At 35.1% G+C, this 256113-nt stretch overlaps 10 protein-coding genes and 2 non-coding genes across 18 annotated transcripts; 7 read left to right on the top strand and 5 right to left on the bottom strand.

Moving 5' to 3' along the window:
- Positions 1-13612: 13612 nt before the first annotated feature.
- On the top strand, positions 13613-30845 carry LOC146160324 (uncharacterized). The gene is made up of 8 exons (XM_083384273.1): positions 13613-13750; positions 17688-17792; positions 21534-21614; positions 23982-24247; positions 26512-26603; positions 27630-27777; positions 27889-27990; positions 29225-30845. The coding sequence occupies exons 1-8, from the start codon at positions 13660-13662 to the stop codon at positions 29324-29326; spliced, it is 987 nt and encodes a 328-aa protein (XP_083240399.1). The 5' UTR covers positions 13613-13659; the 3' UTR covers positions 29327-30845.
- Positions 30846-39847: 9002 nt separating this feature from the next.
- On the top strand, positions 39848-59632 carry LOC146160323 (TBC1 domain family member 9-like). 2 transcript variants are annotated; one of them, XM_083386037.1, is made up of 23 exons: positions 39848-40112; positions 40334-40482; positions 42479-42690; positions 46611-46866; positions 49236-49417; positions 49783-49890; positions 49958-50117; positions 50220-50305; positions 50363-50489; positions 53255-53393; positions 53510-53631; positions 53883-54017; positions 55014-55229; positions 55560-55673; positions 55769-55900; positions 55972-56096; positions 56854-56955; positions 57245-57356; positions 57412-57565; positions 57686-57907; positions 57974-58089; positions 58205-58321; positions 58393-59632. In XM_083386037.1, the coding sequence occupies exons 1-23, from the start codon at positions 39887-39889 to the stop codon at positions 59086-59088; spliced, it is 4008 nt and encodes a 1335-aa protein (XP_083242163.1). In that variant the 5' UTR covers positions 39848-39886; the 3' UTR covers positions 59089-59632. The 2 variants fall into 2 exon arrangements, with proteins under 2 accessions (XP_083242163.1, XP_083242164.1); XM_083386038.1 differs by lacking the exon at positions 39848-40112 and having other exon boundaries at positions 40359-40482; positions 42484-42690.
- Positions 59633-64373: 4741 nt separating this feature from the next.
- On the bottom strand, positions 64374-98385 carry LOC146160321 (uncharacterized). Its single transcript, XM_083384926.1, has 31 exons — positions 98308-98385; positions 96675-96819; positions 93745-93865; positions 90235-90398; positions 90041-90152; positions 89745-89887; positions 88417-88567; positions 85435-85602; positions 85246-85355; positions 79619-79799; positions 79350-79550; positions 79102-79287; positions 78610-78781; positions 75183-75367; positions 75027-75111; positions 72974-73086; positions 72774-72909; positions 71245-71363; positions 69925-70126; positions 69508-69580; positions 69337-69436; positions 68987-69269; positions 68765-68912; positions 68621-68702; positions 68406-68562; positions 67727-67864; positions 67520-67668; positions 67136-67347; positions 66805-66919; positions 64619-64687; positions 64374-64529 (listed from the first exon to the last, which is right to left on the bottom strand). The coding sequence occupies exons 1-31, from the start codon at positions 98345-98347 to the stop codon at positions 64374-64376; spliced, it is 4416 nt and encodes a 1471-aa protein (XP_083241052.1). The 5' UTR covers positions 98348-98385.
- Trnaa-ggc (transfer RNA alanine (anticodon GGC)) lies at positions 97421-97495 on the top strand. Its single transcript has one exon. It is a non-coding gene; the product is annotated as a tRNA-Ala (tRNA).
- Positions 98386-101530: 3145 nt separating the features above from the next.
- On the top strand, positions 101531-105610 carry LOC146160320 (calmodulin-lysine N-methyltransferase-like). Of its 3 annotated transcripts, none has more exons than XM_083384340.1 (4): positions 101533-101649; positions 102657-102720; positions 103475-103976; positions 104759-105610. In XM_083384340.1, exons 3-4 carry the CDS (start codon positions 103716-103718, stop codon positions 105371-105373), a joined length of 876 nt encoding a protein of 291 aa, XP_083240466.1. In that variant the 5' UTR covers positions 101533-101649; positions 102657-102720; positions 103475-103715; the 3' UTR covers positions 105374-105610. The 3 variants fall into 3 exon arrangements, with proteins under 3 accessions (XP_083240467.1, XP_083240466.1, XP_083240465.1); XM_083384339.1 differs by having other exon boundaries at positions 102657-102807; XM_083384341.1 differs by lacking the exon at positions 102657-102720 and having other exon boundaries at positions 101531-101649.
- A 4061-nt stretch (positions 105611-109671) lies between these two features.
- Positions 109672-118638, top strand: LOC146160319 (uncharacterized). Its single transcript, XM_083384712.1, has 6 exons — positions 109672-109965; positions 111204-111424; positions 115290-115357; positions 116570-116650; positions 116722-116802; positions 117650-118638. The coding sequence occupies exons 1-6, from the start codon at positions 109886-109888 to the stop codon at positions 117764-117766; spliced, it is 648 nt and encodes a 215-aa protein (XP_083240838.1). The 5' UTR covers positions 109672-109885; the 3' UTR covers positions 117767-118638.
- A 6539-nt stretch (positions 118639-125177) lies between these two features.
- LOC146160318 (polyisoprenoid diphosphate/phosphate phosphohydrolase PLPP6-like) lies at positions 125178-128559 on the top strand. The gene is made up of 2 exons (XM_083384481.1): positions 125178-126484; positions 127307-128559. Exons 1-2 carry the CDS (start codon positions 126473-126475, stop codon positions 127904-127906), a joined length of 612 nt encoding a protein of 203 aa, XP_083240607.1. The 5' UTR covers positions 125178-126472; the 3' UTR covers positions 127907-128559.
- Positions 128560-133320: 4761 nt separating this feature from the next.
- Positions 133321-174952, bottom strand: LOC146160316 (structural maintenance of chromosomes protein 3-like). The gene is made up of 31 exons (XM_083385967.1): positions 174916-174952; positions 172728-172836; positions 169609-169723; positions 167310-167377; positions 164311-164382; positions 163970-164049; positions 161229-161307; positions 156483-156593; positions 154952-155134; positions 154085-154267; positions 152940-153124; positions 150406-150619; positions 148629-148757; positions 148363-148437; positions 145883-146023; positions 144736-144864; positions 144098-144186; positions 143654-143745; positions 143163-143320; positions 142407-142550; positions 141574-141723; positions 141358-141474; positions 140618-140726; positions 138899-139041; positions 137704-137808; positions 137108-137243; positions 136127-136203; positions 135804-135956; positions 135576-135739; positions 134694-134814; positions 133321-133642 (listed from the first exon to the last, which is right to left on the bottom strand). Exons 2-31 carry the CDS (start codon positions 172740-172742, stop codon positions 133571-133573), a joined length of 3609 nt encoding a protein of 1202 aa, XP_083242093.1. The 5' UTR covers positions 172743-172836; positions 174916-174952; the 3' UTR covers positions 133321-133570.
- On the bottom strand, positions 139373-139447 carry Trnaa-ggc (transfer RNA alanine (anticodon GGC)). The gene has a single exon. It is a non-coding gene; the product is annotated as a tRNA-Ala (tRNA).
- Positions 174953-182333: 7381 nt separating the features above from the next.
- LOC146160315 (uncharacterized) lies at positions 182334-215547 on the top strand. Of its 4 annotated transcripts, none has more exons than XM_083386062.1 (13): positions 182334-183384; positions 188460-188691; positions 189797-189884; positions 200684-200806; positions 201222-201489; positions 204742-204960; positions 206088-206270; positions 207219-208011; positions 208532-208675; positions 210415-210622; positions 210931-211000; positions 211076-211219; positions 213806-215547. In XM_083386062.1, the coding sequence occupies exons 1-13, from the start codon at positions 182462-182464 to the stop codon at positions 213810-213812; spliced, it is 3402 nt and encodes a 1133-aa protein (XP_083242188.1). In that variant the 5' UTR covers positions 182334-182461; the 3' UTR covers positions 213813-215547. The 4 variants fall into 4 exon arrangements, with proteins under 4 accessions (XP_083242188.1, XP_083242189.1, XP_083242187.1 ...); XM_083386063.1 differs by lacking the exon at positions 182334-183384 and adding an exon at positions 187603-187953; XM_083386061.1 differs by lacking the exon at positions 182334-183384 and having other exon boundaries at positions 188464-188691; positions 201225-201489; positions 211085-211219.
- Positions 215548-224901: 9354 nt separating this feature from the next.
- Positions 224902-232809, bottom strand: LOC146160314 (protein FRG1-like). Its single transcript, XM_083384059.1, has 8 exons — positions 232541-232809; positions 230600-230736; positions 230399-230540; positions 229814-229928; positions 228327-228431; positions 227737-227859; positions 226688-226776; positions 224902-226619 (listed from the first exon to the last, which is right to left on the bottom strand). The coding sequence occupies exons 1-8, from the start codon at positions 232600-232602 to the stop codon at positions 226583-226585; spliced, it is 810 nt and encodes a 269-aa protein (XP_083240185.1). The 5' UTR covers positions 232603-232809; the 3' UTR covers positions 224902-226582.
- Positions 232810-241782: 8973 nt separating this feature from the next.
- LOC146160313 (uncharacterized) lies at positions 241783-244094 on the bottom strand. The gene has a single exon (XM_083384700.1). It carries the CDS (start codon positions 244045-244047, stop codon positions 242248-242250), a length of 1800 nt encoding a protein of 599 aa, XP_083240826.1. The 5' UTR covers positions 244048-244094; the 3' UTR covers positions 241783-242247.
- Positions 244095-256113: the final 12019 nt, after the last annotated feature.

Genomic DNA, 256113 nt, shown 5'->3' with positions numbered 1-256113 from the left:
ATTAAATGGCTACTTTGCAATTCAAACAGCAACATGGCAAATGGCATAGCATGTTTAGAATTTTAACAACATGTCGAATCAAACGTCTAGTTAACGATTGTAATGGCAATACTTATTATTGAATGGCTACTTTGCAATTCAAACAGCAACATGGCAAATGGCATAGCAAGCTTAGAATTTTAACAACATGTCGAATCAAACGTCTAGTTAACGATTGTAATGGCAATACTTATAATTAAATGGCTACTTTGCAATTCAAACAACAACATGGCAAATGGCATAGCATGTTTAGAATTTTAACAACATGTCGAATCAAACGTCTAGTTAACGATTGTAATGGCAATACTTATAATTAAATGGCTACTTTGCAATTCAAACAGCAACATGGCAAATGGCATAGCAAGCTTAGAATTTTAACAACATGTCGAATCAAACGTCTTGTTAACGATTGTAATGGCAATACTTATAATTAAATGGCTACTTTGCAATTCAAACAGCAACATGGCAAATGGCATAGCATGTTTAGAATTTTAACAACATGTCGAATCAAACTTCTAGTTAACGATTGTAATGGCAATACTTATAATTAAATGGCTACTTTGCAATTCAAACAGCAACATGGCAAATGGCATAGAATTAACGTTCAAGAAAACTAACGCAGACTTAGTTTATTACGACTGTCGTCAGTTCTGCTTTGTCCTCGCCATATCAAGGTTTTCGTGATTCATTTTTTGCTAATAACAAGTAAAAAAATTGATAGAAATGTTTTCTTTTGAACAGGTGGTACGCGGCAACTGTAAAAAGACACTATGAGTGGTACGCGACCAGAAAAGTGTGAGAATCACTTCAACAAGCAATAGCATGCTGGAAATGTTAAGCCACTCTGTTCTAACTAGTTTAATCTGGGCTTTTAATAAATCACCTTAAACAAGTCGAAATTTTAGAATATTGTGTTAAAAAAAAAAACTTAAAAAAAATTCATGGTAGATATCGTACTAATTAATTTGTGAAATTCTATTATTTCAGGTAACGTACTACATTTTGATAAACATCCCTCCATAGCTTTTCAATACGGGAATTATGTGAGTTTGGTTGGCGACTAGAAAAGGTCGCCGACCCCTCATTAAAAAGTATTTGTGCAGAAAGTTGAATTTTCCCTGGTAATGACATAACCTTATGAAATAATGTATCTATAAATTCCTTAGTGAATGGGACGACCTAAAAAATATGACTGACAGCTAATAGAAACGAAAGTGAAGACAATGTGATGTTAGACAACAATTGATATAATACTTTACTGTAAAGCAAGATGAGGGGGGCGATATGAAATAATATTGAGCCCAAGGGGGCACTAGTGTAAAGAAGGTTGGGAAACACTGCTTTAGAGGGTGGGATGAGACGCAGGACGCCTTTGGGCTAAAATAATTTTATTAACGTGTACTAAAAAATTCTAGAAACAACATTGTGACTCATACGTAATTTTTGTACGTATACGGTACCTAGTTAAAATCAGGACTGTGGAGCCACAGTAAAACAGCATTGGCTCTGTCTTCAGCTCAGGCTCTGTAGCTTTTTTTAAGTTGCTTCAGCGCCGTCTGCTTATTTTTGAGTTACGTGCTTAGTTTGTCTTATTTTAGAATTCAATATACTTTTTACTATATACTGTCTCAATATACTGTTTACTAAACAAGTTTGGTAAGCAAATACGTCACGGAAGTTTCGCCAATTCCAAATAAACTCTTTTTTTAGCTTTGCGCGATTAAGCCGCTTTAAAGGTTCATTTGGGGCATAGAACAACAAGCGTTCCTAGATTCGCCTCAAGTTATCCAAGCGTGTTTATTTTTTGTACTAGCGTGTTTATTTTTTGGTCTTAGCAGATGGTAACCCTGGGTATAAGCTACTAATTAATTTTACTTATTACCAATTTAATAGAAGTATCAATTTAAAATTGACTAAAATTAAAAATATGTTATCTACCCAATTCAAGCTCAAATCCTCAAGATGCATGCAACTCCATTTATCATAACGCTGGCAACGTGTTATTTGCCTTATTCTAACTTACTTTTTAATTTAACAAACTATAAAAAAATGGCAAAATTTAAAACAATGCCTGGCATTTTGACGTCACAATCACAGAACTTTCAACTGTTTTACTTAAATTTATTCAATCTAAAGTCAATATGCATTCTATGGAATCTTTCGTGTGACTAGCAAACTCTACAAACCAAATTATTTTAATAACGACGTCAAAGCCGTTCTTTCGAGCAATTTTCGAATCTCCTTTATGTGCCTCATGAGTCACATATCCTTTTTTTAAGTTTTTCCGATTTAAAACAAATAAACGCTGTTTTTTTAACTGGGTCTCTACTGGGTTTTAGCTACCGATTTGCGCACATAGTTTGTTTGCACAACGGATGTTTTAAAGCATTTTACCTAACCGCAAACCCCCCACAATCTGACGGTCCCCAAACGTGCCATATCCTCTTCTCACAGTTTTAGGCGTTATAAGGCCTTATTCTGATAAGTTTAAGACGTATTCCGACAGGTCTTATTCAGACGATTTCGATCTTATTCTGCTGTGTATATTAATGCGAATTTGACTTTATTATGTCGTTGGTCTTAATATATATTTTTATCGATTCCCCCTTATTCTTGCTATATTACTAGTTGCCACCTTAAAAGAAACCATTATTCTATTAAATATCGGCACTCTAAATTGCTAAAATACTAAATTTTTATGTCATTCGCCTTATTTCCATTTAATTCGAAAAGTAGCTATTAAATTCAAAATATTGCTATAACAATCGTAAACTAGACGTTACATATCACATGATCTATTCGTTTAGCGAAGTTGAGCGTTACATTCAAAATCCTTAATATGTTATTCCATTCGCTAAGTAATTGCTGTTTTGGCTGCAAAGTAACTATTTTATTCGCCCTATGCTAAATTCCAAAGGATGTCTTTGTATTTGCCATGTTGCCGTTTCAATTTCAATGTAGGAATTCTATTCTAATAATTGCTAAAATACTAAAGTTGATATGCCTTCTGCCATTTCATTCGAAAAGTAGCAATTCAATTCAAAATAGTACCATTACAACTGTAAACTAGACCTTTCATATCACATTCTCTATTTATTTACGAGGTAAGATATTATATTTCAAATATTGCCATTATAATCGTTAACTAGGCGTTTCATTCGACATGTTGCTGTTTGAATTGCAAAGTAGCCATTTAAAAGTATTGCCATTACAATCGTTAACTAGACGTTACATTCGAAAACGCTGTTAAAATTCTAAACATGCTATGCCATTTGCCATGTTGCTGTTTGATTTGCAAAGTATCCATTCCATTCGTCAATTAGCCGTTTCATTTGATCTGTTAAAATCCTAAAAATGCTAAGCCCGCCAAGTTGTGAAGTCATTTGCTTTTTTCTCATGCCATTCGCCAAGTTTCTCTTCAATTCAACATGTTATGAAAAACGCAGAGATGTCATTCAACGTTATGTCGTTTGATTTTTACGCGCCGTATCCGCAAATTTAAAACAATTGTGGCATTGTCACGTGAAATCACCTGTTGTAAAGTTAAAGTTGCTGTCTTATTAGTTGGGTTTCAAAAGCTATTTTACTATTACATGTCTAAAAGTTGTAACAAAAATTTGTTTAGGTAATCACATATAAGATATGTGAATTACAAAGTGGACAAATGGATTGCATAGTAGTCGTTACAATCACCAAGTAGCTCTGTAAAATAGAAAGTAGACAAGTAAATCGCCAAGTGTTTGAATCATAAGTTGCTAAATGAAATGCAATGTTGCTATTTGATTTAAAGATTTGATATGTAAATCAACGTTATCCCGTCAGGATGCGCGTTTACCAAATGAAAACTTATCATTAAGATCCATAAAGTGTTATTTTTGCGGCTTTGGCTTTCCATAATTTTCAAGTGTAATTTTATTTCCAATTTATTAAAGCTGTTTTTCACAAATGATTTTTTTTACTTAGATAATAATAATTGATGAAAGAATTTAAACAGCGATCGGAAATATAGTTGTATGGATTGCTAGTGACAAAATGATTTAATTGCAAGATATAACTTTTAAAGTTAGTATACCATATTTCAACTTTCATTTTCTATGTGATTTGCGCTTACTTTTTTAACATTTACGAACTAAGCGTTCAACAAAAGTAATTGTGTCTTTTTTGAACAAATGATTTTCGGTTAACATTCTTTCAACGCTTTCGAACCTAATCTGAAACTGAACGTACTCTGTTTTTTAAATTTTCCCTGTTGGCTGCACATTGGATCTTAGTTATAATATATCTTCAAGTTACTAACGTTTTCAGCGATAGGCTTACTTTATGATTGGCATAGTCAAATACGTTATAGTTCTCTGCAGTCTTTTCGGACCCCGTAGAAAGATGGTTTCAGCGATCGGACGCGCAAGATCAGAGATCCAGGCTTCTATAAGCGAGACAGTTGAGCATGTTTACGCCAACGCTCTCAACGCAAAGTACAACACACTACAGGCCGAACTCAATAAGGTAAAGCATGCACGAAGTTTCTTAGTTTAAATTGACATTGTAAAAATGTTTTCAGGTTTTAAATCTTCCCCAGTTCTAACAGAATGTAGCAAGCTTTGGGTTATGGTTGTTTCTTGACTCTATCCTCTGTGAGCATGTGTGGTGTTGTGGAACGCAACCGCGCCATTCCCGAGCACGCGGCTCGAGGCATTCTTGTGTTATTTTATTGGCCGCGCTATTCCCGAGCACGCGGCTCGAGGCATTCTTGCGTTATTTTAATTGCTATGCGTTGTGTGTGTGTACGCGCTTGATTTGTGCCTACTGCAGGAATGTAATTGGTGTGTTTGTAATTACTTCGTGAGCCTATAAAAGGCTGTTCACTTACTACTACGTTACCATTCCATTTTACTGATTTCGACTGAATACAACCTAAGTTACAACAAACTGTGCTTATTTGGACTCTGTAAAGAAGCAAGGCGCAAACGTGATTGAAAACACAACATGTGGCTTCCGCGAAATATTTTCTTTGAATCTTTCATAATTTTATTTATGTTTACATAACGCTGCCAGTAAAATTTGAATGCTTAAGCAGAAAATTAGATCGATTTAGCGCACTTTCCTTACTGTCGACAATTGTTTTGTAAATCTCTACATACGTATATTTAAACTTTACTTAACAACGTTAACAAATGAAATGTAGTACTCTGGATAGCATAGCGCAGCGGTTCTATCTTATGGGCCATAAGAACATTTGAGGTTGGCCACAGACCAATTTAAAAAGCTAGATTTGGTTTTATTTGTGTCACTATATTTAATTTTACAGGAATAATGGCTTGGGGAGGAATAAAAAAGGAATGTAAATTTATTGTATAGCCGCATGTATGTCACAAATGCACTGTTCAATAGATAATAATCTGTTTTAAAACATGCTCTGTGCAGTTTTTTCTTTCATAAAACTATTGGGCCACAGAATTTCTTTACAACGTAAATGGTCCACGAAAGAAAAAGGATTGAGAACCACTGACCTAGCGTTAACACGTCGAATTAACGCAGTGGTTCTCAAACTGGGGTCCGCGAGACAATTTTCTGGGACCGCGAAGCACCTAACAAAAAAATCAACACGACTCTCCTAAAGAAGATAATTTTTTGGGCAATAAAATTTTCGGGCAATAAAATTTTCGGGCAACTTACTTTTTTAAACCAAGCTCATTAGTTGTTCGTTAGGGTTATTGCACGCTTGAAGTTGAATTGTCCATTGTGGCGTCATAGTGTTGAGTTGTGCTAGTGAGAATTACCTTTTTACAGCTTGCTGCGTTGCCACTGTGGGCTGCACGGTCACGGTTTTAAAACTGTTCGTGATTGCTAGACTCAAATAAAGTGATTCGTTAATTAGAGGTTAACATAACTGATAGCAAAGAAGCAAGTTTGCCCGTCCTATTGATACAATTAAAAACAACGTGTTATTTTGAGTTTATTTGTGTATATTTTTAAGGACCGTGAGCAATTAAAAAATTGCTGGGGGACCGTTGCGTAACTTTTTAACAAAAGTTTGAGAACCACTGAATTAACGCACCATAAAAACTTTGATAAATGAGCTAAGCTGAATCCGGAATGCCTTGTCTGAACAGGTTGAGCACGCCATGGCTGGCGAATTGGAATAACTACATTTTACACGGTTGTGCCGTGCTGCACGAGCACCGAACGAACATTTCCCGTTGGGTAACCTATTCGCAACGCGACCCATTAACCACCTGGAACGTGACTGCGAGTCATCCACGACGATGACAACATCTTTAATCTGGAAGTTCCTCCTTTCCACGAACAACTTCTGTCTGGAAATGATGCTGGGCAGGTACTTTCGTAACCAGCAAATCCATAACTGGTTCGCCTAGTACTGAATCTGCGCCCATCTATGTCGCACGTAGCAGTCCGTTTTATGTAGCCTAACATACCGGGTCGTGAATTCGAGTTCGATCTCATGAGCAAGATATGGTTGGGTGTGATCGGCTTAGTTGTCATCTCGTTGGTCAAAAGTGACCGGACAGGCGGACGTGAATTGAGCATAGAATCTCACTCAATATAAAAAAAAGCGTCGACAGCGTTTCATCGAAACAATTTGCTGAGTCATCAAGGACGTCATGATTTTCCAAACCGAACGCACCATGCGTACTACCCAAGCGCCACCAAATATGACTGGTCGTCATAGGCGTAGCCAGGGGGGCCTGAGGGGCCATGCCCCCCCCCCCAAAAAAAAAAAAAATTATGAAAATTTATTCTGAATAAATTGTTTCTTTTAGCATTTATTAGCAGTACCATAACATTCGATCACAGACATACAACACCTTTAATTGTCATGCATTGTTACGGCACAAACGATATAGTTAATATTACGTTTGCTATACATTAATGTAGTTTTACTACTTTTAGACAGTTTTTGCTCTTTTAATGGTTTTGGGTATTGCGTTTAACACTCATTCAGTTGCTGCTCGAAAAGGTCTGCTAGCATTGTTTTTGTGTTCGTTACAGGAGTTAATACAATGACAAAAGCTAAACAAAAAAGTCCAAATTTTTTGCCCCCCCCCCTAAAATTTTCGGCTGGCTACGCCACTGCTGGCCGTCAAAGGATTGAGTGACCAATCAATTCCACGTTGCCGGAGGTCGCCTTTGATCTAGCAACGGTTCCACGACTTCAAAAATTCGTTACGCGCCAATAATCGGAGTAAATTCGAACTTCCTCGCCAATCAATGAAACGACAAATTGCGTCAATAAACGAGTCTGTCGAAAGGCTGTGGGCGACTCCGATGCGTGGACTAATTCGGGCCCTTCTCAGTGAAGCAAGGGCCCGCATTAGTCCACGCTGACGTGCGAAAACGGCGGCTCGTCCGAGGGCAAGTCTGCAATTTTTCCCCTCGAACAGCAGCATTCAGTCGCTTACAGAACAGACAAATTCCAATTACACGGCGTACCGCAACGCCGCCTTTAATAATCCAGAACTTCTGGCGTAACGAAGACCAGGTATGTCCCATACCAGAATGACCGACTATAGGGCTAGGCGATGAAGTTTTTCAATTATGGGTACGGTGCGCTGAATTCGACAATATGATCGAGTAATTAGCGTCAAGCGGGATTAGTGACCTCTCCACTCAGCCGACCTTCAACTCGAAGCACTGATTCAGTGAGAATTGGGTTCAGCTTGAAAATATGACATTTTACCACGGTTTTCCGCACTGCCCCTTTTCCAATGCAGCAAGCTCGGGACTAAAATGCCCCCCGCTGCACGTAATTGATCACTTCTAACTCAGCACCGTTCTATTCGTCCACCGATAATCCACATTTTGCAAAGACAATGTTGTCACGTAGAACACGTGACAGAAGGTACAAGCAATCATACAATGCTCTTTTTCAGACCGTGCAACAAGGAATATTTATTGATGATCCATTCCACAACGAATGGCTTTTCCTCAACCAAATTGACAGACACCTCCTGTTTTCTTACAGTGTTAAAGTCGGTCGGTAAGTCCTGAGAAAAGATTGGACTCACTGGCCAGTGTGTTTCATGTTCCCACAAAAATTGTAGCTCACGCAACCAGCGGTCAAACGTCAACAAATCCTCAGCCGTGAAACCACACGACGCTTCTGGCTTACGCGGATGTAACAAAGGATGATGCGACAGAAAACACGGCACATCATCACAACCATTACTCTAATTCTGGGGTATTTCTTTAGCATATCGTTTATCGATATATGGCTGCATCGTACTCACGTAACTTTCTTGAGTCCAACATCTCGATCGAGGCGTCTCTAATTGCAGCCACCAATAACTTATTCTCTGGGAGGCGAGGCGAAATTTCCCTTTAGGGTAGAAGCAGCTTATAGTGACCATCTACTAAATTTACGTGGCTTTGCATTATGCCCAATGCATTAATTTTTGTCTTTCCGCAAAGTGGCAAAATCGAGCACATCCGTTTCGTTTCCAAAATCAGTTTATCACAGGCTTTCCTGTAAGCATGCTTTTTGGGTGCTGATGAAATTTACGCGGTACTTTAAAGTGCCAACTGGAAGCAATAGGAAGGTCCGAACAAAGTCCATCCAAAGGGTGTCTTTACAGCAAACGGACCAACTGGGATTTCATTCACAGACACCACCTTCGGGAGAATTATATCTTCTCCGCCGTAAACTAAGAAGACCCCGAAACTCGCCGAAACGCCGACGTGCTCCTTTGCCTCATCAGTGAGGGTTTGTAGAACAATTTCTTGGTTTCTCCTTTCATATCTAAAGCGTTCATAATCATTTAGCTGCATAACGTACCAGTAGATTCGATATCCAGAAAGGTGCATGTTTGCACCCGTCGTTCTTTGTATTTTACCAAAACAGGCACACCACACTGGTAAACGTCATCGAAACAAGATTCAGGGCCTCTGTTTCTATTAATAGGCATTGCAATTGAACACAAAGAAACTTTTTCTGGTACAACGGGTGCGGCAGCAGCTTTTCCCCTCGTACCTTGAACAGCTGGCTTATGTAGGGTAAAGGCGACGTTCACCTATTCAGCCTTTCGTGAAGATTGCATGAATATGTCTGTTTGAGCCTTTCCTGTTCAATCCAGAATTCTGAATTTTTTTCACCCTCGTACATCAACTCGTTTCCAAATATGAACTCCACGAGATCATGAAATTTCCTTTCAATAATTCGCATTGTTGCTTGTACAACGTCTAAACTGGTCGTACGAACCAGAAAACGCTCCGTACGAATACACCTTTCAACAAACTTTGAAGCAAACAAAACTTCTCCTTGGTATCGCTGTCCTTAAGGTAACCTACTCAGTGAGAGGTAATCTGACTTGCAGCAGATGCGCTTCGTACAAACGAAAGACAAATTTACCTTTCGACTTGTAAGCAGTTGAACCAATTACAACTCGCGATAATTGAAACTTCTTTAAAATTGCAATAATTAAAACTTCTTTATATAGACTCCTGCAGGGCCAGTCTCACAAAGGGAGTTGCCACGTTGAAACGCGCACCTTGCGCTAACGTACAATGACGAAAGTCTTCAAATCCTGGTGTAATGACTAATGACGCCAAATTCACACAGTACACAAGTAGTAGCAAAGCATCGATTATCCGAAAGATTTCTGTAAAATCCTGATCACTACCCGATAAAAATACTGTACGTCGTCAGCAAATAGGGACACTTTGAATTCCTTGTCATTTATCGTGATGCCGTTGTAAAGGCCCTGTCTTAACGCATCGGCATTTCAATGCACAGGACAAATAAAGTTGGAGAGAGAGGATCTCCCTGGCGTACGCCACGTTTAACGTTCAACGATCGTGGTAAAAAGTTGTTATTGACGCACGACGGATTTTGATAAAAACATTCGATTCATTTATCTAAGGCTGCCTATATAAATTCCCAGTTCACCGTGTCAAAGGCCTTGAACATATCTGAGGACAGTATCGCCCCAGGTATATCGTAATAGTCGGCGCAGTCAATGATATCGAACAAAAGACAAATATTAGGGCCTTCGTTTTGCGCAGGCGAGATAATCTCGTTTAGTAGCAGGACCGGATTAAGGTTTTCATAGACCTGGGGCTATAGGGCATTCAGAGGCCTATATTGGTCTATTTTTATTATGCGTATTGTTCCAACCAGAATTAACATGAAATACGATTTTTGATTCACTTGTCAAACAGATTCATTTAACATGTTTTCTAACTTTATATAAAGCGAAGCCTTTAAAAACTTTATAGCTGTCTATTTTTTTCCAAAATCTCGAGTAGAGCTAAGTAAAAGTTATGCAACCTATTTTGGTCCATAGACGAACGCATTTGGTTCAGTACTCTTTTAAGGACTGAAAGAGCGTTCGCCTGAACAATTAGTAATCATCAGACAAAGATGCATCCTTAATACCACAGATACGTTAGAAAACGCATACATGAACTTATTTTTATTAATAAATCTAAACATTTAAGCTTCTTTGCAACTTTCGACGTAAAATTGGCGTTCTTTTAGCAGTGAGAAAAATGAATCAACATTTTAGGCAGTGATTATTCCTGATCATCTGGGTAATACCGAAGCAAGGTTATTTCTTGAAATTTCCTCAGTAATGACAGACGCTTAAAATTGTACCTATTTATCAAATTTTTGATATCGGGACTTTAATGTCTAAACAAAATCATTAGATCCTGAAGCAAATGTGTCGCCTTATTTAAAGTCATTTTGCTACTGCAGTGCCGGACTAGTTATAGGCCTATGAGAGTTCCATTACGAATTTTTGATGAAGGTGAATAGCACAGCAAATCGCGTACAGAAGAAGATCGAAATCTTCTGAATAAGACGTAAATCTGCCGGAATATACGTCCTAAATTCATTCGAATAGGCCTAAATCAGGGTTGCGGAGTCGGACTCGGGACTCGGGGAGTCGGTTTGTTTTTGCTGGAGTCGGACTCGGGACTCGAGTAAGACCTTAATTGTAAAACTACCCAGAGTCCCGAGTCCCGAGTCCCGAGTCCGACATGCGCATTCGCAGTACCGAATTTTAAAACTGATATAGCCGCCAAATGGAAATTGTAATGGTGGAACATTATATGGCGAAATATTTTCTAACCATGTATTGTGAGTGAATGAATTATACGACACCCCTATAAGTGGATTTGCTGAATATGCACGTTATTTCAGTTACGTAAATTGTCGGAATACAGGCTGTGAGCCCGGGCGGGACTCGACAGAATCGCACATTTGACCGCAGTCGGACTCGAGTTTATTTTTTGGCCGGAGTCGGGCTCGGGTTACTTTTAACCGAGCCCTGGCCTAAATATCTAAAATTTCCCTAGTTTGACCGGTGCCGACATTTATCGACCCACAGTTTGAGATTTAACGCAACTTATATTCTATCCGAACCGGAACTTTATGAACCGGTTTTGAAATAACGATGGTCGAACCGGAGCTGAACCGGAACTTTTAAATTGCTCAAAACCGAAACCGGAACTGAACCGGATTCCGAAAAAATATTTGAACCCGAACCGATCTGAAACGGAAAAGTCAAACGGTTCGACACCCTGGTTTTTCCAAATCTTTTTGCTTAATACAGTGCTTTTCAACCTATAAACTTTCCATCCGCACTTTTTTATTTTTGGAAAATTTCCATCCGCACGAAACAAGCACAGTAAGTTTGCAACCTTATAGTTTTATTTGTGAAATAACAATGAAAGGTTTGTGTATTAAAAACGTGTGGCTTTTGACTGATGTAAAATACATAGCTTAAGCTGCAATGAACCACTGTACGAGACTATATTACTGTACCTGTAACGCAAGTGGACGCACCAGCATTTTTGATTACTGTATTACACATAATAAAAAATAATAATATGCATCATTTTCATTCACACATTCAATCGCACAACGTTTGTCATCCGCATTACAATTTTTTCATCCGCACAAGTGCGTACCATTCCACGGGTTGAAAAGCACTGGCTTAATATTTAGCCTTCGTTTCGTTCGGTCGCACATACTCGAGTGCCTCGAGAGATCGTCAAATGTGCCGCGAAACTTTTGGTAATTTTGGAAAATAGGTGATTTTTATTACCAATAGGCATTCACGCAAGCATTTTAAACTTATTGAGACATTTATACATATATTTTTTCGTGTGTTAAGGCGATTGTAAAATTACTCTATAGTTGTTTTGTTAAAAGTGTGCCGCGAAATATTTAAGATTTTTTTGTGTGCCGCAAGCTAAAAAGGTTCAAGAACCACTGCTCTACTGGGTTACCTGTGCTACCACCTTGTGTCTACATTTTTATAATATAGGGTTTGTTCAAAGAGTCTCTTTGGGTTTGTTAAGAGCGCTTGACGCGCACAATGTAGGTAGCGCCGTAGCGGTTTCCGTTTTCTTTTGTTGTATAGAAGAAGGTTGGCTGTTTTTCGTTAATGTGTTCGTCATCGGTGAAAACCTAACACATAAACAACTAAACAATTTTTCAAACAACAAATCATCAGGGGGCAAGATGCAAACATAAAGCTAACCACGTTAGCCGAACGTCAAACGTCCATTGATGTGCGGAAAAAAACGCCAGGTGTCGCAACTTGCATAATAAATACCCCGTGTGCAAATTTATTGAAATGGTCTTTGAAGTTTCAAAAAATTTAACCAGCATTACTGCGACCTGTTGAATTTAAATCTTCACAACTGATTTTCCCTACTGTACTGTACCTACAAAAACACTTTTAACCTAGTTAATATGTCAACATTATTTTAATGAAAAAACAAACCCAATAAACTAAATTTAGTTTAACCATGCAAACCTTAGATTTTAAGTATGCAGTGCAAAACTTACCACAACTTAACCTTTTTGTGAAATTAAGGTGTGCAATTTAATAATTCAGGTACACACACAAACAGTTTTTATTTTAAATCGGGCTGTGAACCTGCCACAGAATGCATACTGGCACAGGTTCCAATCCAAATAGCTATATTATAAATGACTTTTAAAATTACAAATGGCCTTCTTATATGTCCAATATTTCACTATAAACATTTCTCATTCTTATTTGACTTCTAAACTCAACTTAATCAAGTATCATTTAATTTTTAAAAACAATTTGGAGACATTCAATAGACTGTTGTTCCACATTGTAAACTTTAGATACTGTTCAGGGGAGATTTTTATGTTGCTTGAAATTGCCCCACTGTTGACAAAGTTATTTTTAAAATTGCATAGCAGTAAATCAAGTACTAATGATAACCGCAAGCACGGTCTAATTTTTGCGCATTTGGTTTGACTTTAGGTGTATTTTACACTGATTTTCCATGAAATCTTCGGCTATGGCACGGCTAATAGCATAACAGAGTGGTGGATTTATTCTCCAGGCAGGCCAAACACACCGGCCTGGTTGTTGTTCATCTCAAACCACTTAATGTATTAATTGCAAGTTGCATTACTACATTTTGTACTTCAGGGTTTTCTGGTTTCATGATTTTTAGCATCCTTGTGGCTCTGTTGCTCATAACTTTAAGAATTAATCTGCGATATATAACTATTGGTCTAGAATTGTAATATAATAATCTAACTGGTATGCATTTTGTTTTTATTCAAGTCTACAGTCATTTTTGTTATAAATTCATTTTAATTGTGGCCTAGCTATGTCTGTCTATGCTAGAAATGTAACTACAAATGATGATGACCGACCTCGTTCATTTCGGAGAACAAGAGGATCAAGATCAAAAGAAACTGGTAAAGTATAAGTAAACTTGAGTTAACATTTCTCATTAGGATGTTTAAAGTATATATAGGTGCTAAAACGGGTTGTGCAGAGTGTTTGTTTTGCCTTTAAATTTAACCAAGTTTCACATGCATCTGGTGTGCTAAATCCACTTCCATAAAAACTATATGCCATAAGTAGGGATGTTCAAAGTATAAAATAAAATTATTTGATTTGAATCCAAATGGGATTCAATATCCAATTCTTCTGTTTATTTCAGGTAATTGGGACCAGTATAATTAGTTTTACCGCTGATAGTTGCATTAAGGCCTGTATCTGCGGCGACACATTTATAACCTTGTAGTGCAGTGTCAGCGTTTTTTTAGTCGACCAATTACTACGTGCCTCGCTCGATAACCTTTAACAAATTTAATGTCAATAAAGCTTTATTGGGTAAGGGACTATCGTGTAATGCCAGGTGTAGAGTTTGCAATTTTGTTAACTGAGCCTAAGCTGCAAAAGTAACATTCCCTCGTAAAATGAGCTGACCTTGGACAAAATGCGCGAAAGGGCTACTTAATGTCAACTTTAGGCCAATATTCAGCAAGATTATGCACAGTGTAATTGCCAAGTATTGGGTATAACAATAGTAACGTTGGATTCTTTGCAGTATATTCCTTGACTGCGTAACAGATAAGGATGCTCAAAGTAGAATCCCAGGGTATTCTAGAATACTAGGTTTCGAATCTAGAATAACGAATCCAGAATAGCGAATCCTAGTATATTTTTATTAAATTATTTTAATTATTTAACCTCGATTTTGTTTGGAGAAGAGATTAATCTTAATCTACCCTACAGGGCCCACAATCACAGCAATAAATCACCCAAACAATTTGCTAACATGTGTGCAGTTATGTAAACTGTAATATCTCAACTGTCCAGGTTGTTGCCAAAACTTATATTTTTGCCAATTGTAAGTACAATGCAACACTGCACACAGAAGTCTTAAGCAATTCGGTCCTTTTTTTTCAAGAATTGTTGGGTCTTAGGGCTGAGCGTAATAAAGACTCTTTGTCCCGTTTAAAAAAAAAACGTTTACCAGCAAACAATCAAAGACGTCATTGCTGCATTGGCAAATAGTTATGAGGTTCATCGTTTAACTTAAACGTTCTTAATTTTTATATGTTTCACCCAGTCGTTGGCGCCTTTAGAAGAGTTCATTGGAATTGCGATGTATCCAGTGATAATAATTCTACTTTTTTGTATTTATTTAATTGTTTATATTAGGAAAAAAAGAGCAATTGCTGCAGTTTTTGGTAACAATAAGTTTGAATGCAAATGTCTTATAATAATATTTGTAAGCAGTGTTTTTTTTTTGATGTTTTGAGGGGCCGAAACAGTCCAGTGAACACTACGATATTTTGGAATATCGTGTACCTACAGCTGAGAATTAGCAATTAGTCTACGTAAGTATGTTGTTGCGATCTCTTAAATTTCACAGCGGTCAACCAAGCCAAAGCTTAAAAAATAACAGTCTGTAAATATTTTATATCGCAATTATGTTAAGATATGAATCGAAACCATTGCGGACGCCCTTGGAAATTCAAACGACCTACGTCGCGCAGCACAGAACCTCTGGTGCATATAGTTGTTAACTTTTCGAATGAATGGTTTAGTTGTAAATTTACATTTATTTTGTCATTTGTTGTTCAACCAGTAACTATAGTGTTAGGCGAAATGTGGCGTTTTGTTTGTGGAGCGAAGCAACCTGTGACGAAACGTCCTTAGAGCACAGAAAAACCAGAATACGAAAAAAAAGAGAGCGCAAGCATTTTTAGAAAAATGGAGAATAGCCAGGCCGTGGCTACTAAATTGTCAGTGTTATTTTTTTCACTAGAGATTGTAAAAAATATTTTGTAAACTGCTTTATGGGACATTAATTTGTTCATCCATACATGGAAATAAACGACCAGACTTATAAAAACTAATGTTTATGTATAGAAACTGTTAAGACAGGTTAACGATAACCCAAAATATGACCGCGCTTGGACAGAAATTTGCAGACGGCCTGCCAACAAATTTGGGGAGTGTTATTTCTTCCGGTTGAGTGCTGATTGATGGCCGCTTGCCCATCTAGGAACAACCCTGGACACTCAATTATTTTTATACGTTTGCGCAAGTCTACAACAAAAATTGACCAAACACATTGTATGGGGTAAAAACTGCTACACATTTAATAATTATTTCAATGAACAATCGAAACAGTCTTGAGGAATAGGAAATAGTTATTTTGCTGAGCATTTGGTTTGGTCAATAATATTTCTTAGGAGAGATTTTGAAATCACATAACAAAAGCTCACTAAACAATAATGATTTATAAAGTCCGATTAAAATGGATTAAAACCTACCCACAACATGCCAAGAGTAGTCTCTACCTCAGTGGTTCCCAACCTGGGGGACGCAAGGAATTGTCTGTGGGGTCGCATGTAGTATTTAATAGAGAAAAACTTGCTTTGAATTCTTATGACTTGCTACTGACAGCAAATCACTGTCATTTGAAAAATGTTATATGTGGAAAACTTATAAATCTTTCCACCATGACCTACATTTGTTTTGACACTATTTTTTTATTTGTTTTGATACTAAAAATGAGCTTTAAAACTTGCCTTTGTACACCTAAGACTATACGTTTTAAATGAAGTTTTACCAGTTCAAATCATTAGAATGGCACATTTTGATTCCAATACCCTAGGATTTAAATCCTTAGGTTTTGAACATCTTATGTTATAGCAAAAATAGGTACAAGCCTAATATAAAGGTTACAAATTATGCATGATAGATTTGTTGTCTGATGCACCCTGGGCGAATCCAAAAAATCAAAAAGGGGGTCTCAAATTTTCAACTTAGGGAATTTCCCTATTTTCTGTCTAACGTTAATGCATAATGACGTCACAAAATAGTGACGGGTATGACATCATAAATAGTGATTGTAATGAAATCGTTAAAAAATAATCCGACACATGCAATTTACGTCAGATGCAAAGCAAACACATGCGTCAAAACCACTTAGTTTGCCATTGCTAACTTCAGGCGAAAAACCAAACCAAGACAGTGAAATATTTGTGATTGATTTTGGTAGAATCATCTTTAGACTATCAGCAGCACTGTTTTCTAAGTTCAATGTACGGGACCACACTAAATTGCAAGCATGTCTTTCGCCACCTGCAATACTAAACGAAGATCTTTTTCCCGGTTGTTATTATACCACGATTAGCATCTGCGCCAAGCAATGTGCCAAGTCAGATAAGATACAAGCCGGCGTTAAGAGAATATAATTTGTCAGTTTCACACTAAACATACGGTCTTAAGATATGCTTATACAGAATAATTTTGCGATTACTATCATTACATAAACAGACGACTTTAAACAGTCAAGTTAGACCATCTTTTAGGAGAATCTGCTTCGCTTAAAAAAATGCTGTTGTTACACCAACATCGGATATTAACGAAGACAGCTAACAGCAAGAAACATTAAGCCTAACTAGACATTTTTAGCGAGATAAAAAAGGAAGAAGGCTTGACTTGCGTTGTCATTTGTCGAATACACCCTTGCTTATCAGCCAACCTGAACAAATAACGATTAGGAAACGCGATAGAGAAAAACTAACGAAATGCGATAGAGAAAAACTATCTATTGTTTATGGTCGACCAAATAAAAGACAAAACACGGCGTATTGCGTTTGATTTTGGTTTCGCATTAGCTTGAGACCCATGACCCAGTTGCATTAAAAACATTGCCGCTTTTCGGACGGTGAACCCTAAAAAAATGAACAATAACAATAATATCACTTACAAAAGGGGGGTCCAACCCCCCTTCCTGGATATGCCACTGGATGCACAGAATACCCTGTAAGTGAACAAATGACATGACCACTTCCAATTTCTTTATGATTCTTTATTAACTTTTAGATTCTGATCTCAATCTGAACTCTAGCAGCAATCTTGTTGTGGAAAATGACAATGAAGCATTTGCAAAAGTCAGTTTAGAGACTGAAAAACCAAGAAAATTATCAGGTAAATTATTTTTGCGATTCAAAGTGCCAAACTATGGGTATTTTGTTGATGTAATCACCTTATATATTATCATAGATATATTTCTTTATTATTTAGGGGTAAAATTCTAATGAAATCTTGCTAAAATGGTACCAAATAATATATATTAAAATGTTTATTGGTATTATAGCAGCAAAGTACAATGTATTACTTGCTTAAAAGGCGCTCGCCAGATGGGTGAGCAGGTTAAAATCAGCATGTGTTCAGAGCAAGTTGCACTGATTATTTATTAATCTTAATTATAAACAATTTTAATCCTGTGCAGTCCCTTGTTTTACTGTTTGCTCCTGAACAAGTAAACTTAATAATAGAATGTCACTTACAGAAAGCAGCTGGATTGAATTGTGTCCATAAAGGCAATTCTAATGTACTTGGTTCTTGCGAAAAAAATTTAAATTGAGAAAGTAAATGTTATAAATTTGGGGTTTATCTCAGTGCCAGGAAGTGGCAAAAACACTTTTATTGCAGTTGCTTTAAGTGAAAGTTCTAGGTTAATATTCTTAATTTAATCGGTTGATAAAAACAATTTTATGTTTACTGGCCAATTCAGTGTAAGATTTTTAATTCTGAAAAAACTGATACTTTATACTTTGACAACTTATTCTTCATCAATCATAATTTGTACTGAATCTTTTAGTACAAGTGGCTACCTCACATTAGCTTATTGTGCAATACTGTTGTTATCCAAAAATGGGCCATAAGTGACTGTGTTGCATTTGAATGGTTGCAACAGATGTTCATCATGGACATCACTTTGTTTTAGAAGTAAACTAGCAAGGTGAAACATTTCAGACAGCACTGAAGTATCTCTGTTGCTATTTTGATTCTATTATGGCAATTGAGATAGAGTGAACAAATTAAGATTATTAAAGCCCATTAAAGTAGGTAATAAATAGGGCGATTATTTTTTTACCTATAAAATAATAAATTTTGACTTGAAAATTTAAAATTTTGACATATATTTTTTTGACAAATTTTTGACCTATTAGAATTACATTGAACTAAACATCATATTTTTGTTTGAGTACATACTGTGTTAGTGTTTTGGCTTCGCCAACCACACATTTTAAATGTTTTAAACTACCAGTCGAACACAAATAAGTTATTTTTTGAATTTATGCAAAACTCATGAAAAAAGTTTATATTTTTGTCATTTCAAAAAGACAAACAAACAAGATGCTGGTTATTAGGAAAATGTTGTGTAAACAATTTACGGGCATTTTTATCGAATTTGATTTGAAATAAAAATTTTGACTTTTTTTTACAAGTCAAAAAATAATCGCCCTAGTAATAAATATGAATAAAGCTATATTTTAAACATTGTTACCTACTTCTATATGAGCTTTAGTATTGCACTATGTTTACCAAAAGCCTCCAGCCTTCATGCTCCAAAGTAAACAAATTACAAGTACCAGAGAGCCTCAAAATTATTTCAATGCAAAATCGGTAAATAATGTAAGTTCAGCACTAATAAGAGAATTGTGATATAATAAAACGGTAATAATTAACACAATAATAATAATAATGATAACGGTTATGACAAACTAACACACACAATATTTATCAATATCAGTCTTTTGTTTGATTTGGTATCTCTGAAGTCTTAGCAATAAAATTGCGTTGGCTTGCCGTTATAACTCGGAATCTATGTCTAGTGTTACGTCATAAACGAAATGCTGGCCTAAATAGAAAAATAAATAGAGAGAAACGTTCATAACGGTACTCTTGGTAGCCTTTACATCTTTTTTGGAATTTTACGATTCGACTAGAAGAGCCACAAAAAACATGCCGTCGAGCCGCATGTGGCTCACAAGCCGCAGTTTGCCCACCCGTGGTATAGTGTGTATTATTAGATGGGGTAGCTTATTTGGGGTTAGATTATAGAAAATACAAGTACCAGAGAAAAAATTATTTCGATACAAAAAAAGTAAATAATTAATGCAAGTTTAACAATAATAACAGAATTGTAATATAACACACTGGTAATTTACACAAATAATAAGAACGGTATTAATAGCAAAATAACATGCGCAATATTTATCAATATCAGCCTTTTGTTTGATTTGCTGATCTTTGAAAATTTAGCACTATGTTGTTAAAGCTGTGCGAATTAATTCTCCACGTGTTCATTTGTTTAGGTGTTTTGATTTTATAAACTTCATTACAGAGAATAAAGATGCACAGCCAGGTGCGTATCCAGAAATCCATAAGGGGGGCAAATTTTTAACTTGGGTAATTCCCCTATTTTTTCGGTGCACGTAAAAAGTCATAAAACGTTGATTTGTAATGACATCATCAATAGGAAAAAACTAAATAGAAGTCACTAATAAACGTAGCAAAAGCGAACTTGTGCGTCGTCGACACTCCTGCCAGGGGCCAGCTGCGAAAGTGCTAAGAGTGCAATTGCGAAAAACAACCAAGACTGTGAAATATGTGTGAATGATTTCAGTAGAATCATTTTTCGCCAATCAACAGCGCAGTTACCCAAGTTCCTTGTACAGGACTAAAATTGCTAAATTAGAAGCATGTCGACCAAACAAGACAAGAAAGACAGCGTTTTGCGTTTGATTTTGGTTTTGCATTAGCTTAAGATGCGTGACCCAGTTACATGAAAAACATTGCCGCTTCGGATAATGAGCTACCCTGACAAAAATAAAAAACATATTCACACTTACAAAGAGGGGTGGGGTCCAGACACACAAATCTAAACCTATTCGATGCTTATTAAGTAGGTCATGTGTAACCATCAACTTTGGCTTGCTTGTTTATGCGCTCATGTCAGGAACTAAGTATTTTTGCACAACCTTATTCACAAGATCTTCAATGTGTAGCAATAAATAGGCTTTAAGGTTGTATTGGTCGATTGTGGTAATCAACCAACATTCTTCTTTTCTATCCATGTGAAACGACTAACACTTGGTCTCTCTGCTCCTCCTTGCTGTATTGGCGAGATTGGTAGGTTAAAGGTTTGAATTCTGGACTAAGAAACTTAACCAAGAAAGGTGGCCACAATTTTGCAGCAGCAACAGCACCCTCTTCTTGTTTAGGACAGTTGCTTTAGCTGTCTAGCTTTCACCCAAGCACCCAAGCAACCAAACAGTTATTAACCAGAATGTGAAGACACTAATGAGCCTCCGGCTTAACTGAGAGTTACAACATAATGAATCTAAACATCTAAACCTCTGTTCAGTACATTAAGATTTTTATTAGACAACACTATTTAAATGCAATATTTTTTAAGCTTTGTTTGATTTATTAATAGAAAACAAACGTTTTGTCATAAACACGACTCGTTCAGTTGTGCAAATATCACATGAATACAATTTAAACCTGTTTCTTCTACTGTTATAGCTTGATTATATATATATTTTTATCATTTTTTTCTTTATGAAATATTGCACCCTTGCAACCCCCAGTATGGAAACCACTACCAACAATTTGAATTGATTTAAAAGAGAATATAAGATATAGTGATTTAAACTGTGCCATTCAAGCAATGTAATGCTACAGTATAGTTATATAAATCACTATGGTTATTTTAAAGGACTGATTATTTTACAGTTTTTTGGGGCAAAAAAATGGATTACTTTACTTTTTTTATATTTAAATTTTATAATTAAAATATTTTTATATTTTAATTGTAAATAAAATTTTTGTCTTTAAATGCCTTAAAATGTGCCTTTCTTTGATTTGATATATTAGGAAGTCGAAGTCCGGCACCACGTCGAAAATCAGCTTTGATTGAGACCATGACTGCCAACTTTGAACGCAAGAACAGCAATGGTAAAGCATGTTCTAATTGAAATTTTTGTGTCAATTTTATATACATGTTTCATATTTTGCATAATAATATGTTTTAATATAAGCTGTGTAGCCTTTAGTGCCCAGCATTAAAACGCCCTGGAATTGCTGCAAGTTATGCCCGCAAATGGGTTGTCAAATCCACTTTTGATAAAATCAAAATAAACTTTACACATTATGCACAAGTATTCAGAGTTCACAAAAAAGTGTGCAAAGCTTTTCGGGAAGATACCATATGCAAACGTTTAAAGTTGTTCTTACCAGATATACAAAGGGGCAATACTGATATTCAAAGGGAAGAATTGAAATTACAAAATGTTTGTGGTAATAGGTCCAGCTTAATCTTATAAATCCGTTTGTCAAGCCATAAACTGAGCCTAGAATAGCAGAATTGTCAACCTGGCTCTCTTAAATGTGTAAACCATTGTTACAACCTAACTGTGTTAATTAATTAAAAGCTTATTAATAACCCTAATTACGTGGTAAGGTTGAACAGTAAGTTCTAAGTTGTGTGGTCAGAACTAAATTGCCAATCAAAGGTATATTTAATAAGAATGTTCTAGCACAGTGATTTTTAACTTTTTTTCTACTGCTCCCCCCTTTATATTAAACAATAATACTAAAATAAATTTGGCATTTGTCGATTACATGTCAATCAGACAGCATGAAAGTGAACTCTGTGTGGGGCTAATCGCGAAAAAAGTGTTTATTTCGTTTGTATTGGCTTAACTTTATTTGGAAGACACACAAAAGTTGTTTGTGCTCGATTTCGTGGTTTACATCGAGCTGATTTTGACAGACATGTTGTGAAAAAATTGAACATTGCGTTAAATGTGTTTTAAAAGGTGTGATGACACATAATGCAAAGGCTATATACTGCAAATAAAATAACAAATTGGTGCAAAAAAAGTCTTGAGTTCCCCCCAATTAGTAATGTGCAAAAAAAGTATTTCATAGTTTGCACGAGGCGCAAAATTTTTTCTTAATTTTGTTGTTAAGATTGGCAAAACACAGTTTGTGCAGAGGGTGGCATGGCGCACAACTTAGATCCCCATTAAGCATATCATACTGTTTTGACTAAACACAGCCTCAATCGCCATAATAAGTAGAAAATATTGTCCCAAAATAAGAAAAACTATATTAAAACATAAGTAGCTCCAAAGTTCTGAAATCGCAAATTTATGAATCGTTTTTCTTCAGTTTTTCAAAAACATGTGTAATCTTTTTCAAACATGTGTAATTTTGATCTAAAGCATAAAACAGCATGAAGCATTGTGATGTAAACAATTGATGTAATTTGCAGAAGTTTTGATTGCATGATTTTGCTTCTGCGAAAAAAAATATTGGTCACAGTCTCAATGTCAAAACGCATTAAACTATATCGCAAAGATGGTCATAATAAATTGATTATATATATTCATTATTCAGTGTAAAAAGTGAAAACTCTTTGCTACTGTTAAGATTTAAACTTTTTTTTTAATTTTTTACAATTAGTGAATTTTTACTTGGTTTTAATGTTTATGATTTTTATCTTGTTCAAATTAGGATATTAATTTCTTAAAGTTGAATCCTAAATGGATTCGTATCCAATTTTGTCATTTATATCGGCTAATTGGAACTGATATAATTTATACAATTTACCATGGATGGTTGCGCCTAATTGTACATATGCAAGTGAAAAGTTTAGGTAAACATCTGTTGCTGTGGTGACACATGCACATAGTGCTTGCTTTAAATGTAGCCATGTAGTGCAACGTCAACGTTTTGTCTGGTAACCTATTACTTAGCTTTAACCTGAACCGCTATGAAGGTGAAATAGCTCATGTGGCATATTTTCCATGAGCCCTATGAGTGGATTGCTGAATATCCATCTTATTATAGTTACGTAAGTGGGTGAAAGGTTCAATTTTTTGATCGGAGTCGGACTCTGGTTGATTTTAACCGACTTTGCAGCCCTGGTTGCCAGTGCAAAACCAAACATAGAAAATTTTTTCTTTGGCATGCGCGTTGTTAATATTTTGACATTATACATAAACTAGCGCACTGCCTATGAATGGTTGACGACTCCTTTTTTGTAGTTATGCATTACATTTTACACTAATGCTTCAAATGTAGATTTGTTTAAAATGGTAAACATTTGGAAGATTATATTTTTACAATATATGTCATTATGTTAGCAAAGTGTTATGAGTTTAATTGCTTTCAATATGAAGTATAGAAAGAAAAAAAACTAATTAAGTAAATATAATATATAGTGGGATTCAATATTCTACATTCAAAACCTAATATTCTAATATCCCTGGGATTCTACTTGAAACATCCCTAATTATGAGTTTCATTTAATTACAGAAAAAGTTGTGGCAAGTGGTAAACTTCTTTGTAATGGTGATAAACCCTCTCCATACTCTCCCTCTACACCTTCAAGCAACCCCAAGTCAGACACTGAAGAAAGTCCAACTACCACTCAGAAGAAGAATGGGCCCAGTGCAAGACGAGGAAAGCAACAGCGTGAAAAACGGATGCTTCGTCAGAAAAGGAGAAGCACTGGTGTGGTGAACCTTAAAGACGTTGAAAATAATGATGAGAATGAAAATAAAGTTGAACAAGTTGATAAGGTAACTAGCAACCAACTGTGTAGTGAGCTAATTGTGTTCTCTTTTATCCAATATTTATAATATTTTATTCTCATATGTTTGTTTAACATTAAACAATGGCTATTTCAAATGATGGAGTTTTGCAGTTTTATGCCTAATTATATTAAAAAGGTACAAAACTATATTAAAAGTAGAAGAATGTTGTTACATGAGCGCCAATCAACATAGATTTTTAGTTGTTCTTCTAAATTGATCTGTTTAGCAGCCAAATAATGTGTTTTGTAAAATAGAAAAGTTTTTTTGTTAGCCGTGGGCAACCTCTCGAAATTGACCTTGCTAAATATTTCAAAAAACTATTATTCTACAATACTTCGGGATTTTACTTTGAACATCCTGAAGTATTCTCAAATAATAGTTTCCAAATCTAGAATAAAGAACTCTGAATATTGAATCCTAGTATATATATATAATTAATTCTTTATTTGATATTTTTTTGGTGGAATATTTATAAATATATATAGCCTTTAGTGAAAAAACACCAATTAATCACTTTTTCTAACATATCTATATAGTAATTGAAAAATTAAATTACAAATGACCTACAAACTGCCGTTTAAAGCATTTGTTTAAATTGTGATGCATAACTACACAAAAAACAATACAAAAACATAAAACATGCTATATAGCCTTTAGTGAAAAAACACAAATTAATCACTTTTTCTAACATATCTATATAGTAATTGAAAAATTAAATTACAAATGACCTACAAACTGCCATTTAAAGCATTTGTTTAAATGGTGATGCATAACTACACAAAAAACAACACAAAAACATAACATGCTATAAAACAGGGTGTTGCCCAAACTTAATTTTTTGCCCATATATTAAGTGAAAATGCAACAGAATATACTTTTCCCAAATTCAGTTTGGTTTAAAAGATTTGTTTTTGTGGTTTAGTTTTATGTTACTACAAATTGGATCTGATAATATACCTGTCAAATAATATGCTGCAACGGATGCAAAGTTACTACTGCCAGTAATGTGTTACTATTACATGATAATTATGCTATGGGTAACCGTGCTTAATATTGGCCTCAAATTGACCTTAAGTAACCCCGCAACATGGTGAAGGTTAACGCAAAGTAATTCCTCGAAAAAACGCTGATGCTGCACTACATGGCTAGATATTTAAAGCAAGCACTATAAATGTGTCGCCTAAGCGATAGATATTTTTCTGAATTTACTACTATGTACAATGAGGCACAACCTTAAGCAGTAATATATTAAATGATATTGGTTGCAATTACCCAATATAAACAGCGCAATTAGATACAAATCCAGTTTGGATTTCAATCTAAGGATCCGATATTCTACTTTGAACATCCCTACTTGCGACGCACTAGGCAATACGAGTTTTACTAATTTTCTCTAACATTTTTACACTAAAGTGAAATCATTTATGTTATAAGGTCAGTGCGCTTAAATTAGGGGGTACATGATACTACATAATCATTTTTTAAAGAAATGTTGTTTTCCTAACTAAAAACTGATTCCTATTTCTATAGTTACCTTTAGATTCAAATTCTAAGGTTTCGATATTATGCTTTGAACTTCCGTACAGACAACCATTTATTGCATCTTTAAAACATTTTTTATTTAAGTAGAGCATAAATAAAAAATGGTTAAATTTAAAATATTACAATATTTAAATTATAGGTTTCCACTTTTGAAGTGCAGTATAAATCAAAACTGATTTTAATCTACAGACTGGTTAAAAAAATATCAATTCAATATCTTATACTTTTATGATTGTGAATTTGAACCCTAAAAAATTAGTAAAACTTTAAATGCTTGGCTTAGCCTTACTGAGTGAGAGTGACTAAACATTAGGGTTGTTCAAAAAAACACTTTTTTGTCAAATTTCAGTGGGGACCCTCTGGAATTTGAATTTTCAAATTGATGTAGCACGGTCAATACTGAACCAAACATGCTCAGATTTGGTTTTTGGGGTTTTAGATGCAACCTAACAATTCCAGGGGGTCCCCAATGAAATTTGACAAAATAGTGTTTTTTTTTTAACAACCGTACTAAACATGCACATAATTTACATCTCTTTTGTATCATGTTTGGAAAACATTTTATTATAAAATGCAATCAATAAAAAAAGTCCTACAACAATGTTGAAATTATGCACTATAGCTAGGGTGTTGTCAGGTATATATATACTGTATACAATCTTATAATAAATTTATACAATGGTAGATCTTACACTTTTATTTTTCAGCCAAATGACAGCAATAATGTTGATGGCGAAACGGATTTAAACACACTTAACAATGAACTGTCTCCTGTGCAAGGATTTTGCTCAGTTTCAAGGTAAGATATATGCAACCGTTTTGGTGGTGTTTTTTGTGTAAAATATATTTTAGAAAAAATTGTTTGCAAAAAAAAATTGTTGCAATTGAGAACAGTAAGCCCCTTTATATGAGCAAATTAAATGAGCTAGCATACTTTGTTAGCACACCAAAAACTAATGTGCAAGACTGTCACTTCGCCTCAATGATTTTTATAGTGATAGAGTTGGTTAACAATAAACGGGTTAAGCAAGTTGCATTTCTTTGGTTCGTGGTGCGCTACCATATGTTGTTATAAGTTGGTTTATTTGGTAATCGGTATATCTAATACAATCATCTGTAGATGTAGTTTAAGCAGTATTTTACAATATACATGTTTGTAATAGGTGTAAGAACACATTAGTCTATGAGTGTTGTTAAAGTTATTGACAGAAAAATGTTAAATAGGTTGCTCTTTAATTAGGGTAGCAGTAACAATTCTTAGCAGTATGATAACTTGAATTAGTTTGTTTTATGAATAGAACTTGGTGGAATGTAATTTAACAAGATGAAAAATGTTTGTAGAGCATAATGGAATTTCTTGTATGAAACCTATTTGTTAAACACAGCACTAAAAACATGTACCCAAATCATTACTTGCAATATCTAAAAAACTATTATGTAGCAAGATAGCCATCGCTAAGTGTCTGTTTTTATTTCTATTTATTTCCAGAATTAGACTAGCTTTTCCGGGTATTATTCACTAGCTGCTTGTTATTATAGTGTACTGTTTTGTTTTTTAATTGTATTCAATTCTGTTTTTTAATTATATTGCTTAACCCTTAACATGCCTTGTTGCACACTTAATGTGCTGTTCCAATCTCGTTTATTGTAATGTTATAGTTAACCACTCCGCAAAAATATGAGCAAGGGTGACTCAAACTATATTAATTTCTGTGGTGCCGCAAGTAAAAAAAGGTTTCGAAACACTGAAAAAATTTTGGCAACATTTAAAGAAAATAAAACAGTCTCAATGTGCTACGTCAACTTATTTTTCCTTTGTACTCAGAATGGTTGTTAAAAGTGAAACAAGATCATCGAATGAAATTACAGATGTAAATGGATCAACTTATAACCAGGTTTCAACAACAGCAACAGCAGCTGTAGTGGTTCCTCATATTAACTCATCCAGAAAGCACAATTCACGCTTTAAAGATGTAATCAAATGATATTTTTAGTTTTGGCTATAGTAATTAATTACAATATCTTTTTGATTGTTTATTAATTTGTTTTAATATATTTATGCCATCAAACTAAATGTTTTATAGATGTCACATCGGAATTCAGGATCAGAAGAATTAAAACAAAAACTTGCTTCTGCTGAGATCGCCATTTCAAAATTACATGCAGAACTTAAAAGCATGGATAATGTAAGCAATTTTTTACTTGTAAAATCAACTTATTAAGACATGAGATTTTGTTTGAAAGTTTTGTAACCACATAAGTTTGCCTGAACTATGGGTTCTGATTTTGCGGCACAAAAAAGTCTGTTTTTTAAGGGCGCTGAATTATTTGTGTAAAAGTATTGAGAAAGTATCTCTTGAAAAGTGAAAACTATTTCCTTTCAAACAAAATTATTTACCAAATTTTTCAATGGCTTAATGTATAGAATTGTATACCAAAAACTGATTTTGATATACTAGATACTTTTTGTGTTTACACATTGGGTCAGCCAACCTTGCTACCAAGCGGTAACGTCACACCTTTATCAACAATATTCTACTGTAGGATTCAGGAAGGTTAACCTGTAAAAGTTGGCTGTCTAGCTTGCGGATTTTAGTTCCTCAAAACAGGTACTATACCCTGACAACTAGGGGCGTAATAAGACATCCAATAGGGGCATCCGGGATTTTCAACTTGTGGAATTTCCCATTCTCTGTTTGACAGTAATGCCGTCATTAAATGAGAGAAAGACCCTGATAGAAACAGCCAATTAACATCCAGCGAAATCAAGCTCTAAAATGTAAAAGTAAAATATTTTTCAACCGTGTATAGTGGATGTAAATTGCTAAATATGAACTTTATTTTTAGCCACCTAAAAGGGTGAAATACTGGCTGTAGGGACCCTAGCCGGACTCTTGGACTCGGGTTCATTTTGTTGGGGCGGAGTCGGATAAGGGTTGTTTTTAATCCGACTTCACAGCCCTGGTGACAATTGAACATGCAACTAAAATGCAATATTGTGTATTTTGTCTGTAATTGTTTGAAGTACTCTTCTAACGCTCTACACTCCACTAAGCACGTCACCCGTACAAGGGAATTCCCCATTTAGTTCTACTTTTGTTTGTCTGGAATAAATTATTGTCTTCAACTATTTAGAGTAAGCGGGGTCGCTCATAGTAAACCGTTTTCCTGCTCTCGTTAATCTCTTGCGAGCAAACAACCTGGCCAACTGGCGAACAATCTCAATAAACATATATTTTAGATATAATATATATATAGGGCTATATATAGATCCGTGTCTAGTGAACAAAAGTAACATCGGTGTGCCTCCGCTGAACAGCAAACTTTGGTCAATAAAGGCCTAAAGTCACCTCCTTCCCGAGTTGAGAATCTAATTATTATGGGTTGTACATTTAAAATTATTTTTGGTTTGTTTTTAAGGAACTGCGATCTTTGGAAGAAGAGAATCATAAACTACGACAAGAAAACAAGATGCTTGAGGATGAAAACATGACCATGATCCGACTCATACGAAAGTCTTGATTCTGGCACTTTAAATAATCTAAATGTTCAATCAGTAACCCCTCCTTTAAAAACATTTAATAAGCGTTTAAAGTTTAATAAGTGTTCGAAGTTAAAAACATTAAATAATGGTTTGAAGTTGCCCTTTTTCTTGTGCTGTGTCTTGGTGCTTTGTTCGAAAACAGAAAATCTAATTTGATTTTCAGCTCCATCATATATTACCACAGGTAAATTCGTTCAGATAATTTCCAAAAAGCGATTTTTTTCGTATCTGTGATACCTTCTTTCAGTAATTTGTCCGTCCCTGTACCGCGACGGTAATTACAACAAATGTCACACAGAGAAAATGTAGTGCAAACTTTTGTATAAATAAGATATAGTTTTTATGCCATGATGGGTTTCAAATTATTTGCTGTTATATTGTTGTCTAATTTTTCTGTTTATCATTTCCGCGATTTTAGTTGTCACACTTAATAGTTTTATATTTTTGATCTCATTTTGGTGCTTAAATGTGCCGTACAGGCATTTTGTTATAACGTATTGTTATAGTATTCTAAATCGTTATGGTAACAAATGGTGCCTTTTTAGACATAGTTTTAGCCTCACAGATATCACTGCCTACACCTGATAACATGTTTGTAGCTTGTTACGCTTTATTTGTCGTGTTTTATTTTTTATTCGCTTTATGTTTACTAACATAAGGTGTTAAAAGGACCGATAGCATTTGTCTAACTTTTTTTAACACATATTGTGTTGAACTGTTGTGGCGTATATTGTTTGTTCTCCTAAATTGATTGGTGCTACACGTAAAGAGCGCTTTGTCCTACTTCGGTAAATATAGTATTACATCATTTATGTTAATTAATAAGGCAATATAAAATTGTTTGGGCAAAACTTGAAACGTTAGTTAAGTAAACTAACTAAGTGTACAATTTTAGTTAAAGTTTGCTAAAATATTTGCTTTGGACTAAGAATAGCATTATGAAACAACAGTGTAAGATAATAACTTTAGTTTTAGACTTTCATTGAGCGATGACATGTTGGCCCCTATATTTTCCCCTATGGACGAATGGACATTAAATGGTTAGTGATGATTTGTCTTTGATCGGCTAATTGTGTTATACTTGCCATATATTCAAACCATAGGCATTACACAGTTACATGACGACATGTTGTGATTTTCTTTATTGCCAATGTCACCAATTATTTTTACACTTTTTTCTGCAATTGTTTTGCTACTATCAGTGCTACTTTATTTTTTTTTTATTTTGGTACAATATTAGCTATTTTCATTGTGTTTACTAACCTGCTACTTATTTGTGCCTTCAAGTATTATTGTCTTTATTTTTCCGCCCTGTTTATCTTGCACTATTTTTTACAAGTTGCTGTATTGTATTATCTTTCATTCGAAAAAATTTTTTGGTGCAAATGAGTTATACTGTATAACAAAATCAAGCGCTTATAAAGATACCACATTACCATAGTTTTTACTGTAACAACTTTGTGCTTTTAATGATTTCGGTGTGTACTTAAAACACAAAGCTACAAAATCGCTTGAAGTTTTTTTTTTGAGGAACACTTAACCTGTTTGTTTGTCAATATGATATCGTCACCAAACGGGATTTAGTTTGTCATTAGTGATAGGTAGGGCAATTCTTATTTGACCAGCAAATTATTATTTTGTCACAAAAAGGCAAAATTTTGTCAAAATCTACAAGTAAGGTCAAAATTATTTCAAAATTTACAGGTTAGGTCAAAATTTGTCAAAATTATTTTAAGTGAAAATCGTTTTACAGATTGCACAAAAATCGTTCACAAAAATAACAAAAACTGTAGTAAGCGTTTGGAAATTGTCCTTCAGTTTAAAATATAATCAAATTTAGTTTTGAATTACATCCAACACAGGAGTGAAAGTAGAATAATTCTGTCATCGGTGGGATGAAATATAGACACCGAAACGCGTGAAAATTTCCAGAGGTAACAAAACGTCACTTGTAAAACTTGGTTATCGTTCGATGTAGTGCATTTGAAAATCTTAGTTCAAATACATTTGAAGATGGCGGAATGGCCTTAGTTAAGGCTTGGTAAAAAATAACGGTAATAATAATTTTACCGGAACGCTTTTCAGGCAGCAAATCATTTACCAAAACTCCGTTCCGGCTTACTTCCTTCACTGAACCAAAACATTTTTACTGTACCGTATTATCTTCACTAGTACGTCATAGTATACGTGAGCCGGCAGAATTACCCAGGCATGCCTGGTTTATGGCACAAGGTTAAACTCGAACTTGTTTTTTGCTTCAGGTTGTTGCATATCTCTGATTTGGAATAATGTATTGGACAGTATTTGTTGTTTCTTTTTGTGATGATTTGCAATTATCACATTTCGATAATAATGCTAGGTGCAACTTTTTTACCTTGTTAAGCAAACTGTTTGTTCAACAATTTATTAAAATAACCACCTAGTTTTTCGTTGGCATTATTATAGTTGTTTGTTATTTTGATATACTGATTTGTGTGTCCACCGAATGCTAAAAAAATATTAAAACCAAGTGTCGGACGAAGCCAGGTTACTAATACAATTTAGGTACTTAAAACCATAAGTTTTGGTTGGATCAATGTATTCCTAATCGGTCACCATGTTTTCAAAAAAAAATTGACCTAAACAAGTAAAATTTTGACCTGTTTCGTCAACCACTCGTTTTAGAAATTTTATTGACTACCGGTACCGGTCGAACACAAATCAGTTTATTTTTTGGGGTTTAGGCAAAACTCATGAAAATGCTTATAGTTGATATTTTTGTAATTTAATAAAACAAACAACGTTATAAAAATGCCAAGAAAAACAAGACGCTAAATATTTTAGAAAAGGTGTGCAAACGATTAAAACACACGGTAAAAGTAATTGCATAAAATTAACAAAGACCTATTTATCGAAATAGGATAATTGCAAATCACATGCGAAAAAAGACGGCAAATAGCCTACTGTTCAATACATTTGTCCAAATCAAAGATAAACAACTACCGTAGTGCAAAAACATAGTTCAATAAGCCAGCGGTTCTCAACCAGTGGGCCATAAGAACATTTGAGGTTGGCCACAGACCAATTTAAAAAGCTAGATTTAGTTTCATTTGTGTTATTATATTTAATTTTACAGGAATAATGGCTTGGGGAGGAATTAAAAAGGAATGTAAATTTATTGTTCAGCCAAAAGTATCTCACTAATGCACGGTTGAATAAATAATCTTTTTTGAAAGATGTTCTGCTGTGTTTTGTTCTAAAACCTATTTTAAAGCTCTTTCTTTCATAAAAATTCTGTTGGGCCACAAAAATGTTTTGCAACGTAAATGGGCAACGAAAGAAAAAAGGTTGAGAACCACTGGCTCAAGCTGAACCTAGTCCTAATGGGACAAGCTATAGGCCTATATAGCCATATGTTGTTAATTCTGCAAACTCGCGCATAGGCTACCGTGTATTGCTCGAATGAAGATATAACACAGTTAAATATTACTTCAAAGGGACCGGTCCGCGGACCTGCGGTTTATGCCGACCACTGATCTAAACGACAAATTAAAAAAGCTGACTATATATAGTTGTTTTTTTAAGTGGAAACGATTTATGTCCATAAGGGCTATTTTGACTTGAAATAATTTTCACCTAACGTGAAGATTGTTGACTTGTTTTAGTCAAAAAATAATCGCCCCAGTAATCGATAGAAGAATATTACTCAAAGTTCATAAAATTATACCTGAATTATTGAATAAGGTCAAAATAGGCTACCGGTACCTGATTTGATTTTAGGAGATATAGCCTACATTTTTCACGTTAATTCGACCTATCAATAATTTAAAAAAAATGCAAGTAACGCACCTCCGGAAATTTTGTATTTGTATAAATGTAGGTTACGCATTTCCCATACTTTTGCAGCCTTGCCCATCTTTCGATTAAGATTACTGCAGATTCGGTGTATTGCGTGGATCTCGGAGTAGGCCTAGCCTATATAAGTTTTGAGTAAACGTTAAAAGTATGTACCATTTCGAAAAAGGTTGACAAGCACTGGCCTATAGACATCGCAAATTATCGCATTAAATGTGGCAGTTTAATTAGTAACCAATCTTCAGTTCCAAACGAGATTTAATTACGTTGAACGCAGTACCGGTGCGCAGGCGCGGATTTAGGATTTTAGTTTGGGAAGGGCCATGAATTTTTTTTATGATATGACGTGACCATTTTTTTTCAGATATGACGTCATAATTCAGGTAAAAATAAGGTTAGCCTCTACAGTTGGCCGGTTTCCTAGTGTGACCCTGTATGAAGAATATTGCTGAAGTCGCTACCATGTCTATTGTCTACACATCTTGCTTTTTCCCGAAAAGGCGAGAGCAACCTCACATGCCCCCCGAAAAAGGGCCTAGGCCACGTCATAATAAAACCATAGCGTTGTCTGCTGCGGTCGGCAGTGCTTCTTTCATGACACTTCTCTCAATTTTTAAGTTACTGTAATTGTTTTTCGCCAAATAAGGTTGCTATAATGAGCAAAACTCTATGCAGAAAATTCCTAACATTTAATCCTAACATTGGATAGGTTATTAAAATCCTTACACAGGAGTCGGCAACCTTTTTGTAGTGGCAGGCCAAAACCAAACTAACTCAGTATAAGGTCTCTGCGGGCCGCACAACATATGTTAACTGAGATTTTGTGTTATGACAACATTGAAACAATTGTGAATCAGGTGGGCCTCGGATATTTTTTGCACTTTAAAAACGTTTTTATAATTACTTTTTTTACAAAGGAAATCAGTAAAGAATCAGTAAAGTCTTGGCGCAAAGCGCTAAACAAAGCGTTTACTTGGTTTGAAATTCAAGTCCACACGTCGTCATCCATACTACTATTAAAAAAGTGTAATAAAACTACGTTGAGGAAACGCAATAATTTTAATAGTTAATCTATTTTAGTGTTCGTTAACTATTGGGGGCACTCCTGGCGAGCGAAGCGAGCGCGATTTTTTTGGTATACTGGTATTTCTTTTAAATTTCTTACGAGTTGTTGTAAAAAAAAATTGGTTAAAAAATATTTGTCCATTATTTTTTAATACGTTTTTCGTTTGTCCGCGACGCACTTATTGGCAGTCTTCCACGGCGCACCGGTAAAGAAGCGCTGATCTAGTTCAAAAAGAGCATCAGCATGTAAACACTCTGGATGTAGATAGAAGGTTCAAAAAAGTAATTCAAATGGACTCTTGTCTAATTTGTCAAAGAGGCGACGGGCCGGATGAATTATATTGGCGGGCTGGTTCTGATACAGATTTGCATTAACACCAAAAAGCTTTCAATTTTACTTGGATTCAAGTTCGTTTATTATATAGTCGAGGTCAGCGTACGGCCACATATGCCGTCGTTGCAAATTCTATAAAACGCCGCTTTGCGCGAGTTCGCGAAACGAATTTTACAATTTTTTTTTTGAAATATTCACTCTATGGCGCCATGAGCCCATACATCACACTACAAAGCTTAAATATGTCCCACTACCTAAGTAAGCGCGAAAATAAGCTGCTTTAAAGTTAAACAAAAAAAAAAAAAAAAAAATCCTTCAAAGACATAAGCAAGCAAATAAATTTAAAATTTGAGGAGATTGAAATATAAAGTGAATTATTTTGGAGTAAAATCCGGTAGGTGTCGCAACGTGAGTAGTGGTGAATCTCCCTGTTACCCTGAATAATAATAAAGATTCAAGAAGAATACCTAAGCCACATAGGTCGAGTAAATGATATTATCTTAATAAAGGCGTTTCGAATACGCAATTGTATAATCATAAGTTACTGTGGTTGAAATACATTCAAAGATTAATCAAATAAAAGTTTGTATCGAAACGTTAAACCAGAAGGGTAACACTAATTTACGGAATGATGAATGGTCGGAATGGTCGGAACGCTTACAGTATTATTATTAAATATAATAACACTTGACCCACCTTCACCCAAACGCTAACCCCCACCCTAACCCAAATGTTGTGCGTTGGTAATAATAAAATTACTGAGCGTTCCGACCATTCCGACCATTCATCATTCCGTAAATTAGTATTACCCAACCAGAAGACGTTTTGCGAGAAGTCTGAAACTTTTTGGAAAGGGTATGCATAAGCTTTATCGCGTCTCAAGTTAGTGTTGGGCAAAACAGGTGACAAAGCTGGTCTAGAATCCGGCGCTCTTTCACTATTGTACGTGAAAAGTTATGCAAAAAAAAAAAATAATAATAATACCGCATACCACAACGCATATTTTTTGGGTTAGGGTGCGGGTTAGCGTTTGGGTGAGGGTGGGTCAAGTAATATTATGTTTATTAATAATAATAACTTGACCCACCCTCAACCAAACGCTAACCCTAACCCAAACAATATGCGTTGTGGTATGCAGCATTTAAAGAAAAAAATTTTTTTATTAATTTTTACGTACAATAGTGAAAGAGCGCCTAGAATCCTACCACAGCTTTGAAGCATTTATTAAAGCAACGGACTATATTTAGGTTAGTGTTTGGATGAAGCGTGAAGACGGGTCAATTAATATTATTTAATAATATTGCCTTTGAACCTACCCAAACGTTAACCTTTTTATGGCCTCACTCCCACTTTGATTGTAGTTAAGTCAATGGGTGGATATAATCTTTGTTTCAATGATTCTCAAAGTCCTGCTCTTGTTTATTGCCTGGTTTGTGTGATTGGAAACTATGATTTTGCACAGGGGAGACGATTTTGCAGTTTGAAATTTCACGGCTGTAATAACATTTGCGCGGCTGTAATACCATTATTTGTCAAATTTACATGGCTAAAAATGGAGTACTATACTAAAAACCGTTAGCCCAATGTAAGTTTAAGCAATTTTTCGCGGCTGACGACATTTAACATGAAATAAGGGGCTATGACCGAGGCCCAGCGGGAAACTGCGGGGGATTTATCTTTAATTTATAGAATGAAAAAAGGAATGAAATGGTTTAGAACCATTAAAGTCGGACTCAGTTTATATTTTGGAAAGGAGTTGGAGTCGAGACTCGGTTATTTTAACCTCCGCAGCCCTGCTTTAAAGTACGCTGCATGTAGAAAAGCATGGTATGAGGCGTAATGTGACATAAAACTTAAAAAATAATGTTTTTCAATGTATTACAGTAAAGATCTTTATTAACGCAAGGGTCATTCCATCTTTAATTTAAAGTTTTTCAAAATTTGTCCACCCATGTTCTTAGATCTTCTTTATATTTTAAACAATTAAAGACCTCAAAGAAAAAAATAAGATTGCAACAAATTTGAGCATTCTGTGATGAGCGGTTCCGAAGATATGACGTTTTGAAATACTTGACCACTAGGTGGAAATATGTCGTTTTTGCTTCCGCTTGAGTGCTCTTATCTCTCTGGAGGCTTTATTTTGCAGCAGAAGCCTGTAGTAAAATGCTATTCCCCAATTTATTGGGGTGCTGGTTTCAACAATGATGCTTAAAACACTATGTGGTTATTTCTTCTATATGAAAATTGCATTTGAAGTTTTATGACTTCCGTGGACTTTTCCGAAGGTCTCTGCAGTTTTTTTTTCAATTTTCATTTTTGCAAAACAATCTATAAACAACATAGTATTTGGACTTTCTCAAGTGGTACTTGGTATTTTACAATTAATAATTGGTTATTAAGTTTACAATTTAAGCCTCTCATGATAAAATAAAAAGTGATAAACTTGAAAATGTATTAATCTGCTGCCTTTTGCAACCTCTCATACAACTATTGTACAGACATAACTACAAAAACACATACTATGTGTAGATCTGTTGCATTTCAGCTTTTGAATTTACACAGTATGTCATGGAATATATAGCAAATATCATCATATCAAGGCCAATAAAATAAAAGAGATAAATAGTGAACCTAATAAAATCTGAATACCTCTTGCTACAAGTCAGCTATTATTCAGGTGGATGTTCCCAGCAATTAAAAAAATTATAAAACTTCATGAATCTATGCAGTCGCTCAGTGGACTTGACATCAAAGTGGAATATATCTTCTTAGCTACAAATAGGGATGCTCAAAGTAGAATATCGAATCCTTGGATTGGAATCCAGATGGAATTTGAATCCAATTCTGCCATTTATTTCGGGTAATTGGAACCGATATAATTTAATATTTTACCGCCGATTGTTGCGCATAATTTGTGCGTGTGGTAAGTTGGCCTGTCGCTGCGGCGACCAATTTATAGTGCTTGCTTTAAATGTAACCTCGTAGTGCAGTGTCAGCGTTTTTTCGGGCGACCAATTACCGCGTCTCGCGATAACGTTCGTCTAATAATTAAGTGTCAATCAAGCGTTATTGGGCGAGCGACTAACGTGTAATGTCTGGTGTGGAGTTCGCAATTTCCCTAAATGCGTTAAGTTGCAAAAGTAACATAGCGTTGCAAAACGTGCTGGCCGTCCACAAAATGCGCTATGGGGTTACTTAAGGTCAACTTTAGGCCAATATTCAGGGAAGTTATGCAGTTATGCACAACGTAATTGTCAAGAATTCTTTATGTCAATAATAACTTTGTATTCTTTGCAGTACATCATTTGACTGCATAACAGATCATGTTAGTCAAAAAAGAAGCAATACGACTTAACAATGCTATAGTGGCACAATTTTTATGGCTTGTCTAACTTTGACAAAGTAAATTAATGGGTTCCGTGACATGTCAATATGACACTCTATGTTGGATAGGTATGATTTCAAGTGGATGAGACTGAAATAGGTGCTTGTATAGTAACAGTTAATATCTTGAATTTAAGATAATTATATTTAGAAATAGCTGGATAGTTTACAGCTGTGGTTCCCAAACTGTGGTACGCGTACCACCGGTGGTATGCAAGAGTCTTTCAGGTGGTACGCGACTAACTTTAGCATACGTATAAATTTACGAAAACTTTCAACTTTTAAAACTTTAAGATTGGGTAATTTGCAATGTTTTGAGTTGAATTTGAGGTTTCACACGTTTATGACGTAACACTTATCTTGTTCAAGATAATAAAACGCTTTTTGTTAGCTTATTTAATATGTATGATCTGATAGCAGCAGTGTAGTATTGTCGTGTGTATTGACCAGTTGGTGGAGAAAAAACAACTACATACATCGCATTTAAACTGTCTGCTGTGTTTTGTTTAATTCATGGCTTTTATGTCTTCCTGGAATGACGTTTGTTAAACCTCAATACAGCTATACGCTCATTTTCTTATCTATATGCCAAAATAGTTAGTAGTTTGAGATATTCTAGTCAGGTGTAGGCTTAACTTAGGTGGTACATGAACACTGTACAAAAGCTCAAAATGGTAACCAAGAAAAAAAAGATTGGGAATCACTGGTTTACAGGAAATCTAGAAGTAATTAATCAACATATTTGTACAAAATATAAATATTATTAGGCATATTGCCAGATAAAGTTGCTTAAAGGGTCTTGATTGATGCCTTAGACCAGTGGTTCTCAACCTTATAAGTGTCGTGGCTACCTTCCATTAGCACAGTGGTTCTCAACCTTTTTTCTTTTGTGGCTCACTTACCTTGCAAAAAAATTCTGTTACCCAATACATTTTTATGAAAGAAAAAACTGTAAAGTAGGTTTAGAACAAAACACAGCAAAACATATTTTAAAACACATTATTTATTCAACCGTGCATTAGTGAGATACTTGCGGCTGAACAATAAACTTACTTTCCTTTGCAATTCCTCCAAAACATCTCTGGACATAAGGCAAACCAAAACAAAATGGTTTAACTGGCTAAAAATTGAAATATGACATGCCTGTTGCCCCCTGGGGCTTCTTCAGTTTTTTTTATTAGCTTTGACACAATGGTATTTGCTATAATCAATTTTATGACATACTATGTAAATTAAAACCTCACAAGTAACAGGCAGTGGTATGACCTACATACTATCATCAAACATAGTTAACAAAATGTCTGCGAAGTTTCATACTTTTTCTCTTATTACTTGTATGTATTTGTTTATCTTGAACTTTATACAATATGTTAAATAGAAATATTTCAGCCAATGTGTTATTGTATGTCTGTACAATAGTTGTATGTAAAGTTGCACTAGTCAGCGTATTAACACATTTTAAGTTTGGTCACTTTTTATTGTATTATAAAGTGCTCAAATTTGAAACTTAATAACCAATTACTAATTGTAAAATACCAAGAACCACTTTAGAAAATCCAAATACTATGTTGTCTAAAGATTACTTTACTAACATAAAAATTAAAAAAAACTGTAGAGAGCTTCGGAAAAGTCTTCAGAAGTAAAACTTCAAATGCACTTTTCATATAGAAGGAATAACCACATAGTGTTTTAAGCATCATTTTTGAAAAAAACGACCCTATAAAGAAAATCTAAGAACATGGGTCCGGCCTTTTAAATTAGGCATGGAATGACCGCAAGTATGATCTATTTTTTGTGTCCACCACCCAAAGCATTTCTTCTAATCTAGGTGTAATATTTGTGTCTTTTATAATTTAGCTTATAAAGTTTTATTTACAGGACTACTGCTTAGGGATGTCACAAACTTTTATTTTATAAAAGTATGTGGAACAAGCCTATTGAAGTTCTTCTGGCAAATGCCCTTTGGGTTACTGAAAGAGCAAATCTTTACTTCGTATTGCAACGACGCAAAGGTCATGGAGATAAAGGATTTAGCTCCATTCTTGTAAATACATTAGATACTGTTTTGGATTCAAGTGCCAAAGTTTCACCTTACAGGATTTTACACCAAACACCAAGTTCAGAAATAAGCTTTCAAATAGCAACAGGTAATTTAACTTGCATTAAATAACAGTACGGTAGAGATCGGCTTATATCACTTTTTGGGATTGATACAAATTCAAGATTTTTCTGGTTTTGACATCTGAAACCCGGCACTGATACAAATTTTTTTTACACATTTTTTTTTTTTGACATTTTTTTGTGTCAATGACACAATAATTGCTAGTTGAAAATACCAATTATAAAAAAATGATGAATATCATTATAGGTACCTCCAAGAAAGAAATTTTTGCAAAATGGGAATGGTTAGAACAAAATGTCATGCCAACACTTAACACATTTGAAAATGAATCAGATGAAACTGAATTTCTGATTGGAAAGATTGAAAGTTTGGTTGCAACACAGAAAGCAAATCAGGTTTGTAGGCGTAGCAATTTGAAAAAGAGAAAGTTTGTGTTTATTTAAAAAGTAATCTTTACAGGGTTGAATAACTTCAGCAGGGGTCGGCAACCTACGGCCCACCACCTATTTTGCAGCCTGGGCAAGAGGTCGTTACTCATATTTTTTTGTCTATCTCAGTGGTCTCCAACCTTTTTAATAAACGACCCCAATTTAAATAAATTGAAATCAGAATTAACATTGCGACGCCATTTTTGTTTTCATAATACTGCTGAACCTAAGTAACACAAGAGAATATGCGTAAATTATACATATTTCCAGAGAACTGTGGCTACATAATGAGCACCAAAATGATTTATTTTAGAAGAATACGAACGAAAACAAAAATTTCAATTTGTACATATAGTGTCCACTAGTTTTGGAAAACGCGGCTCCATTTTGCATATGTAATGCTCTACTACCGTTTAATGCACTTCAAGCCAATTTGCAATGTTTTATTTTTAATACTCATTGCGCTGAATTTTATTAAACAAAGCCATTTGGTTGAAAACGGAGAGAGTACCGTTTATTAACTCACAAATTGGACAAAGTAGGATAAATTAATTGCATCGAAGTCCAGAAGTATTTTTTTGTGGTTTGAGGGAATTTCCTAAATGCGCCATACAAAACCTAAAGCTATCAAAAAAGAAATTTCGCCAACTTAGTTTATCTGAATGTACTTTATTATGTTGCTTACTATTTTTTGCTTTTTAAATATGAACATAATTTAGAGAATTTAATGGACCTATTCAAATTACACCATTAACTAGATCCTTGGTTCCACCTTTTCGTTGTGATCATTAAGGACGTTGTACTCAGGGGTGAAGCGGGGGAGTGGGGGTTTCAAGGAGTCTAGACAACTCTCTTTGAAATCTCAGTAAACAATGATGACAATACCAAAACCGTTATTGCTGCAATGGCACACCGGCAAAATTGCACCTGGCATAGAAAAAACTCTTGCTACTTATGCCGCCACTGCATAACACCACTCATTATTGTTGTTTCATTTAGCAGGTCACCTGTCACTGGCCCAAACAACAGTTAGGCTGTTCTGACACCGCAATTCCATAGCGTTACGCGTGTAATTGAAATCATGTGACTTGAATGCGTCAACGAGGTGTTGGTTTTTCTAGCGTTGAAGTGACAATTCTAAACACCCGTAACTTCTTAATAATTGCCGTTTTTAGCATCTAGAATACACAAAATGTAAATTTTTTCGGTCTCCACTCATACCCGCTAAAGGTTTATAAAAAAAAAAATAATTTCAAAGCCAAAAAGGTAGAGTAAATCGACATCATCTTGATAAAAACGTTTTGATACGCACTTGTATCGTCTTTAGTTTATATGAGGATAAGTAGCTGTTATGATACAAGTGATTAAATTGATCATGATACTGTAAGTAAATCTTGAATATTTTTTCAAGTTTGTATCGAAACGTCTTTATCAAGATGATATCGATTTACTAGACTTTTTTCGAGTTTTCGAGATTTTGATCTTTAAATTATCAATCATTTTGTCTTTATACAGACTTGAATCACACAAGACCCCCCCAAGGTGATTTGGGTTCTAGCAGTGATTTTGGTTGTGACATCCCCCTTTGTAACGGTCACACTACGTGCCTGGCTATACTGACTCGATTTTTAACCAAACAAATGTAAACCATGTTTTTTTCAAATGTAAGCTAGTTAGACCAATTTCAAGTGAAAAAAATCCTAGGTCAGTTCTTCATTACCAGTTTTTTATAATAAAATGCCTAAAATTACATGTTTTAACACAATATTGAGTTAAAATTTATTGCCGCCCGCAGAAACCTTTCTGAGTTTGGGTCAGGCACGAGACTAGGAAAAGGTCGCCGACCCCTGATCTACAGTAATCAAAATAATAAGCCGGCCTTAATAAGTATATGTAAAAACTATTAAACTTTAATTGTTCGTAAATCGTTTTCAGATATATATATATCACTAATTTTTTTCAGTCTAGTGAAAACAGCAGTAGCAAGAAATTCAAAGAGGCCTCGCTTAAGTTTCACAACCTTTTTGGAATGCCACCTGAAGAAAAGTTGGTTAACTACTACTCGTGTAGTTACTGGAAGCGAAAAGTTCCTAGACAAGGATGGTTGTATCTTAGTGTGAACCACATATGTTTTTATTCATTTTTACTTGGTAAAGAAGCAAAATTGGTCATTAGGTAATATTATTATGTTGTTACTTGACTTTTCTTGTAAGAAGATGTGTACTCTTTACATGTTACATTTTTCTTAACTTGTTGGTCTTTTTAAAGACAATAAATTAAGATGGAATCATTAGGGATGTTCAAAGTAGAATATCGAATCCTTGGATTCGAATCCAATTCTGCCGTTTATTTCAGGTAATTGGAACCGATATAATTTAATGTTTTACACAATTGTTACGCCTAATTGTACAAACGCGTCTGGTGTGTTGGCCTGTCGCTGCGGCGACAATTTATAGTGCTTGCTTTAAATGTAACCTGGTAGTGCAGTGTCAGCGTTTTTTCGGGCGACCAATTGCTTCGCGTCTCGCGATAACAGTCGTCTAATAATTGAGTGTCAATCAAGCGTTATTGGGTGAGCGACTAACAGGTAATGTCTGGTATGGAGTTATGTCAATGGTAACTTTGTATTCTATGCAATAAATTATTTGACTGCATAACAGATCATGTTAGTCAACAAAGAAGCACTAAGACCCAACAATGCTTTAAAAAACAGGACCGAATTGCTTAAGACTTCTGTGTGCAGTGTTGCATTGTACTCACTAATTGGCAAAAAATTAAGTTGTGGCAACAACCTGGATAGTTGACATATTACAGTTTACAGAAATGCCTCAAATGACATGTTTTGAGAATGGTAAACATATGGGAGATTTTTTTATTATAATGTACACATGTTTTGGGAGATTTATAGCTGTGATTGTGGGCCCTGTAGGGTATATTAAGATCAGTGTTCCCGCTAATTTTTTACCATGTGCGCAGGTGCCGAAAATTTTGCGTACAAGCCGAATATAAGTGCGCAAAGTGCCTAAAATTTTTAACAAAAAAGTGCCCAAATTGAATACGTGGGAGACTTTTTTTTCTTCACTATTTTCAGTTTGTTATTATCCGCGAAGTTGCCAATTTACCCGCAAGTCCTTAATAATAATTAGTTCATTAGTAGTTAATCCAGGGGTGTCCAACTCAAACATGCCGGCGTGCCAATTTTTATCTTATAACTTCTTCCCGTGCCGAAGTTTCGTAACCGAACCAATTCTTTTTAATCATAAAAGCGCTTTTTTACCAAAAATCAGAACGTTTATTTGAACTTGAAAAAAAACTGTCTAGTAGAAATGCGCATTACTAGGCCTACATCAAAGTGTCTCTCGGTGAGCTTACTTTTGTTTCTTCACACCAAGCTATATAATATTATGTGAATATGCTATAAGCCTCCACACATGCAGTATAATGTTATAATATCAAAAGTAATTGTTGATTGTTCTGATTGCCGCGATTGTTTTATATTGTGAACAAACAATGGCAATTGGCTGTATAACAAATTTAGTATTATCTGACAATTGGCTAAATAACAAATTGAGCTCTTTTGGCAATTGGCCAAATTACAATTTTAGTATTTTTGGAGAAGGGCTTTGCGTGCCATTTTTTATTAGTTGTTCCGTACGTAGCTCAAATAAAACTAATTGGGCACTTTTTTGTTCCGTACGTAGCTCAAATAAAACTAATTGGGCACTTTTTTGTCCATATGTAGCTTAAATAAAACTGATTTGGGCAATTTTTGTTCCGTACGTTGCTCGAATAAAATTAATTTGGGCACTTTTTTTCCATACCTAGCTTAAATAAAACTAATTGGGCACTTTTTTGTCCATACCTAGCCCGTACGTAGCTCGAATAAAACTATTTGGGGCACTTTTTGTTCCGTACGTAGCTCAAATAAAACTAATTGGGCACTTTTTTGTTCTGTACGTAGCTCAAATAAAACTAATTGGGCACTGTTTTGTCCATACGTAGCTTAAATAAAACTAATTTGGGCACTTATTGGTCCGTACGTAGCTCGATTAAAATTAATTTGGGAACTTTTTGGTCCATACATAGCTTAAATAAAACTAATTGGGCACTTTTTTGGTCATACAAAGCTTAAATAAAACAAATTGGGCACTTTTTGGTCGTACAAAGCTCAAACAAAACTAATGTGGGCACTTTTTTGTGCCGTACGTAGCTCGAATAACACTAATTTGGTCACTTTTTTGTCCATACCTAGCTTAAATAAAACTAATTTGGGCACTTTTTTGTCCATATGTAGCTCGAATAACATTAATTTGGGCACTTTTTTGTCCGTACGTAGCTCGGATAAAACTATAATTGGGCACTTTTTGTCCGTACGTAGCTCGGATAAAACTATAATTTTGGCACTTTTTGGTCGTACAAAGCTTAAACAAATCTAATGTGGGCAATTTTTGTGCCGTACGTAGCTTAAATAAAACTGATTTGGGCACTTTTTGTTCCGTACGTAGCTCGAATAAAATTAATTTGGGCACTTTTTGTCCATACGTAGCTTAAATAAAACTAATTTGGGCACTTTTTTGTCCGTACGTAGCTCGGATAAAACTAATTTGGGCACTTTTCTGTCCGTACGTAGCTTAAATAAAACTGATTTGGGCACGTTTTTGTCTGTACGCAGCTCGGATAAAACTAATTTGGGCACTGTTTTGTCCATACGTAGCTTAAATATAACTGATTTGGGCAATTTTTGTTCCGTACTTAGCTCGAATAAAATTAATTTGGGCACTTTTTTGTCCATACCTAGCTTAAATAAAACTGATTTGGGCACTTTTTGTTCCGTACATAGCTCGAATAAAACTAATTTGGGCACTTTTTCGAAACTTTCCTGAAGCAAAAATGGGGTGCATAAGGTATTAAATGTATTAATCTTTGCAAAATAGTGATAATGTGGGCTTCAGGAGACGACTGGAGGTCGAATTTAAGTAAAAAACAACTTTCTTATTTTTTTTTTGCTTGCGCACTTCCGTGAAAAAAAGTGCGCAAGTGCCCAAAATTTTGCGCAAAAAAGCGCTTAGCTGGAACACTGATTAAGATTAACTCCTTCCCCAAACAAAATCGAGTTAAAATAATTTAATAAAAATATACTAGGATTCGCTCTTCTGGATTCGTTATTCTTGATTCGAAACCTATTATTCTAGAATACCTTGGGATTTTACCTTGAACATCCCTAGTAATCATGTTCAAATTCTTTAATCAAATTCTAAAAGGGCAGAAGTGCCTGTTTATGGATATAACACTATTATTGAAAATAAGTGAAACAGACACTAAATATAAAGGAAATGGTAATTAATAACACTCCTAAATGCTAAAGCACACAATTTTGAATAGTATATCATATCTAATAACAAAAACTGTTGTAAGTCCAAAAGTGCCATTTTTTATTCAATTTGTGTACTAATGAAGTTGTTGCGCCTTTTTTGCGAATACTATCGTATCTCTAGCTTCTTTAGTTCACGAGATATGAATTTCTTAAAAGTGTAGTAGATGCAATTGTTTCTTATAAAATTGGTTAAAAGTGTTGTGCGTGTCCATTTACGACAATTTTAGGATTTTGTGTTCCTTTTTTTATAAAATTGCCACAGTTTTATGAAAAAACCAAATTAACGACTTTAGACGAGTTTAGTAGCGTAGTGATGGGTGAAACCGTCGAAAACAGAACAAAGGGTGTGAAATATCATGGTATTCTGTTTGTGTTGTGCATTTTGTAAGTTAAACCGCCGTAGTTATAGTGAGTAGTTGGAAAGTGTTGTAACTTCTTCTAAACAGATTGATTCAAATATGAAAAACTGTCGTAACTCTACAAAAAACGACTTTAATATAGAATATTTAATGCCTAAAACAGGCAATGAGAAATTTCACTGGTATGACTACTTTTATTGTGTAGTACTTAACATTATATATTAGAATTATTCTGTTTTGCCAACAAAAACGAAAACTTTTTTAAAACAAAAAACATTAAAATAAGTTTTTCTCAAAACCATAAATTTGGACCTACGACAGTTTTTTTTTATTAGCGATGTTATATTGTTTATAATTTTCAGATGGACTGATGTCACCAACATGCAGAAAAACACAACCATATTGGTGCCTGAGAGCGTTACTGTTTCAACACGGGATAGTCAATTTGTGTTTTCCATGTTTATAAATATATCTGAAACCTACAATTTAATGACACAATTAGCAAACATAGCAATTCGACAACTATTGGACAAAGAGGGTTTTGAAGAGGACACAAGTTTGATTGATCGATTACCTACAACAACGCGAAGCCAACAGAAATCTAAAAAAAAGAAAAAGGTTCATTGTTCCTAAAAAACTTTACACAACCCATATTTATTTTGTTTAAGGTTTTCCTCTCAATATTTGAAAGAAATACTTTAACTAGAATCAGTGGCATATGGAGGAGGTGGGGTTTGGACCCCCCTTTTCGTAATGTGATATTATCGTTTTTTTTCATTTTTGTCGGGTATTTGCTTACTGTCATATGCGGCAATGTTTTTGCTGTAATTGGGTCATGCGTCTTAAGCTAATGCGGAACGGAAATCAAACGCAAAACGCCGATTTTCATCTCTTGTTTAGTCAAACGTAAACGAAGTATGTTTTTCTCTTTTGCCTTTTGTTATTTGTTCAGGTTGGCTGATTAGCCAGGGTTTATTCGACAAATGACAAAGCTAAGTCAAGACTTCTTCCTTTTTTCTCCTGCTAATAACGCCGAGTTAGGCTCATGTTTTCCGCTGTTCGCTGTCTTCGCTAATGTCAGATGTTGGTGTAGCAACAGGCTTCTATAACTAACACACGTGGTCTAACTGTGACTGAACATTCAAAGTCACCTTTTTATGTAATGATAGTTACCGCTAAATTATTCTCTATTAGCATATCCTAAGACCACGTGTTTAGTGTGTAATTGACACAACTTATTTTCTCTCAACCACATCTTGCATTTTAGCTGACTTAACACACTGTTAGGCACAGATGTTGCGCTAATCGTTGCATAATAACACCCCCAAAAAAAACGATCTTCGTATAGTATTTCAGGTGCCAAAAGGCGTGCTTGTAATTTAGCGTAGTGCGTACATCAGACCTGGGAACATACGGCCCGCGGGCCGGATCCGGCCCGCCAAGCAGTTTAATCCGGCTCGCGGTTTATTTTCAATAAAATACATAGGCTAAGCGAAAACCAGGGCAAGTTGACAGATCTTGTCAAGACCCCGCTAAATTCGATTTTTAGCCAGTTCTAAATGCTAAAACGGAAATTATTTTCTCTTCTGTCTTTGTCGTATGTTCCACGCGATTGTTTGGCAACTTTACAGACAAATAGCGTCCTCTGCTCAGTGGCACTCTCTCTAACGAAAGTTCAACAAACTTAGCCTAATATTGAAAATATATATAAATATTAGGCTAAGTTAGTTAAACTTTGTAACACGACGGTAACTTAAAGCTTTTAAAAAGAAGAAAAACATGTAGGTAAGTTTTTCGTACAAAATTTTCACGTAATTTAATCTTAAATTTTGGGTCAACGCGCCAAAGCGCCCCACAACTTAATAAACAATGCTTCACGTACCATCTAAATCTAAATTAAAGTTCGCATTTTCAAACACATAGTCGCAAATTTTTCGCGCTTCGCGCGACGTTTTGTGACCTTCTTTAAATCCGTCTTCAATTGTACATTTTCGCACAACTCTAAACGTATTACAAATTCATTGTTTATTTTTTTACACCGGAGTATGACGTCAAATTGTATGTATTTTAGATCCTATATTTGACCCGGCCCGCCACAATATTTTAGGTTTCTCATGCGGCTCGCGGCTAAAAATAATTGCCCACCCCTGGCGTACATGGAACTTTGCGCTGTTGATAGTCTAAACATGATTCTTCCAAAATAGCAATCATACATATTTCACAGTCTTGTTTTAGTTTTTTGCCTGAAGTTACCGATTACACACTATGTGGTTTCGACGCACATGTTTGCATTGCGTCTTTAAGGTTCGCTTTTGCTGGGTGTTAATTGGCTGTGTCTAATTATTTTTTTGTGAACTCATTAAAATCACTATTTTATGACGTCATTCCAGTCACTATTTTATGACTTCATTATTGATTATATCAGACGAAAAATAGGGGAATTCCCTAAGTTGGAATTTTTATAAGCCCCTGACTAGAATCAAAATAAATATCGAAATCAAAGACAAGTAGCGATGGTCATGCAGAAATCCATTTCTAGAATAACGAATCCTAAGTATTAAAAATAGTATATTTTCTTCAAATTTAGTCCCGTTTTACAAAGCATTGATTTGTTTTAGTTTTATTTTTCTATAAACATGAATATAATATACTGCAAAGATAACTATGTTCTACTCCATATTATGGACTAGTTTTACTCCACAATTATGCTATGGCGTAACCTTGCTTTTTTTGGCCTGAAGTTGACCTTGAGTAAACCTTGTAGCATACTTTGGTGCGTTTTGCAATGTGTTATTATTTTTGCAACCTTAAAGGTAACTGCAAAATCGCTGCCCTGGCAATATATGTTAAAAATAAAATTACTGTAAGTGTAACATGAGCAAATGAAACAATGATGCTTCTTTATTGTTTTAGAACCTGGTTGTTAACTGATGTGTTTAACATTTTATATAAATTTTACTAAAATTTTTAAATATCCATGTTTTTAGATGCCAACTCTTAAAAGAGACCTAGATGCACGTGCACGTAGTGAAAAATACCGTTCTATTTTTCGCTTACCAACAACAGAAAAGTTGGATGGGCATATTCAGTGTACATTGTGGGCTATTTATGATAAAAAACATATCTGGGGAAACTTATTTCTATCTCAAAATTTCATTTGTTTCTCAGGGTGAGTTTTGTTTTTATAGTCAACAAAATTTATATATATATACAACAACTTAGGGTGGGACCAAAAGTTTCAAACAGATATGTGTGTGTGCATGTAGTATGAATATTGTTGATTGTTTGTTACAGTAATTTGGCTTAGATGATGGTAAAGCTAACACCTATTTAATGTAACATCAGTAAGAATACTTATATTAGATGTATGGTTCTACATTTTGGTCTGCTTGACTGTAACATTTTTTTATTATTTAAAGCTGGTATAAATGCTCTTGTTACTACTCTTGTAATTTACTATAAAATTGAAAAAAATATACTGTTATAAAAAGGTTGTAGGTTATATCTTATTTTACTAAGACTTACTTTTTCTAGGCAATTTCAAGAAGTTGTTAACTTAGTAATACCTATGAGGGAAGTTAACATCGTTGAGAAAGCTGACAGCTCAAATATTTTGCCAGATCCCATTTCTATTACCACAAGGTTTGTAAGTTTCCAACTAGTTCATAAAGTTAACTACAGAGTTTTCTAAGACTTTTAAACTACACAGGGGTAAAATGACATTTTTATTCGGGCACCTTCATGAAAGAGACTACTTGGTTAATCTGATATCTGACTTTTTGTCAAAAACGAAGCACAACAATTACAGGACAACTTCCAAATTGTCTGTTTCATCACACAAAGCCACTTCACCTAAATTCGAAGAAAAGGTATTTGTCTATTTTGATGTTTTAGTTTAAGGTTAGTTTACCTTTTTGTACATATATATATATTTTTAATTTTTGGTGAAAACCCTATTTTTATTTTGACAGGAGAACAACTTTATTTCAGATTCATATGACACACAAGAAACTGTACCTGTTGAGCTACAACCTGCGCTTGCCACCGTTTTCAATAAGTAGGCAGAATTGTATGAACACAGAGTGGACAGTATTTGAATTAAACTTTTTTACAGGCGTAATTCCACAGATATTGACCCAAAGGAAACAGTTAAAGAACACTTATGGAGCATTCATTTCTCAGAATATGGTCGTGGAGTTTGTATGTATAGAACACCAAGGACTAGAGAGCTAGTAATGAAGGTATGAAGCTACATATCATTTGCTTTATTTACAGCAGTGGTTCTGAAAATGTCTAACTAAGTTAAGAGATTCTGTAGTGCCCTGTTGAACTTTTTGTAATTTAAAAATAACTCATTCAACAACAAATAGGCATTGAGTGAAGCCTCAGATAAAATTCCCTATACTTAGGTTAAAAATTTTTACCAATTTATTTCAACCCGATGCTGCCCAGGTTAAAAAGAGCATACTAATGTCTATGTGGAAGCAGCATATAATTGAACGATGTGTAATAAATAGGGCCATTTTTATTTTAACCTAAAAAAAAAAATTTTAACTTTATTTTTATCAAATTCTAACTTTATTTTAACCTAACGAAATTGCTTGTTAGTAGAGGCTACAGTTCTTCCTTGAATTGATGCCAGTCACCTGTTGCGCCCCCGCCGCGACCTGCGCACTGGGGCCTGGCCCCATACAGTTGCCCGGCGGGTCGCAACCGCGCGAGTTCTTGTTGTTTGCAAAGGCTTCTGGTCAGATATGCTACCTGTCATAACCACAACTAAAATTCCAATCAAAAGTATATTGTTACAACGAATTAAAACGTTATCAAATAGCATTAGTGAACGTTATTTTCAAGTTAATGTGAAACAGACAGCCACCGCCTATTGCAGCGACTGTCGGCTAAAACTTCACAAAAGACTTCTCTAGAGAAAAGCCCAAAGCCCCAAAGAAACGACATGTATATAGCCAATACGTAGGAAGAAAAAGAACACGAAAGTTATGTCATATTTGGCCAATAAGACTGGCCGGCACTCTAAAACATGGCTTAGGCATTACAGCGGCCATTCTAAGGCCAATTTGCAGCGGGAGTCAGACGCCAGCAAAACAAGTGGCTTGTGTTGCAGAACGTGAGAACATCGCCCACAAGACTGACAGTTATAGATTACGAGATTAAAGGTTACATGTCAAGTTTGAAACGAGGCGAACTAAAGCAGAAAAACTTAGGAATTTTACACACAACAATACGGAAAACTTTACATCATCAAATATGATATTATGTAACTGGAGAACATATTTGGCAAACGAAAGCTGAAACGCGTAATCTAAAGCCCTATTTAAAAATTCGTAAGATAACTTAATGAACTCTAAGATTTGGCTTATGGCAATTAATTAATTTGGGTGTTTAAGTGTTGATAAACATGTAACACACCCAAACTTAATATTTTGTCGATTTCAGACCCAAACGTAATATTTTGTCGCAAAGTCAAGGTGTTTTATGTATTCTTAAAAGTGCATCGGGTTTTTTGGCGATAGATTTAGCTTGCTTAGGCATTTTTGTATTACAGAATGTCAGTAGGCTATTTCTAAAATCCAAATTGTTGATCTTCGAAAAGACCACGTTTATGAAGATAAAGTGTTTTATAAGAATTGTTTAAATACGTAACAATAAATAAAAAAAATGGACAATTTGCGATAAAAGTTACCGCTGATCCAAGTGGGCATTGTGACATGTTGCCTGCTTTTATGGGTTAATATGGTTTAATTGTGTCACAGTTTCTGATTTACAATGCTTCCATGACGATTTTTACAAACAATTTGACAAATTTTGACTTTATTAAAAAAATTTACCTTTATTGTAAATTTTAACTTTATTTTGACCTATAAACTTCTTAGAAACAGTCCCCTAGGTGCTGAAAACAACTTTATTCTTTAATTAGTGGACAGACGAGTTCCTTAAAAACATTTAACTTTATTGACTTTTGTGGTCCCTAGTAATAAATTATCACATTTATCTGCATGACTGAAAAATCTAATTGTAGGTCTTCATAAACTAAACTTTCCACATTTTTTGCATTTTAATAAACAGTATAAAATGAAAAATACCATACAACTAAAAAAAAGCAATTTTGCGTACTGTCTGTGGTCTTTTGTCTAGTCCAGGGGTTCTTAAACTGGGGTCCATGGAATCCTTCGGGGTTCGTGAACTAGTTTTAGGGGGTCCATGAAGGCTTACTTAAAATATTAGTGTATATTTAAGAAGTAATCTTTTTTTAAAGAAAACCGTTTGATTAAAAATAAAACGGTTTTGCACTAAATCCTATTTAGACTCCATTTCACTTTCACATTTTTGGACCAAAATCAGCAGATTTATAAAGTCTATTTGTACTGTGACGTCAATTTATGATGTCATTTTGATTTTTTTTGCCGACCGTGGTCCATGCTAGGTTAAAAAAAATTTTAGGGGTCGGCGGTAACAAAGTTTAAGAACCCCTGGTCTAGTCTTAATCACTCTATTACATGTTGTACCATCCTTGTGTAAGTTTTATTTTAGGTTAGCTGATGTCCCACGTTATAGGCAATAATTTAAAAAATATTATGGTATTTTAATATGTAACCAAATTGCAATGTAGTGTGATATTTGCAATGGACTGAATAAATACACAACATTGTACTAAGCACAATACACATATTTTATGTAACCAAAACCTGTGACATAATTCACCAGGAATCACTAACAAACTCAAAACATTAAGTCGTAGCAACAATCGTTTCATATTCAAGCAAATAAGTAGTGTGTTACACACTGCGCCAAACATCAGAAAAATCCTATCATAAAAATTTGATGAAAGTCAAAACTGCTGCATTAAACCCGATATTTTGCGAACTCTGCCTAAATTTTGCATGCTTAAACATACTGCAAAAAGGAATTAAATATAAAAGTTTAACTTAAGTTAGAGAACTACTGATTATTATTAAGCATAAATGAATAGCATATTTTTTAAATGCAGGGTATTCCAGACAGCCTAAGAGGTGAAATTTGGATGATTTATTCTGGAGCCATTAATGAGATGGCTAACCATCAAGGTTATTATCAATCTTTGGTAGAACAAAGCATGGGAAAATGTACGTTAGCTACTGACGAAATTGGTAAGTACCACAACACCTGAGCAGCTTTATAAAGTAATAAGCCCTTGTGCCAAATAATGCAACTAAACAGTCACTATTGCTTTACGTCAATAAATTAAGTATCAGATTTGTTTTAGAGCGAGACCTTCATCGTTCCTTACCAGAACATCCAGCATTTCAATCACAGCGAGGAATCGGAGCTCTTCGAAGGGTTTTGACTGCCTATGCTTTCAGAAATCCTAGTATTGGATATTGTCAGGTACTGAAATTATTACAGCGCTAGACAGTTAATAGGTGTAACGTTTTTTTAGCGCCTATAATCTATATTGAATAAAACCTTCTACACATCTTTGTGCAACTCTGATCTAGTCCCACACAAGCCCTACTTAAAATAAAAGCACATACATAAAACAGAGTTGGTAAAAATAGTTCTATGTTATAGTAGTAATTTGTGATATACATGTTTATTGTTTAGTATATAATAGATATTTCTTATTTCTTACTTAATAGGCAATGAATATTGTTACATCCGTGATGCTACTATATGCCACAGAGGAGGAAGCTTTTTGGTTACTTGTGTCACTTTGTGAGAGACTTCTACCTGATTATTACAATACTAGGGTTGTTGGTGCCTTGGTTGATCAGGTATACCTAAGCTAAAACATATAACTAAATATTTAGTGCTCTCTTCTAACCAGCATGTTTTGGTTTGTCTATTTTTTTAATTGTCTAAGTATATTCAGCATTGGATAATATTCAATGATAGGCTCATTTAAAATCAATCGTGAATGGTGGTGAAAAAATGTTTAAGTTCCAACTATGAAAAAGAGAGAACCCACCAGTTACAGGCCATGCAGTTATGATTTATACATTGTGTATGAGATCAAAGTTGTCATCACAAGACACATCACGCAATGTTGAACATTCAACGAGTGCATTTCAATCTTTCTATAAAATTATATTAGAGAATACTCACATTTGTCAAAGTTTACGCCAGTGATAAGTGACAACATAATGGCTGCATTTTTAAAGCTTGTAATGGCAACCCCAAAGATGTTATTGTTTTGGTCTAGTACTTGCAGATGTGGAACCGTACAAATTTCCAACTCCTCTTGGCACATTGACCAAAGTTTAAGAACGTCCACCCAGATTTAAGAAAGTGTTGTCATCATTTTTTTTTTTTTTTTTTTTTTTAATTCAGACAATTTAGCAAGTTTTCTCAATAGGTCAATCGCCAAATTTTGTTGATTTGTCTGCAAAATTTAAGCTTGTTCAGCAATTAAAATCATGAATTCATTTCACTATTTTAATGTCAACAAGTTCAAAACACGGGAAAGCTTTCGATAAGCTAAAATTAAAAAAAAAATAAACTGAACCACCCTACATAATATACAAAGCATTGTCATGCGCCCCATACAGACAATTAGATATAAACATTATGAAAAGACTATTGTTTTACATAATTGCATTCCAGCGAAATTCAATGTTAAAGAACAATAAAAACTTAACATCGCTAGGAGAACGTTAGACAGCAACCTGTGTTTCATTTATTAACTAATAAACTGACGTTTAACAATTGTCATGCTATTTTCGATTAAAAGTTATAATTTTTTTTCTTTAATTAACTATTAACTTGTTTAGGGCGTTTTCGATGATTTGACCAAGCAATTTCTTCCTCACATACACAAAAAACTAGATGCACTTGGAGTGGTGCGCACCGTTACTCTGTCATGGTTCCTCACTCTTTTTTTGTGTTCCATGCCATTTGATTCCGCTGTCCGCGTTGTTGATTCGTTCTTTTATGACGGTGCTCGTGTCGTATTCCAAATAGCCCTTGTTGTTCTTAAAGAAAATGAGGTATTTGACAGTATTATATTTTAAACAATACTTAATGTTGTTGAAAATAATATATTTTTTAAAGCAAAAGTTTAGTATATTCTTTGTTGCTTTAAATGTGTCTATATTATGTTTTTCTCAAGCAACAATTTGCTCTACAAAGCAACTCGTTCAAGTATTATCAATTGATTAATTATTTTAATATAACTGTGTAGTCTTTTATTTATTTGCAAATAGTGTAAAGGTTTACAAAACCAAGTAAAACGTTTTAATTTGCTGATGTCCACAAACTTAACAAAAAATGTAACCGTCACAGCTTTTTAGCAGTTAATAAAATTGCAATTTATTTAGGACCAATTACTTAAATGCAACGATGATGGTGAAGCAATGACAATTCTAGCATCTTACCTTGACCATGTTGGAAACCGCGATGCAAGGGTGCCAACTTTTAAACACTCTTCTCAGGTAATTGGGGCTAATTTTACCACACTTGTTGTTATTGATTTTGACACGCTGATTAAATTGAAGAAAAGATAAAAATCAATTGTACGTCTTTCAAGAGTTACAGTTCACCGGTTACGTCTCCTGCACCCCCAATTGACATATCTGATTTAATATCACAAGCTTATGCTAACTACAATCAAGTTACAACAGAAAAGATTGAAAAGATGAGGTTCAAACAAAGGATGGAGGTTATTGATGTCGTGTTAATCATTAAATAAGCTTAAAAACTTATATCCATGTAAGACGTTTAATTAAGCAGGTTGTGCAGCGACTGGAGGATTCAACAGCACGGTCAATTGTCAGAGGTTTGTTATCAGAAACCAAATTCACCTTCAATGAGGTGGAAGACCTTCTTATGTTATTCAAAGAAGAACAACTTTCAAGGTGGAATAGTAAATAAGTTTTAAGAAACTTATCCATTACTCATAGAACGCCTCGGTATTGGCATATTTAAGTTAGAGCAGTGGTTCTCAGCGTTTTTTTATCTCGTGGATTTCTTTATAAAAACGGTACTGTAAATATATCAAGTCATAATCTTTATCCCTCGTACCTCAAAAGACTAAACTGTTGAGATTAGGGCTGTTCAAATCCAGGCTCGCGGGCCACATGTCTGATTGTTCGTGGCCCGCGAAGCACTGTTGAATTATTGCAATGTGTACCGTTGAGGGTTCAATCAAGGCAATATAAGTGACAAACGAACAGCAAGCATGTTCAAATTGTTTGATTATGATTAAATATTTCTGGTAACACTATTAAATAAACTTCATCAAGTTGGAATACAGAGGGGTGGGAAATAACCGTCTAATTTTGGGCATGTTTTACACCGTTTCTGAGGAAATTAGTACTTTTTTAATTATTAATTACATATATTAATGCAAATAGTTGTTCGTTTTATTAATTTTACCGTCGGATCTCTCGTTTATTTTCCAAATTTAGATTATTTTTACATATACAACAATCCACTCATAACTGGTCAATGATCCACCCACAAGGCGTGGTTGGAAAATATTTCACCATACGCTATCCCTTTACTGTTTACAGTTTGGCACTTAGAATTAATTTTCCAAGTTATACTTTGGTAAGCAAGAAACATTAAACAATCTGTGTTTAATTTAATTATGTCTATCTATTTTCTATTTAGGACATATTGGGGTTCCATTGTGCCTGATCAGCGCGAAAGCAACACGTATAATCCATCTAAACCACAGTACGAGAACTATGTTGCTGACATTGATCAATTCAGGTAAGTGTTCAGTGTTCAATTCATGTGTTTGTGTGTAGACTAGCTTTTTCATTAATGATGGCGTAGCTAGAATACCCAAAATCGTCCAGGCTTGCCCTAGTGATGACTTTAAATTAACAAAAGATATTTTTTGCGGTTAGATTATAAAGAAGCACTTAGAATATTACGAATTTATTAGTTACCCCAAACTACTTTCTGTAATTCACTTAGTTCGTGGAGTATTATCGTGAATATAATGCATGTATTTTTTAAGATAAATAAGGGAAAAAAACGATGTATTTTAAATCAGGCTGCTTTTCGGTGCTTTGTGTCCGTGGAGTTACGGAACACACACAAATCAACTTTCCGAACAAATTTTTCATCTCTGTGATCTCGATAAAAACAAGTCTGTCAACTTCAAGGTCGGTAGTTTATATTTAATTGGTTTCGGGATTTTATCATGATTTTGCATTTTAGGACTTTGTAAAGAACTTGGGCGTTATTTGCAAAGGTGACGCACAAGAAAAACTTCAGCTTCTTTATCGAATCCACTTGTTGCCCCCAGAATCGACTCCTATTTTAGATCCTTTTATTGACGACAAACAACCAGAGGAAAAATCGTACCTTAAAGGTATTTTTAGCTTTATTTTTTTGTAATTAAAATCTTAAACCTAATGCTTAAATTTAAAAAATACTTCGATCACAAATGGTAATCGTTTTTATTATTTTGTTCCTCGTTGTTGACTTCCAGCTAACAATGAATCAAAAGATCAAGTTCAGCTAGATGGTGCTGCTAGCAGTTCAATGCCATTGCCTGCGATTGAAACAACTTGTGAGAAAGTATTGGAACCTGTGGAAGATTATTTTTCACCAAACAGCGCGCCTCTTGACTCCCAGATAAGTTTACAGGAAGATTTAGAAACTTCAATAAGACCTACATCATTTCCTACCCCACTTCAAGAAGAAATTACTGGTACAAAACAAATTTGTGTTTACTTTAAATTTCCTTAGATTAACTAATCGTAAAAACATATCGTAGAACAAACAACCAAAACGTCCCCCGAAGAGAAAACTTATGACTATTACCTCGCCAAATATGAACAAGCAAAAAAGGGAACTGGCGATCAAATGAAAAACCTGCCGCACATGAACCAGGTTTTTTATCATTTATTTAAAAAAAGTACAGATACATAATAAAAACTAAAAACAGAAAAATAAGCTATATTATAACTTAAAACGGTTAGATTGTTAATATTGCTTTCGTTAAAAGGTTCAATTCATACAATTATGCAAGACCCTTTACAATTTATTCCGAGAAGACCCAAAAGAACAGCAACTCTACCACTCGATTGCAACTGTTGCCTCATTGCTTCTGCAAATGGGAGAGGTACATAACAACATTACACAAGAAAATATTTGTTTTTTAATATATTTCACAAAACATTTCTTTGCTTTAAGGTCGGAAAGCAGTTCAAAAAAAACAAATCATCTGACAACACTTGCAACAACACACCTCAGCACCTTGCTGATGCCCACAGCACCCCGGGACATATTGAACATCGCAGGTGCGGCAGTGATGAAACCGATAAGCTGACGTCTGGCGCAACAAGTGGCAGTTCTTCTGCAGGCACGAGTGGCGACTTTGAGCGGGTGTCTGGCTACCTGGTTATCAGCAGTGAAGGTTCCGACGATTGTGCCAGCAATTCAGAAAAATTCGTTAAAATTACTCCATCAAGTTCATTGTCACAGCCGCCACAGGATGCTATAAAGATAACGGAATTAAAAAAGCGCGAATGCATAAATATTGACGAGAGCAACACACGTGGCAAAGATATTAATGTGGAAATTGAAGATGTTGGCGATGATACAGTCCTAGTGACTCCAGCTAAGGAAATGTCGCCCATCGTATTGCAAGCTTCAACCGACGCTGATTGGTCAGTTTCATTTGAGCAGTTCCTAGCCTCGGTACTTACTGAGCCGCCCTTGTGTGAGTTTTTTGAACGCAAGTACGACGTCTCCGATTCAGTGTCACGCCTGCGCAATCGACATGTGTTGGATCGACAAACCTCCTTCGCTTCGATAGCCTCTGGTAGTGAACTGCCCTCCCCGTCTCGTACTCTTTCCAGCTCTTCGCTGGGATCCGCGAACGATTGATAACACTATTGTCAGTAATAACTTTTTGCACTTTTTGGTGTATTTTATCTAAGTAGACCTTTCGACAGTGTTAGCTTGTTACTGTTTTGGGAGTTTAGTTGCATTTTAGCTATATCGCATATTAAAAATCAAACTTGGTGTTACACACCAAGCATGTGGAGTTAGCAATTCTTTCAAAAGCATGATTCTTTTTAAAAAGCATGATTTTTTTTCAAAGGCATGACTACACGTAAAATGCTGTATGTTTTTTAGAATTCAAATTTTATTCATTTCATATATATTGTTTTTTGACACGAAATAGTGCATACATTACCTTAATGCTGGCACGATGGTGATCGTATGAGAATTGTATTATTGCTAAAATATGTTGTTCCATTATCAAATAACTGAAACTCTATTTATTGTATTGTGTGATTATCGTGCTTTCACTATTCCATTCTTAAAGGAAAGTTTCCGTAGAAAACATAAAATGCAATAATAATTAATTTACCGTACGAGCTTCATGGCAAATGTGCAATCTTGACATTAAACAATATATTGAATATTGTAAACTGTCTTTAAGTAATGACGTCATTTGATATTTCGGTCAGACGACAGTAACCTACTTCCGTAGTGTCACAACCCCTTTGTTACGAGAAGAGTTTTTATAGGTACTTAAAAGACATAAAACTCGGTGACACTTATTTAATAAACTCGGAACAGATTAAACAAAAAAACAATTATAAATGACTGGAGTCCTAAGCATCAAAAATATAAATTAACCTAATATTATTAGAGAAATCCTTTTAATTTCAAATTTATTTGCCTATGATCAGTGGATGGTTGCTGCGTTGCAGCGGCCCAGGGTGGTAATAATTAATTGGTTCTAAAAATATGACCTAAATCTATTCTCTACGCTTTTAGGTATTTACCAGTTTAATAATTCTCACTGATGAAAGAATACTGGCTATGTTTAAGGTAATGGCTATTGTTTGTTAAGGAGGGATATTTTAACTGTGTTTGTTTTTAAGCTTAAAAAGTTGAGACTTAGCAAAGTTTTTTTTAAAACAGTGAAAAAGCTTGAATGTCATAAACAAGGAAGAAGTGAGCCCACACGATCTAGAATAATCCAACTGCATCGTATAACGGCTTCAATGCAATAGTGAGCGTTTTAAAGTGAAAATTTCAGTGACCGTATTAAAATTGCTTTTAAAAATGAGCATGAAATTAAAACAGATGTACACTTAATGAGGTAGCCTAATTATCATTTTTACATAGTTAAGTTGGAACAAAATAATTTATGCGGCCATGGCCTGGTGTCCCCCAGTTCCCTAAATCCGCCCTGCTTTCAGAATATATATATTTTATTTTATAGATAGCAATGAAATATTTAAAATGTTCCGCTGGACTCAGCTACATACTGTGATGGAGGATACAACAGCTAAACCGCACCCTAAATATTATTTTTTTAATTTCAATTCCATCGATTTATTATTTGAAGGAAATACTGCAATACCGACTTTCGTAGATTTTATCATCGCAAATCGGTGTAGGTTTTAACTTTCTTTTTGGTACCCGGTAGTGAACTTTAAAATTAATTCAATCTTCTCAAAAAGTTCTGCAAAATAAATTTCAAATGCGATAGTCCTATATACAAGTTCCGCTTTGTCATTATTTTTAAGGTGTTGTGCTTGTATAGGTTGTCTTATATTTTGTCTAAGAATGTTTTTTTATTAGTTTGGATAACTTCCTCCGAACCTAGGGTTGCCATATTTTAAAACGCGAAATCCTTGACAAATTTGCCTCGGTTGCATTGAGTTTTTAAACGATACTTGATGCATTAGACCAGTGGTCGGCAAACTGTGGGCCGCGAGTTACTTTTAAATAGTTTAGTGGTTTCATGTAGGCCTAACTGTGAGCCTCGTGATAGCCGTACACATTCATTGCGCTGTATTTAAAAAGTTGATGTGGCTGAGAATTTTTATATTTTCAGAGTGTGGTTCAGGCCCGCTTGCCAAATGTGGCTTATGAGAGTGCCTGTCAAACTATATTTTTTGCCAACTTTAACGTCATTAACTATATGTAAACGCAATTTTTTTTGCGCTTCGCGCGTAAATTCTTAGTTTTATACGATACATTATCATATGGCACCGTTTTCGCCATCGGCGCCGTGTAACATTTCACCTTTCCTTGGTGTCAACAGCCTATAACGCTGTGTGAACTTAAGACTTCCTGCAAAATGCAATTTCTACCAAAATATAAGTATATAGTTAAACTACTTCTACAATGGATGTTGTTGTAGTCTGATTACAAATCCACACAGTTTTTGTTGGCTGGTGTTGAGCAAGCCAGCATGGAAGCCATCAAGCAACAACCGCTCAGTGTATTGACTGGACACAAACTGATTATATTGATATAACGCGCTGCTTATACAAGGTGAAAAATTGCATGAGAAAATGCGACATTTTACAGCGGCCTACTTCTCAAAAGGTGCGGATGTTTTACCTGGCGATTACTCATATCGTTTGTTTACAGCATATGGCGAAACAGCACATCTATCGTGTGAACTGAGCGGTGGCTGTTTCACAGGTGAAAAACGGAAGCTTTGTCGCTAAAAGTTTTTTTTTTATAGATTATTCGTGTTAAGGGCAATAGAACGCTAAAAGTTGTGCATGTACAATAAATATTCCACTACACGTGATTATATATTAATGACGCTACACAACCAAAAGGGGTGAATAAGGGTAAACCGTCAGAAATGGACGATAGCTTGCGAGCAGGGCGGATATTCCGGGTGTGCTGTTAGACGAGATAGTTTTATCATGTCATGAGACAGGGGTGAATGAAATCTGGAGATATATGCTTAAGGGTGAACATAACTAAAAAACTTTAAGAAGCACTGGCATAATACCACACATTCGGTTCAAAAACACCAGCACGTTATTTAAATTACTGCTGTAGGCCTACTTGAACTACGACCTATGACGTTAATCGTTACGTCAAATGTATAGATTTTTATGTACTTTTATAAGTTTTATACTCAAATCTATTCAGCCCAAAAGCGATATTCTATAATTATTGCGTCGTGTGACGTTTAACTGCAGTCCAATTTCCTGTTAAATATATTATAAATGCCATTATTTCGATCAATTTTCGAATCCTTTTGAAGTGCCATATGAGTCACATATCCTTTTCATTGAAGTTTTGCCAATTTAAAACTAATCACAACCCAATTTTGTGTTTTATTAATTAATTTTTTTATACGCTTAGTTAAACTGGATTTTAGTTTCATATTCACGCATGAGTTTCTGACACTGTTTTCGTAGTGCTTTAGAGTAGTGGGCCTTCAATAGCTTCGAAAAAAAGTACTTTGGGCCGCGACGAAAAAAAGTTAGCCGACCACTGCATTAGACATACCGTACCGGTATATAAAAGTTTCGCACATTGTTCTATGTCAGTGGTGCCCCCATCTAATGCCCCAGGCTAGGTTTCCAAAATACATTTTGGGGTGTTCAATAGTCTGGTTTTGGCTCTATCGTAAGCCTGTTCAATGTTCATACACAACTCTTTGTTTCGGTATATAACTAAAGCAATCAGAGCAGTGGTTCGCAACCTGTTTGATTATCGCGACCCCATTTTCAGTTTTCGACATCCTACGTGACCAACCTATTTTTTTAGTTAAGCGATGTACAATTTGGTGAGAATGTCCGGATTTACGCTATGTCACAACAAGTGGAGTTAATAAACTTGTAAAGTAACTATACGAAGGATTTATTTTCTTCAGTTATTGTAAGTCTATCGTTGACGAAATTTGCTAGCTTCAATATTTGTTTGCTGAACAGTGACTATCTTCTTAAAAAACGTTTGTGACCAAAAAGCACGCCGATTCGATTTTGCACAAACCAGGGAGGGAGGAAATGTTTTGGGAGATGTCGATATAAGGATAGTAGCCTACAGTGAAATTATGTGTCTTAAAGTTCAAGTTAAAAAAATTTGTAGATAATTAAGGGCCTGTTTATTAATCCGAAACAGTTCGGCATTTTAAGTTTAAAGAATTAATTGTATTGTGGCAAAATAATGTATCATTATTTTAAGTTTAGGTCAAACAACCTAAAATTTTACCAAGATTTGTTGTAAAAAGCTAGTCACTTGATAATTGTTTTAATACTCGAGTTGATATACTGTAGCATAGGAGAAATAAATTTGGCATTTTACGTCAGGGCGGCGGAGTCGGACTCGGGACTTGAGAAGTCGGTTTGTTTTGCTGGAGTCGGACTCGAGTAAGACCACGTAAAACTACCCGAGACCCGAGTCCGGCATGCGCAGTACCAAAATTTTTAAAACTGATATGGCCGTTAACTGGAAATTCTAAATGTGAAATAGCATATGGTGAATATTTTCCAACCATGCATTGTGAGTGAATGAATTATACGATATCCCTAAAGTAGGTTAGGCTACTCAATTTCCACGATATTTTAGTTACGTAAATTGGCGGAATAAAGGCTGTAGAGTCAGCCGGACTCGGGACTCGACGAAATCGCATTTTTGACCGGAGTCGGACTCGGGTTTATTTTTTTTGCCCGAGTCGGACTCGGGTTATTTTTAACCGACTCCGCAGCCCTGGTTTACGTACGACCTATTCAGAACCATGTAATTTATATATTGATGCAATGGTACATACCCATAGTACGTTTTTGTAATATAAAATACTTTTAACCTTTACAACGCCAGGTATACCATTACTTGAATTATGACGTACTCACATTGCGATGCAACTAAAATGACTGAACAGTTTTATGCGATACCAGTACTTGAACAAAAATCCATTTTCACACAACAAAAAATCGGAAAAAAAAAAAGGTTAATTTATTCAGAAAGTATGCTTTCTGTAGTTGCTATTTTAGCATAGGAGGAAATTGGTATTACGTTGCAAGCAAGTTGTTCTCTTTAGTTCAAATTTTACTATCGGTTGATTTTTTACATACATGCTTAAAATTCTAGCTTTACTAATAAAATATCTGTTTTGAGTTCACTGCCACTAAAGAGTTGAACCGACTGTTCGCTGATATTAACCCAAAACATCAGCCTAAAATAAATACTAAATCGATGAAAGCACTACTCAGCCCCTGCTGCAGTAAAATAAAATATTCACCTTTCCGCCCTGCTGAACATATAGGCAACTGATCGAGACAACATCCAACTTTGTCGTTGGGAAATACTGACTACATTACGTGGCCTCTTCACAAAATCAATGGGAGCATCTAAAACCAAACTGTTTCTGCAACTGCTATTGAGCACATGAATGATTATACTTTTCCAGTGTATTTAAAGTAATTACTATAGTCAAGGTGAAACTGCCGGTAAAGATTGCGTATTCCAGGGGATAGCGTAGTACGCAGCAAAGCTTCGCTGTATTCATCACATAACGACATCATGTTGTACAACGAGCTATCAAGAGATTTCTAAAAACACAGAGCATATTTAGTTAATATCAGTCTTGCGAGTGATGTGGTCTGGCAAAATTGCAATCAAAATTAAAGTGCTAACTAACCTTGACTTTCGGGTGAAGAGTGTAACGTGATACTCCGTGGATAAAATCGGCAATAAAGAAAGGAGCACACTAAAATGAACACAAAAAAAAACAATTTACAAGTACATATATTTGATTACCCAAATATGGAGTCAATAGTGCTAAACTTAAGTATAAAAATCGGTTCCTTTAAAAATAAAAAAATTGCTACCTTAAACCAAATTAACAAATTTTTCTTTGTGCGATTAACTTGAGTCGGGCTTAACAATTACATAGCATTTTTCAGAAACCGCACGTTTCTTAAGATTACCTAAAGTTCAACGTCATGTTAGCTAAAACAACTTTATGGTACGCCCAAAAAATCATGTATTCGACCTGTTGAGAGGGTATCAAAGTTTTATTTAGGATAAAGTCCTGACCTTAGGGATAATACCTTGAATAACATTGCATATTTTGTTCCGAAACGAGAGGGTCTGAGTAAAACTATGTGGCATTTTGAAAAATTCCAAAATATGTAAAAAAAAAACATAAGTAGGAGGGTGTTTAGGAGTAACTTTAAGATGAACTTTTTAACACTTGAAATTATTACGTGAACAGAAGCAGAAAATAATTTAACCGAAGGTCGGTAAACCCATATCTTAACTCAAACCAAAATTAATGTTATTGCATAGAAGGGATGGTAACTCTGTGAACAGTGATTTCATCGTTAAAAAATTAAGATTTTTTGGACGAATATTACTGTTAATATAAATCAACGTGGTCCAACTACAGGCCCGCGGTCTCTTTCTTTTTATTGGTCAGTTATCTTATTTTATGGGACAGTGATGTTAAAATTTTGCTGCAGTGAGTAATTATACGCAATTTCTTCTTAGCTTCAGTTGCATATTGCTTACCAGATCGTTCGAGAACAACACGTTTCGCAAGATTGCTTGAATTATGACGGCACGTTTTGAAGTAATTTGTGACGTTTTATGTAGGTTTTGTATGCCCCCCCTAACTAAATTCCTCGATCCTCCCCCACAACATGGGCCCGCCATATGAAACGAACTGCTTTTGATGGCAGACAAAATATTATTAGCCCACGCTGGTATAAATATTAACCATTTGCTTTAGTGAATACATTAAATACCCTACATAGTTTAGTGTTGTTAAGCGTGTTATTTTTCTTAAAAAAGGTACTTAAATGTGCCTGTTTTGCGACTGTAATATAGTAGTAGTGTAGTTGTAGGATGGCTCGTGTCGCTAAAAGCATGGTTTGTATTTCTTTCCTTTTTATTTTCGCTATAGAAAATTAGTAAATTAGCTCTGACGATTCTTGTTGCGCTACATGAATGTTAATATCCGATTTCGCGTATTTAATCCGTAAACCTAAAACTTTTAAACTTGCGGGATGACAACCCAAACACGTATACCTTTTTAAATATATAAGTTATTTTAACTGACACACATGAGCGCAATTTATCACCTTAGATATAAACCTTTTTTCGGAGCCTAGGGCATCTATGGTGGAATTTTGTATCTGTAATAACTAATAAGTTTAATAACTATTAAATGTTTACATATTGTTATAGTTTAATAATTGTATTAGATTAAAATCGACTTCAAAAATTTATTTTTTTTATTTCGGGAGTTTGCAGTTCTAAACTACGTATTTCAAACCAAATTAACAATGGTTTCAACTGCTTATAAACTGTTTTAAAGTATTATCACCATTCTTATTTAACGTACATTTTAATTGTTTTCATTTACACTTTGACCTGATGAAGCACGGTTGTGCGAGAGCTTGTCGAGAATCCAATACATTTTGTCTTTATACAGTGCCACCTGATTCCTCTATTAAAGTATTATGGTTCTATTTTTCTTTGCACGTCACCCGGTAAATTAATTATGCCAACTATCCCACCATGGCTGAGGTCGTAAGTTGAACCTAAGCACAGACCAGATTTTTATAGCCGAGACTTAATTTGCCAAAATCCTAAAAGATTTACTGATCTCATCTAACAATCGCAGTGTAAGTTGTAGGAGTGTTTTTAAGAAAAAGTTGTACTAGTCCGCTTACCCTGACGGGTCAGTGAGGATATTTTTTTGGATGGTAAAAAAATATGAGGTTCGTTGTTGTTTTGGGAACTAAAAGGATCATCCAGGTAAATTTTTTTTTTAAATAACTGGGAATTGGTTATGTAACAAGTTCTACAATTAGGCAATACCCGCTTAAAGTAAGAACCATAATTGGAGGAGATGTATTGAAATAGACGCTCTAGTCGACGTGAACACGCGAGTAAATGGTCTAAATCCATTTCGCTGTTTTGTATGTTCGATTGCCTAGAAAACATAAATACACATTTAACCAAGTTACATTTACCCATTAAAAACTAAATTAGGTACAACAACATTTTAATTAAAAATGGTCATTTTGAATTATTGCTAAAATAATCTAAATTGCACATTGCAATATGTATAGCATTAATAATTTCTTCCAGTAAATGACAATGATTGCGATAAAAGTTACAAGAATAGAAGAATAAACAGGCGACAGACCTTCCCTTAAGTAAACAGTAATCCAGCAACTTTCCACATACTGACAAGACAATTGGAACCATATTTACAACAGCATCACGATGAAGGACCAAAATCACGTTTAACGTTTTCGATAGAGCAAAAAACAAAGCAACGTTGTCAGTTGTGTTAAATAAAAATTGATGCTGCAGTAGAGGAGAGAATGATAAAGAAACTTGTCGTGGCCGAATAACCTGCATCACAAAATTTTAGGCATAATTATACAATGTGTACATGCTGCTAAATATGCCGGTGGGTGGTACAACAAACTTTTATTTGAGAAGTGGTTGTGATTTACAAAAACTGGTTCTCAAATTTAAAAAATATTTTTTTAATGATAAAATTTATTGGGATGATTCATATTACCTGCTTTAGATTCAATATAGCGGTAGAAGCAGATAGGGCAGCTATTGCTAAGTCCGAATTAGATGAACGAGCAAAACCATTGTTCACAACTTGAAAGGCCTCTTTGAAATACTCTTCAAGCAAATGTTGTAGTTTTTCCTGTTGTTCTTCTGAGTTACAATCACAAACAATTAATACCGTAAGTATAACTTAGAAAGAACAACTTACCAATAAAACCAAAACTCATGAAGCTGTTTGTTCGAAAATCATTAAGAGATGCCAAGAATACAATAAAAGCTAGGTGTGATTTCACAACTGCATCATCACTACTATTTTGGAGGTTAAAAAGACTTGATAATAAAAACTCTGCAAATAATATTACAATTTAAATTTGAACATGGTACTTTTGTACAAAGGGATATCATGAAAAAAAATCTTTATAAATTGTGAAACCATCAATAATGGGGTAAAATAAAATACTATATAAAGTGGAGAAATTATTTATTGAAATTTAAAAAGAAAGGTCTTCTTATATTTACTTGAGTTTATTTCAACATGCAAATTGAAATTTATTTATAAAAAGACACTAACAAGTGGGTATAACATTATTAAGAAAGTTGTGCAGATTAACAAACTAAATGCAGTAAGTCTAATAACAACAATATTTTTTGCTTTTTATTTTCTCGGGGTAAATTGCACTCCGATTGGTGCAAAACCGTTAAATTATCGGGATCCGATGCCTATCCTTCGAATGACTTACACAATGCTACACTCCTAAAATTGGAAATTTATAAAATACATTGTATGGGGCCCAAGTTGAGGAACCCCTAGTCTAAAACAATTTTAACCAAAAATAAAGAAAACTGAAAAATTAGTATTAAATCTACTGTTTCTTGCACATGCTTACCACTTGCATATTCTAAGCTAGGGCACATTTGCATATAAGTGAGAAATATTCTGTTAACCAAAACATTAGCAAGTGAAGATGATTTCACAGCGGGATAACCATAATACTCAAGACATTTTAAAGTGTTTTCCAACCAAGTGTCATTGTGATGGACTTTCTGTTAAAACAGATAATGAAAAGTAAACCGCAAAAACAGTGATGTACATTTTAATTACCTTTTTTCGAAAGCAATAAAGTTGTATTTCAGCTTTCAGCAACAAGATCTTGAGATGACAATCCACATTTACATCATCATTGCTGAAACGGCAAAATTTAAAAACGTGCTTTCATGCAATATGAAAACAGCAGTGGTAACATACCCAGTAAGGGTTAAACTAATACTTTGCAAGTAGTCTTCCAATTTGTTGGCCATATTCGCAACTTGACACTCGCTTAATGTAAAGGAAGCCAGAATACACGCCAACTTTAAATCGAGAGAAATATTTCCTACGCTGCATTTATCTACCTCTGAATGGTGAAAAACACATAAATAGCCAAATAGAACAACACAATAGTGTAAATCTCTCAGATTTTGTGCTCACCTTTTAAACTCTTTGTCAAAATAGTTTTCATAGGATTTAGGTCTTCGGAGTTGTTTTGAATACTATTTTCATCAACTTTTGTGGAGAAAAAAGCTGCTTCAATCATGAGCAGCTGACAGTTTTTTTTATTAAAAGAAGGACCAAATAATGCAAACAAGCTTCCAGACAGTGGGGGCTGGATTATTTTTAATCGTTTTAAAATGTTAGTCGAAATTGTTAAAAGAAACACAGTGCCCAAACATTCATTGAGTGAGCCAGTAACATATGCCCCTAAATAAGACACCTAGGAACAAGCATAGTTGTAAGGAATACACTACAATTACCTTCAATATTAAAAAATAGCACAATACCTCATAAGTAAGCTTTTGCAATAGCTTCTCACGATGACAACATGAATTGAGAATACAATTAATTATTTGTTTTGCCATCGAATAATCGGTTTTATCAAGCCTAGATAAAACATAAATAAACTGTGAATTATGTACTTAAAAAAAATGAACAAAATATGCAGTGAAACTTACAAAACCCAGGAAGAAGTCAAATAAGCCAACATGGATTTCATTGGTATTAATGCAGCTAGTTTTGGATAGGACACTTTTAAAAGAAGATATAAAGAATTATGAGAATGAAGTTAGTAGAAACATAAAATAAATTTTAAAGAAAAACATCACTTGCACACATAAATTAGCCAAAAAATTGTGTTACCAAACACTTTAATTGTAAACTAGATAAACAGATACAGTACACAACTAACATTTCTGGGGAGAGATTTGGGAAAAAATAATTGTATAATGCCCTTAAAACCAAGTAAATGCTTTAATGTTATGGCAGCTATTTAAAAGCTTTGCTGAATGCATAACATTTTAAATTTTAAACAACTATTTTATAAAAAAAAAGTTTAAAATCGTCTTTATAATATTTTTTATAGGTTTTATTACCTAATAGAATATCCAATGATTTTAAGACTTTTCTTTTAACAGTTAGGCTTAAAGCATGACTGCTAACATGAGATTTTTCTTCAACACCCAATATTGCACAGATAATCCCAATTACAGCTGAAGAAAGTAAAAAAGAAAGCCGTGGCAATAAACCAAGAATGTGAAGATAAAAATTGAAAGCGTTTGTTGACTCATATTTAAACTGCAAAAACAATAAAACAAATATTTAAAGCCTCACTCTAAAAATAAAAAAATATTATATTATGATTACAAATAACATTAACCAGCACTAAGCTTTTTTTTAACATAACATGTGGTCCTATACTCATAAGTATGAAGACCAATAAAAACATTAGATAAATTCTACAGCACTGGTAAATCGTTCAGCCAGAATTTAGTGAACTTTTGCAATGGGTGAACCTACAGATATGGGTAATTGACTTATTACAAACTTTTGTTTGTACCCATTGCCTGCATAGTCTAAAAACTAACTATTAATAATATTATTATTGCCTCAAAAACACAAGATAAACCAACTGGATCTCATGCAAACAAAATGCATATCAGAATATATTTTATACAAGATTTAAAAGCACTGAAATCTGTCAATTTTTTAACTCTTATTTTGTGATATGTTTCTTGTACTTATATATATATTGTGATTTTGATAAATTGCTAAGCTTAGTGCCAAGGTTATATGCCTTTTTAGTATGTTTTAAATAGTTTTTCAGGTATATTTCAAGTACAAATGCATTTTTTGCTGTTCACACGAATTACTGTTTTCAAATTTGGAAACAACATTGCAAGTTTAATCTCTTTAATCAGTTTTTTGGCAATTTAAAATTAGATAAAAATTTGACACATTCAGAAAGCATTTTGGTTGCACACATTCTATAATCTATAAGACCTAGACTAGCCCGTCATAACCTCAGTCCTCTAAAATTTAAATCATCTTGATAAATGCCATTATTTTGAGTAATGCGTATATATTGATTATATCCTAAAGGTGTTATGCCTCCATTAAAATTGAATGTTTAGTCAAGCAAATTCCTTGGTGTTTTACAAGCGCTGATCCCTAAATTATTAACCAAAAATGGCGCCAGCGTCTCTACGCTTCTGTCAAATCATTTCCTGATTTTTAGGCTACCAGGTCGTAAACTATTGCTTTCGAAATGTTTAATGCAGTGAAAGCTTTTCAAAGTAAGTTGAATCTGTTTCAGTTGCAAAATGCAACTATGTAAATGATGCAATTGAAGAACACTGGTTGAAAAAACTTCATGACCCTCCGTATATCAATATTATTAGTTAATAATAAAATACCTCTAGGGTTTTTTTGCATGAAAACCAAGCTTCAACGCTTTCAGCAAATTGTATCAAAGATATTTGTTCATGAATTAATTTTTCTACATCCATCATCAATTGTAAAAAAGTGTGATGTCCTGCAAATGCAATATAAACTTGGTATTTTCACTAGAGTTATATTTTTGGCATCCAGTTTTGCATATTTGTAAAATATGGCAGAAACTTTAGGTTTCGTGAATATATAAGTCCCGTTTAAATATTAGGGTTTCTATAGATATTTGAAGGCTTCATAGATCAGTGGTTCTCAAAGTATGGGTCGCGACCAAAACATGGGTCATGCAGGGTAAAAAAATGGGTCGCTCTATGATAATTCAATCTTGCGGAAACTAACTTTTTTCGTTTGATTTTTCAAGTATTTTCATTTCAATCATTACTGAATTATCACATCGCAAGCAATTGATGCGGCAACCTGGATTATTGCATCATAAGTGGTTTTCTGAACGTTTTGATGATGGCAGCCAGCTATAGAGTATAGCCATAGCAAACTACAGTAGCTGCTAAGACTGGTGTAAGCGGTAGCGGCACAGCTACTGAAAACAAAAAATATTGACTTGTGTAATATTTATTCGCAACTTGAGGTCCTGAGCAGAAACTCATTCGTTTCAGTTCGAGCTATCGGTTCCATTCTTCGATGCAAGCTATAGGTTTATTACTTTTGAATAGGTCATTAGTTGCAGTTAGTATTGGTAAGTTAAAATCAATCATTTGTTTATAATAAATCATTGTTTTATATCTGGTTGTCTGTGTCTTTTTGTATTTCATTTTTTAAATTTACAGCTTGGGTCGTGAGATGTTCATAAAACTCAGATTTGGGTTGCGCTCAAAAAGTTTGAGAACCACTGTCATATATACTTGCCAAACAGTATAGGTTTAGCCAATGAAACCATTCTGGGACATTGCCTAAAATGTAATTAAATTTTTAAAAAAAGGTGACGGATTTCAATCACTGCTTCAAATATCGCAATGGACACTAAGTTAGGGGTGCCACCACCAAACAAAACTTTAAGTTGGCAAATAATATGTTGATTTTAGAGAAATTTCACAAGCTTAATTCTTTTATACAGAATTTTTGCTTTAATAATATAACCAACAAAAAGCATAAAATATTAAGACACTTACAATTTTTGCACGATTTAAATGTTAGGATACGGACAAGACACTTTTCTATCCACTCAAAGTACGAAGATTAAAAATGTTATGTCTTTTTTACATTGCTCATTTTAATTTCACACAAATTCAAACACTTTTTTATTAAAAGCAGTTCAAATATACCAGATGTAAATCCTTTTATCCACTTTTGTAAACTTTAACTATGCACACTTTTTCAAAAAATGTTATACTTTACAATGTATTAATAACATATATAAAAAGCATATTTAGTACTATAGAGATGACTACATATAATTACTTAGCATTCATTACTTCAGATGTTCTTATAATCCTATGTTACATTTTTTCAAACACTTTATTAAGGTAAACCACTTTACCCAAGTCAAGATCTTGAAGCTTGTTTATGATTATTTCTATAATAGCAATATGCATGGCTGTACATTCAACAAAACTTGGAACAGAGAACAAATTTGTGGCAAACTGAAGACAAACATCTTGTTTTTTTAAATATATCTGCAAGAAAATGCATTATAGAAAAATGATAATTTTGTAGTGTTTGTATAAAAGATTATATTACCTTATTACTAAATAGCAAAAACAAAAGTTTTAGCAGGTAGTCATGTGAAAAAGGTATCTTGACAAAAATATGAACAAAATTCTCCAAATTTTGGAATGCAAGCCACAGTGAATCTAGAAACAAAGTATGCAACATTGTGTTTTATATAAATAATGGAAATACTTATCAGTGTGTAGGGTACATTTGGCATGTGCCTGCTCAATACCCATTATTAAAAGCAAATAAGCAATAATCACTGGACCTAGACTAATTTGTTGATCTATTGGATATTTAAATTATGCTTAAAACACTTGTGGCAACATACAGTTTTGGGCTCTTGCTAAATTTAGATTTCAGCATACATAAGTGTGTCAACTAGATTACAATAAAGGTTTCAAAAAGTAAGTGTTTTTGGCTATTGTGTTCACAGCTCCAAAGGTAATTAAATTCAAAATTTATTTGTCTGTCGGTTGGCTGTCAGTCCCTCTATATGTGATAGTTGCAAGTGAAAGGGTAAAAGAAGCACAAGCTCGCAGAATGCAAAAGGTATGCATCAGATTAAAGTTAAGTGAAATACTTTTGGCCAGAAACTGAAATGGGCTTAATATTGAATCTACTATTTTGCTGTTTTGATCAAGCCAGCTGATCAACAATTTTATTTTTTTGGTGATTTACATCGGTGGTTCATAACCTTTGCAGATCTGTCAAACCCCTATAATTCTTTGCAAGATTTCATTAAAGACAAGCTTTGTTTAGGCCATCAAAACCTTCAATATTAAACTACCATTAATTTGTTTCTCATAGTAACTAACTTAAAATTTTTAAAATACAATATTTGATAAAACAAAAATACAATATTTGATAAAACAAGTTTTAACACAAAATGTTGCCTCACAATATATATATATCAATTTCAAGAATAATCACATACCCTTTGCAACCGGTTAAAGAACCCCTTGTTTGGTTGATTGGGAAACAATAATGGCCTTATGAAATAAAAGTTTTTTACTAGCGTATTTCATTTATCAATCTTATGAAAGGTATGTCCATGCGCTGTACTGGTTTATTTTAAAATTTTGGGCGAACAGAAAAAACATTGTTAGCATCGTTAGGCCCACAAAAAACCCTAAGTCTCGCAACATTTTTAGAAAAATTAACAGTGAGCCACAGTGGCGGATCCAAAATTTTGTTAGTAGGCTTTTGAATACAAAAAATAACATTTAAGATAAACAATGCATTGCTACAACAAATTGTAATTTTACTAGAGTCATTATTGCGTTTTACATCTAAGTTTATAACTTTTGCTATTTATATATTTCAAGGTTCAGTTGAATTTCTCGCTAGGGTGAGTGTAGACACATCAGCTCTAACTCCAATGAAATTACAATCTCCAAAACTGTCTGCATACTGTCACCGAATTTTTGTTGCTACTTTCTTTCTAAGCCATTTTTACCAACAAATGCACTGTTTATTTTGGTGTATATACTTCGTTGTAAACAACAAAACAAGAAATACATATATCTTTAGTGATGCGAAAAACAAACTAACTTATATTGTGGTATAAACTTTTTATGGAATATTTCTGTCTGTTTGATTGTATTTCTGTGTGGAGTTTATGAAGCAGTTATAAAAAACAATACGGTAAACTATTCTTCCGACCTGTTTTAATCTTGTCTAGTGGTCTATGAATATAACTATACCCCAAAAGCAAAGGGTAATAAAGCATAAAAAGGTTGAAAATTACTGTGTCAATATTTACTACTATGGTCACATGAGGAGCATTTCAATCGATGCCTTGGTAAAAGCTGATTTACAAATATTATTTCATAAAAGTTTTTTTTTTTACTTTTTTGAGACAATAATTGTGTAGTGTAAACTCTAAACAACATTTGATTGTAGGTGAATATAATTATACTTATTATGTCGAATTTTGGAGTATAACAGTATTTTTAATAAAATGATGATTCAAAAGTTTGTTACTGTTTTTTCTTACAGTGCTTGTTATTTATTAGGGATAACCAATTTTAAATGACATTAGTTCATGTCACCAAGATTATCAATTTGAATGTTTTACCTGTATCATTTTCTTCATATTTGTTACATAAGATCTCAGTTAGATTAACAATAAGATTTGATGCAAGATTGTCAATTTTTGTTGTCTGTGAAAAACAAATTTTTGACAATTAAAATTAAATTTGTTGTAGAGCAATGTACATGATCAGATACCTACCCAAACAGGATAATTATTTTCCAGTTGATTAGCATCACACCAAACAGCCCACTGTAAATTTGTGGAAAGCCATTTTCCAATGGCAGTTAATAGTTCTAATGGTATAGAGGTGACAGTGGAAGTAAGGCTGTTGATCCACTCAACATGGTCTTCATTCATTTTGCCATATAACATCCATTTATTATCTGGAATTATTTAACACAATAAAAAACAATAAAATAAAATTTAATTAAACCAGCACACTAAACCAGGGGCTTCCAAATGGAAAAAGATAGTCACACATACTTGACTCAATATGTTATTTTTTCCATTTAGTATGTCAGCAAAATATTATTACAGTAATATGGAAACTTGAAAACCACATAACAGAAAAAAATAGTGCCTGTATATGGGTAAAGTTAAGAAACTTTTAATTGTTGCAAACCCCTGATTTTATACTTTTTAATAATATGAAATCATCGCTACTTTATAGTTATATAAGTTAAATAACAAAAAATATATATAGGTTTGTTAACCATGTCACTTTAAAATGGAATAAGGGAAACAAAATAGAGGTAAATCATATAAGTCTCTTTACTATTGAACAAATAAGTCCAGCCTCTTACAGATCAGTTATGTTTGTTTATTGGTAAAAAAACTAGTACTGAGGTCTCGCGACCCAAATACTTCAAATGTTTTTAATAAAATAGCTTTGTTAAGAAAACACAGTAATTTATTGTGTTTCTATTCATTAAGACAGATCTAAATGTTGCGTTTTTAAAGAGAAATGGTTCTGTAACACAACTGAAAAGAAGCCTTGTGTTTTACTACTTTTGATGTCTCATTCGGATAACAAATATGATATAGCAACTAATATTGGTCGCAGGGGTTTCTTGTGGCAATCAACATATTACCAAAAAGCGTTGTTACAGATAGCATAAGATATTCGTCAGAGGTATAAAAGTTGCAAAATATTTTTTGAAATGGCATAACCTTTTACTTAAGCCTAAACGTTTGCACATGTCACTAAATAGAAACTTCACATCTTGTGATGTGTTTTTACGCTTTCACTAATATAACACTAAGCTATAAAATAGACGATGATATCTATAAAGAGCAAACATTTGCCACTCATAGTAAACGCTCACTGACCAACAGCGTTGTACGGCTTTTCAAAACAACTGTGTCCTTGTTGACAATTAACATGACCTGTGTTTTGAGATTGTAATGTTACAAAACAACAGGGATAGTTACCTAATAATAGTTAATGGCTTCAGGATTTTTTTGTAAACAAAACTAGATAAACAAAATAAAAAGTTGTAAATCCAGGTTTTGTGAAAAAACAGAAACTACGGTTCTACCAGCTGAAAAACCTTTACGCACCACTAGTGGTATGCGACCACTGGTTGGGAATCCCTGCCTTACAGTCTGTGTGAAAGCAGCATTATTGGATTGGTGATTCTAACTAACGAACTTATCTAAGTGGCTCTCAAAAGTAAATTCCCATAATCATTTACATTTGGTTAAAACAGTATAAGATAAAAAATTAACAAATAAACTAAAAAGCAATTTTGTGAAAGGTGCGAATGTGATGTGACCATTTTTTACTAATTCGCATGATACCAGCCTTGTGTAAGCTTGCTGAAGCTGCATGTTATAGCCAATGAAATAAAAAAAAACTACTGAGGTATTGACATCAAACTAAATTGGATGTTGTGTGTTTTGTTTAAATGGAACGACACAAACAAACCTTGGCTAGCATGTCTAACATATTTTGCGGAACGGAATTATATGACTGCCATGGTAAAAAAGTCTTAAGCCACCTGTTACAGTTAAAGGTTTAAAATTATTGTGACAATTAAACATGCAACCAAAGTGCAATGTTGTGTGTTGTTTTGAAACTGAAAAATGCTTACTTTAATTGCTGCAACCAACGCAACATTTTGCAAACTCTTTCTAAATTCCTCAGTGATTAAACACATCCCTAAATCGAGCGCACAGTGTGACGTCACAGCTACTTTGGTTAAGGACAATGACTTTGCTCTGTCTCCCTCTTTAAGGTAACATGTCAGCGACTGACCGGCAAACATATGGCATCGACTGTTGACAATCGTCTGGCAAGCATACCTTGCCATTTATTATATAAAATTAAAAAAAAAAAGGTTAAATTCACATCCATACAGCCAACCTACAGTTATGAACATACATCCCGTCTTGTCACCTGATGCAAGGTGTTACGTGTTCACTTACACATTAAGCACCTAAATTAATTAATTGCCATATGGAAAATCTTAGAGTTCATATTAATACTAAGTTATATTACGAATTGATAAATAGGGTTTTAGATTACGCGTTACAGCTTTCGTTTGCGAAACATTTTCTTCAGTTACGTAATGTCATTTTTGATGATGCAATGTTTTCGTGTTGTTGTGCTAGCAATACGCCGATTTAATTACAAAATTCCTGAGTTTGAGTGTCCGTTCGCCACTTTTCTTGCTTGACATTTGATCAATAACCTCTTAATCTATAAACAGTCCGTCTTGTAGGCGGTGATAAACACGCCTTTCTGCCGCTCCAAATTGGCCTTAGAATGACCGCCATAATCTTCGAAGAGTGCCTAACCATGCTTTAAAAGTGCCGGCAATTCTTTTATGACCAAATATAACGTGTAACTTTCTCGCTTTTTATGCCGTGTCTTAGCGGTTTTTCGCGCACTCTTTGGCGCAGTGTTGAGCCGACAGTGACAACAATAGGCCGTGGCTGTCACAGTAACTTTGAAACAAATATGCGTTCATTATTGCCTTTCGATAACTTTTTAACTTGCATTGTAACAATATACTTTTGATTGGTATTTTAGCTGTGGTTTTGACAGGTAGAATATCTGACCAGAAACCTTCACCAACCAAGAACTCACGCGGTTGCTTCCTGCCGGACAACTGTTTAGGTTTAGGCGTCACCCCCAATGCACAAGTCGCGACGGGGCATAACGAAGGCTTATAATTTGAAAAGCAAATAATATCTGTGTTGGTGTATGTTTTATTGGTAAGATGTCTCTGAAATAGTTAGAATAGCCCCTTTCCTTAATTGTCATTAATTTTACCCTTGTACATAAAAATTATATATTGTTGACCCCTAAGATGAATTTCAAAGCATTAAGTGTAAAGTTTGAACATTTAACTAAGCTTCTTCTTTGAACATTGCCAACTGATTCACAGTATAAAAACAATATATAACTTACATTGCCTGGGTAATGTCAGAAGGTTACAAACCAAATTGTTATTGATCCTATTGAACAACTATACACTGTCTAAACAGGTTAAATATCAACAATTTCCCATTAAATATAAAGAATATTGGGATGTCAAAGTGATTTCATTTTCACTTGAATGTTTAAAAATAATTTTTTAGAATTTGTTAAAATGCATTAAAAAAATAAAAATATAATCACCATTGATGTAATATCTTTTTAAAAGAGAAGAAAGATCAAAATGCACTGACATCAAATTGATAAAGGAAATAGTCATGTAGATATTGTCATTACTTCTGCATATTGCATAGAAACTTGATAAAACTTGTAATTGATCCTTAAGAAAGACTTGCAGATTGTCCACAAAAGAGTACTGCAAGAGATAGTTAAGTCAATTTTTTTTTAAAGTAGTTAAACAATATTTATATTCACAATATAAGATATAGTAACTTAAACTGTGGACATGGACTCCAGTCAGGAGACCAGGATAAGACCAAAATAGGATTCATAAATAATAGTCGTAATAAAGTTTAAATCCGAATTCTAAATTTGTCAGAATAAGGCCTAACTGTTTAGAATCATCCCTAAAAAACGTTTACCTAACCCAAAACTAATATCCAAAACAGAATAAGATATAAGTTGAAGACAACTTATCTAATGGTTCCTAAACAAGCTCAAAAATCAATATAATACCTGTTGTTTAGCTAAAAATATATCACATTCCTCTATAAGTGTGGTCAATAAGGCAACATAATGGCACACCAATGGCACCTTTTGTTTGCAAAGTTTAACTTTTTTGTTTTGTGGTCCACTAGGAGATGTTAACTTGTGCTTTAATCCAATCACATTCCGAGAAGAATGATTGTCATATTTCAATATCTAAAAAAGTAAAGACAATTATGTTGGGTCGCAGTTAGTAGTAAAATGTTTTCTACACTTACATCATCTGCTGGAAACTGCTGGAAACTTTTCTCAATGCTATATTTGATGGTATTGAAAATTTCCAAAACAAACTTGGGAGAGCTAAATTGAACGCAATGCACTGCAAAAGCTGATGCAAATAGTTTAGAAACAGTAAGATTTCCAACTTCATTTTTTTCTAACTTCAAAGCTTCCAAGTATAAATCCAACAAATCAGATTGCTAAACAAAAAAATAAGATAAGACTCAGGCCAGCTTTTTAGAAATATCCTTCCACTTGAATAGCATACTTTACGAATTCTTTTAAAATGTTGAGATAGTTTATCAAAAAAATTTTGTTGTTGGGTAGCTGTTGAATAACTTTCTGAAGACTTGAGCAATTTATTCAGAATATATTTGAGTTTACTTTTTACAAGGGTGTAATCCAAATCAAGTAGAGAAAGGATGCAAGAAAACCAATCCTCAGAGCAACTGAACAAAAATGGTTATACAACACACATTAAAATATCAATGTCGCGGCAATAGGCATCATCATATAAAATACAATTGTTTAAAAAATAATGTATTACATCCTTTAGTGCCAGGAATATATTTAGTATAAAGCTTTGTAATATTTGTCTATGCAACAGATCTATTTTTTGCTAACTTGTTTATTTTAGGCAAATTACACAGCTGCAATATCATAAAAGGAGGTTTGGATATTAGCTTTTGGGTTGCACCTAACTTGACATCATTTATCTGAAATCCTGCTTCACTAAATAATGATAAGAACAATTAGACGGGGATACAGTTGGTGTATATTTTGTCAGAGGACAAATTTTCAGGGCCTAATGTTTTTTATTTTTATTTTTTTATTTCATATTCATTTTATTTAAAGTGTTACCAGGGTTACTTTTAAATATTATTAATTTTACTCTGGTCCGTGGTTTAGTATATCGCTGCATGCTCCATATGTATTTAAGTGTCCTTTAATTGTTTCTGCAAGTAAAAACAGATATGGGCCGAAAATTTTTCGCATTAACTTACGGCTTAGATGCGAAAGGGGTAGCCCAGAGATTCATTAAGTTTGGCAAAGACTATATGCATTTAATTTTAGAACTATTTTGCGCCGCCACAGCCTTATATGGGCCATGTTTTTTAAACGGCGGCGTTTGTAGACACTGTTTTGAAACTGGACTGTTGGTTCGATAGGGGTTTGGGTATGTTTTCTATTGGTCCTCTTTCGATCTTATTCCGAACTGTGTTATATTCCGACGTTGATGTTATTCTAATTTTGGTCTTATTGCTGGAATCCACTTTTAGTCGCAAATTCTAAAATAATACAGAATTTTTGCAACCTTTTTTCCCATTTTCTCGCGGCGCACCTGGCAACCTCCCGGCGCACCGGTTGAGAAACGCTGGCTTATGTGGACATTTTTAGCGATAACCAGGAAATGTTGGTTTTCTTGAACATCGTATCAGCTCAAGGATGAAAAGTAGGGTGCAAAGCGTTGTTCAGTGTTAATGTGAACCATGAGTTTCATGTTTAATACAAAAAGCAACTAGACGGGGTTGCGGTTGTTGTATATTTTGTCATTGGGTATTTTTCAGGGCCTTATTTTCATGGGTGATTCAATAATTGGGTCATTATAAATAGAGTTCTCTACCAGGTTATTTTTTGTAGTATTACGTATTATACTTTGGTTTATTCGTTTTACGCTTTACATTAAGTTAGTACTTTCTCTTGTCTTGTTTCTGCAAGCAAAAACAAATATTGGCCGAAAATTTCCTGCCTTCACTTCTGACGTAGATGCAAATATTTTTACAAAACAAAAATGCCTATCGATTTTACCCCCTCCCCCCAAACCAAATAAAACTTATTTCCCCCCAATTAATAAAAAACCTGCAATCCATTAAAAACATATTTTTGATTCCCCGAAACCAAAGATAAACGATAAACAAAACTAAGATTCTCCACCCGGGAGTAAATATTTTATTAACAAAACAATATTATCAAATTTTTTTTTCAAACGCCCTTCAAAAAATGCTACCCCAACCCTTGGGCCAAAATCACAAAAATCTAGAACCTTCTTCATCATCTTTTTTTTATCTAAACTCAAATTAACTTTTTGTATTAATTTCCCACAAAAGCACCCAATTGTTGGGTTGTTTAGGCCTGAAAAACAAACAAGTGATTCGTAGCTTCATTTTTATGGTTTACTAGCATTTTGATTTACATGAATAGCATATTGTCGAACACTACTAAAGGTAGATATATTGCTAGATATTACTGTCGCTAGGTAGGCATAGAGGGCTTTAAATAACTTGACGTCACACTATTGTATTGCGAAAAAATAGGACCCGCTCATAATTTTAAACCTATAAACCAAAATTACATAATAACATAAATTTTAAAGATGAAAGCCCAATATGTCAATTTTTAAAGGTTAACTTTATGAGTACCAGATTATAGACCCTCAAAACTTTTGAGGCACAATTAACAAAATCCGTTTTTAAATAAGAACAATGAACATGGTAAAAACAATTAAAAAAACATTTTCGCGCTTTGCGCAAAAACACTTAACTTAACCGCTTGTTTGCGGTCTGTTTCACGTGACAACAGCAAGTTTCTTAAAGTTTAAAAAACCTTATGACGTTTCCGGCCGTTTTATGCACCTTAAACAATTATGTTGTTTAGCAGAGATTATGTCAAAAATATGGCAACCCTAGTAAATAGTATTCCCCAACAGATTTTGTTTTGTTTACTTGTGAATATAAAATCATTATATCATCTTCGTTGTATAAATAGAGGACTGCTTTTACCAATATAGAAAATAAAAAAATTACATTTCCTTCTTAAAACTGTGAGATTTTTTTTTTTTTTTTAACATTTTTTGTGTAATTAATTTTTCCAGTTAAAATTCAAAATTGTAATTCTTCCTAATCCTTCCAATAATTATATTTTTATGGTAGTGAAGCAATAAATAAACGTTGTTGGGTAATCGCAAGCTCGTAAAAGGTTCCGGTTCTGATTAAGCGTAGCCTAATTCGGTTTGATTATTATGTTTCCCTATTCATTACATATTTTCGTTCCCATGAGGTGCGTTGGAGGTCACTAGAACCACATCACTGCAGTTTGTATGCAACAATAAACATAAATTATATTGCGTTACGCGGTGTCTGTTTAGGGCAGTCAGGCATCAGTTTCAATATAATGCAGCCAACAAAAGATCATTTCACTACAGAGCAGTAGAAACTCCCCCAGACTGCAGCTGCGAAAAAGACGTCAAACGTTTGTGCGCCCAGCTGTGACATAATAAATGAAAGACACTTATAAATTGTATTTTTGTTTTAAAAATGATTTTCCTAAAATCCTAAGACTGCAATTGACATATTATTGTGACATTAAATTTGAAAAAATAATTTTTCAATTGAGAATCGTTTTTTTAAACATTTAAACCAAAATAGACAAGTTTTTTACAAAGAGCTGCATGAGATATAAAGTTTACTTTTGTAAATCTTATAGAATTGCACAACGATTTCATTAAAACGAGCTAAATCATACTAGGGCCACAACGTTATACAATGTTAGCTTTTAGTGTAGAATCCATAACATACCGTAGTTCGGGTTTTTAGAGTAACATGATACATTTCAAAGAATGGATTATATTGTGGTTTGCCTAATGCATTAATGAATAAAAATACACAAATCCATAGGCTTATAAAAACATAATGGACAGTTTTCGTAATTGTAGATAACAGCCGATGGCAGGGAAGATGTTCAGGTTTCGGCTGTAAATATTGACATACTTGTGTCTGGCGTTTCAAAGCAGAATGTACTTCCTTGGCGGAATCTGTTTCGCTGATTTAACAGTGCCCCTTTGTCGCGTAACGCGAGACAGTCTGCCGGTTTCGTTTTAACCATATCCTTTTTGGGAAATATTGCTACCGCTAGGTTGGAGTACAGAGCTAAAAACAATTTTGCGATGACGTCATATTTTGTTTGCAGTTTGTACCCTCAGCTTAAGGCCCCTAGGTAAATAGACTTCTAAACCCCTACATATAAGCCTCCATCTTGTATGGACATTTGAAGTCTCTCCAAATTATAGTTTTCCTGTAAAACTCTGGACAAAAAACGGTCTGAAACAAACCAAAAAAACCATAAAAGAATTCGAGCAAAAACAAGATATGTCCCGAAAACAAATTTTCGGCCCATATAATAAAAATTGAGCAGAAAAGCATGTTAGTTTTTCCCGAAGATCACTGCGTTTGCAAATGTAAAGTGTTCCTTTTTTGGTTAAAATATCTGTAATGGCGCTAAAACCACATTCAACTTAATATGTAGTCGGAAATGGAAGAAGTGTTTGCTCTGCAACCGTTAATTTGGCATACTTAGCACAAACTTGTAGATCCAACCACATGTTTTTAACTGAATGATATTTTGAAAAAGTCGCTCTCCAGCATTTGCTTTGGCATTTTGCAGAATTTAAAATATATCTGGCAATCTTATGTTTTACCCTTTCTTTACTTTATGTATTACTTTTACCATGCTTTTACAACCATGCTAAAACAAACCAACAGTATAAAACAGACACCTGGTGCTAGTGAACTTTAGTTAGTGTGAAGAAACAATAGATATTGTAAACCAAACAGAGTCTATTATGACTAGGTTTAACACAGTTAAAGCGGCATATTGTCTTCACATAAGGCTACTTTAAGTCGTATAGTAAGTAGACGTTCCCAATTAAACTTTGAGCAGTTAGTTATGTGTTATAATTATCAAATGATAAAAAGTGAGCCATTTTCATCCACTTTTCCTCCCCAATTCCTCCCTGGAACAAATTTCCTCCCCCAAATTTAAAATTCCCCCCAAAGAGAGCCAAGTGGCTCCCTTTGAGAACCACTGGACTAGATGTTACAACTGGGAATAATACGACGATCCCGCCCAGCATACGCATCGCCTGTGGTTGTCGTGAAGAAAAAAGATGGTTCTAATCGGATATGTATCGACTATAGAAAGTTGAACGGCTTTCGTTACGCACTGCGGTACGTACAAATTTCCCAAAATGCCATTCGGGGTGGTTAATTTTGGGAGCTATGCGCTTTTTATTGAAAGGACTAAGCGACGTTAAATGCTATATTGACAAACAAATTATTTTATAAACATGAATAATATTGACATTAACATTCAAAATTTTAAACAGGTTGCCAGTCAAATGAATATATGTTATGCTAAAATAAAATTATGCTATATCATGGCATTTTGATCAGACAGATTTCTTCTTTTTGTATTTGTTAAGATTCGACAACCTCCTTCATTGGCATTTCATTCCTCTTTCTTTACCATGACAATAAAGTTTTGTATGTAATCGCTCTTAAAACATTTTTTCATAAAAAAAAACGGCAAAAAACAACAACATTCCAGTTTATGTGGAAATTTGAATTAATACAAAAATAAACATAGCGCCCTCTATCGGCATTTATAAAAAGGTACATGTGCTACATTTGACCTGGTCTTAAATGTATTTTGCACCAAAACCTCAACTTAAGACCTACCATTCATGTTACAGTAGGATATAAAGTTTCTTTCCACCCAAATGGGGTTTGCACCATTTCCCGCACTTATGATCGGCCATTTATTGACCACTGATATGTGGCGCAACATTTAAGATAGGTTTGATCGATGTACTCGACATGATATTTAAACCGAAATTTTGGGGTTTTTTCAACAGCCCCCCTTGATTATGAATGCCAAGCCAAAATGTCGAGTATATCGACATCATATTAATGAAGACGTTTCAATAAGCATTTAACTTAAAATTATTTAAGATCGTAAATGGGCCCCCCATGCTATTTAAATCTCTGCTAGCTCCTGGGCTAACAGGATTAAACTGTTTTGAAGGCTTCCGGTGTATATTACAAACAACCTATAAATTACCAGACATCAACTTGCAACAGTTTATCCAGGGTCTTGGTGAAGTGAGTTTGCTGGTTGTTGGTGTTTTCTTCATCATGTATTGATTGAAACGACCTATGTCTTGCATAAAGCTAGAAAAAACATACTGTAATTTAACCTACACAACATAAATTTAAATAAACTGATAGCATTACAAATTTGGCAACTAACCTGAAGTAATACACTTAGTCCATGAAAGTCTGTCAAATAGTGAGATTTGCATTCTGTCAACAAGCAGGACTGTAGATGGGCATAGAATTGAAACTGAAGATTTGGGCTCGACTTTTTAAATGACATTAAAAATAATTCATACAATATTACTATTCCAGTTTGCTTGCCCTGAAAACATATAATAAAAAATATAGGGTAATTAAAATACAACATTTATGACATTTGCATTTTGAAGAATTTAGTCCAGCGAGAGGTCCTTTGGACATCGTTTCAGGTTATGCTTGCTTCTAAAAAAAGTAGTACACAATCAGGGGCGTAGCGTTGAAATCTTAGTGAACGATTATCACAAAACTAAAACCGTGATTACTGCAATTTTACATTGGCAACATTGCACCTGGCGTTGAACACACGGCGGTGCTTATCGACGCCAACGCCTAATCTCCGCTTGTTATCGTTGTTTCATTTAGCATTTTGTCTGTCACCAACTCAAGTATTGTAGTCAAGCCTGATAACGAAAATATATTTTATTGGTAAACGAAACATTCTCAACAACGTAGAAAACAAGCTTGTAAGGTACAGCAAATCTCTTCACCGCAGGTCGCTCTATTGAATGTTTTTATTAACAATCTTGAAAAGGAGCGCTGGACTGTCGCATTTTGAAACATAGATTAAAACGTCGGCGAACTATAGTTTCCCGCTAAACTGATCATAAATGGCAGTCTTACCGTAACTTTAGTAATAAGCCATGTTTGTGTGGTTTTCTTGCACAGTTTCAGCTGAATAATTTACTAATTATACAGAGTTCTAAATGGGCTAGTTTGAAGTCACACTTCATACCATCGGCGAAATTAAAATACAAATATCACCAAATTTGTTAATAAGCATCATTAAGTTTGCTGACAACGAAGTGCAACAGTTTGTGATTGTTACGTCACAATAGGCTGTTCTGACACCGCAATTTTATAGCGTTTCGCGCACAATTGAAATCAGTTGACAATCGGGCGTGCGTAAGTCGACGAGGTGTTGCAATTTTTCTAACGTCAAATAGACGACTTTAAACAGCGGTAAGCTCCCAATAATCGCCGTTTTTAGCATCTAGAATACACAAAACGTAAAATTTTTCGGTCTCTGCCGGTACTCGCTGGGGATTGTTCACACCATACCCAAGAAAACTGGCTGCTGATAGTCGAATTATGACTCTTCCCAAATCTAGTTTTTTTATGATGTCATTATTCATTAACGTCAGACGAAAAATAGGGGAATTCTCCAAGTTGAAAATTCGGGACACCCCTATTTGAAACGGTCACGCTACGCGCCTGTACACAATAAAACAAATTTTGAGTATTGCAAATTATAAGCAAGGTCAAATTTTATGTTTTGCATAAAAATAATACATATGGTGGTTCTAGATCAGTGGTTCTCAACCTGGGGGGAACATGAGGTTGTCTGGGGGGTCGCCGTGTTCAATTCGCGAAATGCATAATTGACAAAAAAACAAAAAATATAAACAAAAATACAGCAGTACAAGGAGCAACAACAACAGCTAGTTTAATAATTGTGTAAATTGTTTCAGTGAACCAATAGTGTTCAATGTTCATGACGTCCCGATTGCAGTTAAATTAGCTCCAGTCTAATAGTTTTGTCCAATATAAATAGGAGCGGTTATACACTGAGGACCCGTTTTATGACACCTTGACTCTCTTTGTAACGGCGTTTATACAAAATTGAATTTTCCTGTAACAACATGTTTTCAGGGAAAAGCGAGATCCAAATTGCATATGATTGTAATATGGTTTATGTTTTATACATAAATAATGAGGATGTCGCATAGGTTTTCGAGAACTAAAACAGGTCGCGAAAACAAAAAGGTTGAGAACCACAGTTCTAGTGTTTGTGCACATTTCGGTGATGTATAACAATCATTCCAAAAGCAGATAACATGCCATTATCAACTAAGTTGTGTTGCAGAGTTATCTAATAATTAGAAGATAACAAGACCTATAAATAATAATCAAGATAACTGATCATATTATTTGGTATTTACCTATTGGCATAACAATTAATAAGGGTGGTTGTCAGTTCAATTAATAAGGGTGGTTTGTCAGTTTTTAGCCAATGTTTAACAGTGCTCCCTCTAAATATTTAACATGTGCATAGGTGCCCCAAATTTGGCGCAGGAGCCAAAATTCAGTGCGTAAAGTGCTCAAATGGGCTTTGAACCGTAAGGCACTACTGTTTTAGTCCTATCTGTCTTTCGTTTAACATCAAAAGAATTATAGGAATTCAACTAACTGGCGAATTTAATAGAAAAATAACTCCCAAATAAAATAACAAAAAATTCACAATAACAAGTGAAAAGAACAATACAGGAAACTGACAAACAAGCTTAAATAAAAAAAAACTAAAACAGTGGGCAACAGAGCCATTTTTAGTGGGCAGCGAGTTACTTTTGAATAGTTTAGGGTTATTATGTAGTTGTAGGCCACATGATAGCCGCACATTCATTGTACTATATTTCTAAAGTTGGTGTGGCTGAAAACTTTTATATGGGCAGCGTGTTACAGACCCGCATGTCAAATGTGGTCCTGAGAGTCCCGGTCAAACTATATTTTTCTAACTTTAACTTTGTAAATGCAAAAGTTTTCGTGTTTCATGCTTATATTCTTTGTTTTATACAATGTTTTACATTATGGCATGGTATAGTTTTCTAGGGAGAAAAATGACATTATATTTATTGAGTATCCCGTCATGTCTTAAATAGACATTTAGATATTTTAAACAAACATATATATATATATATATATATATGTACATAAAACGGCTACTGTGACTGTTTTTTCTCTTTGTGGCCGACATGCTTTGGCAATATTCTTTGGTTAAATAGAGGAAATAAACTAGGGTTTGTTTTATAACTTCAAACATTATAATTATATTTTTAATACATTATAGTCCTATTTTAATAAGTAATTTGTTTAAATATACCTTTTGGTCCATTTTTCCAGACATCAAAAAATCATTTAGTTTTTTGCAAAACTGACCAACAACTAGATCAGCATTTTCAATGTTGTTGCTACTTTGTTTTTCAAGCATTAGACTTTTAGAAAAATACTTTTCAAAAACATCCAAATTTTTTCTGCATGAAACAATAATAACCCATTCTTAAACAGCACAAAAATGGCCTTGAAATTTTAAAGGTATTGAGAAAAAAACAAAAACCTGACACTTTTAAAACTGTGATTTTCAAACTTTAAGCCTGACAACATAGTACAATTTTAGGTGGCAAATTACTTTGATGATGTTTTTTAATATCCTATGAGATATATAAGACAAGCAAGCAAAATGATTGGATCCTGGTATGTTGGGTCAGTTAAACCTAAGAACATTGTGTATTCACTAGGGATGTTCAAAGTAGAATATCGAATCCTTGGATTCGAATCCAATTCTGCCGTTTATTTCGGGTAATTGGAACCGATATAATTTAATGTTTTACCGTAGTGCAGTGTCAGCGTTTTTTCGGGCGACCAGTTACCGCGTCTCGCGATAAGTTCGTCTAATAATTAAGTGTCAATCAAGCATTATTGGGCGAGCGACCAACGTGTAATGTCTGGTGTGGAGTTCGCAATTGCCCTAAATGCGTTAAGTTGCAAAAGTAATATTACGTTGTAAAACGTGCTGGCCGTCTACAAAATGTGCTATAGGGTTACTTAAGGTCAACTTTAGGCCAATATTCAGCGAGGTTATACAGTTATGCACAGCGTAATTGTCAAGAATTCGTTATGTCAATAGTAACTTTGCATTCTTTGCAGTAAATTATTTGACTGCATAACAGATCATGTTAGTCAAAAAAGAAGCACTAAAACCCAACAATGCTTTAAAAAACAGGACCGAATTGCTTAAGACTTCTGTATGCAGTGTTTCATTGTACTCACTATTGGCAAAAATATAAGTTTTGGCAACAACCTGGACAGTTGACATAATACAGTTTACAGAACTGCTTCAAATGACGGTTGTTAAGAATGTTAAACATATGGGAGATTTTTTTTAATATAATGTACACATGTTAGCAAATTGTTTGGGCGATTTATTGCTGTGATTGTAGGCCCTGTGGGGTAGATTAAGATGAATCCCTTCCCCAAACAAAACCAAGGTTAGATAATTTAATAAAAATATACTAGGATTCGCTATTCTGGATTCGTTATTCTAGATTCGAAACCTATTATTCTAGAATACCTTGGGATTATACTTTGAACATCCCTAGTATTCACCCTAAAGATAATATCACAAGTTTTATGACAGCTTTAATTAGTAACCTTGAAAACAGCAAATGATTTAAAAAATCTTTGAGCATAACTTTTTGATCAACCAAACTTTGAATACCAGTACCATGCATCTCTAGCAAACACAATATTTCCATGGTAGGAATAAATAGGTTGTCCAGAAAAACAGACAAACACTAAAAACAAAACAATTTAGAGTTTTATAACAAAGAACCAGAAGGTTTTTCAATTTAGATAATATTGCAAAAATTATACCAATTTAAAAAAAAAATTAATTGTTAAAAAATAATTTTATTTTTAAATAAAAATTGATTTTCAAAAAGTGCAACCTTTTTTGAGTTGTTATGATGGTCAAAGTTATCTTTGGCATGTAGCACAATGTGGCGCAAAAGAGATTCTACATTTTTGAATATGGTTACCTCACTTTGCTTTTCATAAATTCTGTAAGAAAACATTTAGGAAAGTTATAATACCATTATAGGAAAGTTATAATACCATTGGAATGTAATACACACTACAATACCTTTGTAAAGCAATAAACCAACTTGAGGCAAAAGTTTGAAAGGGTTGGTTCTTATTTAATTCTGATGTAATTTTAAAGTCAGTAAGTAACTTGCTGCTGATTTGCATCAAAGAATTGAAAGGTGGAGCAAGAGTGGTTAAAGAAGCAACTTTTTTCACTAGGACCTGTAAAACAGCTTAATGTTAAAGTAATGCAAATCGAAGTAAAATAATATTAGAGAAGCTATGTAAACAAAATATGAAAATGTGATCAGTAGTCTTGTGTTAGTCTGAATTAAGCAAATCTTTGTAAAATGAACACCAGTAGTCCGTCGGCACATATAAAAAGGAAAACCCAGGAGCAGTGTTTCCCCTAATTTTTTACCATGTGCTAAGGTGCCCAAAATTTTGTGCACAAGCCGAAAATAAGTGCGCTAAGTGCCCAAAATTTCCAACAAAAAAGTGCCCAAATTGGATACGCAGAACCTTGTTTTTTTGGCTTTCGCTTTTTTAGTCCGTTAAAATCCATTTTAGTAAAACTAAAACAAATTCTTAATTTTATTTTGCTTGCACACTTCCGTGAAAAAAAAGTGTGCCCAAATTTTTGAAAAAAAAAATGCGCTTAGCGGGACCACTGATGGCTGGACAGACACATATTTTCCACAGAAGATTTTTAAACACAGAATTCTCATCAGCCTTTAAATGAAAGCCAGTTTGTATTTTGTGACTTAGCGCTTCAGTTTATCTGAAACACACACTTTTACATATATAGTACTTGTTTATGCTGTCATTCTGATTTGGCACATTTTTAATGAACATAAACTATGCTACTGGAGGCAAATTTTGAGCTATTTTTATTATATGGGCATCTAAATAATTATGATCGCATACCCCCGTTTGACCAACTACTAAAGGCCAATTATTGAGTCAATTCTCTATGATAGCTGCTTGTGCAACAACATAACAAACAAATAGGCACATCACACATAACAAAAAGTTACAGGTTATTTTACTAATGATCTAATTTCTTACATCTCTTAAGAGAGATGTTTTGTTACAGAAATGTATAACAAAATTGACTTTGCATTTAAGCGGTTTATAGGGACCGATTAAAGTTGATAACAGATATGCACATTTGCACAACATACTTAAACTATTTTTCAAGGCATTCTTGTTTTTTTGGCAAATCGCTTTACATAAGATTTAAAAAAATGATGTCGAACATAAACTTTGTTGCAAGCGATTCCATTTTGGCATTCAAGCATGTATAATGTATACACGCACAGATTTTCCTATCACAAACTCGAGGCATTTATTGGGGGCAAAAATGACTTCACAAGTGGCATGTTGTCAGTATTTAGCAAGGGTTATTTTGTCTCAGTTTACATGATAAATATACAGTTTCATATGATTTATTTTTTGAATGCCATTACAAAGACAACAAAAGCAACAAGAACTCGTTTTGCATTTATTATTCAAATACCTTAACAACAACAAGTCAACATTTTGTTTATTTAAATTGCAATATGAGTTAAAAGGTCACAACCTGCGTCCATTGATTATAACTTTTGCAGCTGTGTACTGTTTGGCAAAATCTGCTACCTGTATGTTGATACAAACTTTTGTCCACCTTATGCGGAAACTTGACAGTCATTAGACCACAAAGGCGCATACTTTAGACGCAAAAAGAGACATAAATTGTCATTTTGTGGCAGCATATTTAGAAGAAAGTTTTAAGAATTTATGATGCAAAGGTCAAAATGCTCGTCAATTGAGGTTAAATCATTTTTTCTTATCTAACTAAACATCTTACATTTTTTTATGTTTGAATAGCAGTTATTGCATAAAAAAAAGGTTCAAAACCACTGAACTTAACAAAGGACAAGTGCAAGACTTAAAATGATATTTAACTTATTTAGAAAGTTTTACAAATAGAGTTTACTACATATATCTAACTGTATTTATATAGGAATAAAATTTATTTTCGGGACATATCTTGTTTTTGCTCTTATTATATGAGCCCAAAACTTATTTTAGGGATATATCTTGTTTTTGCCGTTAAATGTTTTAGACCGATTTTTGTCCGAAGCTTTACAGAAAAAGTATTCATCGTAGAATTCTCACATTTTCAGACACGACGTAGAGTGGTATGTAGGTGTGCATAAGAACTTTATGAGTCTTCAACCCTACGCACCTTCGTTTGGGGAACAAAAAAACTAAAATATTGTGACGTCATCGTTTTGCTCTCTGTAGCAATTGACTCCCATGTAGCGGCAGATAAGTGTCAGTTCAGAACTCAGTCATGCCTGCTTGCTTTAATCAGCTCACGAACTTCTGGACGCCTGCTACGCTTTATTGACCAGCGGTGCGCCTTTAATTTTGCGCAGTGGCCCGTCTTAGTAATTCATTGGAAAAAGTATAGTATACCATGGGTCTAGGCGTTAATCCACCTTAAGAGAATGATTGCATTTGCTTTTTAAGCATGTCACCTGGCCCAAATTTAATAACATGGCCGTATGCATTATCTACTTAAATTATATTTATCTCATATATTTTTCAATCATTTAACAAATACCTCGCCGTACTTGAATTTATTGTCGCGGTAATACATGAAGAGGCAAGGGCCTGAAATAAAGTTTCATCCATCGTAGAATGCAGGGAGACATTGATAGAAGCTTCATTTATTTGACTAGGGTTGTAAAGGGGTGGAAAGTTTCCGGGGATTTTGGAAACTTTCCTGGAATTTTGAAGGACCCGGGAATAATGGGAATATTGCGAATTTTCAAATTCGGCATTTATTATGTTTAAAACATTTGTTTAATATTTCATCAACCAGAAAAAATATTAAAAACCTATCTTGAGCATTTCTAGACGAGCAGGAGGAGATGCTAACCGGCTGTTACGTGCTCAATTAGCAACTGGTGATAATCAACTAGTACAGGGGTCGGCCGCACCCCCACCTAGTTTATCATTGTTAGGGGGAACAAGGTCTTTAAAAAATACTCTTTGTTAATGCACAACTATTTTCTGAAAACAGCACCCCAATACCTTACATGTATAAAGAACTAAGTTACATATTTTTGTTGTGATCGATCGATATCACTTTTTTGGACCGATACCCGATTTTTTAAATTTTGTTAACCGATACCCGATACCGATAACGATTTTTTTATACCTGGGAAATGTTTAAACCTTGTATTAATTTAAAAAATAAAAAAAAATAAAATTCAAATAATGCTTAGTTTTTATACCTTTGTCAATTATTAGCTAATATTTTGCATATCTAATTGACGTGATGCTAACCCAATTTTTTTGTCAAAAAATGGGTAAGTTGTTTGTTGTACAGGAAAAACAATATCAGTTTTTCGTAATAAAATGTCGGCCAAAGTAGTGGCCTACATTTACCTATACCGATATATCGGTAGAAGCCAAATATCGGCCGATGTTATCGGTAAACCGATATATCGGTCTATCTCTATATTTCTGTGATATATATAAATTTTATTTTTTTGAAATATAAAATTTAACTTACCTTTACAAACCAAGGTTTAATATGTATAGAATTTGGTTGAGATACAAAATATTTACAAAGATGAAAGCTGTTTAAAAGGTCTGCAGTTGTTCTCCATATTTCTGCCTCTGGGTTGACAGAGCTATAACAGTGAAATGAAGGGAAAAAAGTATTTATTCTGGATTTTGCAGTTTTACTGAAATAGCATGAAAGCACAAAAAATTAGGCAATTTTATTAAGTTAGCTGCCATTAGCCTACCTTTGATTTTCCTGGCTAGCCAAACACTGTAGGTTAGTTTCTTAATTTGTTATGTCATGAGTAAAGTAACAAAGCATGAAATTGTTTATCCAGTGTCAAAAGTTGTACAGGTGTCCAGGGGCGTATCCAGAAATCCAAAACGGGGGGGGGGTCGAATTTTTAACTTAGGGAATTCCCCATTTGTCCGTCTGTAGTTAATGGAGTCATAATATAGCGACGGATATGACGTCATATGCCTTTCATGGCGCAACGGTAAGGAAGCGCTGATCTATTTCCAAAGACACAGTCAAAACGTAAACAAAGCGGACGTAGGAAGATCATTCAAATTTTTTTGCACTTTCGTAGTTAAATGGCCAAAAAGTGTTTGAAATTGACTTTTGTATAGTTTGTCAAAGAGGCGGTGGGCGGATCCGGCCCGCAGGCCGTAGGTTGCTGACCCCTGTCTCACACCGACATTTGATGTTAACGCGGACAGCAAACAGCGAGAAACATCAGCACCGCCTAACTCGACGTTTTTAGCGAGAAAAAGGCTGAGACCGCTTGATTTATTGTTGCTAATTGTCGAACACACACTTGCTGATCAGCCAACCCGAATGAATAACGAAAGGCGAAAGAGAAAAACTATCTAGCGTTTAGGGTCAACCAAACAAAAAAAGAAAAACGCCCTTTTTCCTTTGATTTTAATTTCGCATTAGCTTAAGACGCGTGACCTAATCACATTTAAAAACATTGCCGCTTAGAACGGTGTGTAAAACCCTGACAAAAACGTACAAAAATGATAATGTCACTTACAAAAAGGGGGGGGGGGGGTACGAACCCCCAACTATATGACATCGTAACACAATTATTCTCTATAAAAATGTGTTGCTTTTTAGTGAATCTCCTTAAATAGGCAGCTGAAATCCAACGTAATGGCGAACTGAATAGAAATGTTATACCATTTTAAGAAAACAATGAGAAGAGTCCTTTTATCAGTTCAAAACAAACTGTTAAATATTCTATTTAACATATGCAACGTTCAATAAGTGTTCTGCCAATATTTAGTCACAGGAACTAAATACAAGAAATAAAAATATAAGATTAATATTACTGAGGAAAATAGAATAAGCGATTGGAATAAAATAATGTGTGACAGTCACAACTAAAAGAGAAAGGGATATTCATTTTAGCAAAACTTAATATTAATTAAATCAAAACAAATTTGTTTTTTGAGGGCCAGGGTCGTTTGCGTCTCATCATACCCTTCACACAGCGCTTAGTTTAAGAACCCCTCTTCTAAAATGATTGTATTGCAAACTTAAATGTTATATTTGCATATTTTCCTGCAGGGCACAAACTTTTCTGTCCTATTATTATGAACATAACATAAAAAGTATGACCCTATTTCAATTACTATATTTGCCACTTAAAAAAATCAACAACAAAATAGATTGCGCTTTTCGAAAGTATTTCTGATGGATTTTCTCTATGACGATAGGCTAACACCCTGGCCCTTCCAAGATGCAATTTCAGCTAAATCGTTAGTTCTTGAAGTTTGTTTTCTTAATTCCTCCAATATTAACCCAAACACTGTCAATTGCTCATTCCATGTGTTTTTAGTTTTTACTTAAATGTATTTCTACTGACAGAAAACCAAAACTACAGGAAAACAGGCAACAAATTTACAAAAAAATGCATGTAAAACGACAATAGGCACGTAAAATTTGTTGTTACTTGCAACATTTTGTAGTATTTATTGAAAAAAAGTCAGGCTTCCGGTTTTACGTTCTTTCTTAAAAGTGTGAAGCGCCTTGAAGCTGTCCTGAACAAGGTTGAAATTTTTGTTTTTTCTTATGATAACACACTTAAAAACTCTTACAAAAGCCGGCAGCAAATTAATGTTTTAATAATAGATGCGACAAATTTACCAACATTTTGGCATTTTTTAGCCTTAATATTATTTTTTACAGTTTTATGTTATTCCTGAAAAGCCTGAAGCCCCTTGAAATCCTGGGCAACTTGTCTTGGTTACCCCTTACCATGAAGAAACAAAATAATAGGAGCGTTTTAAAGAAATGGTATTCAAAAAATAAAACCTAAAATATTTTTGCAACTACAAAAAATACCTAAATAATATTTAGTACTTATTTAAATTGTTGCTACCAATTAAGATAATTACAGTGCAAAAAGTCGATGAAAACAAAGATCTCACAATGCAAGTAAAATGACATTGCCCATGCACCCCTGAAATTGCCCTTGTGTACCCCCTGGCCTACAGGACTATTTTGATCTGATCAAACTTTAATCTCTGTTGGTTCAATTGGCCCTTATAACCTTTTTGAAGACTAATCTTGATCTAAATTTGAACTTTGTAGCCATAATAAATATTAATGACGTCATTATGCCGCCTTGGACAATACATTTCGAGAAGCATTTTATGGGGTTTCTGTCACATTTTAAAACTTTCTGTTTTTAATTTGTTTGATTTTTTACCTTGTCTTCTTGCCTAAATAGCATCAAACAGCCATTTCTAACATATGTAAGTTTTTTTTTTAAATAACCATAAGTAAATTTATTTTATGATAAATTATTCTTATGTCAGGTATACTTTTAAATCACATAACCCTACCACCAATAAAAGTAATTAAATAACTTATACTCTGATTTGATATTATTGATTTGCTACTCTTGATTTCTTTAAAAATACACTTACTCCTTCACGTTAGGAAGGGAGGTTATCCAATTTAATATAAACTGCTCCTTGCGGGGGACGTTGGTAGGATTTTCCCACAAAAACTTAGCAAGCTTTAACCTTTGACTGATCTTTAAATCCTCACAGGACAGAAGATGAAGCACTCCTTTTAAAAATAAAAAAATGTTAATTTACTACACAAATTTAAAACTAGGGATGTTCAAAGTAGAATATAGAATCCTTGGATTCGAATCCAGATGAGATTTGAATCCAATTCTGCCGTTCATTTCGGGTAATTGGAACCGATATAATTTAATGTTTTACCGCCGATTGTCATGCCTAATTGTACATACGCGTGTGGTAAGTTGGCCTGCCGCTGCGGCGACCAATTTATAGTGATTGCTTTAAATGTAACCTGGTAGTGCAGCGTCAGCGTTTTTTCTGGCGACCAATTACTTCGCGACTCGTGATAACGTTCGTCTAATAATTAGGTGTCAATCAAGCATTATTGGGCGAGATACACCATACTTAAGTTAAAAATAGCCTGCTCTGCTTGCATCATAGATCAACAGATTTGGTGAGTCTGCAATGGCGTTGGTCAAAAAGCAACTTAAGAAGGGCTAAATCTCAGTTATTACCATACATCTGTGTGCATGTTTCATTGAATAAATGATATGTGGTACTGTGGATCCCCTTCAATTGAATTGCTTGTACTAACAGATTGAGCAAGCATTGGCGTATGGTTGTTTCTCTACTCGCTCCTCTGAGCCTGCATAGCTCAGTTGGTAGAGCGACGGTCCCGGCTTGACCGGAGGTCGTGAGTTCGAACCTCACTGCAGGCTAGTTGTTTTTCTAGTCTGCTCTGCTTGCATCATTGATCGACAGATTCGGTGAGTCTGCAACGGCTTTTCGGTGTATTAATAATACGTAAGCCGTTATCGTTTGTCAAAAAGCAGCTTCAGAAGGGCTAGATCTCAGTTGTAAGCACACATATATGTGTGTACATATGTTTCATTGTATTATGATATGATACTGGTGATCCCCTTCATTATGAAGTTGCTTGTACTAACAGATTGAGCAAGCATTGGCGTATGGTTGTTTCTCGACTCGTTCCCTTCTGAGCCTGCATAGCTCAGTTGGTAGAGCGACGGTCCCGGCTTGACCAGAGGTCGTGAGTTCGAACCTCACTGCAGGCTAGTTGTTTTTCAAGCCTGCTCTGCTTGCATCATAGATCAACACATTTGGTGAGTCTGCAATGGCTTTCGGTGTACTAATTATACGTAAGCGTAATCGTTGGTCATCAAAGCTTTGCTGTTATAGTTATGTTTAGCTTTCAGATCGCAGGTAAAAAGTTTTCAGGTAAAAACAGAGATGTAGCTAAATGGTATCTCAAAATGATTGGTTGCCTTACAAAACTTTAAGACACTTCAGGGTTAAAACAATACATGTATAAACAAGTTTCAGCAGTTCCAATTACACAATACAAATGATAGGATTGGATTCACTTACTCAATGATGAACCCCATAGAGACTCAATATTCTATTTCAAACATTCCTAATAAGCATTTTGTTAAAGTAAAATTAAATAAATATAGCTACAGCAACAGTAGTTGAAAATATCTTCCGGACTAAATTTAAAAAAAAACAAGCTTACCAGGATGCATCGCAATTTTCTCATTTTTACTCCAATCCATTTCAAATAAAATATAAAGTTTTAAAGCTATTCATATCTACAAAAGTACAAAAATAAAAACATTTCTGGGAATGATATTCGTTTTATATCTATTAATACCAAGTTTCAAAATATTAAGGCATTTACATCAGGGGTATCAAGTGGGGTCACATGCAGCTCGCAAGACCTTCTAAAAACAATTTTTTAGGGGGAAGAGCTTAAATGTTTTGCATGATAAAGCTGTCTCAGTTTTAGATTAACACACCAACAAGCCTTTTAATTATATCAAAGCACCAGTAATCTGATTTTTGTGAATTTTGAACACTATTTCAACGTGCTGTTTCCAATCAACTGCCAACAATTAAAAGCAAAATAATTTTTTAATTTTGGTCAGTTTGTTGATTAAAAATTTGGAAATTTGGTCTTAACCAGGTGTGTCAGTGTCATTTATTAAGGGGTCACAATAAAATACGCCATTTTCACACAAACACGCACACATGTGGCCCATGCATAGGTTTATAGAGTGTGTGCATGTCTATTTTATATACAGTCGAGTCAAGCAAAGCAGGTACTGTATAAACAGAAAAAAAAACTTCTTCCAAATTTCAAGATTGATTGTTTGCTTCACAATTGTCTCCTCCAGCTTGAAAAAAGGAAAAGTATATTTTCTTGTTTTAAAAACAAACAATTTACAAAATAAAACGTCTGTATGCGTATTTACACTGTAAGTCGATCATAGTGCAACTACTCAAAGTGTTGACATTTTGAAAAAAGCCACAGAAAACATTAGATGCATGTTCAGTGTTCTTCAGTTAGTTGAGCTGTAACAGTGGTTCGCAAACGTTATTAAGTGAGATCAAAGTTTTAATTTTTGGCACAACGCTACCCACTACAGTTCAAATTAAGTTAGTGATTAGTGAAAAGTTTAAAATAGTTTGATGACGTAATACTACATCGACCGGCGCGCCAATTTGCATTCCTTTCCAGAGAGTGCATCCATTTACCCAACTGGCGGGTAGGAATCAACCAAGACAGTCCAAAACTAATTGGTTTACAAATGGCTTAATAGGCGTAAATATTGTAAAAATAAATTGTTTGTGTTCTTTTTGTTAACTAGTAGTACCTAATGTACATGGTTTACTAGAATTATTTTGCTTGCATAACAGCTTGTCACCAGCAAAGTTTTTATTCTTTAATTTTTTTCACAAATGATTTCGGGAGCCCTTTTTTCAGTGTGTATACTTGGTTCTTTGACAAGAAGGAGAGTATCCAAAAATCCAAAATGGAGAATCCCAAATTTTCCACTTAGGGAATAAACGTTAATACCAAAAAGGCTGATATCAGACATGGGCCCCCCATTTGTAGTTTTTTTTTTGGATCTCCTTGCTTTACTTTTTATGTTTTTTTTTTTTTTATGTCTTGTTACTATGGTATTATAGATAATTCCCTAAGATATTGCTGCTTGGGCTTAATATGCGTTCACATTTATGTCACATTCAGGTCTTACCCCCAGGGACAAGTTATTATTAAATCAAGACAAATTGGTTGAGGAACAGGTTAGCGTTTGGGCGGATCAGGTATTATTAAGTTTAATCTCCCAGTTTTATCTCAAGTTTACTTGGCAGCAGGCACCGGCTCCAAAATTATGCGATATGCCTCCAGGGGCGTATCCAGAAAATAAAAAATAGGGGGCACAAAATTTTCAACTTAGGTAATTCCCCTATTCTCCGTCTGACGTTAATCAATAATGACGTCATAAAATAGAGACGTGTATGACGTCATAATGTATCTAACATCAAAATAATCACACGTGCACGCTAAGCAAAATAACCTTCGTTGCCCATTCAATAACTGTTAGCAGAAGATATCTAATGTTGACAAAGTTGTACCTTTTTGTTTATAACGATGCCCTTTTGTTCACATTTAGGGCATAATGTTTAAGTTTTGGTTTCGAGTTTTTGCATAAACGGCTAAAAATTTAAGAAAGAAGCTATTCACCCGGATACTAAAGTAGTGCAAATCGACATATAATCACTAACGATCCGGTCAAATAATTTATAGGCACCTCCTGGGACTAACCCCACCCTAACCCAAATCAATAAATATTTACGTATTGGTGCAACCGTGCAAGCGTATAAAAAAAAGTGTGATCCGGTCAAAAGGCCGATTCCAAAACCTTATTTACGTCCGTGCAATAAAGCATGGTACAATAAGGGCTGCGCTTCACAACATCACGTTTTAACCAATCACAAACCAGTTTAAATCGTATTTCGAACTATCAGGACGTATACCACACACAGAGTTGACAAATATTTTAGTATTTTAATTTATTAGCGAATATAAAAAAAACTCGCCATAAATATATATATCACAAGAATGTTGTAACACCGATGCGTCACAAATATATTTCAGCTGGGTACCTGATAAGTAGGGTATTTTTTGACCTAAAAAATTAATTTTTTTGACAAAAATTTGACCTATTAGAAATACATTAATTTAAAGTTTAAACATTACAACGAAAAAATAACTGCATAAAACGGCGCTGGGCTGCAATTAGGGTTCCTCTTTTTCCCGGATTTTTTCACTCCCGGGAAACGGGATTGAAAAATGAAACTTCCCGGGAATCCCGGGATCCCGACGAAAAAAATTATACATAAAATTACGTCATTGTGAGGTTTGTATTTTTTTTTATTTTAGCTCCAAACATTTAGTTAAGCTTATTTATGGGCGTTCTTTCAGTTATGTACGTGGAAAGTTATGCAAAAGAAAGAAATACCGCATACCACAACGCATATTGTTTGGGTTAAGGTGCGGGTTAGCGTTTAGGTGAGGCTGCGTCAAGTATTATTATGTTTGTTATTAATAATACCGCTTGACCCACCCTCACCCAAACGCTAACCCGCATTCTAACCCAAATAATTTGCGTTATGGTAAGCGGTATTTAAAGACCGTATTTTTTATTAATTTATACGTTCATAACTGAAGGAGCGCCAGACCTTCTTTAATACGAGTCCTAACCCTTATTTGTGCATAAATGCGCATGCATGACGCATTTTGTTGTTAGAATAAATTGAATAAGGTTTTTCCGCTGGTAAGCGCAAATAAAACAACTCAGGCAACGACGTTAACATGATTGGTACTATTTTTTTTCTTTATATTAGTCAAACACGGCAATATTTTTAAAGTTTTGCTAGGTTGCCGAATACCCGGGATTCGGGATTGTTAATTCGCGGGAAATCCCGGGAATTTCCCGTCGAAACATTCCAGGAGAGGAACCCTAGCTGCAATCCTACCACAACGGTTCGGGTTAGCATTTGAATTTTGGTGGGTTAAGCATTATTATTAAATATGTAGAGAAACGACGCATACTTAACCCCTCCACCAACGCCTATATTATGTTATATATAGGCGTTGCCTCCACACACAGCCAAATGCTAAAAAACCCAACCCAACTACCCAAGTATTGTGCGATGAATTAATAATTGTTGGAATGCTGTGGCAGGATTCTAGCACAGCGCCCAATACTGTTTAATACATTTATTTAAAACAGATATACACAACTGTTTAAAGCAAAAACGTTCGAGATTAAGAATCCAACAGTATCCCATGAAAAGTTGATTTACCTAAAACCTTGTGTTACCCCTAATTTTTACATGTTTTAAAACTTGCTGCACTGTGTATTATGTTGTTTGCCATATTAACGATAACCAGAAGTACATGAAGTTAGCGCTGCTAATTTTAACAATCTCTGGAAAATGATAGCCTGAATACCACTCTTTCAAGAAAGTGGTGAGGTCCTTATTAAGCTGATTGAGAAGCGCAATGCTCTGGATATTTTCGCCTCGCAATAAACTAGCCTGGGCGGTCGCTCGCTATTCCATGCTGCTCTAATGAATATAATACAGTTAACATGCTTTTGAATACATATCTCAAAACGAATATTTTTTCGATAAAATTTTACCAGAATAATTTTCAAAAGATGACTGTAGTTTATTTTAATTTTGTACATAAATTATGTGCATTTTCATCGATTTTTTTATGTGCATTTTTTTTAACCGACTTTAATGAAATAGTTTTGACCTAATGTGTGTAAATTTTGAGTTGCAACAAGTAAAAAAATAATCACCCTACTGATAAGATATAAGGTAGGGGTTGGGAACCTACTTAGTACTGCGGACCACATAACTTGTACCATATTTTTAGCCAAATTATATTTTTTATTATTAAATTCTGTATCAAATTACATAAATCACACTAGTGGATTGAGGTTTATTACTTTGTCCATTCTTTGTGGAACAACTTTTACCACCGATCTTTCGGTTTTTTTTCAGAAGACTTTTCCAAAATTAAATTTGGCTAATAATTTGAACTGCACAGCAAGAAGAGGCAATCAAGGTGCTGTTGTTCTACAAAAATATAGCGCGTATTTGAATATGCTGCAATTTTATGGAAATTTGACATCATATGGGCCACATTAAACAGGCAAGCGGACCGAATGTTCCCCACCCCTAATATAACGCCTGTGTGAAATCTTCATTTTTATTTCACCTGAATTTTGCATCGTTACACAAAATGTAAACTCTATAGAATTTTCCCTTTATTAATAATTCAAAATACACTGTTAAAATAATAATAAAAAAACGCTCCTTGAAAGTGGTCTTGGCACGGTTTGCGTCACATGCCAATTGGTGTTTGTAATGATTGCAAAGAATTATTACGAAAGTCTTGGACCGAATGGTGTGAATTTGTGATACTTTGGTACAAATCTAATAATTAAAAAAAGCACTAATTTAAACAAATCTCAGTATCTATAACTATTTGAAATGATATTTGTGAAATTTATGCTGATATATGAAATCAGACTGTTGATCACACTTTGTTCAATACTGAATTCCGTGACATGTAGGGAAATTCTAACATATGGTAACCCTACCTTCTTGTGGGTTTTAATCTAAACAAATATTTACTAAAAGTGGGGTGATCGCAGGCTTGAATACCAAAAGCTAGCCAGCATACAATGACAAAACAATTATGTTAATTTTTAATTTTTTTCAAAAAAAGTAGGTGTTTTGAAGTGCTTAGGTAGCTGTAATATGACTTGAGACTGGAATTTTTTTAGAAAGCTAATTAATTTTTTTTTTTTATGCAGATTGGCTAATGTTGCGAAGTCAAGACTTTGATTCCTACCTCCCATTTGCTTTTTACATCCAGCATATAATTGCCAATACTTATGATGACTTAACCCAGATTTTTGCACATGTGGATTAACCTACACCTTTCCATTATACATGTGTTTAATTTTCATTTAGAACTAGTAAAGTTTTAAAAAATACTATGGCATAAAATGGAACGTGTTGAATGTAAACAAGCAAGACCAATGCCACAAAGTCATGTCTAAAAGCCGTGCCCACTGGGAATTTTTAAGAAGAGCAATTGTAAAGAAGCAATTAACGTGCGATAGTGATTGCATGCAACGTTTTTCATCATTTAATTTGTTCACATTAAAACAATGTAACTGTTGTGCATATAAAGAAGATAAATGTAGTCATAATAGTCAGGAACAGTGTCCATGGTTTTGTTATTCATGCAAAGAACTGCCTGAAAGTACTGAAGTTTGGGTCAAACATCAAGAAGCAATAATTGACTTTAAGGTAGTTTGGCTATTTTATTATGTATATATGTAATATGTGTAGACAATATATATATATATATAACATAATTCCATATTACAAAGGAATCTTTGGTGTTTTTTTGTTTTTTCTCTATCATGTTTTAAGGGGTGGCTGACATAGTGACCTTCGGGTCTTTCGTCACCCTGCACGTTTATTTCTTCGTTTCTTTGTATTTGTTTTCCAAAATCACTACAAAATGTGCAAATAAAATATCTATCTATCTATATAATGATCAAAGGACTAAAATTACTAGGCAAATCAAATCTGTAAAAATTTCCTGAATTAAGTTAGTGTTTACATTTGTTTGATCATGAACTTTTAATTGACCGTTTTAGAAAAACAGTGCCCAGAATAAACATCATATATTTTTGTTTATGTTTATATCCACTCCAAATGAGTTCCCTTTTTTCAAAATTGGTTGCTTGTTTAGACCTACTGAAAGTCTCAATTTACTGATCTGTAGCAATTGTTCATCTTAAACGATTGAAAGCAAACTTTTTTTAATGGCTTATGTTACACTATTGCATAACTACAAGATATTAACTCGATCCACCGCACTTGGTAAAAGAGATATTTTGCGTCATGGAAATTGAATAAAAAATCTCACTAAGTAATATAATGACCAATAAAAGTGGATGCTGGTAGTGATTAACTGCTTTTAGGCAGTAAATATATATATAATTTTAAAATAATCATACGTTGTTTTTTTTAAGTGGCACAAACATTATCATTACAGTTGCTTAATGGTTTTTAAATTACAGGATGTCTGCTCATTCAACAACACCGGCAATATATGCATTTGGCCTACAGAAGAGGTTATGGCTTACTATTGCTTGGTTCATAAGGATAAGTTTGCCAATCAGACTGTTTTAGAGGTGGGAGGTGGCAGTTCTGGTCTCGCTGGAATATGTGTAGCTTTAAATTCTAATTCGCAAGTTATTGTGTCTGATGGAAACAAAAAATGTGTTGATTTATTAAAACAACTTGTTAACATGAACATAACCTGTCAGAAAAATACTCCAAATCTTTCATGTTGTCTAATAAGATGGGATAACTTTGCTCATTACGAGAAGTATAGAGATTCTTGTGATTACATTTTATGTGCTGATTGCCTGTTTTTTGATGAACACAGAGAACACTTGGCAGAAGCAATTCAATTTATGCTAAAACCATGTGGTACCGCTTTAGTGTTTGCTCCCAAGAGAGGCAAAACTTTACATTTGTTTGTTGATATTTGTAAAAAACGATTTTCCAAGGTGACAAAATCTGACCATTATAGCACACTATTAAGTTTTAAAAATGAACATGAACAAAGGATAAATGAACAGTATGACCCAGACATTCACTTCCCTTTGCTAATTGAATTGGTAAAATAATATTATTTTTGCTATGTTCTGCTCAAATTAATTTTATGAGCAGATAAGATTATCTATTGTCCTTGACACATCAAATCACCGATTAAAGTGACTTTTTGAAAATATAAATAAAAAACTGCTGAAAAAAATCAGCATCCAAGGCATTTGTTAAGATGTTTGATATACAAAGACTATTATGATTTTCTGGATTTTATTGTGATTGTTTCGATTATTTATTTTTAATAAAGTCGATCAACAGTTAAATATAGAGTTCGCTCCATCAACATATCAATAGATAGAAATCGCTCTTCTGGTATAAACGGAGATATAAACCGATGTTTAGGCGGAATCCAGCCATGAGACCGAAATTAGAACAACAGTAACTTCGGAATAAAATACAGTTTGAAATAAGACCAAAATAGAAGTAATATAAATAGTCGTAATGCCTTCTAAATTCGAATTTGTTCCAAACCTGTCGGAATAAGAATTAAATAGCCAAAATAAAAGGCCTAGCTACAACTGGGGTCGGCAACCTTTTTTGCACTATGGACCGGTTTAAAAATAAAATTTTGTCTCTAACCGGCCTTAAAAACAACAAATGTTCAGTAAACATTTTTAAATGCGAACTTTATGCTTGTTTTACCGCAAAGAGGGAAATTATTGAACTTGAAAACCACGGGTGGCATCCGGCCCGCCAAGCAATTTAATTCAACCCAGCCGGTACGAGTCCGCAGATCAGCGGTTGTCGACCACTGCTCTACAACACCACACCCTGAACTACATCAGTAACTACCCTAATAATTGGCAAAACAGCGGCGCCGGTCAAACTAGGGCGTAACAATTTCGACATTAAAACAGCCAATGCCATACCGACGGCCCCGATCGTTCCATACCCTCTACCTACATTCTGGCGTTATTTAGGACGTATTCCGACAGATTTAGGTCTTATTCAGACTATTTCGATCTTATTCCGTACTGGATATTATTACGTATTTGGCTTTATTGTGTCGTGAGTCTTAATACCATGGTTTTATAGATTTTCCGCGTTAGGTATTGTTGCTTTTTAGGTTTTATTGTGTGTTTCCGTTTCAGCAGCAGCCAGCAGATACCAGCTGACCTCATCAGAGTTATTAATTACAAAAAGAATGCGTTAGCCAGCTCCAGACTGTATTTCATAATTTTTGGCCGCAATATATTCCAGACAATAACATGTTTTTGACGAAATTTGGCGATATATATACGTTAGAAATGCCTTATTTTTCATTGTAAATACACTATAGGTCGGTGTAGAGAAACGAAGCATGTATGTTTGTGCTAGTAATTATAGCGTGTTCGCCTTGTAAAGATACTCTTTTCCCTCCCTGGCCTGTCTGACAAATCCAGTCGGCATTTTGACTTAACTAATCCAACGCAGTCGCTCTTGTGCTATATAGTGTCACGCGACTTATCGATAGGAAAACTGGATACAACGATTTGCACGCCTTACTGGCGAGACGTGTTTTTACTGCGCTGTAAACTATTTTATTTAAAGCGAGCTATGCTGAATTTTTTCAATAATTATAGAATAAATTTATTAGCGACCTGACAGTATGTCCTTTGAAATGAATTGGCAGTTTGTTTCACTTTCGATTAGTAGAGTTCGATAGCACGGTGAGTATGTCCCCTGTTGAACACCGGCGATATTGTACAATTAACGTCATTGGCGTACTTCTGGACGAGAGTTTCACCCTAGAGATCTTTGGCGGAAAGGTACTTGAATGAAATCGACAGCCAACTAAGGCTATATATTAAAAAGTATAAAAGAAAAAATAATAAATCCTGATGTCGCTGAAGAATGCGATAAGCTATGACACGGCGGGTTCATCCGGTGCAAAACTGCACCGTCGGACAACGAGCGTCTATCAGCCATGGGGTTAGCTACACAACGACAAGTCGATAGCTTGAAACCACGAATCCTTTTGTTCATGGTGTTACGACATTGGTTAATCCAAAATGATTCAATGAAACGTCTTTTGTAATAGTGCGGTTCCCAGTCAAAATTTGACAATCACTAAACAGCCGTGATGCCCTTTCGTGGTGGACATCACGCATAGGCTACTGAAGGGCTTGAGTTAGATTGGTTGAACCTATAATTGTTTATTCTACAGAAGGGCGTTCTAAATGACGCTTTCGTTTAGACTCAAATCTCAGGTTGCGTGCCCAACTCGCAAGCCAATCACAATAGGCTAAGGTGATTTAATTAAAAAACGAACGACCAGTTTCAAACCATGCATCAGCGGAGCAAGTTAGCGTATAGCAGATGCCACTTGCAAATGTCTCAGCGCAGTTACAGTCGGCTCCGCAGGTCGATAACTAAGAAGGTCTCTTTTTAAGTAGATTGCGCATCTTTTTAAATAGGCCTACGCAAGCTGAACTGCTGATAACAGAGAGATGATCACCAGAAAATTATTTAGCATTTAACACTAGTGAGTATAGGGTATAGTGGTCGGCAACCTTTCGTATGCAGTGTGCCAGTCAATGAATAATGTCAAAATATCAACAACTCACGTGCCAATCATTTTTTCTATGTTTGGTTCTGCACTGACAACCAGGGCTCCGGAGTCTGTGAAAAACAACCCGAGTTCAACTCCGCCCAAATGTGCAATTTCATCGAGTCCCGAGTCCGGCTCGGACTTTACGCCATTGAAATCATTGTGGACGCACCAAATTCACATTTTGATGGCTTGATCGTCACATAGGCCTCGCGCAGACAGGTGAATGCACAATTTTTTGCAGAGCGTCCCGATATCGCTTTACAAATTAGTGTGAACCAAGATGTGGTCCTCGTAGCACACTTTATAAGTGCTTTCAGAAGCGTACCGGTACGCAATGTAGGGTTGGCCTACGCATGAACGTAAACCCGGAGTCGATTAATATGCTAATATAAGTTCTGTTTTGGTACTTTGTTAGCTTTACCAACGGTAATGTAGTTTTATTAGTCAATACGTATTGGTAGCTTTTCTTCACCGCTAATCCCGTCTCCGTTTTCGTCCACATCATGATGGTTATTGAGTCCCGAACTGTATACGTCCGAACGGACTCCAGCCATAATATCGAGATAAGAACAACATCAACGTCAGAATAAAACACAATTCGGAATCGGACCCAACAAGGAATATTACCTAATGGTCGTAGTGTGGGGCATGGGATTAGTTTGTTGAAGGTTTCTGACTCTCGTTTGAAGGTAACTTGAAAGGTTGCGTGCGTATAACTCGTTAGCCAACCACAAGACGTATAGGTCATTAGAATTGTATTATCTGATAAGCGAAACACCCAGTTGAAACTATAGAAGGCGGACGAGTTAGCATATAGGAGATGCTACTTGCAATATTAAAGTTGTGAACAGCAAGACGATAACTGAGAAGAAGTTTTGTTTTCGAGCAGATAGCGGTCTTAAGTACACAAATCCCTGTGCTGACAGCACAGAGATAATGCAAGCCAGTAACTACTTTGCACTTGGGAGCGAATAGGCAATAAATCTGTGGCATAAGCAAATACATCACAAAAGTTACTGTAAACACAATCTCTTAGTCGGTAAATAGTCGTGCGCTCTACAGTAGCACCGTCTTAATCGCAATAAGTCCTAAATCTGTCAGAATAAGACCTAAATGGTCAGAATTAGGCCTTAACAACACCTTACCTAACCCTGAACCCACCCCTAAGTACACCACTAACTCCCCTAATAACTTCAACCCTGACTCATTTTCTAACCCTGTTTTTTAAAGCCGTTTTAAAATGTGCGCACAATCTGAAAAAGTGCGAACATGTTTTGCACATTTTCGCGTGCACATTTGTGTGCACATTGTGCAAAACAACGCCACGTCCCCTTGCAAACAGGGCCAAAATACAGCGGTTCCCTAACGGCGCCGGTCAAGCGTCTAAACGTAGTCACCAAAACGGCCGATGCCACACCGACGGACCCCGATCGACTCATACTTCCTCTACCTACAGTTTCAGGCGTTATTTTGGCCATTTTGGCCTTACTCGGATGAATTTAGGACGTATTCTGGCAGATTTAGGTCTTATTCAGACGATTCGTATCTTATTCTGTACTGGATATTATTACGTATTTGGCTTCATTGTGTCGTTGATCTTAATACTACAGTTTTATAGATTTTTTGCATTAGGTATCGTTGTTTTTTAGGTCGTATTGTGTGTTCCCGTCCAAACATCAGTTTAAAAGACGAAAATCCCGTAGAATTTCGAAGAGCGAAAGGCTATGGATGTTATGACGTATCTGATACATTTTCAGGCTGATCGCAACTTAGCATTTTTACCATTGACTTGACAAGCGTTTTCGTTGAAATCCACCAAACCGATGCACATCGAATGATACTTATTCTTGGATTGGCGATATTATAAACAGTCTTTGTAAAATTAGTTGATCCTTCGGAGGCAGCGCGACATTCGACAAGTTCCGCGTTTTAATATGCGACGGTCGGCAAGTTCCGCTGTTTACTGAGCGCCATTTTTTATCAGCTGTTTGTTTGGAAAATGGGTGTTATACAAAACATTGTTGCTTTCATCAAAAGTACGCTTTTCATACTTTCAGGATTGCTTAAAAGGGCAGCTTGGTATGTATAAAGTTGAAATCGACCAATATTTTTAAGGACCAATAGACGTATTCGATGTTTTATGTTTTTGCTAACCGATATCCGATACCGATTTTTTTACATGTTTTAATAAATGTTATTAATTGTCTACACGTTGCAAAATTTAAACAATCTTGTTTTGCATATTAACTTTAATACAGAAAACACTGCAAACTAAAAGTGTCATCCATCAGACATGGATTTGCATTTTTTGATATACGAAGTAAACAAAACTATACTGCTTTTGTTTAAAATTTTACAACTACTCTTTCCAACTTAAAGTTTTGTCAAAATTTGTTTGTTAGATTAACTTTCTCAAAATCTTACAAAATCCACTTTGATGTTGTAAAGCAGGGGTCGGCAACCTACGGAGTCTGACTCCAATCAAATGTGTGATTTCATCAAGTCACTGACTCTACAGCCTGTATTCCGCCAATTTACATAACCAAAATAACATGGATATTCAGCAATCCACTTATAGGGGTGTCGTAAAAGTCATTCACTCACAATACATGGTTGGAAAATATACACCATATGCTATTCCACCTTTACAATTTCCAGTTGGCGGCCATATCACTTTTAAAATTTTGTGTGGGAAGGAATGGTTAGATGCACACCATGAACTTTGTCAAATTTTGTCAGAACTAAATAAAAACTAAACTTATAAAAACTTTCCCACTGCATTCCTATTTTCTGGCTCATTACAACATTGCATAAGCCCAACTTTGCTCAACAGTAGAGTTTATGTTTGAGTCCAGCACACTTTGCAGTGAAAGGCAATTTTCAAATGAGGAGACTATTTTATTTAGGCAAAAGATAATTGAGATATCTCTGCATCTGACAATTATTTTTATAAGCGCTTTGGCGAGATAACTTCAATAACTGTCATATTTTTTATCCTTCTAAATTAAAAAAATTACAAACGTCGACTGGATAATTTCTTCATTAATTTGTGCAAATTATTTTACCTAACAGTATTTTAACCGACTTGTTTACACATTGGTGTACAAGTTTAACTTGATAATGATTTATTTTATACATTTTTAATGTAGAATATTGGCATTAGCTTGTCTATAGTGAGATAAAAAGGAAAATCACCTCCCTAATGTATTATCTTATTTTATTTTTTTACAACATATTTTAGTCAAGTATGAGTATTAAAAAATAGACTACATTTTTATTATCAATATCTATTATATAAATATAATGTTTTGTTACAGTTTCATTAAAAAGAAAAAAGTCGACGAAGTTGACCCTACTTCTGTGCTTGTTATTCCAAACTCATCTTCTACAAATAAATCAAGTGATTCTGCAAATTTTTCTTCTACAAATAGTTTTCATGCAAACCAATATCTAAAAACCAATGGTGATATTCAATCAGACTGGAACTCATGGGGTATTGAAAATGAAAGTGATGTCAGTGCTGCCCATCTTACTGCAGGTAAAAAGTTGTCTTATTGCCTTAAATAGCTTACAGTTAGTTAGGCTACAATTTCTTCAATTGTACAAAGTCAAAAGTTTGGTAAATTGGACTTTAATTCCAAGTGATTTTTTTTTTTTTTCATAGCGTATCGCAAACATGCTTATCCTTTTTATGTTATTAACCATTATTTGTGTTTAAAGTCTGGGTCGACTAAATACTTAGAGGGGGATAGTTTTTCGACTTGGCATAAATAGTCAAAATTTTGTCAAACACCTGTTAGGTCAAAATTTGTCTTAAAATTAATATATAAGAGTTGAAATTAAAACCACACATGCCTGGTTTATTGGGGATTCATGTCAAACATTGTTTTTGTGTCACATGCATCTCTGATTGACACAAATTTATCAAACAGTATTTGCTGTTTTTTTTCAGGGGTAATTTGCAATTATCATATTTGCTATTTTGACAACATGCATACTAATTTTTTTAGGTGTGTGCTAATTTGCTCTTGTTTTTACCTTGCATTTTAACTAAACTGTTAACTCAACAATTTTCTAAAACAAGCTGTCTTGCAAGAATTTTAACCATCACTATCCCTCTAATCTGCAAATTTACACATTGGAAAACTCTTAATTTCAGACAGTTTTAACAAAACAGTGGCTTAAAAGTCCTAACTTAGTTTTGTTATATGCTAGAGAGGAATCTAGTTTGATATCTGGAGTCGTGCAAAAAGCACTAATTTTGTTGGAAAAAGTTTAGTTAATAACATTAAAATATTTTGTCTGTGTAAGGGGCACTATTTACTAACAGGGAGTCATATGCTCCTTATTTTGAGAGTGAAGCAAGCACAAAACACTCAAAGCGGGCACTTCAAGTACATACAAAGCGACAGTATGGCAGAATGCTGGCGACTATAATCAGCGAGAAAACAGACAAAATTGGTGCAAAAATACTTCAGTAAAAAAAAAAATTTTTGAAATTGTTTTTCCAAGATCTATTTTTGAAAAGCGGAAATATGTAGAAAAGAGGAAATACTTTGAAAAGCGAAAATAAGTAGAATATTGAATCCAATTCTGCCATTTATTTCGGATATATAATTGGAACAGATATAATTTAATGTTTTACTGCCGATTGTTGCGCCTAATTGTACAAATGCGTGTGGTAAGTTGGCCTGTCGCTGCAGCGACACATTTATAGTGCTTGCCTTAAATGTGACCTGGTAGTGCCGTTTTAGCGTTTTTTCGGGCGACCAATTACTCCGCGTCTCGCGAGTACCTTTGTCTAATAATGAAGTGTCAATGAAGCGTTATTGGGCGAGCGAATAACGTGTGATGCCAGGTGCGGAGTTCGCAATTTTCCTTAATGCGTTAAGTTGCAAAAGTAACTTTACACTGTAAAACGTGCTGGCCGTCCACAAAATGGGCTATAGGGTTACTTAAGGTTAACTTTAGGCCAATATTCAGCGAGGTAATGCAGTTATGCACACTGTGATTGTCAAGTATTCGTTATGTCAATAGTAACTTTGTATTGTTTGCAGTACACTATTTGACTGCATAACAGATTATGTTAGTCAAAAAAGAAGCACTTAAGACGATTTTGTTGTTGGGGGCCATGTAGGGTAGATTTAAGATTGATCCCTTCCCCAAACAAAATCAGTTAAATAATTTAATAAAAATATATATACTACGATTTGCTATTCTGGATTCGTTATTCTAGATTCAAAACCTAATATTCTAAAATACCTTGGGATTCTACTTTCAACATCCCTATGCTTCGCACAACCTTTAACCTGGTTTTGCTAGGTTTATGTGTCTTTGTTTTCAACATATCTATCTATCCCAAAGGTAATATGCATACTATGTGGCATGTTGTACTGCGCCTGTGACAATTTCTATTAAATTTTATTATAAATATCGTTATTTCAAGCAAAATAAATTGGAAATTTATCCTAAATTATTCAAAAAATATTTTATCGGGATTTGAGCTGCATGTTTTCAAACAAGTTTGCCTGAAAACAGCTTATCTATGTAACACTTTTAGAGTAAGAAAAGCAGACATGTGGATCCCCAGACCCCAGGTTGTACCTTCATATGCCCCTTATTTATTTGTTAATGATTTAATGTCACAAAAAATGTTGTGCCTACGGCGCAATGTTTTGTTGTCTAAATTACTTATTAATAGCCTCGTTTATCACAACAACACGGCAAAATTCATACATACTTAGGCGAGTACATCATTTAAGTTTAGGGGCCCGACCAAAAACCAAAGAAAGGCCAAAATTGCTTTGTCACCAGAACTGCAAAGGGATATGTATAATTAATCTATTATGTAAAGCAGTGGTTACAAAGTGGTTGATATCACCCCCTTGAGGCAAAAATGAACAAGAACCTTGGCAGGGCTATAGGGGGTCGGTAGCTAGCACATACTCTAAATCAATGTAGTCTAAAATAGTGCAGGTGTGTGCTACTTGCGTTTTTAAGGGTGCTATTTATTAAGCAATTCAATTAACGCGAAAAATGTAAATATTATCAAGGCGGCAATAATCCAAGTGTAATTTTTATAAACTTTTAGTAATATTTAAAACTTTGTTAAACCTGTGTTCTATTCCCGGAAATTAAATATGAAAATATTTTGTTTAACTGACTCAACTGATTTCAAACTGTACCTTAAAGTGGATAGGAGGACTAAAATCTATAAAATAGTAATGTAATTATATTAATGACACTTTGTTATTGTATAATTGATCTTGGCAACTGTTTCGAAAAATAAATTAGGCAAAAAAGTACACAGCACCAATGTCGGGTTCATTTTTTGTATCTGAATTGTTTAAGCTCTGTTAGTTAGCTCCACAAGTGAAAAAGGTTGCGGAGCAAACCCCTGGGGGAAAAGTGGGTGATGGAAAGTGCCAATTCAATCTATGTAAATGCAAAAATATCGCACTTTGCGCAAATATTTTTCTATAATGTTTTTTAAACTAGTTTTTGGAGGAATTTTGCTCAGAAATTCTTGTTTGCAACATTGTATTCCAATGAATGAACTGGCCTGGAATAAATGACTTTTATTGGCTGCATTGACTTAAGCTCTCTCCAAAATGCTATTTCTGTCAAATTATAGCGAAAAGTCAAAATCATCTTTAAAAACAATGTGCAACCTTTTGTGTGCTCAATACACTAGGTCTCCTTCTGTGTTAAGAGTTTTGTTGATTAAGCATCAGTGAGGTCATGGTATGACATTACTTTCAAAAGTGCATATAAGTAAACCACCAGTTGAAAGCTGTTATTCTCAATTTTTGGAGAGGTGACTCATGTACTAACAGAAGTATAACACCAAAGCTCTGGCGACCTAATTATCTTTACTGAACTTTTTGTAAGCAAACAAAACACAAATCAAGACTGTAAAAAAGTTCAAATTTATTTAATATAAGCTGATTTCTTTGCATTGTTTTTTTGTTTTTTTTAATTTATAAAAAACACATACTATGTGAATTACAGAAGTGGGCTACCCTAGTTAAGTTGCGAGCCATGAGTAAAGAAACATTGTATATATATATAAGAAACATTGTATATATATAAGTCATAATTAGAATCCTCAAATACAATGCTATCAGTGAACTAATAATTTAAAGAAATGAGAAATACATTTTTGCAAATTGCAGTCTGCCAACATAGCTTCAGTTAACCACACTTTGCTTTATAAATGCCTTTCAGTTATTTTCCAGAAATATATCTGCAACCCCTGGTAGGGAGCCACTGATCTAAAATTACAATTTAACATTTAAAGTTTCTAAACATATTTGAGTTCATCTAAAATGTTAAAAGTTGGCAGCCACAATTGCCATTTTACATTTGTGACGGTTACTGTTGAAAATGTTTACTTGAATTAGGTGATGAAGAGGAAAATACAGAAATTGATTACTTTAAAGATATGGAACCACAAGTGAAAGTTAACAAGGTATTTAACTTGTAATGTGCAGTATTATGTGCCTTTGCCTGTAAATAGTAAGTGCATAAATTGTTTGAACTGTGCACAAACAAAAATTGCTTGTTTTTTATTGTTATTCAGCTGCAGAAGGTAGAACTTTGTTCATTAGCTTTTATTAATTAAAGTCTTTTAAGGGTTGGTCAGTACTCTGGGTTAAATTTAGGAATAATTATTATTGGTTTATTCCTTTCCTAGATGTATAAAAAAAAGTTTCGCTTAATAAGTCACCATGATATCCTTTGGGGGACATGGGTATGACCGAAAGTTGGTTGAGACAACTTCTTTCCAACACTCCTTCCTTTCTCAATTTTTATAAATTATAATAAGTGATGCAAAAAACTAAGAAACAGTTGTCAAAACACATTTTAAGGCCCTTTACTTATTATGCATATTAATTACCCAATGTGGCATTTGCTAAATGTGTATAACAAAAAATTCTCATAAATATAAAAATACAAATATCAAGTGAGACCAATTAAACCCAAATAAAGTTGCTTTCAGAGTAATTACTCATGGTTTTAACAATATAGCCGGACATACCTTTAGTGACTCTCTAACAAAAATACTAAAATGTTTGGTTCAAAAGTGTAATTATGTTATCCATTATTTTACCCACTTCTCTTTGCTTAGTCATGTAACACATACTTTTAACAGCTTAGGCTTTTCAAAATAAACAAACACCAAATTTAGATTTTTTATTGAAATAAAAATACATCATCATTTACTGTTTTTTACTGACATTTACAAGATTGTGAAAAATGTTTTTTTGGAATCAGCGGTCTACATTGTTGTTAAAAGCATTTTTTATTGTTTGAAATGCACATCAGTGTGGGCTAATTGCCAATCACCACAATAAAATGCAGGGAAAAAACTATCCGATACATTTGTTCGAATGACTATCTGAAAGCAAACACAAAGTATGAGACAAAGCTATTGCGAAAAAAAACAATGGTCATCAAACTACAGGCTGCAATTTACATTTATCTTGTCTGCAGTGGTAATCCTAACCTGTTGCAAGTAATCCGACCTGTGTTTTTGTGAACACCTATGAAATTATTTTGATCTGACGTGTGAACTTCGATAACATTTTAGCTTTTGGCCAAGTAAAAAAATAATTACCTTAGTCATTACCCATTACAACACTGGATTGTGATACAAAAACTGACATGTTACTTTAAACAGGTGTTGGTAGTAAAAAAGCAAATGAACTATTCCAACTCCAATCGACTTGCTGTTCATCAAGATCTTGATTTTACTTTAACTGTAAGTAAAAATGTTAGTATCACCAATGGGAAAATTTTGGGGGTATTAAAGAAACTGTTTTTTGGGCATAGGGTGAACTTAATGAATGGACTGATGAGGAAGCAATGGGAGGTTGGGAAGACGAAGTGAATTTAGACCTAAATGAAGCTGAGGTTTGTTTTTGAGATGTGATTTGTGATTCTCTTCTAATTAAAATATAGTCGCCAGAGTGGCGTATCCAGGGGAGTTCGGATCCCCCTCTTTCTAACTGGAATTATTGTTTTTTGTTTGTTTTTGTCAGGGTTTAACACACTGTCCGACGCGGCATTGTTTTTTTCGTGTAATTGGGTCACCACAGTCAAACGCAGAACGCCGTTTTTCGTCTCTTGTTTGCACAAGGGCCGACTGTAAATGCAGAATTTTGTTTTCGTTCAGGTCGGCTAATTAGCAAGTGTGTATTCGTTGTATTCGAGGGCAATTAACAACGCTAACTTCTTCATTCTTCTCGCTGTTCGCTGTCTGCGCAAATATCCAATGCAATATCATTTTTTTACACTGAAGCAGTTTATCTTAAAGAAGGTATGACTGCGACTGTTGTGCGCGTTTTAAAGTTGTCATTTTAATGTAATAAAAGTTACCAAATATTCTCGTTTTTAGACCACGTGTATACTATAGTGAGCAATTGACGCAACTTATTTAAGCTAACTTAAGTTACCACAGTCCGCGCAGATGTTGCGCTAATCGTGGGATAAATAATACCCGTGAAAAACGAACTTCGTTAAGTATTGCACGTGGCGTTAATTTGTCTCATAGGGGGAATTCCCTTAGTTTAAATTCTTTGGATTTTTGGATACGCCCCTGGTCGTCCCATCTACCCAATGGGTGGCCATTTTTACAAAAGAATCTGGAAATGCAAAGTAGCATAGTAATAAGATTGTATTTAGAGATATACATTAGTTTCTTATTTTGAACTTGAATTATGGTTTAAAAAAAAGTAAATTGTATTTTTGTGTCTATAAGATTCTCCGTGAGGCTCGGCAGCAAAGAAGAGCGGAACGACAAACAAAAGCTAAGAACCAGCGACAGGAAAAATATGCCCCAAGGCACCAAACCAAGCTAGCAAATAAGGTCACGTAGGTTCTCAATTCAAATTTTTATTGAAAATTTTGTGAAACCACTGAAGCCAAACTGCTGTTGCCAGACTTTTTTTTCCAGGGAAACGCATCCGCTTCAAGCAAACAACTTTCTGCCATTCAGATTTATAATTTAATAAAGTTTTTTGGCCATTGAAGTAAATGCCATGAGAATTTACATTGGGTTAATGCAATTGTACGTATATTGTATATGCTTTATTACAAATGCACGAAAAATATTGAAACAAAAGAAGAAGAGTTGTGGTATAATCACTGGTTTTTATTTTTGTACTGTTAGATGTTGGCATAATATTTTCCATTCACACACTTTATTAACATTGAAACTTTTCTATATTTATATTGTATGTTATACACTGCAATTATCAAAATGTAGTTGAAACAGTGGCAATTTGCAGCACAATTTGCTATTCTATCTGTTGGCGACGATCAATGCTTCTTTTATGTTAACCACTTTTTAAAACACCGCATTTTACGAAATACGGTGTTTCAAACTATGTTTTCTGCTAACTTCCGCCACTAATAAACGTGTTTCTTGTGAAGGAAATTTTCAGCCCTAAAGCGTGCCATGCCAATCAGTAAAGTGAAAGTCACGCCAAACATAATCCATGCAAATGCATTCGCGAATAAGTCATTTAAATAGTAACATAGCAATAAAGTAACCTGTTTCCCTTTTAATAACATAAAAAAATATTTTGGTCTGTTTAATTGCCTTAGCTGCAAATAATATAACATTGATTATTTTCCGAAAGACATAAGTACAAAATTAATATTTTGGGTTGTATTTATTTAAATGCTGTGCTTTGTTGGAAGCCGTTTACGTCCTTAATCCCCTGTAGCTTTATTCTTGTTAGAATGACCTTATGTGTATCTGTGTATCTGTGTATCTCGGCTTGTTTGACGCCGTTTCTACAACTTTCACGCCGCCTCAAAAGAAAGAAAACCCTGCTTCCGGATTTTTACTCTATGTAAACCACGCATAGAAACAAACAAGCACCATTTGGTTACTTAAGTATTAAATTTATTTGTGTTTTGAGAGTTTCAATCGCTGCAGCTATGTCTGGTTACCTTTTAGAATGTTGTCCACTTATTCACTGTTTTGAAATGACTTCACAAGTTACTTGACTTTGGGACTTGTCATTGCCATTTAGGTTTGAAGGTAAATGTTTTGTTTGAATACCTTTGTTTAATATTTGTGTAATGCGAAAAACTTTATGCTTGCTAGTTTTTTTTCTGGATTAATAAGTTGAAACCAACTGATTTTATTTATCAATTCTAGCCTAATATATGGAATCTTTGATGGTGCCTCCTAGTTTATATCGTTGAAGTTGGCTCGACAGTTAGGGTGTTTTATTTTCGCTGAAAGTGTGTTTGCTGGAGGGTGTTTTATTTTCGCTGAAAGTGTGTTTGCTGGAAAACCCCCGTAAGAACCACCGGTCTAATGCAGAGGTGGGCAATTATTTTTAACTACGGGCCGCATGAGAAACTTAAATGTTATGGCTGGCCGGGTCAAAAATAGGACACCAAATATACGCAATATAACGTCATATACTACGACGCTATAAAACTAATAACCTAACGAACTTGTCATTACGGTAGGAGTTGTGCGCAAATGTGCAATTTAAATCGAATTTTGAAAGAAAGAAAAAGTTGCGACTATAGGCTATTTGTTTTAAAATCCAAAGTTAATTTAGACATAGAGGGGGACGTCACGTATTGAGCACAGATAAAACATGCACATTGCTTGATACATTGTCATTTATCAAGCTATGGGGCGCGTTGATCCAAAAAATAAGATTAAAATATGTAAAAATTTCGCACAAAAATCTTCCAATGTTTTTTTTGCTTTTGAGGCTTTAAGGCAGTGGTTGGCAAACTGTGGGCCACAGAGCCATTTTTAGTGAGTCTCGAGTTGCTTTTGAATAACTTGTGTTGTCATGTAGTTGTGGGCCGCGTGATAGCCTTACATTCGTTCCACTTTATTTTAAAAGTTAGTGTGGCGTGGAATTTTAAATTGGCTCAGCTTGGAAAGGCCGACGTAACCAATGTGGTTCTGAAACCCTGTCGATTGTGTAATTACATATGTGTAAACCTAAAAACTCTGTTCTATAGTATATTTTTCATAAGGCATGGCAGTGTTTTGGCAATCAAGGCGCCGTGCAATATTTCACCATAAAATCGAATATCTGTTTTTGTAGTGGTTTTACGTAGTGGGCCTTTAATAGTGTGGGTTTTGACCACAATGAAAGAATCTTTATTGCGACAACGGTTAAACAGTACTTAGAGGTAACTTACGATACATCAATTTACCTCCGTGTACGCAATCAGAACTCCACAATGAACAGTATATGAGCAACTGCTGATTTAACGATTTAAAATATTTCTTATATAGCCTTCATCAGCCTGATGTGAGTGATTACTAATTCATTAGAAAACGCGACACATAACACGACTTAAGAAATCGGCCATTCGACCAACGAAATAACAACACGCGGCGGGAAGTTAAAATGACCGCATGAGGGATTCAACCGGCAAGCTGTTCACCGAATGGACAGAGTTGACGGGGTCACAGTTCCAAAGGCCAAACCGCTACAATAGCTCTGAAGCTTTGGGCCGCGACAAAAAAAGTTTGCCGACAGCTGTTTGAGGTACCGAAGTGTTAATTTTAAATACGGAATACATTTTGGTCTGAAAATATGCCAAAAACTAGCTTGAAACTTATGAAAAAACATGTAGAAATTCGCGCAAATCGCAAAAAAAATTCCATTTTAGTATTTAAAACAGGATAAAAGTAGAGTTTTGGGGGACCATGACTAGATCCGGAAAAATAAGCCGCGGGCCGGATTTGGCCCACGGGCCGTATGTTGCCCAGGTCTGGTCTAAAGCCTCGCTTCTGCTGGACATTAATTGGTTGGCTGTGTCTAATTAGTTTTATTAATATCAGACAAAAACTAGGGCAATTACCTAAGTTGAAAACTCGGGATCCATATTTAACTAGGCTGGCCATACGTCCCGGTTTAGCCGGGACAGTCCCGGTTTGAAGGCCTTGTCCCGGTGTCCCACCCGGTTAACCAATTTGTCCCGGATTTTTCCATTTGAGATTTACAAAAAAAAAAAAAAAATATTTTTCTTGGGGTGAGGTTGCTGGGGCTAGTTCCTTTCTTGTTTGTGATAAGTAAAAAAAGTGGATATTATCCGTCGAGTGCTGGGAGATATCTTTTTGAGGAAGGTAAGCTATCGCCGTCCCAAACCGGTCACCATTAAGCAATTTTAATTTTCAAGGATTTTTTTACGTATGACGCAGTTTGGTGCCGGTATTATTTGCTTGAATATTACGCAAGTCTAAACAATTGCTGTTACAACTTAAAGTTTAACGTTTGTTAGTAATTCTGGACCGATAAATGTAGCGGGTTTTCAGCATTACAAATCAAATAGAAGTCATAACATATTGATTGCCTTAATACAAATAAGTTTTAATGTTTCCAATTTTGATGTCTGTTACCGCGCAAAATTTAGGCAGAGTTCGCAAAACATCGCATTTAACGCGGCAGTTTTAATCGTAACCAATCTTCAGTTTCAATCGAGATTTAACTTTCGGTGGACGCAGTATATGGTACCAGGACTACTTATTTGCTGAATATCACGCAATGCGAACAATGGCTGCTATACAACTTTTTTTACGGTTTTACGTTAGTGAGTGGTTCCTTATCGATATATGTCACTGGTTTTCGTTACGTAAAATATGTTTGACGTGCTTAGCCGTTGGGTTTTTAGTCGTTTTATTTCAAGTACATATTATTTGCAATTTTGTTTCAACAAAATGTAAAATTTTAGTTTGCGAAGACGAACAATTACAGGTTTCACAGTCACGCAAATAAATGCGATAATTACAACACGCCATCCGATTAAATGCTGCTTCCACACAGGCTAAGGAAGGATGTGACTCCATTTGTGGGGAATCATTTAGTAAACCCATTTCAGGCACAATAAGCAAAATAAAATAGTCAAGGGACGACCAAGCAATAACACGCGGCTCATGCAAATGACTACCCGATCCGTTAGAAATCAGTGCATTTCTAAGCAAAAAGGAGTTAATGACAATCAGCGCATCCTAAGGCAGAAAAGTCTGACTTTTAGACCTTGAGGTCTTGGACAATGCACTGATTGTGAGGCCTATGCAGATTTGGTTAGTGAGCGTTGAACGAACGACGGCTGTCGCTACAGCGAGAAAAATGTAAATAAGTTTCACCAGAAAACATCGCGAAAACGATGTTAAAACATTTTGGGGGGTAATATTGTTTAGGTTTGGGCGCTGATTGATATTTTAAGGTCATCTTAACATATACTATTAAATACCACTGAACAATTAATTAATTTTATAAAGTACGATATTTAGAAGAAAAAAAATTAGCGCAGTGCGTGTAGCTAAGTTGAGACTTGAGAGCCTATTAAAAATTATCCTCAACCTAGAATTTTATGAAAATCGTTGTAATGGCAAGCCAATACATTCCAAATCACAATGAGCCTAGTCACTAAAAAATCGTACTTAACAAACGTTATTTCAGTGAAAAACCATGAATGGGTCAAATGGGTGACTAGGCTCATCTTTTTTCCTCGATATACTATCAAAATAATGGGCGCTCTTTCACTATTGTACGTGAAAAGTTATGCAAAAAAAAAATAATAATACCGCATACCACAACACATATTGTTTGGGTTAGGGTGCGGGTTAGCGTTTGGGTGAGTGAGGGTGGGTCAAGTAATATTATGTTTATTATTAATAATAACTTGACCCACCCTCAACCAAACGCTAACCCGCACCCTAACCCAAACAATATGTGTTGTGGTAGGCGGCATTTGAAGAAAATTTATTTTTATTAATTTTTACGTACAATAGTGAAAGAGCGCCTAATAATGTTTATGTTACAACAATAAATGTTTGAAGAAGTTATTAACAAGATGTTTTTTCATTTTGTGTTTTAATATCAATTTGAACTGTAATAAGATATGCATAACGATTTGAAAAATGAAAATAATATATGTGTTATAATTAAGTTTTAAAAAAGAGTTTATGAAAACGAATTTTCGGATTTCTGGATACGCCCAGGTCTTGATTTTATTCATCAGGGTTGGTAGCCGAGGTCGCATATACGGGCGTTTATGTCGCATATACGGGCGCTTGTAGGTCGCATATACGAGCGGACATGTCGCATATACGGGCGTTCGCATAATGTCGCATATACGGGCGAATTTCTCTACCGAACATACTGTGTGGTGTAAGGCGTCGGAATGGCGTTCTATCAGATTTTAGTAGGCCATTATGAAGTGTTTGTGTTGCCTGACAGTTATGACGTCATATCATGTCTTCATCGTGACGTCACACTCATCAAGTTGCTGTAGTAAATAGCTCATATTTGGCTAGGTCGCATATACGGGAGTTCGCATAATGTCGCATATACGGGCGAATTTCTCTACTGAACATACTGCGTGATTTAAGGCGTCAAAACGGCGTTCGAATGAATTTTAGTTGACCATTATAAAATGTTTGTGTTGCCTGACAGTTATAACGTCATATCATGTTTTCATCGTGACGTCACACTAATCTAGTGGTGTAGTAAATTACCATACTGTAATACTGACGGTCCTAACGATTCTTGCTAACAAAATACAGCAGCTGCCAATTAACACACTCAAAATACATTTGTATTGGATAAATAAAAAATATAAACAAAACTATAAAATAAGACTATAAATTAGAAAACGGTTTATATAAGGTTATTTTGTTACATCATACATTCGATTTTTGTTCTGGTAATGTATTTCACAATTTTGCTTGATTTCTTGTCGGTTAGCTGACCGTCATAAAATATGGTTTTGTCTCCATGGTAAATTTCGATATACAGCGAGCCAATCCAAAATTTGGCAGCAAAATCGTATAATCTTTTATTTAAAGAAAACAATTACTAAACAAATACTGTAAAACGTAAAATAAAATACCGCGAAATCCAAAAAAGAACGCAACGATATTGCAATAATAATAGTATACTCACTTGCGGGAGGCTATTTGTATGTTTAAAACAACAGATAAGTAAATGAAAAATAAATAACAGGCGTAGTATATATCAAACTAGATTTTTTCATTAAACACAGTGTTTCTACTGAGGACCGCGACTGAAGTGACAAGAAGGATTAGGAACATAAAAAATGAATTTATTTAATTTTAAGTTAAAAAAATTATTCGAACGCCGTTTTGACGCCTTACACCACACAGTATGTTCGGTAGAGAAATTCGCCCGTATATGCGACATTATGCAAACGCCCGTATATGCGACCTAGCCAAATATAAGCTATTTACTACAGCACTTGATGAGTGTGACGTTACGATGAAGACATGATATGACGTCATAACTGTCAGACAACACAAACACTTCATAATGGCCTACTAAAATCTGATAGAACGCCATTCCGACGCCTTACACCACACAGTATGTTCGGTATAGAAATTCGCCCGTATGTGCGACATTATGCGAACGCCCGTATATGCGACCTAGCCAAATATATGGGTAATTTACTACACCACTAGATTCGTGTGACGTCACGATAAAGACATGATATGACGTCATAACTGTCAGGCAACACAAACATTTTATAATGGCCAACTAAAATTTATTCGAACGCCGTTTTGACGCCTTAAACCACACAGTATGTTCAGTAGAGAAATTCGCCCGTATATGCGACATTATGCGAACGCCCGTATATGCGACCTAGTCAAATATGAGCTATTTACTACAGAACTTGATGAGAGTGACGTCACGATGAAGACATGATATGACGTCATAACTGTCAGGCAACACAAACACTTCATAATGGCCTACTAAAATCTGATAGAACGCCATTCCGACGCCTTACACCACACAGTATGTTCGGTAGAGAAATTCGCCCGTATATGCGACATTATGCGAACGCCCGTATATGCGGCATCTCCGCCCGTATATGCGACCAACAACCGCCCGTATATGCGACCTCGGCTACCAACCCCTCTCATTTTATTTAGTTATTATCTTCAAAGATATCCAAAAGATTAAGTGGCGGAATTTGTACGAAAAATGAAATTAAAACAGTGGTATACTTTTGATTTTTGTTGCAGTATAGCAGCTTGTTGGGCACTGGTCTAGAATCCTACCACAACGTTGAAATGATTATTAAGCAATGCATAATATGTGGGTTAGGGTGTCGGTTAGTTTTTGGGTGTGGGTAGATCAAGTAATATTGTTTAACACTATTACTGGACTCACCCAAACCCAAACGCTAACCGGCACCCTAACCCAAATAATGTTCGTTGTGGTAGGATTCTAGACGAGCGCCGCTTGTTGATCCACAAGAATGGTTCTTAAACTTTTTGGGCCGCGCTTGAAACAATTTATTTCGTGCCCCCCTATGTGACTAATATGTTTCATAGTTAAAGCGATCACTGATCAGCATAATAACGGCAGTAGTTTCCAGTGTTGCAAATTGTAATGACTTGACTTTTAAGTCGCTGTTTGTAAATGACATGACTTAAAGTCGTTCTTGTAAAATGACTAGACTTGACTTGAGTCGTTTTGAACAATGAGTCAAATGACTTGGGGTTATTCAAGAATATTTTATAAAATTAAGTTATTTATCTCAAGTTTTAACCTACTTGCTTTATTAATGACTTGACTTGGGCAACTGATGACTTTGAAATGTAATTTTTTAAAAGACTTTGACTTGGCCTGTTAGCCTAGTTCTGTGTCAAAAACTAAACATAACACAAGGTGGTTTACTTAATTACTTGCGCTCATGCTTATCTGAATGAATACATCATACTGTGTGTGGTCAATACAGTCACGTGATATACTGTTTATTAATAGGCCACAGCTTGTTTGCTTTGATTATAATTAGACCGCACCAATTGACATAATGTATTGTTGAAGACAACTAGGACTTTCAACCTGGGAGAGTTCCTGCCTATAAGCTAAGAAATAGAGAATTTGCTGTACACTGTTTTACCAAAATCAAAAGTATAAGTTTTTTACCCCAGGGCGCACTTGCAAAAACCTAGTCCAAAAAACTTTTTGCTGACAATGTTGCTTTTTGGTAGCCTATTTAATTAAAATTGACTTGACTAAGTGATTTTTAAAGAAAGAGCGCCTTGTAGTTTTTAATGTAAAAAACACAGTTTGAAATTTTTTTGACCAAGTGTTCCTTTAATTTCTTACCATGGGCGAATTGCCCAAAATATGCTCCACCTTTTTTGGGTTGACACTTTCCTTCAGTCTGAAACTGTCAAGGTTTAGTGGAACCACTTCTTTTATAGGCCATTCCTTTAAAAACTATTTAGATATGTGGTTCTCAAGGTTTTTATGTCCCAATGAAGAAAATTGTGTTCTCTGTTGGTTCTTATAAAAATGTTCATGCAGTTTGTCATGGAACGCTTTGTTTAAAATGTATTGATAGTTGGAGTTAGTGGTTTTACATCAATAATAAAAAGTACACTAGTTGTTAAACACGTCACCTATGCCTGAAGTTTAAAACCGCTTAAATTTATATTTTTTAGAGAATAAATTGATATATTGTTAAAATTACTGGTTTGCTAAATACAGTTACTGGACTGGTAACAAGCCTAGTCAATGGAAATTTGACAAGCAAACAATGAAGCACTCATAGTTGCATGATGGAAAAAGTAAGATTCGTTTTATTTCAATATTTATACCATACAAGTCTTTATAAGAAGACCATCAAAGAAAATGTATTCCTTGTTAAAATATTTTTCCACATCTGTGAAGTTATGAACTTTTCAGCTAAAAACTGAAGCGGATTCTCTTAAAAAGTGGTTTAACTGTGACTGTTGTGCACGTTTTGTTTCCATTTTTTTATAAACTGATAATTACAGGAAAAATTATTCTATAAAAGCATATTATAATACCACATGATTAGCATGCAATTTGTTTCCCTTAACCAAAGCTTGGATTTTAGTCTCCTTAGCACACAGCTGCGGTGCAGATGTTGCAATAATCGCGGCCAGTATTCCGAAAATTAGTTTACAAAGTGTCCAAATAGGCTTCTCCATGAAAGACCTTTTCTAACTTCAAAGCAGCAAATTCCCCTAAAGCAGTGGTTCCCATCCCAACCTTTTTCTTGTCATGACCCCCTTTCCATTTTGTAGAACCTACACAACCCCAATTTCTTCTTCCATTGATTGAAAACAAGAGTAAAGGTGACTCAAAAACACAACCGGCAAAAGATCACTCTTGCCCTGTTCAATTCTAGTTAGCATAACTCGTGACCTCGTGTCTAAAGTTCCATGTTGCTTTAAACAAAAATCCTGATTCTGCCCCTGACGTATTTTGAGTTCCTCTGCAGACTCGGCCATACAAAATACTGTAACTCAATAAGTTTATCATGGTAATTATATACCATACCAACTGTTTCTATGTTTTCTGTAAACCTGTGTATTTTTATTCTTGACACAATATTTATATATATTATTATTACCTATGTTTAGGAAAGAACTAAGCAGCCATCACCAAGTTTGATACAATCATGTTTTGATTGGGATCTATTTCTGTCAAAAAAGTTTGCCTTTTGTGCTAATGATGGAAAAATTAGACCAGCAATGATGTTACTGGAACTTTCTGGACATGGAATTCCTTGGCTCGGTGGCTGCATTTTAGCGCTGTTTGTTGTCCAAAATAATAATGTACTTAAAGAAGTACTTTGCAACTTTATATTTGCACTTGTAATTGATCTAGTATTTATTGCTATAGTCAAAGGAACTGTAAGACGAAATCGTCCATCATACAATAAGAGTGACATGTTTGCTACTGTACATTTAGATAAATACTCATTTCCTTCAGGTCATGCAACTAGGTCTGCAATGATGGCGATCTTGCTTATAACACATTTTAAATTTGATACATATGTGAAATATTTACTGATTTGTTGGATGATTTGTACTGGTCTTTCACGTGTTGTGCTTGGCAGACACCACTTTTCTGATGTCATATGTGGATTTGTAATTGGGTACATGCAATATTGTTTTGTAGAAGTTGTGTGGTTTAATTATGAGAGTGTGAATTTTTTTTTACTTGAATTTCAAAAATAAATTAATACTAGACAAAATACTACTAGCCTAGGTTAAATATCATCATTACCAGCTTAATACTATGTCACCTTTAACTTGGTATAATAAAAAAAAATTCTTGGACTTTTGGCATTATCTTAGCGATGTAAAGTAAGTGCCATTAATTTGCGAAATCTATACAGATTTTTTATGGTTAAACAAAATGTAATAAGTGGGCAATTTATTACTTATTACTATTGCATGATGTGGTGTAATATGTTTCTGTAAGTTTGCTGGCCTTGTGTTATATCCGATTGATATTGATTAAAATGGCATGGCACCATGCCCCTGAACTATATATTCTCAAAACTTTAAGTACAAAAAGGCCAAAATAAATTGTCGCTTGGCACAAATCTTATTTGATTTTGTACTATTTTTTATTTAAACACTAAACCTACTCTTTACGAAATGCAATTTTGCCAAATTCTTTATAGTTAATGCAATTTTTGCTGGTTGTGCAAATGTAATATTGTTTTTACAAAATGGCCATTACAGCGTGTGAACGTAGACAATTTTGCGCTTCATGTCATCTGTTTATGCGAATTCGGTGCGCCCTTCAGCTGTGGAGTCAATAGTGCTAATTTTTTATTGTGCCTAATGCGCCAACTTAACGAAATAAAGTCAACTTTTTCGCACTTTGTGGAATTAACTTAACTGTTGTTGCATAAATGTACATTAGTTCGTTGATGACAGAACGCTCCTTAAGATTAGTTAGTTATGACGTACATTGTTAAATTTGTGCCCTACCAAACAAAAATCCTAGATCCACCCCTGTAGGCCAATATCTCTTAAACCAGTGGTTCTCAACGTTTTTGCCTTCGTGGCCGATTTTCATTGCACAAAAATTCTGTGGCCCAATAACTTTTATAAAAGAACAAACTATAAAAAAGGTTTAGAACAAAAAATAACGAAGTATATATCAAAACAGATTATTTATTCAACCGGACATTAGTGAGGTATACGGTACTTGCTTCTGAACAATAAATTTACGTTTCCGTTACATTCCTTCTCAATTCCTCCCCAAGCCATTATTATAACTTAGGTAGGCCTATAGTGACACAAATGAAAATAAATTCTTTAATAAATCTTGTAGGGGTCGTATTATTGTTTGTTCTTATTATTCGAAACTAAGTTTTATAACCAACTTTATGACGTGACCCAAACGCAGACTTGTCACCATAAAATATTGACCTCGTTAAATAACACGAAGATGTTATTTCCATGCCGTTAAGTTAACACGTCTCTGCTAAACAATTATATGGCTAAGCGTGTGTGCAAAAGCCAAACGAGACACGAAAGGGATGTTAACTTAACCAACTAACTGAACTGAACGCAGCTGGACAAATGGAGTATTGTGTATAAAATGAGTCGGGTAAATACTTTCTATAATTAAAGTAGGATGCGGCCCTCGTGAAAGCTGCAACAATATTAGGCCTGAAGTAACAAGACTTGTTATAATGGAACACTAATGTATATTCTTAGTGCTAAAAATGCCTCTATCAAGACCTTGCCTTCAATAGATGTTGGAGTATGACTTGATTGCCACACGAACACGTCTCCAGATTTATTATTGGCTTGCAGAGAATGCACAGCCGTAATTCCAAGATTGTCTTTAGCCTGTGTGAAAGCAGCATTTAATCGGATCGCGTGTTATAAAAATTAACGCATTTATCTGCGTGACTGTGAAACATCGCAATTGTTCGTCTTCGCAAACTAAAATTTTACGATTTGTTGAAACAAAATTGCAAATAATGTGTGCTTATTTGAAATGAAACGACTAAAAACCCAACGGCTAAGCACGTCAAACATCTTTTACGTAACGAAAACAAGTGACATATATCGATAGGGAACCACTTACTAACGTAAAACCTTAAGTTGTATAGCACTCATTGTTCGCATTGCGTGATATTCAGCAAATACGTAATCCTGGTACCATATACTGCGTCCACCGAAAGTTAAATCTCGATTGAAACTGAAAATTGGTTACGATTAAAACCGCCGCATTAAATGCGTTGTTTTACGAACTCTACCTAAATTTTGCGCGGTAACATACTTCGAGAAGTTCTTAAACCTAAAAGTAATTAATTTTAATTAGGGCAATACGTAATTTGATTTTTATTTCCACGCAGGTAATGTTTTTTGTTATACAATGCAACAAAGTATGTAACCAAAAAGCAATTTTGGAAGCATTCACAAACGTAAAACTTTTAAGCAGATACGTAATCCCTGTAACGGTACCACATTGCGTCGAACTTAAGTAAAATCTCGTTTGAAACTGAAAATTGGTTACTATTAAAACCGCCGCATTAAATGCGAAATTTTGCGAACTCTACCTAAACTTTGCGCGGTAACAGACATCTTAAGAAGCTTTTAAACTTATCAGTCACAAGTTAGAAACATTAAAACAGGGTTTCTCAACCGTGGCCCTCGGCCCCCCTGGGGGGCCACGGAACTGTCATTGGGGGGCTACGAGCATAAGTCTGTAACAATGTCGTGGTATTGCAAAACCGCGTCACTATTTTCAATTTTGTCAGTTAAAGTCAAAATTGTAGTGCCTTCTTTGGCCTATTGCAGCGTTTCTCAACCGGTGCGCCGCGAAAAAATGGGAAAAAAATTACAAAAATTCTGTATTATTTTAGAATTTGCGACTAAAAGTGGATTCCAGCAATAAGACCAAAATTAGAATAACATCAACGTCGGAATAAAACACAGTTCGGAATAAGATCAAAAAAGGACCAATAGATAACATACTCAAACCCCTATCGGACCAACAGTCCTTCCTGCGGATGAGGATGTTATTTAGGCCACTTGGATCTTATACCGAAAATGTATTGGGTTTTATTATGGCGTTGGTCGATTCTGGAATTCAAAGTTAAACATTTAAATGACATATTCCAACATTTGAATAGTTTAAAACAGGGCTGCCGAGTCGGAGTCGGACTCGGGACTCGACGGAGTCGGTTTGTTTTGCCGGAGTCGGACTGCCTGAGTCCCGAGTCCGACGTGCGCAGTAACAATTTTAAAACTGATAATGCCGCCAACTGCAAATTGAAAAGGCGGAATAGCATATGGTGGATTTTCTAGCAATGGTTTGTGGATGGATGAGATATATGACACCCCTATGAGGGGATAGTTGAAAATTCACTTTAATTTAATTGCGTACATGGGTGAAATAAAGGCTGTAGAGTGGCAGCCGGACTCAGAATTTGACGAAATCGCACATTTGTTCGGAGTCGAACTCGAGAGTTGGAGTCGGGTTATTTTTAACCGACTCCGCAGGCTTCTTTATAGATAATAAAATTAGGAGCCTGATGTAATAAAAACTGCCACCAAAAAACAAAATATCCAAACAAAGTTAGCAGTCGACTCGCTCGTCAGGTGCGCCGCCGCGTTTTGAAACGTTTACGAGTGCGCCTAGGGTGAAAAAGGTTGAGAAACACTGGCCTATTGTAACGCATTTTTTCTAGCATGTTACTACCTGCTGTTCGTTAGAAGTTTTGCAACAGTCGACATCAAGCTTGCAATTCTCTACCTGTCGCCTAATTGCCCAACATTGTTACGTCACTTACAACCAACATTTGTGGTTTTATAGTTTACTCCGTTTTTCTTTGGAACGTTTGACCATAATTAGTTTGTAAATGGCAAGTTAGAATGATAGCAAAACTAATACAAGCAAGTTGAACATTTTTTTCACAAAACGTCAAATTACGATATTACCATTCTGGCTCGTAGAGATAGATTTGTTGTTATTAATAAATTTTGTTGCAAAATTAATTGTGTTAAGTGGTCAAAGCAAGCTTTTACAGAACGAAGAATAGTTGAATTGCACATACTTTCAGAGGTTTACTATTGAAAATACGTTTTTGCACAAAGCCTAAACAAGATTTTGTGTTATCAAATGTCAAAAATTCGCAAATATCGCGAGAGTTACGTCTCTTTGGCTTCACAAAATTAGACGAGACGGCCATAATTGTGCGCAGTGTCTGCACTGTTCGGTGGTAATGTCAATTGCGTCATTACGACCCTCAACTTAAAAATCACATCCCCCAAGAAAGAATGATGCCGCCACAAATTCTAGCTATTTTTTTATAATCGAGGGGTCCACGAGGATCAAAAGCCTCTCAAAGAGGGCCACGAGGCATAAAAGGTTGAGAACACTGCATTAAAATTTATTTCTATTAAGGCAATCAGTATGTTATGACTTCAATTTGATTTGTGATCCTGAAAACCCGCGACATTGTTAGATCCAGAATTACTAACAAACGTTAAACTTTTAAGTTGTAAAAGCAATTGTTTAGACTTACCAAACTGCGTCATACGTGAAAAAAATCCTAGGAAATAAAATTGCTGATGGGTAACCGGTTTGTGACGGCGCTCGCTTACCTTCCTCAAAACGATATCTCCCAGCACCCACCAGATAATATCCATTTACATTTTTTTACTCACCAAGCACAAAAAGACACTAGCCCCAACAACCTCACCCCCAGAAAAATATTTATTAACACCCGCTGGGAAAATAGTTAATTCAGGTAAAAAAAAAATTTCTTGACAGCCCTACCTACCAAAAATGAAAAGTAAAAAGTATTACTTATATCGTTTTGAGAAAGAATTGCTTAATGGTTAACTCAAGAGTTTTTACATTTTTTAATTTTTTTTGATAAATCCGGGACAAATTGGTTAACCGGCCGGGACACCGGGACAAGGCCTTAAAACCGGGACGTATGGCAAGTCTACTTATATTGTTTACATCTTTCCAGCAATCACACTTTTAGTGAAAAAATATTAATATTCAGCTATATTAAGATCTAATTGTCTAGCTTTCTCGCTGATTTTTTTACGGTATAAACTACAAGATACCTATACTCCTCAAAGAGCCATCGCTCATAGTCAATATCAATCGGGCTATGCTTTTAATATTAATATATTCAAAAATTCATAATTGCTTAAGTTCGACATATGGCCTTTCGATTTCAAATGCCCCAAATGGCATCTAATATTCACGTTAGAGAACTAAAATTTTCAAACGCGCCTTGTTTCAGCAATCCAGCAATTACAATTTTAGAAAAATCTAGGGGGCTATGGCCCACAGGTTGGGAACCCCTGTTTAAAGCAATGTATTCCCAAAGAAAACTTTTTCATATAATGGTCCGCATTCAGTTTTGATGCCGTTTTTTGCGGAACTGCAGTATTCTGTCTTTTAACTTTGTGGGGTTCTTTTGGATCTAAGGACATGGACTAACAACTTGCAGTGTTGGAACACGATTAAATCCGAATATAAACAATAAAAATAATAGCATTATTATATTTTCCCTTACACTGCATTGACTATTTATCTGAAGTTTTCACAATATCAAATATTTTAAAAACTATACGGAGTGTTTCGATACGAATGTTTTGTACAGCGTTTATTTTAAGTAAAAACATAATAATAACAACAATTAAACTCTTAATCCGACAGGTAATTCAAAAATTGTAAATCTTAGCGTCAACACAAAACTAAACCAAGAAATTGTGAAAACCTTTGTAATTTAATCATAATTGATAAGATTCCAATGTGGCGCGGTACAACAGAGACTCTGATCATAACCGAATATGATCGGATGTTTTAACAACACACAACAAATAATATTTTGACAAACAAGAAATTCAACTGTGAACTTGATCGTCCTCAACAAATTCTCTTGCTTCTTCGATGCTGATTGTACGAATCATTGACACCTACACGTTAAAATTTAAAATTTGATTATTTTTAAACAATTTCTCTGATATGTAGAGGATTGAAAACTGTGTTAGATTTCATGGCAAGCCAGGAGTCCAGAATAATTATTTCAACTTATTTGGATTATTTTGAACTTTATCGAAGATCCTGCGCTATACGTAACTTCAATTTTAGGTTACTTACAGGAAACTGCCTCAATAAGTATGATGGGCGGATTAAGATTATTGGAACTAAATCGGAAAAACAAGAGATTCGCACTATGCTTGACAGAGACACGGTCTGGAATCTTTCTTGGGTCCAAAAACTATTTATTTTAATATAACAGGATTTGTCGCTCGCTATAGAAACGTTGTTAATAGAACATAATACGTAATAGTTATTTAGAGGCCATAGCAATCATGGCACATAATAACGACTTTTGGATTTTATTTAAACGCACAAACTTTGTTAAGAATTCTCAAAAACAACCAAGAATTTCAAAGAAACAAAAAATAATTTACAACGCTAGGTTATCCAGCATATTTTAAGCGGAGTTTAATTTTAAATTTAAAGTATTAGAAGTGGAAAATACCCTGTTTAACCTAGACAACGTCGACACATCGTTTGGAACACAAATTAAAGAGAAGTTTGTACCTTGGGTCACCCTATGCAGTTAAGGTAGAATATTGAAAACTAGCAGTTAACTACCGCCTTATAAAGTAGATCCGCATTAATAATAATTATAAACAAAATTTAGGTTAATGTACCAATAGTTGTAAATTAATTTTAGAAAAAAAAATATTTAGCGCATAAAATACACGTTTTTGTTTATGAATCATTTGAGGATTGTCAAATAAGCACCTTAATTTAAAGGCCTCTTCAAGCACATGTATAAGGTCTAAGGATCGTACAATTTTAAAACTAAGACGAAATTCAACACTCAACTCAAATGGCAACAATAATTACGACCTATCAAACTTAATTTTTTTGTTATGCCGGAAAACAATTTTAGTTTATCATTTACTTAGTCTTAAACGATAAAAACACTGTTTATGGTTATTTTAGCCTTACCTTATTTCTGTAAATAACTCCGTAAAATTTGTCAGCAGCTTCAAGCAGCTCCGGACGAAATGTTGTTGTAATAAACTGTGCAGTAGCACTCATATCGTTCAGCATATTGGCAACTGAACTTCTGTAAAGCGATAAAATTAGCTTTGTCTACTTCAGCAGTACATAAAAAGGTGAAAAGGTTTTCCGGTTTTGGACACACTTCCGCCCGCACAACTTTGCCAGAAACACGAACGTCCAACCCAGGATGTTTGGCACGCAAAAATAGTCTTCGGAGAAAAGCGAAATATATTTCTTCAACTTAAAATGAATTGCCCTTCAATTACGACAAAAAAAATTAATTAAAATAAAATAGTTCAGCGGTTCTCAACCAGTGGGCCATGGCTCACTGGTGGGCCATAGACAAATTTAAAAAAGCTAGATTTTTTGAAGAATTTAGTTTCATTTGTGCCACTATACCTAACTTTACAGGAATACTGGCTTGAGGAGGAATTGAGAATGAAAGTAAATGAACGTAAATTATTGTTCAGAAGCAAGTACCTCACTAATGTACAGTTGAATCAATAAGCCGTGCTATAGGCTCCTTATTTTTGGTTCTAAACCTTTTTTATAGTTTGCTCTTTCATAAAAATTTATTGGGCCACAGAATTTTTGTGCAAAGGGCCACGAAGGAAAAAATGTTGCGAACCACTGCTCAGTAGGTGAATTGTTTCACGGTGTTAAATACGTGCCACAGTAATGCAAACCGGTGCCTAAACTTAACGCTAAGCAATGTTTTATACAAAACCAAAGCAAAGGAGGGCACTTCGTCTATTTAAATCTAATAGTTGGCCGATGTGTTCACGAACTATTTGACACGACAATAAAAAAACGATTGAACATTACCTGTGAGCTGGGTCAAGGGCTTGATCTATCTCATCAAATAAATAAAAAGGTGCGGGATCACACTTTTGAATTGCAAATATAAGTGCCAAGGCTACCAATGATTTCTGTCCTCCACTGAGCTGCTGCATTTCACGTGTTTCTGCAGCTTTACCAGAAAACGAAACCTGGACAAAGCAGTGAAAAACAACAGTTTAATCCTCAAATAATCAAAAAAACACAAACTTGTACCTTTATTCCAACACCAACGAATTGGTCAACAATGGAAGCTAAATCACTAGCTTGGGAATCACCTTCAGGCAGTGCATCACCTTTCTTCATAATAAGTGTTGCTTTGCCACCCGGGACAAGCTTTACAAAGACATCACTGAAATTCTTTGAAACCTAAAGTTTGTGCATATTCATTTACCACACTACAACTGCTACATGTACTAATACATAAAAAGGTTTATTTATAAATCGGCCCAATCCAAGCCACAAAAAAATGCTCTGCATAAACGAAAAATCAAATAAAAGCCAGTTACTTAACAACCTTTAGTTTAGTGCTTTAGTACCTGTCTAAACGTAAATTGGATTGCTTCATACTTCTCGTGTTCTAGATGCTCCATCAGCGTTATGATAGCTTTTTTGCCTTAATAAAACGTAATTCAATTTGGTGCTCCCCATACTGGTAAAGGGGGTCTATGTGATTTTACGCAATTTCGGCAACGGTTAGTAAGCATGTATTTACACAATGGAAACAGAACTTGTCGTGATACACTATATTGCAATGTTATAAATAAAAAGAATATTTGGTTTCAATCTGATATCAAATAGTTACAGAACATTATTTCATGAATAGTTTAGAAGGAGAAAACACAAATATGACATATCACGCCACAACATCTAAGACGAAATGATCTATGATTTCATAGTATTAAGAGTTAGACCAACACATAAAAAAAAGATTAGTGTGAGGGTATGTATGGGGTGATTGGGTGCCGCCATTCTGGGATTGACGTTTCAGGGCTGCTGTTTTGGCTGTGTTTTGTGTTAGTAATGAAGGTAGTGAGGATTTTGGGGATAAGTAAAAGTTTGTTTACATCCTATTTTAACGGGCTTAGGTGTTATTTCGACGAAGATGTCATTTTAATGTTGTTAGAGTCCTTTATAACTTTTATCAGGTTTGAAGTTTAAAAACAGGAGTGGGCAAACTTAACGATGAGGGCCGATTTTTTTATAATGAGAAGTAGCCCAATAAACTCGAAAACAAATTTGTTATGTTTGATCCTACAGTCAAGTTTGACAGAAAATAAATTGCTGTATTGAATAATTTCGTTATGCGTAAAGTGAAAAAACAGTAGATTTAACTAGATTTAAAGACTTCGCCAGCTCAATTAGAACTGCGCAAATTTTAATACGTCAAGCAATGAAGTCTAAACTGAATCGACAGATCTTTTTTAAAATATTTAATAGAATTATTTGTGAAGCAGCCGGGTTTCACCCGCGGGCCACCCCTGTTCTAACACCAATAAAGTTGACAAATATTAACTAACCTCGATCTATCTCTTCTTTGCGCCCTAAAAGCTTTTCCTTTTGCTCAGAGAATGATACAAATTGGTCAAGAGCTTTCTTGTTCACATGAGAATATTTCTTTAATTCTTGGTTACATTCATCAAGACGCTTCATTAACTAAAAATGCAAATATATACAATATTTGTTTAATTTTGATATTTATTAAATATCGGTTCATGCTTTAAATTTTTTATGAAAATAAAGTAATATTAACTAATTCTATGAAAAAAATTCTTTATTATCTCAAACTCTTTAATTAGAAAGGTATATGTCTTACCTTTTAAGGCGTAGTAATTTAGCATTTTTCATATAAGTACTATTACTACCACTACTACTACTGACACTAAACTCTTGTAACAGAGATATGTAACATTTAAACGACCTGTAAGTGCACCAATGTTTACACCTTGTTTAAAAAAATATTTACATTCGATTTTTTCGATTAAGATATGTAATTTACCAGTATTTTTTCGATTACAATTGGTAATGGTTAATGACAGAAAACATATGTATTTAGTAAATATGCAACGAGCCAAGTTTTATGGTAGGTAAAATAAATTAAAGTTCAATAAATTACATTACGATGACTTAGTCCTTGATACTTGGTAAAGGCGTCCTGTGGGAGTGAGCCAAGGTCACGAATTTTCCGCATGCAGTCTTCCTTCTTTTTTATTAACATACTCTATAAAAAAACAATAAACCAAGACGGATAGATCTTTATCGAATTTTGACAAAGTGGTAAGTTTTAGTCATATTCGAGCTACGCACGAAGTTTTATTCGAGCTATTTTACGTGCGAACAAAAAGTAGCATCGACCCCCGACGCCTTAACGAAGGGATTTCAATTAACCTTGTTTTTGCCTGATTTTCTCAATGTAGTTTTTAACTTTTCCTTTTGTGAAAACAATTATATAGCTTGTTAACTTTTATTAATACATAATTACAATTAATCATTAAACTGCCCTGCATCATTTGTGAAGATTTCTGCCAAAACAAATATACAGTATGGTAGTTAAGGATCAACAGGCGAAAATGTAGAATGGAGATAATTTCATTTCAGAAAGTCAAAAATAAAACAATCGAAAAAAAAACGTTCAAAATGCATAAAATTGTTGTAAACCTATTCTCAATTAAAATAAAAATTAGGACAGTGGTGTGGAAAGTGGATACGCAATAAAAAAATTACGTATTTCCAAAACTGTGGGCCACGGCCCAGGAGTGGACCACAAGACTATTTTCATTGGGCCATAGAGCTATTTGAAAATATTGCAACTAAATATGTTATGTTTTACGAAAATAGCTGTTAGCATACTTAAACTATAATTGAAACGAGATTATTTTTTGGCTATTTGTAAACCATATGCCTAAAAGGCAAAATATCACGACATATGTTTGTTTTGCTGCGCAGTTAGCACGGCAGTTTACTTTTAATTCAGTTTGTTGTCATGAGATCTTTAATTCCAATATAAAAATAAGCCGGAGGTAAAAAAGATTATTTGTATGTTTTCAGAATCAATATATTTATTGGGAAATTGTCCGACTATATGTAGGAGTAATTGGGATTACAAAAAGGCTAGTCAGTCGAACTCCCGCTTATGAGTCAAGTGATACCGAGGGAGCATTTGAAATACGGAATATGTTAGCGAGCTTCTCGACGATTCTTACTTTGTATTAAAATTGCTATTTAGAGCGGGTGAATCCCACTCTATCATTAAAACTTGAAGTTCAGGATAACCTTGCAAATTCTATTTAATCACTTTTTTATATTTATACCTGTTTATTTGTAGCTTTTTCTAGTTCTCTTGCATCATCTGATATTTTCTCTCTCCATTCACGTTCTTTGCTTCGATACTCTTCTACTTTTGATATGAGATTAGAATGATCCTTTTCCATGGAAAGCATCTCTTGATCAAGTTCTGCAAGTAAGGTAAAGTCAATCACTTGACAACAAAGGCTTCGTTTAGGCATTTTTCGCCACAACCCAAATACTTTAGCCTCAGCAAATGTGGCAAACGAATTTAAAAGAAAAAAGCTCCGAGAAACACATCCAGAAGTTTCATATCCTTTTAAAAACTAATGAAACCTGAACACACCTATGTGTGTTTACAACTGAAATCTAGCCCTTCTGAAGTTGCTTTTTGACCAACGATTACGTCTTACATATCATTAGTATACCGAAAGCCATTGCAGACTATTCACCGAATCTGTCGATCAATGATGCAAGCAGGGCAGACTAGAAAAACAAGTAGCCTGCAGTGAGGTTCGAACTCACGACCTCCGGTCAAGCCGGGACCGTCGCTCTACCAACTGAGCTATGCAGGCTCAGAAGGGAACGAGTCGATAAACAGCCATGCGCCAATGCTTGCTCAATCTGTTAGTACAAGAGTCTGCAATGGCTTTCGGTATACTTTTAAAAACTAGCCTTTTAATTATACAGACCACAAAGACTTAATTGCTATTGGATATTGGCCAATCACTAAACTCTCACTTTGGATCTGGATTGATTCCAAAGTAAAAAAAGTAAAACTCTGGGAAGATGTGACGTCAATGTGGATATCACTGTATTTTTATTTCCAATTAGCCTTATTTCATAAACTTCAGTGTCCCATTATATACAGTATAACAGATAGATAAAAGTACATTTTCCAGCTGGCTAAGGTACCGGTGATTGCACTTGCCTGGAATATTGTTTTTGGTATTTTCCCTTCTATGCTTATTCTTCTTTGAAAGAAAGAACTACTGACAAAAGGACCGACCAGTGTTAAAATGACTTCAAATAAGTACAATTAAGATAATGTTTTGAAATAAGACTTGACTTGCCATTGGAGTAAAATGGCTTGACTTGGACTTAAGACTTGGCATTGAATAATTTTAGACAATAATTATAGAAAAAACTTCCAGACAATATCGCATGTGAACTTGAAACAATGGTTTTCGAAGCACTTTGTTCAGTTCTATTTTCATAATAATAAAGAAAAGTTTATTTTCGTAATGCCATTTGGTTAGAAGCAAGAAAAGTCCTCTAGATAAAGATTAAACAAGGCAAGGGTTGTGAGAGTCTCTAAACTACCGTAAAAAGTTCAAACTTGACGATAAGGGAATAAAAAAGGTCAACATTTTTTAGCCTTAAACATTATTTGCTTTCTTGAATATGTGTCCATGCGTCTATTGTCGTTTCAGCTATATTTTTGTATGTGTGCAGATGAGAATTTAAACAATGCGAGTGTGGCACAAATAAAAAAGATTGCGCGTTCTACTAGATCTAGATTATATTGTGTAATGTGATTCTTATGTCCGACATACTCTGTGTTATATCTTTGTTGTAGTATTTTTTTCAAAAAAAAGGAAGCAATTCTATAAGAAGTTTTGGTCCTGTTCACGGCCCATTGACACCAGGTAGTTATGACTCTACTCAAAAATTATTTTTGTACCTGTGTGGAAGCTATTTATCAGTATTTTTATCTATAAAGCTTTTGAAATAATGAACTGAACCTTTAAGTCTTGCATCTGTGAGGTCCAGTTGTTGTTCTGCTAACTTATGGTCATTTTCACATTGAGCAAGCTTTTGTTTTCGAACATCAACCGACAGGTCTTGCATTTCCTGAAACAAAAATAGAAAGTAAACTAATTTCTCAATAGACCAGACCAGCGTTGTCCAACTGCAGGCCCGCGAGTTTAGCTTTTTCTGCCCGCGAACTGATAGTCAGCTTTGGTTCAATCTGGCAATATCACTTTAATTTTTGTTTTTTAATTTTTTGGTTTTGAAATTATTTCATAACTACCGTAACTGAACAAAGGTATACATTCCATAAAGTTAGTATATATGCCATAGACTATGTATAATTTGCCAGCAATAAGCCTAAGAATCGCAATTTAAAAACATTGGCCCGCAAGATAAAAAAAAACATGTTTTTGGCCTGCGATGAAAAGAAGTTGGACCACCCTGGACCAGACAATAGAGAGATTGTATGTTAATTAAATAAACCCAACTTCAGTGGTTTGACAAGAATCTGTTTTGAAACTATATTTTTACACATTAAATAAAGCAAATTACAATTACTCCTAAAAAAATAATATATTACTGGAATTCTATATTTTGAATACTTATATCACGGAAATATTTGAGTTTAAAACATTCATGTTTGTGCTACATCAAGGAGCAGAAATGGAATGTTTTTTGTACTTTTGTCAGTTTAAATAAGCCTATGTTAAACGGTGATAAAAACAATTACCTGCATAAGTTGATCTCTTCGTCGAATGAGGTTATCTTCTAACAGGTTCTCGAGACTTGTCTTTTTACTTTCAAGCCGAACTCTTTGCTGAACAGCATTTTTGTGTTCCACAGTTAGCTGTCCCACAAAAAATAATAATTAAGTAAAACAGAGTAATATGATACGCCTTTACAATGTAGGATTCCAATCAAAATAGGAGAAAGTACAAACACACACTTGTTTTATTTCATCATTAAGTCTGTCAACTTCACTTTGATCATCACTGGACAGTTGGGACAAAAGGTCAGTTCCCATTTCTTCTTCCAGTGATGACTTTGTGGACCTAAGAGCTTCACAATGAGTCTGTAAGCTTGCAAGAGATCTTTCCTAGAAATGTAGTATAACTTTAGTGAGGCACTACAACATTTTTAAACATAAAAAATAGCTTTTAAAACGAGATTTTCCCAGGTTTTTTGGCAAAGTTGTTATATAGAAAAAACACAGGTATTTATTTTTAAATCCTTTATTTCCGAGACATAAGAATGAAACCGGATTGAACTTATGCAACTACTTTAAAAGTTTTAAACTAGAAGCGTCAGTCTGGGTATAAATATTTTTTAATTGTGGCCACTAAACAGCAAGTGGATAAACAGGTGCCATCTGCTTCAGTGGCCTAGCCAGAGTTTAACATAACCAGACAGCAAAACTACAAATGTTAGGCTTGGAAAGGCGAAACAAGTGAAAGGTAGGATACAATAGGTATGTCTGGATAATATGTTAACTATTTTTTATGTTTCTATTGTATAGATTTGTTTATGGCAGAATGATTCTGTAGACATGGTGACAACATGTCATAATGGTAGCACAAGACACAATTTAGTACTGCAAAACACAGGGTGACTTGTTTTAAACAGCCATCAATAGTCACGCTTGTCATAAGCGAGGAAAAAGCAAATCCTATTTTTTTACATCCCGACTCTTATATGAAGAAAACTGTACAAAATCCGCTTTAAATTAAATAAATTAATCAATTTGCAAAGAATTGTTCTTAGTTAAATACACATCATTACCTTAGGATCAAGAGCTCTTTGCATAGCTTGGGACTGCTCCTTTAACATTCTTAAATCTCCTTTAAGTTTATCATAAATGTCTTTGTTTTTTTTGTTTCTGGTTTCCTGTTTCTGAAGGTCATCCATTACTTTTGTACTTTCAGACTATCAAATACCAAAATAAAAAATAACACAGGTTAAGAACAAGCAATCATTTTTAAAACAGTTTTTTTAACTCTCAAAATGAAAAAATGTGGGAAATACAGTCTACGGTCAAATTACAGCAATTAATGCCTTTTAATGTGGCCCATAAGGACTAGGCATACATTTATTGCTCTGTGCCGTAAAACTTTGTTACTTCATAACTGACAGCTGTGTTACATTGTAAAAGTGTTTTTTTGTTTCTAATAGGTACTGATAGAACACTTGGTGATGCTAAGTACTGAAATCGTACAGATAAAGTAAGCTGTTAGACACCCCTGAATCTAAACTACTTGCTATGTGTTTATAATTTTAACATTTGTGAAATTAATTGTTATTATATAGGTAAAGGTAACTATCAGTAAACAGAAAAAAATAATAAATTGTAATGATGAAATAATGCAAAACTAAGGGGTAATTAAGAAAATAAACAGACCAATTTTATATCACAACTCACAAGTATTTTAATCAAAGTTTTAATTAATTATCCATTATTAGAAAAGTAAAAATGCAAATTGGTAATCAGGTAAAGAATGGTAAAAAAATAAAAAGTTAACCTAAAATATTGAATCTAACCTCAAGCTCCTGCTGTTGTTCCTTGTTTTTCGAAAGTTCTTCTTCCTTTTCTGTAAGTTGGGCCTGAAGATCTTGTTTAGATATGTAAAGATCAAGTCTTGACTTACGGTTGTCCACATATCCCCCGGTTAGAGCTCCACGTCGAGACACTTGATCCCCTGAAAAAAATTGTTCAGTAATATTGGTTGTCTTTGCTTGTCAAGGAGCCTTTTTATATGGGTTAAGTCCAAGTCCCATGCAAAATGAAATTTTGGGATTTATTTGTTAAACACAAGGAAAAGACAGTTAAAACATTATGTAATGTGTACCAACCCGTTAGATAACATGCATTGTAGGAATATGAAATTATGATTAAAAGGTAACCAACTGTTTGTGTGTTTCACATTTCAATCATGTTTATGTCCGCTTTTTGTAAAACTAATTTCTATGTTTTTAACAGATTTACGCATTCGGCAATTTACTTCAAAAAAATTGTTAGAAAATCTACAAACCTTCTAGAGTTATACAGTCAAGTTGGTGCGCTCTAGCAAGTTGTGTGGAAACTTCCATCGAGCGACAAATTAAAGTTTTACTGAAAACATACCTGTGATAAACAAACATATTTTGTATTGTTAAGTTGAAATAAAGAAAAAAAAATACTCACATAAATAAAAAAATGTTACTGATGAACAAGAACTGAATTTCTTAATAATTTTAAAAGTTTACTTTATTTTTCCTATATTTGTTAATGAATATGCAAAATATTTTTTGTAAATCATAATATTTCAAAATATTGTGTACAGGTAGGTTTTTTAGTAAGATGTGAAAATATATTATGTTACTAAACTATTGGTGATTGTAAATATGTTAGCCCTAAAATACACTTATTATAGCTTAAACAAAAAGCATGTTTTATACATATCGTAAAGGATTCTTTTATTATAGTAAGAACTTACTTCATAGCCACTTCATAGTTTTCTCCATATTGCATTTTGCTGATCATGGGGATTGCATCCGCTGTTTGCGGATACTCAACATCTCTAGTCTGCAAAAACACTACTTAAACAAAAGACCAGGTGAAGGTAAATATAGTTTATCAAGAAGTGTTTTAAAAAGAGGTGCATCAGGGCTGTCATTAAAAAAGTTCAGGTTTGTAAAATTAGGAGACATTAGTTCAAGTTGGAAAAAGATTTAAAACCCACCCTGTACACACATGATCTAGAGAAATCGTTTCTAACGTCTATGTAACAATCGATAAATCAGTTTATACTTTCAATTCATTTAAGGCCTATGGCTTGCTGCTAGGCATTAACAAACCACAGTTATTGGAATGCTATTATACATAGAAAACTAATAAATGTTTTCATCATTAAATCTGTCCACCCATTTGGGCCTAAGTTTACACATAGACATTTTAACAGTTGCACAGGCATATAATTGGTACAATGGATGACATTGTTTGGATGTATGATGTAATAAGAAAACAAATCTGAATTGATTCAAGGGCTGACCGCTTTTTTGTTTATAAAAAAATGTTGCCAGCAAAAAATGGCTGTACAAAACCATGATTATCAGGTAGAATTAATTATATAACCTCCAATTTGTTTAAAGGCAAAAAAGTAACTTCTCCAGGAAGTTTCTGTCTGTTCATCTCATTTAAATATTTGGTTCCAACACGATCAGTAGACACAATATGATTGAATAATTTGCCACCAGCAGTAACCTGAAAGTTACAATTGTTAGTTAAAATATATTTATTGACAGTTTTTTTTTAATATAGCATTTTCCCTAATATAAAAAAACACATGCTTTTTCATACTACGAACAACAATTATTTTTGACATTCAAGAGTTTTTAAATACTATAACTAACAGCTAAATTACAGCTTACATTTTATTAAAGGCCGCCAGGTGTTTTAACACAATACAACTAGACTAGTAACACTACTTAAGCTTTCTACTCACACCAAACTACTGTTTTTGTAAACCACATATTTTATTATTGTTCATTCATTCTGTAGTGATAAATCACACAATAATTATGTAACCCTTTATAATCCCCTTCTATAATGTTCCACTTATCTTTTGTTTCTACAGTACACAAAGGCTACACACGCTGAGCATACACAATATTGGGCCTAACAATAATACCAGCATTTGGATGAACATTTTTTTTCTTACTAATCTAGGTTCAGATGTCTAGATTTAATTAATTCGACCCTAAAAATTAGGTATTTGCTTTTAGAAAACTGTAACTGGGGGACTTAGACAGACAATTTAATATTTAAAAATGTTAAGTTATTTTTACTTGGACCAAGTCATTTGGTCCAATAGAAGTGTTTGTTAACACTCAGTTTATTCGCTTTTATAAGACCAATCTTGATTGATTTTAAGCATTTTAAAATTTGTAGCCCCTTAATTTTCATTGTGACATGTTAGCTACTATATTTTTCTGGAAACATTTTGTGAAGTCTTTGAGATCTATTTTATGATAAATCAAAAAAATCCTCTGTTGCACTTTTTTTCAAATAAATTTAATGGCCTGTATTAGAAAAACAAACTATCTATACAAAAATAATACCTTTTGCCATTACAACTTGCTTTAAAAATAGTTTTGAGATACTTGCCAAAGAAAAAAATATTCATGTTGCTCTTTAATTAATTTATCAAGCATATCTGTGACTTGAATTAGGGTTTTGATTATGTTATACAATTGAATTTAAACCAATAAAATAATCTTACCTCCACACAAGTAAAAAAGTTTTTGGAGCAACGGAAGTTTTCAATAAGCATCCCCTTGTATCCATCTACCAGATCCATTTGGCCCTTTTCACGGAATGCTTCCCTTACTTTCCGTATACTTTCAACTCCATGGAAACTCGCCTAGATAAATGCAATCAGGTATTCAAATCTAAATCTGCAATTTAAAACAGCTATGAACCACTAAATATCCTTTTTAACACTTTTTATATTACCTAATATTTTCGTAACTGGATGGTAATTTTTCTTTTAGTTTAGCGAACACTGTAAATTTGGAGCTACATTACATTTGCTTTTAAAGATAGAACATGACTTCTCGTTTTTTATTATTAACATGTTTAATCATTGGGTTTTGTTAGGCAAACAACCAGTGGGCTGAGAACCTCATTTAGGTGAACTGTACTTTTTTGCAAGTGGATTTAAATTTGGTAAGGCAAATAGAAGCTGTAATGCGTCCGACTATAAAATCAATTGATTTAATGTCAGTTGAAATAAATTTAGTGTAGATATCTGTACCAACAATTTCGTGTAAATATAACAAAAGCAGTGTCATGCCAAAATGCCAAGTTATTCCAAAAGTATTTAGTAATGAATTAAGTCAATGATTAGTGTACTTAGTCGCTGTTTTAAAATGACTTGACTTAAGTCTTTTGGGCACATTAGTTTGTTATTGGTTTGTATTTTTCGAACACATTGGTTTGTTATTGGGATAGAAGTTTCACATGATGATATATACAGATATTTAGTAGTTTTTTAACATATTTAATTTGAAAAATTAATAAATAGTGAAGGTTTGTAATTTAGGATAAACCCTTGTTTTAACTACCTTTTTGATTATTTCGCAATTACTACAAATAAAAAAACACCAAACATTTATTGACACTTTAAGGCAAAGGGATTTAAAATTGTTTCTGGGATCAATATTTCGCAATAGTTAGAACATTGCAAATAACAGACTTTCAATATTGTAACAGACTAACAGTAAGCCCGTTTATATGCACGTTTAAGCCGGATTCGAATCTGATTCGTTAATTCATTCTCTCTCGTTTTGTCGCTGGAATGAATTAAGTTCTCTTGTTTCCTAATCTGACAAAAGGAGTGGTTTTCAATCCGTTCTCTGCTTAATCTGTTCGTTTCGCTGACGTCCGGAATTGTTTGATGTTGAATGACCTGCTTTAACGCAGTAAACATCACGCTACTTTTGGGGCATTATGATGTAACACGAACGGCTAGTCGTAAACAAAACAAGTTTAGCGCATAAGGAAAGAACATTACATACACTCGTTAGAATCAGGTACTAATTTGTGACATAGGCGCTGGTCTAGAATCCACAACATATAACATTATTTGTGTTAGGATGCGGGTTTGGGTAGGTTTAAATAGTAATAGTTGGCCCACCCTTACCCAAATATTGTATTGTACTTTGCTTTAATAATTGTCTCAATGCTGTGGTAGGATTCTAGGCCAGCGCCAAATACAGTTTTCATTAATGTTTGGTACATTTTATCACCTTCTTTTGTCCACTTTGCCTTGTATATAGCGTTGGACAGCACAAACAAGCTTAACTTTCCTGCACTTACATTCTGTGTGCCAGGTAAACTGAAGCACTATACAGACAGTCAAAAACGTACTTAATCGGCAAACCTAACTCAAGTAATTCTTGGGTTTTTTTCAATGTTAGGTTAATAAAAACGAACAAGCAGCAATAAATTGCTACCGCAAGGAGTAGCCTAAGCCGAAAAATCGGTTGTGCGTTAGAGGTTTACTGGAAAATTACGTAATAATGCATATCAGTGCAGTTTGTACACTCAAGCTGGCTTGAATTTCGCGCCATGTAATTACGACGCTGGAACGGATTACTTTTCAAGCCGGCTTGAACCTTAATCTAATCTGCCTGAGAAAGGTGCATATAAACAGGCTTAGTAACCAGTTTCACATCAATTTTAATTTTTTTCATATTGGACTATATTCAGAATTATGTTAGAACACTGAAATAGAAGGCATGTAGAATCATTTAGAACGAAAATTGGCAGGGTCACTATTTTTTGAAAGTGTAATTTCGTCAGAGCAATTTCTGATTGGTAAACACATGCCGACTGGCAAGTTTAAATTATATTCAATATCAACCCTGTTTCACTATAAAAATGAGACAAATGTCACAGTAATTCTTAAATATCTATGACTGAAAAACTAGTATACTTACCCTTTACTATTTATGGACTTACATTTATTATTTTAACTATTTGCTTTCCATGAAAATTTTAGTTTATTCCAACTAAATATAGGGCAATATTTCTGTTCATATCAGGTAATTTGAACTGCCATAATTTCTATTCGCCTAATTTTACATACACAAGTGAAACGTTTGAATTAAAACCTGTAGCAGTGGCAAAACCATTACTGTCCTTCTTTAAATATAGCCACGTAGTGCGAAATCTGCAGTTTTTCAGTTGTCTACTTACCTTCCCAATGAGTGAGTTTAAAGTGTGTTCCTTTGTTTTAATTTCAGCTGAAATGCTATCAATTTCTTGTTGAATCTTAAAATCAAATTCAGCAATGTTATTTACCAGAATTATTCTTTTTATAGATTATGACCGAGTTGGGCAATTATAACTAGCTGTTTTATGATATTCATTTAAACTGTTGGTATGTGTACTAACATTAAAGCTACCCAGCATAATAAAACTGTATTTTATTTTGTCATAGTACTGCAAAATTATTGAATTACTGTTGTTTCAGTTCTCCAGAATCGTTGTCTTTGACTCTGCAGTTCATCTTTTTGTCTTTTCAGGTTAAGTGACTCACGACTTAAAGAATCCATTTTAGCTTTATGTTCTTGAATTCCAAAAGTCTTGTCCTATAAAACGAAAATTACATACATTTATTATTATAAGAAAAATAAGTAATTAAAAATGAATATCCAAGGCAAAATGGTTGAGTAAATCGACAACATCTATATAAAGAAGTTTCAACATGCATTTGTATCATCATCAGTTAATGTGATTGAAGCTGAACCTTTTCAACAACTGAAGCCTTTAATTCAGTGATTCTTAACCTTTTTGCCTTGCTGCACCCCTTTTAAATCACCAACCAATTCTCGCACCCCCTTCTAGATTTGCTTAAATAACATAACCATTGTATATTTATTTGTATACAAGTAATTGAAAACACAATACCAAAATGTGAGTTAGTTTTACATTTAATTGAGCAAAGAAATAAACTACGGTAATACATTTTCTATGTTTGATTCATTATCCCCACACCCCTGGTTAAGAAACCCTGCCCTAATTAATGAGCTCGGAACGCTTAAAAGCTTTGAATGATAAGAATTGCATTCACCCTTTTCTAGGGAAGGTTTGAACATATTTTAGACGCATTAACTCAGGGTTGTTCCTAAGCAAAAATTTACACTCGCCAGTGGGGCGAGCGCCAATCAATCAGCACTCGCCCGGACGAAATAACACTCGCCAAATTTGTTGGCACGTTTATTTTCATGCGTGGATGAACAAATTAACGACCCATAAAGCAGTTTACGCCTAAAACAATGTTTTTTAGCCGAAATATTTGATAAAATCTTCAGTGAAAAAATACCACTGACAATTTAGTAGCCACGGCCTGGCTGTTTTCCTTTTTTCTAAAACTATTAACCACTGCAGCAATGACGTCTTTGGTTTGCCGGTAAACGATTTTTTAAAACGGGACAAAGAGTCATTATTACGATCATACATCGGGACAGAGAGTTTTCATTACGAGCTTCGAACATGACTTCCATTGACCTTATTGATTGTGTAGTGCTGAATGTATTTGTGTCTTTAGTGTTTAACGAAAAACTGGCGCTAAGTAATATTTGGCTTAGTAGTAGTGCTTTACGACAAGTTGTCCTGACCTACACCTACTAATTAATTTTCCCGCCAAAGCCGCTCGCCAGTCGGGCGAGTGGGTGTCAATCAGCACTCGCCAGGAGCAATTTGTACTCGCATTGGCGAGTGCTTATGCCCAACCCTGTAACTGACAATGATAAAAATTTATTTTAAGCTACATTCGGATCAGTGCATAGTGTACCTAAATAATTAAAAACATAACTTACCTGTTTTCTAATACCAATGCATTAAAATAAAAATAACGCAAACGTATATTAACAAAAGGTGTGGGTTGACAAATTTATGCAGTGCATACACACATTGCTGCCCACTATAATCGAAATCCAAACAAACATATCTCTTAAACTAGTGTTTTTCTTTCTGTTGCATCCCATGTAATTGTACTGTGCCTTGTGCCCCTTCTTAATTGCTCAAAACGCGGAAAATAATGTGTTTAATTAGTTTAAATTGCTCTAACTTTACTAATTAAGAAAACATGAGGAATTGGAAATGCAACATTGGCAGATCTGTATAGGCAAAAAAAAAATTAAAAATGTTTTTGTGATTTAATGGACACACTGTCCAAATGAAACGGACAATGATTGAAGTATACTAGCCACTTATCACAAAGAAGAAGTTTCTCACAGCAATAGCAGTTTCAAGTTCTTGTTGCTTTTGTTTGGTGATATCTATTTCTTCTTGAAGGTTAACAATCTGTGTTTCTTTATCCTGAACACCACGTTGAAGAGTTTTGAGTTCATTTTTGATCCATGTATCACGTTCTTCACGGTTTCTAAACTGATTTCCTCGGCCTTGTTTTGCATAAAGTTCTTTACGTCTCTGCTCAGATATTTTCAGTCTGAAAAACAAAAAGTTGATACGTTCCTTTCGGATTTAATATTAAGACCAATTAAACTCCAGGAACAAGAGTATTGACTAAGGCAGGGGCTGGCAACCTTTTTTTGCACTGCAGATCGATTTAAATCTGAAATTTTTGTTTTAAAAACAACAAATGTTTAATGATAGAAATTTATTGCAATTTTAATTCAATGAGAACCTTAAGCCTGTTAGAGGCAACAATTTCTAAAAGTACATAATAAGACAACATACACTGGAGACTGGAGTCATAGAAAAGCTAATACAGTGAAAATATGAAAAAGTTAGAACGACAGGTCGACACCTGATAAAATATAGACCAACGTAAGTTACGTAATGATACCAAACTTCTCGCGGACCGACACGAAGTCGAGGCCTCGTGCTTGCCGACCGCTGGATAAAGGTCAATATTCTGTTTTGTGTCACAATAGACATCATAAAACACGCTATATTATTGAATATTAGAGCAGTGTTTAATTATAATTTTTCTATCACCCATCAAATTTTTTATCCATATTTTATACAATTGGATAACAGGATAGCAACAGGGGGACGAAATGTTTTACGAAAAGCCTCTTGATTTAACAGTTTAGCGACAATTCAACCAATTTTGCTCGCGCTTCGCGCGACCGACAACAGTTTTCACTATTTTCAAGTTGTCTCAGTGATATTCCATTAAAAATGCTGAATTACTTTAAAAAAAAAGAGTATGTAGATAAAAAGGTCTGGATATGGCATGTATTTCTCAAACGCATCAATTCTATTTTCGTTTTACTTGCAGGCAAAAAAATGTCCTCTTTTTGGGTGCTAAAAATATGGTAGCCCCTAGTATAAGTACAAAAATTCTGTGACTTTGTTTGGTGCTTTTGTTGCTTTATATTTCTGGACTCGAAAAAACGGAGATTTGCAATGGTAAAACTTAGCTTGAGTTGATCCTAACAAAAATCGAAACAATCTAAATCATTAAATCATTTTGTGCTGTTATATATAGACGAGATAGTTTTATCATATCATGAGACAAGGGTGAATGAAATCTGAAGATAGATGCTAGGGGTGAACAAAACTAAAAAAGTTTAAGAAGCACTGTATTAGAGCACAATTAAAGACTAATAATGTTAAAAACATAGTCTAATGTTTAAAAACTTAAAGACTAATTCTTATTGCGGACCCTCTGAAACTGCTGTAGGGACCCCAGTGAGTCCGCCGACCCAAGTTTGGGAACTGCTGATACACCATGCCTCTTTATATACAGCTGTGTATAAATATGTTTATGAGCTACAGGCGGTCAAAAATTGCGCAAATTAGATCTACAAAAGTCAAGACTATTTAAAATACTTTGTAAAAGCATAGGTTTTTCAAAGACTTTTAAATACACAAATGAATTCAAAGACAATCGAAAACTTTAACGATACAAAGACTTTCCCTTCAATAAAAAAATTGTTATTTTAGCATCCTAGTGCAAGTTACACAACAATGACTTATCATACAAAAATAGGAAATTAATTTTGCGAGAGGAAAAAAAGTTTTGCATTTACGCATCTAAAATTGGCAAAAAAACAAATTGCACTAACAAAACACATTTGGCTGCCCAGCAAAATTGTATCAACGGCGGTTAACAACCACTTCTTTCAAATGATTTTGATAATGTTTTAGCTAGCGTGTGAATTTAGATAAATAAATAGAAGTAATAATAAATACTTTCAGTAGAGCAAAAATTGTAACGTTTAGGTAATAAGTTAAAAAACAAGTTAGTTATTGCGATCATAATTCTCTTGTGTTTTTTTATATTGGCAAGAAGTCGTGTTTGATTATTATAAATCCAGATATCGAATCGAGACATATTATAATTATTTACTTACTAGTATATGAATGGATTATCATAATATATCCTTTATTGTTGAAACAATATTTTCATATATATATAACTTAAAATAAATAATAGAATTAAAAACCTTTAGAAACTGGTAATAAAAACTCCATAAAAATACCAGTTGTAGCCAAAAGTTTAAAGTACAATGCAATAAAATGAACTCTTAAGTTTACAAATGTTTTATAAAATGAGTTCCACTGGTATATTGATTGTTAAGCAGCCTAGCTTCAAGGAATACATTGTTAGTACTGCCAGCATAGCACGTCTCCATTTCTATTGCTTAACAATTAAGCGGGTTTACACTTCACTGAATAATTATTGATATTTAGAAAAATTCTTATTATCCCGTTTGCCGGAACCAATATTGATCGAAATTTTTTTATATCACATTTTTAAAAAAAAACTGTGCTGCCGCATATTTTAGTTGATATACCTTCGTTCCAAATCTTTCTCTTTGCTGGACATTTCCTCAAACTTAGGTACAATAACATCTTTTTCGTCAGTTTTAGTAAGAATTTTTTCTCTCAAGTCCTGTAATTCAGTTTGAGCCTGCTTCATAGACTGTTGGTCAGATTGCAACTCTTCCTCCAAATCATTACAAGTAAGTTCAAGTTGAGCCTTTTAAAAAGCAATTTTTTAAGCAATGTTAGTATAAGCCAGGTTCTTTCACTGGGGGCATGAAGGCCTCGGAAGGAAGGCGAGAAGGACATATTGAAAAAATGAAACTTTTTAATATATATTTAGTATTAAGTATTGAGAAAATGAATATATATCTTTATACTAACTACATTTTACTGTGATTGAATCATATTATTATTTTCTTTGTTGATATGAATCTTTTGCCTAATTTTCTTTCAGCTACAATGTCCTGAATGTAAAACAACATTTACTATTGGCTAAATACTGATCTGTGTTGTATTTAGACTACCTAATGCCTTGTTTACATTTGCTGATTTAATAGATTTTTATATATTACTCACTTTTAAATAATTTGGTGAAGTACAGTAACAAACAACAAATAAAAAATAATGTAAAATTAAAATGTCAAGTAACAATATGTAACAATTATATACAATATGTAACAATTATGTATTTTTTAATTTTGAGTACTCAGGTCTTCCAAAATAAAATTAACAAATAAAAAGCACCAATGGTAAGGCTTGTCCACAGTACAATATTTAATCATGAGGATTTGAATCCTATTCTGCCGTTAATATCTGATTTTTGGAATCTGTTTAAATTTTCTGTTTGACATTTTTATACATTTCATGCAAGTAGGCTGGAGTAGCAAGTTTGGATTAGGGCCTGTTGATTGCACTCACAATATGGAACAAAACAAAAATTAGCGTTGGCAAGAACCTGGTACTTGTTATGTTTCATATTTTTGTTTTGTATTTTATGAAGGTATGCATCACAGTTTATCGGCTTTAAGCTGCTTCAAAAGGAAGTCGTTTAGAATATTGACCATTTGGATGTTTTGCAAAAATGTTTTGCAATTAATTACTGTTATCAAAGGAAATACTATGCTCACCCCCAAATACACATTAAATAAAGAGTTTTTATTGCACTTCAACAAACCTTCTTCTTAAAAAGATCTTGTCGATCTGATAAGTATTGTTCCTTTTCCTCTGAAAACTGCTTAATTCTTGTACTAACATGAGAAAGCTGTTTTTGAAAGTCTTTAGTTATCCTTTGTGCATCTTCTTGCTGTGCTCGAAGATGTTTTGTCTGAACGGAATTGTTCTCCCTTTTGGTTGACAACTGAAAAATATTTTTAGTCTTTTTTACTTGAAAGTAAACATTTACATAATTTGGCCTAAGATATACAAAACTATAAACTAAAATAACAAACTAAATTTGTTGGCCAACAAACTTTTTAATACTAATGGCCACTAGAAATCTTATTTGTTGTTAAGTTTAAACTCAAAACAAATTTAATTATAGCAGCAGCTATTGTTTGTTAAACGACCTCCCCAAAAAAGTTTTAAGCCAATGTTTATCTCTACTGATTTAAAAGTTGTTAATAACTGTATTGTGTTATTTGAGCACCAAAATTGTTACGATATTGTTTGAACAACTTTCAATAAAAATTCAGTGGAAGTGAATGCAGTATGCAAGCTTAGCAAATAATTTTGAATTTTATCAGTATGAAACTGACACCATTTATGACGGTAGCTCTGTGTTGTACAACTAGATGATAATATCGGACATTTAAAGGAACAGCCCTATGTGGCAATAAAAAACATCATGGCCTGCTGCTACGCTACTACTACACAGGCCATATAGAAGGCAAAAAATTATAAACTCGGTTTAGATTAGATTGAACAATATGACTATGTATGATAAATGTCAATACACACAATAAACAAAACTAGCCAAATTCAGGAATGGTATAAGTAATACGGAAGTTTACCCAGTAGATTGCACTGATAAATACCAAAATACCTGATCAAGTTTGTTCCTAGTTTCATTAAGTTCCTGGTTGTGTATGGTGTACTCCAAAGCACGCCTAGTTTTATCCCAATGTTGATATTGTGATAATTCCTCCTTTTCTTCTTTCAAAGTTGATAGTCGTTCTTCAATCATTGTTAGAAGTTCTTCAATTTTACTGTTTTTGGTATCTGACTCCTAAATATTATTATAATCCATAGTGATGTATACAAAAAATTAATTTAGTTAAAAAACATTAACTTAAAAATGTATTGTCGCCATCACAACAACATTTCATACTATTCTTCTTCTAAAATATACAAGATGTATACTAAGCACTTGGTAAATGCTAATTACCTAATATAATGTTAATATAGTTTCTAGTCCTAACAATGAAGTTAGGTTTTAAAATCGATCAAAATAGACATAATATTTTAAGGCTATACATTATAATATTTTTTTGTGAAGTCTACTATGGCTAAATATTATTTAAAATAGTTTTAAGGCAGCCATCTTTTTAATTAATTTTTTAAGTTGAGCTACTTTGGAGACTGAGAAGAGGTAAGGTTAGCGACTGGTTGTGACAACAACAAACTGTCATCCAGTTTTTGCTTCCAGCGGAAGCAAACAATTTCACTCATTGCATTTTTATGGTTGATGGAATAAAAAAGTACTGAAACTTTTTTAGACTATCAAAAAAGACTGCAAGTTTCTGAGCTGGAAAGCAGCAAGCTCTGGATAGAGATTGATAACAATGGTGTGTGCGAGCAATATCAGCAATTGAAAGACACATTCCGAGAATCGATTTTGCTTGGCCTTCAATTAAGGAAACTGCTGTTACGATTATTGATTTTTTGCTTTTGGATATCATTGTTTTCTAATTATTGATAAAAAGCCAATTTTTAACTCTCGTTTTGGGAATCCTGATAATCTGGGAAAGTTTCTAAGTATAAGTGAGTATAAGGAGTGTTTTTGTTTAACAATCTGTTTGTTATGTGTAGCCTTTAATAGCCCTTAAAAGATTACTTTGGGCAACGAAAAAAGTTTACAGGCCACTGCATCGGGTGGTCAAATTAAAATTAAAAACAAGTCCATATCAAAGGTGCTAAGCTCGCAAAAAATATACAAAACACAAATGTTCTTTCATACAATGATAGACAAGGTAGTTATGTCATAATTATGCAATTGGAAATCAATTCAAGAAATTTCTTACTTTTGCCTTCTACACTTTTATCAAATCTCAGTTTTTATAAATAGGAAAACCTTAAGACACGTAAATTTTGCAGAAATAGTTACTTTATTTTACACGGTCTTAGGAACATCGGTCTTGTCAACATCTGTTAATATGAAAAATTTCCAAAACTTTCTAAACATGTGAACAATATTTACTTAAGGAAAATACAAAATTTGCCATATCTGAAGCAAAAACATTCCAAATAAACTTTTTCGTATAAGACATGAACAATTAAAGAACATTTCAAGAAATAGAACACCAAAGGCTAGTTTTAACAAGATCAATTCATACTATAATAATAAATATATTTACCAGCATTAGCTGTTCACTTTCTTGTTTTCTTTCATCATATACTCTGGTGCCGGCCACTTCACGTAACAGCTGTAATCTATATGAATCTGGAGCTGTTGCCATTTGATTGATCTTAAAAATAAGCCTCGTGTAAAATATCACTTAGGGATTAAAAGTTGCAATAACTTTTAAGTAGGGCGATTTTTTTTTAACTTTACAAAAAAGGCAAAACTTTGTCAAATTCTTTACAAAATGCCTTTTAATGTTGCTGTAAAAGGTATGTTGAAGAATAAAGTTGTTCCATGGTTCACCACTATTTTCATTAAGGACCAAATAACTGAGGACTGACTGTCATGGCCATTACTGTGAGCATTGACAAACCCTGGGCAGATATAAATATAACTAATTATTCAAGTAAACAAAAACCATAGTGAGATTAATATTAGGCTTTTTGCCGTTTTAATATTAAGCTTTTTGCTAGTCTAAAATTTTATTATATCTTTTAAACTGTTTATTATATTGTTTTAAACTGCATGCAAAAACATAAAAAAAAAAACTGTATTTTGTTGACAAAATTAACCTTGCATAATTGGTTTATCATATTAGGTTCAGCTCACGGTTTTAGATTCAGATAGTTGTTTAATATGTACCTCTAATTTAGACAAATTTATTCAACAGAATTTGCTGAGTTTTTTTTGCTGGTGAAATGTGAATACAGGGGCGTATCCAGAAATCCAAAAAGGGGGTGGTCCCAAATTTTCAACTTAGGGAATTCCCCGTTTTTGTCTGACGTTAATGACGTCATAAAATAGCGATTGTAATGATGATCAGAAACAGCAAAACCAAACTTTTAGACGCAAAGCGAACACGTGCGTTGCCAACACTCCTGCCAGGCGCCAGCTGCGAAACCGCTTATTGTGCAATCGTTAACTTCAGGAGAAAAACGAAAACAAGACCGTGAAATATACGTGATTGATTTTGGTAGATCCATATACGGGACTATGCTAAATTACAAGTCGTTTAAAAATGCAATACTAAACAAAGATCGTTTTTCACCCATGTTATTTGATTAGTGCAACATCTGCAAAAACGCCACTTCAATAGTTAATCTTGTTGAGTGTTTTTAACCTTTTTAACTGAGTGCACACATGGCTAGCAAAGCGAGCGTGATTTTTTTGGGGGGAATAACGGCATTTCTTTTAAATTTCTTGCAAGTTTTTATTACATTGCCGAAAATAAAAATGTTTAAAAATATATATCCAATATTTTTTATTACGTATTCCATTTGTCCGCGACGCACTTGGTAGCTTTCCACGGCGCAACGCTCAAAAAGCGCTGATCTAGTTCAAACGACAGCATTAAAACGTAAAAAAAACGGATGTAGAACAACATTTTTTTTATTTTCCGCACTTACGTAGTTAAAATACTCAAAAAGTATTTGAAATGGACTCATGTATAGTTTGTCGAAGAGGCAGCGGGCCCGAAATTACAGAGATTACATGAATTACAGAGATCGCTTGATTGATTGTTATTAATTGTCGAACACACACTTGCTGATCAGCCAACCCGAACGAATAACAAAAGAGAAAAAATATTCTGCGTTTACGGTCAACCAAACAAGAAACAAAAAAGGCGTTTTGCGTTTGATTTTGGTTTCGCATTAGCAAGACGCGTGACCCAATTACACTGAAAAAAAAAACATGCAGCTTCGAACGGTGAGTTAAACCCTGACAAAAACGAACAAAAACACTATAATGTCACTTACGAAATGAGGGGGGGGTGGGTCCGAACCCCCACCCCCTGGATACGCAACTGTGTGAATATCCCACTTCCTACTTCAAAATATGCTACATTAGTTTTAATTGTTTGGTATTTCTTTTATCCTGTATGTATTGCAACTAAACTATTAACTCAAACAACTTAGTTGCGGTCCAACAGTCGTCAGTAAAACAACAAAAAAGTTCTTAAAAAGTGACAGCAAAAAAAAAGTTTTTATGACAACATTAGTCTGAAATTTAATATTTAGGTCAAAATTTACAATATTTTAGGTCAAATAATAATCGCATTACTTATAAGTGATAACTGAGATTTTAAATCAACATTCGCAAAGATTGCTATACCATTCTTTAAACATTGCCTTATATATTGGTTTTCATACAATATTGGCTTTATTCTGATTCTACCAATATATCAGTAACAGTAAAATTGGGTAGATGTTTTACAATCAAAGTCTACTAATAAAAAGGACAAAAACAGGCAAATTATCATTCGATTTCATTTTAATGCCAATCTCAATGTACCAGGTAATTCAGTGCGTAGTGACTTTTAGTCGTCAGTGAAAAGTACTACATGTTCGGCATAAATGAACTAAATTTCTGTAATGCTGTTACATCAGCAAGCGTTCTTCAAAACTAAAAACGCAAATAATTGTTTGTTTCATATTATTCACTTATTAAAAGTTATTGTAAAGAAATGAGTTTGACAGTATATTTATAAAGCATAGGTATATTTAAAAGGCAGTTACTTTAATCTGAATTGAAAACACCAATATTTCAGTTAAAGTGGTGAATACTAAACAAAAACTTTAAAATTATAAATCAAAAGTGTAAAAAAGTCATGACCAAATGCTGGCGCGAATCGGCTGGCTCCCTGCTGTGCAACATTCATTGTGCGAAGTGTCTCATCTTAGTGAAACTAGGCGCGTGCGACTTGCCTTTTAGAAAGAGGCTTCTCTTAGTAAATTACTTACTTCTTACAAAACAACATATTTTACCGCCACAAATTTAAATGAAAATTCTGGCAGGCAGTTTACACCACGCTGTTTGCAATTTTTATTTTATCAGAAAATCACTTTGATTTCTATATTTGTGGTTAATATATTTTCCCCCATAGGTTAATTATTTTTATTTAAAGGTCAAAATTTTACTGTGGAGCAACCTACCAGTTGTCTTTATAATTGAAAACTATTTAACAATGTTTTCTTTAGTTTTTTAGACACGTCCAAACACAAAAACGAATTTTATTATTTTTTGCCCCCCTAAAATACTCCCCTTTTTTCAAAAGGTAAAATGTTTATTTTAACATCAGCTTTAAATGGTTCTCTAACATTTGTGAAATTTTCAGATTTTTATGGCAAGGATTAAAATTCTGTTACTTAGCATTGTATATGTCATGTATCCATCATCCATAAACATATCAAATTTTGTTTACATTTTTTTTTATCTCTGCAGGGTTGTTCCTAAGCAAAAATTTACACTCGCGGGTGAGCGGCTATCCATCACCACTCGCCTGGACGAAATAACACCCCCAAAATATGTTGGCATGCTGTCTGCAAATTTCCGTCCTAGCGCGGCCATTTCTTGGGTAAAGTCCGGTTGTTTATTTCCATGCACGGATGAACAAATTAATGACCCATAAAGCAGTTGACGCCTAAAACGATGTTTTTTAGCGAACACTGACAATTTAGTAGCCACGGCCTGCCTGTTTTCCATTTTTCTAACAATCCTCGCGCTCTCTATTTTTCGTATTCTGGTTTTCTGTGCTTGAAGGCATTTAGCGCAGGTTGTTTAACGCAACAAACGAAACGCCACATTTCGCCTAGCACTATAGTTACTGGTTTAACAGCAAATAATGTCAAAATAATTGTAAATTTACAACTAAACGATTCATTCGAAAAACATGCACCAGAGGTTATGTACCGCGCGACGCCATATAGTGGGTCGTTTCAATTTTCCAAGAGCGTCCGCAATGGCTTCCACTTATACCTTAACATAACTGCGATATAAAATATTCACAAACAGTTGTTTTTTAAGCTTTGTCTTGGTTTACCGCTCTGAACTCTAAGAGATCGCAAAAACATACTTACGTACAGACTAATGGCTAATTCAATTGATAATTCTCAGCTGTAGTTACAAGTAGGCAATATTTTCGGTCCCTTAAAACATAAAAAAAAACACTGCTTACAAACATTATTATAAGACATCTGCATTCAAACGTATTGTTGCCAAAAACTACAGCAATTGCTCTTAATTTCCTAATAAAAACAATTAAATAAATACATCCTGGGTATATCTCAAGTCCAATAAACTTTTCCAAAGGCTTCAACGACTGGGTTAAACATTTAAAAATTAATCATGTTTAAGTTAAACGATAAACCTTATAACTATTTGCCACTGCAGCAATGACGTCTTTGATTGTTTGCCGGTAAACGATTTTTTTAAACGGGACAAAGAGTTTTATTACAAGCTTCGAACGTAACTTTGATTAACCTCATTATTTGTGTAGTGTTGAAGGTATTTGCGTCTTAGTGTTTAGGGAAATAACTGGCGCTAAGTAATATTTCGCTTAGTAGTCGTGCTTAACACAAGTCGTCCTGCACCAACTAATTAAATTTCTCGCCAACACAAGTCGTCCTACACCAACTAATTAAATTTCTCGCCGGAGCCACTCGCCAGTCGGGCGAGTGGGTGTCAATCAGCACTCGCATTGGCGAGCGGGCGAGTGCTTAAGGCCAACCCTGCTCTGAAAAATCCTTAGAACCAAAATTAACAAAAAATGACAGTTTTGCCCCCATAAAAACTTGGGCGAAAATTTTTTATATTACAAACAGCTTTGGAAAGGTATTTAACAGTTGTGAAAATTTAATAAGTCAATTGTCGAAAAGTGAGCCACAAAAAAATGTCGAAAGTGAGCCACAAAAAAAAATATTGAATATCAGTATCACATACACATTAAATAAGTTACATATTTTAACATGTCAGCAAGTACCTTTCCTTGTTTAACAATGTAATACGGATTACTTCTTGAGAACCCAGCAGACTCCAATAGGTTTAACACATCATTTTTTCTGTAGAAAATAAAGATTTTCAACTAAATAAAAAGATATTTAAAAAGTTTTCTTAATCAACAAAATACAATATTTGAAGTCTTTATAAATCTTAAAAATAAGTTGCAAAACATGCATAGGATTCAAGAAATAAAAAAGCATTTTCTTTAACTAAATGTCTATTAGCAATTATATGCCACACAAAAACAAAAAAATTGGTTTAATTAGGTTTTATTAATACTCTAGTTTAAATCATGAACTGGAATATTTGGAACCAAAATCATGTTACAAAGTAAAAACATGCAAACACTATATATTCACCCAATCCGTTAGAAATCAGTGCATTTCTAAGCAAAAAGGTCTACGACAATCAGGGCATCCAATGGCAGAAAAGTCTAGACTTTTAGACCTTGAGGTCCTGGCAATGCACTGATTTGGACCTTTAGGTAAACTCCCGGCGTAGATAAATTAAAAATATTCATTAAAAGTTCAGAAAAGATAACAAAAAATATGAGATAGGATTAATAACACTTGACCCACCTAAACCCTAACGCTAACCCGAATCCTAACCCAAATAATGTGCGTTATTTTAATAATTCTTTAAATGCTGGGGAAAAAAGCCCAAACTCGGATGGGCATAAGATGGTTTCTCGTCCATTGTATTTACGATTATTATGTCACAAATTGAGGTATTGGGGCCTGAAGCGTTATAATTGTTAAATTATCGCACATTATTTGGGTTAGGGCGCTGGTTAGCGTTCGGGTTTGGTTGGGTCAAGTATTGTTAAACTTAATCTTCTTATGCACATTTGTTAATGCAAATTAGTGCATTGTCCAAGACCTCAAAGTCTAAAAGTCTGACTTTTTGATCCTTTGAATACACTGATTGTCGTAGACCTTTTTGCTTAGAACTTCACTGATTTCTGACGGATGGGGTGATATATTTATAAATAACGATATATAAATTATATTTATATATAACGGAGTCTTCATTCAACCTCTCGCATGTAAGCAATTTTTATTTAGGTGTGTGTGATGTAACTAATTAAATAATTTAGGTCCATTTACTTTAATATGCAGTAAATACATTATTTTATATTTTTGTTAGCAGTGAATTAATTTATTGAAAAGAATTTAAAGAGTTTTAATATATTATGTTTATGCATGCGCATGATATACTTAACTTCTAAATTACGCATGATATACGTAACTTCTACCAATCAGTAATGCAAATATTTACCATGGCACTGAGTCAATGCGTAAAAGATTAATTACCTTTGGTAACCATTGTAACAATAACATTACCTTATAATGGTTACAAATATAAGTACTAAAAATTTATAAACATATTTGTCAAGATTTCTGTGCCGGTCAGTGGTAATGTTTGCTGTTCAAAGAATTTAACGGGAGAAGAAAACAGGCACCAAGTAAGTGAAAGCAAGCGAACCTTGTTACTTTAAATTGTTAAAAGAAAATAATATTACCTCAGACAAACAAAAGAATGATGAAAAGGATCTACTTTGGTAGTATGTGTGACATGCTCAGCAATAGTATACACTATAGCAGGGATGGCGAACCGTTTTTATCGCGCGGGTCACAAATGCAACTTTTATCCTTTTAAAATGCACAACTGGGTCATATATTTAATTATGCTAATTTTATGTGAAATTTTTTGCTGCGTCGCTTTAAGCGTTATTTCCAAATTTTTCTCACGAATATTAAAAACCTAAATAGTACGAAAAGCTGCAGCATTTTTATGGGATTACAGGAGTTCAGCAAAAAGCTTTTCAGTATAATTTAACCAGGGTTTTCAGAATTTTTAGTCTGGGAGCACTTAATTTCCCTTAAGGGATCGCCACCGTTTACGTTTTACGTTTAACAGCGATTAGCAAAATGCTTTTAGTTGTCTGCTTTTCTGAACGGATTTGTTAAAGTGCAGTTAATGTATAAAAAACTTTTGCATGTCCACCGATTGGGCAGCCCTTTAGACAGTATAGTGCTATCTAACGAAGACTTTTTTTTGAAGTTATACTTTCATGAAAATAAGATCTTAAGACTGTTTATTTATTAAAACAGATAAAACATAAAATCATTTCTTAAAATCTTACAGAAATATATATATTACGGCACAATATACAACAATTCTTTTGAGACATAAGTTAAATTGCCACAATCATTTGTTAAATCATAGGTTTTACCAGGCAGAATCAGTAAACTTACATGGGGATGGTACAACATAACATGTAATAGTGAGTAAGAGGGCACTTGATGACTTTGATAAAAATTTGACTTTGCACACTAGTGTCTTTTCTATTTATAATGACATACATTTAGGCTGCTCAATGCTCATGGAGTACTGCATCAAGCATTTTTTTGTATTTTTGCTGCTCAATGATATTACTTACAAACAGGTTGTTAGTTTTTGTTACATAGAAGAGTGTTTGTCTACAAAGTGAAGATTGAGCACATACATATTGCAATTTAGAAACACACTGAATACAATACTACGGAAGTTAACAAAAAAAAAATAAATAAACTGGTCACAATTTTGAAAACATATGGTTTAAGGTAAACATTTTGTCAGCTCATTAATATAATTGGTTTGTACACTAAAAGAAAAAGGATACACAAAGTCAAAACAAATTTGTGCTTGTTTAAACAAAGTCCAATGGGCTTTACTCACGTCACCATTTTCTTGTCAAGAAAGTATTGGTCTTTCTTTGATCCAATTACTCTCCGTAATGTCACTTCTTCCTTTTCAATCTGTTTTATATCAAATGGTTATACATGTTTTTTTACCAAACAATCTCAGAATTTCAATGGAGTTGAACAGTTGAAACATTTAATTGACAAGGATTACATTCAGGAAAACCTTTTGCTTGATATGTATTACACATTGCTAAACATGTACTTAACATAAACAAAGATTTGCTAATAAAGATATTTTATTAGCGGTTCAACTATTATGTTAATACCAGTATATCTACTAAGTGTTTAAAATACATAAATAGTACAAAAACTCACAGGCAAACGATTATCAGAGTTATCAAATATGATCTCCACGCAAGCTGAAATAACTCTTGCACCAGTTCCTTCCTATAATATACAAAATAAATAATATACTTGAAGAGAGCAAGCATTGGCGTATGGTTGTTTCTCGACTCGCTCCTCTCTGAACCTGCATAGCTCAGTTGGTAGAGCGACGATCCCTGCTTGACCAGAGGTTGTGAGTTCGAACCTCACTGCAGGCTAGTTGTTTTTTTAGCCTGTCCTGCTTGCATCATAGATCAATAGATTCGGTGAGTCTGCAATGGCTTTCGGTGTACTAATTATACGTAAGCCGTAATCGTTGGTCAAAAAGCAACTTAAGAGGGGCTAGATCTCAGTTGCTAACACACTTATGTGTGAATGTTTTATTGAAAAAATGATATGGTACTGTGGATCCCCTTCAATTGAATTGCTTGTACTAACAGATTGAGCGAGCATTGGAGTATGGTTGTTTCTCGACTCGCTCCTCTCTGAGCCTGCATAATTCAGTTGGTAGAACGACGGTCCCAGCTTGACCGGAGGGCGTGAGTTCGAACCTCACTGTAGGATAGTTGTTTTTCTAGCCTGCCCTGCTTGCTTCATAGATCAACCGATTTGGTAAGTCTGCAATGGCTTTCGGTGTAGTATACCTCAGGAGGGACCAATCAGAAATATATGTAAGTGTATCTGGTTGTGAATGAGAAACCACTTTCAAAGTGATTTGGGGTCAGCAATTTTTGGCTTACCAATATATGTCATCATGTCCAGAACCTCTTAACAAACTGTGACAAAGCAGTAGTCATAAATGCCAAGTTGGGGGAGCTTAGGACAGATTCTTTGAAACGATGTTCCGCAGAACAATAATGTTACATGAAAGATCATCAGGTGTTTGCAAATAAATTATTATTTTGACTACTTATGGAACATTTAATTTGTTCTGTGGAATATGAAAATAACTAGTTTACCACACCTAATGGTTTTGTTTAATAAAAGCCAGCGTCAGTTTGAGTGTTTCATCATAATTTGCTCCATTTAGTGTTGTGTAATTATTTGGGCCTGTTGCTGCTCAAATGCAATACAGTTTGAATATCAAATTTGTGCTCATCCAAACATCACACAAGTAAAAATTGAACGTAAATAAATTGTTGACATAGGGTGTCATGAGCGCCCCTAGCAAAAACTTGGGGTGCTCAGGCTTCCTATAACAAAGAGAAATCTTTATATGAAATACATTAATACTACTCTTTTTATACATTTATTAGTATTACTTGAGAGTGGTTGGTTAATTTATGTATCTATAAATATATTTGACTTTGTTTTGTCTACTGAACCCCTGATGTAGCAAGAGCAAAACATAAATATAAAAAGGTGCTTTTTTACAAAAACTCTATCTCAAGTCATCTCCTGAAGTCCACATGATCACTATTTTGCAATGATTATTAATTATAGTCCCCCATTCTTACACCAAAATTCTGATAAAGTGCCCACATTAGTTTGCTTTGGCATGTGCGAAAAAAATGTACCCTAATTATTGTTTTACGAGCATTGTCCTTTTTGAGTATCTGTTTTTATTAAAAGAAATATCCATCGTTGCCAAGGTTCAATAGTATTTACCAGTTTAATTCTAACTAGTAAAGGACTATTCATGTTTTCCTACCATTATTTAATTACAGCTGGCAGCGCAATAATTTATAAAATCTACTTGAGCGTAGTAAAAAATAAGAATCAAAGTTATGGATAGTGTAAGCTGTGTAACATACCAAACGGCTGCATAACATTTAACCTTCTGCCTAAACGTTGCACTGTGTGGCGCTTTATGATCGTTAGAAAGAAATTTCATAACATGTGATGTGTTTTTTTTATTCCGCTGGAATTGGAAAACATCTAGTCTACATTGTAAAACAGAAACATACTGGTCTCCTATGTTGTTTGCCACCGACAATAAAAGTAACACCTTATAACAGTGGTTCTTTTCTACATGGAACACCAGGCCAATTCTCAGGGGGGCGAGAGTACTGCTACAATATTAAACTTTCTGTGCAGTAATTTTTATATTACGCTTGGTGTCTTATGTTTAACACTGAAATTCCACACATGTTTAGTTTAGTAAATGTGAAATTTGGTTTGTGATTTTGTGATTGGCAAGTTTTTATCATACTTGTATCTATTACGACCAATTTTTGTATTTGTTTGCGTCAGGGTTTACCTCACCGTCCGAAGCAGTAATGTTTTTAATGTAATTAGGTTGCGCGTCATAAGCTAATGCGAAACCAAAATCGAACGCAAAACACAGTTTTTGTCTCTTGTTTGGTTCACTAAACTGTGCTAATAGTCAAAACACAATTTTAACAAAATCAATCAGACATATTTCACCGTCTTGGTTTAAAAATAAATAAACATATATATATAACCAATTTTTTTATGCTTTTGACCCCTGAAGTTGAATTGAACTGTATTATTCAAAAAGCTTACATATGCTATCTGTTTGATGCTCTGTGCTATGTAAGTTTTTTTTATTTGCATAACATTTTGAAAAGTGAATTACTATTATACTAAAGAGTTAGAAAAGTCTTTAGTTCTTAAGAAAATAGACTCTATTCTTAGTGAATTGTTGTAAGGATTTTTTTGTCAATTGTTCTTCCAACTTAAGGTAAGACTTGCACATACACTATATGATATAATGCTGTGGAATGAATAATAATGTTATTATTGACGGTGAAATAAAAACAAAAGAAGGTAATTTCCAATTTAGATTTCTTAACATGTAAGCTGCACATGATTATAAAATACCTACTTAATATTTAGCTGTACAGGAATCTAAAAGTTTTTAAATCAAAACTAAATGCACAGTTAAATTAATGTACATATCTAAACATGTACACTTGTCATACAAATAAACTTACACAAAAACTGAAGATAGACTTTCATCTAATTCCTGTGCAAATTTTTAGGGCCCAGTCATATAACATGGTAATAACATGCTTTTTATAACTTACATGAAGCAATTGTTGGCGCTGCTCAGCTCTCAAGTTGTTGTAATCATCACTTAAAACAAACTGAATCGCTGCAAACAAAATAAAAGTTACAAACAGTTCTTTGGCACATGCTGCCTTTGGAAGAAAGGCTTTACCAAAAACAAAAATCTTTGCTGAATATGTAATTAAAGGCAAAACTAAAAAAACAATGTTTAATAGGAAATCTAATTATGATCTAAATCACAGGTTCCCAACGTGGGCGGTACCGCCCCCTTGTTGGCGTTGGCGAGTTACAAGGGGGCGTTTTGGGTCTTTTTCTCATTTGGGGGGCGCTGAACGCACATAAGGGGGCGTTACATAAAAGTACTTTTAAAAACTTTTAAAAATTTTTGTTAAAAAGTTCACGTAAAAATAGTAACAAACAGCACTGTAGATAACTTTTAACCTTCAATGACAACCTCCGTACTGCAAACTTGTACTAGTTTTCCGACCATTGTTACGTAATAATTGGCTTTCTTATGTAAAGTTGTTGGTTGCTGTTGTGTTTCACCGTTTTATACGCGGAAAAATGTTCGCATATTTAAAGCAGGGGTCGCCAACCTACGGCCCGGATTCGACCCGCCGCCTCTTTGACAACTAGACACGATTCTTTTTTGATTATTTTAACTTAGTACGGGCAAAAAAATTTCTTTCTACGTCCAGTTTGTTTACGTTTTGATGCTGTCTTTACACTAGATCAGTGCTTCTTCATTACTGTTGCGCCATGGAAGGCTGTCAAGTGCGTCGTGGACAAACGGAAAATGTATTCAAAAATATTGAAATAGGCCTAAATATTTTTAACATTTTTTTATTTTTTTTTCAGCAATGTAATAAAAACTAGCAGAAAATTTAAAAGAAATGCCGGTATACCCCCAAAAAATCGCGCTAGCTTCGCTTGCCAGGTGCGCCCGGACTTAAAAAAAAACATTAACAAACACTGATTTACACTATTCATTTAAGGTTATCGCGTTTCCTCAAAGCAGCTCTATTCTACTTTTCATTAGTAGTATGGATAAAAAAAAAACGTGGCCCGCCTGACTCACAGTTGTTCTAACATTTTAATAACACAATTCTTAGTTAACATTTTGTGCGGCCCGCAGAGACCTTTTTGAGTTTGGTTGGTGCCCGCGACTAGAAAAGGTTGCAAACCCCTGATTTTGGTGCAGAAAGTTGATTTTTTTCTGGTAATGACATAACCTGGTGAAATAGCTAATAGCTAAACAACCTAAAATATGACTGACAGCTTATCGAAACGAAAGTGAAGACAATATGATATTAGACAACGATTAATATAATACTTCACTATAAAATAAGATGAGGGGGCGATATGAAATAATATTTAGCCCAAGGAGACAGTAGTGTAAAAAAAGGTTGGGAAACACTGATCTAAATTTGTCGCGGAAGCAACTACTTTTTTCCCAAAGCGGGTGAACTAACTTAAAAGGCAAGGAAATTGGCGTGAAGTGCAAAAAAATTGCATTTTACTGTTTAGGTTGGCAAAAATAATTCACCATCACACCAATAAAGAAATAACTTATGACAAACTGGCAAATTTATCATGAACCAACACCAGAGGTTAAGAATCACTGCTCTAGAGTTTAGGTTGAATTTACTAGCAGTACAGTATTGTGCTTTTTCATGATTGGCAGTAGTATTTTTTGCGGCATATTATTTGACTGCTTATCAGATGACTTTTGTAATAAAGTACAACACAACAATGTTTTGGACAGAATTTGTAATTAGTTGATAGTGCTCCATAAATTGCATTGCATTGAGGAATGGGCCGAAAATTAAAAAAACTAAAAAAAATTGACTTTAATCACAATAGCCACATTTCCATATTTGTTGTGTTGCAGTTACAGCAAAATTTTAAATTACTAGTTTTTTTATTCAAACACTTTAACTGTATATGGCTATTGTTTGACTTTTTTATCACCTTAACATGGCAAGTTTCATACAATCCCAGAGCGAAAAAAAAACTTTGGGAAATAAAACATAACAATCTTATTGAAAAAAGTTAAAAAAAAAACGTTTTTGAATAAGACAAATACAGCTATCTTACTTTTTACTGAAATTTTGGGGAAACATACAGTCCTTTTATCCAGGGTAGAACAATAACAATTACCACTAGTCTGAATATAACAGCTATGTTTTATTGGGCTCAAGGCCTTACAAATCTATCGCATATGTATACTATAGATTGGAAACCACTGCGAGGCTTAGGGGAAAGTGGAAAACAAAATAATTTTGAACATGCTGAACCAGTGGTGAAGCAAATTACCACAAAAAAAGTTGCTCTTTCCAGAACCATTTCTTCCAACAATAATGTTGTGTCGAGGACTGAAAGTTTCAATCTCTGTGGCTTCACGATAACTTCGAAATCCTTGAATGCTAACCTAAAATATAGTAATAAGGAAATTCTTCTAGGTCAACTGTGACATACAAATATTTACTAGTAATTTTTTTGTATATTCGCAAAATATCATACAAGACATGTATACAAACCAGGGTCATGAATTTGCACTCGGCCACTGACAATTGACACTCACTTGCCAACAGACAAGGTTCTTAAGCGAAAAATTGGAGTAGTTATTAGCCTATCCAAGGTCCAAATTTATTGATGCAGAACAACTTATGTTTAAATTATTTTTTTGAAAGATCAATTTTACAAAAAAAGCATGTGGTTGTTTTAACCTCTCTTTAATCTCATATATTTTGGAAAGCATGAATATGTGGGAACATTAGTACACCGAAAAGCCATCGCAGACTCGCCGAATCTGTCGATCTATGATGCAAGCAGAGCAAGCCAGATAAACAACTGGCCTGCAGTGAGGTTCGAACTCACGACCCCCGGTCAAGCCGGGACCGTCGCTCCTCTCTGAGCCTGCATAGCTCAGTTGGTAGAGCGACGGTCCCGGCTTGACCGGAGGTCGTGAGTTCGAACCTCACTGCAGGCCAGTTGTTTATCTGGCTTGCTCTGCTTGCATCATAGATCGACAGATTCGGCGAGTCTGCGATGGCTTTTCGGTGTACTATTGATACGGAAGCCGTAATCGTTGGTCATAAAGCAACTTCCGAGGGGCTAGATCACAGATGTTATTAAACACATGTTTGTGTGTGTCTTTCATTGATTGATACGGACTGATGATCCCCCAGTGTGAAGTTGCTTGTACTAACAAAATGTGCAAGTATTGGCGCATGGTTGTTTCTCGACTCGCTCCTCTCTGAGCCTGCATAGCTCAGTTGGTAGAGCGACGGTCCCGGCTTGACCGGAGGTCGTGAGTTCGAACCTCACTGCAGGCCAGTTGTTTATCTGGCTTGCTCTGCTTGCATCATAGATCGACAGATTCGGCGAGTCTGCGATGGCTTTTCGGTGTACTATTGATACGGAAGCCGTAATCGTTGGTCATAAAGCAACTTCCGAGGGGCTAGATCACAGATGTTATTAAACACATGTTTGTGTGTGTCTTTCATATGTGGGAACATTACGCACTACAATTGACTGAAATCAATTTTTTTTTCAGATTTTACATTATTTTAAAAAGTACTCAAATACTATCACATCATTGTTTTTTGTGCTTGCAGATCTACTTTTACTGGCAGCGCTTAAGTACTCCCAATTGACCTAAACAAGCATCATGATGGTCGCATTTCCAGTTAAATAAACAATAGACAAACTATGAAATTCACAGGGGCAGATCCAGGGTGTACCAGGCTATGTGCCCCCACCTAAATTATATGTTTTGCCTGTTTTAATTACAAAAATGCAATTTTGCAATTTCAGGGGATTTTTCACTCGCCCACTTACCAAAACAAATTTACTGTGGCCGAGTGCTGACTGACAATGACTTACGCAACTGGCGATTGCCCTTAGCAAAAACTGTTTGTTGTTTTTAAACCTATTAAAGGTCTTAATTAATTAATCAATAATAAATTATGTTTAACTTCAATGAATGAAGGCTTAATATTTTGTTTATTCGCTAACAATTAGGGATGTTGGAAGTAGAATATTGAATCCAAATGGAATTCATATTCAATTCTGTCCGTTTATTGGGTAATTGGAACTTATATAATTTATTGTTTTACAGCAGATGGTTGCGCCCAGTGTACCCTCTAATTTTTTACCATGTGCGCAGGTTCCGAAAATTTTTAACAAAAAAGTGCCCAAATTGGATACTTGGAGGACATTTTTTGGTCTTCACTATTTTAAGTCTGTTAATATGCGCTGTTTTTCCTGAATTTCCCTAACTTGCAAGCCTATGAAAAGTTCCGAAGTTCCACCGGACGGATGTTTTTCGTTGCGATGGGGAGAAGCAATGCGCGGGAGAGCACGAGAGGCATCGCAAATATCTTAATTAATTAATTAGTGCAGTTCTAAGCAAAACGGTCTACAACAGTTTGGGAATCAAAGAGTCTGACATTTTTTTTCCTTGAGGTCATGGCAATGCACTAATTTGACCTTTAGGGAAACTTATGGCAGAAATAAAGAAAAACTATTGGCTCCAAACTCACAAAAGAACTATGAAATAGAAAATTAATAATACTTGACCCACCCGAACCCAAACGCTAACCAGGGCTCTAGCTCAAATAATGTGCATTGTGATTTAATAATATTTGAACGCTAAAAAAAGCCCAAACTTTGGTGGGCATAAGATAATTTCTCATCCAGTTTATGTAGGATTGTTATTAGGGCAAAAGCGATTATAATAAGGAAACTCGGGAGAGCATGAGAGGCGTCTGTAAATAAAAAGACTCATTTTTATGTCTGCGAGAAACTAATTAAGATTATAGTGGCGCTACTCATACTCTCCCGCGCATATTGCTCCGCCTCTCCATTGCAACGTAAACATTTGTCCGATGGACAAAGCAAGCCAAAAATAATTCCATATTATAGTCAAGATCTAATAAATACGGAAGTTCCAATCTAATTATTATTTGTTTGCGTATAGCAACATCTTGTCGTAGGACTTGCAAGTTAGGTGAAGTTGGTAAAAAAGCGAGCACGGATTTTAACAGATTAAAAAATGTAAAGGACAAAAAAAAGGTCTTCGGCCTATCTGATTTATGCACTTTTTTGTTGGAAATTTCGTGCAGGAGCTGAACCTATTGCAATAAACTAGGTCAGGGTTAATTTTACAAGCTCAGGTATACCGTATATACTCGAATAAAGATAAAATACAGTTAAAATGTCGTTAAATATAACTCAACACTGATTTTTTGATATAATTTCAACTGAATGGCAATTTCAAATAGCTGTAATTTTTAATTTCATAAATTGATGTGCATTTTTAATCGTTTTGACTTAAACAATTTTGACAAATTATGACCTAATGTGTAAGTTTTGACAAGTAAAAAAATAATCACCCTAGTCATAATTAGACCCCCCCCTAAAAAACAAACCTTTTTGATGTGCATGGTTAGAGTTTAGCCGTCAAGTTTTACTTTTTTGATAGAACAAACTCAAAATAGTAGTAAATCATGTTACACTTTCTCCCAATCCAAAAATGTTCTGAAAGTAAAAAGAAGTTTTTAATTGATATACCACTGCTCTAGAAAGCTATTTGCTATTTTATGTTTTTAAAACAGCAGGCCTAAGAAATGCATTTCACCAGCTATTTATAAGTATATATGCAACATACAAGTGACATTGGTTAAACACAACACAGCAGGTTCTCTTCAAACACACATACTACGAAGAAAAAAGGTCTGGCTTGACATTCAAAAACGAAGATGTATTTTTGGTGCCATATTGTTATGCTTAGTTAAGAAACTCCAAAATAAGATAGTCATGGGAAATTTATTTAATCAAAATATTTAAAAGCGCTTGATGCAAACCGCTACACAATTTTTGGAAATATTTTTTACAGCCGTACAAATTTAGCTGTAACTTTATTACAGCTACACAATTTTGAGCTGCGTAAACTTCACCCATGGTAGAAACCGAAATTGTTTTAAAAAGCCACGGTCGTGTAGCAGCAAGTCTGCCAACTTTCCAACATGGTCACTGTATGTTGGTCAAAAAAGTGCAACCTGATATAAGTATAGCATGTTTCTTGTATGCTTATATTAGTTATATATATATATATATATATATATGTATCTGATTTGATTATGCAAATGGCTTCAAATGAGAAATGGCCATTATTTTTTTTTTTTATTACAATTTACTTATAATAGAGAATTATCTTGCAAAAAACGAAGTAAGGGAAATCCTACCATGAAAACATTATTTTGAGGTAAGGTGCGGGTTAGCGTTTTAATAAGTTAAGCAATATTATTAAATAATAATACATGGCCCACCCTCACTCAAACACTATAACCGACACCATAACTCAAATACTGTGCGTTGCATTAATAATTGTTCCAATGGTGTGGTAGGATTCTAGACCAACGCCTTGAAACAATTATTAAAACAACACATAGTATTTTGGTTAGGGTGCAGGTAATACCTGACCTACCACAACTGAAACGCTAACCGCATGCCGCACCCTAACCCAAATAATCCCTTTGTGGTAGGATTCTAGACCAGAGCCAATAATATTGCTTAACCTACCCAAACCCTATCCTAAATAATGTTCGCTGTGGTAGGTTTCTAGACCAGCGCCGATTATAGGTTTGAAAGTAGACGTAGGGTGTTCGCGTTTGAACGCTTTTCATGGGGATTTTTCACAAAACACGAGGCTACCGCAGCGGCTTAGAGTGTAACTGTCGACGTAAAATGTCGGCGCTGGTCTAGAATCCTACTACAACGAACATTATTTAGGTTAAGGCCCGTTTACACTACAGCTGCACTAAGCTGAGCAAAGCGTAATTTGCATTTAAATTCTATTGTGGCGAGCGTTTCAAGCTTTGCTAAACACAAGCCCCGTGCAGCAGCTGCAGCTAGCTTAAAGTTACGCTTTGCTAAACTCAAGCCCCGTGCAGCAGCTGCAGCTAGCTTAAAGTTACGCTTTGGAGCGATTTTCACGCTTTGCTAAACTCAAGCCCGCAGTGCAGCTATTGAAACACGTTACGTTTTGGGGCGATTTTTACGCCCAGCGCAGCTCACTGCAGCTGTAGTGAAAATAATTTCACGCCCAGTGCAGCTCAGCTCCGCTCAGTGCAGCTGTAGTGTAAACGGGCCTTTAGTTTAGGATGGGCATTATTAATAAATAAAGAATAAACGGCGCTGGTCTAGAATCCTACCACAACGTTGAAATGATTATTAAGCAATGCATAATATGTGGGTTAGGGTGTCGGTTAGTGTTTGGGTGTGGGTAGGTCAAGTAATATTGTTTAACACTATTACTGGACTCACCCAAACCCAAACGCTAACCGGCACCCTAACCCAAATAATGTTCGTTGTGGTAGGATTCTAGACGAGCGCCAAATTGGCGCTGGTCTAGAATTCTACCACAACGCACATTATTTGGGTTACGGTTCGGGTTAGTATTTTGGGTTAGGGTGGGTCAAGTATTATTATTAAATATAATAATACCTGACCCACCCACACCCAAACGCTAACTCGCACCTTAACCCAAATATTGTGCGTTGATTTAATAATTGTGGTAGGATTCTAGACCAGCGCCATAAAATTACAATAACATACTTTAGTTTGATTACTTCACAGTGACATTACTCAAAACTTTAGCAGAGAAAATGTAAAGATTTGGCGGGAAATGGGAAATGTTAAACACGCTCCTGCAGAGTATTTCTATGTGTGTTGTTGTTGTGAGAAGCTTTATTTATTTTTTATTTTGGGGTTAAATGCATGAAATTTAATTAAATATTTCTACACTATGTATTTATATGTATGGTTGACATATCATTGTATCGTTTAGTCGGGACAGTTTCGGTTTGTAGGGCTTGGTCCCGACGTTTCGCTCAGTCAACCCTTCAGTGGTTATATAAAGCCAGAAGGATCCGCGTTCCGATAAAAGAATTATTGCCGTTACCAATTCCGGTAAAAACTTTCAGTGGTTATATATGAAGTCAGACAGATCCGCGTTACGATAAAAGAATTATTGCCGTTACCAATTCCGGTAAAAACTTTCAGTGGTTATTATATATGAAGTCAGAAGGATCCGCGTTACGATAAAATAATTATTGCCGTTACCAATTTCGGTAAAAACATATTTTCCTTTCACAGTGCCCAAATTGTAATTTTGGCCTGTTTTATTCGTGTAATTGCAAACATCGTTAGCTTCGTGCGTTATCATTTAATTCTAGCGATTCCAATTTCCGTTTGGTAAGTTAAATTAGACCGTTTTAACATAATATTTTTAGCTCAAAATCAACTAGTGAACTAGACGGGGGTGCGGTTGTTGTATATTTTGTCAGGGGGTATATTTTCAGGGCTTGGTGTTTTTTTTTTTTTTTTTCAATTTTCATTTTATTTTTTGATATTTTGTATTGTATATTTTATATTATATATTTTATATTTTTTCCTTAACTTGTTTCTGCAAGCAAAAACAGATATGGGCCGAAAACTTCCCCACTTACCAGTGTTGTAATGACTTAAGTCAATGACTTGACTTAAGTGCACTTAAGTCACTGTTTTTAAATGACTTGACTTGACTTAAGTCTTTCGGACAAATGACTTGACTTGACTTGGGTTTGAAATAAAGCAAGTATTTTTTTTTTAAATTAAGCTATTTGTCCAATTTTTGCACAAAAACAAATTGCTTGCTATACCGTATGTTCCGTTTTCCTTATTTTTTAGTTCAGTTATTGTTCATAGTCATACGAGTTTAAAAATTCTAATAGTTTAACGTTTTATTTTTGTGACAAGGACATGACTTGAAGTTGACTTGCTTTAATTATGACTTGACTGGAACTTGACTTGTTATTTATTCGAAAAGACTTGACTTGGACTTAAGTTATTTTACAAATAACTTGACTAGGACTTATGTCATTTTAAAATGACTTGTTTACAACACTGCCACTTATACCTTCTGGCTTTGACGCGAAAGGGGTTCAAAACATGGCGTCGTAGTACTTGGGAAATGATCGAAACATATATTTGATAAATAGAATTTAAGTAGATAATGCGTACAAGCATGTTATTACATTTTGGCCAGCTAACATGTTTAAAAAGCAAATATTATCATTCTCTTAAAATGGTTTAACGTCCATGGTTTGCTATACTTTTGCCAACTTTTACTGGGTAAATTTTTACTATGGCTTGGTCCAAGCAATCACAGTTATAACAGACTTTAAATCTGTAGTTTCGAGCAATATGCAAAACACGTTTATGTGCCTAATAATACGCCACCTTTTCCTGCGTACAGTTTTAAGTTGTGTAGGCCTGGTGTTGATATGTTGGTTGAAGCAACATGTACAACAGGTGCTAACAAAAAGGCGTACACTGCCTCCAGATTTTGCATTTAAATTTGCGACGCTAAATATGTTGTTTCGTTGGAGCGATAAGTTATTTTACTAAGCGAAGCCTCTTTTCAAAAGGCTAGTCGCATGCGTCCACTTTTACTAGACAAGCCACTTCGCACAATAAGTCTCACGCCTGGTGTTGATATGTTTGGATGGAACAACAATTACAACAGGTGCTAACAGAGAGGGGTGTACACTGTCTCCAGGATTCGCATTTAAATTTGTGGCCGTAAAATATGTTGTGTTGTAAGAGCAATAATTTTTTTTTACTAAGAGAAGCTTCTTTCTAAAAGGCAAGTCGCATGCGCCTAGTTTACGACAAGCCACTTCACTGTATGAACGTTGCACGCGCCGGATTATTGTCCCACGCGTAAGACTTTCATTGTGACTCGTCCAAAACTGGGACTTTAGTAAAATTGCAAAATGCCCTTAAGAAACAACATATTTTACCGCCGCATATTTAAATGTGAAATCTGGTGGCAATATACACCTCCCTCTGTTTCGCATGTTACCAATCCAACATATCAACACCAGGCCTACACACCTTAAAATTGTGTGTTGATATGTTGGATTGGAGTAACATACGAAACAGGTGCAAATAGCAAATATTCTCCAAATACGTTTTTTCAAATATTTTCCGAATCGTATTTCATCGTATTGTCGTGATAATACACAAAGAGGTAAGGCCGTGAATAAAGTTTCACCCACCGTACAATTAACGCACGGAAGTATTGCGAGTAGGGATGTTCAAAGCAGAATATCCGCAACTGATTTATAATGCTTGCTTTAAATTCGGCGTCAGCGTTTTTTCGGGCGACCAATTATTCGCGATAAGCTTTGCCTTATAATCAAGTGTCAATAGGATGTATTTACCGCCGCAAATTTAAATGCGAAATTTTGAGGCAGTGTACGCCTCTCTGTTAGCACCTGCTGTGCATGTTGCTCCAACCAACATACCAACATAGCAGAATATCGGCGACTCATTTATAATGCTGGCTTTAAATGCGGCGTCAGCGTTTTTTCGGGCGACCAATTATTCGCGATAAGCTTTGCCTAATAATCAAGTGTCAATAGGATGTATTTACCGCCGCAAATTTAAATACGAAATCTTGAGGCAGTGTACGCCTCTCTGTTAGCACCTGTTGTGCATGTTGCTCTAACCAACATACCAACATCAGGCCTAAACAACTAGCAAAACTTTCAATTTAATAGTTTGCGTATTAGGCACATAATAGTGTTTTTCACATTGTTTGAAACTACAGATTTAAAGCCTACAGTGATTGCTCGGACCAAGCCATGGTAAAAATTTACCGAGTAAAAGTTTGCAAAAGTATAGCAAACCTTAGGCGTTAAACCATTTTAAGTCTTTAAGAGAAAGATAATATTTGCTTTTCAAACGCGTAAGCTGGTCAAAATGTAATAAAATGGCCAAACGCATTATCTACTGTTTATTTCCAAGCATCACTATGAACTTTCTTTTGCTGTTCCACAACATTTTTAATGCAGTTGCGAGGCTCAAGAAGGTTTAAAGAATTGGTAAATTCCAGAACAGAAGGTTTCACAGTACGTTTAATCTAGGGTTGCCACATTTTAAAACGCACAAGGAAACAGGATTATTATTTTTTTTTTGCAGCTCTGATTGCCAGTGCGAAACCAAACATAGAAAAATGTTTGGCACGCGAGTTGTTAATATTTTGACAATATTCATAAACTGGCACACTGCGTACGAAAGGTTGCCGACCCCTGACTTAGAGTATGCTTAAAGAGCATAATTTTGCGTTAACCATCATTACTTATAAATGGAGAATTTGAAACGCGCACGACAGTCACCATTATCTCCTTTTAAGAATCTGCTTCGGTTAAACAAATGTCGATGTTACACCAACATCGGATATTAGCGCAGAGACCGAACAGCGAGGAACAAACTGCGTATAACTCGACGTTTTTTAGTGAGAAAAAAAAAAGAAGGTTTGACAAGACGAAGAACGGCGTTTTGCGCTCGATTTTGGTTTCTCATTAGATTAAGACGCGTGACCCAATTACTTAAAAAGCACGCCGCTTCGAACAGTTTGTTAAGAACTCCCGTCCCCCTGGATGCGCCACTGGGGGCAATGGATAATGTATAATATTTTGATCCTTCATAAGTGATACATATTACACTTATAAATAATACGTGCCCCCCTTGCCCCCCCCCCCCCCTGCGGGCGCCCACGAATAGGAAATAGTGATGAATAGCCCACAGTATGATAAATTTATCCATTTAGTTTAACTCCATTCTCTCATCCATTTTCTCAACGACAAAAGCAATGTTGGAAAAGAAAAAATGTGATTTTTGAAATTATTTGGTCGTAATTGACCAGGAAATTGGGTAAACCCCCAAAAAATATTGTTACTCAGTGTAATAATATCTGAAGCCTGAAAGTTCATCTCTTACAAATTGCTGCCCTATTACAAATTAAAAAAAATATGACCATAAAGATATCCAAACAAAATATCATAAGTTTAAAACAAAATGTTCACATTGGACTATACCCGCGGTACCATTTTAGCGTTTTTCGCATGCGGGTATTGGTTGCCTCAATTAGCCTGTTATTTGTATATGCCATGTTGCACAAAAAACCTGCGTCTCTCTGCGAAGCATTTCTTTAAAATGACCTCCAGCAGCACATCTCGCATAGACAATAAAAACTTTTGTCTCTCTGTGAAATCTTTCCTTATTACTAGTTGTCCAACATGACTTGTGCACACTGAAGCAAGATACTTATGTATGTTTTTAGGACTTTGAGTTCCTGGTACTGGAGGTGCATCCCGTAAGACAGCAGTGACTTGGTGCCATTGATATGCTAAGTTATTTTGCGGCAATGTTTGCATATATTTATATTTAAACTATTGTATTGCAGCAAAATAACTGCGCAAACAAAATAAATTTGTTACCGCACAGGTGTGTCGTTCCACTTAGTGCGACGACAGCGTAGGCCTATGTTAAGTTTTATAGTATCTCGAACAAATATTTTACAGGCGGCCGTGAGAAAAATAAAGACTCAACGCGGTCGCCATCAGCTAAAAGGTTTGTGCCCTAATAATATAATTATATACCAGAGTTTTAAACACTAGAATTAGATGAAATAGGCCTATGAGAGATTTTTGAACACTCGATGTTTTAAAACTTCACACCTATGTCTACACCCTTCATACTTTTGCATCGTGATAGCTCTTCGTTATTGTTGTGACGCTATTGTGATTTCTTGGTAGGTTTGCAACGCACAGACTGTAGCACTGAGCCGTTTCTCTCTCATTTCCGCTCGTGCTTGCCCTCACTCCAATGCGTCGTTACATGTGACCCGCTCCAGCTAACTGGAGCTAGCGCTGTATTGACTTCAGTTTCATAAGTTAATTAAGATAAAACTGGGTAATTTATTTTTGCATAAACTACGTCAAGTAGGCTTTCAACTTATGCTTTTATACATACAGATAGCTTTCTTGACGGATAATGACAATGTTAGGCCCAGTGTAGTTAGTTTGTTGAAAGCATCAGTGCTAGATTTTACTAAAGTATGGAAGTTGTTTGGCATTTAAGTATTGTTAAAACATTTTGTATCGTTCCTTGAATTAGTATGAAAAATATTTTACAAAAAAATATAGTAAAGCTTTTGCTGAACGTTCTTATTTGCGTAAGGTTTAGTAGAGCATAATTATGCGCCAATTTGTGTAACATGCTTAGTTTTGCTTACTTTGTGAACCGTCACTAAGGAAGTCGAACGCTAATTCATCGATGGCAAAATACGATGAGATGAACTTCAAGTTGTTGGGCTGTGCCTTTAATTCTTCACTGCTGGCATTTGTCTCTTAAATAAAATTTGGATTAATAAAGTATTGTTTTTTAAAATCAAATTAATAATTAAATCCAGGTTTTTCGAAATACCCAGTGTATTGCGCTACTGCGACAGACAAATTCTGCCAAAATTTGATTACAAACTATTTTGGGCACCATACATGATTTACTCATTTTATGACACCAATGCCTTTCCTCAAAAGATATAGACAAAGGTTTGATTAAGTTCCTATTTGTTACTTGGATGTAAACTCACTGAATGCAACGAACAGATCAAACTTAACGTTTAGTATTGTGTATAGTTTTTATCCTAAACACTCACCTATAGTTTGGCATAATTATCGGCTGGAGTAGGTAGTAGGCTATCCATGGTTCTAAATTGAACACGTTTTAACATTGCTTAAAAATCCCATCCGTCCCTATTGGATTTCGTGGGTAAATCGATTTATTGCTTCATTGTGATCGATAACTGCATCGGCATGAAACAGCGTTGGCCCAGACAACACGGTCTGACAATTAATTTATTTTGGATCAAGTAACATAAAACCTAAACGCTCTGGAACTAACTATCAGCCAAAATTAAAAAGGCAGAGCAAACAATGAGCACCCCTAACACTTGATATTACTTCCTGGTCTTTAGGGTTGTTGCTAATTTGTTGAGGATTATTAACAAAAACAAAAAACATATGTTATATAGCTTTAGATTTTATTAATTTGAAATATTCACTTCATTTGCAATGAAACGTGGAACTTGATTTTTAATTTGGCTGAGACAGGTTTCGACGAAAAGTCAGCAGATCAGAATAGGTCTAACATCGTATTTCTGGGTATGGTAGGAGAAGGCGGACCAGAATTTCCGTTTGAAGGTACATGAAAATTTTCATAGATGACGTCACAAAGTTGCGTTATAATGTAAAACTTTTACTATACTCGAGCGAACTCGTGTGTAACTGAAACCCAGTCTATTTGCGCAAAGATGGAACACAAATTGCGTATATTTGTTGTTTTAAAGTGACAAAAAAACAGTTCAAACAGTAAAGGATAAGTGTCACAATAGGCACATGAAATAGATTCGCGTATTGCTCGTAATAATGGCTTTTGTATTCTATTTTAACAAAAATAGCACTTCGTAGGCAGCGCTAAAGAAATCTGCATTGACTTAGTAAAAGTTGGTAAAAACATATAGTTTGGAGGGCTATTATGGTGCCCCTTCTGGATCCGTGCCTGGGCAGGACAGAAAATTCGGGGAGTTGTAATGTTAAGAACTCGGACTTTAACTAAGAAAAAATTACCAAATAACAGGATTTGACAGTTAAATAACAGAAAGCAAACTGAGGTCAGCCGCAGACTTCTGGAGAAGCATTTTTGGGGTACCACGCAACAATTTTCAAATTTATTTACTAATAAATTATATATTACTTGACCAATAATATTAGCAATAATTAACAGTTGTAGATTTTAACAGCATGTGCATAAAATATTTAGTTCGTACAGGAATACTTGTTTGATGTAAGAATATTTATCGTAAAATTATGTTTTAATAATTTTTTTCTTGTTTGTAAAATAGATGCGATAAAATGCTCACACCTACATCTACTGTTGTTACGTGGCATATCACGTAAATACTTGAAAAAAGCCCGGTAACTTATTTATTTCCTTTAGTCGATAGCCTGTAACCCAGCCTACTTTGTTCCGGCAAGCTATAGCAACAAGGAAGCGATAGGCAACATATACGGTTGGTGGATGGTGGTTAACATATACATACATCAACCCACGCAACCGTTTAATTATTTAGGTACTATGTTCAGGCTGTTTTAATCTTGCATAATAGGGTTATTTTGTTATTATTAACGTGGGAGCCAGCTGGCAAAGCATCGTGACTGACATGTAGCCTACATTGTTCATATTACTTCGGACTAATCTTTTGCCTAATATCATGGATTCTTGCAGCAAAGAAATGGTTTCCGACGATAACAATTTTCTTCATTCTGTTATAACTGCCATAGACAGTAAAAATCATTGTAAAGCCAGTACTGAACGCTCTTCACTTGATAAACCCGTGAGCGAAACTACAAATTTTACTGAAAACCAAATTCAGGTTCAACCGGAACAATCTGGGGCAGCAGAATTTGCAATATATTGCAGAAATCTAGGTAGGCCTCGTTCACCGCCAGCAAAACCTCAACGTCATAAACTTTACCAAACGTGTTCAGTGGAAAGCAGCAACGGAGGGTCAAATAACATTGGCTCCGAACTTCAGGAAATCATTGAGTCTGCTTTCAACAAAGACCTATCGGACGATCACGTTCATGCGACAAAAAATTCTGTTGTGCTGGTTGACGACTGCAGTCTCGAGAAACCTGCCGCAGTTTTCGAACGCGATCCTTTTTGTGAAAACACAACTGCACAACAAACTAATTACAATAATGCAAAAAATGTTGATTTTGCAACTTCTAATGTGCGAAGACACTTGGTAAGCACCGATGATCAGGAGGTGTCCATACTAAGAGGAGGAAGCACTGCTACTTTAGATAGTTTGTCTTTGGGAAGTATAAACTCACTTGAAAGTTGGGTAGGAGACGGCGAAAGTTCAGGTCTTGCAAATTATGACAGTCATTCCCTCCTGTCGTTCACAGCGACACCTAACATTTCTCCAGTTCACGGAAGTAATGATTCAAAAAACAAGCGAAAAGATAACTTAAAAAAAAAGATTTCTAAGGCTGTTGCTCAAAAACAAAAGGTCGGCGCAATATTTGATGCTGCAACTGGAAGCGCTGGAGAACAACTAAAGAAGTTTTCACGCATTAAAAGTGTGCGTTTCCCCGCGAGACTGAAAGCACGTCAACAAAATACTAACAAGTAAGTTTTGCTTCGGCACGTAGTGCTGCAACCGGGATTTAAATCACTTTCTAGTTTTTGTTCGATTTTAAATATTCTAGCTCTATTGTTATAATTAGGGCGATTTTTTTGAAATAAATATTAAAATTTTTAACCAATAAAAAATATTATATTTTTCTGTTAATTGTTTTACGTGTTAGGAATACATTGATGTAACCATAGGTTTTCAAAATGGACGATATGGTCCCCTTGGGGCGAAAGAGATACAATTGGGGTCGAAAATCTTTGAGGAGCGATAGGGGGGCGGTAGTACATACAGTAAATCGGATGGAAAACCAAGAGACAACATTATCCGTAACTTGCGGAGCAATTAATTCATTCAAAACTTTCACTTCGCGTCCTATAAAAAAACGGTTGCCGTTTGCACATTATTCAAAAATCTTCCGGGTATGGGCTGATCCAGGGGGATGGGGAAGGGGTCATGCCCCATTTTTCCATGTTATTAGGCCAAAGTTTCTTTTGCTACTAGTTTTATAAATTTAGCTGTCATTGTAGAGCAGTGGTTCTCAACCAAGGGGTTGTCTGGGGGGGGTCGCCGTGTAGAATTTTAAAAAGAAAATAGTAACGTCACGCTCATAACTATAAATTGCCTAAGTCATTTTTTCACATTTTCATAGTTTTTGCTTCAGTCACTCCTTGTTACCATCCCCATCCACAGAAAAAGTGCTCAGGTCGTTTGTAGGTCATTTTCCATGCGCTTGTGCAAAAAAATGACTTAGGCACTTTTTCTATGGATCGAGATGGTAACAAGGAGTGACTTGGGCAAACACTCTGAAAATCATAAAAAATGACTTAGGCAATTTGGTTATGAGCGTGACGGTAATAAAAATTAGGCATATGAACTAAAAGTTTAGCAGTATATAGAAGGAGAAAAAGTAACTGCCAGTCTAACATTTGTCTTTGTGTGGCTTTTGCTGCATTGAACCAGTCGTGTTTATGACGTCACCATTACACTTTTCAATTAATGAATCAGGCCTTGCTTCAGTCTAACAACGTTAATAAAGATGAATGGACGCTCAAATCAGGGTTGCCAGATGGCCTAAAATTCGGAACAAAATGATAAATTGTCCTAATTTTTACTGCTATGTCCGACGGTTTGTAAATCATTAGGACAGTAAGCTTTCTGTCCTAATTGGGCTGTATTTATTTGAAACATTGTGGGATGAAGTAAAACCACGGCGGACTCACGAGGCCTCCAAACTTTATTTATACCAACTTTACCGACGTAAATCCAAAAAAAATATTTTGATGCGTATTTCTACAATAATTATGTGCAGCACAAAAGCGTCAAGTGTGGTACCAGTATAGGGCGCTTTAGTTCCAAATTAAAATTTAGGCCAACTTACAATAAAATTTGTGCTAGGTTTACAATAGGTTACAGGCAAAGTATTTCTACTTTTCAGCGGTATCATAACTTTTTACATAGCTTTTTCCAAAACATCCACAGAATTCCGGTAATCAAATTTTGGTGTTGCAGTTTTGGAAAAAGGAAATATAATTTACGGAAAGCTTTATTATTGCACTGCTGTTAACGACTAACCGTTTTGCAAATTTGTAAGGAATTTTGGCCAGTCCCCATTTAACTCCTTTAATTCCCATTTTTGTCCGAATTTCACACCAACATTGTCCTAATCCTAAACCAAGCATCTGGTAACCCTGGCTCAAACCTTTACGTTAGCTTGTTGTTGTGCATAGTACATTTAAGCCAAATTTTAAAACAATCGTAGTCTAGATTTTTTTTTTGCTAATTTTAAAATGTGTTTTTATATACCTAAGTTTATTTATTATGCACTATAATTGGGGGGTCGCGACAATTATCGAAAACTTAAAAGGGGTCGCGAGAAGAAAAAGGTTGAGAACCACTGTTGAGTGTGTCTACGTTTTGTCGCAAATCATAACTAAAATTTCTCTATTAAATTGGTATCGCAACTGCCCCGATGCCATTCTAGTATCGGACGCATACGGATTCTACTAGAAACAGTGCAGTAACCTCATACAACGTAAGTAAAGAAAAACCTTTCCTAGAAACATATTATTTACTGCAAATTACAGACAGGCCTTACTCGAATTGTGAAATAATTAGGCTGAATATCATAACTTGTATTAAGTCCTGATGTTACAATAACTGTTGGAAGTGTGTGCCGTTAACTTGCTGACACAAATTGCAGCGGTTCTGCATATTGTCAAACACATTGAGGTTTATCAGGTTAAATTCTTTGGATGACGCTTGTTATTTTGTCCGTTGATTTTCCTTTGTCTTGGGATTTGTCTGAATCCCGAGGTTTCAGTTGGTGAACCACTTAATTGGACTTTGTGCGGATGAAATTTAATCTGATGCACTGTTCTGTGTGTTGGCCCGATATAGACCAGATTCTTGTGACAAACGCCATAAAGATTTTCTTGGACTTTTTTGAAGCTTGTTTGTAATGTCATGTAGCACTCTTTCTGTAGCTATAGTATGTCTGCCACTTTGAGGTTTGTCTCATACACTTCTAGTTTCCTCAAATTTCAGCAACAATGCCGACACGCAATTTCGGTGAGGCAAACGGTCAGCACCAAACGTTCTCTTGCCTCTTTTTTGAACTTCTTTTTTGTATATTGTCCACCATTAAACAGATCACTTCAATCAGAAAAAACTCTCTTTTAAAGTGAGAACCGTCTTACAGTTCTACTGAACTTATGCAAATGATGAATATTATGTTTTGATTTGTTGCCATAGTCATATACATTATGACATCATAATGATCAAAATGACGTAAAAAGAGTAAAATTTTGCAAAATTTCTCGAGGAGTCGGTTTGCTTTTCTGGAGTCGGACTCGTGACTCGGGATTCGAAGAAGACCGCGTAAAACTACCCGAGTCCCGAGTCCCGAGTCCCGAGTCCCGAGTCCCGAGTCCCGAGTCCCGAGTCCCGAGTCCCGAGTCCCGAGTCCCGAGTCCCGAGTCCCGAGTCCCGAGTCCCGAGTCCCGAGTCCCGAGTCCGACATGCTCATACGCAGTACCAAATTTAAAAACTGATATTGCCGCTAACTGGAAATTGTAAAGGTGGAATAGCATATGATGTAATATTTTTCAACCATGTATTGTCAGTGAATGAATTATACGACACCCCTATAAGTGGTTTGCTGAATATCTACGTTATTTTAGTTACGTAAGTTGGAGGAATACATGTTGTCGAGTCAGGGCGGGACTCGGGACTCGACAAAATCGCACATTTGAACGGAGTCGGACTCGGGTTTATTTTTTCGGCCGGAGTCGGACTTGGGTTATTTTTAGCCGATTCCGCAGCCCTGGTCTCTGGGCGTTAGCTTGTTGTCAAGTAGAAAATATGTAAGAGAAATACATTGGGAGCGGAATAATAAAATGTTTATCTATAAGTTGGCAAATGTCTTAATTTAAAAAAGTTATGCCTTAATCTTAATGTATTATATACACTTTAATGTATTATAATAAATGTCCGGTTTACGAATAACGTTCTGATAATTGTGAAATTTTTTCAAACGCAAAAGTTTATCTGACACATATATATTTAAACACACGTTTCCTGTTGTCGAATATGTTTAGAATATAGGCCTACGTCGTGGTTGTGATTAGAGATTTTGTATGACATAAGGCGATGTAATATCAGGTGCCCTGCGTAGGCCGTAGCAGTCTGTGACTCATTGATTAGTCGCATTGACGAAATACTCCACAGTATTTCTAACTGTCTGATCAGATGTACTCGTCACCGAATGACAGGGCGTGAGCTGCTAAACTAATGATCCACCACCACCATATTCAATAATGCAAACAGATGTATTACCGTAGAACAGGAAACTACTACTGCGCAACTTATCTAATAAACAGACCGTTTACAAATTGTTGCCGTGTTTCTAGATTATAAGTAGAATTTATGCTTGTTAGAACAGCTAAAATAACTTATATTTGTAAAAACAGTAAGAATTTGTCAATATATTCTTAAACTCTCAAGGTCAAGGAAAGGTATAGGGCTAATTAAAAATTGTGTTGACAGACATTATTACTTCTATGATCGTAGGAGATTTAATTAATAACCCAAATATCACTCGCTAATTCCGTGTTCTAAGATGTATAAGTCCTATTCAATTCAGTCTGCTATATTGTAGGCATAATTACGCTTTTCTAAGAAATAAATTTCTGCGCAGAATAATATTTTAGTAATGTTAGCAACACGAGCTAAGCTAAAATTATTTCGTTAGTCACGTGTTTCCGCTGATATCAAAGCATGTCGTCAGAAGGTTTCAAGAAAACTATTAGACGTTCTGTCAAAGGTCGTATGGGGAAAATGCGCAGATTGTCGATGGGCCCTGGTAAACTGAGCAGTCCCATTGAATGCGAGATCAAACAAAAAGATGAATACTCAAAATTTCCTTTTGATATTGCTACAACTCCGGGTGCATCAAAATCTATCGAAAACCCACTCCAAATATTAGTATCTCCTAAATCGGGATCTCGAATTTCCCCTTCAAATGTCAAAACGCGCTCTTGTAGTTTTGATTCTTCCTTTGAAAGGTATGACTAAGTATTGTTTCTAAATGTGTTAATTACTCAAACTTCAAGGGGTGCTTTAGTTTTTCTATGTGTTTTACTTATTTTGTCGTAGATGTTATTGTGTCGTTGGTTAACATTGTAACTATATTTAACTATACGATTGATATTTCTGCTTTGCATGACTAGTTTATCAATACCATAATAATTTTAACATTACAGTGAAGTGTTTTTATCAAACGTAGTGTTTTTCACTTAAAGCGTAAATTTGTGAGAATATATAACATCAAAAGCCAAAGATAAATAGGCCTAGGCTTTTCCAATTTCAGCCAAGTGCGCCACTTGCGCATTGCACTCAAGTTGATTAATTTTGCTTATTTGGCCACACTGAAAACGTCAGGGATCGAAGCGCAGTACTATTTGCAAAATATTGGAATCCGTTTCGGAATCAAATACCCTTTACCAGTTCCTTATAGATACAATAGTTTGCGGAAAGTTATAATATAATTAACCCTAAAATACAACCACAGGCTTGCAGAAAGCGAAGAATCGGGATTACCAAAAGTGAGGTTAACTCCCCTTCCTGAGGGAAGTAGGATAAGAACTAAAGAGACACTCGGATCTCTGACTGATCGACATTTGCCAACGAAGAGTGGATTTCTAAAGAAACAAGGTGGTACCATTAAAACCTGGAACTCGAGATGGTTTATTTTAAACGGGGATCAGTTACACTACTACAAGGATATGGATGGAAAATACATAGTAAGAAATGTGCTGCCTGACTATTATGCCATATTTCATTACATCCCCCCCCCCCCCCCCCCCGAGTGGGACAAAAATAATTTTTTTGAAACAAACATCGAAGTTTACTTCAATTGTAAAAACTATCGTCGTACGTTTGAGTATTTCGATGTCGTCACTCAGTTTTGTGATGTTGCTTACTCATTTCTGGTGTGTACCATAGACAGAAATGCGTCACAAAAAATCGAACTGAATGCTAAAGTCAAAGACGTTTCCTTAATTACGCTAATAATGTAACTGTAGTTATATTTGAGGAGATCTATAAGATATAAAGGGTTTAGCATATTAAATCCAACTTCATAGTTTATTAATGCAAAAGCACCACATTTCATGACCCGTGGAGAATGGGTACCGGGATAATAGCCCCGGGGTACTAGTGTTGTATGTAATAAGTACGCCAGTTGTATTGTTAATTTTAATTTGTTGTTTTATTGTGGGCGTGTGATACGCACCATACAGCCTTGAAAAGCGCCGCCGTTCGCGCAGCGGCATTGACATAAGAAGGGGATGCGACCGTTTTTTACTTAATGTGCGCAAAAATGTGCGGGCATTTAAAAATGCATTTAAAAATGGCTTCAAATATTTGCGTACTTTTTTTCAGAATGTGCGCACATTTTGGAATAGGTTTGATGAGGGCATAATTTGATGGATCTTCTTCTAACTGTTTTTCTGTTACTCTTCATCCTTTAACTCTAACTCTTTTCTTCTATCTCTACTTTTCTACCTCTTGTTCTCTAAATCTTCTTCTCCTAATTTTCTACTATAACTCTTCTCCTCTAATTCTTGTCTTCTAACTCTACTCATCTTCCCTTCTTCACTAACTATTCTCCACTAAGTCTTCTCGTCTTACTCTCATTTTTGCGCACATTTTTGCGCACATTTTTGCGCACATTGTGCAAAACAACGTCACGTACCCTGTTGATTGAAATAACTGTTTATCTTGACCCAGGACACACAACCTGGCCGGACGGAACACCAGGAAAGGTTTTAAATCGGGACTGTCCCATCTTAACCTAGCGTATGCTAAGCCTTGGGATACGCATAGTTTATCGCCTTTATTTTACAGGCATCAATACCATTGGTTGGAAATCACGTCGTCACACATCCTGTTAAAAGTAACGACACAAACAAATTCGTCTTTGAGATATATGCAGGTAAGCGCTAGGTTGATATTGGAGTGCATGTGTGACGACTATAGGGCGATTTTTAAATTGTCAAAAAAAGTACAAATTTTGTCAAAATTGACATGTTATTTTTTTTTTCATTTTAAGAAATTTGCATTTTAATCCCGGACAAAATAACTGATTTGCGTTCCACCGATCGAATGAATGATGACGCCAAGACCTAAATGCAGTACTTTATACGCAAAAAAGGCGTTGTTTAAATCAGCGCTTTGCAACTGGTGTGCCGCAAAAACGTGCCAGGTGTGCTGTGACGTTCCTGGAGTCAGGCTTGCCATTTTTTTGAAATATCCAAACCGGGACGCATATCTAAAACTGCAAATAAACTTATTGTAGGCCTAACCCAAAACAATTTAATCTAACTCAGCGTGGTCCAACTTCTTTTCATCGCGGGCCGAAAACAATTTTGTTTTTATCTTGCGGACCAATGTTTTTAAATAGCGATTCTTAGGCTTATTACTGGCAATTTATTATACATAGCCTATGGCAGTGTTTTTTAACCTTTTTTCAGCCTCACCTCCTTTGGTAATTTTTCAATGCATTTCGCCCCCCTACAAAAAGCAATTCTTAATTTGCAATTAAATATTACTTAGACAATTTGAAAATAGTAAAGCGTGTTGTTGGTCTTGCGAAGCGCGAAAATTTTTTTTTAGTTTAATTGGTTGAATTGGCGCTAAACTGTAAATTCAGGAGACTTTCCGCATTGACAACACAACAAATTGCTCGTGCTCGACACATTGATTTAAACAGTACGTTATCTTGTTTCAAAAGATGACCAGGTTACGAACCGCTGGCCTATGGCATATATACTAACTTTATGAAATGTACACCTTTGTTCAGCTACGGTTATGAAATCACAAAGGATCATTTACGAAGTTTTTTTTGTTAATTACAATAACAAAAATTGAAGTGATATTGCTAGATAGAAGCAAAGCTGACTATCGGTTCGCCGGCCAAAAAAGCGGAGCTCCCCTGCAGTTGGACCAAAAAAAAGCGGGCCTGCAGTTGGACCACACTGATCTAACTAATTAACTAGACGGGGTTGCGGTTTTTTATATTTCGTCAGAGGGTATTTTTTAGGGCCTTTAGTGTAACTGCGTCATCATAAATAGGGTTATTTCATCAATTCTTGTAATATTATCTTTTACCATTTGGTTTGTTAGTTTTCAGGTATATATTAAGTTGTACTAAGCAAAAACAGATATGGGCCGAGAAATACAAATCAAACCACTACATTACTATTGGAATACAAACCCACTAGATTACTATAAATTGAGAAACAAATTGGTCAACCGGGCGGGACACCGGGATCCGGGACAAGGCCTTAAAATCGGGATTGTCCCTGCTAAACCGGGACGTATGACAAGCCTACCTAAAGAGCATAATTTTGCGTTAACTGTCATTACATAAAAATGGAGACTTTGAAACGCGCACGACATTCACCATTATACTTCCTTTTAAGAATGTGTTACAAATGCCGATGTTACACCAACATCGGATATTAGCGCAGAGAGCGAATAGCGAGAAGCATTAACTGCGCCTAACTCGACATTTTTAGCGTGAAAAAAAAGAAGAAGGTTTGACTAGCGTTGTCGATTGTCGAATAGGCCTACACACTTTTTAACCAATCAGTCAACCTCAACGAATACCGAAAGAGAAAAACTACCCAGCATTTACGGTCGACCAAACAAAACACGAAAAACAGCGTTTTGCGCTTCATTTTGGTTTTGCATTAGCTTATGACGCTTGAACCAATTACTTAAAAATCATGCCGCTTCGAACAGTTTGTTAAACCGTGGCAAAAACAAACATAAAACGATATTCACTTACAAAAAGGGGGTTAAGTACCCCCAACCCCCCCTAAGTAGTACATTACAAATAATTCTAATAATCGCCTTTTGAAATTCCAGGGGGAGCAAGTGTTTTGTCATTGTGTTGTTTTACCCCAGTTTGGGGTTAGTGTTGGGTAATGCGTGGGGTTAGAAATTAAGTTAGAGTTGGAATGATAGCGCAGTTAGTGATAAATTTAGGGGTTGGGCTTCGGGTTAGGTGAACGGTTGTATAAGCCTTCCGTTTTATTGAGGGTTTATATTAGCCCTATTTTGGTCTTATTAAACCGCAAAATCTGAACATAAAGTAATGTGAAACGTCAAATTTTCGGCGCCTTGGCGCGTTTAAATATAATCAGCTTTTTTTCTCTTGGCATTTTTTGTCTATGGTCGATCGTCATATCTTAGGTAAACCGGCGATTTTTTTCAGCTCTGTTGGTGCGCCGCAACCAAAAAAAACGTTGCGGAGCACTGATTTAAATCAATGTATTCTTAATAGGTTAAATTTTTGTCAAAAAAATATTTTTATTAAAATTTTGACAAATTTTGACCTATTAGGAATACATTAATTTCAACAACGCTTTATTGTATATTTTTTTCAACAACGCTTTATTGTAATTTTATTGTATCTTCTCAAACCAAAAAATAAGCACGCTACAGATGACCAGGGCACGATCCAGGATTCCGGGGGTGAAATCTAAGCTTTAAGGAATACCATCATAAAATAAAATAAAAACTTAAAAACACCTATTTTAGTATGCGCAAAACGAAGCTTAGTCGCGCGTACCGTGAAAAAAAAAATTTTTTAATCGAAAATTAGTAAAACCTTTTATTTAGGAGACCTAACGCTTTTGCTTTGTAAAAAAGTTTTGCTTGTAATAAAATTATTTCTTTGAATGATTTGCTAGAAATCCAAAATGTTTGTGTCTTGTCGTAACATTGTGGGCGCTACTTCCTGTTTTTTCATAGCCTTTATACGTCAGTGTTTCCCAACGTGGGCGGTACCGCCCCCTTTGGACGTTAAAGAGTTACAGGGGGGCATTGTAAGTTTCTTGATTTAGGGGGCGCCAAACCAACATTAGGGGTGTTCATAAAATTTATCATATCACTAATTATACTAAATAAATAACGCTACAGCTACAAATTTTTAGATCACAAAACTCGTTAGCCTACAAATATTATTATAAAATGTGCTGTTTAAGCTTGTATATCGTGGCAGCCAACTAGAGTGCGTTGTGTCTTCCTTAACGGACTTTGTTAACTGTCAGGAGACAGTCATAACTATTTGACAACGACTTGTGACCAATGGTTATCGAAGCCTGTAGCTCTGCACAATATCGCTTTATAAACGCGTAAAATTGCTTACTGCAGCTTATTACTTTCACAATCTTGTGTTATTATTAGGGCGAATATTTTTTGACCAAAAAAATAGGAAATTTTGACCTGAAAAATTAAAATTTTGACAAATTTTGACCTGAAAATAATTTATTTTGACAAAATTTTGACCTGTTAGAAATACATTGATTTAAATAACCTAGGCGTCGTTAATCACGCGATTTTATACTGTATATTGCTCTAATAAAGATATAATACGGTTAAAATGACTTTGAACTTATATTAAAACTAATTTTTTTTGATAAAATGAAAGATACACTTCGAAATAACCGAACGACCAATTTCAAAAAGCTGACTTTAGTTCTTTTTTAATTTTGTAAGCGATTTATGTGCAATTTTATTCGATTTTAACATACAAAAATATTGACAAATTTTGACCTAACATGTAAATTTTGACAAAACTTTGACTTTTTTTGACAAGTCAAAAAATATTCGCCCTAGTTATTATGTAATATAATGCATTGTTTTGTAATCTGGGTCAAATAACTTGGTAAATATAAATAAATGAAGTTTCTCACTCCTCCTTCAAGCTGAAATAATGGATAAAGAACGCTTTTAGAAACTAAAATAAGACAAACTAAGCACACAACTCTGAAAAAAGCACGTTTCTTGGAAATAAGCACATTAGTGTTTTCTAAGACAGTGCATCCAAAAATAAGCACAAATCTTAGAAATAAGCACGGTATGGCAACCCTGTATAAAGGCCTCAATAAGTTTCGCGTCGTCATTCGCATTGTTAAGAGCCTCTTTTTATTTTTTTTGCTGACGCCCGGTAAAACGCAAATTAGTTGTAAATGCTTTGTTGTTATTGTTTGCATATGAAACATACAGCTATAAAAATGCCCTTTTGAAGAAAAACAAACGATGGGTAGTTTAAAACATTGCCGAGTAAGTAAATAGTTTAGTTGAAATGCAAGGCAAAAAGGTAGCATTAAAACACAGACTATAGCACATTATATTTAAATTACATTCATGAAGGTTTACTGACTATGGGATAAAAAAAGAAGACGACGTTTACAATACAACTAAAGTGCATTTGTAAACGATTTTAATCAATTTTACACTTTTTTGATCAATTTACACTCGCTCTAGTGAAGACAGTGAAGCCAACATTTGAAGTTGAAACTAAATTAGTTTTGTTGCTCTGGAATAGGATTCGGCTACCTTTTTGCGTAGCCCAAACCATCCATGATCACCATGAAACACTGTAATAAAAATCTTTAAACACGATAAATTTACTCGCCAATCAAAAGTTATGGTGAAATTTGAACAAGACTGTTAAACTCCCGATAATATGTCCACATTTAACGACGCAATAAATTCTTCCGAATTACATTAAACGTATTCTCAGTTTCTTACATACTAAATTACTTCGTTGTTGATAGTTACATAATTATAGATAAGTGTTCGGAATGGTGCGCAGCGCACAAAATGTATTAAAGAAGCCAAAAAAACGTGGGGGATATCGTCGTACCCAGTTTGGAAAAGAGTCGACGGGCCGAATGATTTACATTGGCGTCTTGGGTCCGCGGGTTGCAGGTTGGCGACCCTTGCTCTAGAAAAGCTTATGAAAAGTGTTCTTGAAGTACAACATGAGATTTAAATATTTGTGTTTGATTTGTTTATGCAAAAATGTTTTACAACACGAGAGAAAATAAATTAATAGGATATTATACAGCAGAGGGATTCTCAACAGGTGGGATTTACCTTTACCTCCTAGACTAGAGGGATTTGAAGATTCCAAAGGGGGGACACATTAATCACATTGGGTTGGGGGTTAAATACATTGATGCAAGGTATATGCAGAGCCCGTAAAATCTAAAAAGTGCTGATCTTTTTCGCAAGCAAAACGAAACTTTGACTGAAGTGTTCAGTTATGCATTATTACTACACAATGCGCTCTGTGCGCTTAATATTTAAAACGACTGCCTACTTACACTGTTTTCATCAAAATACCCAAACTAGGCCTATCATATGTCTCAAGAAAAGTGAAAGGTCCTCCGATGTCCTCTTTTTTCGCTTTTCGAGTTAGTTGCTTATACTTTCAACAAGACTTTGAGGCAAGACGTTGTATTTATTTCTAAAAAAAATGCTGTAGCCATGAAACATACTGAATTGCAGGTTGAAAAAGGTTTTTAAATAAAAGTTATGTTACACAACATATTTTCCAAAAGTAATCAGCGTCTGTTTTTCTTTGGCATTTTTATAGTTGTTTATCTTTTTTAAAATGACAAACATATTAACGAAGCATGTTAATGAGTTGTGCATAAACCCGAAAAAATAACTGATTTGTGTGCAACCGGGAGTCCTAGTCAGTAAAACATCAAGTTAAAAGACGAGGTATAAATTATTTGCAGAAAATTAACAAAGACCTAGCATATTATCGAAATATGAAATTAGATAATTACAAATCACAAGCGAAAAAGACAGCAAGTATTGTTCAATACATTTGTCTAAATCAGAAATACACAACTATATTAAGCAAAAACAAAGTTCGAGCTGTACCTAAAGCGATAAATTAGAGCTGTGTGCTTAATTCTGCCGTTATTTATCGTATAGCGCGGTCATGTTCAAATGGCGGATCGCGATCCGGTTCCGGATCTTTTCAGCGTTTCGCGTGGATCTTCTAATGTAGTCTTGAAAAAATAAACTTTCTACAGTGTCTTATGTGAATACCAATTGTCAGCGTTAAAGAACTTTGTAAAAAATCAAGCATAGACAAGACTCCCAAATGCTAATCTTTGTGAGCGTTTGAGGATATCAGTTAGCGACAGAAAGCCCTAATTCGATGCTATTGTAAGACCTAAACACAGGGGTCGGCAACCTACGGCCCGCGGGCCGGATGCGCCCCGCCAACGTAATTTATTCAGTCCGCCGCCTCTTTGACAAACTAGATACGAGTCCATTTCAAATATTTTTTGACTATTTTAACTACGTAAGTGCGAAAAATTTTCCCGCTTCGCGCGAATCATCTTTCTACGTCCGGCTTGTTTACGTTTTAATGCGGTCTTTTGAACTAGATCAGCGCTTCGTTGCCGTTAACGGAAAACGTATTAAAAACATTGGACATATATTTTTTAACATTTTTTATTTGCGGCAATGTAATAAAAACTTGCAAGAAATTTAAAAGAAATGCCGGTATACCTAAAAAAAATCGCGCTCGCTTCGCTCGCCACGTGCCCCCTCATTAAAAAGCTTAACAAACACTAAACAACATTAACTATTAACGTTATCGCATTTATTCAAAGTAGTTTTATTACACTTTTCATTAGTAGTATGGATGGCGACCTTTGGTCTCGAATTTTAAACCAAACAACGCCCTTTTCGCGCTGTGCGCCAACACTTTACTGCAGGGGCGCGGAACCAAAACATGTGGCCCGCGGTGTGCTTTGATTTTTGGCTCGCACCACTAAACATTCAGGTGACTGTTAAAATATTGAAACTTCCTGACTATTCTTTAGTGTAGGTCGCCTTATAAAGCATGTAAATTTTTAGTTTATTAGAATTAGAATCGAATGTGATCTGCTAACAAAATAAAACTACAAAATGTGTTTTGGATGCTGTTGCGGAAAGTGTACAACTTTGTGTGAAAGTGAATTGCACTGAGCGCTGCAATTTTTTTGTTCTTGGAATGCTTTCGAATAGCTACTTATGGCCATGTAAAGAAAGAATATTAAAAATGTCCGTTTGATCTTTTTCGCTCATTTGAAATGTAATTGTTTTATATTCAATGTTTATGTGAGTTGTAAAAAAAAGAAACAAATTTCTCTCTGCGCAGCTGAGAAGTAGTTTTCCACCGCGAACATCTCGATATAAATAAGTTTCCACAGTTAAGATAATTTTTCGCTTTTAAGGTGGCATTGTTCGGTTCAACGTACGTGTGTGAGCAATTTTTTTGTGGTAGTCACTAACACAGTGGTAGGCCAACTGTGGACCGCGAGTTATTTTTGAATAGCTTGGTCTTATCATGAACCGTCCTTATCATGTACAGTTGTTGGCCGCATGATAGCCGTACATTCATTGCACTTGTACCGTCCTTTTTATGTACAGTTGTTGGCCGCATGATAGCCGTACATTCATTGCACTTTATTTTAACAATTGGTGTGGCATATAATGTTTTAAATTGGCTCAGCTTGGAAAGACCCACGTGCCAAATGTGGTCTTGTGAGCCTGTAAAACTATATTTTTTGCCAACTTTAACTCTATGTAAACGCAATTTTTTTTTCTCTTTTTTATATAATGTTTTATATTATAGCCTGAATCCGCCACTGTTTTTGTAGTGGTTTTACGTAGTGGGCCTTTAAGTAGCTCTGAAAAGATTACTTTGGGCCGCAACAAAAAGTTTGCCGACCACTGCACTAACAGGTAGACGACGAGATATGCAAGTGGCCCGTGGTCTAATCCGAATTCACATATTTGGCCCGGCAGTATGAAAGGTTGCACGCCCCTGCTTTACTGCATCCTTAAATGTAATTAAATACGTTTTAAAGTGAAAAAACACAATTTTTCTCAGTTAACATTTTGTGCGGCCCACAAAGACTTTTTTGAGTTTGGTGTTGGCCCGCGACTAGAAAAAGGTTGCCGACCCTGGTCTAAACCAACCTATCATTTTTCTCACTGAAACAAACTTGGTGCTCACCTCACTTTTGGGTTTTACAATATTATCAATATGTTGTAGGGTACATTTACATAAATAAAGCACCATAATAATTCAAGCGTGTCCAATATGTTTCCTATTCGTTTTTGGTGGATCGTCATGTTGTCAGGTTTGGCTGTGGTGGATCATTGCAGAAATCATTTGAACACCCCTGGTATAGCGTATAATATTGCTCTAATAAAGATATAATACAATTAGAATGTAGTTGAATATAATTGAAAACTCAATTTTTATGATAAAATTTACCCCAAACAACAGTTTCAAAATGCGGTCTATACTTCTTTTAAACAATTTATGTGTATTTTTAAACGAATTTGACTTGAAATAATTTTGACAAATCTTGACCTAACGTGTAATTTTTGACAAAATTTTCGCTCTTGTCATCTCTAAACAAATTATCATGCCCTCCCCCAAACAAAATTACTGGATTCGCGCCTGGCCACAATGGGAAATCGACTCGGGATTCGTTTCCAAGCTGCTTAGGTTTATTTGGCTGAAGTCCGATGTGCGCTTTCGCAGTATCAAGCTCGAAAACGATAGGGTCACATTAAATCGGTAATTGTAAACCGAAGGTTGAATAGTCAGGGGCGGATTAAGGTGGGTGGGCTGAGGGGGCTGCAGCCCCAGGCCCACAAAAAATAGGCCCATCACTAACAATTTAATAAAACTAACCGATGTTATCTTTGTATAAAAAGGTATATTCCAGAGCAGCCGTTCCGAAACTGTACAGCAGTTTAAGAGGGTCAGTAAGGAGAATTAGTCTTTGTAAGGTTTTAAACATTATTCTATGTTTTAAACATTATCTGTCATCGTTATTGTCTTTAGGTGTGCTTTATTATTCGATCATACAGCGTGTTTTATGATGTCTCTTGTGACATTACAAAGCATCCATTATGCTGTACTACCCGCTGTCAGCGAATGGTTCGCATTAGTTAGAAAGTTGTTACTTTAGAAGAAATCGTGACTGCACTTGTGTAGTACAAGAAAAATAGGTCAACTGACCCTTGAATTTTGATAGGGCTGCGAAATATCAAAATAATTGCAATGGGTCCATCAAGCAATTTTTTTAAAAGTTTGGGAAACCGCTGTTCATAGAGATATCACTACGGACACCAGACCGAAGAACAACATCAACTTCGGAATAAAACACATTTGGAAAGAAGCCAAGATAGGACTAATACCTAATAGTCGTATTACTGTCTAAATTGGAATAAGTCATAATTCCGTCGGAATAAGACCTATAGGTCGGAATCAGGCCTATAAACAACACTTTACCTAAACCCCAACCCCACCCCTAAGTACATCACTAAATTCCGTAATAACCCTAAACCATTTTATAATCCTAACCATTACCCACCAATAACCCAAAACAAGACCAAAAATCCGGTGCTAAAACAGCGAAGCTCTAACCGCACCGGTCAAACTAGGGCATCAAAACCAAAACGGCCGATGCCAGACCGACGGCCCCCGATCGTCCCATACCCTCTACCTACAGTTTCAGGAACTATTTTAGGCATTTAGGCCTATTCGGATGAATTTAGGACGTATTCAGTCAGATTTATGTCTTATTTGAACGATCTTACTGCATATTACTGCTTATATAGCTTTATAAAAAAATAAAAAGCGATTGGCTGTACTATTCACCCTCTCAAACAATCGTAATGGAACGGTCTTATACAACTAGTCCCGCACTACAGGACAGCAAAATGACTTTAAATAAATGCTTCAGGTTCTAATGATTTTGTTCAGACGTTAAAGTCCAGATATAACAAATTTGATGAAAGAGGTACAATTTTAAGTGGCTGTCAATACTGAAGAAATTTCAAGAAATAAGCTTGCTTCAGTATTACCCAGATCAGCGTGGTCCAACTGCTTTGGTCCACGAGTTCAGCTTTTTTGGCCCGCGAACTGATAGTCAGCTTTGGTTCAATCTGGCAATATCACTTCAATTTTTGTTTTTTTAATTTTTTGGTGTTGAAATTATTTTATAACTACCGTAACTGGACAAAGGTATACATTCCATAAAATTAGTAGATATGCCATAGACTATGTATAATTTTCCAGCAATAAGCCTAAGAATCGAAATTTAAAAACATTGGCCCGCAAGACAAAATAAACCTTGTTTTTGGCCCGCGATGAAAAGAAGTTGGACCACCCTGACCCAGATGATCTGGAAGAATCACTGCCTGAAAAGTTGATTCATTTTTCTGCACTGCTAAAAGAATGCCATTTTAACGTCGAAAGTAGCAATAAAGGAAGCTCAAATGTTTAGATTTATTCATAAAAATAAGTTCAAGTATGCGTTTTCTAACGTATTTGTTGTATTAATTGTTCAGGCGAACCCTCTTTTTATTCCTTTTGAGTACTGGAGCAAATGCGTTCGTCTATGGACCAAAATAGGTTTCATTCCTTAGCTCTACTCGAGATTTGGGAAAAAACAGACAGCTATAAAGTTTTTAACACTTTTATCTAAAGCTAGAAAACATGTGAATATTTCATGTTAATTCTGGTTGGAATAATAAACATAATAAAAATAGACCAATAGGCGTCTAACTGCACTACAGCTCCAGGTCCAGGAAAACCGTAATCCGGCCCTGTGAATAGTGTATAGCTTATAATATGTTCTGTCCAAATAATGTGGGTGGATGAGTTCTATAATGACATATGAGTGAATTGCTATATATTTAATTCTAAATTATTTTGCTACGTGAATGGGTGGAATACAGGGCTGCGGAGTCGTAACCGTCTTGACCTGACTAAAAGCACAATTTTTAAACTATTTTGTAAACAATGGAAGCGTTCTGTGGTAGAAAGACGTTACAAAACGATATTTACTAAAATAGTAAGTATTTTTTAAATATAATAAAACCTCTCGTGGTCTTTTTGACAAGGTGGAGAAGGTCAAAAGATGTCAAGTAACCACGAGTCATATATTTTATCTGCTAATACACAAGCAGATATGGAGGAATGGGTCAAAGTTATTCGTCGGGTCATTTTGTCACGAATCGGTGGTGGTACGTAAATTTGTACATTATCGTAATACAAATGTATCTTCTCAGTTGTAAGTTAGTCAATTAGACCAACAGGGGTGTGACATTTTTTTGCACAACGTAAGATATGCTCATATTTCTTTTAAGTATACGCACATGGCAATATGTACAACTCTAAATTGTTTCGAACATTGCAAAAACAAGTTAAATAAATGGGCATTGTTTTAAATACCGTATAGAACCATAGTAATTTTTTTCAGAACGTTCTACAAATTTAAAAAAAGTAATACACAATCTGGTAAAACCATTTCGTAGCATCAGACAATAATTTTTTAAGGTATTTCCAAAAAGAGTAATATATTTTTTTCGATGTTATGTGATTCGTAAACACAAAAAGTATATTCAGCACTCTAAAGATCTTTTGTTAATATATACCAAGCAGGGATATTTGGTCAACATCTCGAACAAACATTGCTTCATGATCGACGAATGGAGTCTTCTGAATATGACGCTTCTTCATCCCGAATGTCAAACAGTATGGACCACGTCTTTTGTCAAACACCGATGATCGTTGAAAATTGTGTTGAATTTATTCGAAACTATGGCGGTTTGAAAGAAGAAGGGCTTTTTCGACTACCAGGTCATGCCAATGAAGTCAAAGATCTTCAAGACGCCTACGATAGGGGGGAACGTCCCATTTTTCCAAAGTAAGGCATATTATTAGGGCGAAAATTCAATATGCCAGTGAAGGAGATAATTTTTATTCAGGCCAAATGCAATTAGTTTTTTTACGTGCTGTCGTGGGACCTGTCCGCGTAATATTTAATATTTTTGCGCCTGCGGCACATATTATATGTTGGGATATTCACAATATTCTCCTAAATGGGTGGATTAGCTGCCTTTTACACGTTTTTTTTTAAACGAAAATATATCAAAAAATTTGGCACATGCGACGCGAGTGTAAGTCGTTACATTTCAAACCTTTCCTAAATCGTGGCATTTTGGAAAAACATTTATGCCGGTGCCCATGCCACTCCACGGCCTAACATACTCAATTTACCTCACGCAGCACTCGGTTGACTTGAGTTTAACACCCCTGCAGTAGCCAATACGTCGTAGGAAAACGTAACTAATTTAATTTATTTAATAGTGTAATCTGAAAAAAGTAAACAATAACCAAACTATTTAAATACGTTTGCTATTCTTAGATCAACCGAAAAAGTGAAACGATTAATCCCAATGTTTTAAACAAGGTTGTACTGAGCGGGTTATTTCTAACTAACCAGATATTCAAAATAAAATGTTTAAATAACTATTTTGACCTAAATATATTTGTTTGCTAAGATTTGATGTATTAGGAATAGATAAATTTGAACAAATCATTTTTGCAATGTTGACTTGCATTTGTCGTGGCGTCGTAAGTCACCAGATAAGATTTTTTGGTGTTTTGCTGACGACCGGTGGAACGCAAATCTGTACAGTATTCGGCTATAGCAGGGTTGGCCAACCAGTCAGCAATCAAGAGCCACATTTCTGATGTGTTAACCACAAAGAACAAATTTCAAAAGGGCGAAAATGACTATAAAAACGCCATTTTTACTTACATGCACAAATACTGTATTTTTGCTCAAAAAGATTTATTTTAAATGTTTCACACCAACATAAAAATGACAAAACATTACAAGGCATTTAGTGACATGTGTGCTACAGTACTTACCGAATTTTGACTATCCTTGTCTTGGGCACTCCTCTTAAAATCTGGCTGGTATTCCATTTTTTCTTGATCGAAGCAATTCGTTTACATGTGTGCCAGTCATAACCAGTGACGTGCGGTGAGATTCCTAGATGGTGAGGCACTACTTTTTTCAAGTCACATTTTTCTTTAACAATAGGGCTACCATATTTTCAGCACCCAACTTTTTGCCGGCAAGTAAAACGAGAGTAAAATTGTTACATTTGAGAAAAACGTGCCATATCCACGACCACAAGTAATGCATTCAGCTTCGAAATTAATACGTCCTTTCAGTAAACAGAGTTTTTTTAGGTTTTAGATGGTCCTCCTTGTAAAGATCGATCAATTCCAATTGTGCCGCAGCCTCGCCTGATACCAGCGGGCTTTTCAAACAGTCAGTTTCACAATTAATGGGTCGACGAGAAACGTAATCTGTGTGAAATTTTTTTAGTTGAAGATCACGAAACCGAGTGACAAAGTTTTATAGAAGGGGGTTCAAGATGTGTAACATATTTAACGTTTGGACTATTCAAGGAGACGATTAAAACTTTCGTGCTGACTTTTAGAAGGGTGGAAGAGTGTGTGAAATCTCCATTGCGAACATGTGCGTTAAAAAGCTTAAGTTTGCCGACAAACACAAACACGCTTTGTCTCTTTGTGCTAGTTCAAGAAAAAGTTTAGACTCGCCCAGCATATTTAAGTTTAATTTAATTGACATAGTATGTCGACTATGATTCCATTCGGGGTCTAAGAGCTCGGGATGTAGTTGACTATTTCCATTACAGGCTTCACGACATGGTCCAAATTTAATGATTGAGATACAAGTTGCTCCCGGTGGGAAATACAATGGAAAGTCCAAAACTCTTAAAATGTTTGGACCCTCTACAAAGCCCCACAAGTCCCTTTGCGGACCCTACCATAGCTGGCGCTCTATCAGTAGCAATAGCAGTTAGTTTTGCTACGGAAAATTTAGCTTTTGTAAATGTAGCTAACGTTGCTTTCTTTACATCTATGCCGCGGGTTCTGTCTTTTAATCAAACGATTTCAAAAAGTTAATCTTTGATCAAACGATCGTTTAACACAGATCGTACAAAGATTGCCAACTGAGGCTTATCTTGTACAACGCTCGTCTAATGCGAAACTAAAATACACGCATTTCTTGAGTACAACTGTGATACGATAGCCGTATTAATGTCCGAGGTTCTGCGTTCAATGGTGTGGCTGGACAGTTGTATGTCTGATATCATTCGTTTTAGTTTGTCGTTCGTAGGCAATATTTTAAAAACATCCTGAAGGCATGCTGACAAATTTCCCTTTACTGTATGGTGTTAGGGCTCTTGTTTCAAGCAATTTGATATGATGCAAGCGTTACAGTGGCTAAATGCTTCGTAACGTTTTTAAAAAACTGTATCGTTTTTTCTGTCTCATTTTTTAAACTGATCAGCTTTTGGTTGCGAAGTTCAGTCTCCTTCAAATATACCGGTTGATTTTAATTAGCATGGAAGGAGCTGAATATTTTAAAAACTGACGCCTGACATATAAGGCAGAATGGCCTGTCATTACGTTCAGCAAAAAAGTATAAGCAGTTCTGCTGTGCACTTTCTTCCTGCCATTATGAGTTATCAAAGAAACTAATAAATTTTCAACTAAAGTAAACAGTACAACAAACAGATATATTTTCAGTTGGCCTCTACTTCGCAATTAGCAGTTTAAAAAACGAAACTCCTTTTCAAATATATTGGTAATGAATGACTAAACCTATTACTTGTTATCGTACTTATAAAAGCAGACTGGTATAGTGATTGAAAGTTTAAAATACGTCTAATTGAACTGAAAGAAAACTAAAATATTTCACGCCTTTAACAGAAACGCCAATAGTTTTTCACAATGCATGCTGTTAAGCTTTTGATAGCAGGCTAATTAGGAGTCCACCCATAAGACTGCCTAATGGTCGTAGTACCGTCTAAATCAGAATAAGTCCTAAATCCGTCAGAATAACGCCTAAATGGCCAGATTCAGGTCAAACAACACTTTACTTAACCACAAACCCCACCCCTAAGTAAATCACTAACTCACCTAATAAATTTAACCCCATCCCGGTGCCAAAACAGTGGCGCCCAAACGGTGGTGCCAAAACAGTGGCGCCCAAACGGCCCCGGTCAAACATTTAACCAGTGCAACTCTGGGTATTCTGTCTAGCATATTATAAATTCTACTTTTTTCGCAGGACAACAGACGTACATACCGTCGCATCTCTGCTTAAAGGATTTCTTCGTGAACTAGCCGAGCCCGTTATACCATTTGAACGCTATGAAGCGCTCATAGGATGGGCCAAACTTTCATTTGCGACTGACAAAGAATCTCCAGTCAATAAAAATGATGTTACAATGACAGTTTTAAAAGAGCAACTCGACTTACTTCCACAGTCAAATTTTCATCTGCTCAGGTAACAGTTTTAAAAGATGACAATAGTTTTTATTTAAATGTCATATTGTTTGATAAAAATACACAATTTTTTTTTTCGAACTCAAGTTGCTTGACATCAAATTTCGTTCATTCGAAGGTCCAAATACTACTGCCTTCATGCGAGTTATTCTTGCTGGTGTGTCGTCAATTTTGTAAACTTTGTTGGCAGGGGTAAAAAAAGAAATATCTTCCTACCGGAAAAAAAAGTAATTACTGAAACGCATTAAAGTTATTAGAGATGACGCCACAAAGTTAATAATGGGGACGACTAAAACTGTAGCCTAACCTTTTTTTAAACTTGAGGCTATCGTTTGATTTCGTGCACACATATTTTACTGAAAATGTGTTTAAATATATTTACAAAATTATTTACCTGGCCATACCTTTCCTGGCCGTTCCGGATTACTTTACCACTGCTTTTTAGGGAAAAAACGGTAGCGGCGTACTGTTATTTTAAATGACAAGATGCCTTGTGGCTTTTTACAAATGTTCAAAACTTTAAACCAGGTCTGCATAGTCGCTTAATAACAACCCAGGCCCATCCCGGCCAAATTTCACTACCGGTACCCTTTGTATTTCACCCTTTTACCCAACTAAACATTTACGTAACTAAAAACACTTACGTAACTTTCTTATAGGGGTTTACTATAACACAATGCGTTGTCGGAAATCATTCCACCTTTGTTATTTACTTTTTGCGGTCTTATTAGTTTGCATTTGGTACTACACATGTGAACTTGGTATTACACATACAAGTTTGGTACTACACATGCAGCCATGGTCCTGGGTCTTGACCATGGCTGCGGAGTCGGAGTGGGAACTTGGGACTCCATAGTAAGACTGCGTAAAACTATACCTGAGCCCCGAGTCCCACGCATGCGCAGTACCAAATTATGAAATTAATAAACCTGCAAACTGTAAATTGTAAAGGTGGAATAGCATACATGATTGAAAAAGAATATTTTTGACAATTTGTAAGTTGAATTATCCTAAAGCACTTAACAAAATGGCGTCTAAAACTTGGTATAAACCTAAAATTAATGTTTCCTAATGCTTAGCAAAACTACATTTTTGACAGCATAACTTTAACTAACAAAATTTAATTAGATACCTCTGTCGTTTTTTGGACGAGGTTCAACAGCAAAGCAGTGTCAACAAGATGGATATTTCCAACCTTGCTATGGTGTTTGGGCCTAACATAATGCGATCAAAAAAGAACGACGCTATTACCATGATGTCGGATGCAAATCTTGTACAACACGTGATTTTCCAATTTATTGCCAAACACAAGTAAATGTTCTAATCGAAGATACATTTCTCTCAGATGGCAGTGTTGTAATGATTTAGGTCAGGGTGGTCCAACTTCTTTTCATCGCGGGCCAAAAACAAGGTTTTTTTTTTATCTTGCGGGCCAATGTTTTTAAATTGCGATTCTTAGGCATATTGCTGGCAAATTATACATAGTCTATGGCATATACTAACTTTATGGAATGTATACCTTTGTTTAGTTACGGTAGTTATGAAATAATTTCAACACCAAAAAAAAAAAAATAAAAAAATTGAAGTTATATTGCCAGATTAGTTCGCGGGCCAAAAAAGCTGAACCCGCGGGCCAGCAGTTGGAACACGCTGATTTAGGTTAATGACTTGACTTGAGTAAAGACTTTCGGTCAAAATGATTTGATTTAACTGTTATTTAGACAAAAATGACTCGACTTGGACTTACGTCACTTACGCAAATGACGCGACTTTAATTAAGGCGTTTTGTTATCTATTTTTAAGTAAAACCGGGTTTGTGAGCCCATTTCTTAAATGTTCACGTGGTTTTGTTTCGATTTTTGGTGTTTGCTACGCGAGATATCGCTCAGAATGAAATGCGCTAACCAATTTAATAAGTTTGACATTTTTTTGATACAATGCTGTAACTTGGCTTTAACTTACATTAGAAATGTCAAGAATGGGACTTGACTGACTATTTGTTTAAAATGACCTGACTTAAACTTAAGTTAATTTGCCAATGACTTGACTGTTTACAACAGGTTCTCGGTTTAATTATACTAGTTTACAAATCCAGCATATAGAAATTATTTTTGTTCATTTTTTTGTTTACATGAAACTTCAGTTATTTAGTTTACGTAAAACTTTATTCGATTTCTATATTTTTTAAACATGTATTTTTGTGCTTAAAGCATCGGTATTTAATAATCAAGTTGTTGTAATTAGCATTTATTTTGTCAGGATGTTTTTTCCCGAAGACCAACGTAAGGATGTACCCATTGCTTCTACTACTCCCTCGTTGTCTGATGTGGCTCTAGATGCCACAGAAAAATGCCTAAACCACAACCTTGACCCTGGTGTTGAAAATATTACAAGCAGTGTCTCCCGATTTGCAACCTTAGATGTGAGACATAGAACTGATGGAAATGAGACGGATTTATTGGAGCCCATTGCAGACACTACAAACCACAATACACCGGTAGCATCGTTCAACTCAATATCCCGTCACAAACCGATCAAACCGTTGAGGCGAAAATTAAGCGATCAAAGTGTTTTGAAAAAAGAAGAAATAATTGCACCTAATTCAAACGTCTTACAGAGAAATTCAATGTGTGACAACGTCACAATTTCTTCGATTAAGAACTCTGATGCTTCGAAGTCATGTATATCCCAGAGTTCCAATTACAGCAATGAGAAAGAAAAGAGCAAACCCAGCAAAGATTTCTTATCGCTAACCGATGAATCCTTGAATGAATTATTAACCTGTACCAACAATCAGTATGTAGTGCCACGATCCTCTGTGGATACCAAACGGTTTTCGACAACCGCAATCACAGAAATAAAATATAATCCAGAATCTTTTGCAGCTACCGAGTTTCAATCAAGTATCTTTAAAAGCGAAAGCGACAATATAACGATTACCGAATCTATTGCATCTGATAACCAAAGTACAATTACAATCAGCAACCAAGGTTTCTCTGCTAATATTCCAACAGTACCTTCAAGGCCGCATCGAAAAATAAAAAAAGACGGCGTAAGTGATTATGATGGGTTAAAACTCAGGGGTATCTATTATATCAGACGAAAAGCTAATAATGCCCTAACATTTAAACTTAATAGCGAAATATTACAATTTACATTTATAAAAGTGTGTCGTTATCGATAAGATGGACATCCACATATATATGCGTATAGTGGTCTGGTTACGAAAACGACAATTACCCTTTTTGTTCGCTTAAACCACCTAGAATTGGAAATATACAGGTAAACATATACAGACCATGATTGACCTGTATATTTATGTTACAACTTAAAAAAAGTTAAAATAAGAGCAATATTTTATTCTTCGTTTATAAAAACCAAAAACTCTTTTACCGTTATATTGTTATCAAATTAACTAGGTAACCGTCTCACAGTGCAAATTCCTATTGAAAAAATTAAATAACTTTGGTCATAGATTACATAAAAAGCTTTAATATTGCCTACATGTGTAATTATTTCATCCAAACTATAATATACTGCTCTTGTTTATTTAAAATTTTTCCAACGACCAGAAGACACATGGTGATGCTACCTCAGTTATTTCCCTCGACCCAATCCCGACAAGCAGGGAAACTGCCGCTGTAGCCCCTCCTGATGCTGGGTATGACTCCAAATTAACATACAGGGAACTGGAAGAGAAAATAATTATCCTTCAGGTAAATTTGTTTCAATAGAACAAGGTAATCTTTTATTTATATCAGAAACCAACAATTAAATGGCTTTTATTTAAAGTATTCAGTTTGATAGTTTTGCCAAGTTTTCTATATTATTTGAGGTTGTGTATTCCTTAAATACATTATCTTTAAAAAGAAAAGTCTAATCCTGTGTTTCACTCGAGTTTTTAAACTTTGTGTTTTATTGTTACGCGTCAGCGAAGCAGTGACCGACAAGCATAAACCCACATGTTACCAATAATAAAGAAACGCCTTGCAAAATCAAGACACAAAACGTTATGGGATATTTTTCCTTTTTTCGTATGTTAGATGTGAGAAAGGAGTCGCGCATCGGATTAAATCGCTTAACAGCTTAATTTGCCCTTTGTATGATAGAAAGTGGCGAAAATAAGCCGGAAGGGCTTGCCCGGTAATATAGTGAATTGTCGCCGGTACGCCGTACTGTTAAAAAAATGTTGTTTACGTATCCTTCTTAAAATTTTCTTTTTAATTTATTTATTTATGGAATGTATATTGGTACTTTGTAGTATTTTCTCACCAGCTAGAACAGGGATGGCGAACCTTTTCATCGCGCGGGTCACAAAAACGACCTTAATGCTTAGAAAATGCACAAGTGGGTCGTTATTTAATTATATGCTAATTTTATGCGAAACTTTGCTGCTGCGTCGTTTTCAGTGTCATTGTCTGGGTTGGTAGTTCAAGGTTTTTGAACGATTTTTAAATTCCGATTTCCACGAATATTAAGAACTTCAATAATTAATATATGCTGCAGCATTTTTTATTGAGTTACAGAAGTTCAGCACAAAAAAGCTTTTCAGCATGGTTTAACCGGGTATTCACAATTTTTAGTCTGCGAGCTCCTAAATTCCCGCCACCCCTTTTTTACAGCCTTTTTTTTACGTTTTACAGCGATAAACAAAATGCTTTTGATTGTGTGCTTTTATGCACGAGTGCACGCATTTGTTAAAGTGCAGTTAATGTAGGCCCAAACTTGTCACCCCTTAAACACTTTTGCACGACCCACAGATTGGGTAGCCCTGATTTAAACAGTACATAACGAAGAATTGTTTTTTTACATTTATTATTTTCTGAAAATGATTGATAACAATTCGGTATTTCCAGAGTGCAAGTGGGTCATAAAAAAATCGTGGTTGGTCACTTCGTGACCCGCGGGTCAGTGGTTCGCCATCCCTGAGCTAGAAAAATAACCCCAAGATTCCTAATGTTAGTTACTTTTTGATGAACTTTGTGAATTCATCTCTAAAAATATCATTAGTTCTGGTAATTTGTTTTCATCTATTCGGTAAGAAAATTCTTCTTCTTTCACCTCGGGTAGTAAAATAACTCGGCTTTCAGCACTAAACACTTATTTTAGCATCACAAAACCACGTACTGGCGCTTCTCGTAGAAGGGGAGCTATATTATAACAAATCGTTTGTTCCAATGGATCGGTGACTAAATTTATAGATTTCAACACGAAAAAATGTGTTTTGGGTTACAGATAAATAGAAAGGGGAAATAATATCTGCACCTTGAAAAATGTTAAAAAAACCCTGAAATAAAGCAATCACAAGACAAAAATTGATACTTAAGAGGAATATCAAAGCCAATATAGAAGTTAAATTTTTTGTACGAAACATATATGCGCTTTGATATTCATCTAACCAAATCCTACGAACATTGTGCGCCCATTTTTAATCATGATTTTACAATAATGGTAGGAAGAACTACGGAAGCAGCGAATCGAATATAAAAAGAGAACAGAGATGCTGGAGGAGCACTACTTTGCAAAAATAACAGCATCAAGTTGCCAAAATTCCTTTCCCCCTGTGATATCGGGAATTGGAACAACATCTGCTGACATTCAGATGCCCGTGCTGAGAAATGAGCCATCACGCAATCAATCGACGCTCTTGGATGAAATTGATGGTGAGTGCAATACCAACATAACTGGTGGACTATAGTTTTTTAGTTGGTCGTTGGTTAGCTAGATTGGGTTGATTTCACTGTGAGTAGTATATTACTAGTCCAGGTGTGTTCCAACCTTTGGGAGTGGCCGTGTATTATTTATCAGTGGAAAAAAACAAACACCTACAGTGTACCGTAGAATACAAACTAAAAAATGAACAGTAGAAGGAGCTTAAGCCCTTAAACCCAATACTTTTATTTTATATTTGAAGAAAGGTGTATTTTAGTTTTAGTGTGATTCTAACAACTAATATATCCAATATTTTTAGCGGATCGGTATTTATCAAATTCGCACTTTGACTGCCGCATGGAAAGTATGAACTCCCAAGAGGACTTAAGGTGAGATTTTGTATTATCCTTACTGGACTGGTTGGTTATTATTTTCTCATTATTACTTATTTTTGATAAAACAAGTCAACTCAGGTACGAAGAAGAAGTTAAAAGACATGCAATGACCAAGATTAAGCTACGAAATGCTGAACTTGGACTTAAACAGGCTGAGCATAGAAACAACGAGCTACAAAAAGAGATGGATGAATTCTATCACACCATCAGAAGGTACATGACATTACCAAAGCGTAGCTTTAGAAAAAAGTTAATACGTGTTAACAAAAGAAACATCAGGAAATATAGAATAAACATCATTCAATTACAGTACATATTTAACGTTTCGAATAAACTTTTCTCTGTGGGCTTTAGCGATTGCAATCATTCTACGTGTAACTCCAGTCAATATTCTCCAAAGCGTAAAATGTATGTTCGATAAAAAAATTAGCTAAATTATATTAGGATAAAGTTAATGTAAGAAATGCATTTCTTAATCCTAATTGGCATGGGTCTATAATATGTTATCGACATTGCCCGGTGAGTATTTTGTATAGGGAATTTTAAACAAAGAAACAACCGGTAAAGACAAAATAAACTGCAATACGATTTTTTCTTACTTAAATAAATCCAAACATTTTACTGCTTTTCTTTAATGATGCATACGTGTTATTAGTTTACCCTTATGGGTGCAAATAATCCGAATTTATTGTGTTGCTAGTTCGTTTGTCAGTTGGACTTGACAGCCTTTTTCGTTTTTTTATCTTACTTTTAAATATTGTTTTCTTTTTAAAGCTGTATTTATTATTTAATTGAAAAAACGTTGCGTTTTTTAAAGTGATGTCATTTTACTTTTTGGTATCCTTTTTTTAAAGCCCCAAATCTTGTGCTCTAGGGGCACTTTATAAAGTGTAGGCTACGTTTTGTAAATTTTGTGGGAAATCTGTTTCTTTTTGAGTTCCTCGTAAATGCCACCTATCGTACAGCAAAGTAGATAATGATCTTTTTAGTAACGCAGATATTTTTTATTTAGGCAAGTTTTTAGTTTTAGAGTTTGCACAGGTTAAAAAAACAGCTGGTTTCTTGAGGTTGTCTGTTTTATGGCGTCACGTTATAACATAAGTTCGTGACGTCAAATACGAAAGTTTTCATGTGAACTGGTGCTACTTTCACCCTTGCCTAAAGGTGCTAAAATAATCAACTGCGATACTGTTGAAGCGTATCTTACCATTACAACAAATGATGCTTCCGAATAAGCTTACCGAAATCAGTGTTTTTACCATTACAAAGTAACTCTACGGTATATAGGTGCTATTAAAGTAAATTTAAAATTTACTACAGATGTAATTCAGGGTGTGTAATATACGCTACCAATAAGTAACTTTCTAGACCAGGGATCTCCAACCTTTTAGCAGAATTGGCCGCATTGCCACTTTTAAAATTTCGATGGGCGGCAAAACCTCTCAAATTAAAGTGGTGACGTCATATCGTGACGTCATAAAACACCCTCTCTTCGAGATTGAACTCATGGGCAAATATGCAAGCAATTTCGACCTTAATTTTTTTTTAATATGGCGAAGCGCGAAAATTTGAGTTTTTACATGTTTGGGCTGATATATTTCCTTAAAACGGTTCGGAAAAACACACATCTTACTTAGCGATGATGGGTGCACAAAGTGTTCGATGGATGATGAAAAGTTTTATTGGGACATACTTTCAATGCGTTATAAAAGGGTTACTTTTTCAAAAAGTCAAATTTTGTTATTAAACGTAACGAATGTGGTTTGCAGATAGGCTTTGTATTCTTAATTACGACAAATCGACAGCGGATGCAACAAAACGCTTTTTGTGTAATTCGTTTAAATTAAAAAAACAAAGATTTTAGCAAATATTTACTTTTCGACTTCGATGCAATATCAAGGTACCCCACTCTAAGCCTACTCATTCCGTTCTTCATGGCTTTGTGAAGCGAGATTTAGCGCAATGAGCATAAAACGAAACATCGTATACTCGCTTGGAAGTAGAGCATTACATGCGGTTAAGCCGTTATGCTATGCTTCCATCATACTGAATGCAATTTATTGTTGAAACAAATTGAAATTTTTGTGTTCGCTCGTGTGATAAATTCAAATTAATATGTTAACCAAAACATCCTAAAGGCAATCATTTTGGTGCCCATGCGTAGCCACTGCTCTCTGGAATTATGCATAATCATGCAAAACCTTGTGTTACTTTGTTCCAGTATTATTTGCGTATTTTTATTTATATCGGAAAACAAAATGGGGTCGCAATATAAAACCTCATTTCATTTTATTAAAATGGGGGGGCGTTTATCAAAAAGGTTGGATACCACTGGTATATAAGATTGTTACGTCACAAATTGAGGTACTGGGACCTAAAGCGTTTATGTAATTATTAAATCAACGCACATTATTTGGGTTAGGGTGCTGATTAGCGTTTGGGTTTGGGTAGGTCAAGTATTATTATTGCAAATTTGTCAAGTCAAATTAGTGCATTGTTCAATACCTCAAAGTCTAAAAGTCGGACTTTTTGATCATTTGGATGCACTAATTGTCGTATCCTGTTTTGCTTAGAAATGCACTAATTTCTGACAGATCGAATAGCAAGGATATGCTTTTAAAATCACGACTAAATCATTAAGATTGCTTGGCGAATTAGTAAGTCAATGACTTGCGTAAAGCGGGAAAATCCGGCCTTATTTTTTGGCTAAATATATCTTACCAGGCACAACACATAAAAATAGATTTTCGGTGCATTTAGTGAGGAGCATATAACGTAACCTAAATATGTGCATTTTAGAATATGAACTATGAATCCGGATTTGGGCATCTCATTGCATCTAACAACTTGAATGGTGGAGCTCGGCAAATCTGGGGCACTTGTTGAAAAATTTTTCAATCGATTTACATCTTGGAAAATTATAAAACCGTAATATATGAACGAAAAAGACAACATTTTAATGAAATGTTACTGCGTCTCAACGACTGAATAATTTAATGTGAACGACGCCCCGGTAGATGACAGCATGGTGATTTATTTCGACGTAGGCATTTACAGTAATAGGCCTACTATTGCATTTTTTATTTGTAAGGCAAGTATCAGTGTTTGTTTCGTATACGATTTATGTGACAACGTTTTCGAGTATGCGTAGATATGGTTGCAATAATCAATAAAGGCAACTTATACACATCTAGAATTAAAATTAATTTAAAACAAAACTTTTTTAGACTTTCCTGTAATAATTAAAGTCATTATACCGTTATAAGTTCTTAAAAGAAAAATATTTCGCGACAAAATAAGGCCATGGCTTCTAAAAACTGCAAATTCTGTTCAAATAAAAAATCCTTTATTTTAAGAAATACACGAATGAGCTTAATGCGTCAGATATCGTTTAAATTTTTTGGCAATTTTAACCAAAAAAGGGCATTTTTTAGTTCTTCAGGGATTAGACTGAATTTCATATACCTTTTGCGCACGAGATGACTTTGTGTTTTGGGTCGTCAGATGTTTACAAAATTGAAATTTGGGTCGTCCTTAAAAAAGTTTGAGAACCACTGCTCTATAAGTAAACAAAACAAAGCAAACATGGTTGGTAGCAAATCAACGTAGAAAAAACTATACAATATAACTAAACTCAACTAGTTGTTTTTCCTTAAATGTGGATTAAAAAATATTAGTTAAAACTTATATCTATACAGTATATATATAGGCTATATATAAAACTGAACCATCTTACCGCCCAAGTATTGGAAGAAGCAATCAGCTTTGTCGGTAAAGCAAAAAAACCTTATAAATGACGGACTTTAATTTAGACAGGAAAGTGTAAAGAATATTTGCTTCAATTTGAAGTCATTGTCATCATTTACCCTGAAAGGGCGAGGATATTGGCTTGTTTAACACATTTAGTTTGCCATAAATTAAAACAAGTATTATTAGGTCAATTACACAGAATTTCCGCTGTCAGCAAAAAGCATGACAACGCGTAGGTACCGTGTCTACTGCAATGCTTTGGTTTAAATGCTTTTTTCACACATTTTTCAAATGAAAATATTTGTATTGCTAAAGTGTTATTATTTACGAGCCGAATAGATTATTCACATAACACAAAAATTTGAGTGTTGTGTTTCACATATTACACACAGCGACTATGCTTTCGTTTTGTTCATTAAAGTTAAGTAAACGTAGCCTACCTAGAGTCGTTTATTGTTAGCCACTTCAAAGTGTGTACATTTTGAGTTTTGAACATCCAAATTTCAAAATTGATACAAACCACAAACCCACACATAAGTTGCACATTACTGCAACACTTCAGTGGAACAAATGGGAGGCCCGGAGTCATAAAATGCTGTGAAATTTAACACATACGTTGCCAATCTGTCGGTATATAAAAATCACTTCTACAAAACATATATGATGTTCTTTAGACTCCTGTTATTTTTAATGAAATGTTTTACTTTTGATGCAGTTACCTGAATGATATAAATGTTTGCTTAGGTTAGCACAAATTGTAAACTGGTCAGGGGGAGGGATTTGCAGCTCGTGCGGCCTCACTTACAACAAGAATATGTATTCAAGCTCTGAATATTCTGGTTCCGTTTTCTTCAACTAACCTATTCTCTGCATATCAAATATATTGCATCTGATATTCGTTATGCTTTATCTACTGCTTTACCAGGGTAGCCGTTGCACTGAATATAACAGATGAATTTTTGACTTTCGTTATTTTAATAAATGTTAAAAGGGTAAAACATACAAAAAAGGTTAAAAACCCCTGTTTTACAGGGATAACGCAATTTGTGTCAATCACAATAAGGCCTATGGCCAAAATAACACCCGAAAGTGTAGGGAGGGGACATGGGGGCGATTGGGGATCGGTCGTTTAGGCGCCCAAGAATGGAATAACGCCGTTGGGTCTTTGCTGTTTTGCACCGGATTGTTTACCCCTGTTTAGTGTTAGTGGTGCGGCGTGCGGGTAATCGGTGAGGCTAAAATTTGGGTCAGAGTTGAAAATATTAGGGGAGTTGGTGATTACCCATAGGGAGGTTTGGGTTGGGTAAAGGGTTGTATGCCCTTAATTCTGACCATTCAAGACGTATTCCGACGGGTTTAAGCAGTATGTTTTTTTTAAACTTTCAGTATAGACTAAAATAGAAATGAATGTCGGACACTAACAGTATACATACAGCCAGTCTACTGCGTATATAAAAACGTATGTTTTTTCATGTTTTAATTTTCTCCTATCGCTTAGCTTATTCATACCCACAGACGAGTTATTTAAAGATAAAGCAACTATGAGGCCTATAAAATAATAGCTTGTAAGCAGTTTTTTTATACCGGTTTAACCAAAGAGAAATACCGGTTTACCCAAAAAAGATAATTCGTCGATCGGTAAAAAAGATTAGGAAACACTGGTCTAATATCTAATTTAACATAAATTGGACATTGTAGAGTTTATGAGTCACACAGAGTAGAACGAACTGCGCCTTTGGGCTAAACAGTGCTATTGTGCTGCTATGCTAATTGATTTCTTTGCTACTTAAACCGTGGTTGGTTTCGTTTCATTGTTCGACTCCACGCTATTGAAAATCTTCTTCAAGGCTGACGATGGAAAAGTTTTTCGAATTTATGCAAAAGCAAGTGGAAGTTCAAGAAAGACGTCATCAAGAACAGATGGAAGTTATGATAACGCTACTGAAGAAGACCTCCTTAGATGAAAGTTCTTCTTCACCCCGTAACAGCGTGCCCCAAGCCACGCCAAATTTCTGCGCGTTCGATTCTACAGTGGAGCTGTGGCAAGACTATTTGTCAAGGTTTTATACTTTTGTCAAGGCCCATGAAGTTCCCGAGACGAGACAAGCGCATGTTTTTCTGACGAATCAGAGCGGTACTGTATACAAGCTTCTGGCCAATTTGGCATCGCAGAGTTCTCCACCCAAACAGGTTAATGACCTAAAGCTGGGCGAGATTAAAGCTTTCATGGATGAGCAGTACGACCCCAAGCGTTTCGTGGTAAGAGAGCGTTTCAAATTTTGGAGCGATAGGAAGCGTAAGCCGGGGGAATCTATCCAGGAACTTGCAGCACGTATTCGTCAAGACGCTAGTACCTACGACTTTCCATCTCTCACCGACCCTTTGGACGAAGCATTATGGACACGTTTCATCTGTTCTGTTGGCAATGAGGCTATCCTGAAGGCTGTATTCAAGGTAAAAAGTGACGAACTTTCGTTTTCGCGGGCTATACAAATTGCAACGGAGACGGAAGATGCTGCTCGGGCTGCCAAAGAAACGGTTTTCGCGGCAGAAATGGATCCCTCAGTAAACAAGCTCAAAAGCCACAAGAAGGCATGGAAGTCCGGTTTTCAGGATTCGCGAAAGGAACCGTTGTTGAAGTGTCATAGGTGCGGGAAGCCTGGACATCTTGCGACAACCTGTCGTTTTAAAAACTCGAGGTGTAATTTTTGTAAGTGCACAGGACATTTGCAAGCAGTATGTCGCAAGAAAATGCAGATTTCGAGCGTAAGGTCAGTGGCATCTCTTGACTGCCAGCTTCTGCCAAAAATGATTTATACACTAGTCGTCGACTCCAAATCGTTCAACGTAGAACTCGATACCGCTGCAGGTGGCAACATTTTGTCAACCAATGTTTGAAGAAGTATTGGGCGGCCGAAGCTTGATGACACGAGCGTTGCTTATCGATCCGCTTCCGGCCATTCTCTTAATATTATTGTTGCTGTCGTTTGAAGGTCAATGTTCCTAACTCACATGCCACCAGCATGCTCACGTTTTACGTAACGAAGCTAAGCAATTTAAACATTCTGGGAAGAGATTCCATTCGTGATTTGAAAATTTCTCAGGACAAGATTATGTATGGAACCACCAAGTCGTTTTCCAGATCAGTGTCTGCAATTGAATCATCCAAAGATTTCCAAGCAGAATGTAAGAGGATTTGTCTGGATTTTCCTAATCTCTTTAAAGAAGAATTGGGAACCTCACAAGGCTTCGAATTAGAAGTGCAGTTTATGAAAAATCCAACTCCGGTGTATCACAAGCCAAGGCCCGTTCCGTTTGCTCTGCTCGAGGGTTTAAATCAAAGTTAAGAGGCAGGAGTTCGAAACGGCACATGGACGCCTGTGCAATTTAATGATTGGGGTACACCGGTGGTGCCTGTGTGAAAGGCGCCATTACCAGGACAGACATCTGGTAGAGTTCGGGTATGCGGCGATTACTCTGTAACTGTGAATCCTCAACTCGAGACACATCGCCAGCCCCTACCGTTACCAAGTGATCTAATGCAGAAACTTGGAGGAGGTCACGGTTTCACCAAGATAGATTTGGCAGATGCATACAACCAGATCAGACTTGGCCCAGAAAGCCGAAAGAGGTTAGCCCTCAGTACTCATCGAGGCGCTTTTCTTCAAAATGTGTTACCTTTCGGAATTTCTTCTGCACCGGGCTATTTCCAAAAGTTAATGAACGACATCACTCACGATTTACCAGGTGTGGCGGTATTTTTAGATGACATCTTGGTCAGCGGTTCTTCTAAAGAGAATCATTTGCAAAATTTGCGTCGTTTGCTTCAACGGCTTGATCAAAAGGGTCTACGTTGTCGGTTGGAGAAATGCAAATTTGCGCAAGAAAAAGTTGAATACCTTGGACATGTTCTCACCAAGGAGGGCATTGCCAAAGGAAGTAAAGTCGATGATGTCATAAATATGCCCCCACCAGAAAATGTGTCAAATCTTCGTTCATTTTTGGGTTCCGTGCAGTTCTACAGCAAGTTCTTACCCCCTGATTTTTCAACAGTTGCAGAACCGTTATACCGGCTTACGAAGAAAACTGTAACTTGGAGTTGGGGAAAGAAAGAGGAAGATGCTTTTAAACGTTTAAAACACTTCCTAACGTCAGACAATGTCCTAACACATTTTGATCAAACTCTGCCCATTGGAATAGCATGCGATGCGTCCAGCGTAGGAATTGGTGCGGTTTTATTTCATCGTCTTGCAGATAGAAGTGAAAGACCAATAGCCAACATATCGAAAACGCTGACTGACTGCCAGAGGAAGTATAGCCAGATCCAAAAGGAGGCTTTGGCTATTGTGTTCGCTATTCGCAAGTTCTTTCAGTTCCTGTACGGCCGAAAGTTCATTTTGGTCACTGACCACAAACCCTTGTTGACAATCTTCGGTCCAAAGAAGTCTGTTCCAACGCTCGCAGCAAATCGTTTGGCGAGGTGGGCGCTTCTTCTCAACCAATTCAGTTATGATATTGAGTACAGGAAAACCTCCGACATTAATAACGCCGACGCCCTTAGTCGACTACCAGCGGGAAAAGATGCAACTTTTGATAAGGAGGAAACTACCGTAGATTCAGATACGGTTTGTGCAATCACTACTTTGAGTAGTGAAGTGAAACCCGCTGATGCTATGGCTCTTGTAAAGGAAACTGCAAAGGACTGCGTTCTCTCCAAAGTGATGAGACATACACAAGAAGGGTGGCCACATAAAGATTTTGATGTTGGAGATCCCTTGTATCGCTACAGTCAGATTGCGGATTCACTAAGCATCAGCTACGGCTGTTTATTGCACGGCTGTCGACTGGTGATACCTGCTAAACTTCAGCACGAAGTACTCGGGTTGTTGCACCAAAGTCATTTGGGAATGCAGAAAATGAAGCAACTGGCCAGAACAGCGGTTTATTGGCCAAATATTGACAGAGACATCATGGATATTTGTCGCAAATGTCATAGTTGTGCCGAGCATCAAAATGCTCCACCAAAATCTTTATTGCATCCATGGATTCTACCCGAAAAACCTTGGTCTCGGGTACATGTGGATCATGCCATCAACTTTATGGGCCACAATTGGCTGGTCATGATCGATGCTTATTCAAAGTATCCATGCATCCATATGACGCAGTCTATTACAGCAAAATCGACTGCGGATCTTTTAGAAATTGATTTTTCTCACTTCGGGTATCCCTATACGATAGTAACTGACAACGCTCCGATGTTTACATCTGATGAGTTCAAAACTTACTGCAAGGAAAGGGGGATAGTTCACCTTACTGGAGCTCCTTACCATGCTGCGACAAATGGCGCAGCTGAACGTCTTGTTCAGACTTTCAAACAGGCTTTGAGAAAGTCTGGAATGCCTCCGAAGCAAGCGATAGTGGAATTTCTCATGCAATATCGCAGGACGCCGACTGGGAACGGGTATTCTCCTAGTCAACTTCTCAATAACCGTCAGATGCGCACAAAGGTGGACTCACTTTTTCCTTCACCGCCACACATTGCCCAAGGACGGTTATCAAGAGAAACGTCACGCGCAAACGCTAAAAAACATCGCTTTGCACAAAGTTCGTACAAGGTTGGAATGCCGTGCTACGCTTTGTATCATGGACCTAAGCACAACCATGACCCACGCTGGGTTCCAGCCGTTGTGACGGAAGTTCACGGCACCCGATCGGTCACTGTGAAGGTGGTACCTCAGGGACAACTGTGGCGCCGCCACATTGACCAGCTCCGTCCGCGACACGCATCTCCCGAAGATGAAAATCCCGGTGAACTTCCAACACCGGTGAATGATGACGCTCATATCGATGACGGGCCTTCCGGTGATTTACCGGTATCACCCCAGACAACTACCGAGTACGGTCCGACTAATCCGCGACGGTCTAATCGACGCCGCAAGCCTCCGCAACGTTTTTGTTGTTAATGTCGTGATATTGTTATTGCGCAGCTTTGTAATTTTGTTGGGGAGGTGTTAAGTATTACGCATTTTGAGCCATGTACTGTAGTCGTTTCGCACCCTGCGGCTTAATTACGTTATTCGCATTCTTGTGCTGATTGCTGATTGATTACAGTGCTATTGTGCTGCTATGCTAATTGATTTCTTTGCTACTTAAACCGTGGTTGGTTTCGTTTCATTGATTATTACTTCACTGCTCTGATCAAGAATACAACAAAAAGAAAAAAAAAAAACTCAAGTTAACAAAAAACTCAATTGAGTAAAATCGATTAAGTCAACTTATGACGTCATTAAGGAGTCTTTCAGGAAAAAAATCCTGTTATTGACGTAAAATTTGCACTTAACGCAGGCTAGTAAGAATGACCTCGTATAGAAACTAACGCTTACAGGTACAAAACACTAAATTGTTATAATAATAACAGATGATATGACATCATTATGACGTCACTAGTTACGGTTATTTAATTAAAACTAAAGAAAATTACGCAATCACTTTCTGTTAATTTTCAAAAATTTAAACAAACTAAGGTAGCACATGGATATTGGATAACAGTTGTCACTTATAGATTATCGTACAACGTTTCTTCTTCGACAAAACATTTCTACAGGACATTCCCTTGCATTGACCGCATGCAAACGTACATTTTACGGTTGTTCATGTCGTTTTACAATTACATCGTTCAAAGCAAAATCTCGATTTTTCCACTTTTGAACCTGAAAGTTCGTACGCATACATATGATATTTTATAGCAGCGGGTGTAGGGGGAAAATTTTGAGGTTCAACCCACTTTGTCAAATGGTTGGTATCTTCAAGTAGAATTTTCAGTATCTTAAGTGGTCTAAGGTTTCACCGGCATCCCGAATATAAAGGAGGGCTAGTGCTTTGTGCGCGGTTTCAATGACATCGATAAAAGACGATGCAGATGAATAGGATGTTCCAGTGTTGTAATGACTAAAGTCATTGACTTGACTTGAGTGGACTTAAGTTACTGTTTTTTTTTTAAACAAATGACTTGGGATTAAATTAGGTGTTTCATTAAAATTTATCCCAAGTTTTGTACATTAAACACTTTAAGTGATGTATATTGCGTTTGTGTTATTTTTTTTAGTTAAATTGTTGCTTATAATCGGACGATTTTACCAATTTTAATAGTTTAAAAATTTACTTTTATGTCAATGACATGACTTGAAATTGACTTGCTCTCATAATGACGTGACTGGGCTTGACTTGGGCAACCCAAGACTTGGACTGGGACTTGACTTGTTATTTTTCAAATGACTTGACTGGGACTTAAGTCATTTCAAAACGACTTGTTTACAACACTGGGATATTCAGACACAATCACGGAACCCATTGTTTTTCGTAATAAAGTCATCGCTTTCGGTTTTCCTGTGCCGAATATACGTGACGTCGTGTCGCATCCGAGTATTGCGTGTAGGAATAATATAATCTGTGATATTTTATTTTTTAGAGTTGACACTTTACTAGTTTGATATGCCAAGTTTTGGTGTTGGATGAGCTACTTTTTGGAGAAGGACAAAAATACAACTTGTTTAGGGACTATCCTCATCTCCGTCGGCGTGGGGAATTAAAAGAACTAGAAGATCCTTGTCCTTCTCCAACTACAATCGTTTTGTTTAAATGTGTGGACAACCGTTCAAACAATGAGCACATCAGCCTCTTTCGGAGCGTGAAGGAATGTACATTTTCTTTTAGTGAGATATGACCCAAGCAAGTTAAAACGTTTTTGCCCGTTTTTTTAATTTCTCAGAAACTCCTTCTTTCGCATGTTATATATCATGTCACCACGGAAGTCAACAGTTACTCCAGTATTTCCATGGGTCTTCTCGTGTGAGTGGACGATTTAATTGAGAGTGTCCCAGATTCGTAATCATCGAAAACTACAAGAGCTGACTTATATTTAGTTACAAAATATTCGAAAGTCGTTTGACAAATTTCATCGTAAGTGTCGATTACTGCGATCCATGGTAGTAATGCTTCTTCATCAACCACATATTGGACTGGTTTAAGGTCATTTAGGAATATCAACATTAACAGTTTTCGATCTTGGCCATAACGCATTTGAGAAAGTTGGTTTGCATGCGTGCCACATTGCGAAAGGGGACTCGAAAAGGGCTAACGAATAAGTACACGATTCAAACTTAAAATACTCTTTGCAAAACATCTTCATTCAAGTTCTTCGCAGCAATTACAAAGCGTTGAAACAATAGATGTGGATTGATGTGTATTTCACCACCAACAAGTTTACATATAGACTTATGTAGTGATAGGATTTAATTTTTTCGTCAGCCGGTTCTATTACAAAAGTCATATTTTTCAACCGGTTCTGTTACAAAAAGTCATATTTATCGGCAAATAAACCGAGCAGCGGCATGGGCTGCATTAACATTGTCATACAAGAGAATGATAGAAACAGCAAAAATGAAAAGTTAAGTAAATTAAAACTAAATGATGAAACTATCCGTTTTTACCATTATAATTAGCCTGTTCAACATGGTAAATGTTGTTTCTGGGTGAAATTAGCTTTAAATTTTATAACCAGCTGGTGTATATTTACCACAAAGATCAGTAAAAAAGAGAATGTGCACATTTTGAAAAAAACAAACACGTGAGCTACTTTAATCTCAAAAATCGGTGATCAGATAAGATGCAAAAATCCATTGACAGTAATGTAATGCTAACCGGTTCGCTGATGTAAAAAAAATCGGGATAAGGTTTTATAGAACCGGTGCAAACAGGATGAATCCCAGCACTAGACTTATGCCCAATAACTCTAACCTGTTGATTATTAAAAAAAACAAATTCTGAAGCATTTTTTGTGTTCATTAATGTTAGGTTTTTTTAGGCCAAGTAACTTTGCTTCCAAAACATTCATTATCAGCGTACGTCTTCGCTATAACGCTGCAAAGCTCAGTTTTGGAAAAAGGATTTCGGTCTTTAAAAAAGAAATTAATTTGTTTGTATCGAACGTATCGCGTTTCGACGTACCTTGATGAATCCTTACGCTGTTCATTTCTTACGTATTTGATAAGAGTTAATACTAAAGAGTAATAGTAAATTTTGCACATTTTGGCATTGATAAAATGCATGTAATTCTTTGTTGCTCCGTCATTCCACGGCCCCTAGCGAAGCCACCAGTTAATTTTACGCTTCTCATAAGAACTTGTTCTATACCAGGGGTCGGCAACCTATGGATCCAGCCCGCCAGTGTAATTCATCCGGCCCACCGCCTCTTTGAAAAACTAGATACGAGTCCATTTCACATACTTTTTGACAATTTTAACTACCTTAGGGCGAAAAATTTTCGCGCTTCGCGCTTCGCGCGAATGATCTTTATACTTCCCGTTTGTTTAGTTTTGATGCTGTCTTTTAAACTCTAGGTTAACGCTTCTTTACCGTTGCGCCGTGTAAGCCTGACAGACAAGGGCGGCGCGGGCAAACGGAAAACGTATTCAAAAATATTGCACATATATTTTTTAACAATTTACTCTTATTAGCAATGTAATAAAAACATGTAAGAAATTTAAAAGAAATGCCAGCATACCAAAAAAAACGCGCTCGCTTCGCTCGCCAGGTGCGACCGGACTTCCAAGTTTATCCATTGAAGTTATTGCGTTTTTTACTGCATCCTCAAATATTATTAAACACGTTTTTAAGCGCAAAACAATCCGAAGCTCGCCAGATTCACAGTTGTTCTAACACTTTAATAACACAATTCTAAGTTAAGATTTTGTGCGGTCCGCAAAGACCTTCCGAGGTTGTTTTTGGCCCGCGACTAGAAAAAGGTTACCGACCCCTGTTCTATACCAAGATCGGTCGAAAGTTCAGCCCAAACTTTACCACTTCTTCTGAGTTCTGACAACGTGAAAATCATTTTAAAATTCGTATAAATGTCCGGATGAGTGTTAGGAAGTTGCCTTAGTACCACAACTGTACATTCTGCTACTATACTCGTTGGCGTGCCTTGTGCAATAGTCCACATTACACATTTTAACCATATAAAAGCAACAACTACTAAATAATCTATGTATATAGCCGTTAATCAGACCGTCTACGTCTACAACAGCAAATGAACTACAACTATAGTCAGGTTTTTTTGCACAAAAATGTTAATCTTGCATGTAACTTTATTTGCGTGAGTCATATATGACGTCATAACAGCACATGCTTTGGCACCATGGAAGGTTTCATACAACATTCATAAGCTAAATACATGTTTCGAAACAAAGCAATCTGGCTAATTTAACTGATTTAAATACAATGGGAAGACTACTTACCAAAGCATTTATGCAACTTACTGCTTCGAAATGTATTATTAAATTTCAAATTGTCCCGTGGTAATGATACAGTGTGCCTTAAAGTTTAAAGTTGTGATGTCATTATAACGTCATATGTTGGTCTAAACGTTTATTCAAGTTACTTTTTTGTTTCTTTAAACTTCACCCTTTTTTAGTTCAACATTAAAATTGCAAACGATTTTCTAGTTTTAGGTTTTTCTGTTTTGTTTACATATTCCAAAAAGTTTCTGTGAAGACCATTGCGTGTTTTCTGTTAATTAAAAATACACATACCATAAGTATAACAGTCCTATTCAACTACAGTTTTGCTAACTTATAACTATTTTTATACATATTTTGTATATGTCAACAGGTAGACACGGGGTGACTTCCAACCGACTCATTTTTTTGCGCGAAATCAATGAAAGTATGCTTTATTAAAAATATTACGTACAGACGTATAATGAACAGAAAGCACATATGAGTGCGCTGTGAAATAACAAGAATCGAGTATACAGTCCCCTAATGAAAGGCGATTATTTCGCTTCACGTACGATATTGACATACTATTTTAAAAGATAGGTTCTGCTGACAAAAATAGCGCTATTGTGCTCTGTTAAATCGTGAAAAAATCCACACCATAGCGATAACTTTTAATTTAAGAGACGTGGTGATTATTTAGCTAAACATACATTTGCGCTTCGTTAGACATTATGACATTAACAAAGTGATTTTTTGAAAAACGTTTAATTTGTATGGGCCAGTTGTTCACACGGCAAAAACCCAGTTACCACGTTGAAAAATTGTAAAATAATAGTTTAGGGAGTGCAATAAATTCTGTCGTTTAACATATTGTTACGAACTGCCATTTAAATATGGCTAAACAACATTTATTCATACATAATAATTAGGCTTTTCGTTTTTGGATTCCTTTGTTTCGTACGGTTTAGCGATATGGACTAGCGCGGTGATGTTTATTCGGTGTTCAAACAAGATTTGTTAATTTGACTAAATTTCTATGTCAGTATATTTTACCCAAGTAGTGTACGAATGGCTAAAACCAAAATTAGGTGACCACTGGCACTACAGTCAGCACTGTTAAAAAAAAACTTGCCAAATGTAGTGAAAGTTAAGCGGGAAATACTAAGCTATTATTTCACGAAAACAAACTTTTTTAGTTCATTTTGTGTCTATCTGGAGAATATGTCATGCGGAACTCGCCAGTTCAACAAAGTGGTACAACCTTTCTGCACTTCAGTTCACGAGTTGCCCCTTGACGTAACAAATCAAGAAAAAGTTGATGTGACAATTTAATCTAAATGGTAAAAATTCAGGAAACAACTTTCAGTGAGTGCTATGATAAAATAAATTCCCATAACATCAGAAAGTATATGCAGATTTTGGAGCATAATGGTTGGAGGTTCTATGTTGAAAATGAATAAAGAGTTATTCGAAACGTTCAAAATGATACCTACTTCTGTATGGGCTTTGATATTCTTATTACGTATATGCAGATTGAAGATTTTCTGAATTACATGCAGTAACGATCAGACTTCATTTTTGACCTCCTGCAAAAAAATCGGTTAAATGAAAAAGTGAAACAGCGACTACGCTCAACACAATATAGGGCATATACCGGTCTAGCAATGCTTCATGCAAAGTTCCATCACTTTTTGCTTTGTTTAGTTTTGTTTCGTCATCAATTGAAATTCTAAGTTTCTGGTCCTAGAAACAAAGCGTGTTTATGAGTTATACTAATAAGTAGTTAATAAATGAAAGGTATGGCAAAGGGATTTTAATTAAGTTAACATAGAGTATAAACATAAAGGATTTATCTCCTTCAGGTTTATTATCCCAAGGTCACGGCAAGGTGTGTTGTAGAGATAAAAAATTAGAAAAAAATCCAGTAAACAATAAATGGTGGACTTGTGTTTTTGTCATATACACAAAGTTAAATGACAAAATTTTAAACCTCACCGTGATGAGGTACTTTCCCGTGGGGGTAAAAATGCACAACAATTTAGGTAATTTAAACTTTTTGTAAAATATAGTAGCATTGCGCTATAAAACCCTTGGCAAAATATACAACAATCACACCCCGTCTAGTAATATTTGTTTTTTTTCTCAGTAATTTTTCCTTTAGCATATACTACGCGGACCCACCAGGCAATCTGTGTTGACATATGTACAGGTTTGGATTAATTTTGCATCAGGCTAAACTTCTATCTAAATCTTGCAACCTATATTAATCACTTAAAAAAAATGCTTGACAGTCCTCCCAACTAAAAATCAAAAGTAATACTAGCAGTCCCCAGTGAGAATCAAGCGCACAGCAAGTCGTTCGTTGCTTTACAAGCAGAACAAACAAGCAGTATGAATGAATCTTGTATTGCAAATATTGGTACACCTAGACAGGAGTAGATAGCCATAAAGCACTAAAACGATGACATCACACTATTTTAGGCTTTTTGTTTCCCAATTAAATGCTCCTAGGGGGGACTCCTAAACCTCTAAATCACACCTACATTACATGTGAAAATTAAAAAAAAGATCTACTTTTTTTCTCCAGACAAAAGTCGGTCTGAATCTGAATCATACCAAAGCAAATTAAAAAAGATGGCGGCAAAATAAACTTTGGCTCATATAACTCAAACCATAAAAAGTATCAGTCAAAGCATTACACACCTGCCAACTTTGAAATTTTTTGACATAGTTTTTTTCACATTCTTTCATGTTGGTCACATTTTTTTCTTCAACTGGTATGTCATCATCATTTTTATCCTTTGGTTTGGCAGATATTGATCTAATCTAAAATTAAATTTGCAAACTGTCTATTCAGCAATCTTTAACACAGAAAGAGAAACATTTCTCAAAACATCTGGCACAGTGAAGTAATGGATATTACACAAAACAAAACAAAAACAAAAATGTTGGTCTGCCTTTAATAAATATTGCAATTTGACAAAATTTCCGTTTTATCGTATAATTTTTCAGTTGGGGGTGTGTGTGGGGGGGGGGGGTTGTAAAGAACAAGGTGTATGAGATGAACCCCACAACAATAAATTTACATTTAGACCCAAACCCTACTTTTTATAACTGTAAAGGCTTCTTTTGGCCCACTCTGTATATATTTATTATTTAACATGGAATATTGATAAATTTTAAAAGTGATACTAGTATTTTGGTTTGCAATTTTTTATGTACATTGAGGATTAAGATTTTGCAATCGCCTGGTTGAAACTGCATTTAAACCCTATCAAATGTTTATCATCTACCTGAATTATCTCATCAACTCCTGCGGTCCTGCTTGTCGCAACAAGGTCACCTTCACTGTTACAGGAAACAAAGCAGCCATTCGGTGCAAGAAGGGCTAGCTTGTCCTAAAAAAGTTAAACATAAAAACACATTTTTTTAAAGTGTTAATTGTGATAATGAATAAGTAGCTGCAGAAAACTACATACAGACCGAACCTTACAAATAAATATTGATTAGCTGTTTTATGAGCTTTACTAAAATATATGGACAATGGAATGAGCAATTCACCAAATACATAGAACCTCTGTTTATAATATTTTTCTAACAATTTACCTTAAAACCATTTGAACAACAGTTTAAGCATCATGTTTTACACTTGCTGTTTATATCAGTGGTTCTCCACCACAGCTTAACTATCTTATTAAAAGCTCCAATAAGAAATAGAAAAATAAATCATATTGCAGTTTGTAAAAGGCTTTATATGTCATAATATTAAGCTTGATAAAATTAACTTAAATCTCATTAAAATCTGTAATAGACTATATTAACATTTTATCGCAATGAATCAATGCAATACCAAACGGCTATGCTCTGTCTATCTACTGTACAGTTTACAACAACATAACATACTGAAAGGTAAAAAAAAAATTAAAAAGAGCTTGGATATTTAGAAAATGCAGGACAGCTCAAAGTGAATGGGAAAACAATCCCAAATGTATATACATATTATCCTAATATTTTATAAAGGTTCTCATTTAGGTGTGCTGAAAACTGATCGTGACAGCCTCAGAAATGCAGAGTCGGGAGTGGAACTAGTGACAAATGAGTCAGTTATTTTGGTTGGAGTCACACTCAGGACTCTAGTACTGGTTTAGTCCAGATCCAGAGTCTGATGTGTGCTTCATTGTTGGTTGATGAGTTATACAGGGTTGCCATACAATTTAATAAAAAAAATCAAAGACACAAAATACCTTTCAAATAAAATTTATAGGTTTCAAAAAGGCTAAAAAATTGGATCACTTAAAAACAAATAGTTTAAAAAATTGTTTTATTATGGCAACTTCTTAAACATATTACTTGAGCTGCACATGAAATAAATTCAAAGACCATTCAAAGACATACAAAAAAAGACTTAAATATGCAAATGATTTTACAGACTGTTAAATATTTAAAGCCTTGTTGCATTGTTATATGACACCCCAAATAATAAAATGCTGTATACCATCCCGGTTAAATTATGGTGATGAGTGGAATAGGGTCAGGGGACAAACTTTTTTTTGACTGTTTTTATGTGACCGGTGACTAGTTTAAAGACTACAGGGCCCTGAACTGCACAATATTCTGGTATTTCCAAATATCGATTTGGATACTACATACAAAATGTTTTAGCATAACATTTAAAAAAAATTGAAAACTTTACTATTTCTTTGAAATCAATTTATATTCTTAATATATTTCAATATGTACAAAAGGAAGATAAATATTTATAAAAGAACAGCCTTTTTACCTTTTCAAAAACTGGTTCCCATTGCTCACGGGCGCTGATTGCATCGCTAACTCCAACAACTCTATTTTGTCTGTCAATGCTAAGATACTTTCCAAATCCAGTTTTAAGTGCAATTCTAGGAAATAAAATAATCATAAGGCTGTGAAGTGTATAGGAAATCAGTTTTGAACTAAGAAATGTTTCATTTTTTTTAGAATAAAAATGTGCTTTGTGATGAGTTTAATATAAATAGTGGAGTGAAAACACATGCCATCATAAATATGCAATTAAAAATATGTACACTAGTATAGACCAATGTTTCTTAACCCCGTGAATAGTTCACCCTAGGGTTTTATGCAACTGAAGCCAAGTCTATTTGCAAGAAAAATGTTGGCAAAGCTGTCACTAAAGAAGATTTGGCAAAATTTCAAAAGAAGAGTTCCTGCTTGACGCATTACGCCAGTGGTTTTTTAACGTGGTGTCGCGAGATATTTTGAAATATTTAGGAATATTATTTTAGCTGTTATTGCAAAACCTGAAAGGAAAATCAAAATAAGTCGGTCAATGTTTTGTTCTTTAAATAAACACTAAAATTTAAACACCCACTTTGTCCCTGACACAACAACACCAGTAAGTTGTTCAGGAAGATCTGGGCCTTCTCCTTTTGGTCTGGGTGCTCCAAGAGTAAACATCCCATTGTCCATTGCACTAACATAAACATTTGAGCCAATTTCAATAGCTATCGTACCTAGAAGTTTTAAACATTAAGTATTTTGTCTGAAACCCGTGTTCAAAAAAGTTTATTACCTCGGAATTCTTCTATGTTGTTCGCCAGCCACCATCCTCCATGGATAGCTGTGTCCTCTGCAATTTTTTTGATTTTAAGAATTTCATCTGCAGATTCTTTTTTTATCTTCTTATGTTTTTTGTGTTTTTTTTCCTTGCTTAATAAAAAAGGCAGTTTTTTCTATATAGTACACAAAGTACAGAACACTTTCATGCATTATTAGTTAAGCATAAAAAAATGTATTTTTGTGTCAAATTTAACAACCAGGTCTGATTTAAGACCTAGATACACGCAAAAATGTTCAGAAGGGTTGTTTATAGGTAAGAAAGTCATCTGGCTTCCTTTCGCTTATATTGTCTTAAGAAACTATTCTTAGCACAGCAGCTTCTTGAACATATTGTTTATGTTAATTAGTGAAAAAAAAAAGATAAAATTCAGAACAGGCACATGTTTTTGGTAAATATTACTTCTGCCTATAGAGCAGGATTAAGAAGTCTCAAGCCATGGGTGGATGGGCCTGCTAAAGTAACTTGCATATACGGAGGTTACATCAAACAAGCATTTATAAAACTTTTAATTAAGGGTTGTTATTACAAAGTGGGTTTGTAGAATCGGTTAAAACTAGGGTTGGGCATTTTTACCATCACTACAACAATCAAGTTAAGCCAACAAATTTATTAATGAAATTTAACAACAAGTAAATGCATCAGTAAAAAAATATTTTTACTTCTTGGCAACTTTTCCCACTATCTGAATTTTCTAAATCAGCACCAGGGTCCACTGGAGACAAGTGATTTGGTTCTTCTAAATTTCTAAGTAGCCTGAGTTTGTGGTATACCCCAACTAGTGTTTCCTTTTATGAAAAACGCGATACGTGCATTTATTCAAAACTAAACAAAATAAATCTACTTTGCTATTACAAACACTTAGTTATTACCACAGAACATGTGTTTGCATCAGGTAAACCCTACCATTTTAAATTTAAATTCTTTAAAAAAGTTACAATCAAGATTATTAAAAACTCAAATAACAAAACTACCCTTAAAAAATTTTTAACATTTGAATCCAATATGAATATTTGCCTGGTTAAATAAAGTGCTGTAAATTGAGAGGCTTGCCAACCCTAGTTGAAACAACCATAGTCCAACTCTGACACAAGTAGAATGGATATACTGTGTATATTCCATCACAGTGGTGTTAATAAATTCATCAAATCAGGTAAAATTATTTTAAAATATGATATTTCATTATTCTGATTTAAAGTGAGCGGCCTTGTAGGTTCTGTACGCTTCGGACAAATTTACTTAAATACAGCCAAAAAAATAATAATAAAAGTTGGCAAAGAATATAATTGTGGGTAATGGTTTTGCAAACTTAATGTGTTGTGATCACCAGATCACTTCATGTGCTCTGGCGAGGCATATATTTTCCACATGCTATTTAAACCTATACAAATTGTTGCTGTTTTCACCAATCATCACAGTAAGATAATGTGCATAAGTGTGTTTTTAAAAATGTTATTTCTTTGAATGGTCAAAAAGACATAATTTACATCTTATTTAAAAACATGAAGAATATTGAAAACTAAGCCTATTTTCTTTGCACTACCTACTGTACTGAGTGTACCCCAAAAACCGGAAGATTAATGTATATTCATTTAACCTGTTTTATTTGTCATTAATCATTATCTAGTATGGAAAGTATGGCAAGTGCACCAGCGATGTTTTCAAACAAACTAGCCAGGTATCTAAAAAATGAATATGAACCCAATTTTTATATACGTTGTAGTGGGTGCATCTTTTTGACCTTAGTTGCACCTAGTCACCTCTTTTTTTGACTGTGCACAGGCGAGATTTCATTTTGATCTGCCATACGCACCCGGGAGATCTCTTTGTGATCTGCCATTCTTTTCAGACTGAAAATGGAAGGATCATTTATTCTTAAAAAATATTAACACTTACGTTTTTCTTTTTTCTCCTTTAAACACCAGTTTTGCTGCCTTTACTTTCTGATAGTCACTCATTTGATATATGTGCACTTTTTAAGATATTCAAACACATGAAGAAATATAAATTAAATAAATAATCTAAAAAAAGTGTAAATGCAAAATGCATACCACGAATATAAAATAAATTACGTCCTTAAGTAGTAAGTTACAAATAACCAACTCAACATTGAATCCAAGAAATCACTAATCAGCATTGACTATTATTGACTAACAGAAGCACAAAGTTTTTGTTTCTATCAGGAGCGGATCCATCAGGGGCACCAGACCAACAGGACTCAAAACCAAAACGTGCACATTGTGCGCACAATGTGCACTTGCAATATGTGACGATTAAGTGCACATTGTGCACTATCGCTCAATGTGCAACTTACAATGTATCAGTGAACGTTATACAGAACAATAAATAACTTCATATTAAACAATTTTTCCGATGATGTTTTTGTATGGAAAATATCAAGTAATACATGTTATTTTTCGTGCCATTCTTTTTATTATGATATATTTTTTATTTGAGTTCCACTTTTATGGATTTCCGATTATATGGAGTGGATTTATTATGCATGTTATTTTTCGATCGCTTCTTTTTATAATTCTTTTTTTTTTAATGAGTCCCAATTGTATGGATTTTCGATTATATGGGTTAAATTTACCAAACAAATAAGTTAACAACTGGAGGTAACTAAACCTGCAAATTTAGCCTTAAAACCCGTAAAAGTATTTTTAAACGTTCATAATTTTTAACTACTCTGCTTATGTGGGGATGGTTATGACGTCATTGGGTATCGAATTGTGATACTTTTTGTTCACGATATTGGTTATCAGAAAAAATGTCACGTTTTGGGCACCCCTAACCAATTGCATGTTAATAGGACATTTTAAACGTAAGGCAACACTTCTTGTATTTAAAGATCTATGTTTGACCATTTTTAATCTAATTCAACTGCACTATTGCATTTTAATTTTGTTAACTTAGAAAAAAATTGGTTAGAATTAGTTGAACATTTGGCGCTGGTCTACAATCCTACCACAACGCACAATATTTGGGTTAGGGTGCAGGTTAGCGTTTGGGTGAGGGTGGGTCAAGTATTATTATTAAATAATGAATATAATAACACTTGACCCACCCACACCCAAACGCTAACTCGCACCCTAACCCAAATATTGTGCGTTGATTTAATAATTGTGGTAGGATTCTAGACCAGCGCCGAACATTTGAATAGCGAAATCCATACACTAAGAAAAGTTAAAGACGACCGTAAAAAAATGCTACAGAAACATAAAAAACATATAATGTTAGATTACAGAGAAAAAAATAATTACTGAAAATAAAAAGTAAAGGCATAGGCCTACATTTATGCAACATCCAAAAAGGTAAAGAATGCTGAACTGTTACCGAATCACCGTTTTTTGTAAAATTTTAAGGACCAGAACCGGAACTGAACGGAATAATTTGAAAGAACATAAACCTTAACCGAATCCCAAGCTGTAAACAAAAGCGGTTCACTCCAGCATGACGTCACAACTTGTATTTTACAGAGTTAAGTTAACGCCATGTTCGTAATTTTATGACAAAAATATGAATATTGATTAAAAAAACGTTGATTTTTCATTTTTTTTATATATTATCAATGAGTTGCTGTTTTTTTAATGCGTCACGTAACTTAGCTTAAATGACTTTACAATTCAAAAATTATTCTTGCCTCTAACCAACGAAATTGCAAACCGTGCTCAAAATGCGTCCGATTCTCTCGGTATCAACCCGACGAATGACAATGCAACACAACGCCATCCAAAACGCAACCGCACACAAAGTTGCCAGCAGCGCTAGAAAAACTGAGACTTCGAAATTCACACAAAGTCCTGTCCCTGAGGGAAAACCAAGTCGGTGGGTAGCTGACCCGAACGGCGATTCCCGCGGACAAACGCATTAGTCCGGAACGAAGGGTCTACAATAATTAAATTTGTGACAATCTGTCTATCTTCTGGTAAGTAAGAAAAGTACAAATCCTACATCTGCCTGTCTGTCTGTTTTTAAGTTCGATAATAATAATCGGCTGCCGGACAAATAGCGCCTTACCATCACACGCGGTGGAAAAAGTGATCACGGAAAACAGAGTGTGCAACTTTTTAGCCACCTTTGCCGCATCGGCACATTAATAGCACATAAGATGCAGATTTAGTGTACATTTGGCGCAAATATCGCAAGTGCACAATGTGCACCTTCAAAAGTGCACTGAACCGTGCACATATCGCAAGTGCACATTGTGCGCACAATGTGCACCTTCGAATGCGGTGCATATATAGCAAGTGCACATTGTGCGCACAATGTGCACATTTTGGTTTTGAGCCCGTCTCTTTTTCTATGTTGTAGCAGTACACATCACTACAATGTTTTTGTCCGTTTTAAGAAACTCTTCAGCAAGAAGGCGCTATATGCATACTTGGCATGTTGCGCCATTTGAATAATAAACTTTACAAAGTGCAATTGTTTTTTTTACTATTAATCCAGTTATTTCAAGCAAATTGGAAATTGTAGTGTACATTTTATTATTTGTCTTTTATTGAATTAATCTTTAAAACCACATTCATGACATAACCCAATGATCATAACACATTTGACGGTGTCTATAAAGCAAGTAATACTGAGATGTTACCCGATAAGCCAAAATAAACCAAATGAATTGAATAATATCTGGAATTAAACTGGGCGCTGGTCTAGAATCCTACCACAACGATTAAATCAACGCACAATATTTGGATTAGGGTGTCTTTATAAATTTAAAGTTAGCCAATTTAAACATTTGAACCCCCTAAACTTTTTAGACCGGATTCAATAGCGTTTAGGGTTCCTCTTTATCCCGGATTGTTTTTGCTCCCGGGAAACGGGATTGAAAAATGAAAGTTACCGGAAATCCCGACGAACAAAATAATACCTAATTACGCCAATATGGTGTTTAAAATGATTTATGTTAGATCCAAACATTATATTAATCTATTTATGTTCGGTAATATTGCTTCTGCAATGTTACAAGACCTTCTCGTATTACATTTTTATTGGTAGAACAAATTTAATGAAGTTTTTCCGCTGGTAAGCGCAAATAAAGCAACTCAGACAGACTTTATTAGGTTTGGTAATATTATTTTTCTTTATATCAATCAAAAAGTTTTTTTTTTTGGTTTGGCTATGTTGCCAAATAACGAACTCCTGCGCAAAACGCAAATAGGGTTCTCTCCGGGAAAGTTTTCGACTATAATAGGTTTGGTAAAATTTTTAAAGTTTATGTTTGCCCTATTATAAAAAATTTCCGAGATTCGGGATCGTTCATTCGCGGGAAAGGGAATTTCCCTTAGAAACATTCCCGGAGAAGCAGGAGTTCGTTTAAAAAAATAAGGGTTTAAATGGACGATAACCGATATTAATATTTATCCGGTCGCGATAATTTTTAAACGTCTGTAGCATGCTTAATTCGAGATGGAACTGAACGAAATTCCTACACGGCGCCTTAGTCTAGTCTACCTGGCCAAAGAAAAAAATGGGTTTAAATCGACGATAACCGATATTAATATTTATAAGAGATCGCGATATTTTTTTTTTTTTTTAATAAAATAAATAGCCAAAAAACGAACAAGAAAAACAAATCGAGATAGTAAAGCTCTCAAAAGCAGCTAACGACCATTTACTTTTGTGTATCGTCATACTTCCTCTTTTTCAAGTCGAATATCGCTCGGAAGTTCGCACAGAAGATAACATCATGAAAAAGCGTAACATCGTCGGGACAGTTTCGGCATTTACATTGATTAATAACATCACAAATGTTTTGCACGGTTCGTTTTTGTTTACTCCAAACAGGAATTGCTCGCGGGAAAAAAATACACGATATTAGTAATTAGTACTTAACCACGCACTACATTTTCCCAGTATAGACACGTCACAGGACACAAATAAAACAAGTGGTGGGTTTCCGTGGCCTTTTTGCAAAAAGTTCATTGGTTAGATTCGGTTTTACCAAAAGAATAAAGGGAGTCATTTGTAACAATTCCGCCCAAGTTAAACTTTATCTGAAAGCTTCTTAGTTTGTTTTCGATTGTCGAATTGTAGAGGTTGCGGTAATTTTTTCCCATGGCAGATGTGCACTCCCGCAACTTAAGGTCCGGTGCCATTCTAATTCAGCTTTTGGCGAAAGAAGATTGATGTTTGTATTTTTTCGTAAACCGATTTGGTGAAGTTATACTGCTGGATGAATACTTTAAATGTTTGGGTTCTATACGATCGGGACGTTGTTGTGCTACCTGAATCCCAGTCTTCTGGGAGACTCGATATTAATTTTATGAATTGGACAAAATCTGTGTTGTTAGGAGTAAAGTTAAATTTATTTACCAATGCGTCATATTGTAGGTATCGGCCGTTTACATTCAATAAATCCTGGTGAAAAATTATATTGGAATCTATAAGTGATGGCATGAAAAAAACATTTGAGTGTTACTTTACTTTTTTGTTTAGCCAAAGCGGACGGCTGTTTGACTTTGGATCTATGATTTCCAGGAGTTGTTTGCACGCCGTTATTACGCAACGTAACGTTCGCATGGGGAGTATAGGCCTACGCCTTGTAATTGCATTGTTTGTTCCTATGTTCCCATTAAGAAGCGCTTCTAATCTGTTACCTTGGATAAAGGGGCCTTCGATTCGTTTCCAATCAGCGTCCGCGTTTTCGTCGAGTAGTTTAAAGATCCATTTCGTATGTAAGGCTAACAAGTAATTATCTATAATATTGATCATGCCTGCCCACAGGGTTGTTCAGATTTAACTTTTTTTTGAAAATTTATGCTTCCTGCTTGATTTCCCATTATGTGTCACATAAAAATGAGTTTCGTAAGTTTTCAAAACAATTGGACAACATTTAGGGGCTCCGCAGACACCCCAAAGTTATCACACTGAAATTGCTAAAATCTGGGACTTCCCCTAATACGATACTGTACGTTTTTCTTAAAAAACACAGAAACCTTGTAATTTTTATATTAAACAATGGCAAGAAAGCATCACTAATCTATTTTCCAGTTTTATGTAACTTAAAATGTATTCTTAAAGCCCCCAAATCCCCATTACCCCATTTTTGGAGCTGTCATTTAATTTATCACATATGTGCAAAAAAAAATATATTTTAACAAATTGTATATTATGAAAAACAAAGTATTTTATTCAACAGTGAATAAAGAAGGAATATAGCAAAAGTATACCAATGTCATAGTTAAAAAATGTAAAAAGGAACATCAATGAATAGCTTTTTTATTTTTAGCCAAGGTTTTTTTTTAGAAAATCTGGGTATGATCGCCTGTGATCTTCAACAGCTTGTAGCAAGTTGTTTGTTGCTGTGGATTGTCGGTTAATATAGCAGCACAATCTGTGTTTATTTTTAACCCCTCTTTCTGCGGCATCATTCACAACTTTAACAGTACATGAAGACTTTAACTCGTTGTACCCATTGTGAGCACCATAAATCGGGAGAATGCGTCGGCCAATCACATATCTGATTGAGTAGCGTAAAAATAAACCAGGAATCTGTGCCAATCAAATCCTCTAAAGTGGTATAAATTTTGATTTTATGATGCAAAACTTGAATGGCTTGGTGAAAATCTTCAGGTTTTGCAGTTGCAAGAAGTTTTCGGGCAATTGCTGTCTTTGTGTCCTTGGTCATTTGTGGGTGATTACTAAACAAGGAAAATGTGACAAGTTTGTCTAGAAAAATGGCATCATTACCCATCTGTTCAGACCACATAAACATTTTTGGCCATAGAAAACTTGTCCCATCCACCTTGTACTGTGTGTTGCACCTGCTTGATCGTCTTCTTCTTTCGTATGGACGATCTTATTATTGCAGTTCAAATGTCCAGGCAGAAGACGAGATGCCAGCGGATAGTCTCATCGTCCAAGAGTGTCAGACCATTTGTCCCACTTGGTTGGCGATATATCGGCACCGTGAGACTATGTGATCTGCAGTCTGTTCCTCCAAACCACAGTCACAGAAGCCCCATTTATACATGGAAGACCTTGCACGCCCTACCCCTGTTCTCAGCCTGTTAAGGCGAGTCTAGGCTCGAATCGACTGGCCAAAACCCTAAGGCTTATTGGAGGTGGTGGGCCAAAGGGGCGGAGAGGGGTAATCTTGCTCCTCGTTCCATTTGGTGGCCATCCATTCACCTACACCAGAGCTTTCACATTTCTGCAGTGATTTGAGTGCAGCTGGTACAAAGGGACATCTCGAGGATAGTAGCCTTTGGTATTGTGGCTCCTCTGGGGCAAAGCTCAGCGGGCTAGATCTATGCCAGGGTCGGAATGTGAGTGTCCTGTCCAGATGCAATGCGAGGTATGTAGACGTGGAAATCCAAAGTTCTTCCATTGGTATTGACGGACAACACACGTTTAATTTCTTTGTTATTGAGGTGGACTAAGAGTCCTCTCAACACTGCGCCAATTCCCTTCAGAATGCAAGATCGCCAAGTCATCAGCGTATGCTTGGAGACTGTGGCGGGCATATCACTGTAATAAACATTGAACAGCAAAGGAGCCAGAACTGATGCCTGAGGCATGCCGTTTCTAAGACGTCATAACCTGCTTTGATGGAGCCAGCCTTTGTTTGTCTTGAAACAAAGCTGCGATTATGGACAAGTTCCATGATCACGCTGACCATGTGTTTGTTAAAAATATTAATCACTGATTATGCTGCTATGTTAAATGACAATCCTCAGCAACGTGCAAGCTTGCTACAGGCTGTTGAAGATCACAGGCGATCATAAACAGGTTTTAAATAATTCGATAAAATGTATTTTATTGAATGTATGTGATAAATCAAATCACAACTCTAAAAATGGGGTAAGGAAGGGTTTGGGGGCTTTAAGAATACATTTTGAGTTACATAAAACTGGAAAATAGATTAATGATGCTTTCTTGCCATTGTTTAATATAAAAATTACAAGGTTTCTTTGTTTTTAAAGAAAAACGTACAGTATTGTGTTAGGGGAAGTCCCAGATTTTAGCAATTTTAGTGTGATAACTTTGGGGGGCCTGCGGAGCCCCTAAATGTTGTCTTATTGTTTTAAAAACTTGTGAAACCGATTTTTATGTGACACATAATGGGAAATCAAGCAGGAAGCATAAATTTTCAAAAAAAAGTTAAATCTGAACATCCCTACTGCCCACCCATTTGCAATACTCACACTCAAAGTCTCTCTTTCCCCTTTTCAACTCTGCGGCAAGGCATTCATTGCACAGGACGAATAAAGTTGGAGAGAGAGGATCCCCCTGGCGTACGCCATGTTCAACGTTGAACGATTGTGATAAAAAGTTGTCGTTAACAATTACGCACGACGGATTTTGATAAAAACATTCTTTCCATTTAATAATCTTGTCCCCGAACCCGAAAGCAGCTAAGGCTGCATATATGAAGTCCCAGTTTAGAGATCGCGATAATTAAGATTTCCATTCTACTTCATTAACAATACTGCCAATCATTAACAATAGGCCTACTGCACACAAACGACAATTTCAAATCGCTTCCGGTGCTTATAAGAGACGTTACTGTAAATTGGTTTGGCTATTATTGTGTGTATAATTTTGCTAGAAAGTCGATACTATAATGGTCAGGTGGCAAGTATGCTTAATGGGCGCATTTATTTAAAAAAAAACATAGCAATAAAGCGACACGTCATCACATTCTCACAAATAATTCTTTGTTTTATCGCTGTTATCGCCGTTTAATGTTTCGTCATGGAAAATAACTGTTAAAAAGCCATTGCAGCAAAAGTTAACAGCGAAAGCCGTTTGACACCAATTTTATGCGTCAGAGCTGAATCTGATGTCACGCGCATCCGTTTCATAAAAATAACATATGTTTTAAAGCGCCGTGATGTTAACAAAGCTTATATTTTCGCATTTTCGTGATATGTACATTGTTGTTATTTGTGTGAAGCCAGCCCTATGTTGCAATTTAGGACAGGGGGCCCAACCTTTTGTGCTGCTCGTACCCCTTTGTCAGGTCAGAGCGTTCTTCGTACCCTCAAAAAAATTCTGATGGAAATTTCAGATATATAATGCTTTTATAGCTCATTTAAACATTAAACCAGTGGTCGGCAAACTTTTTTTGTCGCAGCCCCAAGTACTCTTTTCAAAGCTATTGAAGGCCAACTAAGTAAAACCACTATTAAAAAGTGGCGGATTCCGGATATTTTATTTTAAGGTGAAATATGAAAGAGCGCCTTGGCGCCCAAAACATATCATAATGTAAGACATACAAAAATATACACGCGAAGCGCGAAAAAAATTTGAATTACATACAGTTAAAGTTGGAAAAAAATAATTATAGTTCGGCAAGCTCCCAGGATCACATTAGGCACGTCGGCCTTTTCAAGATGAACCAATTTAATAATTCTATGCCACACCAACTATAAAGTGCAATGAATGTTGTACAACTATCACGCGGTCCACAACTACATTATATCACTAAAGCACCAAAAGCTAACCAGCACACTAGCTATACGAAGAAATTTCAAAGGCAAAAAACTAAAGCTATTCAAAAAGTAACTCGCGGTCGAGTAAAAATGGCTCTGCGGCCCACAGTTTACCGACCACTGCGTTAAGCGGTTATTTAACACAAAAATTGCTAAACATCAGTTAGTTATTTAGTTTATCACTTCTCAGTGAAATATTTGTTGCTGCTTCATTGACAAAAATAAGGTTTCTTACTAAATAACAACACCTATTTGTAGATAATTTTTTTAAAGCAAAGACATATCGTAATATCATTTGCAATTGTAAAATAAAACTGGACAGTGAAATCTGTTTGTAAAACTGCTCAGTGGCCAAAAGAAGTTCGTACCCCTTGATGTTCAATCTCGTCATTATTGAAATAAAGTCTTGTCTGTTAACCAGAAACCAAAGGAGTGGTCTTTTGTTAGAAACAGAGACAATGAACAATTCTATTTGAAGAAGTCTCTGCCTTGTAGGAGTATGGTCGAAAGACAATTAATGATTCTCATAATTAACCTACCTCTACAGCAAATATAAAGAAAGCGTAGTACCCAAGAGGCAAGTGAGAACACAAAGTTTAACCTTGTGGGGAATTCCCCCAGTTGAGAACAGCTAACCGAGTGTGACAAAAATGCACAGATATCTTTGGCGACTGTAGTTTCTTGTATTGACTAACAAACACTCCCCCAACTGGCGAGTGCAAATTAAAATTCAATATTTTTCACCCTGCCGCTATTGAATTCCTAACGTTAATTAGTCATGCAGGTAAATGCATAAAATTTAGGCCAAATTTATATTAATGTGACAAAAAGAAAACGAAACAGCAAAATGATAAACAAACTTTTGTGTACAGGCCTTGATGCAAACGATATTTTTAAATTATTAACAACCTTTGTTAAAAATTATTATCAATCCTTGTTATTTCTTTTTTCGCATTTAAGTATTATATGTTTTTATAGGCAATTTGTTGTAATTCAGATTATTCCACTACTCAACTTGTCCCGCTAATTTGTAGACCTACATTTGCGATCAATAAACATCAATAGTAGTACTTTAGTCCCTCATTAATTTTCCAGCCACAAATTAAAATTAATGCAGTGGTTACATTATTAAAAAAAAAGTCCAAAGGTATTTAAAAATTAGCTAATTTTATTTTTTTTGGAAATTTTTTCATGTTGTCGATTGTGTAAACGAAGTTCCACGTACTGTCTGAATCCCTTTCCACAAATGTCACAAACATATGGTTTTTCACCAGTGTGGATCTTTACATGCACATTGAGATTTTCTTTGCGGTTGAAGATTTTTTTGCAGTATTGGCAAACAAACTGATCAAAGTGAGTTCTTCTATGTACAGATATTCGTTTTTTATTAATACTTTTGCCACATATATCACATGATATTAATTCTTTTTTAACAAAATTATTGTGATTTTTTTTGTGAAGCTTTAATTTGTGCTTTAATACTGAGTGACCACACTGATCACAGTTTTCTCTTTTGTCACCTTGAGAATTCCTTAGATGATATTGACTAACATGACACTTCAGCAATTTCCATAGACGGACAGAATTAGAATTACCTGGGCAAAGAAGGCACTGAGCATAAATACATTTAAGTTTCTTGTGCACATCTTGCCACATGAATGAATGTTTTGTGAGCATACACTGTTCTTGTACATGCTGAACATATTCCAATATTGTCATAGTTTTGTTACAATATTGACAGTGTGTTTTTTCGTTCCATTTAGTCATAGCAAGCGTTGGGTCTAAATTGCCTCCGTCAGACCCAACACCACTATGTATAGCGGCCATATCAGTAGAAAAGTTGCACAAATGCCTTTCCATTGTCCTCTGGCATACACGAATAAAATTGTGTTCCACCTCATAGTGAGAAACAATACTTTCAATGTTCACAAATTCACTACAAGCAGAACACTTTACCCGCAATACTGAGTGACACTGAATGATGTGAACGCCATATCGAAATTTATTGTAAAAGACTTCACCACAACATTGGGCAACAAAACTTCTAAGTGATTCCAATTTTGAGTACATATTATCACTGTACCATTTAGAGCACAAATTGCTTTGGCCGTTCTCCCTATGTGCTTTACTATGAATGTTTGTTGCAGTCAGACAAATTTCTTTGTGGGCACTGAGACTTGCAAAATTAATAAAACATCGATTACATGATTCACATTTGAAAATCTCTTCCTGAAATGACGTATCATCATCAAGATGTTGAGAGTTTGAATGAACAATCATATCACAATCCAAGTCCTGAACAAAGCCATCTTCTTTATTACTATCTTCCGCTCCTTTGTCAGTGTAATAAATAAAACAAGGATCTTTTTTCATTTTTCTTCGATTACTTTTAACTTGATGTGTTAACACATTTTCTTGTTTTTGCTCTGGCTGACCAATTTCAACAATGGTTGTTGTATTGTGTTTGCATGCTTTCTCTTCTAAGCAGTTTTGGAAGTACTGGGTTTCTTTAAGTTTATCAAGTTCTTCTAGCATGTTTGTTTTAGTAATGCCATCAGCAACCATCTCATTTATAACATCAATCGTTTTATCAATATGCATAAGTTTATAAGCAAATTTTCCTGTATAACAAAAGTCAACTATGTTTCTAAACTCAGCTGGAACTTTCAAAGTTTTTTTATACTTTTGAATTTCCAAAGAAGCATCTTCTTTATCTAAGTTGCTTTGATCACAACGGTCTAACCGAGTCTCAAACGATTTTCCAAGTAAAGCTGCTAGAAAGCAAGTGTGAACATATATTTCTTGGGAAAAACTATTTGGTTTTGATGTTGTTTTAGCATCGCAGACAAGTTGTAATGTGAGATCACAATATTTACCATTGTCTTTTCTTTGGGCGTTCAACATTCCAACAAGGTCGCTCTTTTCATCGTGAGAACACTCGGACGCACTCAGATACATTTTTTATCCGCGGAATTCAACAAACTAACTATTTCATAGAATCGGTTGTTCTTGTAAAGAATAAAAAATACGCTGTACCATTTTTGTAATTTTTTCGGAAAGTTTTATATTTGTTCAATGCTGTTTACCATGAGCCCAGTATCCTGGTTTGAAAGTTGAAACAAAATTTAGACATTTTCCTCAACAAATTATATAATAATAGTAATCTGTACTTTCAATCGTCACTGTTTTTTTAAAAACCCAGCTAAACACAAAGTCTAGATCGAAAAGTTTTAAAGCACTTTACTCAACAACAATTTTTTTAAATCACCTTTTTGCATATTTAAGCATCCCCGGACAACTTAAATATAACTAAAATTTTGCACCATTAGCCGTTTCCCAACTCAATAACTTTTCCGAAGGCTAATTTAGGTCTAAAACCCAGCTAAACACAATATCTGGAACGAAAAAATAGGATAGTTTTTAAACACTTTACTCATCGACATTTTTTAATCGCCTTGTTACACACTTAACATCACTGAACAACCTAAAGATAGTTAAAATTTCGCCCGATTAACCATTTTCCGTCTAAATAACTTTTCCGAAGGCTAATTTTGAGCGAAAACCCAGTAAAACAGGGAAAAGTAAGAAAGTTTTAAAACACATTACTTAACAAATTTTTTAAAATCTAAATTTGTGTACATTTTTACTATATGGTGATTTTTAGCTAAGAAATCGTTTAGGGACATGTCTAAATAAATTGGTTTTAACTTTCAAAACAGGTATAATAGATTTATGGTAAACGACATTAAACAAATTAAAAAAATTAATTAAACAAATTATTTCGCCGAAATGACAATGGTGTTTAGCAAAGTCTCTATAGAAATCACAAGTTGCGCAGCTAACTCGCTCTTCGTTATAACGACACGGACGCCATCTTGTTTCCCAAATGACAATAGACGATTATGGCATAAAAGCAAAAAATCGCAATTTATTAAAGATTTTGACCAATTAAAAACATTTGGATAAATGGCAATAATTAATACTAGTTAAACTAAACATTTTAGATCAGAATAAATAAAATTTGCCTAAAAATAACTAATATAAAGTGTAATGAAAATGAAGAAAATGTTTGATTGTTACTATTGGTTGAACAAGCATGTAAATTTTAAAGTAACTGTTCCAGTGTTCCTGTTTATAGCCTGCATTAAGGAGACCTAATACGTTAAAAAAAGCTTTGTGAAATAGACTCTTAAATATTGGTTTGTTAATTTGGTAATGGATAAGAGCTTTGTGTGTGTTGTGGGCCAAATTATATTTCCCATTTTTTTACAGCGGGATTATAAAATCAATGCTTGACAATAGGGTGATAGAAACAATATTTGTTATATGAAATTTGCCAAAAAATGAAACAAGTTTGACAACTGAATTTATGGACGACATATCTCTGAAGGTTAATCGCATAGTTTTTTCTATTCCTAGTCAACCTTTGCAGCATAGTTTTCTGTCTCTAACAAGACTTGTATAGTTATTGGCATGAGTTTGCTTCAAAGTCTAAGCAGAGTGGAACTTGTACAGCACAACACTCCTGTACAAAGGGTGTGGAAAAAGCAAGCATCAAGTAATGGAAAATGGAACATATAGACCAGGGTTGGGCAAATGTATTCAATGGAAGAGCCATTTGCAGAAAATACAAGCACCAAAGAGCCTCAAAATTATTTCAGTACAAAAACGGTAAATAATGCAAGGCCAGTCGCAATAATAACAGAATTGTAATATAACAAAACGGTAATAATCAACACAATAATAACGCTAATAGCAAAATAACACGCACAATATTTATTAATATCAGTCTTTTTTTAACTAACTCTTCGGACTCTATGCCCCGTGTTACGTCCCGAAATCTGGCCTAAATAAAGAAAAAGAGAGAAACGTTTATAAACAGTACTCTTGGTAACCTTCACAATTTTTTTGAAATTTTACGATTCAACTAGAAGAGCCACAAAAAGCATGCCGGAGAGCTGCATGCGGCTCGCGAGCCGCAGTTTGCCCACCCCTGATATAGACCCTATCACCAGGAAACAATTATCAATTGAGGTCAAATGGAGCTTTAAAACGTTGAACAATTTTTATGTTAAATTAAAATTTCCTTCACAAAATCCATTTGATGCAGTGAAGATATCTTCCGAATCTTATAGCAGGGAGTCCGGTAACAGCAGGATTTTAAATAATTTTTATTATTCTGTTAAAAACAGGGGTAGGCTACATCTGTTGTAAGACAATATGCTAGGTTTTATTTCGAACATATTCAGATATTTTGATATATATTCATAGGAAAACCACAAAATTAATTAGCTATTTTAATTTTCCGATAATTGCATTATTTTTCATGAATAATTTTCTAAATCATTTGAAATATTGGCGCTGGTCTTGAATCCTACACCAGTTATGAAATCAACCCACAATATTTGGGTTAGGGTGCGAGACTATTTACCCACCCAGACCAAACTTGCACCCTAACCCGTTGTGGTAGGATTCTAGACCAGCGCCAAATTTGTTCTTAGCGGGGTAAATAACCAAAAAAGTACCTATTGGCTATTTACCTGTCACACTAGAATAAGCATACACTATTTTGTAATTATATATCGATTCACCTACTTAGTGATCCGGGTAAATAGCCTAAACCTAAAGTTGCTATTTTTTCGTTCGAACATTAATCTAACCAAATTTATGCGATATGACAAATTTTTCAACGTAATTCGTTGCATTATACGTATACGTTTGTATATTGGGTCGTCAAAGTTTACAAAATTGCCTAAAAAAATCAAAAACGACGATTTTCTATTTGGCTCCCATAAGAGCCTATTATAAATTGAGGCAATTTGGGAAACATTTGAGCTCGCATGAATCTGAGTTGCACAACTTGTATAATTTCTATGAACTTTGGTGTTATAGTTGTTTACAAATATTCTTTTAGCATTACAGACGCTAGGAGCAGGTCTGCCAAATTGGCTTTTTTGACGTCAAAATCTAGAAATCTGGCTATTTTTTTAACATATTTTTTTTAACTTAAAAAATGTATTTGGCTTTTTTGTAATGGCTTGCTAAAACTAATCAAACTACATACGTTTATTCAAAGAAATTTTGTTTAAAACTCATTGGTTTTTATTTTCCGAATCTTAGGCACCACCTATGTTCTGTCTGAAGATTCAAATAATAAATCAATACGGGACATCCGATTATCAATATATTTACTACATGAAATACCCGGCCTTGACCAGGTGAAATAGATTTTCCAACAAGACTAATGCAGTCTACCAGCTATGTAAATTAATTACACCTGCAATACGGTGAATACGCGCGATAATTTTCTAAAAAAGCATTTAAGCTACTTGTCCGCATAAGTATTTTTTTTTTTTTATTAATAAAATAGATAGCGAAAAAAACGAACAAGAAACAACAAATCAAAATAGTGAAGCTCTCAAGCAGCTAACGACCATTTACTTTTGTGTTTTGTCATACTTCCTCTTTTTAAAGCCGAATATCGCTCGGAAGTTCGCACAGAAGATAGCAACAGTAAAAAGCGTAACATAATCAGGACAGTGTCGGCATATTTACATTGATAAATAACATATCGCGCGCATAAAAGGACACAATTCACAAATGTTTTGTACGGTTCGTTTTTGTGCACTCCAAAGAGTAATTGCTCGCGGGAAATAACACACGATATTCGTAGTTTAGTACTTAACCACGCACTCACGTTTTCCCAGTATAGACACGTAACAGGACACAAATAAAACAAGTGGTACAGGGTTTCCGTGGCCTTTTTGCAAAAAGTACATTGGTTAGATTCGGTTTTACCAAACGAATAAAGGGAGTCATTTGTAACAATTCCGCCCAAGTTAAACTTTATCTGAAAGCTTCTTAGTTTGTTTTCGATTGTCGAATTGTAGAGGTTGCGGTAAATTTTCTCCCATGGCAGACGTGCACTCCCGCAATTCAAGGTCCAGTGCCATTTTGATTGAGCTTTTGGAGGAAAGAGAATTGTTGTTTGTATTTTTTCGTAAACCGATTTGGTGGAGTTATACTGCTGGATAAATAATTTTAATGTTTGGGTTCTATACGATCGGAACGTTGTTGCGCTACCCGAATCCCATTCTTCTGGGAGACTCGATATTAATTTTATGAATTGGACAAAATCTGTGTTGTAAGGTGTAAAGTTAAATTTATTTACTAATGTGTCATATTGTAGATACTCGCCGTTTCTATTCAATAAATCCTGGTGAAAAATTATATTGGAATCTATAAGTGATGGCATAAAAAAAACATTTGAGCGGAATTTTACTTTTTTGTTTAGCCAAAGCGGACGACTGTTTGACTTTGGATCTATAATTTCCAAGAGTTGTTTGCACGCCGTTATTGTGCAACGTAACGTTCGCATAGGAAGTATACGCCTTGTGACTGCATTGTTTGTTCCTATGTTCCCATTAAGAATCGCTTCTAATCTGTTACCTTGTATAAAGGGGCCTTCGATTTGTTTCCAATCAGCTTCCGCGTTTTCGTCAAGTAGTTTAGAGATCCATTTCGTATGTAAGGCTAACAAGTAATTATCTATATTGATCATTCCTGCCCGTGGTGTGAAGTTTTTTTCAATTAGATCGGCGTCGTTACTCGAGATAGTGGGAATTTCAACGCCTAAGTATTTAATAGTGCCTGATGGCCATAGAAGACCTTGTCCGCATAAGTAACTTTATAAGACCGCATGCGGCCGTATGGCGGCGGGTAGTGGACGTCTGCTCAAGAATTTTGAACATCATTCCCAGTCTGGCGCTCGTGGAGTGCGGAGCAAAAAAGGGCAAGCAGAGCAAGTTACCCTCAAGCAGTGAATAAAATGCGGCCAGCTTTAAGAGCCGAATTGCCTTAGTATGAGGACAGTTAATCAATTGAAAAGAGACGAAATTCTGGATCTTATAAAAAGTATGGATTATCCGCTGCAGAAATTGGTTGGGATTGCAGAAATGCGAGGTCAAAACGTTGACATAACTTGCACCAATAGACAAAATGTCTTGGAACTTTACACGAAGCTCTGCACAGCATAATCAGTGAAATTTGTTAAACTATACGAAAATGACAAGATTAAAATTCCAGTTGGCTGGGTGCCAATTCCTTTCCCCAGTGAACTTATAGAAGAGGAAATATCGGCAAAATATGGAAAAGTTAAAAATGTGAAACACAGGAAGGACAAGGTTGGGTTGCTAACCGGAATGAGAATCTTGACAATGAATTCAACGGACGTAGAAGAAAACCCTTTACCGAGTTACATTAGGTTGGCGGACTGTGAATTTTACGTAACATATCATGGACAAGTGTTCACTTGCAAGTATTGTGAGAAAGGTCACAAACAAGGAAATTGTCCCAAACGTCAAAAAGATTTTCCTAGGTTAGTGAAAAGACAAGAAGAGCCTAAGCAAGACAAAGTACACGGACAGACAAACGATAAGGCAGTTGCACCCCAATCTAGCGCTGGCGCTAGCAACGCTGATAACGATCCACACTGTACAACACCCGTAAGCAGCATTCTAAACTATGCTGATAAGAACTCGCCGGACTTCAACTCTGAATCCAACGCCAACATCTAGCCAAGCACACCGAAGCTTATCAACTACTGGTCAAGGAAAAAGCTGGAACGAAGCCCGGACGAGCTTCCTAACAGCAAATTTATAAGCCTATGTGCGACCAGAATCTCGCTGACATGCCCTGGCTGCCAAGCTGAAGCTTTGGTTTCGGCTCAATCGAAAACTTTCGTTTGCTGGAGTTGTTCCAACAAGTATTCCGTGGTAATGAAGTTCTGCACGGACGAGTTATTTCAGGTAGAAGAGGGTAAATAAACATGTCAATGTCCTTCATGCGAAGGGATATTGAGACGGATGCCGTGCTGCGAGGAGCTCCAGCCATAATACAAGACGAAGGAAGATGTGCTTGAGTGCATACAGTGCGAAAGGTACTCTGTTGTCTGTAATTGTTTTACTGTTAACCCGCTACCTAAGCTAACGATGTGTAAAGCGTGCAGTAATACCCATTGCAAGTATAAGATAGTTAACTGTAGTTGCGGGAAGAAGCATTTCTGTCTTATGGGTCCCAATAAAGCGTTTTTATGTGATTGTGGCATGGAGTACGAGTGGGACATTGATATTGGTGTTGAACGCGTTTAAATACTATTTTTATGTCTTTAAATATTGTTTCACACAACGTTCGAGGTTTAAACATTGCGATAAAAAGAAAGTCGATTTTTAATTTTTTACGTCGTAAAAAGTGTCACGTTGCCTCTTTGCAGGAAACCCACAGTAGTGCTAAGCACGAAAAGGTATGGGGTAGGGAAGCTTTTTGGGCGCACGGCACCTCAAGCAGTAGAGGGGCGGCCATACTAATTGACAAAAAACTGTCTTATACCATCTCAGGCACACAGGTAGACCAAGAAGGTCGATACTTAATATGGTTAATATTACAATAAATGCAACCCCAATAGTTTGTTAACGTTTACGCGCCGAACAAGGACGATCCATTTTTTTTTGCCGATTTATTCGCTGTACTTGACAGCTTTTCCGATGCCCCGATAATCATGGGAGGTGACTTTAATCTAGTTCTGGACAATGCATGACATATTACAAACTTACAGACATTTTTCGCCACAAATTTCCAACTGTTAAAAATTTCTCAAGAATTCAAAAACTACCAGCTGCATCATCGCGTTTAGATTTTTTTTGACTTGGCAGAACTCGCAAAATGGTTTTATTTCGAAACGATACAGGCACTAATATTCGTCTTTTGTTTGATATCATCGACTGCGCCGACCATTACAATAAACCTGGCGCGATACTGTCCTTAGATATGTCCAAGGCCTTTGACACGGTGAATTGGGACTTCATATTATGCAGCCTTAGCTGCCTTCGGGTTCGTTCATGAGATTATTAAATTAATCGAATGTTTTTATCAAAATCCGTCGTGCGTATTTGTCAATAACAACTTTCTATCACAATCGTTCAACGTTGAACGTGGCGTACGTCAGGGAGATCCTCTCTCTCTTTATTTGTTCTGTACATTGAATGCCTTGCCGCTGCTTTAAGACAGGGCCTTTACAACGGCATCACGATAAATGGCAAGGAATTTAAAGTGTCCCTATTTGCTGACGACACCACAGTATTTCTATCGGGTAGTGATCACGATTTTACAGAAGTCTTTAGGATAATCGAAGACTTCGGCGAAATGTCAGGCTGCAAAGTAAATATGTCTAAATCAAATGCGTTTTTCATCGGGACAAATCGTAAAAAACAGTCACAAACCCATGGAACAAAGTGGTCTTCTATGGCCATCAGGCACTATCAAATACTTAGGTGTTGAAATTCCCACTGGCCCGAGTAACGACGCCGATCTAATTGAAAAAAACTTCACTTCTGAAAAAAATTCAAATAGTATCAAATATTTGGTCTGCAAGGGGTCTCTCGCTCCTCGGAAAAACAACAGTTATTAAGAGCCTCATGATCCCAATTTTAACCTTTGAAATCAGTGTTGTCCCGGTTAGTGTACAAAATACCTTATCTCCAAAGTTAAACGAATCCTCTTTACATTTTTATGGGGGTCCAAATGGGAGAGGGTGAACAGAGAGACTTTGAGTGCGAGTATTGCAAATAGGGGGACAGGCATGATCAATATAGATAATTACTTGTTAGCCCTACATAAAAAAAGGATCTATACACTACTCGACGAAAACGCGGAAGCGGATTGGAAACAAATCGAAGGCCCCTTAAAAAAAATTTACCGCAACCTCAACAATCGAAAACAAACTAAGAAGCTTTCAGATAAAGTTTAACTTGGGCGCAATTGTTACAAATGACTCCCTTTATTCTTTTCGTAAAACCGAATCTAACCAATGTACTTTTTGCAAAAAGGCAACGGAAACCCTGTACCACTTGTTTTATTTGTGTCCTGTGACGTGTCTATACTGGGAAAACGTGAGTGCGTGGTTAAGTACTAAACTACGAATATCGTGTGTTATTTCCCGCGAGCAATTACTCTTTGGAGTGCACAAAAATGAACCGTGCAAAACATTTGTGAATTGTGTCGTTTTATGTTACAAATGACTCCCTTTATTCTTTTGGTAAAACCGAATCTAACCAATGTACTTTTTGCAAAAAGGCAACGGAAACCCTGTACCACTTGTTTTATTTGTGTCCTGTTACGTGTCTATACTGGGAAAACGTGAGTGCGTGGTTATTAACCATTGATTTTTGGTATTGTATCGCTTCATCAGTTTTCGTGACCGAATCTTTAGCCTGGTCAGGTCGTCACGTCTGTCGAAGTCAGCTATTGCTGATGAAGATTCGGTTACAAGCTTTATGTGGCGCTCCACAGCTTGATTGTGGCATGGGTGGTACATAATGAACCTTTTTTCTCTGATTTTTTCAACGTCAAGGTTGGTCAGGTGTCGAATTGCTGGTGGTTCATTGGGGTCAGAATTTAAGTCCACAAGTTTGTAGTAAGATTTAGCATGAATGTTGATTGCTGAAACATTGAATTTTCTCACATGTACAGAAGCTACAGATTCTTCCCCATCGGATGGCTTGTTCTGGACTGGTGCTGCTTCGCTTTCAGGGACTTCACTTTCGATTGAAAATTGTTCAATAACCCCTCTCAAACTAAGTATTTTGTTACAGCTAAATGACAAACTGTCTCATCATCATCTGCCAACATTACCAAGAGAATGTTTTCTTGGTGCGCAGAGAATGCATTCCGCTTAAGGACATCCAGTGCCATCTTCTTGACTTTATTGTTCGGAAATTTAACAACTCTTTGCAGCATGTTGACGAAGTTGTTTGGTCCATCTGTGATTGTCCGGTTGTGCTTGATTTCAAAGCATGACGGAAAGTAAACTCTAATGCAAAATTTAAAAAACAAAAAATCCGATGGGGAAGAATCTATAGCTTCTGTCCATGTGAGAAAATTCAATGTTCCAGCAATCAACATTCATGCTAAATCTTACTACAAACTTGTGGACTTAAATTCTGACCAAAGCAATGAACCACCAGCAATTCGACACCTGACCTCGACGTTGAAAAAATCAGAGAAGAAAGGCTCATTATGCGCCACCCATGCCACAATGGAGATAGAGCGCCACATAAAGCTTGTAACCGAATCTTCATCAGCAATAGCTGGCTTCGACAGACGTGACGGCCTGACCAGGCTAAAGATTCGGTCACGAAAACTGATGAAGCGGTACAATCAGGGCTGGGGTGCCGGAGCTGGAGCCCGGAGCTAAGCATTTTCTCTGGAGCCAGAGCCGGAGCCATTTTTATTATTTTTGTGGAACTGGAGCCGGAGCCATTTTTATTATTTTTGTGGAGCTGGAGCCGGACCCGGAGCCCTTTTTATTATTTTTGTGGAGCTGGAGCCATTTTTCAATTTTGGGTGTTAAAGCTGAGAAATTATATTTTGTTCCATCTCCAACGTTAGTTAGCCAAAAGCAATTTTTAAAACTTGTCATTGAATAAGTAAGTGGTGGCACCGGAGATGGAGCCGGAGTCATTGGATGTGTGTTTGATGGCTCTGGAGCCGGAGCCAAAGGATATGAGTTTTACTACTCCGGAGCTGGAGCCGGAGCCAAAGGATTGAGTTTTACGACTCCGGAGCTGGAGCCGGAGCCATTTAATAATTGCCTCATGGCTCCGGAGCTGGAGCGGGAGCTATTTTACGGTGGCTCCCCAGCCCTGGATACAATACCAAAAATCAATTCCAATCTTAGGTCCTCATGCTGATGCCATTTTCTCCCTGCATAAAACTGGCAGAACGTCTACGCTATTTTAATATTATGAAACCCAATTTTATATTTGTTTGCTGTTACCATCCTGTGCTGGTGCTTCATCTAAAACCTCTCAAATGTGTGTTTCATTGGTTAAAGATATTTTATACTCATTATGCTGATTTATTGTGTTGTGATTATGTTATTGTGATGTAAAACTGTGCATAATCCTATGTCTTATTCATATTTGAACCAAAAATGACATTTTATGAAAATAACCATATATCTAATGAAATTAGGACAAATAGTTCTTTTAGGACAGATAGGAAAGTGCACATTCTGCTTCTTTTGGCATCATAACTAACTCTCTAGCACCACAGGTTAAAGAGCAAATGGCATTTCTATGGGATTTGACCCCATACATGACCTTTGCGTCAGGGTTGTCACCTGAGTATTCGAGGCAACTTCCCAAAAACATTTTCAAACTTAGTTTTGGGACCAAAGGCAACTATTAAGAGGGGACTTTTTTTAAATTAGTGATTTTTATTTTTTTCACTCCACCCTAGTTGTTGAATACTAAACTACGAATATCGTGTGTTTTTTCCCGCGAGCAATTACTCTTTGGAGTGCACAAAAATGAACCGTGCAAAACATTTGTGAATCGTGTCCTTTTATGCGCGCGATATGTTATTTATCAATGTAAATATGCCAAAGCTGTCCCGACTATTTTACGCTTTATTATGATGTTGTCTTCTGTGCGAACTTCCGAGCGATATTCGGCTTTAAAAAGAGGAAGTATGACAAAACACAAAAGTAAATGGTCGTTAGCTAATTGAGAGTTTTACTATTTTGATTTGTTTTTCTTGTTCGTTTTTTTCGCTATTTATTTTATTAATAAACTAGACGAAATACCCGGCGTTACCCAGGTGAAATAGAATATTTACCATCATAATGTACGAAGTCTACCTGAATTTTATCTGGTTAAACAAAATGAAACAATCCATCATACTGTGGCTCTTTATTACTATTGCACATTACGGTATAACATATTAAACTAATAGCTTTATGTTATATCCCATAATTTTGGAACCTAAGTTAGGTAATCAGCATACAACCCGAAAGTAATGTTACGGATAGCGTAAGATCTTCGTAAGTGGCATAAATAATGCAAGCATATTTTTTTAAATGTCATAACAAATTTGCTTATGCCTAAACGTTTCTACTGCGTGTCACTAAATAAAAATATCAAATCATGTTATATCGTGGGTCTAAAATAGATTAACTTATGCTTCTCAACAATCAGAGTAACACTCACAGCCTGTGTGAAAGCAGCAATAATGTAAAAGCGGAATGGCGTGTTTAATTCTTTGACTTATCTGTGTGGCTCTAAAGATCTAATTATTTGTCTCTGTAATTTCCGTGCTACCAGCATTGTATAAGCTTGCTGAAGCCGCATGATATAGCCGATGATTTTGAAAAACATGGGGTGTTTAACATTAAACCAAATTGCAACGTTGTGCGCTTTTTAAAATGGAGCTACTAAACGCACAACTTTGGCTAAATACGTCTCGCATAATTTACGTAACGAAAACCCTTACTAACAAATTACTAAAAATTGTTCAAATTCCGCGAAATTCAAGCAAATAAGTCATCACGGTAAATACCGTTCTGCATCCAACGAAAAAAATCCCGTTTGAAAAGTAAATTTGCTTAGTGTTTAAACCGCTGCAACAAACGCGATATTTTGCTAACTCAGTCCAAATGTTGCGTAGTTTAAACTCGGTTAGGGTTGTTGTAAGTTTTCTGTGTAAGTGTCTTAATGCCTCATAAAAGAATGTTAAGGAAATCGCTGCAATTAGCGCAATATTTTGCGAACTTATACTATCTTTTACGTGGTTAAACAAACTGCAAAAAACTATCAACAGTAAAAGTATAAACTTTGCCACATGAAGCTTTTTTTTTACCAAGGCAATGCACTTTAAGCAGGTTATTGCCTTATAAATGTGTGAAAACGCTAATCTGGCGCTTAAAAAAAAAAAAATTAATTTTCTTTTTTACGAAGATTTAGTTGCTAAAAGCGACAAGTTAAAATGACCACAGTATCAGCAAGAAAACACATTGTACACTATATTTAAGAAATATAAGAAAGCCTAATGTCATGTAAGCGTTTGCATTGTATGAAGCAATCAAAGCGCAAAATTGTGTTGTACGTAACGGTTACCCGTGACATATATCGATCGGAAATCACTAACAAAATAAAGCGTAAGTCGTAGCAACAGTTGTTCGAAGTGCGC

This window comes from Ascidiella aspersa, chromosome 3 (assembly GCF_963924565.1).
Source record: "Ascidiella aspersa chromosome 3, kaAscAspe10.2, whole genome shotgun sequence".
NCBI lineage: Eukaryota > Metazoa > Chordata > Ascidiacea > Phlebobranchia > Ascidiidae > Ascidiella > Ascidiella aspersa.
The sequence above is the reverse complement of the archived record's forward strand: the minus strand, read 5'-3'. Positions and strand labels throughout refer to the sequence as shown.

Excerpts from the sequence above, each read along its gene's own strand:
- LOC146160324 (XM_083384273.1), top strand. The coding sequence starts at position 13,660 with ATGTCTGTCTATGCTAGAAATGTAACTACAAATGATGATGACCGACCT. Across the intron at positions 24,248-26,511 it reads AAGTTGAACAAGTTGATAAG|CCAAATGACAGCAATAATGT; the intron begins GTAACTAGCAAC and ends TTTATTTTTCAG. Across the intron at positions 26,604-27,629 it reads GGATTTTGCTCAGTTTCAAG|AATGGTTGTTAAAAGTGAAA; the intron begins GTAAGATATATG and ends CTTTGTACTCAG.
- LOC146160320 (XM_083384341.1), top strand. The coding sequence starts at position 103,716 with ATGTCTAAAAGCCGTGCCCACTGGGAATTTTTAAGAAGAGCAATTGTA. Across the intron at positions 103,977-104,758 it reads AAGCAATAATTGACTTTAAG|GATGTCTGCTCATTCAACAA; the intron begins GTAGTTTGGCTA and ends TTTAAATTACAG.
- LOC146160321 (XM_083384926.1), bottom strand. The coding sequence starts at position 98,347 with ATGGATTGGAGTAAAAATGAGAAAATTGCGATGCATCCTG. Across the intron at positions 70,127-71,244 it reads CATGCAAAAAAACCCTAGAG|TTTAAATATGAGTCAACAAA; the intron begins GTATTTTATTAT and ends TTGTTTTTGCAG. Across the intron at positions 64,688-66,804 it reads ATGGTTCTTACTTTAAGCGG|TGTGCTCCTTTCTTTATTGC; the intron begins GTATTGCCTAAT and ends TGTTCATTTTAG.
- LOC146160315 (XM_083386062.1), top strand. The coding sequence starts at position 182,462 with ATGGATTCTTGCAGCAAAGAAATGGTTTCCGACGATAACAATTTTCTT. Across the intron at positions 204,961-206,087 it reads TCAAATTTTCATCTGCTCAG|ATACCTCTGTCGTTTTTTGG; the intron begins GTAACAGTTTTA and ends AAATTTAATTAG. Across the intron at positions 210,623-210,930 it reads GCTCTTGGATGAAATTGATG|CGGATCGGTATTTATCAAAT; the intron begins GTGAGTGCAATA and ends CAATATTTTTAG.
- LOC146160323 (XM_083386037.1), top strand. The coding sequence starts at position 39,887 with ATGTGGAACAAGCCTATTGAAGTTCTTCTGGCAAATGCCCTTTGGGTT. Across the intron at positions 40,483-42,478 it reads CAACACAGAAAGCAAATCAG|TCTAGTGAAAACAGCAGTAG; the intron begins GTTTGTAGGCGT and ends AATTTTTTTCAG. Across the intron at positions 42,691-46,610 it reads GAAGCAAAATTGGTCATTAG|ATGGACTGATGTCACCAACA; the intron begins GTAATATTATTA and ends TATAATTTTCAG.
- LOC146160313 (XM_083384700.1), bottom strand. The coding sequence starts at position 244,047 with ATGTATCTGAGTGCGTCCGAGTGTTCTCACGATGAAAAGAGCGACCTT.
- LOC146160319 (XM_083384712.1), top strand. The coding sequence starts at position 109,886 with ATGGGTGTTATACAAAACATTGTTGCTTTCATCAAAAGTACGCTTTTC. Across the intron at positions 111,425-115,289 it reads TGCTGCCCATCTTACTGCAG|GTGATGAAGAGGAAAATACA; the intron begins GTAAAAAGTTGT and ends TACTTGAATTAG. Across the intron at positions 115,358-116,569 it reads CACAAGTGAAAGTTAACAAG|GTGTTGGTAGTAAAAAAGCA; the intron begins GTATTTAACTTG and ends TACTTTAAACAG.
- LOC146160314 (XM_083384059.1), bottom strand. The coding sequence starts at position 232,602 with ATGAGTGACTATCAGAAAGTAAAGGCAGCAAAACTGGTGTTTAAAGGA. Across the intron at positions 228,432-229,813 it reads GGGAACCAGTTTTTGAAAAG|GACAAGCTAGCCCTTCTTGC; the intron begins GTAAAAAGGCTG and ends TAACTTTTTTAG. Across the intron at positions 226,620-226,687 it reads CATGAAGCATTGCTAGACCG|GAGGTCAAAAATGAAGTCTG; the intron begins GTATATGCCCTA and ends ATTTTTTTGCAG.
- LOC146160316 (XM_083385967.1), bottom strand. Across the intron at positions 161,308-163,969 it reads CTTGACAAGAAAATGGTGAC|AAAAAATGATGTGTTAAACC; the intron begins GTGAGTAAAGCC and ends TATTTTCTACAG. Across the intron at positions 134,815-135,575 it reads GCCCTTGACCCAGCTCACAG|AAGTTCAGTTGCCAATATGC; the intron begins GTAATGTTCAAT and ends ATCGCTTTACAG.